The sequence below is a fragment of the Aethalodelphis obliquidens genome, unplaced genomic scaffold (assembly GCF_003676395.1).
Source record: "Aethalodelphis obliquidens isolate GAN/ISIS:26980383/991018 unplaced genomic scaffold, ASM367639v1 scaffold8, whole genome shotgun sequence".
NCBI lineage: Eukaryota > Metazoa > Chordata > Mammalia > Artiodactyla > Delphinidae > Aethalodelphis > Aethalodelphis obliquidens.
The window spans coordinates 7364637-7638545 of NW_020837952.1; the positions used below are offsets into that span (position 1 = coordinate 7364637).

At 46.9% G+C, this 273909-nt stretch overlaps 16 protein-coding genes and 1 long non-coding RNA gene across 69 annotated transcripts in view; 11 read left to right on the forward strand and 6 right to left on the reverse strand.

Annotated features, from left to right (window-relative positions):
• Positions 1-33652, reverse strand: part of R3HDM2 (R3H domain containing 2) — a 148859-nt gene extending 115207 nt beyond the window's left edge. For 17 of the 19 annotated variants that reach the window (XM_027106757.1, XM_027106761.1, XM_027106754.1 and 14 more), the window contains exon 1: positions 33556-33652. The gene's annotated coding sequence lies outside the window, so the exon portion shown is untranslated. The remainder of the gene's footprint in view (positions 1-33555) is intronic. The other 2 variants (XM_027106740.1, XM_027106742.1) reach the window with 2 other exon arrangements.
• A 3558-nt stretch (positions 33653-37210) lies between these two features.
• INHBC (inhibin subunit beta C) lies at positions 37211-46398 on the forward strand. The gene is made up of 2 exons (XM_027108239.1): positions 37211-37728; positions 45501-46398. The coding sequence occupies exons 1-2, from the start codon at positions 37416-37418 to the stop codon at positions 46244-46246; spliced, it is 1059 nt and encodes a 352-aa protein (XP_026964040.1). The 5' UTR covers positions 37211-37415; the 3' UTR covers positions 46247-46398.
• A 4661-nt stretch (positions 46399-51059) lies between these two features.
• INHBE (inhibin subunit beta E) lies at positions 51060-52831 on the forward strand. Its single transcript, XM_027108240.1, has 2 exons — positions 51060-51569; positions 51820-52831. Exons 1-2 carry the CDS (start codon positions 51272-51274, stop codon positions 52575-52577), a joined length of 1056 nt encoding a protein of 351 aa, XP_026964041.1. The 5' UTR covers positions 51060-51271; the 3' UTR covers positions 52578-52831.
• Positions 52832-58097: 5266 nt separating this feature from the next.
• Positions 58098-65912, forward strand: GLI1 (GLI family zinc finger 1). The gene is made up of 11 exons (XM_027106777.1): positions 58098-58931; positions 59162-59254; positions 59520-59715; positions 59970-60114; positions 60467-60556; positions 60647-60784; positions 61098-61247; positions 61868-62032; positions 62536-62766; positions 63285-63552; positions 63974-65912. The coding sequence occupies exons 1-11, from the start codon at positions 58832-58834 to the stop codon at positions 65716-65718; spliced, it is 3321 nt and encodes a 1106-aa protein (XP_026962578.1). The 5' UTR covers positions 58098-58831; the 3' UTR covers positions 65719-65912.
• A 147-nt stretch (positions 65913-66059) lies between these two features.
• Positions 66060-73068, reverse strand: ARHGAP9 (Rho GTPase activating protein 9). Of its 7 annotated transcripts, none has more exons than XR_003432845.1 (18): positions 72656-73068; positions 72158-72381; positions 70970-71194; positions 70669-70782; positions 70369-70473; positions 70077-70138; positions 69858-69948; positions 69516-69656; positions 69320-69418; positions 68950-69091; positions 68740-68847; positions 68270-68368; positions 68020-68097; positions 67819-67872; positions 67436-67570; positions 66975-67080; positions 66556-66680; positions 66231-66340 (listed from the first exon to the last, which is right to left on the reverse strand). XR_003432845.1 is itself a non-coding variant. In XM_027106771.1 (17 exons), the coding sequence occupies exons 1-17, from the start codon at positions 72969-72971 to the stop codon at positions 66169-66171; spliced, it is 2271 nt and encodes a 756-aa protein (XP_026962572.1). In that variant the 5' UTR covers positions 72972-73057; the 3' UTR covers positions 66060-66168. The 7 variants fall into 7 exon arrangements, 5 of the variants coding, with proteins under 5 accessions (XP_026962572.1, XP_026962573.1, XP_026962574.1 ...); XR_003432844.1 differs by having other exon boundaries at positions 66556-66683; XM_027106771.1 differs by lacking the exon at positions 66556-66680 and having other exon boundaries at positions 66060-66340; positions 72656-73057.
• Positions 73069-77100: 4032 nt separating this feature from the next.
• On the forward strand, positions 77101-95438 carry MARS1 (methionyl-tRNA synthetase 1). Of its 4 annotated transcripts, XM_027106787.1 has the most exons (21): positions 77129-77369; positions 78195-78285; positions 78446-78524; positions 78603-78737; positions 79085-79160; positions 79408-79580; positions 79761-79867; positions 83859-83975; positions 84118-84321; positions 85071-85272; positions 87322-87396; positions 91216-91386; positions 91557-91652; positions 91791-91908; positions 92588-92801; positions 93541-93672; positions 93780-93884; positions 93976-94162; positions 94714-94785; positions 95023-95115; positions 95215-95438. In XM_027106787.1, the coding sequence occupies exons 1-21, from the start codon at positions 77261-77263 to the stop codon at positions 95359-95361; spliced, it is 2703 nt and encodes a 900-aa protein (XP_026962588.1). In that variant the 5' UTR covers positions 77129-77260; the 3' UTR covers positions 95362-95438. The 4 variants fall into 4 exon arrangements, with proteins under 4 accessions (XP_026962587.1, XP_026962588.1, XP_026962590.1 ...); XM_027106786.1 differs by lacking the exon at positions 78195-78285 and having other exon boundaries at positions 77101-77369; positions 95215-95436; XM_027106789.1 differs by lacking the exon at positions 78195-78285 and having other exon boundaries at positions 77265-77369; positions 78634-78737; positions 95215-95436.
• On the reverse strand, positions 95377-99640 carry DDIT3 (DNA damage inducible transcript 3). Its single transcript, XM_027106797.1, has 4 exons — positions 99548-99640; positions 96959-97006; positions 96055-96212; positions 95377-95964 (listed from the first exon to the last, which is right to left on the reverse strand). The coding sequence occupies exons 3-4, from the start codon at positions 96190-96192 to the stop codon at positions 95596-95598; spliced, it is 507 nt and encodes a 168-aa protein (XP_026962598.1). The 5' UTR covers positions 96193-96212; positions 96959-97006; positions 99548-99640; the 3' UTR covers positions 95377-95595.
• Positions 99641-99781: 141 nt separating this feature from the next.
• Positions 99782-109038, forward strand: MBD6 (methyl-CpG binding domain protein 6). 6 transcript variants are annotated; one of them, XM_027106782.1, is made up of 13 exons: positions 99782-99873; positions 102962-103025; positions 103204-103340; positions 103634-103736; positions 103866-104028; positions 104258-105313; positions 105488-106149; positions 106429-106582; positions 106766-106935; positions 107066-107479; positions 107571-107638; positions 107862-107925; positions 108071-109038. In XM_027106782.1, the coding sequence occupies exons 3-13, from the start codon at positions 103228-103230 to the stop codon at positions 108143-108145; spliced, it is 3042 nt and encodes a 1013-aa protein (XP_026962583.1). In that variant the 5' UTR covers positions 99782-99873; positions 102962-103025; positions 103204-103227; the 3' UTR covers positions 108146-109038. The 6 variants fall into 6 exon arrangements, with proteins under 6 accessions (XP_026962583.1, XP_026962580.1, XP_026962584.1 ...); XM_027106779.1 differs by lacking the exon at positions 99782-99873 and adding an exon at positions 101535-101921; XM_027106783.1 differs by lacking the exon at positions 99782-99873 and adding an exon at positions 101538-101921 and having other exon boundaries at positions 107586-107638.
• A 159-nt stretch (positions 109039-109197) lies between these two features.
• Positions 109198-123855, reverse strand: DCTN2 (dynactin subunit 2). 6 transcript variants are annotated; one of them, XM_027106794.1, is made up of 15 exons: positions 123549-123855; positions 122582-122650; positions 116838-116843; positions 114057-114153; positions 113841-113902; positions 113410-113508; positions 112629-112789; positions 112287-112437; positions 111874-111939; positions 111620-111658; positions 111433-111510; positions 111272-111343; positions 110935-111037; positions 110727-110818; positions 109198-109646 (listed from the first exon to the last, which is right to left on the reverse strand). In XM_027106794.1, the coding sequence occupies exons 1-15, from the start codon at positions 123582-123584 to the stop codon at positions 109560-109562; spliced, it is 1218 nt and encodes a 405-aa protein (XP_026962595.1). In that variant the 5' UTR covers positions 123585-123855; the 3' UTR covers positions 109198-109559. The 6 variants fall into 6 exon arrangements, with proteins under 6 accessions (XP_026962595.1, XP_026962593.1, XP_026962597.1 ...); XM_027106792.1 differs by having other exon boundaries at positions 113832-113902; positions 123549-123701; XM_027106796.1 differs by lacking the exon at positions 116838-116843.
• A 131-nt stretch (positions 123856-123986) lies between these two features.
• On the forward strand, positions 123987-153936 carry KIF5A (kinesin family member 5A). Its single transcript, XM_027106778.1, has 28 exons — positions 123987-126698; positions 137688-137775; positions 137870-137943; positions 138340-138444; positions 138697-138745; positions 139178-139233; positions 139482-139569; positions 139858-139982; positions 140484-140588; positions 140913-141061; positions 141168-141316; positions 141589-141764; positions 142545-142613; positions 142989-143195; positions 143500-143646; positions 144257-144445; positions 144811-144928; positions 145303-145367; positions 145477-145586; positions 145945-146046; positions 146553-146613; positions 146863-146934; positions 147097-147201; positions 149793-150009; positions 150241-150394; positions 150711-150793; positions 151202-151229; positions 151686-153936. Exons 1-28 carry the CDS (start codon positions 126570-126572, stop codon positions 151762-151764), a joined length of 3099 nt encoding a protein of 1032 aa, XP_026962579.1. The 5' UTR covers positions 123987-126569; the 3' UTR covers positions 151765-153936.
• A 3458-nt stretch (positions 153937-157394) lies between these two features.
• PIP4K2C (phosphatidylinositol-5-phosphate 4-kinase type 2 gamma) lies at positions 157395-169465 on the forward strand. 2 transcript variants are annotated; one of them, XM_027106799.1, is made up of 10 exons: positions 157395-157648; positions 160528-160625; positions 161289-161385; positions 161746-161889; positions 165426-165572; positions 165762-165800; positions 166392-166505; positions 166877-167144; positions 167313-167416; positions 167598-169457. In XM_027106799.1, the coding sequence occupies exons 1-10, from the start codon at positions 157475-157477 to the stop codon at positions 167676-167678; spliced, it is 1266 nt and encodes a 421-aa protein (XP_026962600.1). In that variant the 5' UTR covers positions 157395-157474; the 3' UTR covers positions 167679-169457. The 2 variants fall into 2 exon arrangements, with proteins under 2 accessions (XP_026962600.1, XP_026962599.1); XM_027106798.1 differs by having other exon boundaries at positions 157420-157648; positions 168000-169465.
• A 980-nt stretch (positions 169466-170445) lies between these two features.
• On the forward strand, positions 170446-175811 carry DTX3 (deltex E3 ubiquitin ligase 3). 5 transcript variants are annotated; one of them, XM_027106801.1, is made up of 6 exons: positions 170446-170909; positions 172254-172318; positions 172509-172585; positions 172952-173681; positions 174573-174790; positions 175110-175811. In XM_027106801.1, the coding sequence occupies exons 3-6, from the start codon at positions 172557-172559 to the stop codon at positions 175183-175185; spliced, it is 1053 nt and encodes a 350-aa protein (XP_026962602.1). In that variant the 5' UTR covers positions 170446-170909; positions 172254-172318; positions 172509-172556; the 3' UTR covers positions 175186-175811. The 5 variants fall into 5 exon arrangements, with proteins under 5 accessions (XP_026962602.1, XP_026962605.1, XP_026962603.1 ...); XM_027106804.1 differs by having other exon boundaries at positions 170450-170909; positions 172933-173681; XM_027106802.1 differs by lacking the exon at positions 170446-170909 and adding an exon at positions 170978-171781.
• A 378-nt stretch (positions 175812-176189) lies between these two features.
• On the forward strand, positions 176190-183276 carry ARHGEF25 (Rho guanine nucleotide exchange factor 25). 4 transcript variants are annotated; one of them, XM_027106806.1, is made up of 16 exons: positions 176190-176338; positions 176630-176744; positions 179030-179244; positions 179381-179476; positions 179557-179630; positions 179801-179867; positions 180057-180160; positions 180350-180419; positions 180539-180628; positions 180726-180818; positions 181007-181057; positions 181231-181308; positions 181495-181695; positions 181850-182030; positions 182298-182509; positions 182815-183276. In XM_027106806.1, the coding sequence occupies exons 1-16, from the start codon at positions 176240-176242 to the stop codon at positions 182923-182925; spliced, it is 1857 nt and encodes a 618-aa protein (XP_026962607.1). In that variant the 5' UTR covers positions 176190-176239; the 3' UTR covers positions 182926-183276. The 4 variants fall into 4 exon arrangements, with proteins under 4 accessions (XP_026962607.1, XP_026962608.1, XP_026962609.1 ...); XM_027106807.1 differs by having other exon boundaries at positions 176231-176338; positions 182298-182413; positions 182815-182942; XM_027106808.1 differs by lacking the exon at positions 179381-179476 and having other exon boundaries at positions 176231-176338; positions 182815-182942.
• Positions 183277-184729: 1453 nt separating this feature from the next.
• SLC26A10P (Solute carrier family 26 member 10) lies at positions 184730-192066 on the forward strand. The gene is given in 19 exon segments (XM_027106805.1): positions 184730-184836; positions 184930-185492; positions 185962-186072; positions 186637-186794; positions 186986-187150; positions 187411-187563; positions 188294-188376; positions 188519-188666; positions 188777-188890; positions 189899-189976; positions 190066-190161; positions 190575-190681; positions 190793-190862; positions 190935-191051; positions 191192-191225; positions 191305-191387; positions 191485-191539; positions 191656-191768; positions 191770-192066. Coding segments are annotated over 18 exon segments (2094 nt in total). The 5' UTR covers positions 184730-184836; positions 184930-185149; the 3' UTR covers positions 191836-192066.
• LOC113620648 (uncharacterized) lies at positions 187093-191410 on the reverse strand. Its single transcript, XR_003432846.1, has 3 exons — positions 191217-191410; positions 190051-190157; positions 187093-187188 (listed from the first exon to the last, which is right to left on the reverse strand). It is a non-coding gene; the product is annotated as an uncharacterized LOC113620648 (long non-coding RNA).
• Positions 192067-192657: 591 nt separating the features above from the next.
• B4GALNT1 (beta-1,4-N-acetyl-galactosaminyltransferase 1) lies at positions 192658-199134 on the reverse strand. 5 transcript variants are annotated; one of them, XM_027106815.1, is made up of 12 exons: positions 199083-199105; positions 198770-198863; positions 197960-198178; positions 197258-197422; positions 197015-197121; positions 196525-196565; positions 196194-196374; positions 195085-195192; positions 194754-194944; positions 194141-194281; positions 193650-193890; positions 192696-193022 (listed from the first exon to the last, which is right to left on the reverse strand). In XM_027106815.1, exons 3-12 carry the CDS (start codon positions 198175-198177, stop codon positions 192805-192807), a joined length of 1611 nt encoding a protein of 536 aa, XP_026962616.1. In that variant the 5' UTR covers position 198178; positions 198770-198863; positions 199083-199105; the 3' UTR covers positions 192696-192804. The 5 variants fall into 5 exon arrangements, with proteins under 5 accessions (XP_026962615.1, XP_026962616.1, XP_026962613.1 ...); XM_027106814.1 differs by having other exon boundaries at positions 192658-193022; positions 195094-195192; positions 198770-199134; XM_027106812.1 differs by lacking the exon at positions 199083-199105 and having other exon boundaries at positions 197960-198688; positions 198770-199076.
• A 42997-nt stretch (positions 199135-242131) lies between these two features.
• OS9 (OS9 endoplasmic reticulum lectin) lies at positions 242132-271758 on the forward strand. 4 transcript variants are annotated; one of them, XM_027106817.1, is made up of 15 exons: positions 242139-242317; positions 242744-242920; positions 244070-244133; positions 244264-244340; positions 244526-244624; positions 266896-267106; positions 267219-267320; positions 267556-267656; positions 267858-267909; positions 268295-268383; positions 268586-268861; positions 269147-269336; positions 270258-270422; positions 270580-270692; positions 270981-271758. In XM_027106817.1, exons 1-15 carry the CDS (start codon positions 242156-242158, stop codon positions 271104-271106), a joined length of 2004 nt encoding a protein of 667 aa, XP_026962618.1. In that variant the 5' UTR covers positions 242139-242155; the 3' UTR covers positions 271107-271758. The 4 variants fall into 4 exon arrangements, with proteins under 4 accessions (XP_026962621.1, XP_026962618.1, XP_026962617.1 ...); XM_027106816.1 differs by having other exon boundaries at positions 242140-242317; positions 267216-267320; XM_027106820.1 differs by lacking the exon at positions 270258-270422 and having other exon boundaries at positions 242132-242317.
• The last annotated feature ends 2151 nt before the right edge of the window (positions 271759-273909 follow it).

Genomic DNA, 273909 nt, shown 5'->3' on the forward strand with positions numbered 1-273909 from the left:
TCCTTCAAAGACTCCCCAGTGCCTATAAATTCTGCACTCCCTATCAGGGTACTTAAGTTCGTTTATAATCTAGTCCCTGACTACCTTTTTTTTTCTCTCTCTCTCTCTCTCTATATATATATCCTGAGTTCCATAACGAATTACTTATAGTTGAACTGTAAAGCACCTCATCTCAGTATGTTTGGGTATACAGTTGACCCTTGAACAATGAGGAGGTTAAGGACGCCAACGCTCCCCACAGTTGAAAATCCGAGTATAACTTATAATCAGCCCTCAGTATCCGCAGTCCCCCCTGTATCTGGGATTCTATAGATTTGACCAACCACAGATCATGTAACACTGTAGTATTTACTATTGAAAAACCTCCATGTTGTTCAAGGCTCAACTATGTAATGCATCCTCTATCTAAAACAGCAGTTCTCAAAATGTGGTACCAGGAGGTCTATGAGGTGAAAGTGTTTTCATAATAACAAGATGTTATTTGCCTTTTCCACAACGGTGATAAAAGCAATATAGGTATAACTGCTAGTGCCTTAGCATAAATCAAGGCAGGGGCATCAAACTATACTAGTAATATCATCTTCTCCACCACTCCACATTTGGAGTTTAAAAAGGAAAAGATAAATTTTACTTGTGAATATCCTTGATAAACCAGTAAAATTCAATAATTTTATTAAATTTCCAACTTTGAGTATGTCTTTTTAATATTCTAAGTGTCAAAATGGGAAGTAAGTATAAAGCACTTCTCCCGCTTTATAATAATCATACAATAATTGTCTCAAGGAAAAGCAACTGAGCTACAAGCTGAACTAGTTGCTTTTTTCATGGAATACTATTATTTCTTTTTTTTAAATTAATTTTTATCGGAGTATGGTTGTTTACAATGTTGTGTTACAATTATTTCTTTTTTTTTTTTTTTTTTTTTTGCGGTACGCGGGCCTCTCACTGTTGTGGCCTCTCCTGTTGCGGAGCACAGGCTCCGGACGCACAGGCTCAGCAGCCATGGCTCACGGGCCCAGCCGCTCCGCGGCATGTGGGATCTTCCCAGACCGGGGCACGAACCCGTGTCCCCTGCATCGGCAGGCAGACTCTCAACCACTGCGCCACCAGGGAAGCCCTATTATTTCTTAAGTAAACAACTGACAGGCAAACTATGGTTATTCAGACTTGAGTATGTACAATATTTTCACGAAAAGGAACAAAGTGAGCCTATGACTTCAAAGAAAACAAATGAAAGTATTTGTTGCAAATGATAAAATTCAAACTTTAGCTAAAGTCAGAATTTTGAAAACATGTATCCCCTATGAGCTTGATGGCTTCTCAATACTTTAAGACTTTCCTGATGAAATGGTAGTGGTATTAATGAATGTGATTTTTAAAAACTGTATAATTAACTGTATCAAACACTTGGAAGATCTGAATAACCAAATGAGACAATATTTTCCAACTGATTAATTTATGATGTTTCAAAATCATACATGGGTAAAAGATCCATTCAACATACTAGACAAACGAATTTTAATGTCATCAAGTACAAAAGCTCATTAATATAGTTTCATATTAATGAAACCATACAACTAACCTACACTGCAACTAACCTTTAAGAAACTACCACTTATTGAGTTTGGGTATAATATCAAAGAATACCCACAATTACCTAAAGAAGATATTAAAATACTTCTGTCTTTTTCAACTACATATATCCAAGCCTGGATTTTCTTCATATACTTCAACCAAAATGACATATTGCAACAGACTGAATGCAGATGGAGATACAAGAATACAGCTATCTTCCAATAAGCTAGACATCAGAGACTTGTAAAAATATAAAACAATGTCCCTCCTTCTTCTCACTAAATCTTTTCTGTTTTAAAAATGAGTTTTTTCGGGCTTCCCTGGTGGCGCAGTGGTTGAGAGTCCACCTGCCGATGCAGGGGACACGGGTTCATGCCCCGGTCCGGGAAGATCCCACATGCCGCAGAGCGACTGGGCCCGTGAGCCATGGCCGCTGAGCCTGCGCGTCCAGAGCCTGTGAGGCCACAACAGTAAGAGGGCTGCGTACCGCAAAAAAAAAAAAAATGCTGGAGAGGGTGTGGAGAAAAGGAAATCCTTCTATCCTATTGGTGGGAATGTAAATTGGTACAGCCACTACAGAAAACAGTATAGAGGTTCCTCATAAAACTAAAAATAGAGTTGCATTATGATCTAGCAATTCCATTCCTGGGCATATACCTGGAAAAAACTATAATCCAAAAATATACATGCACCCCTATATTCATAGCAGCATCATTTACAATAGTCAAGACATGGAAACAACTTAAATGTCCACTGACAGATGAATGGATAAAGAAGATGTGGCATATACACACACACACACACACACACACACACACACAAATGGAATACTACTCAGCCATAAAAAAGAATGAAAAAATGCCCTTTGCAGCAATGTAGATGGACCTAGAGATTATCGTACTAAGTGAAGTACAAATAACATAAGATATCACTGGTATGTGGAATCTAAAATATGACACAATGAACTTATCTACAAAACAGAAAAAGACTCATAGAGAACAAACTTGTTGTTGCCAAGGTGGAGGAGAGATGGACTGGGAGCCTGGGATTAACAGATGCAAACTATTATATAAAGAATGGATAAACAACAGGGTCCTAGTGTACAGTACAGGGAACTCTATTCAATATCCTGTAATAAACCATAATAGAAAACAATATGAAAAAGTATATATGTGTGTGTGTATATAACTGAGTCACTTCGCTGTACAGCAGAAATTAACACAACATTGTAAATCAACTATACTTCAATAAATTTTTTTACAAATTAGTTTTTTTAGGACTTCCCTGGTGGTCCAGTGGTAAACAGTCCACCTTCCAATGCAGGGGATGTGGGTTCAATCCCTGGCTGGGGAACTAGGACCCACATGCCACAGGGCAACTAAGCCTGTGTGCCACAACTACTGAGCTCGCAAGCCTCAACTAGAGAACCTGTGTGCCACAAACTATTAGCGCCCACGTGCTCTGGAACCCACGCACCACAACTACAGAGCCCATGTGCCCTGGAGCCTGTGTGCCACAACTAGAAAAGAGAAGACCTGCATGCCACAACTACAGAGAAGCCCACGTGCTGCAATGAAAAGATCCTACATGCCTCAACAAAGATCCCACGTACCACAACTAAGACCCGACACAGCCATAAATAAATAAGAAATAACAGAACTATTAAAAAATTAGTTTTTTCAGTAAAAAGTACATTATAAAAAATTGCGGGGGCTCCCTTGGTGGCTCAGTGGTTGAGAGTCCGCCTGCCGATGCAGGGGACATGGGTTCGTGCCCCAGACCAGGAAGATCCCACATGCCGCGGAGCGGCTAGGCCCGTGAGCCATGGCCGCTGAGCCTGCGCGTCCGGAGCCTGTGCTCTGCAATAGGAGAGGCCACAACAGTGAGAGGCCCGCATACCGCAAAAAAAAAAAAAAAAAAAAAAAAAATTGGTCAGAAGAACTGAATAGGCAATTTTCCAAAGAGGAAATGTAAATGGCCAACAGGCACATGAAAAGATGCTCAACAGCGCTAGTCATCAGAGAAATTAAAATCAAAACCACAATGAGATATCACCTCACACCTGTCAAAATGGCTATCATCAAAAAGAACACAAATAACAAATGTTGGCAAGGATGTGGAGAAAAGGGAACCCTTGTACATTGTTGCTGGGAATGTAAATTGGTGTAGCCACTGTGGAAAAACAGTATGGAGGTTCCTCAAAAAACTAAAAACAGAACTACCATATGACCCAGCTATTCCACTCCTGGGTACACATACAGAAAAAACAAAAACACTAATTTGAAAAGATACATGCACCCCAATGTTCATAGCAGCATTATTTACAACTGCCAAGACATGGGAGCAACCTAAGTGTCCATCAAATGATGAATGGATAAAGTGTGTCTGTGTGAATGTATATATATATACACACACACACGCACACACACACAATGGAATACTACTCAGACATAAAAAAGAACAAAAATTTGCCATTTGCAGCAAAGTGGATGGACTTGGAGGGCATTATGCTAAGTGAAATAAGTCAGACAAAAAAAGAATGGCAAATACTATATTAAATCACTTATATGTGGAACCTAAAAAATACAACAAACTAGTGCACATAAAAAAGAAGCAGACTCACAGATATAGAGAACAAACCAGTGTTTACCAGTAGGGGGGATGGGGGTGGGCAAGAGCAGGCAATATAGGGGTGGGAGAGCAGGAGGTAGGAACTATTGGGTGTAAGATACGCTACAAGGACGTATCGTACAATACAGAGAATACAGCCAATATTTTGTAGTAACTGTAAATGGAGTGTAACCTTTAAAAAATGTATAAAAAATTAGTGTGTTATATATACTAATATGTAAGGAGTTTATTATTTTTAATAAACATTTAAATATTTTCTTAGTTTTAATTTCTAACACAGTAAATACTGGCAAATATAACCCCACATAAATAAAAGTTCTTTAGAGTCTGTAATAACTTTTTGAAGAGTTAAAAGGTCAGACACCCAAAATTTGAGAACTACTCATCTAGAATTTCCCCTGCCCCATTTGTCCTTCAAGGCTCTGCTCCTCCAGAAAGCCTTCCCTGAGAGTTTAGGTAAAGTTAATCTGCTACAGTTGCTTACAGTGGAACACAAAAGACTGTACTGGTTCATAGGCACTCAGTTAACTGTTGAATGAACAAGGCTAGGCTGAGTGCACCTGCTGCCAAATATACATGTACGAAAACATTTCAAAGTTGTTATTTTGTATATATCCACCACGACTAAAACCTCACTCTCAAATCTTGAAACAACTGCTGGTGGAAATGTAAACTTCATATATCTTTGGAAGGCATTTTTACAATGTCTATAAAAATTCCAAAGTATACACCTTTAGAAAATTATCTTACTGATATTACAAATATGCAAAATGACATATGTACAAGGTTATTCATGCTGCACTATTTGTAACTGAGAAAAAATCAAAATGCCCTTTAATAGAAGAATGATAAACAATACATACATAGCCCATATTATACTGTACAGACATAAACAAGAATAAGGAAATTCAACTTACAACAACACATATAACTTGATGTATGTGTAAGAAAAGAGTAAGACAGAACCATTTCTGTAAAAAGGAAGAAAAGAAGATACATACATATTTACATGTATGTGTATATTTTATGCTTATAAGCACACAGGATGCACAAAAACTGGTAATACTAGCTGCCCCTGGAATGAGGAACTGACTGGTTTTCATTGTAGGAACAAGAAGAAAACTTCACTCTACTTTTTTCTATACTTAGAATTTTGTACCATGTAAATGTGACACCAATCCAAAAAGTAAATCTAAAAATATGTAAGAATCTTCATTTCACATAAAGAATAACTTCTCATCTTTCTTTTTCTAGCCTCAAAAAAGTCAATCCCCAATTTTTAAAAATTTTTTTAAATTTATTTTATTCAAGTGTAGTTGATTTACATTGTTTTGTTAATTTCTGTTGTACAGCAAAGTGATTCAGTTATATACATACAATACATTCTGTTTTTTTATTATTTACCTTTATTATTATAATTATTTTTTACAATACATTCTTTTTCATATTCTTTTCCATTATGGTTTATTGCAAGATATTAAATATAGTTCCCTGTGCTATACAGTAGGACCTTGCTGTTTATCCATCTTATATATAACAGTTTGCATCTGCTAATCCCAAACTCCCAATCCATCCCTCCCCCTGGCCCTTGGCAACCACAAGTCTGTTCTCTATGTCTATGAGTCTATTTCTGTCCTGTAGATAGGTTCATTTGTGCCATATTTTAGATTCCACATATAAGTGATATCATATGGTATTTGTCTTTCCCTTTCTGACTTACTTCACTTAGGATGATAATCTCTAGCTGCATTCATGTTACTGCAAATGGCATTATTTTGTTCTTTTTTTTTTTTTTTTTTGCAGTACGCGGGCCTCCCACCGCTGCGGCCTCTCCCGTTGTGGAGCACAGGCTCCGGACACGCAGGCCCAGCGGCCATGGCTCACGGGCCCGGCCGCTCCGCAGCCTGCGGGATCCTCCCTGACCAGGGCACGAACCTGTGTCCCCTGCGCCAGCAGGCAGACCCCCAACCACTGCACCACCAGGGAAGCCCTATTTTGTTCTTTGTTATGGTTGTGTAGTATTCCATTATACACGTGTACCACATCTCCTTTATACATTCACCTGTCAATGGACATTTAGGTTGTTTCCATGTTTTGGCTATTGTGAATAGTGCTGCTATGAACATAGAGGTGCACGTATCTTTCTGAATTATAGCTTTGGCAGGGTATATTCCTAGGAGTGGGACTGCTGGATCATATCACCATACACACAATGGAATATTACTCAGCCATAAAAAAGAACGAAATCCTGCCATCTGCAGCAACATGGATGGACCTAGAGAATATTGTTAGTGAAATAAGTCAAAGAGAGAAAGACAAATACTGTATGATATCACTTATATGTGGACTCTAAAAAATAATACAAATGGGGGGGTGGGGGAGGGTTCGATTGGAAGTTTGGGACTAGGAGATGCAAACTATTATATAGAATGGATAAACAACAAGGTCCTATTGTATAGCACAGGTAACTATATTTAATATCCTATAATAAACCATAATGGAAAAGAGTATGAAAAAGAATATATATTCATGTATACTTGAATCACTTTGCTATACACCAGAAACTAACATAATATTGTAAATCAACTATACTCCAATTAAAAATAAAAAATTAAAAATAAATAAAAATTAAAAATAATAGAAATAAATGTATATGCAAAACAGAAACAGACTCACAGATATAGAAAACAAACTAGTGGTTACCAAAGGGGAGAGGAGGAAATTAAGGGTAGGGAATTAAGAGATACAAACTACTATGTATAAAATAGATAAGCAACAAGATATATTGTATAACACAGGGAATTATAGCTGTTATGTTGTAATAACTTTTAATTGAGTATAATCTGTAAAAATACTGAATCACTATGCTGTACACATGAAACTAATAAAATACTGTAAGTCAACTATATGACAACAACAACAAAAAAAGGACTTCCCCAGTGGTCCACTGGTTAAGAATCCGCCTTCTAATGCAGGGGACGCAGGTTTGATCCCTGGTTGGGGAACTGAGATTCCACATGCTGTGGGGCAACTAAGCCTGTGCGCCACAACTACTAAGCCTGCACACCTCAACTAGAGAGCCCACGTGCTGCAAACTACAGAACCCACATGCTCTGGAGCCCACATGCCACAACTACAGAGCCCGTGCGCCACAACTAGAGAAGTTTGTGTGCCACAATGAAGAGCCCACGCGTTGCAAAGAAAGATCCCGCATACTGCAACAAAGAAGATCCCATGTGCCGCGACAAAAGACCCAACGCAGCCAAAAAAAAAAAGAAAGAAGATACCCACTAAGAAGCCTTTAAATTAACTGTGTTAAGTGGTTAACTAGTGATTCTAGGGTAGGGTCAGTATCTTCACCTTTTACCTTGTATACTTTTGAATTATTTAAATTTCTTACAATGATTACATATTACTTTTGCAATCTGAAAAATGTAAATCTATAAGATTGAAGATATGGAACTTAAAAATCTACAGTCCTGACTTTGAATTAGACATGTTGATATGAACTTGTGATACACTTTCTTTCAAAAAAAGATACCATTTTCCTAGCCTTGTTCATTAAAAACAGCAAGAAACAATGAACAACCCACTAATCAATGAGTACCTCTTGCACCCAGACTGAGGCCTCTAAACATCATTTCCCAACAAAGGGGCAATGGCTGTTAGATGCCCAGGAATGGAAATGTAAAAGAGGATCTCAGAATATCAGGTCAGACCAGAAAACAAAGAAACAATCAAAGACTAGGAGGAACATACCAAGAGGACACTGCAGGGAATTACCTGGTAGTCCAATGGTTAGGACTCCATGCTCTCACTGCCAAGGGCCCGGGTTCAATCCCTGGTTGGGAACTAAGATCCCACAAGCCACGTAGCATGGCCAATAAATAAATATATTAATTATTTACTTTTTTAAAAAAAGGACATTGGAGCCAACTTGAAGAGGTCCCCATTTGCCATTATCAGTTAATCAGTGAGATATCAATAAGAATAAAAAAAGAAATTGACTGAAACCCATAAATATATTTAAATTGGTGAGTTCATAATGACAATTTAAAAAAAAACTAATCAGCCACCTTTGCAGGATGTTAGTGAACAAATTCATTATTTTGAAAATGGCAATGACTGTTAATTAAAATAAAGACTCAAAGCATTTGTCTCACCTTTCCTGTGCAAGATATACCTGAAAGTAACCAAGTAAGTGATGAGGGAAGTATCTCTTTATAAAAGTATTCCACCTAAAATAAATTTTAAAATAATACAACTTCAATATCACCATTTTGTAATCACTAATGAAATTCAATAAAGGATGTAGACAATGATCATTAATGACTGCTGACATCATGAAAATTAGACTAACAGACATCACACACTTCCTCCTAATGGAAGTACACTATAAAGTATTCAAGCCAAAAACACTGAATCTGAATCTGATCAAGTCTCTAGATATAACTGCCCATTTGAAGGAAATACAAAGTACAGGGAAATATGTTAAATGACACCACTATGATGTCAATCACCAAATCCACTAGTGGGAAACTACTGGACAGATGACCCAGATTCTTCAACAAATACACCGGGGGAAGAAAAAAAGGAGAGAGGAGAAATTTTTCAGATTAAATGATTTTTAAAGATATATCGACCAACTACAAGGTACAGATTTTATTTGGATCCTATTTTAAACAAACAGGCTGTTTAAGAAATATGATACAATCAGGGAAATATGAACACCAGATATTTAATATTAAGGAATTATTGTTAATTGTTTTAGAAGTGTAAATGGTACTGAGGGACTTCCCTGGTGGCACAGTGGTTAAGAATCCATCTGCCAATGCAGGGGACACAGGTTCAAGCCCTGGTCTGGGAAGATCCCACATGCTGCGGAGCAACTAAGCCTGTGTGCCACAACTACTCAGCCTGTGCTCTAGAGCCCACGAGTCACAACTACTGAGCCCACGCACTGCAACTACTGAAGCCCACGCACTGCAACTACTGAAGCCCGCGCACCTAGAGCCTGTGCTACGCAACAAGAGAAGCCACCACAATGAGAAGCCCGCACACCGCAATGAAGAGTAGTCCCCGCTCGCCATAACTAGAGAAAGCCCGCGCGGAGCAACGAAGACCCAACACAGCCAAAATAAATAAATAAATAAATAAATATTTAAAAATAAATCGTATTGATATTATGTTTTTTTAAAGTCCTTATTATTCAGGATATATACTGAAATATTTAGTGATGAAATATTACATCAGATTTCCTTCAAGATAATCAGGAAAGGGGAGCCCAGTTCAATTCCTACCTCATCCCTACCTTTCTATATTGATTTCTCTCTTTTCTTTTACATTTGTTTGTGCTGCACAATTAAATGTAACTAAGTTTTACAGCATTCCATCTATAATACAGAATCTAATCCATTATATCTACTGTTGTTTTGTTCAAGTTTTATCTCCACCACTAGCCAGTAAGGTCTTTTAATGCACACAAAATATTTTTGATCCCACAACCCACAATGGTGCTAAGCCTTCTAATGGTCCCAAGTACCTAATCTGACACTCAAGGTGTCTCTGAAAAACCCTGGGACCTACGGAAAAATGCATTATTCTTCCTTGTCACCCAAAGGGCTACTTTGTGCTAAAATTTAAGTTTTAACCATAGTAAAAGAATATAATATTATCTTATTCAAATTTAACAGGGGTTCCTTTTATAACATCAAAATGCTAAGTCTTCAGCAAGTTAGGGCAAGCTAATAAGCACAAGCTTTTCCTCCCAGAGTTCAAATGGGAACTTGAGTATTTATACTCTTTCGCAGAAACAAACTTAAATAGAAATTTTATTATCTAAGTGATTGATTAAATACACTGAAGTTATTTAATAAAAGCTTCAGCTGTAATGTAAAAAGAGAGCTTACCGAAAGGAAGAGTCACAAAGCCCCGGAAAAAAAAGAACTCACTACCTAACTGGCGACCAATAGCACTGGAGAACAAGTCTACTGGAGTACTTACAAGTTTTCAGAGTTGATTTATAGCCCCTTTATCCTTTTTAAAAAAAAATTTTTTTTAATAAATAAATTTATTTATTTATTACTGCATTGGGTCTTCGTTGCTGCGTGCAGGCTTTCTCTAATTGCAGCATGCAGGCTTTCTCTAATTGAGGCGAGCAGGGGCTACTCTTCATTGCGGTGCATGGGCTTCTCACTGCGGTGGCTTCTCTTGTTCATAGGCACTAGGCACATGGGCTTCAGTAGTGGGGGCACATAGGCTCAGTAGTTGTGGCTCGCAGGCTCTAGAGCTCAGGCTCTGTAGTTGTGGCGCACAGGCTTAGTTGCTCCGTGGCATGTGGGATCTTCCTGCACCGGGGATTGAACCCATGTACCCTGCACTGGCAGGCAAACTCTTAACCACTGGGTCACCAGGGAAGCCCCAAAAATGTTTTAAAATAATTGATTTTTTTCCCTCTAATCATAAAAGAAATCCATGTTATTTATAAATAGAGATAAACAAAAAAGAAAATAAAAACCATCCCACTACCTCCTTCATAACATTTTGTTTTACTAAACAGTAAGTCCTTTGAGGGCAGCTCATTTCCCCATGCAACACAGGAAATTGTGTTCTACAGCTCTCTATGGAAGCCCTAAGGGGAAGCAAAGAGGAAAAACCCATGGGCTTTAATTCAATGAGAGTAACACGTAGATTTGTCTTTCAAGTTTTTTTACATTTCACCATTTATATAAATCCAGGGTCAGAAAAAAAAATTACATTCCACTCTTATGGAATTTTCTTGGTTTATAATAATTTGGGGGGCATTTTTTCCAGTGTCCTCAAAATTTCTTACTATAGCAGCAGCAAAGTCTTACACTTTGAATTGGCAAGTCGGGTAGTAAACATTTCATATTCACTCTATGTAAAGTCTGTCTCTATTTTAACATATATTTAAATTAGTTACTCAAAGTACCATTCCATTTATCTGTTATTTCTTATGTTGAGGTCCTACCCAACTCCATCAACAGATTTTTCTTATTTCATGTAGTTAAGTGTACACTGAATAACTAAGTTTCTCCTCAAAATATCCTACACTAGTCTGAATCTACACATATGCAAAACAATTCTAGTGTCATGAAATTCACCCACAAGTACCCAACTGTAATGCTCACCGGATCTCTAACTCAGATGTACTGCCTCATCGATCCAGGCGAAGTATAATAACTGTACTTATCAAGTATAATTTGAAGAGACATTGGAGAAAGCAGAGTAGATAGCCTCCAGCAATTCACCTAGGAGGGGAAAAAAATTATCCCTTTCACCACCCAGAGTCTAGGCTCTAACAAGTTTTCAGCAACAGTCAAATAAAACTCTCAGAACAGTTTTGACTTTTCACTGGACTCTGTGTCTTAATTAAGCAGTCTGAGTGACAGCGCAAAGATTAATTTGAAGCTACTTTTCTTCTTCCTTACTCCAAAAAGCCAAATACTGTCTGTCTTAACTATTCAAATCCCCAGAGATTTCAATTCTGCAGGAGCTCTACATGGTTCTAAATTTAGCCAAGTAATAGAAATAGTTGGAAGGCATGCAATTCATTTTAATATCTGTACCTTTATGTTGCCAGGCAGCTAATTTTTAAAGTAGTCTTAGAGCAGTCCTCCACATAAAAGAACAAATATATAAGCCATGTAATCAACTGATAGGTTAGTAATTGTGTTAAAATATTACCTATAACTTCTGTAAGTGACCAACATCACCCCTCCAAAAATATATTCTATATTTCTTACACAGGGATAGAGTTTTAAATATTTCAACAAAACATGGGACTTCCCTGGCAGTCCAGTGGTTAAAACTCTGTGCTTCCAAAGCAGGGGGCGTGGGTTTGACCCCTGTCGGGGAACTAAGATCCTTCATGCCTTGCCTTGTAGCCAACAACAACAACAATACCATGTTAATAGCAAATCACTTTCCTTACAGCTTATTTATGTTTCTACTTCAAAGGAACATATAGATAGGTTTAAGGAGTTTCACCTTCAATGCAAAATGTTTTTGTACACTTTGCTATACAGCACAAATCAGCACAACATTTAAATCAACTATACTTCAATAAAAAAAAAAAAAACAAGGGGAAAAAAAGTTTTTGTACAAAGGACTGACATGTCTCATTTCACGTAGAGTCCCAGAGCGGGACATTCTCAAGCTGTTGGACCATAAGTGACCAGGGTATACCAGATCCCAATTCTAAGGATCTAGTTTGCATTTTCTAAAACATCAGACCTCATAAGGAGCCATAAAACCATACTCCAGCATAAATGTTCAATACAATAAACACCTTAATTTCATGTCAGTTTCCTAGACTGCGTTTATAGATCAATGTGTAAAACATATGTGCAGATGAATACAAGATGCAGGTTCAAAGCACAAAGTATAAAAGACCTGGATTAGAACTTTCCCTATCTAAGGAGATTTTAATTCACAGAGCTGAAAATAACAAAGAGGGAAACAACTCAAGTGACTATACCACAGAAAGAAAAAGCCTGGATTACATAAGAGTAATAAGAAGGATACGAATACTTATTTTCACCTTCACATGTCACCACTAAGTTAGGAGAAGAAAAAACAATACAATGCCAATTTTCTGCAAAACATCCCATCTCCTATGGCAAGTCATCAGCACTGCCTATATATAACTCACTTCATTCTGAGAAGTAATTCAATTTAGACACTTTATCAAATAATTCTGGGAAGACATAGAAGGGTCTTAGATCTGGAATCCACTCTTATTTTTTGTACTGGAAATAACTGCTCCCATAAAGATAGAGAAGGATAGATAAGTAAGAATGAGAAGCAGTTCCCCTTCAAAGGAACCATTCCCCACCAAAGGTATCAGGGTTCCTTGCAGAAGTGACTGATTCCAGGTTTGTAAAGTACAAAGCGAGCCCAAAATACCTTGTTGTGCCAGGATGTAAGGAAGTCCTCAAAACTTGACTGAGACAAGTCAAAAAGACATAGGAGTTAGTTTGAAGGGGCTCCCACTGACCAAAGTGACAATTGTTGTATGTATAATACTAAGTATTGTCAGTATTTTTTTAAGTGCTTTTCCTTACTGAAAAAAAAAAAATGGAAAAGAACAAAAATACACATACACACAAACCCCAAAGCTCTGAAATTAAGCATTAACAAACCAGGTTCATGATATATGATCAGCATCCAAAAACCCAACTATAAACAATGCCAAGCAGTGCTCCTCAGTATTATTTTTGCAATTGTTAGTCATGTTAAGCATCAAGAAAAAGAAAACACATCATTGCACATTACAGCCACCCCCCCAAAACAAGGTTAAAATTTTGACACTAGAGAATTGAATAATGTTTGATGCTATACCACAAACAGCTTCTGATGTATATCCCATGTGAAAAAGTCTTTACACATATATGACATATTTTTAATATTGATAAAGGATTGTAACATATTGAATTTTTTAAAATACCAAACCTATAGTGATCCTCAAAAACAAAAAACGGGAGAAATAAAGTTCTTCTTTGTAGAATAACGCCAACTAGTAAATGTAGAAGGAATGACAGACTCAACATTTTGCAACCACCAATGTAATAACTAATTCAGACAAGGATCATCAACGAATGTTACCACCACTGGGCAAAACGCAGAGGAAGAGTCATACCATCTTAACAATATCATCCCACAGATTGTTTCTTAATTACAAAGGGAAAAAGGCACCTTTACAAAGAAGAAATGTAGCCTATATCAACTTATCTAAGTGACCAAACTTATATCACAATAAGCACACAATACCTAAATAGTATTCTTACCAAAAATATTTAATCTGAACTTAATCATGACAAATCCAAATTGTGAAACATTCTTCAACATAACTGGCCTGAACTCTTCAAAAGTATCAATGACACGAAAAACAAAAATAGAAAGAACTGCTCTGAATTAAAAGGCTAAAACAATATGAAAATTAAATGTAATTCATGATACTTGAATAAATTCAGGATTGGCAGGACAGCTATAAAGCAATATCTCAATTATTGAGATGATGGAGGAAATTTGATTATAGACTGTAAATAATTATATATATCACTGTAAAATATTTAAATGTGATAATGAGTTTGATAACAATATTATACTAATATAGGAAAATACCTTGTTCTTAGGTGATATATACTTAACAAATTCTAGGTGAAGTTTCCTGATGTGTGTAATTTCCTAATACAAATTCCTAATACACAATAAAAAATAATGTATATATGTATAGGGAGGGAAGGGAGAGAGGTGGAAAGTGAGAGAGAGAGAACGAGAGAGAGGGAGGGAAGGGGTAAAGAAAGAGTGTGAGAGCACAAATGTGACAAAATATTCAATAAATATTAGGTAAAAGTCATATTGATGCTCACTGTATCACTCTTTCAACTTTTCTATAGGTTTGGAATTCTTCCACAAAAAAACATGGGGGTGAAAAATAACAAGCAGCAACATTAACCCAAGCTCTTGGCTATCCAGTATAAATTTTGCTGTGTCCTAAAAGCAATTCCAGGTGATGATTACAAGTGCAGACTTCAGCATGAAACTGGGTTATGTTCTGGCTGCACAATGATGGACAAATAACCTAACCTAACCTCTCTGCAATGGTCTGAATGTGTCCTCTCAAAATTTATATGTTGAATCCTAACCCCCAAACATGATATTAAGAGGTGAGGCCTTTGGGGTGGTTAAGTCATGAGCTTACTGCCTTATAAAAAAGGTTCCAGAGAGATCCCTAGCTCCTTTCACCATGTGAGGACACAGTAAGATGCTGGCTATTAACCAGGACAAGAGCCCTCAGCAGAATCTGACCATGCTTGATCTTGGACTATTCAGCTTCCAGAACTGTGAGAAATAAATTTTTGTTGATGAGCCACCCAGTATTTTGTTATAGCAGTCTGAACAGATTAAGTCACTCCCTAAACCTCAACTGTAAATAGGGATAACACAGTACTACTCCATAGGGACTATCTTCTGAGAATTAAATGATCTAATATGTCCTGTTATTATACTTCTGTGATATCACATTCTTTGTTCACTTAACTACCCTGTAAGTATATGGGGAGACTGGACCAATTTTTACCCTTTCTCTGACTTGGCAACTAGTTTATAAGCTATAATAACTTTATTAAAATTTTGTGAATTGCCAAATATATCCAAATTCAAATAAAAGAATTAAAATGCATTCCATCTAAGGACCAAAAAAAATAAATCCACCATTAGCACAAATGACAGAGCTAACATACTCTAAAGTACCCGTCAAAGCAGTAGCTTTTCACAGCTTACATTTGCTCCTTCTTCAAAATACTAGAGGGTCACCTGTCAGGAACAGACACAGGCTGCCTTGGTCCCAAAAATGTCAATATTTACATTAAAATCCAATGCCCTCAGGCTAGAAGTGCCTCTTACATTCTGGAATATCCTGGGGCTTCATGTCAGCTCTCTTATCACTCTGTAAGTTTGCCCTGCATGATCCCATTTCCTATCATGGCTTGAACATGCTTCATGTACAGAGTACTCCAAAAACCTTAATACCCCCGCTTCTCTGTAGAGCTCCAGATTCATTTAGACAACTAGCTGCTATACATTTCCAAAAGTGAACTTTACTAACACTCCTCTAAGCCAAAACCTGCCCCCCCTTTTTTAGTGATATAATTGACATATATTAGCTACAGGTATACAACATGATTCAATACATGTATATACTGTGAAATAATCACAAGTCTAATTAACATCCATCACCAGACATATTCACAATTTTTTCCTTGTAATAAGAATGTCTAAGATCTTCTCTGCTAGAAACTTTCAAATATACAATATAGTATTAACTATAGTCCCCATGCTGTACATTTCATCCCCAAGACTTATTTATATATATGTGTGTGTATATAAACATACATATGTAACTGGAAATTTGTACCCTTTTGTCTACCTTCACCCATTTCAGCCATCCCCCACTCCCTGCCTTTGGCAACCACCAATCTGTTCTCTTGTAGCTGTGAGATTCCACATAAGTGAGCTCATACAGTACTTGTCCTTCTCTGACTTATTTCACTTAGCATAATGCCCTCAAGGTGCGTCTATCTAATCTATACTGTCACAAATAGCAGGAGTTCCTTCTTTTTCGTGTGTGTGTGTGTGTGTGTGTGTGTGTGTGTGTGTGTGTGTCTGCATACAGCCACATTTTCTTTATCCATTAATTCGTTGCTGCACACTTAGGTTGTTTCCATGTCTTAGCTACTGGGAACAATGCTGCAATGACATCAGGGTGCAGGTATCTCTTCAAGATAATGACTTCATTTCCTTCAAATATATATCCAGAAGTAGGACTGCTGGGTCACATGGTAGTTCTATTTTTTAATGTCTTGAGGAACCTCCATACTGCTTTCCATAGTGGCTATCCCAATTTACATTCTCACCAACAGTGCACTAGGGTTCCCTTTTCTCCATATTGTCACCAACACTTACTATTGCTTATCTTTTTGATAATAGCCACTCTAACAGGTGTAAGCTAACATCTCATTGAGGTTTTGATTTGCATTTTCCTGATGATTAGCGATGATGAGCACATTTCCATGTACCTGTTAGCCATCTCGTTATCTTTTTTGGAAAAATGTCTATTCAGTTCCTCTATCCATTTTTTAATCAGATTGGTTTTTTTCCTATTGAGGTGTATGAGCTCTTTATACATTCCAGATATTAACCCTTTTACAAATATATGATATTTTGGAAGTATATTTTATGTACAATATTATGCAAGTTATAGATGTACAATATAGTGATTCATAATTTTTCAAGGTTATACTCCATTTAGTTATTATAAAATATTGGCTATATGCCATGTTGTAGCATATATCCTTGTAGCTTTTTTTATATATAATAGTTTGCACCTCTTTCAAATATATGATTAGTAAATATTTTCTCCCATATAGTAGGCTTTTTCATTTTGTTGATGGTTTCCCTTGCTGTGCAGAGATTTTTAGTTTGATATAGTCCCACTTATTCATTTGTGCTTTCGCTGTCTTTGCTTCTGGTGTCAAATCCAAAGAATCCCCAAGACTGATGTCAAGGAGCTTACTCCCTATGTTTCTTTCTACAAGTTTTATGGTTTTAGGTCTTATGTTCAAGGCTTTAATCCATTTTGAGCCATTTTTTTGTGTTTGGTGTAATATAGTAGTCCAGTTTTCCCAACACCGTTCATTGAAGAGATTATCCTTTGCCTGTTGTTTATTCTTGGCTCCTCTGTCATAAGTTAATTGACCATGTGTGCATGGGTTTATTTCTGGGCTCTCTATTCTGTTCCATTAATCTATGTATCTGTTTCTATGCCAATACCATACTGTTCTGATTATTATGGCTTTGTAATATAGTTTGAAATCAGGAAGTATCATACCTTCAGTTTTGTTCTTCTTTCTCAAGATTTCTTTGGCTATTTGGTGTCTTTTGTGGTTCCACACAAATTTTAGGATTGTTTGTTCCCTGTGAAAAATGCAACTGGAATTTTGATAGTGATTGCAATGAATCTGTAGATTGCTTTGGGTGGTATGGACATTTTAACAATATTAATTCTTCCAATCCATGAGCAGAGAGTATCTTTCTACTTATTGTGTCTTCTTCAATTCCTTTCATTGATGTCTTATAGTTTTCAGTGTATGTGTCTTTCACCTCCTTGGTTAAACTTATTCCTAGATATTTTATTCTTTATGCTACAATCGAAAGTGGAATCTTTTTTTTTTTTTTTTTTTTTTGCAGTACGCGGGCGTCTCACTGTTGTGGCCTCTCCCATCGGAGAATAGGCTCCGGACACGCAGGCTCAGCGGCCAATGGCTCACGGGCCCAGCCACTCCGCGGCATGTGGGATCTTCCCGGACCGGGGCACAAACCCGTATCCCCTGCATCGGCAGGCAGACTCTCAGCCACCGCGCCACCAGGGAAGCCCTGGAATCATTTTTTAAATTTCTCTTTTTGATAGTGATTAATGTATAAAAACACAACTCATTTCTGTATATTGATTTTATATCCTGCAACTTTACTGAATTCATTCATTAGTTCTAACCATTTTTGGTGTAGTGTTTAGGATCTTCTATATATAATATCATGTCATGTCATCTGCAAATCTTCTTCCTTTCTGATCTGAATGCCCCTTATTTCTTTTTTTGCCAACTGCAGTGACTAGGACTACCAATATTATGTTGAATAAAAGTGGCAAGGAAAAGCTTTCAGCTTCAGTTGAGTTTAATGTTAGATGAGGGCTTGTAACATATGGCTTTTATGGTGTTGAGGTACATTCCTTCCATACCCACTTTTTTTTTTTTTTTTCATACCCACTTTTGTTGAGAGTTTGTTTGTAATCCTTTTTCTGCACCATTGAGATGACCGTATGATTTTTATCCTTCATTTTGTTAATGGGGTGTATCACAACTGATTGACTTGCAGATGTTTAACCACCCTTGCATCCCTGAAATAAATCCCATTTGACTATGGTGTATGATCCGTTTAATGTATTGTTGAATTCAGTTTGCTAATATTTTGTTGAGGATTTTTGCATGTATATTCATCAGGGACACTGGCCTGTAATTTTCTTTACTTGTAGTGTGTCCTTGTCTGGTTTTTGTATCAAGGTTATGCTAGCCTCATAAAATGAATTTGGAGTTTGAGAAGGATTGGTATTAGTTCTTCTTTAAATGTTTGGTAGAATTCACCAGTGAAGCCACCTGGCCCTGGACTTTTGTCTGTTGGAAGGTTTTTGATTACAGATTCAATCTCTTTACTAGTACAGGCATACCTTGGAGATATTGCAGGATCAGTTCCAGACCACTGTAATAAATCAAATATCGAAATAAAGCAAGTCACAAATTTTCTGGCTTCCCAGTGCATATGAAAGTTATGTTTAGACTATATTGTAGTCTATTAAGTGTAAAATAGCATTATGTCTAAAAAAAAATGTACATACCTTAATTTTAAAATATTTTATTGCTAAAAAATGCCAAAACAACATAATAGTAACATGAAAGATCACTGATCACAGATCACTGTAACAAATAATGAAGAAATTTGAAAAATTACAAGAATTACCAAAACATGACATGGAGACACAAAGTAAGCAAATGCTGTTAGAAAAATAGGGCTGATAGACTTGATCAATGCAGGGTTGCCACAAACCTTCAATTTGTAAAAATCACAGCATCTGTGAAGCGCAATAAAGCCAAGCTCAGTAAAATGAGGTATGCTTCTAATGGGATTCCTCAGATTTTCTATTTCCTCATGACTTAGTCCTGGTAGGTTGTATATGTCTAGGAATTTATCCATTTCTTCTAGGTTGTCCAACTTGTTGGCATATAATTGTTCACAGTAGTCTCTTGAGGTACCAGGTGTTAACATCTCTTTCATTTCTGAGTCCTCTTTTTTCCTTGGTGAGTCTAGCTACAGGTTTGTCTATTTTATCTTTTTTTTATTTTATTTTTTATTTTATTTTTTTTTTTTTGCGGTACACAGGCCTCTCACTGATGTGACCTCTCCCGTTGCGGAGCACAGCCTCCGGACGCACAGGCCTAGCGGCCATGGCTCACGGGCCCAGCCGCTCCACAGCATGTGGGATCTTCCCGGACAGGGGCACGAACCCGTGTCCCCTGCATCGGCAGGACTCTCAGCCATCAGGGAAGCCCTATTTTATCTTTTTTTAAAAAATAAAAACTAGCTCCTAGTTTCACTGTTCTTTTCTATTGTTTCTCTATTTCATTTATTTCTACTCTGATATTTATTTCCTTCCTTCTACTTACATTAGGTGTAGCTTGTTCTTCTTTTTCTAGTTCCTGGAGGTGTAAAGTTAGGTTATTTGCAATCTTTCTCATTTCTTAATGTAGGCATTTGTCACTATGAACTTCCCTTTTAGAAGTACTTTCACTGCATCCCATAGGTTTTGTATTTAGTATATTGTATTTCCATTTTCATTCGTCTCTGGGTATTTTTTACTTTCTCTTTTTATTTCTTCTTTGACTCGTTGATTATTCAGTAGCATATGTTTAAGCTCTACATGTTTATGAATTTTCCAGTTTTCCTCTTATCATTGATTTCTAGTTTCATACCACTGTGGTCAGAAAAGATTCTTGATATGATTCAATCTCCTTAAATTTATTAAGACTTGTTTCGTGCCTGACATATACTCTATCTTAGAGAATGTTCCATGTGCACTTGAGAAGAATGTGTATTCTGTTACTTTTGGATGGAATGTTCTATACATGTCTGTTAAGTCTATCTGGTCTAACTTGTCATTTAAGGCCAATGCTTCCTTACTGATTTTCTGTCTGCATGATTTATCCATTGATGAAAGTGGGGAATTAAGGTCCCCTATTATTGTATTGCTGTCTATTTCTCCCTTTAGGTCGGTTAATATTTACTTTAAGTGCTCCTAAAACCTGCCCCCTTTCTTATCTCTGTTAGCAACACCACCCAGTCACCCAAAACAGAAACTGAGAATCACCTATTCACAATTACTTCCCTCTCCTCTCATATTTAGCCGATTTCCAAACTCTGGCACCATCTCCTGGATCCACTTGATCTTCTCAGCTCCTGTCCTCTCTTCTCCACTCCCATCACTGATAGGCAGAGAATTTAGTTAATGGAACAAGACCTCCAGAGTTCTTTTAGGCCTCCAGCAGAGCAACTGGCTATGTTCCCATGATGACTGCTCTGTTGGCCTATCAGCCTTTATCCCTGAATAAATAAAATCTCTAACCTATCCTTGATGAACACGTAGTGTGAGTGAGAAATAAACCGTTGTTTCAAGATATTAAGGGGGTTGTTTCTTACCCATCTCTATCCTGATTTCAGCATCTCCTGCACTACTACAACAGCCCCCTAACAAGTGTCTCTCCCTCCACTCTAAATCCCCTGTATTTTTCCAAAGTGCTACCAGAGTTACCTTTATAAAACAATCATTCCATTTCTCTGATGAAAATCTTCAGAGGTTCCTTTTTGCCTCAAAATATTCCAGAAATATTCCAAAGTCCTTAATATACCTCTTAAAGCCTACCTCAAAATTAGGCTCTATATACATTGTCTCCAGCATTCAAAATAATACTACCTCTCCATACATACCATAGTTTTTAATACTCCTGAGTCTTTGCCCAGGCTAGCCTATCTGCTTGAAATGCATTCCCACCCTATACCACCCCACCCTACCTCTGCCTGCCTAGCCAAACAAACCATTTGGCAACTGTCCCTCCCATTTTCTCAACAGCTATTCAAATTTCTGTCTCTTCTCAATGACCCTATTTTGCCAATGCTCTTTATTGGAACACACTAGCCCCCTAACCCAAAAGGATAAGTCTCCTAGATCACAAGGAATATCAGGGCTTCAAGGTAGGAGCTCCCTCAAATTCCTTTGTTCAGTTACCAAACATTTGTCCCCACCCCTTTCTTGACCTTTTCCTCTATCTTAATAAAGGAGATAATAATTCTACCTCTGCTCTGGATTTCATCTTCTCTTCATGCTCAAGGACTTCACTCCATTATCACCACTCTCTAATGTCTTTTGCTAATTCCCCAAACATATAAATATGCTCAAGTCTCTCATCTTCAAAAACTCTTGGGACTTCTTGGGACTTCTCTGGTGGTCCAGTGGTTAAGACTCTGCGCTTCCAATGCAGGGGACATGGGTTTGATCCCTGGTCCAGGAAGATCCCACATGCTGTGGAGCAACTAAGCCTGTGCACCCCAACTACTGAGCCTGAGCTCTAGAGCACACGAGCCACAACTACTGAGCGCGTGCGCCACAACTACTGAAGCCCGCGCGCCCTAGAGTCTGTGCACCGCAACTATCAAGCCTGCGCGTCACAACTACTAAAGCCCGTGCGCCTACAGCCCATGTTCCACAACGAGAAGCCACCGCAACGAAGAGTAGCCCCTGCTCGCCACAACTAGAGAAAGCCCGTGCGCAGCAACAAAGACCCAAAACAGCCATAAATTAATTAATTTTTTAAAATTCAATATATTAAAAAAAAAAATCAAGCCCCTACCTACCTTTCTAGCCTTTTCTATAAATAATCCCCATAAACATCCCATGTGTAGGCATATCCTGTCCTTGAAGTTTGTCAAAGGCATCATGCTGCTCTGCTCTACACCTCCACCGTTTATGTAGGTAGTTCCTCCCCTAGAGCTCTCTTCCTTATACCTGTCTACCTGGTTAACTCCTGTCGGCCCTTCAAGATTCATAATCCCCTGACAGAAAGTCTTTCCAGATCTCCACTGTACTTCCAAAGCACTTTGTGCATTCCTCTAGCTCAGAGTTCATCAGCCTGCAGTATCCTGACTGACTTCTCAGTCTAAGTTCTTTGAAGGTAAGGACTATGTCTTGTTTTTTTACACCCCCAGCACCTAATACTTCGTAACTATTCATATGCTAGTTGAATTAATGAATCCACTGAGACTCAATTCAAACTTTACCTTCTCTGAAAAGTTGAAACTGTCATTTAGAATTAAGCACTCTTCCTCCTGCTTTCATATTACATTTTATTACCAGCTTGTAACACTCATGACCTTGTAATTTATTTACTCTTTTGTAATGTATAAAAATAAAACATGAGCTCCTTGACAATAGGGACAATGTCGCATCTACCTTGGTATCTTTAGCATATAACACAATATCTAACCAAGAAACGGGCGCCTATTAAATGTTTGAGTAAATGAGTAAGTTGCTCTTTTCATAAATTTTCTTGAGGTATTACCTGCCTTGAAGATCACTTTGTATTGTAAAAATAAAGAAGAACCAGAAACTAAGAGAAGACCTTCTAACAAAGAACTGTCCTGGAAAGAAAACATATAGGTGATGTTTATTTTAACAAAGACTAATAATAAACTGAGTTTCTCTGATTTCTAAGCTAGTACTATATGACAGGCTCATAGTGCACCAAAGCAAAAGCTGGGTTGGTAAGATGAAACAGTGGCAAGTGAATGCCTATAATTCTTAATAGAAAATCTATAATCTTTTCAGAGGGCCTCAGGTGGCAGACTGCGTGTGTGCGTGTGTACGTATGGCTAAATTTGTGTCCCCTACTGCGGGAAATGAGCAAAGCACAAGTCAACAATAAAGTACAGGACAGAACAGCGAGAACAGAAGAGACTCATGGCCTAAAACACATTATGGATCTGAACAGATCCTATAGCTGAATCCAGTCAGACTGCTAAACTGAAAAGACAATTGCTATTTCCCAACCTATAAGAAACTAATAGGCAGAAAAACAGTTATGAAAACAATGTTAATTCCAAAGAGAAAAAGGAAGAAAAAGAGAAAAATAAAGCACACAGAAATAAAGCACCATTTTATCTCTGCCAATATAACTTCAATGCTCTTCTGTTATCTAACAGCACTAGAGAACATTATTTAGAGACTAGTAATTTGATCATGTTTAATATAGACTGTCCTTCTGTGAGGTAGGCTATGTTGCTGACTGTGGCCACCAAATCGATGTAAATACATCCCAGCTACATGGAAAGTGTGCTCATTAATATCTGTAGATACCTTTTTGTCTCTCTTCTGTATCATCTACTAACTATAGGTGAAGTAAAATATTGAAGCTCGCCTAAGAATTCATTAAGTGCAGCTCCAATCTCAAGTGTTTACATTTTAAATGAGTAAATGTATCAGGAGGTATTATTGTATTTAACCTTGAGATACCTCCAAAAGTCAATTTTCCTGTACCCTAAAAGGAAACAGACCAACAACTCTATTTTACATATAAAGACACTGATTCAGCAGAGTTCATGAGGGTAAACTCAGCACAGCCTCAGAGAACTTCAAACAGGGTTAAAAATTCAAGTCTCAAGCACTGGCTCTGATTTTACTCCCTCACAAAACCTACACAGAAACTAAACAGGTTTGATTCCTTTCAGTAGTCCTATCTTACCAGTCAATCACACTTCATTTTTCAGCCATCATACTCATTCAGTTAAAAAGAAAGAAAAACTATTTCTGCACTATCATATAGGGAAAATACTCCAAGCGCAAACCCTCTTCGTCTTCCTCTTCTTTTTGTCAAAAATACTGCTAGGGCAACTAAGCCCGTGCACCACAACTACTGAGCCTGTGCTCTAAAGGCTGTGAGCTACAACTACTGAGCCCGAGTGCCACAACTACTGAAGCCCACGCGCCTAGAGCCCGTGCTCTGCAACAAGAGAAGCCAGTGCACCACAACAAAGAGTGGTCCCCGCTCGCCGCAACTAGAGAAAGCCCACGTGCAGAAAGGAAGACCCAAGGCAGCCATAAATTAAAAAAAATTTTTTTAATTAAAAAAAAATACTGCTAGGATAGAGAGTAAAACACAAAGAATAAATTTTAAACCAAATAACTCTGAAGGGAAAATAAGGAGAACTGGAAAGGGGGATAACTAATTTAAGGCTGAAGATACCATGATAAAGGTAAAACTTTGGTAGTACAGGCACAACTTAGTTCAGGATTTCAGTTGTTGGCCTTAGTATAGCTCTGCCCCAAATCAAGACTCTAACAATGATCTCTCTTGGGTACAGTGTTAGCTAGGAGGGGCAAAACAACTGGCAAAGGGAATTCCCTGGTGGTCCAATAGTTAGGGCTCTGTGCTTCCACTGCAGGGTGCACGGGTTCAATCCCTTGTCGGGGAACTAAGATCCCGCGTGGTGCACCCAAAAAAAAAAAAAAAAACTGAGAAAATCACTATCTAGACACAGACCTCTAGAACATATGCCTCAAAATATCTAATTATTTTTCTTTCCTTCTCTTTTCCTTACAGCTAATAGAGGAATAAGACAAAAATCACATGCTCTAGAGCTCTTTTGGCACTGGAGAGATCAAGATCCTAGCAAATTTAACTTCAGTGTGAGCAGAAAACTTAGAATGGAATGTACAGAGGGAAACATGGTAAAGACAAAGAGGAACCCAGCTTTGTGGAACTGGTCCAAAAGAGGCAGACAAAATGAGAGTTTGGGGGATGCTCTGAAGGGTTCCAGAACATTACACCTAAACAAAGGAAGGTTTCTGTGGTTTTCCAGAGGAGAGGCATCCAGTTGAAACAATGGTATACCCCAGGGCAGCAAGGTGTGACAACAGGGAAGGTGAAAGAACAAGTAATTTATCTGTAGCTAAAGTCTAACCCTGAAAGCAAAGGGAAAACAGCAAACTGTAAGGCAGGTGAGATAAAGCAGCCAGATTTTAAAAATATATATGGGCTTCCCTGGTGGCACAGTGGTTAAGAATCTGCCTGCCAATGCAGGGGACACAGGTTCAAGCCCTGGTCTGGGAAGATCCCACATGCCATAGAGCAACAAAACCTGTGTGCCACAACTACTGAGCCTGCGCTCTAGAGCCCGCGAGCCACAACTACTGAGTTCACGTGCCACAACTGAAGCCCGTGTACCTAGAACCCGTGCTCCACAAGAGAAGACACCACAGTGAGAAGCCCACGCACCGCAACGAAGAGTAGGCCCCGCTCGCCACAACCAGAGAAAGCCCACGCACAGCAATGAAGACCCAACGCAGCCAAAAATAAATAAATAAATAAATAAAATAAATTAAAAAAAAAAAAAGAGGGCTTCCCTGGTGGCACAGTAGTTGAGAGTCCGCCTGCCGATGCAGGGGACACGGGTTCGTGCCCCGGTCCGGGAAGATCTCACGTGCCGCGGAGCGGCTAGGCCCATGAGCCATGGCCGCTGAGCCTGTGCGTCCGGAGCCTGTGCTCCGCAACGGGAGAGGCCACAACAGTGAAAGGCCCGCGTACCACACACACACACACAAAAAAAAAAATATATATATATATATATATATATATATATATATAATTTGTGAGTATAGGGAGGAAAAATGTATTTCAAATGTATCCCTTATTAAGTTTGGATTGTCAATGCCTTGATCACTTTCCTCCTAGTTCTGTTATAAAGCTTACACAAGTCTGAACCACCCTTCTCCAAGGAAGCATTCCCCATAATGCTGCTCACGTGCCAAAACCACGCACAAATTCTTACAACTGGCACATCCAACAAAAACACAGCCCCCACAAAAATATGAACTGCATACCTGGAAAATCTAGTCTTTTAATATGAATGTTGACCACTTTAAGGTCCGATCAGCTTTTAGGAAAGAGAAAAGTGCTTTGCAGATATGAAATACGGTTTTGATCATTATTAATAATAAACACTGAAGCACAAATGTTGTTATCAACATGGAATATACCAAAAACATCCATACAAGGAAGATAATGAATCAAGTGGCAAAGGAAACTAGCTAATAATGTTAAAAGTCTATCTCTATTCTGTACACTAGACAAGAATTGTATGGAAGACTAACAGTGGGAGCAAAATTACCTCCAAAAGATCAAGACAGCACTTGACTAGTCTGCAAACCAGCTTTTTCTCTTTCTTTTCCCACTACAGACTCACAACCAATAAATATCAATTAGAAATAAGCTAAGTTATTTTATTAAACTTAGAAGGTTTTGCACAGAAAAGGAAATCATAAACAAAACAGACAACCCTCAGAATGGGAGAAAATATTTGCAAATGAGGCAACCAACAAGGGATTAATCTCCAAAATATGTAAACAGCCCATGCAGCTCAATATCAAAAAAACAAACAACCCAATCAAAAAATAGGCAGAAGAGGGACTTCCCTGGTGGCACAGAGGTTAAGAATCCACCTGCCAATGCGGGGGACACGGGTTCGAGCCCTGGTCTGGGAAGATTCCCACATGCCACAGAGCAACTAAGCCCTTGAGCCACAACTACTGAGCCTGTGCTCTAGAGCCCGCGAGCCACAACTACTGAGCGCACTCGCCTAGAGCCCGTGCTCCACAACAAGAGAAGGCACTGCAATGAGAAGCCCGCACACCACAACGAAGAGTAGCCTCTGCCCACCGCAACTAAAGAAAGCCCACACGCAGCAACAAAGACCCAAAACAGCCAAAAATAAATAAATAATTAATTAATTTTTAAAAAATGGGCATAAGATCTAAACACATTTCTCCAAAGAAGACATACAGATGGCTAAAAAGCACATGAAAAGATGCTCAACGTCATCTAATTATTAGAGAAATGCAAATCAAAACTACAATGAAGGGCTTCCCTGGTGGCGCAGTGGTTGAGAATCCGCCTGCCGATGCAGGGGACGCGGGTTCGTGCCCCGGTCCGGGAAGATCCCACATGCCGCGGAGCAGCTGGGCCCGTGAGCCATGGCCGCTGAGCCTGCGCGTCCGGAGCCTGTGCTCCGCAACGGGAGGGGCCCCAGCAGTGAGAGGCCCGCGTACCGCAAAAAAAAAAAACACACACACACAAAAAAAACTACAATGAAGTATCACCTCATACCTGTCAGAATGGCCATCATGAAAAAATCTACAAACAATAAATGCTGGAGAGGGTGCGGAAAAAAGGGAACCCTCCTACACTGTTGGTGGGAATGTAAATTGGTACAGCCACTACGGAAAACAGTATGGAGGTTCCTTAAAAAACTAAAATAAACCCAGCAATCCCACTCCTGGGCATATACCTGGAGAAAACCATAAGTCAAAAAGATACATGCACCCCAATGTTCACTGCAGCACTATTAACAATAGCCAAGACATGGAAGCAATCTAAATGTCCATCATCAGAGGAATGGATAAAGAAGATGTGGTACACATATACAATGGAATATTACTCAGCCATAAAAAAGAACAAAATAATGCCATTTGCAGCAACATGGATGGACCCAGAGATTGTCATATTGAGTGAAGTAAGTCAGACACAGAAAGACAAATATCATATGTTTATATGTGGAATCTAAAAAAAGGGTCCAATGAACTTATTTACAAAACAGAAATAGAGTCACAGATGTAGAAAACAAACTTATGGTTACCAAGTGGGAAAGAGGGGGTAGGGATAAATTGGGAGGCTGGGATTGACATACACACACTTACATAAAATAGATAACTCATAAGAACCTACTATATAGCACAGGGAACTCTACCTAATACTCTGTAATGACCTATATGGGAAAAGAATCTAAACAAGAGTGGATGTATGTATATGTATAACTAATTCACTCTGCTGTACAGCAGAAACTAACACAACACTGTAAATCAACTATACTTCAATAAAAATTAATTTTTTTAAAAAGAGAAAGAAACTGAGTTATTTTAAACCCTGCTGATTACCTCACTTATCTTTACACTTCTAGCTCTACAGGATAAGGACTTAAGCTGAGATCTTTTGGGACCTGAGTAATTGTGTGGGTGCAAACCTATAGTTTTTATTTGCCTGCAAAAGATTTTGAGGTCTTCAATGAAAAACAAAAACAAGCTGCAAAACAATCTATTAACGCCTTTAGAGCATTGGGCTAAGTCAGGGAAGAGACCTTACAAGAGCATTTAACCAGTAGTTTCATTTTTTCCCTCAAGAAAATACCGGGAAAGGCCTGAAAAGTACCTCCCAGGAAAAATCAAAGTCTTTGACAATTTAGAAAAGCAAGCAAGCAGTTAAAGGAACTGAAAAGATTTTTTATTTTCTTGTGGTATACAAACTAAGGAGGAATAGAATAAAATGAGTCCCTTAAAAATACCGAAAGTGTTTTGACTATTGGGAGACATGACTGCCTGAGGCTTTTTTACCTTTTCTCCTTATTCTCTCTCATCTCGAGGCTGGGGTTCCCAATTTGATCAGTTTTTTTTTTAAAAGCACAGTTAAGTACTCTGGGAAACTTACTGTCAAAACTATAAAACAGCTTTCCCAGTATAGGTTCAAACAACTGGACTGAACAACTCATAAGAGATCTTGCAGAAAAGCAAAACGAGTGGACTTCCCTGGTGGTCCAGTGGTTAAGACTCCAGGCCCCCAATGCAAGGGGGCTGGGTTGTATCCCTAGTCAGGGAACTAGCTCCCACATGCATGCCACAATTAAGAGTCCACATGCCGCAACTAAGAGCCCACATGCCACAACTAAGGGATCCCGCATGCCGCAACAAAGTTCCCACATGCCGCAACTGAGACCCAGTGCAGCCAAATAAATAAATATTAAAAAAAAAAAAAGGGGCTTCCCTGGTGGCGCAGTGGTTGAGAGTCCGCCTGCCGATGCAGGGGACATGGAGTTTGTGCCCCGGTCCGGGAAGATCCCACATGCCGCAGAGCGGCTGGGCCCGTGAGCCATGGCCGCTGAGCCTGCGCGTCCGGAGCCTGTGCTCCGCAACGGGAGAGGCCACAACAGAGAGAGGCCCGCATACCACAAAAAGAAAAAAAAAAAAAAAGAAGAAGAAAAGCAAAAAGAACACCTGGATTTAGGAAACATCCCAGAATCTTTCCTTTCATACCGCCTAAGTAAAAATGATGAAACCACTGCAGATTATTGTAATTAGGGCTTTCAACACCAATTTTTTTTAAGTGTTAGAGAAAATAGATACACACTAAGGAAATCTAAGGGAACTCAAAGAGGAGTTAAAACAGATCAAGGTTAAGAAATCTTTCCTATCTATATCTGTTTTCAGAAATAAACTCAAACTTAAGAAGGAATGGACAGAGTAACTTTATTGGAGAGATGGAACAAGTGCTACACTGCTAAAGTGACAATCATGGTAAGAACGAAAGGTAACCACTAAAAGACAATTAAGTGGCATATTTTCTACAGACAGTGAAAAGGATACAGCTGGAGGAAAATACTAAAGCCACTGTGTATGAAGAATATCTCTAAAATTAGACCCACCAACTGTATTCATGCACACATATTCAAGCCATGAGTCCACTTATTTTTCCTACTTGTAAGTTGGCAGCACATTCCACAGAGGGACACTCAGAGTCCTTTATCCCATCTTACAAGTAGGCACAGGGAAACAAAACAAAACAAAACAAAACACACACACACAGACAACTACACACACACAATTTCACAAAATTCTCTCCTCTGTACTTCCTGGGACCATGTAACAAAAATGCAACACTTTTTATCCCTTCCTCAAAATCTGCTTTTTCCTGAAAGCTTTCCTTGAGTTCATGAAGAGAGGAATAAGCAATGCATCATTCAGAAACCATTACCTGTACTGAAACATTGTCAGTACTCAGTACAGTATTTATCTCTAAGAGGTGAGAAAATGGCATAGAGATGTTTGAATGTCTCTGGGTCCTGAGAAAGACTTCCTAGAAACTTCGTGAAAGGATTTTAAAAGAGACAAGAGAAATGAGGTAGAAGCCTTATTAATGTGCCAAAATTATGTCAGAATTATTCACAAAACGAGAATATACCTTTTTACAATAATAATAACAGAATCAGATCCAGTCCAATAGATACAAGTTCCCCAATTCTCCCACTCCCACTTCCCACTCAAACCATTCTCTCATGGGCCTGGAAGCTTTCAATGTCCTGGCAAAAGTTTAAACAAAAACCTAGCTTTGCAACCAGCATTCCTACAAAGTGTTAAAAGCACTACCTCGCCCGCTTTGCCTTCCTAAGCTGGAACAGTTGCCGGGACTGCCCCAAAGAGAAATCTCATCCTGGCCACTCTAGCCAGAAGATCAATGAAGGTAACAAATATACCAATCAAGAAATGAGAAAGGAAAAAATAAATGAGGGATAAACCACACAACTCAGGGGGCCTGCTCCTTTTACCCTCAGACTTAATATAATTTAGTTGCTAAAAACGACCCCACAAATGGATTTGTAGAAAAAAGGATAAGATGTTCCCCCAAACCAAACATTCCACCATTGTTAAAGAAAGCTATTCTTACAAGTTTTCAAGCTCAACTGTCTCCACATGAATGGGGGAAAAAAATCTAACCCATACAGCCCAGACCATAAATATTAACATCTTCAGGGTACTAAAAACTTCAAAGTGGAACCAGCCTACTCAGTTCTCTGGGGCCAAAGAGGTAAGGATGGTGATGTTTGTCTCATCAGGGATGTGAACAAACCTCAAGGCAAGAGCCTGCAACAGTAAAAATTCTAGCCACATGAAATCTGAGATAATCTTCCGCGGAGACCACCAACACCACACTCCATCCTCTCTGCCTTCAAAGTGCTTTCACTCAATGACCTGAAAGCACAAGACTTCTGTCAAAACAGAAACGTGGCAAGAACTGACAAAAAAAAAATCTCAAGTTCTTCCAGTAAGTGCCTTACAAAATCCTAGTGGAAATACATGTCTCTCATTTATGGCAATGAGAGAATTCAAGAATAAAACTCCTCTTCTTGGGGACTTCCCTGGTGGTTCAGTGGTAAAGAATCTGCCTTACAACACAGGGGACGCAGGTTTGTATCCCTGGTCAGGGAACTAAGATCTCACATGCCACGGGGCAACTAACCCTGTGTGCCACAGCTACCAAGTTCGCACGCCTCAACTAGAGCCCACGCGCTCTGGAAGCTGTGCGCCACAACTACAGAGCCCACGCACCCTGGAGCCCGCACGCCACAACTAGAGAGAAGCCCACACACCACAACCAAGAGCCCGCATACCTCAACAAAGATTCCCCACCCCGTGCCGCAACTAGGACTCGACACAGACAAAAATAAAAATAAAATAAGTAAATCTTTAAAAAAAAAACCTCTTCTTTACCTATTCAATCAATAAATTTGTTGAGCACCTACTGCATATCAAGGGCTATACTAAGGGCTGAGGATACAGCAACTAACAAAACAAGACCATCTAAACCTCATGAAACTTACACTCTAATGCGGGAGACTAAATATGTACAGTATGTTATAGGTTGATAAGGGGTAAGGAGGAAAATACAGCAAAATGGGATAGGAATTTATATAAGTATATGTGGAGGAATGGCTTTGGAATTTAGATAGCCCAGGAAATGTCACTGTTAGAGTGACATTTGAGTAAAGCCCTGAAGGTGAGGGTAGAAGGCTATGCAGCTTTACACGGAAAAGGTGATCCATGAAGATCCAAGTGCCAGCTGCTGAGGCAGAAGTGTACCTGATGTACTCAAGGGACAGAGAGGAGACCAGTGAACATGTTTGCAGCGTGGTGGTGGTGGGGGGGGAGGTTGCTACATATCTTGGACTTTAAAGACGACTGTAAAGTCTCTGATTTTTATTCTGATAGAGGAAGGTAACCAACTCCTCTTCAGACTTCTTTCAATTAAAAAATATCAGGCACCCTATTCTTATATGTGCAAGTTTTAAAATTTTTGTTTTAAATTGAAGATCTACAGTGTAGATCCTAGAGTGGACGCGAAACTGGAACTTAAACTCTGAAATACAATTTTCGCTGACAGTTATCAGACCTTCAATAAAGATTCTCTGTTCTCTCAACTTTGTGGAGAACTGCAACAGGGAGGAAAAATACAACTAAAAGTGAACTGAATGGACTAACTACTACCACTTTCCACCACTATTTAAGCCGTTTTAGTTTTGATGTCCCAGACTCCAAAAAGGGGGGAAAAATAGGAGAAATAAAAAGAGAGGTGAAAAAAAAAGCATTAGGAAGAAAGAGGAGCCACAAACAACTGATCCAAGTGCCAATTTGACTATCCAAAAATACAATAAAAAGGCAAGGAATGTGTGACATTCCTGAAGTGGAACCTGTCACCTCCCTCCTCCCGTCTCCATGCTGCCTACCAACACAGGGCTCAGGCTTCTCAATTTTGGTTAAGTCTATTTGAAAAAATATATATAAAAGGACATTCATCCAACTGAGAGCTGAATTTAAATTTTCCCACACCTCTCTTTGATTTAATGAACCTCTGGAACTGTTATTCGATCATTTCTCATCATTATCCAAGAACAATTCACTTTGAGTGAATAAATAGTCTGAAGACTTACTAGGTTAATGGTCACAAACGTTGAAATTTTGGGTTCCACAGGTAACGGAAATCGAGAAGAGTTTTCAGAGTAACTAGCCTCAAGAGTTAGTTACGAGCTTAGCGTAGGCCCAACTTTTAAGCTCCAGAACCATCTCCCTGTACGTTCCAACTCAAATCTCTGTCCCTGTAATGAACTCGGACACCAGCATAATCTGAAACACTCCAACACCTTTCCCTCCCATTTTTCCAAGGCTCAAAGGAAAACGGAGACCCAAGAAACACATGGAGCTAGTCACCCCCGAGCACCACAAGGGCGCAACAGTTTTTAGGTCCCACCGCACAGGCCACAGGTGGCGCCAGCCCCACACCCTCCGCCCCGCGCCCCTCGCTTCTCGCCTGAGCTCCCCGAACACACTTGGGGCGTCTCTGGCCTCGGGGCCGTCCTTCACGGGAAGCTCGGGCCCTGACCCACAGCCTGCGGGTCCGTGAAGTGCCAGCGCGGGGACCCAGACCGGGGGCCTCCGCCCGCCCGGCCGCCACGCCCCCTCCCCACAGGCCGCCCGCGCTGCCCGCCCCCTTGGCCGGGAAGTGGCCTCACCTCACGCGTGCCGTAGCCGGGAGGGCGCCCGCGTTTCCGCCCGCCGCCCGGGCTCACGGCCGCTCGGCTGCGGCTCGGCCCCGACGGCCGGCGGCGGCGCGCTTCTGGGGGCGGACTCTTCTCGGCCGGGGTTTCCCCGGGGCCCAGGGCGGGGGAGTAGGGGGGACTGGGGCGGGGGAGGGGAAAGGGGCTTGGGAAGGAGGGGGGAGAGGGGGAGAAAAGGGGGGAACCAAACCCGGAAAGGGAGAAAAGGGGGGAGGGGGAAAATCAGAAGGGGAAGAAAGGCCCAGAGTCCGCCCCCCGCTGCGGCCTGCGCGCTACGTCACCACGTCCGGCGTAATCGTCACCGCGTCTTGCGCCCGGAGCGTCCCTGCTTCCTGTGCCTGTCTCCACGCCTGCAGACACCCCTTGCCTACTCACGCACTTCCCCAGCCCGCACGCACAGGCTGTCCTGTCCAACACACGCGCTTTCTCTGTCGCCCCCGCGTTACCTGGGTCTTCAGCCGCCAATACAGATCCGCTGCGACCCTCAGGTCACCTGAAGCCCATCAAGCCTGTCAGATTCACCCTTGATTTAAACATAATACTAATAACTGTAATTTAAGTTTACAGAGCACTTTCAAAGTAGCCTTTCACTTAGGACAGTAACTCCTGCTCCCGAAACAGCATACATATATGCAGTAAATATTTGTGGTATAAATGGATAAAGATCATGTGGTAGGTATATGTCCATTTTTTCCAGATGTAAAAATTTAACTCTAAATAAAGTAGGTTTAAGTACATCCTATTTGAAATCACTTCTTCCCGCCACCACCCTCTAACCTACAGTTCTTTTTTAAAAAGTTATCTTAAATTTGCAACCTCCCTGACGAAGTGAGAGAGTGGCAAGGACATATACACACTAACAAATGTAAAATAGATAGCTAGTGGGAAGCAGCAGCATAGCACAAGGAGATCACCTCTGTGCTTTGTTACCACCTAGAGGGGTGGGATAGGGAGGGTGGGAGGGAGTCACAAGAGGGAGGAGATATGGGGATATATGTATATGTATAGCTGATTCACTTTGTTACAAAGCAGAAACTCACACACCATTGTAAAGCAATTAAACTCCAATAAAGATGTTAAAAAAAAAAAAGAAAAATTTGCAACCTCCCCACACTGACCTTTCTAGGCAGAATCAATCTAACTACTAATTACATGTATTTGCATCGTTTCTTGACCAACTCCCTCAAAGAAGCATTGTATTAAATATTAATACAATATATTAATACATTGTATTAACTATTTAAGCATTATATATTTACTATGTGACAGGAACTGCAGTAGGAAACAAAAAAATTACAGTATAATGTAAGTGCTATAATAGAGAGGTGTTCAATGTGCTATGGAAACACAAGAAGGAGCAATTAGTTCCTAGATGTAAGAGAGATTGAGTAGGCTACAGAGAAGCTAAAGGTGAAATTTCAGTTAACCTTGAAGAATATAAGTAGGAGTTCATCAGAAAGGCAAGAACGAAGATTCCAGAAAGGTCATAGAGGTAAGAACTTCTCCTTTCCTTCAAGAATCAGCAAGTTCTAGGTTTTCAAGTTGGAGGCAGGAGACAATGACAGCCAGGAGGAAATAATGGCTAATATTTGTGTTATGTATGTATGTATATAGAATATGTAGCATTCTACATCTATTATTTCTGTTTAATCCTCAAAACAATAGGTATTACTGTTATGCTCATTTTGTAAGATAAGGAACCCTGAGGCACCAAAGTCCCAGATTTTGAACTGAGACAATTTATCTTCGAAGCCTGCTCTCAATCACTGCATTATTAGAAATGTAACTGGAAAGGGCAGGTTTCAAAGGACCTGTGTGTCATAATGCAGAGTGAAACAGTTGGGTCTTTTAGGGACAAATGCAGTAACTGAAGAACAGCTAAGGCAGAAACATGAGGCATCCAGCCCTAAGAGAAGCCCTCCTCTGTTTCCCCCGCTTTTGCTAACCTCTTATTCCCCAACTATTTGCCAGGGAGAAGGGGAGCAACTGAAGGCTTCAGATGTGAGGGGGTCTGGGAACTACGTACTGTAGTTAAGACATGAAACAAATAGCAGTATAACTACCTCCCCCAACCTCAAGATAAGGTTATATCCATGAATGAAATTAGGAATATTAAAATGTTAGATATAAGATCAGTCCCTGTAGGCTGGGAAACTATTAGAGAGTGACTACTAATAGGTACAGGGTTTCTTTTGGGGATCATGAAAATATTCTTAGTGGTGATGGTTGCACAACTCTGTGAATGTACTAAAAACCACCGATTATATACTCTAAAGGGTGAATTTTATGTTCTGTGAATTATATCTCAATAAAACCCTTATGTTATAAATAAATAAATTTATACTAGAAACTGAATAATAAATCTACTTCTATCACAGTGCTTAAAAAAAAAGACGGGCTTCCCTGGCGGTCCAGTGGTTAAGACTCTGTGCTTCCAATGCAGGGGGCTCTGGTTCGATCCCTCATTGGGGAACTAAGATCCCACATGCCACTCGGCAGAAAAAAAGAAAAAAGATCAGCCCTTGTTGAAGAGAGCTAAGAAACTGTGACACACAAAAATACAATCAAGGTGACTTGAGTGTAACTTCTTATAACCAGCCTGTAAGCCTGTATTCTAGAACTTATTCACTCAATAAATATGTTTTAAACACCTATATTATATTGTAGGTCCTATGTGCAATGCTAGGAATATAGTGGTAAGCAGCAGAGATGACTTAAGTAACTGCACTACAGATGGTGATTGGGGGCATGGCCTCTAAGAAAGGAGAGTCCAGAAGGGCAAATATTGGCAGAATTTCTTCAGCACATCTAGAGGTGAGGGTACTCTGGCCCGCAAACAAACCTATGTAACAAGAATAATAATATACTTTTATTAAGCCACTTAACTCTGTTCCAGCCACCGTAAAGCGCTTTACAAAATTATTTAAATCTCAAAACTCTCAGATAATCATTACAGATCTATAATTACACATTAAAAATCCATAGGGCCAGACATGTTTCAGAATTCAGAAAATTTCAACTTTTAGAAAGGAAAAATGGAGAATTCCCTGGTGGTCCGGTGGTTACGACTCTGCGCTTTCACTGCCGAGGGCCCAGTTTCAATGCCTGGTCGAGGAACTAAGATCCCACAAGCCGAGGGGAAGGTCCCGCAAGACGCGCAGCGCGGCCAAAAGAAAAGAAAAAGAAAGGTAAAATGGTACGTATACTGTATATCATATAACACCCCTAGGGGTAGCATCCCATAATCAAGTAATGAAGACCCAACACAGCCAAAAATAAATTAAAAACAAAAAACAACAACCTGCATGACAATGACCTAAAAGTGTCCTGCCAGTGACCCCCCTCTTGTTTGAAAGTCATTCTTTAACATTCTATCTTAAAACCTCTGATCTCCGCACCCTACCTCCACCCCCCACTGCCAGGCTTCCGAGCAAGGCTGTTGATCTGAAGAGGAATTTCATCTCTAACCTTTGTTCCCAGGCCTGGAAGCTCACATGGGTAACCCACTATCTCCCAAAGTTGGCCCAGGGACATTTCTTTCCCCAAACAAACCAACCTCCCCTCACATCCCCCACTCTGTAGTTTCACTGACTATATGGCTTCTGCCAAGTTCTACCTGTAACTGGCTTCATCTCTCAAGTTGGATGTTTGACTGCTCTATATCCTGCAACCAGGAGTAATGCCAGCTGGACACACTCTCCTTCCGGGGCCCCTGGCGGCTGGGAGGGAGCTGAGACCACAGCTGTGGAGACCCTGAGCCCCGGGGTTTGCGGCTCTATCTCAACTGTGTTGCTCAAGGAAGGCCTCCCCCAGCAATGACCTCCTCATTGCTCCTGGCCTTCCTGTTCCTGGCTCCAGACGCAGTGGCCACTCCCAGAGCTGACAGTCAGTGCCTGGCATGTGGGGGGCCCACCTTGGACCTGGAGAGCCAGCGGGAGCTGCTTCTTAATCTGGCCAAGAGAAGCATCTTGGACAAGCTGCACCTCAGCCAGCGCCCGACACTGAGCCGGCCTGTGTCCCGAGCTGCTCTGAGGACTGCGCTGCAGCGCCTCCATGGGTCCCCACAAGGGGCGCTTCCAGAAGCAGACAGGGGACAGGAGTATGAGATCATCAGCTTTGCTGAGACAGGTGGGTTCTTGATCTGTAGATCTTCCCCCAAACCCGATCTCTTAAGGAAGGGAAAAACTTCCTCCCCGATCTAACGCCTGACTTTTTCCCCAAAACCATCCCAACTCTTGCCTCCCATGGCATGTAATCTCCCAATCCCAGGCTCCCCCCACACCCCCACCACCAGGCTCTCTCTCTGTAGTTTAGACTTGACCAATGGGCACCTGGGAAGTGGGTACGTTTCATTTCTTTTGAGACTGCCTGCCCCTATCTCCCATGGCTCCTCTCTCTGCAGGCCCACACACTTCCACAGACTATGATGTGAGCCCAGACACTTCCTGGGCTTGGACCAGGGTCTGGGAGCTAGAGAGTCTGTCCTCCCTCTGGCCCTGGGATCCAGCCTCTCTGTACCCCACTCCCCCAGATACATCATTTGGGTAAAAGGGAGAAAAGTAAAACACTGGCATTACAATACCTCTCCACCCTACTCCTGTCCTCTTGCCTTGATTACCTCGGGTTCCCGCGTGAGAACAGGGCCAAAATGGGACTCAGCAAGGTATTTAAAGGATAGAGGATAAAGATGAGAAAGTTCCTTCCGTAGAGGGTAGAGGGGTTAGAGAATTTAGTGGGCAGCTGGAAAGAAGATCAAGAATTCAGAGACAGGGGAATTCCCTGGTGGGCCAGTCATTAGGACTCCACACTCTCACTGCCGTGGGCAGTGCCAGGTTCAATCCCTAGTCGGAGAACTAAGATCCCACAAGCTGTGAGGCGCGGCCCCCCCAAAAAAAGAGACAGAATTCAGAGACAGGATCTGAGAACCAGAACACAAACAAGTGATCTCTCTGGCCTCTGAGCTTCTTGCAAGTTCTTCTCTCTTAGGTTTAGAAGGCCTTTCCCATTCCTGGCCCCTTTCCCTTGGTCAGCATCTACTCCCTTCAAAATCTAACACTCCCATCCTGAAAAAACCCACCCTGACCTGAAGGTGAGGGGCTCACTCTCTGGTGGCCCCCACATGCTCACCCTGAACCTGGATGATGGTCAAGGAATTGCCTGTTTCCAGGTTTTCTATGAAGTCTGTCTTCCCATAGAATGCAACCCCTTGAGGTCAGGAACTGTCATTTATTCCTCACCTTATCATCAGAGGCTAGTGTATAGTAGAAGCAGATAACACTTATGTAGTGTTTACTGTGTTCTAAGCCTTTTAAATATACTAACTCCTTGAGAGCCTCACAACAAGCCAGTGAGGCAAATACTATTGTTACCCCATTTTAGAGGTGATGAAACTGAGGCACAAAGAGGTTAAGTAACTAGCTCAAGGTCACATGACCAGTAGGTGGTAGAGCCAGACAGCCTGGGCCTGGAATCCATGACCTTGACCACTCTACCACTTTGCCTCTTGCAAACATAGTAGATGCTCAATAAACAGCTAAACCATTCTGTAGTTCAGCTCGACCATGTCTAGAGCCCCCAGTGATGGATGAGACCCTATTCTAGTTCAAAAGGGGGTTTCTGGGCTTCCCTGGTGGCGCAGTGGTTGAGAGTCTGCCTGCCGATGCAGGGGACACGGGTTCGTGCCTGGGTCCGGGAAGATCCCACATGCCGCAGAGCGGCTGGGCCCGTGAGCCATAGCCGCTGAGCCTGTGCATCCGGAGCCTGTGCTCCTCAACGGGAGAGGCCACAACAGTGAGAGGCCCGCGTACCGCAAAAAAAAAAAAAAAGGGGGGGGTTTCTGCTCATGATTAAGAACACAAACTCTGGAGCCAGATAAACTGGGCTCAACTCCCTGCTCAGCCACTTATTACTATGTGTCCTGGGTTGTCAATAGTCAGTTTTCTCATTTGCAAAACAGAGATAATGAGAGGATAGTTGAGAGAATAAGTGAGCTAATACAGCTAATGTACTTAGAAAGGATAAGGTGGGAGGGAACTGAAAGTAGAAAACTCAGCTCCTGCCCATGAGGGGTTTAGTTGTTGCTGCTGGGAATAAATTACTTAGAATATAAGGCAGAGTGAAATAAATGCTAGATGAGAACACAAGTGCTTAATGGGCCAGAAGTAATTCACTGGGACCTGGTAAGTCAGGGAAGTCTTTCAGAAGAAGTTTGCAAATTGGCTGGCATTGTAGAGTAAGTTTGACTTCAGTGGGTAGAAAATGGTAAACAACATCCTAAATGGAAAAACATGAGTAAAAGTGTAAAGAAACAGACTGCATTTAGAGTTAAAAAGTAGTCTGGAGTGGATGAGCACAAGGTGGACAAATGACCGTGAACACCAAAATCCTGGTTGGTTTTTTTTTTCACCTTTGTATCCCTGATACTTAGCCCAGTTTCCTGGCACATTGTGACAGTAACAACAGTTACCAGGTATTTGGTGTACCTGCCTCCCCTCAGTTCATCCTTACAATCACTCCATAAAGTAGACTTTATCATTCCCATCTTAAGAATGCAGAAACTGAGACTCGAAGATAATTTACATGGTCAAGGTCATACAGCTTACAAGGGGCAGAATTCAAACACAGTTCTCTCTGACTTCAAAGTCTATATACTTTCCACATATTTGCTAATCAATGAATGAATACAACATTTAGGCTGCAGGGGGCGTGACCTGAAATGAACTTGGAGGTGAGAATGATGCCTGGATTCTATCTTTTACATTTAAATATTTCAGTTTGAAGTTTTCATTCCAATTTAAGCTATCATCTCCACCATCGTGTGAAAGAAAGATCTGAGAATTGTTCTTGCTGGAGGTATGAAGAGAGAGAGCTTGGGGCCCTGGGGAAACTAGGGTAGGAGCCTTCAATGGTGTCCTGAAACTGGCTCATACTGGCTCATGAGAGCTGATGGTGAACATCTCCCAACTGTGCATCCAATGGCATCACATTGATAGTTTGAAATTGGCCGGGATGGGAGAATTTATACCGCAGAAACTGGCAAACTCTACAAATCAGGGCCTTTTTTTTTCCCCCTCTGGAATCCAGTTGTGAAATATTTACCAACACAACACTGCCTATGACCTACAAATTCAAGTTATCTGCCTCCCACATACCTAACACACAATGCTGATTCAGGGACGGAATAAATAGATACTTTTGTTCCAAATGGCGGATGGGGAAGGGAGACGCAGAGCAGTCACTGGTCCATGAAAATTCTGACATCCAGCCAGGCACATATCTCAGTCTACCCCAAATCCAGGATTCCTTTGGTTAGGGCCTGGTTCTGCCCACTGGTAGGATTTTCCTCTCCTCTTAAGGAGAGCCTACCATTGCTCCCCTAGACTTCTAGATTCATTCTCTCAGCTCTTAGTGCCACCCTCTGAGATGTCTTTCCTTTTAAATAGGAAATGACCTGTGTTTGCGGCTAAGTAGTTTTCTCGGCCTGCATGCTGCCCAAAGAAGTTGGGAGCCCGGAGACTTCTTTTCATTTTGAATCATCTCTGTCCCTTTTAGTCCGAACTGGTGCCGCTTTCACTATTAAAATTCTCTTTAACACTCTGAGCCTTCTAAATTATAAATTACAGTCTACTTACTCAGACAAAAGGCACTCCACTCTTATCAAGACAGACCCTCCTCTTTAGGTTACAAGTCAGGATATCCTGTTACAAGTGGGATAACACTCTTAAGATTCTTAGAAGCCCTCTGTCTAGTTGAGAGGGTCTACAGAACATCTTACATTTTAGATCTTAACAAAGATGTTAGATCTTAACAAAGGGTCTTACAGTTCCCCCTTTATTATTTTGATCTTCGCTCTGAAACTATGTTTTACTGGCAGTGCCCTGGATTTGGGTTTTGCCCTGAGACCATTTCTTAGTTTGATAAACTTTTTGCCAGACAGAGAGTTGAGGGATGAAAAAAAATATTTTATTGTTCCATCTAGCAAGTCCTGTTGGAAATGTTTTCTCTAAACTCTGCTTGAAAATTGAACAGTTCGTTCTTTAGTTCATCTCACTCCTGAAACGCCTTACCCTAGGCAGCTAAAATAAACCAAATGGCGCTTTCAGCATTCTGCCTGGAAATATCTTTAGCTAAATGCACAATTCTGTTAGTTACCGTTTCTAGCTTCCAGGTACCAGAGACGACAGCCAATACATAACACAGGTTTCCCACTGTCCAGCTTCCAGGTGCAATTTCCTCACTGTCCTTCCAGACCTCACTAACAGTCTCCCTGCTGTCCTTCCATCCTCTGGCTGTCACCCAGTCCCAAAGCCAATGCTACATATTTTAGGTCTTCGCTATGGAGTACCCCACTTCTGTTACTAATTTCTGTTTTAGTTATCCATTAATATGGCAAATCAGCTCAAACATTGAGTCTTAAAACAAAAAAATTCAACAGTTTCTGTGATTTTGTAATTCGACTGGACTTATTCTGGACAGTTCTCTCACTCCATGTGGTGTAACTGAGTTCATTCAAGCAACTGTGTTCAGCTAGGAACTCAGATGGGGCTAGAACATCTAAGATTGTCTCTCCGAAGTCTCTCTCCATATGACTTCTCATCATTCAGTAGTCTAGCCCAAGTTTCTTTAAAGCATTAAAGTTTTCCTACCTCAAAGTGTAAGTACTTACTAAGTTTCTGCTTGCGTCATGCTTGCTTACATCTCATTGGCCAAATCAAGTCACACGCCAAGCCCAGAATTAATATGGGAAGGGATTGCACAAGACCATGAATATTGGGAGGTGTTGTTCCCTGGGGGTCAACACTGTAATGGTCTATCACAGCCCCTGCTGGTCCTGTGTCTGCCTACCATAACTGGGGTGACTTATGAGGTTCTAAATGTTAGGTGCTAGTGACCTAGCAAGAAAAGATTAGCTGGGTCAATCAGACTCTTCTTTTAGGATTTTGGAGTTGGAACACTGAAAGATCAGTTCACTTAGCTAGGAAGAGCTAAGTTAAAGGTTCTGTAGACTCAGGAGCTAGGGCCACCGTTTTGGGACCTGAGGAAGGTGACAGGGAAACAAAAGAGGTAGATCCACAGAAAGAGAAGAATGGAGTAGACTTACATAGGGAGAGTGAGATGAGAGAGATTTTGTTGGCTCTGGGAGCTGTCAAGGGCAACCTTATTCCAGACCTTACAATTCACACTAAGTCTAGATGAACTTTATTTTCTGCTCTTTTATGCCCATGAGAGTATCAGTGGCATTCCCACAATAAAGCATCCTTTACTTAAAATAAATAAATAAATAAGGGTTGCTAAGGCCAAAGCATAATGGCATTTAATTGCCTCCTAAAAGAGTTTAGCTTTGGGCTTCCCTGGTGGTGCAGTGGTTGAGACTCTGCCTGCCAATGCGGCGGACACGGGTTCGTGCCCCGATCTGGGAAGATCCTACATGGTGCGGAGCGGCTGGGCCCGTGAGCCATGGCCACTGAGCCTGTGCGTCCAGAGCCTGTGCTCTGCAACGGGAGAGGCCACAACAGTGAGAGGCCCCCCCAAAAAAAGAGTTTGGCTTTATTCATCAATAGGTTTTTTGAAACCATGAATTTTATGATCTAGCCTTTTTGGAAAATAATTCTTGTATCAGTGTAAAATAAGAATTAAAGAATGAAAGACCATTCACTCACCAAATGTTAACTGAATGCCTATTATGTACTAGGTACTAGGGTTACAGTGGTAAACCATACGGGCACAGTCTCTACCTTCATGGAGTTTACATTCTAGCTGGGAGCAGGGAGGGATAGAAGGGGAGGGGAGGAGAAGCAAATGAACAAAAAACCAAGATGATTACAAAGAGTGATAGTGGCTATAAAGACAATTAAGCAGGATAATGTATTAAAGACATGAGGGTAGAGTTGAAGGCTGCTTTAGCTAAGTTAGTCTGGGAAGCCTCTTTGAAGAGGTGAATTTGCGCTGAATGCCAAAAAGGAGCCAGTCATTCAAAGAGCTTGGAAAGATATTCTAGGCAGGGGAAATAGCAAGTGCAAAGGCCATGAGGTGGATCCATGTTTGGTGAGTTCAAGGAACAGAAAAAAGCCAGTATAGGTAGACTATAGTCATTAAATGGCAGAATGCCTAATCATACGTGTTTCCTATGTTAAGGGGTTTAGCTTTTATTCCCATTCAAATAGCAATGGGAAGCCTTTGAAGGGTTTTAAGCTGAGAGGATTAAGCTGATCAGATTTATGTTATAAAAAGATCACTCTGGGACCTCCCTGGCGGTCCAGTGGTTAAGACTCTGCGCTTCCACTGCAGCGGGCGCGGGTTCGATCCCTGGTTGGGGAACTAAGATCCGACAGGCCATGAGGCACAGCAAAAAAAAAAAAAAAAGAGGTCACTCTGGCTGATATGTGAAGAATGGTTTTGGGTGCAAGAGTGGACCACTTGGCAAGCTATTGCAATAGTTCAAGAAAAAGATGATTGCAGGTTGAACTAATGTATGGTAGAGGAGGTGGGGATAAGTGAAATTATATTATGAACTGGAGATAGAGTTGACAGGTCTGCAGATAATTTCAAAGAAGGGAATGACAGCAAGCAAGACTTGGTTTGAGCAGTGCATTTACAGGGAAGGGGAAGATTGAAGAAGGAACAGATTTGGGTTGCAGGGGATAAATCTAGAGTTCTTCTTTGAACATGAAAAGTCTGAGATAGCATTGGATATCCAAGTGGAATATCAGATCAGCAGCTGGATACACAAGCCTAGGCTCAGGGCCATGGATATAGATATCTGGGAGTCATCAGCATATAGATAAAATTGAAAGCCAGGGGAATTGATGGGTTCTTTCTGGGAAAGAGTATAGATAGAGAAGAGAAGGGAGCTTAGGACCTCCAACATTTACAGGTCAGGCAGAGGAAGAGGAGCTGTCAGCAAAAGAGACCAAGATGGAGTGGCCAGAGTCATGAAAGCCAAGAGAAGGAAGTATTTCTAGAAGAAAGGGATGGTTAACTGTGTCATCTTACCTGCTTAGAAGTCAGGTAAGACGAACATAAAGAGATGAAACCATTGGATTTGGCAACGTGGAAGGTGTTAGTGATTCTGACAAGAGCAGGAGTGGAGGGAACAGAAACCCAGTTAATGTGTTTCAATAGGTCAGGTGAGGGATGAAGAGGGGAAACTGGGCAACAGTAACTGGTTCAGGAAGAAATGCATAGCCGTTAGAACCACTGTGATGAGGAACTGGATGTGGGGAGTTTCTAAAGGTGATAAGGAAGGTAATGATGCCACCAGTTCTAAGAACGGAAAGAGGGGCACATAGGGAGGAAATAATGATTTCTACTTGGGATAAATTGATTTTAATATGCTGGCAGCACGTGGCAAAATTAAGCAGTTAGAAGTTTAGGCATGAAGCTTGGTGATTCCCAAGGTGCAAAATGATCTGGACTGGACATACAGACTTGGGAATCACCAGCACAAAATTTGTATTGGCTGACTGTGAGTGTGGGTCAGAGCTCCTCTCAGTGTAGAGTAAGAGGAAACGGGACTTCCCTGGCGGTCCAGTGGTTAGGACTCCTCGCTTCCACCGCAGGGGTCGCAGGTTCTATCCCTGGTCGGGCAACTAAGATCCTACATGCTGCACGGCAAAAAAAAAAAGGAAATGAAGGTCAAGGACAGACCCTGGAGAACTCTTGCATTGGAGGGATGGAGGCATGGTGAGAGAAAGAAAAGCCAGCAAAGAAAATCAAGGAAGAATCATGAGAGTTGTGTCATGGAAACCAAGAGAGAAAAGATTTTTAAGAAGGAAGGGGTAGTTAATGCCAACACTGTGGTCGAGAAAGAACAAAGGGAATTCAAGCATGCTGAGAATAGATATGTAGTTGGTAGAATTGACTCAGAAAGCCACACTGACTGGGGCTTCTTGTATCCACAGGTCTGTCCAGCATCGACCAGATTCGTCTTGATTTCCACTTCTCCTCTGATAGAACTGTTGGCGGCCTGGAGGTCCAGCAGGCCAGCCTCATGTTCTTTGTGCAGCTCCCTCCCAATACCACGTGGACTTTGAAGGTGAGGGTCCTCGTGCTCAGCCCACGTGGCACCAACCTCACCTTGGCCACTCAGCACCTGCTGGAGGTGGATGACAGTGGTTGGCACCAGCTCCTCCTGGGGCCTGAAGCTCAGGCTGCCTGCAGTCAGGGGCACCTGATCCTGGAGCTGGTCCCTGAAGGCCAAGTAGCCTGGAGCCCAGTCATCCTGGGTGGGGCTGCCCATAGGCCTTTTGTGACAGCCCGTGTAGGAGTTGGGGGCAAGCACCGCATTCGCCGGCGAGGCATCGACTGCCAGGGTAGGTCCAGGATGTGCTGTCGACAAGAGTTCTTTGTGGACTTCCGTGAGATTGGCTGGCACGACTGGATCATCCAGCCTGAGGGCTACGCAATGAACTTCTGCACAGGGCAGTGCCCCCTGCACGTGGCAGGCATGCCTGGCATTGCCGCCTCCTTTCACACCGCGGTGCTCAATCTTCTCAAGGCCAACACCGCTGCGGGCACTGCCGGAGGGGGGTCATGCTGCGTGCCCACTGCCCGGCGCCCCCTGTCTCTGCTCTACTATGACAGGAACAGCAACATTGTCAAGACTGACATACCTGACATGGTGGTAGAGGCGTGTGGGTGCAGTTAGTCTGTGTGTGGTACCGGCAGCCCGAGGTGGGGTAGGCAAACATGCCCTGACGGAGGCGCTCTTCCTTGATAGGAGGGGGTGGCCCCGTTACTGCCTCTGTCCAGAAGATGGACTCCCTCTTCCTGAGTAACTTATGAGAATTATCCCAACTTTGACGTGAGGAGATCTTCATCAAAGCACTGTCATCTAAGGAGAGTCACTGTACCATCTTCATAATGACCAGCCCCTCTCCCAGAGTACAGTCCCTCCAGCAAGCTCCACGTGCTCAACCACCACCCTAGGGACTCTCATCCACCTCCAACCACAAGCAGTGCCATCTGGTTCCCAGACAGATACACATAGCCCAACTTTTTTTTTTTTTTTTTGCGGTACGCGGGCCTCTCACTGTTGTGGCCTCTCCCGTTGCGGAGCACAGGCTCCGGACGTGCTGGCTCATCGGCCATGGCTCACGGGCCCAGCCGCTCCGCACCATGTGGGATCTTCCCGGACCGGGGCACAAACCCGTGTCCCCTGCACCGGCAGGCGGACTCTCAACCACTGCGCCACCAGGGAAGCCCTCCATAGCCCAACTTTAATCCAGCCCACAACCCACTATGCATCCCTGCCCCTTCTACTCAATGTCCCCCACTCCAGGATGAGTTGACCCAGCCCCTTCCTCTGCTTTTCTGGATCTCCAGAGAGGCCCTTCCTTAGATTCACCAAACATTCGATCCTTTCCATGTCTTGAGCCCTTTTCCTCTTACTTGCCCAATGGGCTGCTAAAGGCTCTCTTGGCACACTCTCATCACTCTTTGTCCTTCTCCGTCCTGCTCCGTACCCTTGGGGTCTGACTCCTGAGTTCCCTTGGCCTCTGGCTTCCTGCTGAGTTTGACTAAGAGGAGACAGAGGCAGAAGATCAAAGGATAGGAGGAGACAGAGGTCAGGGTGTTTCTTATTCCTCCTCCTTCTGCCTAGGTTCCATGGTTCTGTGTGACTGTGGCTGCGTCCATGTCCCTACAGCTCCTGTCTAGCTCCCCACCCCCTCCATGGCTCCGGCTCTGCCTAAGTTCTGATCTCACTGCTTCCATGCTATGGGCTTATAATGGCTTTCCATTCTTGCCGGTCCCTGGGTGCTTCAATATCCCTCCTTGGTTCCCTTAACCCTGCCCATACCTCTGTAAAGAAGTCCTTCATTAAGTCTTCTTAGTGATGCAAACACAGACAGCTGAGTGGGTCTTTTATGTCCTGCCAGGACCCTGACTGACACCCCAGATGACACAGAGCCTGCCTGCCCTGCCCACTTTTCTCTCCTCACAGCCCCCTTAGGGCCGAGCTATTACGTCCATCCCACACATCATGACTCTTCCTTCGCCAGGCTGCTTCCTCTTCTTTCTTAGTCCCCCTCCTCCCTCCCAGAACCATCTTTGCTTGTCTTATGGCTAATAAAGACCTGGGTTTTACCTGCCCCTCTCCCCTCTCTGTCCTCGCTCCAAGAAATGAGACAGATCACTGCTCAGTCAGCAAGTAGGTGACACCCTGAGGGCACACACATGGGGGGAGGCAGAGGCATGGCTCCCAGCTGGCTGCCTTCCCTTCACTCACCCCCAGGGCTCCAGCCAGGAGTCCTGTCTGGAAGCTGGAACTGGCCAAGGGCCATTTGAGTGGGACAAGGAGAAGAAAAGGAAGGCCTGGGGTGAGGAGAGGGGGGCATTTGCTCTGAGACTGGGTCCTCTCTAGACCTTTGCCCTCTTCCCCCACCATCTCCTCCCTTTGGTTGGACAGCCCTGAACCATGGGGTCAATATTGTCTGCAGCCCAAGGCCGAGTTTGCGCAAAACCCATGTGTCCTTTGGGAAACGTGATGTCAGTGTTTGCTCAGCATATAACCCCCTCCTATCTAGGGCTGAGGTCCTTGGAAATGGAACCCTAAAAGGAGAAAGTCTGAAAGAGACCTCCTGGGGGGCTGCAAATCTGAGCTGTGGGGCTTCAGGACCAAACTCATGGAAGTTATCCCAACTTTGACTTGAGGAACTCTTCATCTAAGCAGAGAATCTAAGGAAGTCTTCTGGTGGCTCTGCCTCCCCCTTCCACCGCTGTCTCCCACCCCCAATCCACCCGTCCCCCAGATCTAACCTCCCTCCCTCCAACTATAGCTTCAGTCCCCAGGGTCAAGACTAAGGTGAGGAGAAGCGAGGCTCTTGCCTTGGGGGCAGAATTTTAAGGGGATGCCAAAAAATTCATCAGTCAAGATAAATAGGATCTTAATGCAATATTTTAAAAAATCAAACTCAATGCAAAAAAAACAAGATGAACAAAATAGCAAATTTTAAAATAAACTAAATTTAGAAGGATCAGTATTATTCCTTTTCCTTTTTGGCTCTGTCTTTGACAAAAAGGAGGAGTGGAATTGTCTTCTTCCAAACCTTTTCTTCCGGAGCTCCCTGGCCCCTAACTCTAGACTTGGTCAGGCTTTTCTCTTTCGGGCAAGATAATCGCTCAGGCTCCTTCTACTTCCTTACCCACCCTCATTCTACTTCCTTACCCACCCTCAAGCCTGTCGCTACCCCCCAGCCCCCAACCAGGTTGGTGGTAGGGCGGGCCTGGGAGGCAGATGGCTGGGGTATTTATAACCTGGGAGCACTTCTTGAGAAAAGTGACTAAGATGCTAAGAGCATATTTATAGCCGGGTTCTGACGTAAGTGTCAGTAGGGAGGTAGGGGCAGGCCAGGCACAGCAGAAAGAGGGTAGGAAGAGCTGGAAATTGGGGGCATCTGACACAGAGGGAAGGGGAGAGATGGGGTCAATGACTCCTGCAGCCACTTCCTCTTGCTTTGCTTGACTCAGGCTCACCCACAGGTAAGCCTTCTGAGATACCATGGGCAGAAACCTCTGCTTTGCAGTTCTGTGGTCCAGACCCCAGGGGGTAGAGGGCTGTCACTCAGGATAGAGAGGGAGCTGGGGAGAGCCCTGGACAGATGGGCTTGAATATGACTCAAGACCTAGGGTGGCGAGGAGCATCTAAAATTCTCATTGGCCCCCTCCCCACCACAGGTGCCCTAAGTTTCTAGGAAGAGCCTGGCACCCATCACCACGCTCCATTGCCACGTGTCAGCAGCGATGAGATCCAAAACCAAATCGAAGTTAGCAGTGATGTGGTCCTGACGACAGCTTCTGCTCTCCAGCAGTGGCGAGGGGAGAGAGCTGAGGGACCAGCTTCTCTGTCTTCTGGTGTAGAGGCAGGGTCCCCAGAGTAAGAGGTTGGGAAGTGCTCTGAATCTCTCCACTCCCCAGAGCAGCCCCTTCCCTGGGAAGCTGGTCAGCGCCAAGCCTACTGCTGTCCAGTGGCTCAGCACTGCCACATGGTGGACACTGGTGGTACTGAGCCCTAGCCCACAAGGCACCACCTCTCCCCCTGTGCCAGATCTAGCAGTCTCTCTTGAGAGCCCCCACTGGCTGAATAGTGGGGAGACTAATAAATGAATAGGGGCGCATTTCCAAATCACACTCACTTCCTCCCAGCTTCTTGAAGAGACTTGAGCACAGGGAGAAAGGCTGGCATGAGGCCTTGGTTAGGCCATTTAAAGCCAGCGAGCAGTGTGGTAAGGAGGGCTGGGGCTGGGACTAAGGTTGCTGTACTGGTCATGCTTTGTTCTTAAAAGTCCATAAGCCTGGGCTTCCTGGTGGCACGGTGGTTGAGAATCCGCCTGCCAGTGCAGGGGACACGGGTTCAATCCCTGGTCCGGGAAGATGCCACATGCCGCCGAGCAACTAAGCCCGTGCGCCCCAACTACCAAGCCCGCGTGCCTAGAGCCCGTGCTTGGCGACAAGAGAAGCCACCGCAATGGGAAGCCCGCGCACTGCAATGAAGAGTAGCCTCCTCACGCAGCAACGAAGACCTCATGCAGCCAAAAATTAATTAATTAATTAAAAAGAAAAAGTCCATAAACCTTCCATTTCCCACCACCATGAACAGAGGCTGGCAGCACTTCTGGGATATCCCAAATCTGGGCAGTTCTTACAGTGCCCTGAAAGAGAACCAGCAGCTGGGGACAGGCCCTTCCAACTCCCATGCCCCTCTGCCATCCTTGATGGACTCTGCCCTGCTGTAAGATTGCATCACCACTACCCCCACCTCTCTAGGTTTCCCCAGACATCACAGTAACATGCTACTCCCCCCCCCCACCAATGCTCCAGCCCTCGTCCACACTGTGCTCCAGTCCAACTGGACTCTGGGCGGTCAGCACAGGCAAGGTCAGGGGGTGACTTCTGTGCCCCGTGGCACTGCCACCTTGGCCTGGGCAAGAGGACTCCGTTCCTCCCACCCCCAGCCTCTCACCACTGTCCCAGCCCCATTGCTAGAAATAAAAAGACCAGAGTTCACCTTCCAGCCCAGAGAAATGACCACTGGGATTCCCAGCTGCCTCATGGAAACTGCTGCAGCAGTGGTGGATGGGCAAGCTAGACAGACTGTAGGTATGGGGGAAACTGCCCTTCCCACCTTGCTCGTATGGAGTTCCCTCCCCCGAGCCCCAGACCTTGGGGACTGAGCATGTGAAATCATCCTCCTTCTTGCATCATGCGTGTCCACATAGCCCCCCCACCCCCATACCCCTGCCTCAAGCTCCGTGACCAGGGCCAGATGGTGAAACCTGAGCTCCAGGGGGGAACCTCCACCCCCTGCAGGGACCTGATGGGCAGCACAGTTGGCCAATCCTGGGGCTCAGAGGGTAGGTCTGCCTGCTGACCACTAGGTGAGGGAGCCCTAGGCTGCTGGCTCTAGAGAGGCCCCAGTCAGTAGCCAGACATGAGCTGTGAGGGTCAAACTGGCAGACTACACTGAACACAGCTACCCATCGGACCGTCCACTGTCTGCCTTCCTGAGCCCCAGGCAACAGAAGACAGGTGGCTCTACCCTTGGCCAAGGGTAGGTGTGGCAGTGCTGTCTGCTGCCGCCGTGCCCTCATTGGCCTCCACGCAACCAGACTCAACAGAAGGAGCTACAGCCACCCGAGGCTCCCGACCTGACCCAGGGCCATTCACCAGGAGCATGGGACTCTCTGATGTCCAGCTCCAGCTGGTGCTGCTGTGGGCACTGGTGTGGGCACAGAGGGCAGGGTCTGCGTGTCCCTCCTGTGGAGGCCCCACACTGGCACCCCAAGCAGAACGAGCTCTGGTCCTTGAGCTAGCCAAGCAGCAGATCCTCGAAGGGCTACACCTGACTGGTCGTCCCATAATAACTCATCCTCTACCCCAGGCAGCTCTGACCAGAGCCCTCCGGAGACTGCAGCGGGGAAGTGTGGTTCCAGCGAATGGGGAGCAGGTCATCAGCTTTGCTGCCATCACAGGTGGGTGAGGGAGAGACAGGCAGAGAGCAGGCGGGGAAAGGGAGAAGGGAGGGGAGAATGACAGCGACAGCAGAAGCAGAGGGAGCGCGGCACAGGAGGAAGAGGAAGAGTTGGAGCAGGACTGGCCTCGGAGTCCCTGCTTCCTCTAAAGGTGGGAGCTAGGGGGAGCAGCTGGCAGGGCTTGCGGGAGCGTCAGGGGACAGCACATCTCCGATTGCAGTCCTCAATCCCTTCTCCATCTTCCCGGCAGACTCCTCCGCCTCCACCTGCAGCTCCACGCTCACCTTCTACCTGTCCACGCCTCGGTCCCACCACCTGTACCACGCTCGCCTCTGGCTGCATGTGCTCCCCACCCTTCCTGGCACCCTTTCCTTGAGGATTTTCCGATGGGGCCCTAGGAGGAGACGCCGAGGGTCCCACGTCCTCCTGGCTGAGCACCAACTGACGGCCCCGGGCTGGCACGCCCTGACTCTGCCCTCTAGTGGCTTGAGGCATGAGGAGTCTGGTGTCTTGAAACTCCAACTGGACTGCAGACCGCTAGAAGGCAACAGCACAGCTGCCCCCCAAACTCAGCAGCTCCTGGACACAGCGGGAGAGCAGCGGCCCTTCCTGGAGCTGAAGACCCGGCCCAAAGAGCCTGGAGCAGGCCGGGCCAGGAGGAGGACCCCCAGCTGTGAGCCTGAGACCCCCTTATGCTGTAGGCGAGACCATTATGTAGACTTCCAGGAACTGGGATGGCAGGACTGGATCCTGCAGCCTGAGGGGTACCAGCTGAATTACTGCAGTGGGCAGTGTCCCCCGCACCTGGCTGGCAGCCCAGGCATTGCTGCCTCCTTCCATTCTGCTGTCTTCAGCCTCCTCAAGGCCAACAACCCTTGGCCCTTGGGTACTTCCTGTTGTGTCCCTACTGCCCGAAGGCCTCTCTCTCTCCTCTACCTTGACCGTGATGGCAACGTGGTCAAGACAGATGTGCCAGATATGGTGGTAGAGGCCTGTGGCTGCAGCTAGCGAGAGGACCTGGGGGTTTGGAGTGAAGACATCAAACTAGGGGTTCCTAGGCAAAGGGCATCTGTGTCTGGAGGCATCAGATTCCTGACCCATACCTTCATCCAGTGGGTCACCTGGCAATATGAATGGGTTGACCCCTCTGGGACCCAAATGGGCACTTTCTTGTCCAGACTCTGGCACATCCCAGGCTGGTTGATGTGTAGGGAGATGGGGAAAGTGTGTCCTCTAAAGGAGTCTACCCAGAAAGTATGATTTCCTACCCCAAGCCATCTGAGAAGGTGGCAGAGGTGAGGGAGGGAGGGTGGGAAGGAGAAGGCAGAGAAAAATCACTTAGTCTCTCCAGAGGAAAGTCCTCAAGTGAGGGAAGGAAGAAGCAGACCAAGGGCCCACTGGGCTTGGGATTGGGGGAAACAGGCTGGCCAAGTGTAAGGGCTGTGGAAGTGCTTGAAGGGAGGCTCAAGAGGGAGCTGGGAAAGGGGCTGACGGGAGGTGTTTGGGAGAGCCCCGGAAATGGGAGTCCAGAGAGAGGAGTGCTGAGCCTGAAAAGTTCTCTGGTTTTTCTTGGGGGGGGGGGGCAGGACCCATCAGGGAGGCAAATGTTTATACTTTCCTAATAAAAATGAGGAAAAAGAAATCAACAAGTGTGAGTCATAAAGAAGGGCTGGGATGATGGTCCAGAGCAATTGTTCTCAGAGTGTGGCCTGGGAACCTCCAGGAGGTCTCTGAGACCCTTTCATGTAGTCAAAACTATTTTCATAATAAAACTAAGATGTTATATGCCTTTTTAATTTTCAATATCTCCACAACCTACGGTGGAGTTTTCCAGAGACTGTAGGACGTGAGATTACATCACATTTCTGACATCTTTGTTAATGGGATGTGTGCTTATGTATTCTTGTGTTACAAACTTTTTTTTCAGTTTTAATTTCTAATATGGTAAATTGATATAAATCACATAAACAAAAGCTCAGTAATTTTTCAGAATGTAAAGGGACATTGAAGCCAAATTGTTTGAGAATTGCTGATCTAGAGTCCTGGGTGGGGAGGAGAAAGCAGTGCGCTCTAAAGAGCTCCCCTGTGACTTCCCTGGTGGCGCAGTGGTTAAGAATCCACCTGCCAATGCAGGGGACACGGGTTTGATACCGTGGGGTCCGGGAAGATCCCACATGCCGCAGAGCAGCTAAGCCCGTGCGCCACAACTACTGATCCTGTGCTCTAGAGCCCGCGTGCCACAACTACTGAGCCCGTGTGCCACAACTACTGAGCCCATGTGCTACAACTACTGAAGCCTGCGCTTTTAGAGCATGTGTTCCGCCACAAGAGAAGCCACTGCAATGAGAAGCCCGCGCACTGCAACGAAGAGTAGCCCCTGCTTGCTGCAACTAGAGAAAGCCTGAGGGCAGCAATAAAGACACAACACAGCCAAAAATAAATTAAAAAAAAAAAAAGAGCTCCCTGGAAGGGGCATGTGTAAGGTCTCTTCTCCAGTTATCACTGATCTTGCCTGACCCTCTGGGTATAACTGTCTGGGTCAAAGTCATGTGGGGGAGGGAGGCTAAAATAGGGCTCCTTATCTGTCCTCCCACAGTTAATACATATATTTGTCAGGCCTCAGACCTCTTCCTAGCTTCACCTTTCCCCTTGACCCTCACACTGAACAGTTAACTGACTGACCCTCCAGACCCAAGGAGGCGTGGTTCTTGGAAGCAGAGCTAGGATGTGGGAGGGCTATCTGAGGGGTGACAGAAAAAGAAGGGGCTCCTTTCCCCCACCATGCCTTCTCCCCTTTCTCATAAAGAAAGTTCAGAGAGATTAAAATAGCTGCCCCTTCCCCTGCATCCGGTAACCATGGCAACACAAGTCCAAAGGGACAGGGCACTCCCCTATCAGACACTACCACTCTGCAGTAGCAGCCTCTGCCGGTGTGCCCCTCTGTTTCTTTGGGCTTATGCAACCCCTGCATGGGCTCCCAGCTGGGCTTTGGTGGGGGGACCTAAGCCTCCTACTCCTTCACTTCCCCAGTCTCCCCTGCCTCCAGTCAGACTCGAAGAAGGTGTCATGTGCCAGAAAGACCAGCAGAGGGAGCAGACAGCCTTTAAGAGCAGAAAGAGAGAGTGCCGCGTAGAGGTGCAGAGGTGGCCCCAGTCTCCAGAACGCCGAGATGAAGGAAAGTAGGAGTTCTCCGGGAACAGTGCTTCAGTCTCAGGGCTCCTTAGCACCTTTGTGAACACAGGCCCTGCGCTGTACCCAGAGCCTCAACCGCTGCTCCTCCCTTTTATGCTCCATGGACCCCTCACCTTCCGCCCAGGGCTCCCAACCCAACTCTATCCCAATCCTGTTTCCACCCCAAATCTGTCCCAACCCCTTCATGTTCTATCCAAAGGGTGAGGCCGGCAGAAAAACTACAGGATAGTTATGGAATGCTCAGTTAGCACCAAGTAAAGTCGACGACCCTACTTCCAATATTATTTTTCTCGGGTGAGGTTTTTCGTTACCCCTCCGCCCCCCAATATATTTATCAATTTGTTTTTTCTGGCTCTGATTCAGGGCCTCTTCGTAGGCAGCCGATCCAGGGATCCACGCCGGGATTTACTGCCCACTACCAGCAGCATGTTCAGCGCGGGGGGGGGGGGGGGGTTAGGCAGTATAGGGTGCCTCAAGGGAGGGGGAGGATCCTGGGGGTCCTGGGGGTGCAATAAGCCCGGCACCCCCTCTCTTGCTTCCAGCTACCCCGCCTCATCCTCCGGAACGGCAAGAGGGAGGGAAATAGGAGGGAGGTGAGGGGCGAGCGGGAAGAGCGGCGGCGCGCCAGCGGCTAGAGAAAAAGTTTTTGCAAAAGGGAAAAAAAAGTTTGCGCTTCTCGCGGGTGGTCCCGGCTCGCGGCCCGGCGGGCTGGGCCGGCTGGAGGGCTGGGGGCCAGGTTGGGGGGTGGGGGTGGCCCTGAGGCTGCGCTGCTGTAGCCCTGTCCGCCCCCCCCCCTCCCCACCGCACACCCCCCAGCCCAGACTCCAGCCCTGGACCGCGCATCCCGAGCCCTGCGCCCAGACGGAGGTGAGAAGGGGGGCAGGAGGGGGACCACCTGGGAGCGGTGGGGGAAGGGACCTGAGGGGATGCTCTACTTGCAAGGGACACTGCCCAGCCAAGGCGGGAGACCTAGGGCATAGAGGCAAAATAAGAGTGGGAGAGCCTGGGATAAGATATTAGAAAGTTTGGAGAGTTTTTTAAAATGTATCTCCCTTTCTCTGTATTTTTTTTCTTCTGACAGTCTGTGTGTCTCTGTCTCAGGCAACCGTGGATCTCTTTGTTTGTCTCCGCCTCTCCCACATGTTAGGAACATCTCACTTTAATGAGGTTGGGATGAAGAGGTTGGAAGGACGGTTAGCTGGAGGTCTGCGTAGTAGAAAGGGGACTCCAGGTGTGATTGTGAGCGCAGGGCAGGAAGACATCAGTGTTTCTGAAAGGAGGGAACAGCTACGGAGAGTCTCCTAGATAGGGTGTGTGAGGTGACAAAACCACTGGGGGGCGGCTGGGCTTAAAGCTCTGACCTGTCTTGTGACAGATGTGCTTGCTGGTGCATGTATTTGGGGGAAAAAGAATTGTCTTCTGTAGTAGGAAGGGGGCTGGTGGAGTCAGTCTCTAGTTTAGGCCCTAGGAAGACTCCCCAAGGAATTTGGACTCCTGGGTCCCAATGGCTGTGGGCAGGGTGCTAAGGAGGAGCTGAGGAGACCTTGTCTTGACCCTCTGACCTCAGGACCACCAGGGCAGCTGGGGCCAGCCACAGGGAGACCCCTACTGGGATGGGGCGGGACCACTGGCCACTGCCTGCCTGTGCATCACCGTTGGCCCCCCTCCCGAACGGGAGCTGGGGACCGAGGCCCCTCCTCTGGCTCAGACCACCCTGCCTGCCCTTGCTCCCCGCTCTGAAGCCTCTTTCAGGCCCCATGACCCCGAAACAATCCGTCCTGGGCAGCTAGCTTTGGGGACAGGATTAGGGAAAGGGGATCCTATAGACACTGGGGACTGAAGGTTTTAGGGCGCTGGAGAACTGCGGTCTTCGTAGGATAGGTCTTTACGGTCCAGTAGAGGGAGAAGGCAGCGCAGTTTCCCGGGGGGGGAGTTGTAAGGGCCGGAATAAGGGTGGGTTTTCCTTGGGGGGCGGGGTCCAGAGACACCCCCCCATTATCTCCCAGGCATCCCCTGCCAGGCAGCACAGACCCCGCCTTTGACGTCACTAGGGGGTTCCCGGGGGTCTGGAGGGGTTAACCCTTGGGAAGCTAGCTGGGATACCCGGGAACCTAAGGTGTCCTGGCCCCTCCCCCTCCCCGACACACCTTATTTTATTTACCCTAGTCACTTTCTCTCCCTGTAGTTTCTGGATTCTTCTTTTTCACCCCACCAAGGGGTCTCCCACTCTCCAACAGTGCCCCCCCCCCCACGGGCGCCAATGCCAGCTCTCTGGATGCACTGAGGGGACGAGGGAAGAATGTGTCCCGCCTCTCAGTCCACCCTCCCTCCACTCCGCTGCAGCTCGCTCGACTGGGCTCCCGGGGCGGGCGGGGGAAGCGGAGCCGTCTGCAGCCAGAGCCTGCGGCGGCGACTTGGGTGGGCCGAGGAGGCTCGGGGGCGGGGAAGGCGGGACCGGGAGAAGGGGGGCGGGGCCGACTCCTGGGAGTTGGGGAGCGGGGGTGCGAGGGGGGACTCTGGAAAATTGGGAGACACAGAGGATGATTCAGGGCTCCAGCAAGGGAACCCTGGAGCTCCCTGCCCCATCCTGCGCTCTCATCCACACCCCAGAAAAACTTAATTTTCTGAAGCTGGAAAAGTTGGCGAAATCTTCCTTTCACTAATGTGAAGGGGAGACGTGGGTGGGCTGTGGCACGCGTGGGTGAGGAGGGATGTCGCCCAATTTCCATCTCGGCCTCCCCTATGGCTGGGCACTGGGGCAGGAAGATGTCTGAGTAGGCATGTTTGGGGGAGTCTCTTTAGTTTTGGGGGGGTCGTTTGCTAGCCCCCGCCTCCTTCCCCTGGGTGAGTCATAGAGGAAAGAGGCGGGAGAAGTGTCCCCCCATCCAGCTGCCAGCCAGCCGGGCCCCCCCCCCCCCAAAGTAGTGCCAAGGTCGAGTTGGGAGGTCTTGGTTGCAGGATCCGGATCTCTGCTGGTAAAGGAGGAGTTAGGAAGAGTACAGCCCAGGCTGCGGGGCTCGGGCTGGGTCATGGGGTCCGGGTTCCGCTCCCCATCTTACCCCCGCCCTCACCCTAAATCCCAGCATCCTGGGATCACCCACCGCGCCGGCCGGCCCGCTCCCTGTCGCTCTCCACCCTACCCCGCCCCACCCCACCCTCAGTCCTGGGAGACCGGAAAACCCGGGGTGGAGTAAAAACTGGAGTTTGAGGAGAAAAGCGGACAGCGGCACCCTCTTCTCCCTCACTACTCCTCTCCAATGGATGACTTGTGTGTGTGTGTGTCTGTGTGTGTGTGTGTCTGTGTATTCTCCCAAAGTTTTCCCTCACAGCCCCTTTCCCGTTCCCGCAAAACAGACCAAAAGAGTTAGGCGGGCGCCCAGATTCAAACCACCCCTGAATAACACCAGCTTCCATCCTTTGTACCCAACAGACCCTGGAGGCTCTCCTCAGAAACTTTATCCCCTTCCACCCAGTTTTCTGCCTTAGAAAGGAAAGGACAGATCTTCTGGGCTCCCTCCTGGCCCCGTCAGCCTTTCTGGGCTGTGGCGAGGGCTCCCTCTGCTGGACACTGGAGAGGTTGTAGACGGGCTGTCCCTAGGCAGCGAGCAACAAATGAAGAAAGGGAGAGGGGCTCAGGCTGAGCAGCCAGCCCAGTGCCTGAGGTCAGTCACTCCTCCTCCTGAGTTCCCCCATCCCACCCCCTCAAAGCTGGCCCATGGTCAGAACAAGATGAAACAGAGGGCCCATGGTATAAAAAACACACACACACACACACACACACACACACACACACACACACAAACACACACCACCCAGGCAAAGCTCCCACCTGGTTCCCACAAAGATCCCCAAGACTGCCTCTACCTCTATGGGATTTCTCTCCTTACCGTCTCCTGGCTGAGTGAAGCTCACTTCAACTTGATTTCCCACGGCAGATGTCTTGGAGGTGCTCTGCCCAGGGTTCGGCACCTGACTTAGTTACCTGACCTTCCATATTTCTCTCCTGCTTTTATAACTTGCAGATCTCCCTTCCCCTCCTGCAGTGTCCCCACACTCTCCTCTGAGACACCATGTTCAACTCGATGACCCCACCGCCAGTCAGTAGCTATGGCGAGCCCTGCTGTCTCCGGCCCCTCCCCAGTCAGGGGGCCCCCAGCATGGGGACAGAAGGTCAGTGCGTACACCGATCCCCGGACCTTGATGACTGGCAGATCTCTCACCCAGTCCCAGGGATCCCTCGTCTATTGCCGGCCCCATGCCAGTTTCCCATATACAAAAAGATCTGAGGCCCCATGTCACTGGTGCTTGGAATATGGGATCGGGCCTTACCTGGGGTTTCGAGGTGAGACCTTATGTGTCCTCCATTCCCAACCCCCATTCCAGCTGTATCTCTTTTCTAGGACTGCCTGGTCTGCCCTTCTGCCACCAGGCCACCCTCATGTCCGGCCCCCACAGTTACGGGCCAGCCAGAGAGACCAGCAGCTGCACAGAGGGTGAGGCTTCGGGCAACATCTCTTTCCTTTCTGCCTCTTTGGGACTTGTCCTGAGGGAGAAAGTTGGAGGGCAGGGCATCTACTTTGGAAGAGGAAATGCTTGGAGATGGGATCAAGGAATCAGAGCATGATCAAGAGGTCACAGATGGGGTCAACAGGGCAGAGTCTGGTGTCATTTCTTCTGGCTGAGAGTCAGGACCCATGGGCTGCATGCATGGGGGACATGCTCCTTTACCGTATCTATCTCCCCTGTTTCCTGCCCCAGCCCCACTGTTTCCTCCTCCCCGGAGTGCAGTCAAATTGACCAAGAAGCGGGCTCTCTCCATCTCACCTCTGTCAGACGCCAGCCTGGACCTGCAGACAGTTATCCGCACCTCACCCAGCTCCCTCGTGGCCTTCATCAACTCACGCTGTGCATCTCCGGGGGGCTCCTATGGTCACCTCTCCATCGGCACCATGAGGTGCAGACAGCCTCGGGCTAAGAGGCCCCTAAAGGCCCTACCAAACCCCATTAAAAGCCTCAAGCCCTCCAAACCACCTGACCCTATTTGAATCCTTATCACTTCAAAGGCGTGGAAGCCCTGCTCAGTACTTCCCTGGGACTGCCTCAACCACTTCCCATACCGTCTTCCAGAAACCCTCCAAAGAGCTCAAGCACTCCTGAGGCTTTCTGAGATGATAGTCCTAAGTAACTGCCTCTCCTCCTCCTCCTCAGCCCATCTCTGGGATTCTCACCCCAGATGAATCACCAAAAAGGGACCTCGCCTTCCTTCGGGGTCCAGCCCTGTGGTCCCCATGAGCCCACCCAGGGTGGGATGATGCCACATCCTCAGTCCCGGGGACCCCTCTCAACTTGCCAGGTGAGAGTCCTCATATTGTCACCTGATTTCCCTCAGTTCCTGGTGGGCGGGTGGTAGACTTTTCAGAGGAAAGGTGAATGAAGAACAGAGGACGTAAAAGTTTTCAGTGCCAGAAAAATTAAGGGTTGTGGGTGCTGGGATTCGCTCCTTGGGGTTGAATCAGTCTCTTCCAAATGAGATCCCACCTTTCACCCATCCCACTCACCAGTGCAGTCTAAGGAGGAAGTCTCTTCCAAACCCAGGGGTTCCAGATGCTTGGGTGGGGGCACTCAGGGCAGGAAGACCTGGCTGGGCTCTCCCTTCTTCCTGCTCACTTCTCCCTTCACCATCCTCACCTCTGCCCTCGGGGAAGCTGAAGTCTGAGCTGGATGCGCTGCTTAGCAAGCGCCCAGAGGAGCCCTTGGAAGGTGATATGTGCAGCCCCAACTCCACGGGCACACAGGTAAGGGGGAGCGGGGAGCTTCACCTCTGCAACCTGAGCGAAACAAAAGCTGTCACCCAGGTGACACTAGGATTTTCTCTCCTACCCTAGGATCCCCTGCTGGGGATGCTGGATGGGCGGGAAGACCTGGAGAGAGAGGAGAAGCCTGAGCACGATTCTGTGTATGAGACTGACTGCCGCTGGGATGGCTGCAGTCAGGAATTCGACTCCCAGGAGCAGCTGGTGCATGTGAGCCGCAGGGGGTAACAGGAGTGCTGGCTGGAGCCTGTAGGACGTTCTGGGTGGGACATGATGGAATCAGGCTAAGGGCAGGAGGTCAGAGGTTGGGTGCCCAGTGGGTAGGCAGAAATTCAGGAGGTGTAGCTTTGTTTTAGAAACTTGGAAGAACGGAGCTGTGGGCTATGATGTTCTTCCTGCCTCTTCTTCCCCCATGATGGGAAGCCATGGAGGGATATGGTGTGGTGGGGAGGTCCAGGGAAGGTCTGTTGTGGATCTCAGGGGCATAGGGAACCACAGAGAACCTCTGCATCTTCTCCTTCAGCACATCAACAGCGAGCACATCCACGGAGAGCGGAAGGAGTTTGTGTGCCACTGGGGGGGCTGCTCCAGGGAGCTGAGGCCCTTCAAAGCCCAGTACATGCTGGTGGTGCACATGCGCAGACACACAGGCGAGAAGCCACATAAGTGCACGGTGAGGCAACCCCTCCCCAAGCTCAGGGCTCCTTTCTAAATCGGGGCTCCCCACCAAGGCAGGGCCCAGTCTGACTTTTGCCTCCATAGGTCCCTTCCTCCATAAACAAATATTCAAAAATTGTATTTTATGACTAGGTTGGTATGAAGATGAACATATTGATATTATATATTAGAACACTTTCTTGGACCTAAAAGCTAATTTTTCCCCTTGTTTTTAAAAGAAATTAAAACATTTTTGTGGGCCCCTAGAAGTACAGTGGGCCCTAGGCACCGGGTCTGGAACTCTGCCTAATGGGGAAGCCCTGCACTGAGGACACACACTCCCCGGATGACCCCTCCTAAGACAGTCTGGGCTCCCCATGCAGGAGACGTGCCCTGGTTTGACCAGGGGCTGCTCGCTGCCTCAGCTCCATGTCCCTGCAGGCCGAGTTCCTCCAGCTACTTCTGTTCCCCCAGCTCTTGCCTGCCCTTGTCCCTGAATTTTGGGAATTCTGAAGCCCCAGTGCTCTCCCATCCTGAGTTATATTCTCTGATGTATGTCACTTTTGAGATTCAGGGTTCCACTAATCTCCATGTCCTTCTGTCTGAGAGCGATCCTTTGACCCCCATGTCCCCTAGTTTGAGGGGTGCCGGAAGTCATACTCACGCCTGGAAAATCTGAAGACACATCTGCGGTCACACACGGGTGAGAAGCCATACATGTGTGAACACGAGGGTTGCAGTAAAGCCTTCAGCAATGCCAGTGACCGAGCCAAGCACCAGAATCGGACCCACTCCAATGAGGTGAATGCCCCACTCAAGAGACCCTCCCCACTTAAAGAAGCCACCTACTGGGGAGGTTCCCCCATAAGAAATCCCTTAGCCCAGCACCCACTCCACAGAGGTGAGTTCCCCCTACCCCCGACCCATATAATTCACCTGAAGAAGGTCTTTCTGAAACCAAGAATTTCCACTTACCACCCCTCCTCTAACCAGCCAAAGGGCTAAACTAAAATAGACACATTCTAACTAGAAGAGACCCCCTGGTCCCTTCAACCCCTGAATTTATGAGGCCTCACAGACCTGGGTTCACGCCCTCATCTTTCCCAGCCCTGGGCTGTCAGTTTTCCTCATCTTCCCCTTGATTCTTTCATCCTTGACTCCAAGGGCCCTACTCTCCTATTTCCTTGGGTGCTATGCATTCTCCCTGACCCCCCTCGTCCTCACTTACCACCACTTTTTCCCATTTCTTCTGAATTCTCCCGCTTTGATCCTTTTGCCTGCTGTCTTCACTCTCCATTCAACAGAAGCCCTATGTGTGTAAGCTCCCTGGCTGCACCAAACGTTACACAGATCCCAGCTCACTCCGGAAACATGTCAAGACAGTGCACGGTCCTGACGCCCACGTGACCAAGCGGCACCGAGGAGATGGCCCCCTGCCCCGGGCACCGGCTCTTTCCACAGTGGAGCCCAAGAGGGAGCGGGACGGAGGCCCCATCAGGGAGGAGAGCAGACTGGCTGTGCCGGAGGGTGCCATGGTGAGGCAACCCCCTGCCTCTATACCCCCACCTGCCCTGCCAACATCTTTCTAGTCCCCTCCCAACTGTGCAAATCTCTCTTCTGTGGCTGGTCCCCCAGTCTCTTATCCAAGTTTTGCTCCTTGGGCTACCTCAATTCTAGGGATTTTAGTGTAATTAACTACTTCATGGGTTCAACAAACTCATATATAGGAATTAGTATATTATTTTAGGCCTTGTGCCTGTATAATTTCACGTACTCCTCACAACAACTTCATGAGAAAGGAACTTACTCTCCCCATTTTCAGATAGGGAAACTCAGGCATAAAGAAATTGTTCAAGGTCATAGAGCCCAAATTTGAGTCAAGGTAGTCTAGGCTCTTCTCATCACCTTTGGCCCTCGTCTTTCACTTGCTCGGCCCTCTCCATACCCTTAAGCAGTCACTGGGACGCAGGCTTTAGCCACTCACCAAGTTCAGGGAACTGTGGGGAAGGGGGGTGGGTGCCACCCTTAGCCCTCATCTTCATCTTCCCCACAGAAGCCACAGCCAAGCCCTGGGGCCCAGTCGTCCTGCAGCAGTGACCACTCCCCAGCAGGCAGCGCAGCCAACACAGACAGTGGTGTGGAAATGACTGGAAATGCAGGGGGCAGCACTGAGGACCTGTCTAGCTTGGACGAGGGGCCTTGCATTGCTGGCACTGGTCTGTCTACTCTTCGCCGCCTTGAGAACCTTAGGCTGGACCAACTACACCAATTCCGACCAATAGGGCCCCGGGGCCTCAAACTGCCCAGCTTGACCCACACCGGTGAGAGATGGGTGTTGGGGGTGGTTGCTAGGCTGGGACCTGGACCTTCCCTGGGGTTGGAAGGAGGACTTCACCCTTCAGGGCTGCTATACAGCTCCTTTGTACAATTAGAAAAACGTCCTCCTTCCTCAAGACGCTTTCCTTCCATCTATCAGAAAATTGTTGTGACATACAAAGTCTACGATGCAAATGCTGTCCCCTATGATTGTGCAGTGTACAACCTGTAGGACTGTTCACAGCGACCCTGAATCCCTGGTGACCCAGAAGCAGAAAGGGCATGGGTGAAGGAGGAGACAAAACTGAGTGGTTAGAGTTAAGGAGCCTTCCTTGGGATTCCAGGACAAGGCTATCCCTTGGGGGAGGCAGGGTGAGACTCAGAGGGCTCCCTGGCCCCCCTGCCTTTTCTACCTATCACTTGCAGGCACTCCTGGGTCTCGCCGTCTGGGCCCCCCAGTATCTCTTGACCGCCGCAGCAGCAGCTCCAGCAGCGTCAGCTCAGCCTATACTGTCAGCCGCCGCTCCTCCCTGGCTTCCCCTTTCCCCCCTGGTTCCCCACCAGAGAACGGGGCATCCTCTCTGCCTGGCCTCACGCCTGCCCAGCACTACCTGCTCCGGGCAAGATATGCTTCAGCCAGGGGAGGTGGTACCCCACCCACTGCAGCACCCAGCCTGGATCGGATGGGGGGTCTTCCTGCACCTCCCTGGAGAAGCCGAGCTGAGTATCCAGGATACAGCCCCAATGTAGGGGTCACCCGGAGGGCCAGTGACCCGGCCCGGGCTGCAGACCGCCCTGCGCCAGCCAGAGTCCAGCGGTTCAAGAGCTTGGGTTGTGTCCACACACCCCCCACAGTGGCAGGAGGAGGACGGAACTTTGATCCCCAACTCCCAACCTCTGTCTACATACCACAGCCCCCCAGCATCACTGAGAATGTCACCATGGATACCAGAGGGCTACAGGAGGAGCCAGAGGTTGGGACCTCCATGATGGGCAGTGGTCTGAACCCCTATATGGACTTCCCACCTGCTGATACTCTGGGATATGGGGGACCTGAGGGGGCAGCAGCTGAGCCTTATGGAGCTAGAGGTCCAGGCTCCCTGCCTCTTGGGCCTGGTCCGCCTACCAACTACGGCCCCAACCCCTGTCCCCAGCAGGTCTCCTATCCTGAACCCACCCCAGAAACATGGGGTGAGTTCCCTTCCCACTCTGGGCTGTACCCAGGCCCCAAGCCTCCAGCTGCAGCCTACGGCCAGTGTCCTCGTCTTGAACATTATGGACAAGTGCAGGTGAAGCCGGAACAGGGGTGTCCAGTGGGTTCTGACTCCACAGGACTGGCACCCTGCCTCAATGCCCACCCCAGTGAGGGGCCTCCACGCTCACAGCCTCTATTCTCCCACTTCCCCCAGCCTCCCCCTCCCCAGTATCCCCAGTCAGGCACCTATACCCAGCCACCTCCTGATTATCTTCCTTCAGAACCCAGGCCCAGCCTGGATTTTGAGTGCCCTACTCATTCTACAGGACAGCTCAAGGCGCAGCTTGTGTGTAATTATGTTCAGTCTCAACAGGAGCTGCTGTGGGAGGGAGGGGGCAGGGGAGACCCCCCAGTCCAGGACCCTCTCTACCAGAGTCCCAAGTTTCTGGGGGGTTCCCAGGTTAGCCTGAGCCCTGCCAAGGCACAAGTGGCCACATATGGACCTGGCTTTGTACCCAACTTGCCCAATCACAAGTCAGGCTCCTATCCTACCCTTTCACCATGCCATGAAAATTTTGCAGTAGGGGCAAACAAGGCTTCCCACAGGGCAGCAGCACCACCCCGACTTCTGCCCCCACTGCCCACTTGCTATGGGCCCCTCAAGGCAGGGGGCACCAACCCCAGCTGTGGCCATCCTGAGGTGGGCAGGCTGGGAGGGGGCCCAGCCTTGTACCCTCCTCCTGAGGGGCAGGTGTGTAACCCTCTGGACTCTCTTGATCTCGACAACACTCAGCTGGACTTTGTGGCTATTCTGGATGAGCCCCAGGGGCTGAGTCCTCCCCCCTCCCACGATCAGAGGGACAGCTCTGAACATACCCCACCTCCTTCTGGGACCCCCAACATGGCTGTGGGCAACATGAGTGTCTTACTGGGATCCCTGCCTGGGGAGACACAGTTCCTCAACTCTAGTGCTTAAGGAGTGGGGAAGCACAGATCCACATTTCCTAAGGGGTTTCCATCCCCACAAAGGAGTCAGGAGGAGGAGCCATAGCCCCCTGGAATACCCCAGGGATGGGAGGTATGGGCTGGGGCTGTACACAGTCTAACTATATTTGGGGAGGAATTTGATAATGACACTGTTTCCTGATAATAAAGGAACTGCATCAGAAAGAGCCCTGCTTTATATGTTATCTTGGGGGAGGGGTAATGACAGGGAACTAGAGAAGCAGGGTTTAATCCATCCACTTCCCTCTTTAGAGAAGCTTCCTCACCCTTTCCCAACCCCTCAGGTCCAACTCACAAAGATGGAGACAGTCATCTGGTAGACACAGGATTTAAAGGGATATCCTCAAAGCAGAACAACCCCCACCAAAGGCTATCCAACAGAAATCACCGGAGACACATTTTCTCTTCTACCTTGCCCCAGTCAGCGGAAGAGGCTGGTGTAGTCGGTGAGCATCAGCTGGACGAGCTGCCCAGGGTAGAGGGCATGGGCCGCTGGGTCAGATGTCTCCTGCTCCGGTCGAAATAGGGTTGGTCCAAACACAATTCCCAGGTTGTGGGAGGTCATGCGGTTCTTGTCTGAGTGTGCTATCACCCTGTGGGCAAAGGCCAAGAGACAGGGCCATAGGGCAGCAGCCTTGCCACTGCAAACAAATCTAACCCTTCAGAGGTTTGAGGAAGAGTTCACTTTGGGATCCCTCCATGCCGTGGCTGAAGAAAATCAAGGAGAGAGCCTCCAGGGGGACGGAGATGAAACCAATGGAGAAGCCTTCAGGATACAACTTGAAGATACAACCTAGGATACACCCACCTCTTCCCAACTTCAGAGACTGCCCCTAGAGTCCTCTCTGCTCACAATTTGGGAGGCTTTAATTCAAATGGCTATGCTCTCTCAGAGGTCACTGCCCGGGTCCAACTCCACCAAATAAGTCATCCCTACTGTCCCAGTGAAAGACAAAGAAGCAGAGGGAAGGGAGAGGGTGAGATTTTCCTTATTTCTCTCGCAGTATCCCTGGGCTTGTCTTGGTCCCCAGTTCCCCATTTGATGCTGACTGAGCAAAAAGGCTTTGACTCTGGTAATATGTGCTCTGCACAGCGGTTGCTTATTTCCTCCATCACCCACTAAACTTAGGTGTTTCCCTACCTTCACCCCATCTGAACACAGAGTCCCAGCTGCAGGCCCCATCCCACCCTCTCCCAACATGAACAAAGATGTTCAGTCTTCCTGACCTGCATAAATGCTCCAGGAGGTACTGTAGAGTGTCATGGTTGGGCTTCGGCATTGAGCTTATTAATTCTTGTATTTGAGAGAGGCGCTGTTCTGATTCAGAGAGTGCTAGAGAGAGAGTGATGGGAAGGGCATGGGAGTGAGGTTAGGGAAGGTGCTAGGGCAGGGTGGGTAAACTCACTACTCTTTCCCATGCTCGGTGAAGACATCATTAATCTATCACAGCTTTCTTTTTTGCTGAGTCCAACTGCAACCTTAGAATTCTTTTAAACTCAGCCCTCTAAACACTCAGCAAAACAACAACTGGAGTTGGCACATTAGTTGAAAGTTATTTTCCATCTCTGTGCTCAGGATGGGACAGAAGAGTATAAGGGAACCTCTACTCTATTCTTTATCACTCATGCTCCCCCCACTTCCCCTCCACCCCATATCAAGGGTATTGCCCAAGGCTCCCATCCTTTACCAAGGGCAGCACGAAAATGGGGCAGCAGCAGTGGGGGCACCAGAGGCTGGGGCAGCTCCCTGAGAAAAAGCTTCAGGGCTCCAGTGATCACATGAATGTCATCCCACTCAGCACTGTCCAAATCTAATCGGCCTTCTGGAAGGAGAAGGAGGTACAGAGGGGCTCAGAAATGGCCAGAGGGACCCAGAAACTGAGAGATCAGGAGTTTGGGAAAAGATTCAGTTAAGGCAGACCACAGGAGTGCCTAAGGGGTCCACAGTGGGGCAAGACGGCAGAAATCAGGATGGGGACAACCCCCCAGAAGCAGGACACGGGGGAATCCACGGGGAGCAGGGATGATGTGGGTGACTTTTAAGGGTCTGAAGGGCCCTCCATGTAAGTACCTTGTCCTGGCTGTTCTGGGAACATGTATCTCCCATCGGAGGTGATTGCCCGCTCTGCAACATGTATAAGAAGAGATCAAGCACTAAGACATGTAGCTCAAGACAGAAGACGTCCCTTTTCTGCCAGCTCCCTCACTCAGAACCACCTGTGATTCTGATACATGAAGTTCTTAGTACCACACCTGCCCAGAGCCACCTCACCTCTGTCCACCAAGAAGCGAAGTTTCTGGACCACTGCCAAGTTCCCGCTCACCCGGTAAATGCCATCCACATTTAGACCTAGGAGATAAGGCAGGGAGCAGATAAGGATTCTTGCTCTAAAGTGTGTGCTGGTGAGGGATCTGAGGGTACAGTGAAAAAAGGGCAGAAGGAAGACTAGGATGGGGGAGGTGGGGAGTTCTGGGCCTTGGCCTGTTAGAAGGGGAGATTCTGGGGTCTCTGGGAAAGTGACCTCTCTTATCCACAGCAGCAACGCAGAGCCGCACAAAGCTGGGCACAGTGTCCCCTTCCCGCTGGCACAGTGATTCCAACTGGCAGCCAAACACCTGGTCTGGGGAGGCACAGAGTGAGGTGGGAAGCCAGTGACAGCGTCACCCATGAAAGCTCTTTCTAGCACGGGTCTTCACCCCAAAGTTGGGCTGGCTCTCCTGCCTGCCTGTTCCAGGTCTGGGCAAGGAAGTATACCCCCTCCCCCCAACAATCAGCTGCAGGGGGGAAAAGCAGTGGTCTCAGAACTCTGCTGATCTAGTTCTGGGAAGCTCTACTCTGAGCCTCGCTGAAGTTTTCTCATCCATGAAATGGGCTGATGCCGAGATCCGGAATGTAAATAAAAGTGCTTGCAAAAACACTAAAGCAAAAAAAAAAAAACAAAACACTAAAGCAGGCACTAAGAAGGGCCTTAGGTGGCCCAGCCCATCTCACCTCGGAGCAGACCCCGCTCCTGCAGGGTTTGCAAGGGCGGTCTCTTTGCGATAAGCCGCTTTAGTTTGTTTCGTACCCGGTTCTGCTCAGCTCCTTCCGGACACCGACCTGCGGAAGCAAGTGGAATCTGAGCATGAGAGCAGCCGCCACTGTGGCTCCGAGGAGCAGGGAAAAGCCCCCAGACCCCGCCCACCAGGCCTGCCCCTTAACTGGAGCTCCGACGGCTGCTGATCCGCAGCAGTGGCTTGGACACCGGCTCGGACTCCACTTCTTCGTCCTCCCCCGCGCTCAGTTCACCCAGCTCCGCAGGTCCCGAACCGGACAGACGCAGCTCCAGGGGGTTCTCTCGATCCTATATCAGCACAGCAAGATGGGCCGAATCAGAGGTTGGAAGAGAGCTAGGAGAGAAATCTGCACCCCCCTTGCCAGCTGCTGGGGTCCCACACATCCCAGGCCCACCCCAGGGCTCTACCTGCCACCTTGTCCCTCACCACCCCACATCCTACAGTTCCTTCTCCACTCCTTCTGCCCGCCCAAGCCTCTCCCGGGTCACTGTCCTGCCACCTCCCACCCATCTCACCAGGCGCTCGATGACCGCCCGCAGTGCACAGTGCCAAGCGCGTAGCTCGGCCTCGTGGTCTGACTGCAGCAGGAACTCGTGGCCAGGGACCGTGCGGATCTGAGGGGCCCGCGGGGAAAGGGCTTGAGTCAGCGGGAAGAAGCATAAAGAGCAGGGAGGCCCAGCGGGAGACCCGTGAGGGAAACTGGGGGCGCACCCTCGGGCCGGGCGGGGCTTCGGGGATGAGCGGGAGAGCGCTCACGTGTAGGACGTTGCGGCGGCTGGACAGCTGGCGGCCATGGGCCAGGGCGGCCCCGCGCAGGTCGACGCTGCTTTCGGGTCGGCTACCCGCCGGTCCCTGGCGATCCGGGGAGAAACTGAAGCCACGGCGCTGTTCCCCTCACGGCCCCTTTCTCACCCGGTGGACTGCGAGGACACGGGAGGCTGCGCTCCTTCCTCTCGACGTGCCCTCCCCCCCCCCACCCCGGTAGGCCTGAAGCCTGTAGAAGTTGTGCCGGAACCCCTCGTGCCCCCCGCTGCTCCCCTCCCTCACACTCACCCAGACGGTGCAGGGGGCGGTCGGCGGTGCCTCTCGGTAGAACACCAGGCTGTTACCCGCTAGTACTACCCAAGATGGGCCCCAGTTCTTCCTGCAGGGGCGGCGGGGGCAGTGATAATAGTGCAGAGGTCATTTACATTCGCGTCCGCGAGGGCCCAACACTTGGCGCTACCCGCGGAATCCGACAGTCCCCGCCCCTGCTGTGTTCCCAGTTCTCACCGGAGCTTGCGGCCGCCCTGGGCGATCTTCGTCATGTTGAGCATGCCCGACCTTTCCACCTCCTGGCAAGAGGAAGGAAAGGTATCAATAAGCCACCCAGAGCCCCCCACAGTCACCATGGCTTTCCCCAGGGGATCTCCCAGGAGTGAGGTCCTTTAAAGTTGAGCGGGCGGTGCTCGGTAAGAGAGGATACCCAGAGAACACTCAGAAAGAGGAAGACCTTTCTGAAGGGGCAAGAACTGGGGGCTGGGCAGGGAGGATCTTCACGTTCACAAGGAAACGGGAGACTTACATGGGGGTCGTCCAGGACCTGCGGCAGTGGCCGAGGGGACTGCAGAGCCGAAGGCTGGTCTGAGGGGTCGAGCTGGGAGGCGAGTCTGCAGAGGGAGGGTGAACCCTGGGGGAGGGGATTGGAGAAACAGGTGGAGGAAACTTTAACTTCGGAGTCCCTGGCTGTAGGGGGAAGAGGGGTGCGGATGTGGGGGTGTGAGTCAGGGGGTGTGGTGGGGTGCTGAAGAAGAATGTCTTGCATAAAAGAGAAAGTCTAAAACCATGGCTTTTCCTGCATGTGATGGGGGGGCGGGAATCTCACCTGGGAGTCGAAAAGTCCTGGCGTCCCTGTGCCAGATTCTGAGTCCTTTGCCTGAGGTTGCAAGACACCGTTGTCCTTATTCATGGTCTGTGGCCCCTCCATGGAGCCAGGGTTCTGGGGAGAGGGAAAGGCAAAACTCCATCCAGATGCCACCTCAATCGGCTCTCGACACCCTTCTTAACAATTTTTTGATTTGTCTGATCTTCTGAGAGTCCCAGTGAGAAAACATACTACTTTGGGGATCAGTAGGGGAAAGAAGGAGATTGAAGGGACAAGGGACAAGCAGGAGGGAAGGTCTCACCATCTCTCGGGTGCGAGTGTGGCGTGGAGGCTTCCAGGATTTGCAGCCAGTCAGCGAATTTATGTAGAAGCAGCGTCCAAAGTTGGGGTCCAAGTGCTGCTCCCAGGCGTCCAGCCTCTGCAGCGGGGGACATGCAGGGCTTGTGGGTGGGGACCGGGGACAGCGGCGAAGGTCCACCAGGTTGCAGTACACAGGGGGCTCTGACATGAAGGTCTGGGGTCTTGCCTGCAAGGAAAGGGGGAAGAAAGAGGTAGTTATTCTACCTGAGCCCCTCCCCGATCTTCTCTCTCCTAACCATCTCCTCCTCTCTCCCCCACCATTTTCTCACCACCACCTCCTGGCTGGGGTGACCCAGGTACTGAGGAAGAAACCCTAGTCTCCTGCAGCTGTTTTTTTTCTGTTTTTTTTTTTTTTTTTTGACTCCCTCCCTCACAGTCTTTGCTTTTCTCCTCACTTCCTGTTGCCAACTTCCCTCCTCCCCCACCCCACCCCCACCAGAGGACCTCAGGAAAGGGGAACAGGCCTTCCGTGTGTATGGAGGGAGGGGTCAAGAGGAGCGTCCCACCCTCACATCCTCCAGAGTAAAAGGAGACAGAGAGGGGTCAGAGGCCCCTGCTAGCGGAGTGTGAGAGAGGAGGGGCCATTTTTCACCCACTAGTAAGTAAGAGAGAGGGGAGGGGCTGAATCTTCAGGAAGATCAAGGGAGTTCCATCTCTAGAGGAAACTTGCTGGTGACCTGAGCTAGCAAGACAGGACACAGCAAAAAACCCTGCCCTGGGCCAGGAGTCAAGAGGCTGAGAGACAAAAGCAAAGCTAAGCTGGCCTTTCAGTCCCTCTATCATTTTGCAGGTTCCACGTACCCTCAGGATCTTTGCTACTTGCTGTCCCTCAGCTAGAATTCCTTCTCATCTCCTCATTTGTTTCAGGGCTGTCTCTCCTCATGCAGATTCCACTAAATGTCATTTCCTCAGAGATGCATTCCTAGACCACTACATTCATCCTCCACCACATTTAGCTTCTTGGTAGTGCTTTTTAGTACCAAGGGCTATCTTATTTATGTGTTCATTATCCCCATGGGAATCCCTTGACGGCAGAGATTCTGTCTGTCCTGTTTGCTAATGTGCCTAGAACTAAGCCCAGCAGTAAATGTCTGTTGACTGACTGCTCAGAAGAAGCACTATGACTCACCATGTTCGCATCGGCGTCTGTCAGCAAGTCTTCCTGGGAAAGGGATCTTCTACTTGGTCCTTCCTGGAAGGGCTTCAGGAGGCTTGGCCTCAAGTTGCTAACACTGATACTTCTACACATTTTAGGGGGAAGAGGAGGAGGCTGCTCAGATGTAGCCTGGGCTCTGCCTGGGGTTTCCTGACACAGGTGCATCTCCTCCAGGGAGCCAGGAAGTAACTTTGGCCCTGGAAACAGAAAAATGGGAAGAGTTGGGGGCAGGGTCCCCCCATGGGTCTTGGCTGGGTCCCTGATCTTGGGGGCTCACAGGGAAGACAAGAGCAGGTAGAAAATTACATGAGATGTAGAAGGCTTGAGACTAGGAAGGAGAGGCGATAGGGACACCATGGTGGGGATGAGGGGTAGGAGTAGAGGATTAGCAAAAGCTTCGGGGAAGGGGATCTTTCCAATAATTCCCAGAAGCCAGGGAGGTAGGAAGGTGACGGGGGAGGACTTACTCACCAGGAGTCCAGAGGGATTGGCTGGGGGTGATGGTTGTTGGGCTCTGAGAAGGGCTGAATTCCTCTGTCATGGAGGCAGCTGGGATGAAGATGGGGCGAGAGGTGGAGGGTGTTCCCAGGCGCCTTACCAACCACCAGTCTGAGTTGGTCTTTTGAAGCAGTAGGAACCTGTCCCCTTCAGCCAGAGACACCTGCCGGCCATCTGCCCCAGTGTAAGTGAAGGCGTACAGGGCACAGAGCTGGGATCCCTGAGAAGGGCTCCGGGTCCCCAGCCCTAGGTTTCCCCGGGTACTTGGCCACCACCCGTTCGATAGCATTGTCGTCGGTACTGTCACCTATGGGAAAAAGGGGTGAGGGAGGTCCAGAAAAGGATAGGAGTGGCTACTTGCAGGCAGAGAGACATGGTTCTAAGAGCAGTGTGGGGTAGAGGGGAAGAATAGAAAGCCTGGGGTAAGAGGAGAGGGTAAGGCAGAGGGCCTGAGTGGGGGTCAGTAAGAGGTTTTGGGGGCTGAGAAGTCCTGGCTGATGTGACTAATGAGGAAGTATGCAAGTAAGGTGAGAGAGGATGTGGTCAGCAGGGCTTCGAGACCAGCAAGGCAGGAAATCAGAGGAGGGGGTCTAGCTGGGTGATTTTCCTCCAAGTACCTTCTGGGGCCAATCAGAAGATCCAGGGACAAGAGGAGCTGGTCCTGGGTGGTGGTGGGACTCTTGAGCTGGACACAAGAAGATGAGGAGAAAGAATCAGGTCTGAGACAGAACACAGGCAAAGAGACAGGAGTTAATGAATGACAAAGATACAAAAATGTGTGACTCTTTATTAAATTTACACAAGCACCAATGTTTCTATTGCCAATCACCTCAGACCTAAAACTGCGTACTTCCTGTGCAGATTCAGAAAAACACAAAGACAGAGAAACAGAGTGCCAGAGAAATACTAAGACCAAGTTGGAGAGAAAGAGAAAGTGGCTGGGAGAAACACAGAGGGGTTCAGAGTTTGAGGAAGAGGTGAAAATACCATCCTCTCAATTTAGGATGTGTTTTGGGGAGCTGAGCAGCCTTGATATGATCCTCTGTACATAAGCCTCTTGGGTGGGACCATACTTTAGTGTGTGGGTTCATTCATTCATGCTCTTAGCAAGGATTGGCTGAGCACCTCCTGCGTAAAAAGAACAGTGTCAGCTACTGGAGATAAGAGAAGGGAAGGAGATAGACATAGCCCTTGCCTTCTTGAAGCTTAAAGACAGATCTTAACTGATGACATAATAAATTTATTAATTACAATTGAATCAGGGACTATGGACAAGTAGTACAGGATGCTTTGACAGCTTATGGGGGTGAATGGGGGACTAATGTTAGCTTCTCCCTGGTGGAAGGTGGGAACTGACCTCCGCTGTCGGTTGCCAGAGCTTTAAACCCCACGCCTGTGCTTCCTCCTTACCTGACCACGCCTCTTTTCCCCTTCTCTCAGTCTCTCCACTGCGAGATGTGAGGATTTCTGTCTGGCTTTGGAGACGTTGGGTAGGGAGTGCCCCACCCCCTTGGTGACATCAGAGAGCCAGCTCTCCTCCCGACACATGATTTGAGGCCTTGAGGCCCAGGCTGCCAGTATTGGGATTCTGTCTCAGTGATGTCTTCCTTAGTTTGCTCTGTTTTCAACTTGTGGAGAACCTTACCTCTCAACTCTCCCTTTCCACTTCCAAAATAGTGACCAACTTTATTCATTTATCCATTCATCTGGTGGTTGTTAAGTGCTCAAATCTCATCCTCTTCTGCCTTCTCTGCCATCTCTCCTGCACTTTATCCTTTTCCTCTTTATTGGCTCCTTACCGTTAGCTTTTAAACATATCCAAGTCTCTCCCATCTTTAGACGAACTTCCTTTTACTGTACTCTCCACCCTATCTCTGTCTTCCTTCTTACAGTCAAACTTCTTGAGAAAGTTGCCTAAATGGGGGTCTCCATTTCCTTTCCCCTCACTCCCTCACCTTTGCAAGCTCACTCCTCATAGGGTCACCCCTAACTTTGCAGGGACACTCTGCAGTCCTTATGTTGCTTGACATCTCAGCAACAGCCAACACAGTTGACCTTTTCAGCAGTTCCTTCTCTGTTGCATGAGGAAGGACTTTGCTTGCTTCTTAAACTCCAGAGGTCTGTCTGAGATCCTGTACCCTTTGCATTCTATACACCATAGGTGATCTTATTCTCTCCCCAGCTCAAATGACCTCCATACGTTGCTGGCACCATATCTCTGGTCCAGCTCTTTCTCTGGAGCTCCAGTCTAATCCATTGTCCACTGAAAAACTCCACTTGGGTTTTTCATAGGTACTACAAACATAGTATGTTCTGAACTGAACTTGTCAGCTTCCCCCCCAAATCTGTTTCTCTTCTAGTACAACTATTAAGTTAAATATACTTATTTATTTTTGGCTGTGTTGGGTCTTTGTTGCAGTGCACAGGCTTCTCATTGCAGTGGCTTCTCTTTGTTGTGGAGCATGGGCTCTAGGCACGCGGGCTTCAGTAGTTGTGGCTTGCGGGCTCTAGAGCGCAGGCTCAGTAGTTGTGGCGCATGGGCTTAGTTGCTCTGCGGCATGTGGGATCTTCCCGGACCAGGGCTGGGACCCGTGTCCCCTGCATTGGCAGGTAGATTCTTAACCACTGTGCCCCCAGGGAAGCCCTTATTTATTTATTTTCTTTTTTGGCTGCACCATGCTGCTTGACGGATCTCAGTTCCCCAACCAGGGACTGAACCCGGGCCATGGCAGTGAAAGCCCGGAATCCTAAAATCTAGGCCACCAGGGAACTCCCAAGTTAAATTTAAATTTATAAATATTTATTGAATGCTTACTGCCATACGTGCCAGGGCAAGGACCATGTGCTAGGCATTGTCAATTAAGAGGCCCTCTCTTGGGGAATTCCCTGGCGGTCTAGTGGTTAGGACTCAGCTCTTCCACTGCAGGGGGCATGGGTTCCGTCCCTGGTTTGGGAGCTAAGATTTCTCATTTTTTGGCGTGGCCAAAAAAAAAAAAACCAGATGCCCTCTCATAACAATTAAAATACAGTGTGATAAACACTATGATAGGGGAAATACTATCATCTGTTGGAGTACATAGAGGATGTACCCAATTGCCCATGCCAGAAACCTGGCAGCCAACCTTAATTTCTCTTGTTTCCTCACCACTCACATTTAATTGATTACTGAATCTTTCCAACCTGCCTACTTCCTTTAATCCCTACAACTACTGCCCTTTTCAGCCCAGATAATATGACCTTTGAACTAGTCTCCTTGCATATAGTTCTACTCCTCTCCAGTCCATTCTTGGCACAGCAGCCAGAGTGATGCTTCTAAAACATAAAAATGGCCTGCCACTCCCCTGACTTAACCATTCAAAGGCTTCCCATTTTCCTCAGAGTAAAGTCCAAATTTTACAGTGTGGTTTACAGAGGCTTTCTCCTTTTAGCCCAGTGTTTTCACACTCCCCACCACAAACTCCATACTCCAGCCACACACTACTTCCTCACATTCCTAAACAGCATTGAGGTCTCTGGTCCTTTGCATAAGTTGTTTCCTCTGCCTGAAACACTTCCTTTCCCCACTCCTACCAACCTCCACCAGGCTAACTTTCTCATTAGCTAGGTCTCAGTTGAAAGGCCATTTGCACAAGAAGGCCTCTCTTAACCCCTTAGAGTCGGGTAGGGGTCCTAACTAGGAGACCCTACAGCAGATTTCACATTCCCACATTATAACTTTCATGACACGTTAAAGGTTATTTGACTTTCTGACTTCCCAGGAAGTCTGTGAGCTCCGCTAAGGCAGAAGCCTATATCTATTTTGTGAATAATCGTATCTTCAATGCATTGTATAGCACAAAGTAACCTCTCTGTACCTCAGCTCATAAGTACAATTAGGTATTAATTAATCTTAAAGGGATACAAAGATGATTAAGAAGGGTCCCTTTCTCAATTACTGATACGTGCTTCCTTGAATAACATATACTTATTGACAAACTCTTAGCCTTCTTACTCCGCCTCAACTTACCTTTTTCCTTTACATGCTCCCTTCCCTTTAAATGAGATTGCCTGGCTGCATATGCGCTTTAGAATGGTATTAAATCAATATTTAATAGTCACATTCTTTTTTGTTAATAGGATATGTACCCTAATTTTTATTGTGTCACTAACGTAAGTTTATCATAACTCTCAACTCTAAAACTCTGATTCTTATGAACTCGAATCGAGAGTCAGCCATTGCGAACAGCCGCTATCATGACGTCGCCACTTCAGCAAGATGACTGGGGGCGTCGGTTTCCGTCACCGCCCGTGGGCTGCGTTACAGGATTAAAGCGCGCCGAGCCCCACACATAAAGGTCTCCTCGGCCCTCCCACCAAAAAAGTGCTGCTCTGGCACAGTATCTACTGCCTCTCCGTCTCTATGACACTCTTTTCCTGTTTCCTAGTGTTGCATGATGGGAGAAATAGTCTACTTTCCGGGAGTCTGGCCGGGGGAAAGGCCACATTCGGAACTCCATTTCCCGGCGTGCTTCGCGGCGGTCGCTCATCCCACTGGCGGGAGACCGGTTCCGGTTGCATCAGCGTGGGATCCGCGGCGAAATGAGGTTGTTCGTGAGCGAGGGCGCCCCGGGGAGCCTGCCCGTGCTGGCCGCCGCCGGGAGGGCCCAGGGCAGAGCGGAGCTGCTTATCAGCACTGTAGGCCCGGAAGGTAGTCTGCTGGTGCTGGTGGGCGGTGGATGAGCCGGGCGGGACTGAAAACACGCCGACGACCACCCTACAGTTGTCTTCGTCAACCCCGCCCCCGTCACGCACTCCCGTCAACCTTCTCCCGCATTATCCTTGGGCGCCCCATCCCCTCTTTCTTCCCAGTCGTACCTTTCATCTGTCACTTCCCTTAATTACCCTCAATGTACCCTTCTCTTGCCTTCCCTCCTTCCTCTTCCAGGACCTCGCCTCACTCAGTGAACCTCTTTCCCTTTTCCAACCTTCTCTCACCCCTATCAGGCAACCCCCCCACCACACGTCACTCACATGATAACCGCCAGGTTCTCCTTTGTCGTTCTTAGGAAACCCTGCTTTCCTTTCCTAAGCACACAGAGACACACATACTCTCTTCGGTTTACCTCTTCTCATTCCCAGCCATCTGTTTGGGTGACTCTTAAGTGGTTCTCTTGTCAGTCCTCCCAGTTCTCTTAATTTTGTTCTCCCACTGCAGCTCAGACCAGTCTCAGATATCCTGATTACTTTCAGTTGTTCCACTTCTTGGCTGCAGCACTACCCCAGTACCACCACCTCCTCGCTGCAGTCCCCATCTGTTGTTTCCAGCTGGCCGTCTCAGCTGAACACCTGCTGGTCTCTCCAGTTCATTCTGGACCCACCCCCTTTCAGTGCTCCTATCCTGGACCCTCTCCGTGAGACTGCCCCCCCCCCCCCCCCCCCCCCCCCGCCCCCCGCCGTAAAGTTGTCCCTCTAAGTTGACAAAGCATTTCTTTTCTTTTCTCTGTTTTTCACCCATCTTCCTCTCCCGGGTCAGAGTGTGTGGTCCCGTTCCTGACCCGGCCTAAGGTTCCTGTCTTGCAACTGGATAGTGGCAACTACCTCTTCTCCACCAGTGCAATCTGTCGGTCAGTACTGGTTCTTGATGCAGGGAGGTGGCTGAATAGAATCAGGGATTATTGTCCTCTGTGTAGCCTTGTTTACCACCACTGTTTCACTGGGGGGTGAGAAATGGGCTAGACAAATGGGCCCCTTTAATTCTACCTCTGTTGCTCTCTTCCTGGGTAGATACTTCTTTCTGTTATCTGGCTGGGAGCAAGATGACCTCACCAACCAGTGGCTGGAATGGGAAGCGACAGAGCTGCAGGTAGGACTGAGATGTGGGGAATGGCAGGCAGGCTCTTGCTCTGCATGGCTGCCCTGACCCGTGTCTCCTGCATTTTAGCCAGCTTTGTCCGCTGCCCTGTACTATTTAGTGGTCCAAGGGAAGAAGGGAGAAGATGTTTTTAGCCCGGTCCGGAGAGCCCTGACTCATATTGACCACAGCTTGAGTCGTCGGAGCTGTCCATTCCTGGCTGGGGTGAGTTGGGCCTTGAGATGGGTACTGGGAAAAGCTGTATGATATACGAATTAAGAGGCAAGACTGTATTCAGAGTTCAGAACTTCCAAACTGCCACTTACTAGCAGTGTAAACTTTAAAACTCACAAAAACACTTTAAACTTCATTTTTTTCACCTTTGAAGTGAGGGTAATGTATTACTGTCCGCCTCAGTGGGTTATTGTGAAGATTAAGAGAGGTAATTTAAAATGCTTAGCACAGTGCTTGACACATAGTAAGTGCTTAAGAAATGTACGATACTGTTATGTCAATTGGGAAGAACCTGAGTGTCTCACCTGTGTACTTCTTCCTTTCTTTCCTCAACAAAGGAGACAGAATCTCTAGCTGACATTGTTTTGTGGGGAGCACTATATCCATTACTCCAAGACCCGGCATACCTCCCTGGTGAGAACTGTGCATATCACTTCTCCACCAGCCCCAACCCCAGGAGCTTGGTGTCGGGGTTACAGAGTGGGCAATAGAATATTGAGGACCCATTTTGATGTGTAGCTTGACAGGGCAGCTATAGCAGAAAGGTGGCTGAGGGAACTGGGAAAGGCAGCTGGAGAAACTTTGTGAAGAAGGGGAGGAGGTCCCTTCCCGCCTGCCCATTCTTGGTCTTACTGATTGCCTCTTTTCTTCCATGCCACAGAGGAGCTGGGTGCCCTGCACAGCTGGTTCCAGACACTGAGTTCTCAGGAGCCATGTCAGCGAGCTGCAGAGACTGTGCTGAAGCAGCAGGGTGCCCTGGCCCTCCGGCCCTACCTCCAAAAGCAGCCCCAGCCCAGCTTCCTTGAGGGGAGGGCTGTCAGCAATGAGCCTGAGGTTTGGAACAGAGCAGAGGGGTCCCCACAGAGCCTCAGTGCGTGAGGTGGTGGGTGGCTTGGAGAGGGACTTTGAGCATGACTGCTAACTTTTTCAGTTCATGGAGAGCAAGGAGAAGAGTTCTTTACTCTACGCACCCCCCCCCCTCACCTGGTGAGGGATACTGTCCACTCTTCATAGGAGGAGGAGCTGGCTACCCTATCTGAGGAGGAGATTGCCATGGCTGTAGCTGCTTGGGAGAAGGGCCTGGAAAGCTTGCCCCCTGTTCAGCCACAGCAGAATCCAGTGTGAGTAGGCACACATGAGTGGGGCTTGGTTTCTTACGTGGAAATTGTTGATAGAGCCAATACCTGCCTGTCGAATTCTCTTTGCTGACCTTTGATTTTCTGTCCTCTCAACATCTTGGCTAATACTTTGGATATACTGTCCATCAGTCCCATCTGCACCCATGTTTTCAGCTACTTTCTGTCTACTGATTGCACCTAAATCTGTTTTTTCCAGTTCACATCTCTATTCTGAGCTCCAGACATAGTTGTCAGACTATCTCCTAGATTCCTCCACCTCCACTGGCATTGCAAACTCAACGTGTACAAAACCAAACCTATTACCTTCCCTGCCAGCTTCTCCTTCTCCTTCGTTCACTTGTCTTAGTGAATGACTCCCACCTTCCACCTAAAATTCCAGGCCAGAAATCTTGGTGTCATCTATCTATACCCTTCTCTCATCTCTGCTTGTATCATTTGTTCCATTACCAGGTTATTGATTCTAACTCCCAAAGAGTCCTTGTATCCATCCCTTCTCCCTGTCCTCACTGCTGCTACCTGAGATTGGGCCTCACTATCTCTTACCTTCTCCTTCCGTGCCATCCCATGCTCCACACTGCCACCAGAATGGCTGCTTAAAACTGCCTATGTTATCATCTCACCTTCCTTTTCAGAATTCTACAGATGGTTTCTCTGTGTAGTTCACAAGGCCTTTCATGATCTGGCCCCTGCCTGCATGCTTAGCGTCATATTCTGTTACTCTCCTGATAGCTAAGATAATATTCACACACATACGTAGATTTTTCCATTGAAATGAAATGTCTGTAGTTCTGAACATGTTGTTCAATAAAGATTTAAGTGTCCACTCCTTGTCAGGCCCTGTGTGCTGGGAACTGGGTCTACAGAGGGGAACGAAACAGATAAGACTGTGCTCTCATACCACTTTGAGTCTAGTGGTATAGACAGGTGTTTAAAAAAAACTGTCACTCATGAAACTAACACAACGTTGTTAATCAACTATACTCCAAAATAAAATTAAAAGTTAAATAAAACCTGTCACACAAAGGTGTAATTATAAATTTTGGTAAGTACTATGAAGGAAAAGAACAGGATGCTATGAGAACATATCACAGGAGATTAACTTAGAAAAATGGCATTTGACCTAAGACTTGCAGGAACTCCCTGGTGGTTCAGTGGTTAGGACTCCACGCTTTCACTGCTGAGGTCCCAGGTTCAGTCCCCGGGTGGGAAACTAAGATACCGAAAGCCACGCAGCATGGCCAAAAAAAAAAAAAAAAATAGGGAACTAAGACTTGCAAGATGAGTAGAGTTAGGCAAGGGTAAGTCTGGGGGAAGGGTGTCTCAGATAGAGCAAGCATCGTGTTTGGTTCTTTATAAGGAATTTCTAAAAGGCTAGTGGCTGGAGACTGGTCAGTCAAGGGGCAGTTGGGTCAAGATGAGTTTTAAGAGGAAGGCAGGCTGAGATCATATACTCTCACACCTTGTTGTTTTTGCCCATGCTCTTCCTTCTCCCTGGAATGCCTGCATCTTACCTACCTGCTGTACAGTTGTTCAAGAGACCAGTTCTATCATTTCTTTCTCTGTAGAGCTTTTGAGAGTTTTAAGTGCTTCATCTTCTGGGAGCTTCCATTGTCATATTATGTTGTAATTGTCTCTTTTTAAACTTTTTTTTTTTTTTTTAAATTTTTGGCTGCGTTGGGTCTTCATTGCTGCACGCAGGCTTTCTTCTAGTTGTGGCGAGCGGGGGCGGCTCTTCATTGCGGTGCGCGGGCTTCTCATTGCGGTGGCTTCTCTTGTTGTGGAGCACGGGCTCTAGGCACGCAGGCTTCAGTAGTTGCGGCGCATGGGCTCTAGAGCCCAGGATCAGTAGTTGTGGCGTACGGGCTTAGTTGCTTCGCGGCATGTGGAATCTTCCCGGGCCAGGGCTCAAACCTGTGTCTCCTGCGTTGGCAGGCGGATTCTTAACCACTGTGCCACCAGGGAAGCCCTATAATTGTCTCCTTACATGTCTGTCTCCTCGCTAATCTGTAAGCTTATTGAAGGCAGGGCCTCTCTCTTCTTTTATGGTACACATTTTCTAGCACAGGGCCAAGCATTTGGTAGATTATGATAAAATTTGAATGAATTAATGAAAATTTGTTCATTCACTGATTTTGAGTATTTCTTTTGAGTACCTGTTGAGGATTGTTTTAAAGGTAATAAAGAATAGGAGATAGATTTTTCTCAGGTGTTTATACAGGCTAACATGTTTAAATGTGTACTTAGAGGAGGAGACAATTGACTAAAGACCCTAGAGCCAAACCAGGCTATCTTCTGTGCTTTTCCTTCTGACTGAAGGACATCCCCAGTGTCTTTTTTTTTTAATTTTTTTTTTAAATTAAACTTTTTATTTTGAGATAATTGTAGATTCACATGCAGTTGTAAGAAATTATACGGAGCATCCCCAGTGTCTTGATCAGGCAAATTCCCACCCATTCTCGAGGGCCAACTCAAGTAGTTCTGCCTCTGTGAAGTCTTAGTCTTAGGCCGGAGATACTTGCCTTCCTTCGAGCTCCTTGGGCACTTTGTACCACTCATCGCACTGATCCAGTTAGAAGTTGTCTGATAGAACGTAACCCTCTTGAGGGCAGAACCCTGGGCGTACTCTGGTGGTGCATATCTGCCACCGTAGTAAGCACACTCAAGATGAGAGAGACGTTACAAGGTGACAGAAAAGGAGCACCACAGATTGTGTGGTACAAGATGCTTATGGACTCGGGATACAAGGATGACTGGGTGGAAGGCCGGTTGCCAGTAAAGAAAGGCTTTCCTGAAGGAGCTGATTTCTAAGCTGGATTTCAGAGAAAACTATGGTATTCAGTCATGGGGAGAAAAGTCAGTTAATCCAGGAGAAAACAGTGAGATCTTTCTCAAGGAAATGAGCTGTAAAATGTTCCAGGAAGTAGATGGAACATCTAACTGGATATATAGCATGCAGCTGGGAAGAAGGGTAAGGTTAACATGAGGGAATCATTGGAGTCTCTATTAGCAGAAGAGATTATGGGACTTGGTGAGCTCGCAGGATGCCCAGGGTTGAAGGACACGGTAAGTGATGGTAGTCAGCAATTGTAGATTAAGAATGGTTGGAAGTCACGCAACATTGTAAATCAACTATGCTTCAATAAAAAAAAATATTAAAACTGAAAAAAGAAAAGAATGATTGGAAAGATGAAAGGAAACCTGGTGAGGTGTCAGTGCCAGGGAGGGGGGTGAATACAAGACGTGTGCAGCTGAGCTTTCACTGGTGATGAAGCGTGAAAAGAGAAGAGCAGACTGAGTGACTTCCGACAGCAGATTGAGTGACATGACTAGGAATGATCCTGGGAAAGTGGGGAGGAGAGGGTGGCTATGAAGGCAATGGCTGGTTCCTGCTGGTTTGAGTCAGGCCGTGAGGAAGTGACAGATACGGGTTAGGGAGGGAAGAGTCAAGGGATATGAGAGGACTTGGGAAGGCTTGTGTATGGACTGGCGAGCTGTAAGCATTTCAGGTAGTGAGTAGAGGTAATGTTAACATAGCACTTGGGAAGAAGGGAAGAGGTCAGTGCTGGAAACGCGTTTTTGGGTGGCACTGGCGTCTAGGAAGTCAGCAAATGATGGTGGTTGGACAGATCCTGGGGAGAGTTGTCAATATCCCAGAGTTTGGAGCCTGGGAATGAGCTAAAGGAAAAGGAGTACTTAGGGTAGTAAAGAGAGACAGAGCTCAGCGTCAGAATGAGGCTTCTTAGGAGCAGTACACGAGGCTTGCTTGCTGTGGGCAGGGCCCTGTATTTGCAACCGTAGGGATCTCACGGCTTTTGGGGGAGTTTATGCTCCAGTGGATTCATGTGAGGAAAGACTTCAGATGGACGTGAGCCTGTTACAGTAGAACAGATGCATCTGGGTGTTCTGTGCACTTTGGGTCCCTCTTGACCCTCTCTTCTCCTCCCTGGACTGTTCTCTTCCTCTTCCCTACCAGGTTGCCTGTGGCTGGGGAGAGGAATGTGCTCATCACCAGCGCCCTCCCTTATGTCAACAATGTCCCCCATCTTGGAAACATCATCGGTTGTGTGCTCAGTGCTGACGTCTTTGCCAGGTGGAGCCAGCTGCTGGGGGAAAGCCCTGAGGGAGCAGTGGGCCCCAGGGGAATAGGAGGCCTCAAGGGGGGAAGCCGGAGGGATCCTGGGTACATGGGAGGGGCTGAGATGGGGCCTCATGATCACCACATTCCTTCCCAGGTACTCCCGGCTCCGCCAGTGGAACACCCTCTATCTGTGTGGGACAGATGAGTATGGTACAGCGACAGAGACCAAGGCTATGGAGGAGGGTCTAACCCCCCAGGAGATCTGTGACAAGTACCATGTTATCCACGCCGACATCTACCGCTGGTTTAATATCTCGTTTGACATTTTTGGTCGGACAACCACTCCGCAGCAGACCAAGTAGGTTTCCTCTAATCAGGCAGAAATGGAGAGTGGGAGCAGTGGGAATATCTAGGAGACAGAAAGAAGGAACCAAGATTGTTCCCCGCCCCCCACCCCCAAATATCCAGATATTGTCCTGAAATGTGTCCCAGGCATTATTACGGGGATTCATTGTGTGCAGAAGCCTGACCAGGGCTGAAGGTGCAGCTGAGGGAGGGAAGAGACAGGACTTAGGCTCATGGGAAGGACCTGCCTTCCCTCTACCGCCTCCCTTCTCTTCCTGGCCGCCACTGTCTCAGGACAGCCCCTCTCACTCCTGTGTTTATAGCAAATACACTCATTTTCCTCTGCCTGATTATCGTCCTTATAAAAACTGCATAGTAGACAGGCTGCCAGCTGAGAGTTCTGTGCAGTTTAGCAGCACTCTGATTTAATTTTAATTTTTAGGACATATCAAAGAACTAAACAGTCCTATTATCCTTTTGGAGATTTTTGTTAATGAAGAATACAAAACAGATCTGTATTTTACAAAAGTAAATTCTAGAGCGGTGAGGCAAGAGATCGTGTGGGGAGTTGGGCAATTTATGTGAGGTGTTTGGGCTCATCAGTAAACTCCCTACAGATGACTAAGTGGTCTCTGACTGATTTCTTTGGCACTTGGACTGAATGGGTTTGGATCCTGGGTGGAGTGGCAGGAGGGAGGGGTGCACCACTTCCTCTGACTTCCCCCGGTCCACCCCTCCCCTGTCCCTTGCTCACCTCATCAGAATTACCCAGGATATCTTCCAGCGGTTGGTGGCCCGAGGTTTTGTGCTGCAAGATACTGTGGAGCAACTGCGGTGTGAGCACTGTGCCCGCTTCCTGGCTGACCGCTTTGTGGAGGGCATGTGTCCCTTCTGTGGCTATGAGGAGGCCCGGGGTGACCAGTGTGACAAGTGTGGCAAGCTCATCAATGCCATCGAGCTCAAGGTGAGAGGAGGGTCTCCTGGGAGCCCGGAAGGAGACAGTCTCTAATCTTAAGGGACTCCCAGTCTGGTCCGCCTCAGGTTCTTTTTTTTCTTCCTTTTTTTTTTTTTTTTAATTGAAGTATAGTTGATTTACAGTGTTGTGTTAATTTCTGCTGTACAGCAAAGTGACTCAGTTATACAAATATATACATTCTTTTTTATATTCTTTTCCATTATGGTTTATTCCAGCTTATTGAATATAGTTCCCTGTGCTATACAGTAGGACCTTGTTGTCCATAGGATTTTTGTTTTAGCATTCAAGACCTTTCACCAGTGGCTCTTCCTACTCTGTCTTGGCAATTCATCACTCAGTTCACTGCATAAATACTTACTGAGCATTTACTATGTGCTTGGCATTGTGCTGGAAAATCGACAAGTTGAGTTCATATTACCCTACTTTTGCTCCTGCTTCATACCACCTGATCTGCATTTGTTTAGTTCTTTCTCTTTTCCATATATACCACCTTTACTTCTACTCCATGTTTATTCATTTGGTAGTTCATTCATTCATTCATTTATTCAACAAACTTTTTTGAGTCTTTAGGGTAGTCACAGTTCTAGGTGTTGAGGATGTAGCAGTGAACAAGACAGATTTTTATCTAGTGCGGGAGGAAACCAACACTAAAGATAGAATAGAGTTACTCCAGGGTAAACTGCCCGGAAGATGTGGTGGAGGGTGACTTCTGGGGGAAGAGTTGAGCTGGGTGATTAGGGAAGGCCTCTCAGAAGTAACATTTGAATTGAGAGTTTAACTGAAGAATGAGAAGGAGCCAGGAGGTGATGAGTGGGGTTAAGAGTGTTCCAAGCAGAAGGACCAGGAAATGCGAAGACCCGAGGCAGCAAAGCGCTGAAAAGGGGAATTGAAAAGGCCAGTGTGGCTCATAGTGAGTCGGGGTGGGGGTGGATGGGTGGTGGTGGATTGAGACAAGGTCAGAGAGGTAGGCAGTGACCCGATTTCCAGGGCCCAGTCAGCCATCTGGGAGTGGAATGGCACGCTGCTCTGTGGATAATGGGTAGGAGGGAAGCGAGAGAGAAGGTGGGGAAACCAGTCTGGAGGCCAGTGGTAGCTCAGAAATGGGATGACGATAGCTTGGACTAGGTTAATAGCAGTAGAAATAGCGGGGTGGGAGGGGGGAAGGATTTGAGATATGTTTTGGAGGCAGACTCTATAGAACTTGATAGACTGCAATTCGGGGTGATAGAGAAGTCAAGAGAATGACGACTTGTATGCTTTTAGCTTGAGCAGCTTGGGCGGATGGTAGTACTATCTATGAACACAGGCAAGATTGGGTGAAGAAGAGCTTTCCTGTGGAATTCAGTGATACTATTTGGGTTTGTTAAGTTTGAGGTGCCTCCTTAGACATCCAAGGAGGGATGTTAGGTAGGCAGTTGATAGAGGCATGTGGAGTTCAGGAGAGAGGTACTGAGAGTTATAATTTCTCACCTTCAAAAACCCAGATCAAAACTCATTCAGAAGCTTTCATTGGTTAGCTCCACCTGTTTACTCCTTTCGCCATCATCCTTCAATGTTTGTATAGTCAAGTTGTGCCATGAAAATGAGTATTTCTTGACATTTTGCCGTGTGAAAGCCTGTGCTTGTTTCTCACGCAAGCCCTCTCTCCCTGATTGATTGTAACTTCCTCAAGGAGAGGAACCGTGTGTCTTCTCTTCGTTGCTCTTTCTGCTCCTCACACAGCTGCGTACAGTGCAGGGCTCTGGGTCTAGCCTGTGCTCAGAGAATGCTTTTTCCTATTCTTTGGAGTGAAAGGACACAGATGTGAAACTCTGAGTAGCAAATGTTGTGCTATGCAAACCTGAGTCTGCAAGTTCAGAGAAGACCCAAGTAAGTAGTTCGTGAGTTGGCGGGGTGTGAGCGTGAGGCTAAGCTCGGTGCCAGACGGGGGACCTCATCTCTCTGTGCCTCCCCCCTCTCCTGGACAGCTCCTGGCATGCAGCCTGATCCTGACTGTCCTACCTTGGGTCACCCCTTCTCTTGACTTTCCCTTCACAGAAGCCTCAGTGTAAAGTCTGCCGGTCGTGCCCTGTGGTGAAATCCTCTCGGCACCTGTTTCTGGACCTGCCTAAGGTGAGTGGGCCTTTCCCTCAAGCCAGTCTGCATGGCCTCCTCTGCCCCCTCTGCCTCAGCCACAGGCAGAGGCAAATTTGTACCAAATCACCCTCATATATTTTTAATTTCCATTTTAAAATTATACTTAACATGCTTAAGGTTAAAAGATGTAACAGGAAAAGGGCACAAAGTGAAAGGTCCAGGCCCATCTGCCAAGAGAGATTTACTACTGCTGATTTTCCTTTGTAGCACTTGCACATGAAAGTATTCTTATGCCTTTTTTTTCTCCTTAATACAAATTAGATCATGGCATTCATATTCTTCAGTCTACTTTCTTTCTTTTACTTCACAATGTGTCTTAACCAATTTTTCACTTTAGTGGATTTGCTGCTTTTTTTTTTTCCTTTTAAACTTTTTATTTGGAAATAATTTCAAGCTTGCAAAAAGAGTTGCAAGAATAAGCAGTTACTAGAACAAAGAACCTCATGTTCTTTACCCAGAAGAACCTCATGTACCCATTACCCAGATTCATGGCTGTTAAGATTTTGCTCCATTTGGTTTAGCTTATTCTCTCTCTCATACATGTATGCATCTGTACTTATATAACCTCTTTACTCTTGAATGCTGCCCGGTGTGTTTCCTAAGAAAAAAGACATATTCCTGCATAACCACAGTATGGTTAACAACTTCAAGAAATTTAACATTGATATAGTTGTGTGATCTACCAGCCATATTCCAGTTTTGCCAACTATTCCATTAATATCCTTTCTAGCATCATTTTTCCTGTAGTGTAGAATCTGGTTCTGGATCATGTATTGCATTTAGTTTTTCTGTCTCTTTAGTTTCCCTTAATCTGAAACAGTTCCTCAGCCTTTCTTTATCTTTTATGACATTAACAGTTTTTAATAATTATAGGCCCTGATTCCCCCTTTTAAAATAGAGTATTCATTCTAGATTTGTTGGCTGTTTTCCTCATGGCTAGATTCAGGTTATGCATCCTCAGCTGGAATACTACATAAATGATACTTTGTTCTTTCCAGATGATACTTTGTTCTTTCCAAAATGATACTTTGTTCTTTCACATCATGGCCATTTCCCCCTCATTGGTGATGTTAATTTTGCTCAATCAGGGTGTTACCCAACTTCTCCACTGTACAATTAATGTTTTCCCCTTTGCAACTTATAAGCAGTCTGTGGGAATACACTTTAAGACCATGCAAGTACTTTGCTCTTCATTGAAAGGTTCCCTCTAAATTTAGCATCCATTTATTTAATCATTCTTACCTGAACCAGTTTTTGTTAAGATTTGCCAACTCTGCCACTCCCTCCACATTTACCCTTCTCCTTCATTCATTTATTTCATTTATCATCAGTGTCAACTCATGGATGCCAATTTTTTTCAGTGGTTTATAATTGATTCCTGTCCTAAATAATTTTCATATTCGAATTGTCCCTTATTTGGCCAATGGGAGTCTATTCAAGGTTGTTTCTCTGGGTGTTTCTGAGGTCTCCCATCATTTTTTAAGCACCTCCTTATTTTCTAGCATAGCAGGATATTCTAGATTCATCTTGTTCCAGTCTGGGATTCAACCATTTCTCTACCAAGCCCTGTTTCTTTTTTTTTAAGTAGGTAACAGTGTTAGAGACCAAGATTTAAGTGTGCTCATTGCTACTGGGATGTCTTTGCTTCTAGGCCCTGTCAGCAGAGAGTTAGGCATTTGTTTTGGGTTCACACTGACACCTGAAATACCAGGCCAGCCCCATGGGGTTCTTCCTCACTTTCCCTCATCTCATATTTTTATTTCCCTTCTTCCAAACAGTAAGTACTCTGGTTCCCAACAACATTATTTACTCATTTGCTCGATTCTACAATACACCTAAAAATTTCAGAATTGCTTCACCCATACCACTATCAAAAAACCTACTAAGATGAGTTTAGGGTTTATTGGCAGTCCTGCCCCTTCCCCCCCAAGCGCGGGTATATAATCAAATATGTTCAAAATTGCCTTGGCTTAGTTTTTTCCCCCTTTAGCGTGGTTGTGTTACTGAAGTAAGCCAATAAGTTTGGTTCATTTGCTTCTAGTTCTTTTTCTCTCCTCATACTTACTAACTTAATTTTTTGAAAATGTAGAACATCAGTATGCTTCTAAAACATCAAAACCATTCAAAAAGGTATACGCAGAGAAGTGTCATTCCCTTATTCCCTTTCCTGTCCAGGCTACCTTGTTCTCCCATCTCCTGTAGGTGATGGGCTTTGTTTTCTGATTTTGTCTTAGTGTGTTTATTTTTGTAAAGATAAGCCTATATGTGTGTGTGTGTGTGTGTGTGTGTGTGTGTGTGTATATATGTGTATGTATGTTATTTTCTCTTATACAAAATACAGCATACTGTATATACTCTTTTGCATTTTGTCTTTTCCATCTAACAGTATGTTCTAGAAATGACTCCATATCAGGATTACTCCATATCAGATGATAGAGATCCTTCTTACTCAGGCTTGTTTGTTTGTTTTATTTAAACAGCTGCATAGTACTCCATTTTGTGTGGGTACCATGGTTTTTTGTTTTGTTTTTTAAAAATATTTATTTATTTGCACCAGGTCTTAGTTGCGGCATGCGGGATCTTTAGTTGTGGCATGTGGGATCTTTTTTTTTAGTTGTGGCATGAGGGATCTAGTTCCCTGACCAGCGATTGAACCTGGGCCCCCTGCATTGAGAGCGCAGAGTCTTAACCACTGGACCACCAGGGAAGTCCTGTGGGTACCATAGTTTATTTAACCAGTTTCTTGTGTTTGCCATTTAGGTAGTTTCCAGTATTTTGCAGTTAAAAATACTATTGCAGTGACTAAGCTTGTGCATGTGTATTTTTGTATTGTGGGAAGTGTATCTTCAGGATAAATTCCTTAACAGGGATCACTTGCTGTGTCCAGGAGAAATGCATATGTAGGTTATTGCCAAATTTTTCTCAATAGGTGTTATTCCATTTTACATTTCTCCCAGTAGTGTGTGTGTGCACTTGTTTGCCCAGAGCCTCACCAGTAGAGTGTGTTGTCAGGTTTTGGATGCTACAGTATTTATGTGGATGAATCACATGAACCATCCCTTACAAAAGATTTATCTTTGTTTTTCTGCTTACAGAAGTGATATACACTTGTTTTTAAAATTTCAGAATGAGGGAATTCCCTGGCAGTCCAGTGGTTGGGACTCTGCACTTCCACTGCAGGGGGCACAGGTTTGATCCCTGGTCGGGGAACCTAGGATCCCACAAGCCACGCAGTGCGGCCCAAAAAAAAAATGTTCAGAATGAAATACATGGTGTAAAAGTGGATGTTCCCCTTAATCTCATGTGAGAATAAAGCACTGAGATATAGTTTTCCTCAAAAATTTTTTGGCCTTATGTTAATCTGTGTATTACTATTCTTTATTTTTATAAATAGGATTATATCATATGTTACTGTTTAGCAGTTTGTTTAATGTATTTCTGAGATCTTTACATATCAGTACATACAGGTCTTCCTCACTCTTTTTAAAGGGCTTATAAGTATTTCATTATGTTGATATACCATATTTCTTTAAATTCTACAGAACCAAGTGAATTAGTTTTAATTTTTGCTGTGGTGAACTGTGCACTTCTTTATAAACACATCTGTACACACTTATGTGAATATTTCTGTTGAAAAAAATCCCTAGAAGTGGAATTGCTATGGCAAAGTCATGAATCCTTAATTTTAATTATATATCACCAAACTACTCCAAAATGGTTGTACGTATTTATCCTTATGGTGACCACACATGCGACTGTCCTAAACCAGCTCTCTGTGCTTCTCTGCTGTCTCAGTTGGGAAAGCCTCTGGAGGAGTGGTTGGAGAAGACGTTGCCTGGCAGTGACTGGACACCTAACGCCCGGTTCATCATTCGTTCTTGGCTTCGGGATGGCCTCAAGCCACGCTGCATAACCCGAGACCTCAAGTGGGGAACCCCTGTGCCCTTAGTAGGTTTTGAGGACAAGGTAAAAACGCTATGCTTTATTCATATCTCATATTATTCAGCCTTGGGATTGAAACCCTGGGCTAGCAGAACAGACTTGATTGTGTCTTGATTCAGTCTGAGGCTTTGGGTTGGCAAGGTTTTCCCAGTGTTCTTGCATCTTACTGTGTCTCCTCCCTCCTGACCCTCCAGGTATTCTATGTCTGGTTTGATGCCACCATTGGCTACCTGTCCATCACAGCCAACTACACAGACCAGTGGGAGAAATGGTGGAAGAACCCAGAACAAGTGAGCAGTTCTTTGTTAGCCTGTCAAAGACCTGGGGAGGGTGCGTGTATAGTGGGGGTGGTTAGGGGTGGGTAGCTGATCTTTCTTGGGCCTTTGAAGAGGATGTCAGGAGCTCTGTCTCCCAATTATATTCCATAGGTGAGCCTGTATCAGTTCATGGCCAAAGACAATGTTCCCTTCCACGGCTTAGTCTTTCCTTGTTCAGCCCTAGGAGCTGAGGACAACTACACTTTGGTCAGCCACCTCATTGCTACAGGTACCCTGGGAGATTGGAGAGGGGGATGTTCTTAGGGAATGAGGGCCAAGACAGTACTTGGAAGAAACTCCTGGAGAGGTGCTAGGTCTTGAGTTAGGAGTTGAGATGGAATAGGAAACAATTAGAACATGGAAGCTCAATGCAGAAAAGGAAACAAGGGCTTCCCTGGTGGCGCAGTGGTTGAGAGTCCGCCTGGCGATGCAGGGGACGCAGGTCCGTGCTCCGGTCCAGGAGATCCCACATGCCGCGGAGCGGCTGGGCCCGTGAGCCATGGCCACTGAGCCTGCACGTCCGGAGCCTGTGCTCCGCAACAGGAGAGGCCACAACAGTGAGAGGCCCGCATACTGCAAAAAAAAGGAAAAGGAAACAACCTGAAGAGAGCAGAAGTCCAAAGCTAAATTTTGTAATGGGTAGAAGTAAACAGAAGACCAGAATGCAGAGGAAGGATCTCCCAAGTTCTGTGCAGGCCAGCTACTCTAGAACTGAGGTTGAGGGAGAGGAAAGAAGAGTTAGTGGGTCAGAGAGGAAGGACATGATTTTTTTTTTTTATACAGCAGGTTCTTATTAGTTATCTGTTTTATACATATTAGTGTATATTTGTCAATCCCAATCTCCCAGTTCATCCCACGAGGAAGGACATGATTTGAACAGATGGTTCTCATTCTCCTTCTCTGTCCAGAATACCTGAATTACGAGGATGGGAAATTCTCTAAGAGCCGGGGTGTAGGAGTGTTTGGGGACATGGCCCAAGACACAGGGATCCCTGCTGACATCTGGCGCTTCTATCTGCTGTACATTCGGCCTGAGGGTCAGGACAGTGCCTTTTCCTGGACAGACATGTTGCTCAAGAATAATTCTGAGCTGCTTAACAATCTGGGCAACTTCATCAACAGGTGGGACCTGGTGAGGGGTGAGAGTCAGCAGATGAGCCTGGGGTGGGGCTAGTAGGCCACGTATGCTTGGTGCGAGTTAGTTGTAGAGATGTGATTTAGCAGAGTTGGTCACAAAGTGAATTTTTGTGAATTATTTTCTTATTAATGTTCTTTGTAGAATTGGAAATGTGTTTTTTCCTAGCAAAAAGGTTCACTTGCAGACCACTGAAAAGTTTGGCTGAAGAAGGGGGTTATTTTAGCATAGGGGTAGGAGACTTCTGCTGTACTTTTCAGTTTTCTTACTTCAGGCTCACATTCCATTATCGGTCCCTATCTCAGCTACTCTGCAACCTAAAGAAATATTCTCCATGGCTACACACGCTTTCAGGTTTGCTCATTAACCACATTGAACAGATAGTCCCTACTAGAGGATTTATTTGTTTGGTAGCAATTAATGCATATTTCAACGTGATCATTCTGAGTTTTTAACTTCTTAAAAATAAACGGTTGCTTAACTTTATTAGTTCCATTTATATAAGGGATATCTGTATATAAAACGTCTGTTATGTGCAGACTCATATTCTTACGGGAGAGGGAGAATAAGGAATTAATTTGTTAAGTTTTGCCTTCCAGCTTGAGGGAGCCAGGTGGTTTCAGTTCTGAGAAAATGCAGAATTATGAAAATCGTGTCAAATTTCTCTAAGGAGACTGGGCAGTAACTTCTCTTTTCTCTCCCCTCTCCTGCCCTCCTCCCATCCAGAGCTGGGATGTTTGTGTCTAAGTTTTTTGGGGGTTTTGTGCCTGAGATGGTGCTCACCTCTGATGATCGGCGCCTGCTGGCCCATGTCACCCTGGAGCTCCAGCATTATCACCAGCTGCTAGAGAAGGTTCGGTAAGTAGCTATACCTCTGTCTCAACTCAGTGATCTGCTGGCATGTTCAGAGCCCCATACTGGTCCCCCCAGAACCTTACACCTTGGCCTGCATCCTTCCTTCCCAGGATCCGGGATGCCTTACGCAGTATCCTCACCATCTCTCGCCATGGCAACCAGTACATTCAGGTGAACGAGCCCTGGAAGCGGATTAAAGGCAGCGAGGCTGACAGGTAGGTAAGGAGGTATGGTTGGCTCTAGGAATAAAGTGGCTGGTAGGCTACGTCCTCCTGGGGGTCGTGACTAATATCTTTTCTTCCTCAGACAGCGGGCAGGGACAGTGACAGGCTTGGCAGTGAATATAGCTGCCTTGCTGTCCATCATGCTCCAGCCTTACATGCCCACGGTTAGTGCTACCATCCAGGCCCAGCTGCAGCTCCCACCTCCAGCCTGCAGCATCCTGCTCACAAACTTCCTGTGCACCTTACCAGCAGGACACCAGATTGGCACAGTAGGTCTCTAGATTTGAAAGAGCCAGCTTCTCTCAAAATTCCTGCTTTTGCCAAGCAGCCTCTGGGGAGGGGTCAGGGAAGAACTTAACTTTGGGCATGAGACTCTCATAGCTATTCGAACCCCTTCCCCACTCATCCCCACTCTTCACTTAGGCTTGTTTCTAATATAAAGTCCTTAGTATTGGTTTACAAGCCCAGTGTTTTCTGTAGCTCACGTATCCTCACTGTCCTTCATGCCAGGACCCAAGGGGCAGGGAGAATACAAAGTAACCACTTCCTCAACACAAGGGGATAAAAGTATGTACACCTCTAAGCTTTTGCATCAACCTAGCATCATTAAATAGTTTAAATAACTTTTGACCCTAGTGAATGCTTTTTCTGGATTCTTTACTGAAATCAGCAGGTATTTGCTCAGTGTTACACTCTGTAAGTGTTTTTTCTAGACCACTGAGTTCCTAAATGTCAGAAGTTGGGGTGGAGAGGCCCTCTATATAGTCTGGTAGAGTTTATACCTAATCAGTGAATGATTCTGGAATTCTTTTTTTCACAGGTCAGTCCCTTGTTCCAAAAACTGGAAAATGACCAGATTGAAAGTCTGAGGCAGCGCTTCAGCGGGGGCCAGGTGAGAAAGCTAAAGACTGTGCCTCACCCACCAACAGTTAGCATCCTCCAGTAGCCCTCACTCATCCCTCTTTTCATCTATTGGCCCTGCTGCTTCCTCACTTCATTTTTCTTTCCTGTCTTAGCTAGAAGAGTCCTTGTCATTAAAGGTAATCATTTTCCCCCTGAGATGTTATATAAAACTTGAGGTCAGGGGATGTATATGGTAGCAGGTGCTAACTCTGTTGTTGATCTCAAGGCAAAAGCATCCCCCAAGCCAGCAGCTGTAGAGACTATGACAACAGCTGGACCACAGCAGATACAAGTGCTGATGGATGAAGTGACCAAGCAGGTACGGAGCTTAAGCCCTATGGGAGGCTGGAAAAGCTGAATCCTAAATAGGTCATTTCTGGTCTCACTGTTGTGATTCCCCCATCCCCTCTTCTCTTAGGGCAACATTGTCCGGGAATTGAAAGCACAAAAGGCAGACAAGAACCAGGTTGCTGCAGAGGTGGCTAAACTCTTGGATCTGAAGAAACAGTTGGCTCTAGCTGAGGGGAAACCCCTTGAAACCCCTAAAGGCAAGAAGAAAAAGTGAAAGTGAGAACTTGGATCCTAGAAAGTCACTTTAATGGACGTGGACAGTAATAAATAAATGTACAATCTCTATATACATGCCGAGACCCTCTCCTGTCATCTACCCTAAGTTTTCCCCCTACTGAATAGATGGGGGTGGGAGGGGTCCATCGTTGGCACTGGTGAGAAGGTGGTCAGTAGATACTTCCAGGAAGGGTCGGAAGTGGCCCGAGGGGGAAGTGCTGGTCCCAGCCGTTCATGCTTGGTGCACATTAACCATCCGGTCAATCAGGGCTCGGCGAGTCGCCTCCACCTCCCTGGTCAGGCGCTCGATTTCCTGCTTGAGCCGTTCGTTCTCTTCAGCTAGCTGTGCCACTTTTCTTTCGTTCTCTTGTTCTTTCTCCTTCATGCGTTGCTTTCCAGCCCGTGCCGGGGACTGGCCACTGTGTTTCCGTTTCCTGGGTCTTTCTTGGTCTTCCTCTTCTTCCTCCTGAGCCGGGGAGCTCTGACTGGAATCCGGAGAGCTGGGGCTCTGGGAGGTGCGCGTGACCGCTGCTCGTCCTGGCTCCTCGGTCAGCCAAGCCAGGGAGGCGGGGTCAAGAGTGGTGAAGGTTTTTGGTTCTTCCTTCAAAGGAATGAGGAAAGGCAGAGTAGGTGTTAATTAGCTGAGAAGGGACGGGCAGCCCCTGACCAGCATTAGGCCTAGCATTCTTACCTCCTCGTTTCCAGGGGGTGAGACATAGGTACCCCCATTTTCATCTGAGGACAGCACCTCCTGCAAGTCCTCATACCAGGCTTCCAGCTCCCAGCTGGACAGTGTCCCGAAGGAGAAAGGCAGTGACTCAGCTGCCATCTCTGTGGCTGGATCAGGCTCTGGGAAAGGACATAGTCAGGATAGTGGGTGGGGGAAGAAGCTCCACAAAGCCGTCAGTCTACGGGTTGGCACACTGGCCTGCTGCCTCTCTGTTTTGGTAGATAAAAGTTTATTGGAACACAGCCACATCCATTTATTTACATATTGTTTACGGCTGCTTTCATGAGACAACAGCAGAGATGCATAGTTGTTACAGAGACTATTCTGTGTGGCCCTCAACGTCTAAAGTACTTACTGTCTGACCCTTTAAAATTTACCAACCCCTGATCTAGAATGATATTCCGTCTTTGCTTTTGCCCAGCACATGAAGAAGCAAGTGCCTGGATGTGCATTCTTATGGGTTCCTGGTAAAAGTCTTCGGCCCCCCTTGGGGAACTCCACTGGTTGTGTCCAGGGGCGGTCACCAGACCATCTGTGCTCCTTTCTCCTCCTGTGTGGGGAGCTTGGGCAAACAGTCCTTGGGTCAGTCTAACCTTGGTGGGGACAGAGGTGTGGTGAGACCTCACCTGACTGCTCACTCAGGGCCAGCTTTCAATTAGGACATGCTCTAAGAATAGTGATTTGGTCACCTTGTTAGGGGCAGGTCAGGAGGATGGATGTGGCCTAACAGCAAAAGCCTGCTCAGATTCAAACCGTCCTCTCCCACCTTCTCTAGGTGTTTTCATAATTTCTTAGGGCCCCAGTAAAGGGGGCCTAAGCAGCAATTCTTAGGAGCTGGTTTTGGGAAAGGGTTGGTTAAGTTTACCTGCTTTCAGGTGTGGTGATGTATGAAGATACACTTCCTTCTGGAACACTGTGGGGATCAAAGATAAATGTTAGCCATTTCTGGAAGGGGGAGACAGGCAGGTTCTTTTATCTCCAGCTTCCTACTGCTCCTTCCTTACTTCTTGTCTTCTAGAGTATAGTTAGTTATTGGTCCCTGTAGCCATTTCTAAGGACAGAGAAGAGCCTGACTTCCTTTATTTTTAGTTGCTGACATTTGTAGTCCTGATTACATAATAACAAAATCCTGGCCAACTCAGCTTTCTCTAAATTTAAGGCAGTCCTCAAATCTGCCAGGGTAAGGACTGGACTACAGGGAAGGGAAAAAATCAAGTGGCATTTTCCTAATTCCATTCCCACACTGACATCCTCCAAATGTGTATTTCCACTCTAGACCTCTCCTGGGACCTCCAGCTCTAACTGCTTACTTGCCATTCTCTTTTTGGATATCTAATATGCATCACAGACTGAACGTGTCCAAAGACCAACTCCTGCTAATCTTCTCCTTCCAAGGTCTTTCCCATCTCGGTATACAGCAACTTTAGCTTGAGCCAAAAACCTTGGTATCATCCTTGATTCCTCTCCTCTCACACCCCACAATCCAATCCAAACCACCAGCAAAACTTCTTGAGTCATTCTTCAAAACCCCAGAATCTAAACACGTCTCACCAATTCCACGGTTTCTAATCTAGATCAAGTTACTATCATCTCTCGGGTGACTGCAGAAACCTCTTGACTGCAGGTCTCCCAGTTTCTGCTTCTGCAACCCCTCCCAGAGTCTATTCACAACAGCCCCCAAAGTGAGTCTTTTAAAACTTAAGTCAAGGGCTTCCCTGGTGGCGCAGTGGTTGAGAGTCTGCCCGCCGATGCAGGGGACATGGGTTCGTGCCCTGGTCTGGGAAGATCCCACGTGCCGCGGAGCGGCTGGGCCCGTGAGCCATGGCCGCTGAGCCTGCGCGTCCGGAGCCTCTGCTCCGCAACAGGAGAGGCCACAACAGTGAGAGGCCGCAAAAAAAAAAAAAAAAAAACTTAAGTCAGGCTGTGTCATTCCTCTATTCAAAACCTTCTCATTTCACACATATTAAAAGCTAAATTCCTTAAAATGGCTTAGAAGGCCCTCCACAATCTGCTCTTTCCTTGCTCTGTTTTTCTCATTGACCACTCTCCGTCTTGCTCACTCTAGTCCAGCCAACTGGCCTCCTGTTCCCTAAAGATACTATGCATGCTCCCACCTTAGGACCTCTGCTCTTGCTATTCCTTCTCCTGGAAAGCTCTTCCTTCCACATACCACATGGCTTACTGCCTTGCCTATTTTTAGGTCTTTCATTTAAATATCACCTCAGTGGGGGAATCCCTGACCACCCAGTGTAAACTGTAACCTCCACTCAGCATTCTCTACCCTTCCATGCTTTAGTTTTTTTTCTATGGCACATGTTTGCTTACTGTATGCCTCTTCCCACTGAAATGTAAGCTCTGTGAGAGGAGAGATTTTTTTCTCTCTTGTTCACGGATAAATGCTGGGTCCCAAACTTAACCAGCATGGTAGGTGCTGGTTAAGTATTTGTTAGGAATCAATGGATAAATGTCCCCAATCTCTCATAGGGAAAGGAGGACGAAGTCCAGAGGCAGAGCAGCAGCTGCCTATCCCTGGGGACTGTAGATGCAATATCGTCCTCAGTGCTTCTGTACAGGGCTGTCCTCCCTGGAGAACCCTCCTTGCTTTCCAGTGTGTGGGACATAGCTTTCATCATCAGTGGAGCCCCGGGCCAGAGAGCTGCAGAGCCAAGCAGGGGGCTGACCTGATGCAATGGTTACACAGAGATTAGCTGGAGACAGGACAAGGGGAAAGAGGCAAGGACCAATCCCAGGGGAAGGACAATCCACTGGGGAGACCTCCAAATGGCTTCCTACACTTAAAAGATCCAGGATGCTCTCTTCTGCAGAGGGCTTAGGGACCTCTGGGGAAAAGGAAAACTCATCTCTGCTCCCCGTCCATCGACATCCCTCTTCCCAAAGGCTTGTGTCGGTCTCTTTTAAGATTCTCTCCTCTGCAAGGGTGCAGAAAGAATGTCCTGTGGAGGGTCCAAAAGCCCCATCTACTGACGTGGCTATGCTGGCCCTGAGACGCTGCGGCTAAGACAGGATTGGGGGTGGGGGAGGACGCTAGTGGCAAAGTGGCGGCAGCGGCCTGAACCACTGTCAACCAGCCTTCTCGGCGCGGGGATGTGTCCTGTTGCCCCGCCTCCCACCCGGCAGGCCTAACGAGGAGGCCTGGGGTCTGCAACGGGAGAGAAAAAATCTTCCTAGGGCAGCTGGGGCCCCTTCCCTGAACAGCACAGAGTAAGGCCTATGCTCCGGGCAATGGTGGGATGCTGCTGTCGTGCGAAGGAAGAGGAGTCTGTAAGCACTACTTCTGAATGAAGGCTTCTCATCCCTCCCCCGGACGGTCACTTCACTTCATTGCGGAGGGTGTGGGACCACATCCTTAAGAGCGGATGCCCTAACTTTAAGGTGACAACTGGTGTTCACGAGGATGGGAAGGTAAAAGGTAGATGGGGGAATCAGTACTCGCCTCTCTCCTCAGGTTCCGGCTCTGATTTTGGCTCTGTCGCTGCCACCCGCTCATCTTCAACATGATACACTCTATGCCTTAGACTCAAGCCTCTGACCCGGATAGCGCGGAGCTGAGATCTTTTAATAGGGCCTTGCCCTCCTCTCCGGAGGCGGATCCAGAAGCCTACCAATCATAAAGCGGCACGCCGGCATTGGCCCCGCCTCATACCTTACATCCGCCACTCAGGAGCCCCAAGGCACCGCCCCCATCGCTCCCTCCCGCTTGGGGGTCGACTTAGTGTTGGACCCGGAAGTGGCTTTGGGTCACGAGGCTTCGCGGAGGAGGTGAGTCATGCGCGCGCGCGGAGGGGAGAGCTGGCGGGGGAGGGGAGGAAAGGGGGGCGGGGATGATGCAATGTTTGGCAACCGGTGTCTGCGCGCGCACGCGCAGGGCACTACAAGGGTGGTGGGAGGTGCGGGGGGGGGGGGGGGGAGAGGAAAGAGGGCGGGGCGCCAGCTCGCGGCACCCAACGGCCCCAACAGCGCTCAACCGTGGTTGCCCCTAGGCTGCGGTGTGAAGCCTTACTGCGGCTAGTCTCCCTCAAGAGCTCTTGTTCTGCCCACCTGACTTGAGCCCCAGTTTTACCTCCTCCACAAGAGACTCCCATTTTCTTTGCCCCTCATCCCCTCCCAGCAATGGACACAAGGTCTTTTAAACCTCCGTCCTTTGAAAATTTGCATCCAACCACCAGGGTTGTTTTGCATCTTCTTGAGTCTTCCTAAAGGGGTCCTCTCTTTTAGCTCCCTGGCTCCCTCAGAAGAGGCCAAGTAACTTGAATCCCCTTGGTAGTCATTTTCAGCTCCTCCTCGCTGAAGAGCACCCTTAAACTCTTATCTTTATAAAGTTTTTGATGAGCCCTTGGCATGCCAGAATTCATGTTCTTTGCCGGATGGCCCCGATTCCCACTCTTTCCCTTATCACCTTCCCCCGTGGTGCTCTGGTGCCCTTCACCAAAGATCAGGCCCGCCCTTTTCAGTGTACCAGACCTGCAAGTCCTTTGACTCCCTGCTGTGAGGAGCGGGGCATAGGCCTCCTGCTTTCTAGGTGTTTGGGCTACAGTAGGGCTGTGTTGCCTGGAACACTGCGTGCACGTGAGCGCACGACTGCCTTGGACTAGGTTGTCAGGAGCCCAGATTCTAGCCTCAGCGGTCCCTCACTTGCCCAGGGATCCCAGGCCTGCCTGCCACCTAATCTCCCCGTGCTTCACCGTTCTTGTTAGTAAATAAAAGATAACGAGTTATGGAGGTAAAATGAGAGAATTATGAACTTGGAGGCAGCTTGAACAAAAGTGAAAAGCACCGTGGAAAATGCAAAGTATTTTTCTAGTGCCATTAGGTAGAAAACAGAGGCCATATGGTGGCCTGTTACATATCCTGTCATACCCTCATGGGGGCAGCCGGAGTTTGTCCTAAGTAGAAACTGTCAACAAGGCTGGTTGTGGCTGGGTGGCAGCTTCAGGCGGTGGTGTGACGGTGACAGGTCTTTGGCCAGGCCTGCACCATTGCTCCAGAGCTCCATTTCTCCTTCTGTAAATGGGGGTGGGGGTGGGTTGGAGCAGATGGTCTCTCCTGGCCCGAAGACATGACCAGGTTGTCAGTGACAGGCAGAGGTCATGTGACTTGACAGGCCGGGGTCGTGTTGTGACTTGTTGACCTGGGGAGGCGGGTCAAGTCCCAGCACACTACCCGGGAAGCCTTTGGGGGCGGGGCAGGGCAAGTCGCGACTTTCATCTTTTGGGGCCGGTTCCTCCCGGACCTGGCATTCCTGGCTACCCCAACAGATTGTGGCTTCGGAAGGGGCCCCTCCCGGGGGAAGGCTGGGATTGGCCACCAGTGGCCTGGGAAGAGGCTCGGATCCTTCCGCTGAGGCCGGGGGGGGGGCGCGGGGGGTGGGGCCCGCGTGGGGTGTTTGTTCTCTTGGGGATTAATGGGGGGTTGTGGGGGAGGGGTAGGCGCGCTCCCGCATGCGCACTGCGGCCCCTCCAGTTGGCTCGTCCTTGTCCGCTGGGCGGGGGCCCGGCCCCGCCCCTCTCCCGTCCGGGCAGCGGCGGCGGCAGCGGCGGCTGCGGCGGTGGCGGCGGCAGCGACGGCGGCGGCGGTAGCAGCCTGCGCGGTGCCTTCTGGGAACGGAATCCCCAGGGCTGCCCCTGGCCCCCATGGCGCATGCGCGGGAGGCCGCTCGGTGATCCGCGGCGGCGGCAGCGGCGCTTCCTGCTAGGACCGGCCGGGGCCGTACCGGAGGCTCGGGCTCCACCGACCCTCCTCCCACTCCCTCCCACTCACCCTCTGGGCCGCGACTGCGCAGGGCGGGGCCGGCCGAACCATGGGCCGCGGTGAGTGCAGGGCCCGGCCCCCCCACCCCGCCCCTCCCCCTCCCCCTCCCTTCCCCTCCCCTCCCCTCCCCTCCTCTCCCCTCCCCTCCCGTCCCTACCCTCTGCCCCCTCCGCGTCCTCTCGGCCCCTTTCCCTGGCCCCATCCCCATTCCCCCGCCCTCACCTGCCCCCACCGTTTTTCCCTCTCACTGCTTGACTTTTGCCTTCTTCACCTCCTTCCCCTCAGTGCTTCGCCCACCCTCCGCCCGCCCTCTCCCCAAGTTCCTTCCTACTTCGTGCGCCTTCCCCTCCTCCCCAAGCCGAGGGAAGCAGGCTGGGTGACAGGCGCCTTGTTATGAGAGGGAAAGTTTAGAAGCCGCCAGTGTGGGGTGGGAGCGATGGTAAGGTTGGAGAGGATACTTGCAGGTTTGGGGGGCGTCCCCATGTACATCAGAGGAGAATTCTTCTTGGAGGTAATTTGAAGCCAGTGGGACAGGAGGTGCTGAATCCCCTTGCCTTAGGCTTGGGGGAAAATTGGGAGTTTCTGAGAATCGTGGGAGAAGACCCAAATGAACTAGATCAGTGATTGTCTAGTGGAGCCAGGCATGGGGGGAGTTATGCTGGTACCACCCCAGCGGGCAGTTGGGCAATTGCCTGGTGACCTGTGGGGCAATCTACTTTTTATATGATCTTCCTGAGGGGGAGGGAACAGCAGGGGCCAGACTCTCTGGGAAACTTCCTAGTGGCCTGGTATTATAGGAATTAGCCCACACTCTTGGCTGAAGGTTTCTCTCCTTGGTGGGACAAAGGGGCCTTACCCTTTATATGCCTAGGGATTGGGCTGTGATTCCTTGGTCCCTGGAAGCTGAGGCTTTGACCCTCTGGTCCCTAGGGACTGGACATGGAAAGGATGGTTGTGGACTCAGCCAGCAGATCCCTGAGATCTTTATGGGTACTTACCTCATATTATTAAGGATCTTTCCCTTGAGAGTTTCCTGGGCTGTGGTACTTTCCTAGCTTGGGCAGATTCCTGACGGTCCCTCCTCTCTCCTGTGTTGCAGGTGTGGGCTAAGCCGGCGGCCCCGGCTTTAGACTGGACCCCACAATGTTTGCAGAGATGTTCAGGTAGCCATGGTGGGATGGCAGAGGGTTCCCCCTCATTCTCTCTCCCAGCTCTCCGAGGGTTTCCCCTTGCCTCCGAGTCCTCTTGAATCTCCCCACACCTTTGCTTTTCTTAAGTGCTCCCTCAGGTACCCAGCCCAGTTTAATCCTCCTAATGCCACATGGATGTCTGTGTTATCAGGCACGTGGGAGCTGATTACACACAATGAATGGGGGCAATGAGAGCAGTGGAGCAGACAGAGCTGGGGGCCCTGTGGCCACATCTGTCCCCATCGGCTGGCAGCGCTGTGTTCGAGAGGGTGCTGTGCTCTATATCAGGTATGACTCCCCAAAATTCCCCAGTTTCTATCCCCAGGCCCTTCAATTGCCTGAGTTTTCTCCCATCCCTCCTCTCAAAGCCCAGATTGCTGGTGCCCTGTTCCTCTTCTCTGTTCCTCCTCCTTCCTCAGCCTTTTTGCTCTCTTTGTCTCTGGCCCTTTGCATTTCTTCTCTCTGTCTCTTCCTTACTCTGCCCTTCCTAGGAAGGTCTTTGACTAATGAACTGTTCTTTAAGAGTCTCTCCCAATTCAGTGTCAACTAATCCCATACTCTCTGACCCTGTCCTCTCCCAGCCCAAGTGGCACAGAGCTGTCTTCCTTGGAGCAAACCCGGAGCTACCTCCTCAGCGATGGGACCTGCAAGTGCGGTCTGGAGTGTCCACTCAATGTCCCCAAGGTCAGAGTGGTGAGGGGAGCCGGGGAGTATAGGGATAAGCCGAGAGACTTAATGCAAATCGCTGACTGTGGTAGCTCTTCTCACAGATTCTGTTCCCTCAGGGTCCCTGTCCATGCTTCCACCTTGCAGGTTTTCAACTTTGACCCTTTGGCCCCGGTGACCCCGGGTGGGGCTGGGGTGGGGCCAGCATCAGAGGAGGACATGACCAAGCTGTGCAACCACCGGCGGAAAGCCGTTGCCATGGCAACTCTGTACCGCAGCATGGAGACCACCTGCTCACACTCTTCTCCTGGTGAATCTTTTCCACTTTACAGAGACTGAGGAAAACTTAAGGGCCTGGAAGAGGGATGGTGGGAAGAGCTTTGTGAGAGGGAAGCAAGGAGAAGGGTGGAGTGGGGAGCTGCTTGGTGAGAGGAGGGTACAGGGAAGCTGGGAATTTATGGGAGAAGGGATGGAGAAGACAAAAGAAAGTTCTTGGAAGGGGAGCCACAAGTTGATCCTTTGTTTCTCATTTATTGCAGGAGAGGGAGCGAGCCCCCAAATGTTCCACACTGTGTCCCCAGGGCCTCCCTCTGCCCGCCCTCCCTGTCGAGTTCCTCCTACAACTCCGCTTAATGGGGCTCCTGGCTCCCTTCCCCCAGAACCACCTTCAGTTCCACAGGCTTTCCCCCCTCTAGCGGGCCCTGGGGGGCTCTTCCCACAGCCAAGGCTTCCCGACCCAGTCCCCTCTGGAGGCAGCAGCAGCCCTTGTTTCCTGCCAAGGGGTAATGCCCCCTCTCCAGCTCCACCTCCTCCACCTGCTATCAGCCTCAATGCCCCCTCATATAGCTGGGGAGCTGCTCTCCGATCCAGCCTGGTGCCCCCTGACTTGGGCTCTCCTCCAGCTCCCCATGCCTCCTCCTCACCACCTTCTGACCCTCCTCTCTTCCACTGTAGTGATGCCTTAACACCCCCTCCCCTGCCCCCAAGCAATAATCTCCCTGGTCCCCCTGGCCCCCCTGGTCCTGCCACTCAGCCACCAGTGTCTTCAGCCACTATGCACCTGCCCCTGGTCCTGGGGCCCCTAGGAGGGGCCCCCACGGTGGAGGGGCCCGGGGCACCCCCCTTCCTTGCTAGCAGCCTACTCTCTGCAGCGGCCAAGGCACAGCACCCCCCTCTCCCCCCTCCCAGCACTTTACAGGGCCGAAGGCCCCGTGCCCAGGCGCCCTCAGCTTCCCACTCCTCATCATCACCCCGCCCCTCTCAGCGTCGTCCCCGCCGCCCCCCAACTGTACTGCGATTGCTAGAAGGGGGAGGTCCTCAAGCCCCTAGACGGAGCCGCCCTCGGGCCCCCGCTCCCGCCCCACAGCCTTTTCCTCTCCCTGAGCCCTCCCAACCGATTCTCCCTTCTGTGCTGTCCCTGCTGGGACTCCCCACCCCTGGCCCTCCCCACTCTGATGGAAGCTTTAACCTTTTGGGGTCAGACGCACACCTTCCTCCTCCCCCAACCCTCTCCTCAGGGAGCCCTCCCCAGCCCAGGCACCCCATCCCGCCCTCCCTGCCTGGGACCACCAGTGGCAGCCTCAGCAGTGTGCCAGGTATGTGAGTGTGATGGAGCCCTTCCTCCCTTCGGGTGGAGAGACAGCCAAGGCATTTACGGGGAATTGAGAGAGCTCTGTGGTGGTTTTCTGGGTTGGGGGCAGGGAGGTTGGATTCTTCGGACGCTGGGAGGAAGGACCTCCCTTGAGCTGAACCTCTCTTTTTCTTTGCAGGTGCCCCTGCCCCACCAGCTGCCTCCAAAGCCCCCCTAGTCCCTAGCCCTGTGCTTCAAAGCCCATCCGAAGCGCTTGGGATGGGATCGGGCCCAGCCTGCCCTCTGCCTCCCCTGGCTGGTGGGGAGGCTTTCCCGTTCCCCAACCCCGAGCAGGGCCTGGCACTGAGTGGAGCCAGCTTCCCGGGGATGCTAGGGACCTTGCCTCTCCCTCTGGGTCTGGGGCAACCTCCGCCTTCTCCATTGCTCAGCCACAGTTTATTTGGCGTGCTGGCTGGGGGAGGGGGACAACCTCCCCCGGAGCCCCTGCTACCCCCACCAGGGGGACCTGGCCCTCCCCTAGCCCCAGGCGAGCCCGAAGGGCCTTCGCTTTTGGTGGCTTCCCTGCTTCCACCACCCCCCTCAGACCTTCTTCCACCCCCTTCCGCACCCCCTAGCAACCTCCTTGCCTCCTTCCTGCCCCTGTTGGCCCTGGGCCCCACAGCTGGGGATGGAGAGGGATCTGCAGAGGGAGCCGGGGGTCCGAGTGGGGAGACATTTTCAGGTTTGGGAGACCTGCCCCCCTTGCTGTTCCCCCCACTTTCAGCACCCCCCACCCTCATAGCTTTAAATTCTGCGCTGCTGGCTGCCAGCCTGGATCCCCCGTCAGGGGCGCCCCCCCAGGTGAGGATGAGGATGAGTGGGTGGGACAGAACCAGAGGTAGAATCAGAGATAGGAGCCGGGAATCAAAGGCTTTCTGTTTCATGTCTGAGCTCTTCCTCAGGGTCTTTGGGGAGGGCTTAATTCTTGGCTGGGGGTAGGATGGCTGCAACAGCTGGGTCTGTATTTAATAAACATGGCCTACTTCATGTGAGGCTTCAGTGGGATTGTACATATGAAAGTACTCTAAACTTATTGAATACTTTACACATGTAAATGTAATAACTATTCTTTCTCCTTAGCCCTGTGTCCTGAGTGCCCCCCAACCTGGACCACCTACCTCCAGTGTCACCACGGCAACTACTGACCCGGGGGCCTCCTCTCTGGGCAAGGCCCCCTCCAACTCAGGGAGACCCCCCCAACTCCTTAGCCCTCTGCTGAGTGCCAGCCTGCTGGGTGAGTCTGAGGGAAGACTCTGGTGTGGGAGAGAAGAAAGGAAGCAGAAAAATTGAGAGTAGAGGCTGGATGAATTAGGGAAGAAAGTCTCTGACCACCGGGTAAAGGCTAAAAGAATAATAGGGTCTGCTCAGCCTAGCTGGTTGGCCTAGGGAGACCCTTGACTTTACAATTCCTCAACAGGTGACCTGTCTTCGCTGACCAGCAGCCCTGGAACCCTCCCCAGTCTGCTGCAGCCTCCTGGCCCTCTTCTCTCTGGCCAGTTGGGGCTGCAGCTCCTCCCTGTGGGGGGAGCTCCTCCACCCCTCTCAGAGGCTTCTAGTCCCCTAGCCTGCCTGCTACAGAGTCTCCAGGTGAGGGTATGGGTGTGGGTGTGTTTGTTAGGGAGAGAAGTTTTTCCCAAACTGGAAGTATAGACATTTTGAGTTAACAGTAGCAGAGGGACTGCATTTGAGACTGACTGAGATTTTGTTTTGTCTGCAGATCCCTCCAGAGCAGCCAGAAGCCCCCTGTCTGCCCCCTGAGAGCCCCACCTCAGCCCTTGAACCGGAGCCTGCCCGGCCTCCCCTCAGTGCCTTAGCCCCACCCCACGGTTCTCCCGACCCCCCAGTCCCTGAGCTGCTCACTGGGAGGGGGTCAGGGAAACGGGGCCGGAGGGGAGGAGGGGGACTTAGGGGCATTAATGGTGAGGCCAGGCCAGGCCGGGGCCGAAAGCCTGGCAGCCGGCGGGAGCCTGGCCGACTGGCCCTCAAGTGGGGGGCACGTGGTGGCTTCAATGGACAAATGGAACGGTCCCCAAGAAGGACCCACCACTGGCAGCATAATGGGGAGCTGGCTGAAGGGGGTGCTGAGCCCAAGGATCCATCCCCTTCTGGGCCCCATTCTGAGGACCTTAAGGTGAATGCAGAGTGATGGTGGCCTGGGCACAAAGACTCTGAGGAAAGGTTGAGGCCAAGGCGCCTTCTCCTAACTTTTCCTACACACACAGTCTGTCTTTTCTCAGGTGCCCCCAGGGGTAGTCAGAAAGTCTCGTCGTGGCCGGAGGAGAAAATACAAGTGAGTGTTGGGCCCACCACAATACCGGCCTTTCCCCACATCTTCTTGGGTTTATAGAAATAGCTCAAGAGTGACTTGGCTTTCAAAAAGGCAGATACTTGCTTGAATATGAATAAGGATGTTACGCCTTTACTATCCAAACGTAGAAAGTTTCCCACCCAAACTCTGAAATTCACCTGGTGCTTGGGGAGGTGTTCCTGATCATCTGTGCCCCTTATTGCAGCCCTACCCGGAACAGCAACAGCTCCCGCCAAGACGTTACCTTGGACCCCAGCCCCACAACCCGCGTAAGTGTGCGTCCCTGTGTGGGTGGGTGCGAGTGCGTGTACGGGGTGAGGCAGGAGGAGAAGGTCAGTGGGAGTGGGGAGAAAATAAAGGACTTCCTGATACCTAGCTGTTTGATCACTTCTTTCAACTTCCCCTCTTGTATAGGCGGCTGTCCCTCTGCCTCCCCGGGCCCGCCCTGGCCGTCCTGCCAAAAACAAGAGGAGGAAACTGGCCCCATAGCAGCCATACCTGGAGCTGGATCTGACCCTGACTGGGGAGAGCTGAGTGCTGAGCCTTGGGAGCCCCTGCCAGCCACGTGCACCTGTGGACAGTGGGTGGGGGCACTACTCCCCACTCAGAGCACAAATGCAACCCCTTCCCCACAATCCCATCCTGAGCCATTGCAGGGGGTAGGGAGGTCACCCCCTCCCCCCCAAAGCCATGTCACTGAAAAGGCCTGGGGGGGGGTATATGGCCCTCTCCCCACCAGGCTAAGGGGAACACCCCTTTCCCCAGGTCTTTTATTTGTTTAAGTTATTTTTGCACAAATGACTCTTTTATATTTAATTCGACTTCATTGCCTCCCTTCTCGAAGCCAGCAGGCTCAGTTTACAAACCTGTGAGCTACTGTTGGCTGCTGCCCTCCTTCCCAGTGAAAGGTACAAAGCAATAAGCATCATGCACCCTCCCCTCACCCCTACAACACCCCTCTGCCTCTGGCTCAGGTTGCTCAAAGCACAGATCCCTTCTTACCCCTGTCCCCAGGTTTGAAACACATAGCCTCATTTCAAGGTGTAGCCAGCTTCCCTCTACTTTCCTCTGGGATATAAAAAGGGGGTAAGGGGGCAAAGAGAGCCGTCTGGGTCTCTCCTCCCATACACACTACACTGCCCCTTCTCCCCCCATCAAAACGCTCAGAGACGTTGTGATGATGCGACTGAAGATTATGCAACGTGGTCCAACCGGAGCGGCCAGCATGACCAGCTGTCCAGGGGCTGCCTCCTGCCTTTTCTTTTGTAAAGACAAGACCTTTGGGAGTTTTAATTCTGTTTTGTACTTGCCCTTTGGGGCCTCCACTGCTTTTCTATGGGAGACACTCTTAATTTAACAGATGAGAATATTTTGAAACTCTGGCTCTGACTCTGTCCTCATTTTTTCCTTAGTTCTTTTGTAAGAACAGGTTACAATTTAAATCCTTCTCTTGTAGTACAGAGTGGCTTAGACTGTCTATTACACTGTGAATGTCTCTCTCTCTAGTGCTGCCTCTTCCCCAGGAAACAGCAGAGGCCACACAGAGTACAACAGCATTTAATGGTCAGAAACAGTTGTACAGTATTACAATCAGTCACAGAAGCTGTGCTGGAGGACAGGATCCAATCCTTCCCCACACCAGGCAAAGCAGTATTGGACAGGAGCTGGCATGTGGCTGGGCCCACGTCCTCATCCCCGTGGCCTGAGGGGAGACCACCATCTAATATCCCCCAGGTTCCACTGCTCTTCAGAGGAGGGGTGTAAGCCCCACATGCAAGAAGAACCCCTTGCCCCCAGTGTCAGATGGGATGTGAGAGTTATGATTAAGGGGAAACCCTGTGTAAGGTGTTAACGGAGTTCAAAGGGGTAGGGATTACCCCTGTTCTCCATCTCCCAAAGGTGCTCACTTTCCCAGTTTCTTCATCCGTTCATCAATGTTGGCAAAGTTCCGCTCAACTGTGGACAGGTTATCACGCATCGTTGTCTGCACCTAGAAAAGTGACAGAGCTATTTTACTCTTTGTCAGGTTCGGGTGCTTACCTGAATGAGGACCTAAAGAAATTCTCTTACAGAAGGCAAAAAAGATATGGAGGGGGATTCCCTGGTGGTCCAGTGGTTAGGACTCAGCACTTTCACTGCCAGGGCCCCGGTTTGATCCCTGGTTGGGGAACTAAGATCCCACAAGCCACACGGTGTGGCCAAATTAAAAAAAAAGAAAAAAGAAACGGAAACAAGTTGATGGGCCCCAGAGCGGGAAGGTTATTGCACCAGTTTCCAGGCTGCCCTGGAATACCGTGGACCTAGCACAGGGTCTGCCAAGCAGGCAGGCTTCTTAAGAATTCCCATCCTGACTTTAACCAGAACAGCTCTTTTATCTGTTTTATGTAATGAGGAACAAGTAAGATTTTGTTGACATGAGGGTTTCACAGGTCCAGTTTTAGAAAACTGCTCTGGAGGAAGAACATATACCAAGCACTTTAATTTATCTTGATGGTCCTACGATACAAGACAACTTTAGTGCTTCTCCCAGCTCTGAGAACAGTGCCCCCAACAGAAACCGAGGACTCGCTATGTGCTGGGCACTGCTAAGAGAATGAAGGAAGAGGCGAGGCTCACTGCCCAGCATCAGGAAGGAAGTGGCAGAATCAGGTGGGAGCCCAGCTCCTGATTTCAAAGCCCATGTTCTATCCGATGTGCTGTGCCCAGAAGCATCTGGTTGAGGACCCAGGGCGGGTAAAACTAAGCTGTGACTACAGAGTGAAGGGGTAGGTTTTATAGGAAAAACTGAGGTTTACTGAACTCTTAACAATTCACTCATATTATTTCACCTAATCCATAAAAGTCTGAGGTAGGTTTAAGTTTCCAGATGGTAAGATGGAGGTTCATAGATTAAATAAGTTGTCAAACGTCCCACAACCACTGAGAAACAGTATAGAGACTCAAACCACGCCCCTGCCATACCACCATGCCACCAAATGGGCTAAGGCAGAACCCTATGGAGATGAAGCTGGAGAACCTAGCCTGTGTGTGCTGGGGAAGGGAAGTAGCTGACCAGTAAAGGGGCACACACCTGGGTCAAGAGGGTGGCGCTGTCCTTGAGGGAACAAGCGATCATCTGCTGTGTTGTATCCAAGTGTGTCATAAGCTGACCAAACTGCACGGCTATGAAAGAAGGTCAGAACGGTATGTGTGGCGTTAGAATCCAAGACCAGAGGGAAGGGAACGAAAGCTGCCCACTTTCTAATTCCTCTTAGCATCCCTGGCAGCTGGCCTCCCACCTTGTTCATGCAGCTGCCTGATGGTGACAAGTCTCTGCACCAGCTCAGGAAGGGTGGAGGCGAGGGGGCTCCAGCGCTGTATGGTTTCATACAGCTGGTGCACCTGGACGGACAAGACAGTGGCCAACCTTCAGCGAAGTACACACTGACCATTCACTAGGGTGGGAAAGGTCAACTTGGTGGGGCAAGAGGGAAGCACTGCCTTTTCTCAGCTATTAAGAGCATATGAAGACAGGGACCTGAGGATTCAGTGCTCTCATGCTTTGCTCTTAACCACCAGAAGAGTACATAAGGAAGCAGGAATGGGTATGAAGATGGAGGAAAGGTAATTCCTGACCTTGCTTTGTGCATCTGCATCCTCTACAGAAGCTTTATGCTTGGCAATCTCATTCACTTTTCCCAGGACACTCTGAAAGCACAGGTTTTAAGGTTTATAGGGCATCTAGGGCTTCCAGAGTCCCAAGCTACCTGTAATCCAATTTGCCCCCCACTTAATACCTGTAGCCGAGCCTCCACTTGGTCCAGAACTGCAAGGTCCAGGGCGCTCACCTTTGCTTGCAACAGCTCTACAGTCTCCTGGGGGCGGGATTTAGGACAAGCTTCATGAAGGGGAAGAATCAGACTAGAAAACCCAATCCCGATATCCCCTCTGTAATCCAAACACTCCAGTTCCTTTTACACTCACCATAAGGCAGGCTCCCTGCAGACCTGCAGAAAGGGGATTCTGATGGGGAAAAGCAGGAAAGAAGTCAGTGGTTCTTATCTCTCCATGCGATTACCACCTTCTCCCATCCTTTCTGGTTCTAGCGGGCAACCCCTGGCTGATCCTGTAACTGGAGCCCTTTCCTGACTCCTCCCAGGATTCTGTGGAATGCTGTGGACCTCAGGGCTCAGGGCGCAGGATATGCGGGTTAGACTAAGTATAGGAGAGCACCTGACCTGAGCATCCTGATCACAGCGTACAGCTGCTTCCAGCTCCGCCAGGCGCTTCTCGAGTTCTGCCACCTAGGGGGAGGAAGGAGGGGAGATTTGCCATCCACCTCCCTGCTGCTGCAGTGGGAGGTAAGATCCTGCTCTTTGCTTGTCTGCTTACCACTCCCCTACCCTCTCCCCACCGCTCTGCCAAGGGACTTCTTTCCCTGGAACACATCCCTAGTCAAAGTCTTCACTGAAAGTAGATGGTGAGGCAAACAAGGAGAATGAGACATCAAGAGGAATCAAGCATTCCCAGCACCCTCTCCCCAGATGTGATCCCTTGGAGGGAGGGAGGCAAGTCTCTAGAGCCACATCTCCCTGGCCCCTCAACCAACAATTACATACATACATACATACACACATACATACATACATACTTTGGCAGCTTGAGAGAACTTGTCCTGCTCAGGCCGAGAATGTAGTTCATAAGTGACAAGGCTGCTATCTGGGGGTGTCCCACTAGTGGTCTTTCCCCCTGAACCAGTCCCTTTGCTGTTCTTTGTTGCTTCCAGCTGCAGCAGTAGGCGCCTAGGTCAGGAAACCAGAAACAATGTCATAACTTGAAGGATGTGGGTCAGCCCAGTCACTCTCGTTTCTGCCTCACAGTCAGCATTAAGGAACAGCTAGGCCACTTCTCCCCTTCGTATCCCTGTCAGTACCTGGCTGAGTCCCTCTACACCCCAGTCACCAATGATTTCCCAACGAAGTCTGGCACCCACTTAGCCAGAGCTCCATCGGGGTCAGTAAGGTTGATTGCGGCATCTGGTCCCAGCAGCTTCTCCAGATGGGAAGCAACCAGCTGCTGCTTCAGGGCTGCCAGCTGTTTGGCCAGCACCACGGGGGTCAGCTTCTCCTCAGTGGCTGACTCCTTCACTGTCGTCTGGTATGAAAACAAACAGACAGTGAGGGGTGGCAAGAGTGAGTCAAGGAAAAAAAATAGATCAAGACCCTTAAAAATAGCTGCGGCTGAGGACTTCCCTGGTGGTGCAGTGGTTAAGAATCCGCCTGCCAATGCAGGGGATCCAGGTTCGAGCCCTGGTCCAGGGAGATCCCACATGCCGCGGAGCAACTAAGCCCATGCGCCACAACTACTGAGCCTGTGCTCTAGAGCCCACGAGCCACAACTACTGAAGCCTGGGCACCTAGAGCCCATGCTCCGCAACAAGAGAAGCCACCTCAATGAGAAGCCTGCACACCGCAACGAAGGGTAGCCCCTGCTCACTGTAACTAGAGAAAGCCTGTGTGCAGCAACGAAGACCCAACGCAGCCAAAAATAAATAAATAAAAATAAATTTATATTAAAAAAAATAGCTGTGGCTGAAACTCACTGGGATGGTCCTTACCCACCTATAGTACCGAATATAAATTCATGTGCATTTCTAAACTCTGAAAACCTCAGCCCCTTATCCAGGAGCTTAGGGAAGCTTTCTCCTCTTGCTGGGAGGTCTTCCTCTGCTACATAAGTCATAGCAGAGAGGGGAGAAGAGAGTTTATAGTTACCTTGATTTTCTCAACTTCAGTCGTCAGCTCTTGGACCTCATGCAGCAGTCTCTGGTACTTTTGCTGGGGTGTCTCCTTCACTCCCAGACCCTCTCCAAGCTAGAGAGCAAGCACAGATGGTGATGTTACATCTCCCAGTAGAGGGAACCTCAAGAATTGGTCCAAACCCCAGGCCTAGTTTGTAAGTGTATCATGCCCAACTCAGAATCCACGCCATCCTAGTCCAGGAGGACTGGAGATGGCTGGAGGCCTGGAGACGCTCCAGAGCAAAGAGCAGGGGGACAAAGCATCCTCAACTGCATCCTGCTGGCCTCCTCAGGGCCCCCAGCCACAGAGAAACTTGGAATCCCAACTATGTCCCTTGATCTCTCTCCTAAATGCCCGCTGGGTAGGACTGCTGCACCATTCCCATCAACACACACACAACAAACCATCTCGTATTCTCCAGATTCATATCCCGTTCTTTTGGTTTTTCCAATTCGATCTGAGAAATCTGCCAAGAAAAGAAGACGGAATTGAGGGCCTGATCAAGACACACGGCAGTCATGGTCTCAGATGACTGTGAGGGCTTCCATAAGACAGCCCAAAGCAAAAGTCAGTAAGGCCTGAGGTCAGGCTTCCCCATCCAATTTCCAACCGGGTCTCACCAAGTCCCTTTGTTCCCACTCTCTTGTCTTTGAACTTGTCGTAGGCAGCATTGGGATTGACAATGATGTGCTCCACACTTGTACTCGTCAGCTCCTCCTGCAGGAACAGGTAGTTCAGACCAGGGGCAGACTCATTCCCACCCTCGAACTTCCCCGACCCCACAAAATCCCCAAGCCACTGGGAGACTGGGCTGTACTTTCCCAAGGGGAAAGAAGGGCGGCTCCATTCCAAGCTACAGACCCAGGTTCAACCTAGGAAATGAAAGCTTCCTGGTAAATTTGGAGTCTCAGTTGTATAAATATTAACACCCTGATTCAACTGGGAACAGAGGCAGCATAACCTCCCCGCCCATTCTGTACATAAGCCTCCCTATCCCCTCCCCTTCCCCAATCCAACTGGGCCCTCCCAGTTATCTGGCACACACCATGCATTCAGGGCAAGAAATCAACTTGACTTCTTTCAACCTCCCCCTCCTAAAAGTAAATTTCCTTGCTGCTGAGGAAGTCTATTTTCAAGCTAACTTCCCATCCTTGCTGGAGGGAAAGAGAAGACAATCAAGCTACTAACTCTGAGAGTGAATATCAGGACTTTCATAGCTGCTGAAGGGAAGATACCAGCTCTTAGATACAAAGGGAAGGTTGGCAGAAGGCCTGACCAGAAGCCTTGTTTCCAGGCTGCCGTGAAGTCAGGGAATTCAGGGGATACAGAGAAGAGGCAAATGCTTTTTAATTTTTTGGCCGCGCCGCGCGGCACATGGGATCTTAGTCCCCCAACCAGGGATCGAACCCATGTCCCCTGCGTTGGAAGCGTGGAGTCTTAACCACTAGAGTGCCAGGGAAGTTCCTTGCTGTATTATTATTATTATTTGCGGTACGCGGGCCTCTCACGGTTGTGGCCTCTCCCGTTGTGGAGCACAGGCTCCAGATGCGCAGGCTCAGCGGCCATGGCTCACGGGCCCAGCCGCTCCGCAGCATGTGGGATCTTCCTGGACCAGGGCACAAACCCGTGTCCCCTGCATCGGCAGGCGGACTCTCAACTACTGCGCCACCAGGGAAGCCCACTGTATTATTTTTTAAGGGACATCTTAGAAGCAACAAGCATAAGCTGTATCTGTTTGCCAAGAGTACCCATGGGCAAAGGCCACGTTTAAGTCCTGAAATGGAGATAGCCCGGATCTTTTCAGAGAAGCTGCAGTACCTGCCTCTTCTCCCTGACCCTTCTGCTGTTTCTCAAGCACTGAAGCTCTTCCATAAAGAGGGGAGGTGGTAAAGAAAGTGAAAGAGATTTCACCCTAAAAATTGATGCAGAAAGGTTCCCTCCTTACTAGGTATCTATTAGCTGTTCAGATTCTAATAACTGCACCAAGACCATGCCCTCCAGACTGCATGTCTCTCCTTCAATTGTCAGCAGTCCGACAGGTCTCATTACGTTACTGAAGGAAGTGGAAGGAGACCAGAAATCCTTTTCTGTTGGGGTGGACATCTCCACCTTCCACAGGAAGAAAGTAAAGAGAGTCTTCCCTCCTTTAGCCAGAGCAATGATTCTCAACCCTGGCTGCACAACAGAATCACTTAGAAAAGGGGCGGGGGGCGGGGGAGAGGCCTGGGTTCACCTCTGTAGATTCTGATTTAATTGTTCTGGGGTAGGGCCAGGGTAGTGGGCCAGTTTAAAAGCTACCCAGGTCATTCTAATATGTATCCACGACTGAGAGTCTCTGTCTGTGTGTGTGTAGTAGGGGTTGATTGGTGGGGGAGCAGTTATGATGGAGAGACATGGAGAAAGAGCAGCAGACACAAGCTCCATCCTTCATCTCTGCTCTGCTATTACAAAAGGAACCAGTGTGAGTGGCAGCTTTATAAATAGGGAGGAGGGGGGTAAGGAGAAAATATCAACTTCGACCTTTACCTCTTCTTCAGGGAAGTGCTAGGCAGAGGGGCAAGAGCTAAAGATTAAGGGAAAATAAAAGGGTTCAATGTCCCATATGCAAGTGCCTAGGGGAAGAAACAACTGAGTCCTAAATTATTCTCTCCTTAATTTTCTCTGAAATGTTATGGCCAGAGCACACACTGGCCAAATAATTGTGTGGTCTCTGGCCTCTAAAAAGTGTTTGTCTGAGAAGGACTCATGTCCAGGAGAAGGACTCATGTTCGGGAAAGAACATCACCCTCTCTCAAGTTCCCCCTCAAGAATATGCCTCTCCTCCTGTGAGTGCCCCGATCAAGGCCAATGAAGTAGAAAAAAAAACCTCTTTGGGAGGCAGAGTCTACAGACCAAGGAAAGAAATTAATCACAGCTACCATTTTGTTAAGCCCTTATTGTAAGCCAGGCACTATGCAGATGAGAACCTGCTTTCCTAAATAGGGAAGGTGTGGAATAAGAAAGGGTCAACAAACAGAGCATGAGTCTCAGAGGTTCTGGGATGGTAGGAGGGATGGTCAGTGCTTTCATCTCACTATTCCTGCTGCAGGAGCACATCCTGAGGCAGAAGGGCTGCCCGACGCTGGCATCCTCTTGGAGCCTCTCCGAGGGTGTGGCCCCGGAGACTCAGGTCGACAGCATACTTTAGCCCTCCGGTGGCACCTACTCCGCCAGTGACTCGGAGATCTGGGGGCATGGGCTGAAGGTAATGTCATTACAGTGATTCGTGAGATGGGAAAAGGTCAGCTGGGGCTGGGGCTGAATAGAGGGACAAAAGATTTAGTAGAGATAAAAGGACAGGGAAACAACTGCCCATCATAGCACACCCCGTTAAAAAGCACATGAAAGGTCAGGCTTCTTACCAGCTCCTTGTGGTTTCCCCAGAGGTGAGAAAATCAAAAGAGTTAAAAGGAAAGGGAGTGGGGACATGGGGGTGAGGGAGGGAAAAAAAAGACAAAATTGTTATTAGCAAATTGTCACATGCACTACATGATAGTCTTCAAACATACTGCACCACAGGGCCCAGGGGAGCCTAGCAAAATTTTGGGGCCAAGAAATTTCAGCTGGGGTCACCACATACCCCAAGAGAAAGAAGAGCTTGGGACCCTTTCCTCTCTGATGGTGAGGATGTCATGAAGCTTTGCCATTAACAGCAGCAATTCAGGATCATCTGAGAACTAGTAGTTAGATGTTGCAAGCTGGTGGCATGGAAGAGGACAGTGGGGGGAGAGAAGGCTGAGATGGAGGGGAAGCTGTAGAAATGGCAGAATGTGAAGCACAGGCTGTGAAGACATTCTGAGAACGTGTAGCTGATTGAAGGTCCATGATTCTCAAGGGGGCATTCATGGCTCAAGTCTTATCTCTCGGTTTCTCTAGTTTTGAAGAATTAGGCATTTGGATGGCAGAATCAGTCATAATGAGGGTGCTCATGTGGGTGGTTTGATATGACTTTATGTTAAGCAGAACAGAATATGTCAGGTACAGATGGTGAGTTTAAGGAAATCCGAAGTACCTAATTGAAGCCCCATCCTCATTCTCTGTTGCCAGAGGAGAGGCAGGGCAAATCCTGGTCCCTTGCGTAGTCTGGTGTATTATTTACATCCATCTTGAGTGGTTGGGAACTCACCCTACAGCTCTGAGGGATCCAGAGCAATTCTGCCATGACGTGCTAGCACAAAGAGTCCAAAAGACACCAAGATTCACAGCTACCAGACATGTGCAGAACATATTTCTTCAACCCTCTGTTCACAAGGTTCACAGGGGTTGGAGGGTACACAAGGGGGAAAGGTGAGAGTATTTCAAAGAGGCTGTATTTTAGTTCAGGCCACGTAGACAAGGCTCCACTTCCAGGCAAGACTGGTAAAGAACTGCCAGGAGAGGAAATCCAGCTGTATGCACAGCCTTTCCAGGATCTCTACTGATGGGCAGACAGAAGTGTGGGAAGTCGAGGATGGTTATATGTATATGAAAACACATGATGGGACAAAAACAACTGCATCCTCTCCCAGAGATTTCAGCTAGATACATCTGAACTTCAACCTCGCCATTCCCGTCTCATGCCAGAGTCCAGCCCAGCCGAGACTCCTCTTTCAGCTCAGGGTAGAGGTGGATCCAGGTCCTGTGGTCTAGGCTGGGATGTCTCTGCAGAGTGGGTGTAAGCACTCACAGGTGCACACATGCAAACACACAAGGGGAGGCACACACACTATACCTTTCTCTTACTTGCCTCACCAAGCTAAAACCAGCTTGAGAAAAACTCAAGGATAAAGAGAGGACAATGGGCCATAAGTTCAAGTTCAAATCATCAGGAACAAGCAGAATGGGGGAGGAAAGAAAATCAAAAAAAGGAAAAGTGGTATATTTGTTTGTAAATAGTATATACCACCTCCAGGTCTGACCTATGCGTGGGTTGGGAAATGAGATTTTAGGGATAATTTCTGTAACCTGGAGTAGTAATAGTCACCATGGGAACCTATTACACCAGCCAACTTGATTAGAAAATTCTAAGTGCCCTGATCCCAGGTACCAGTTTACCTGGTACAGGACTCTCAGTCCCTCTCACTAATAACCTCCCAGACGCCCCAGGGTTGTTTGGCTAAGTGGCTATGCCTCAGAGGGCAAGACCTGAGGTTCCAGATCAGACACGGGAAGAGGTCACTGCTGCTCTCTGAGCCTGTTAGGCTCTGTGCCAACACCGCAGCCAGGGGCACTTCGGAACCATGATGACAAGGAAGATGGATAGTGCTGTAGAATAAAACTGTCCAGGATGGACCAACATAGTGCTGACCATCCAACCATTTCTAAAGGAAGGGTACAGAAACAGAAAGACTCACGAAAGCACAAAGAACCCAAGCTAGTACCTTAAAAATGTATATAACACCCCTTTCCTATCCCATTTACTTTTCTCTAAAGGCTTAGCATAGGGGAATATTAAAATGAGGTTTTTACCAGGTATAATCCACATACAGTCAAGAAGTGAGGACTGTTGCTGTCCCCCTTGTTCTCCACCCTTGTCCAGAATGGCTAAAAGTCACTCCCTTTCTCTTAACTCCATTTCAGTCTGTGGAGGAGAAAGGCAACCCCCTTCCAACTCCAGCTCTTAAATGCCTTATGTCCAGAAGCAGTCTTAGTCTCCATGCTTCTATCCCATCCTCCATTGGACAGTTGTATTCTGCACACCTCACAAGGGGAAGAGACAATGATCCATGAATCATAGCTGTGCTTCTAAACCTTGATTAAGGATCTTTAACCATGAGGCCAGCAGGCCCCTTAGTGATCCAGCTAGAGATGCATTAGAATTTAAAACAATTAGCTGCAACAATAGCACAGTGACAGAGCATTGCATGCGAGATGGCAAATGAAAAAACATGCAGAGAAGAAGCATCGAATGGTCTTACTTGTGCAAACTAGTGTCCAGGCAAGGTGGTGAGGAGGGAGGATGGGGGAAGCATTAGGAAAAACTCAGATAAGTTCAAGTGCGCCAATAGTCAATGAACACAATCAAGCATACTCTGTGATATCCTAAACTGCAAGGAAAAGAATCTACTATTTCACATCTCAGGCTGGTGGAGTTTTCAGCATTATCTACCCTTTGGAGAACCGAAGCCTCTGCCACAGACCCACCAAACTAAGGCTAGGTCACTTTTTCCCTTTCACATGCATCAGGGATAGTTACAGCATAAAGGGAGGGACTAAATCCTATTTCTAGTGAGTTTTCTAAATTTACTCCCCTTGTTCCGGCAGTTCAAAAGCCATGAGCAGAATGCCACACAGACCCAAAGGTAGGTTGTGGGCCCAGGGGGGAAGAAATTCCAATTGGGAATTAGCTTTCCTGACAAGACATTTTAAGAAAAGTTTCCAAAAGCCCATCACCCCAATCAACCCAGGAGTGTCTGAAATGCAGAGGGGATCCTCCTAGATTGAGGAGTTAAGAGCTAGACTGTGCGGTTTTCTGGCCCATTCACTTTAGAATATTTCAGTTCCTGCTAAAATTGTTTTGAAGGGATAGCAGGAAAATCAGGATTATGTTTACCAAAAATAAAACCTTCTACTACTTTCCTCCCCCATCCTCCCCACTATGGGAATCGCAAACTTTAATGTTTAAGTTAAACTAGCAATTACAATCTTTAGGGGCTATTATAGGATATTATTTCCTTCAGCAGCCCAATTTCTTCCACAGTGGAGCAATGAGAAAGGAAGTGAAAAGACAGTGAAGGTCAATACCCCTTGACTATTTCTTTAAATAAAAATCTGGAGACCGCCCTGAAAGGTTCCATACGAAGCCGGTCGTCCTGGCTGTCTCCAGGGAGTGGAACTACGCAGTGGCAGGCAGCGGTGGGAAGAGACACTTTTTGTTCTACGTGCATATATTACTTACTTCAAAAACTAATAAAATTAAAGTTGAAAATAATCTGGAAACTAAGGCAGAACATGCTCTCGCCAGGAGTGAAGAAGGTGACTGAAATCTCATGGTTCAGCCACAATACTGGTGATGTGCACTGTCACCTGTACTAGGTCTTGGGAAGGTAAGTGAGAAGGGGACAGGCTGCTAGTGAGAATCCAGGCCTCACAGAAATGAGGTTTCTGGATTGTCTAAGTACAACCCACTGCTCCTCAAGTTGCACATATACGTCAATATTAAGAGCAGTGGCAGAACCATTACTCAGCTGACTTCCTGAAAGCTGCCCTCCTAAGGCCCACAGGGACATGCAGGGGCCAGAGACATTAGCTGACATCAGGAAACATCTCAGGCCTCTCCCACTCCCGCCAGGGCTCTTGAAGTAGCTGAAGGTCTCCCCACCCCATTTACTCCTCCCTAGTGATGGAGAGTCATTTAGCTGAGCCTTAGGTGATGGAGGCAACTTAGCTCCTCTTGTATTTACCATCCAGTTCCTATATACTTCTATACTGGCATTCTGGGCTACATGCTGCAGGAAATGAACACTTACGGTGTGCTCTCCCCATCAGCCACCCCACTAGATGCTACTAAAATAGGCTGCTCAGGCTCAGCAGGGAGGAACAGCCAATCAGGGATGCACATTCAGTTCTTCCATGCCTGGGATGAGGGTCATGTTCTTTTTATTAAGAGATAGCCCATAACTTCAAAAGGAGAATTACAATGTATTTTTTCGTTTGGAAAGGGGACTGCTATATTACCTGTCTGTATCACAGCCAGCGACAAAGGGACAAAGTTCCACTCATTATCTCACCATGAAGGCTTGATATTTTCTAGGCAGAGGCCTAGGCCAGAGTTGAACAGTCTCTGAACTATGGTAGTAGAATGGAGTCCTCGGTATACATACTCCTGCCCTTTGAGGTCAGAGACTGCTCCCTAATAAGATACCTCTTAGAGTGACAGGTCTACACCTAGGTCCTGAGCAATGACAACATCTGCATTATCTCCAGATACTCAAGTTTGGGGGACAGACTGACATGCCAGCAAGTACAGAAGCAACAAGGAACACACCACTCTGAGAGGGGACAGGGAAGGTGTTCCCCACAAAGTAGGAACCACTTCCACATGGGGGAAATCAAATAAGGAATAAGTGAGTACGCCAAGCCATACATTATAAGCCAGCCACCAGCATTCTCCAGAACTAACCAGCCCCACAGACATAACCACAGGACTTACAGACACACATACTGAGCCTGTTCCCACTGACTCTTGGTCACAACTTTATTGAGATCTCACACCATCAGTGTGACCCTAGCCCAGCTCTCCTTGGAAACTACAGAACCTAAAACACATCCTATAAGACATGTTAACAGATCTTTGCTCCTCTTGGCACTTACATATAGAATTTTTACTATGTTGATTTCATTCACTCAATTTTTTCTTTCATGTTTCCTACATGTATCCTAACGCCCCCATTAGTCTGGGTGATTTTTGAGGGCAGGGACATTTCTTCCTCTGCATTGCACAAAAATCAACAGAGAATGAACACATTCAATAAATAATGCTAAGTGGTTTCCCTTATGGTTAAAATGTGTCCATAACTAATTCCTTCCCCTTGAGTTCTTCTTGAATCTGAAAGTGCTACCAGGGCCTCTCCTCTGCTGATATGAAAGATTTATGTGCTTCCTCAAATTTGTTTCGCTCTAACCAGGTTCCTTATCTTCCTAAAATCTCGAATTCATTTTCCTGCTCCTTGGCCAATGGATACTGTATATTCACATAAAAGAGTATTCCTCAATACTTCAAAGTCTAGCTCTTGTTAGGATAATAACAAACATGTACTGAGCAATATATTTTATGAAATAGAAGGCCTAGGTCTTAACCTCAAGCAGTTTGTAAGTGCTCAAGATTCATGAATCATTACCATGGACTAGTACCTAGAGCCCTAACTAAGTCACTAGCCCCCAACCTGTTTTAAGATATTCCAATTGTATTTAAAAGGCCCAAGTACCAGGCCTCTTAGCTGTAATTCCACTGACCTGACTCTCCTTCCTGGCATTGCTCATTTGCAAGCCTGCGACATACATACCACCCAGGCTGGGTTGGCATACCCGCTTATTGCTGTGGGTGGCTCACCAGAAAAGGGAAAGGGCCTGCCTGGGGGAGAGAGATCAGAGTCCAGAGGAGTCCTGAGGCAGCACACAGTCTTACCGCATCAAACTCCGCTTGATCATCCTCAGGCAGGTCGCTGGTTTCATAAACATCTGGCTCGTTCCTGGCCTGCAGGTAGAAGCAGTGACCACCCAACCTCACTACCCAGCATCCACCAACACCCCTAACCCCACTCCATTTGAACAAGTTAACAGAGAAAGCAGGCTGTGACGCCACGATTCTGCCCCTTCTTTCACCTGCCCCGTGACCTGCCTGTCAGTTCCCATGTCTCAGAGGGGTGGGGATAACAGTGGGGACATCTGATGGTTAATGGTGAATGTTAAGTGATGACAAAGATGTCACCCTGAATCTGAAGGGGGGCGGGTCCTCGGCACTCATGTCAGGAGGAGAGGAGCTATCATTAGGCCCTGTACACACTACCCTGGCACAAGGGCTGAGAGTGACTCAGGACCTTAGTACCCAAGGTCCTATCCCAACCCCCACCCCGAGAATGCAGGCAGGGCAGCACAAAGGGAGGGTACATGCCGGCCTGTGCGGGGGTGGTTTGGTAAGGAGGTTCCCCAGAGGACATAGTTCTGCATCTGGCACAAGAGGGATTCTGTCACGGTAACCTCGTCACTCTTGCCAGGGTGAAGGCCATCACCAAATGGTCTGGTATGTGTGTCTCGGGAGGGGGTGGGGGGCTCATGGGAAGATTTGGGGAGACACGGGTGGTGTTGACACGGATGGCAGAAGCACTCGAGCACAGTGCTAAGTGCCTGGAGATGATTTCTGACCCGAGAAACCGGCGACTGCCGGAAAGGGGCCTTGTAGGCCGTCCCACGGCCCAGCCTAGTCGGGTAGAAGGAGTCCGGAGGGTGCAGCGGCCGGTCGGGGAGCTAGCGGCGGGAGCCCTCGGGGCGGAGGAGGGGTTTCAGGCGGGAAGGGTCACGGGTTGCTGTCTGTTGGGGGTCCTTAGGAGGTCGGGGGCGCGGTCTTGGGGAGCCAGGGCCGGCCGTGTACTCACAATGCCGGGAAGGTCGGCGTATTTAGGGTCCGCCATGGCGGCGGCGAGGCGGGGTTGGGGGACCGGGGCCTCGGTGGAGCCGGGGCCGGTGTTCGGGTAGGGGAGAGGCTGGGTCCGGGTCCAGGATAAGGCGGCCGCAAAGGGAGCGGCGGAGGAGGCGGAGGAGTAGGAAGTCTCGCGACAGGAGTAGTACAGGGGAAGGGTGAAGCAAAAGTCGCGAGAACAACCCGCTACCACACCCCTGGAGTGACAGGGATTGGCGAGAACAAGACCTGGGAATGACGTAGTGGCGGGGAAGCGTCGCCTAGGATTGTGGGATATGTAGTCTTGGATGATCCGGCTTGGGCGGGTGACGGACAATAACGCGCCTTGGGAGTTACCTCGTACGACTTATTTTCTTTCGTTTTTACGTCGAGTCTGTGAAAGAGCTTTTATAATTCCTGTTTCTCGAATAAATTTGGACTCCCAGAAATTAAATGACTAGGTAAAAATAACACAACTAGGCATGCTATGGCACAGCCAGGGCTTCGAAACAACAATAACAACAAGTAAAATTTAGTAAAGATTTAGTCATGTTAGGAATGAGAAAGTTAAGTAAACTTCTCAGGTTAGGGCTGTCAGGTAAAATACAGAGCACCTAGTTAAATGTGAATTTCGGATAAACAACTAATAGTCTTTTCAGTATAAGTACGTCCCATACGGTATGGTACATACTAACACACACAAATTATTAGTGTTTCATCTGAAATTCAAATTTAACTGGGCTTCCTGTTTTTGTTTTTCAAATCTGGCAATTCTACCTCAAATAGAATAGGCACTTGGTAGCACCATGTCTGTCTGAATACCTTCTGTGCTCTTAATCCCTTCACTAATGGTTTTCAGACTTTTGAATTTCACAGTTCAATACAATTAAAACAACAAAAAACCTTTTTGAAGATAGGCATAGTATTGCTACCTTTTTATTTTGCCAAGTAAGTACATTAAAAAAAAAAAACCTACTCTCTACTATTACCATCATTACTTAGTAGAAAAGTATGGAAGGACATACAGTACTCTCAGAATAAAAGTCCTTTGAAACAACAAATCCAGCTTTATTAAAAAAAACTTAACCACATTCCACATTGTGTGGTGGCTTTTTGGGGGAGGGATGCATACACATGAACTTTTTTCTCTGACCAGTGACCCTCTATGGACTAGCATTTTGAAACTCCTTCACTAAGGATGCCATCCTGGAACCCTTGGGCGCCTGAGGTTGGGCTATTTCCTGAGCTTGCAGGATGCTGCAACAATTAGAAATAGTGCCAGACCAAGTGACTGAAGAAATGCCTATATTTCTGAGTTTATAGGAACTCATTGTCATTCTATGTGTCCTCTCTTGGCTCCTCCCCAAGCCTCTTTCTCCATAGTCCTACTGCCTACCCATCCAGCTTCTTATGCTGAACCCTTTTCCTTCAGTTTCCTTAAGATTCAAGGTGAGTTAGGGGTATATGTCCAACTTGGAGACCCCTTCAGCTGCCTTCCGAGTGGTTAGGTCTTGTCTGGCCAGGCCATCTTTCTCTCCTCCTTGCCTCATAGTATAGTATCTAAGTGACCCTAGACACTTACCAGGCAATTGCTAGGCAGAACCAGGCAGAACCTCCATCCCCTCCTCCCTTCTTCTCCCATCACCCTGCTCCTCCCCTTGGCCTAGAGCCTCAACTCCTGCAGTCTAACTCTGTTGGCCAGCAGAGGCCCTGTGACGTGGAGAAAAATCTATCTGGCCAGTTTCTAGGTGGTTCTGTCCAGGGGCTGCAGCAGGAGTCTGACCTGAGGGGAGGAAGGACACAGAATCTCTAGCCTTGGCTCTTTTTTTCCCAGGGAAGGGAGAGAAACAGAAGAAGGGCCTGAGAAAGGGGCTGGTGTGTTGGGACTCTGTCCAACAGTACTGAGACAGGAAACACTCACGTAGGTGCCTAAACCTGCCTGAAGCCCAAATGCAGTTGTCTGCTCTAGAGGTCCTTTCTCAAATCCCCTCTGGCCTTACCCACCGCCATCATCACCCCTCCATCACTGCTTTCTGACTCCCTTTCTCTTGCAAAATTACTCTTGCCCACCTCCATCCCAGCCCCAACCTATGAGGCAAAAATAAGAATTTTACCTGCTTTTGAATTCTAATAGGCCAGAATAGGAGTTTTTCTTCCTTCCAACTGGGGACCTATTGTGTATGTTGGGGAGAGAGTAGAGTGCACCTTTGGATGTAGAAGGGGAAGGGAAGACCCAGACCTCCTTTGACCCTCCTCTCTGAAAAAATGGGACCTGGACACCCACCTCCATAGGGGTACAGGCAGCTGCCCTTGAAGGCTGAGTGGTGGGCTGGGAATCTTTGCGAGGGTTGTGGGGAGAGGGGAGGAGAGGTGTGCTCCCACTTTGGAGAGAGGATTGTGATGGGGGTGAAGGATGCCTTGGAATAAAGGTGTAAGCACTATTGACTCTCTTCCCCGGACAGTAGACAGGCCCACCTCGGATCCCTTAGCCCTTCCAGGAGGGTGGAGTCCGAGCGAGGGACAGACGGGTCCGGGATGCAGGGGGTGGGACGCAGTGAGTGACTGAGGTGGGGAAGGGGTGAGGACCAGATACTCTCCGAGGGTTAGGGGTGGGGAGAGGAGGCGAGAAAAGGGCAGAGGCGCCGCGGTTCGGCGGTGGGCGCCGCGGCGTGGCATCCCCCAGCGAAGGAAGCCCCGCCCCGCTCCTCCATCGCCGCCCCGCCCAGGCCCGCAGCGCCGCGCTGCAGCGCAAGGGGCGGAGAGGCAGAGCGCCGAGAGAGGACCAGACGCCCAGGTCTCCCGCATCCCGGTGCCGCAGGAGCGAGGAAGCGCGCCTCGGCCCTGTTCCCCAGCCTTCGTCCAGGCGCCCGCCGCGCCTTTCTGAGCCCCAGAGACCGAGCGCCTGTCCTCCGCCTGGGCCTCAGCTGAGCCCCTCTCCCCCGGAGCACATACGCCCCTGCAGCAGAAGAAGTGCCCCAGCCCCACACCGGCGACCACCATGGCCGAGACCAACAACGAATGTAGCATCAAGGTGCTCTGCCGATTTCGGCCCCTAAACCAGGCCGAGATTCTGCGGGGGGACAAGTTCATCCCCATTTTCCAAGGGGACGACAGCGTCGTTATTGGGGTGAGTGCCGCCCCTGGAGGGAATTTCGGAGAGGGGGCGGGAGGCTGAATCTTTTCCCCTGCCGAGCCTCAGCCCCTGCCTGTCTCTGCGCCCTCTCTCCACCGCTCATCCTCCATCCTTTTCGCCGCAGCCCCTCCTCTCCCTGCATCAGGATGGCTGGGTGTGGCCTGGCCAGGCCGGCGGCCGAGTCTCTGCAGAGCGAGAGGGGGCTACTTTCCCGCGATCAGGGGACCGGATTCCCCTTTGCTGCGCTCTGCAGCGTCCCCACCCCTAGAGCCAGTCCCATGTTTTTCTGATGTTTTCCTTCTTCCCTAGGGAAAGCGCATCTTCCCTTTGTTATTGGCTCAGATCTCTACCCCCCACCTCCCAGGAAGGGGGAGACTAGTGGATGGGCTAGATGAGAGGTGGGCAGTCCAGGGTCTCTGCGGAGGTATAAATGAGAGTGGACTCTAGGATCAAGACCTCCATCATTCCCTGAAGTAGTTACAGCCTGGACTTGCGGGGAGGGCACAGGTCTGATGAAGGGTTTTCAGAGAAAGAAATATGTTGGTGCCACACCCAGTTTGGTGGGGGAGCCTCTGGGTCCTAAGGAAATGTCTGCCTTTCTCTCCCAGGTACAGTAGGAGGAGGATTTCAGACCCCTCAGCTCACCCTAACAAATAAAAATAACCAAACCCTGAGATCCTAACAAGTAGTTGCGTATTCATCCTTTCTCTTGATGATCCAATAAAAAGTAGCAAACCATCTCCTCTACCTCATCATGACAGCCCCTACCCATGGAAGAGGCCTTGTTAAGAAGGAGAACTAGTATTTACTGTGTGCTTGTTACTCTACATATATTATTTAATCTTCAAAACAACACTCTGAAGAAGGTATTAATATTTCCACTTTACAGATGAGGAAATTGAGGCCCAAAGAAGTTGAATGACTTTCTCAAGGTCACACTGTTAATTCACGGATCTGAACCTAAATCTGTGACTCCAAAGCTCACGTCTTTCCTTCTGTATCACATTGCCTCCACGGTTTTCTGTTCTGGACTTTTATCTGTGATGGCTCCAAAGGAATTCCTAGGGAATTCCTCACCTACCCCTCCTTTCCTAGATTGGTTGGGACTGTCAGGCTATGGGGTGAAAAGATCTGGGGTTCAGTCCAATAGGGAGTCAGGCTTAAGGGGTGCTGGGCCAGGAAACTGTAGCCAGTTTGAGAAGGGAGAGGCCCATATAAGGACCATCCTCAAGGTCAGGGGCACTTCTTATGTGTCTTTGATCCACAGTGCTTGGCACAGGGCATGCTTGTTAAAAGAATGAAGGGAAAAAAAGGGAGGGAGCCTGGGCCTTCTGAATCAGTGAGATTGGGACTTTGAGTAAACATGCCTTAGGAAGAGACTTGCTTACATGTCCTGTCCCTAAGGGCCCTAGTCCATCACCAGGCTCTCTCACCCACACTATGGACTCAAGTGGGTGCTTTCGCCCTGTGTGTGTGCTTATGTATGTGTGTGTTTGCCACATAGAGAGGGCCCCTGCTTCTCTTTGTCTCAGGGACGTTAGACCTTGCAGTCTGGTCAGTCTGGCCAGGCTAAAATAATGCCTGGATCAACCCTCGGGGCCTCTTCTCTGAATAGTCTGGACAATGGGCGTTAGCTGTGAGAGTTAGAGCTTGAGGGCCCCCTGAGACATAAAGGCTGAGAAATAGGAGAAAGGTAGTTACAGAGGAACAAATCCACAAAAGGCTTCCACTTTTAAGGCTAGCTTCCTTGCTCTGGGTTTTTTAGGTAAATCTGAACCAACTCCTTTAGGCTCTCTGGGCCATCCATCCTGGCACGGTGGGCGCAGGGCATGGGGTGATGTTGGGAGGAGTTGTGTTGATCTGTCCGATTTGCCTAGCTAAACAGGAGAGACGTGGTGGAGGTTGGGAGGGAGGAGAGATGAAGAGAGGCCCAGGGCCCCCTGCCAATTCAGATTCTATCTTACTCCACAGCTGTTCCTTCCTTATCTGTTTTGCCTGATGTTTGCAGGCCTGTACCTTTGTCTTGCTCTGTATCTTCCCTTGCCCTAGCCCTTCCTGTCAATCTCTCCTGCCAAGATAAGTGCTTATGGGGGGGCCATTTTGTCTCAGGCAGCATCCTTGGAGCTTGCCTTCCCAGCCTTTCTATTCATTCCTCATTCCGGAGGATGAGGGCTATAGGAGAAGTGATTTTGAGGAGTGCCTTGAGGGTCCCAACAAGGGGAAGAAATCTCCCATTCCCTTTCTTCTCTCTCCCTCTAGCTCCCTTTGGGGACCAGTGTGTGGGAAACTGAGGAATTCATGGAGCAAGCAGCTTCAGGATGTCTGGGAAGGTGAGGGAAGGATGAAGGTGGGAGAGGCTAATCTCTCCAAGCCCAACCCCTGCTCCTTTCTCTGACGGCTCTCCTCTCTGCACTGCGGCTAGCTCTGGGCTACAGAGTCCCTAATGTTCATGGGCTTTTTCTGCTTGGCAAAATGTAGGAGAATAAGCTGGGAAGACAGCCCTGTGAGCCATATCCACACCGGCCCCCCATGACTTCTCCCAGGAATCTGGGGGATGGAGCTTTGCCCAAGTTAATGGCCTGAGTCATAGTAGAAGGGTGTCTGGGTCACTGTCTGTGTGTGCTATGTACCTTGTTTTGCTCTTTGGGTTACTCAGAATCCACTGTGACTTTTTAAGTGGACCCCTTTAAGTGTCTCTCTGCCTTGGTCTTGGTGGGCAGAGTGCCTGCTGTCTGAGCTGTTGCATCTATACCAGACACGGGAGGGATGACAGCAGGGAAACACATAGCCTCTCCGACCCCCCCCCAACTTCCTCTGTCCCTCCCCTTCCCTCCCTCCCTTCCTCCCTCCCTCATTCAAGTATCTACCACATTCTACCTCCCTTAGGTCTCCTGATGGTTAAGTGGGTTCTTAAGGAGGCAGAAAAGCAGGGTCACCAAGTACCTCATTTGGAAAAGCCAGGTTGGGACCGGCAGGATTATTGGAACAGGGTCAGTATTGTTTGAGGTGGCTCAGGATTCCTTTGATGTCTGAAGAGAGTGAGTAGTCTCCCCTTAGCCTTGGGCGAGTCTGTAAAGGAAAATGGAGAGGGGAGGTAATGTTCACTGTGGCCAGTGTCTCTCCAGCATTACCATGGCAACAATCCCCAGGGGTGTCACTATGGAAATCAGTCCTGGTGCTCTGAAGTTCAGCCTCTACCAAGTGCTTTAGCAAAGGTTGAAAAGGTTGGTCGTCTTTGGAGCCCTGATCTTAGGCCCTCCCATTAAGCTTTAGTCAGTACACACGGTGGAAAACTCCAGAAAGTGCCGGGAAACACAGTTGGACAGGAGACAAGGTAGCTTAGAGTGGGTCAGAGGAGAACAGAGTCCTGGGTTGGGGGACTCTGAAGAGAAGCCCTCTGGAATAGGCACTGAGGAGCGCTTAGACTGCTGTGGGTGGAGACATAGTGGAGCTCAGAGGCATTCCTCGAAGGTGGAGGGTCTCCCTGAGTGTTTCTGACCTAACAGTCTTCTAGTCCCTGACGCTGTACTGAGTCACAGAGTCTTGGATTATTACCTGGAGGTAGAGATGGTGAGGGAGGCTCCTTGGAGAGGATGGGTGGGAGAACTGCATTCTTCTGAAAAAGGGGGTGAGGTTGCCAAAAGGGAGTGATGAAGGGCTTTAGCTCTGTCCAGAAACATTTGGAGAAATGCCCACATGGAGGGGGGCGGGTGGGGTAGGGGAAGGAAAAGCCACGATAAGGATCTGACGCAGTGTTGGTACGTCAGTTCTGGGATCCCTTTGGCAGTGTGGGTCTGGAATCAGACTGCTTGGGTTTGAAACCTTGCTCTACCATTTCTCAGCTGTTTGACTTTGGGCAAGCTACCTTACCTCTCTGAACCTCAGTTTTCGCATCTATAAAATGTAATAATAATTGTACCTACTTCCTACGATTGCTGTGAGCATTAAATGAGATAATGCATATAAACTGCTCAGCACAGTGACAGGCACATAATAAACTCCCAATAAGAGTTAGATGTTATTATCATTTTATATGTGCTGTCTCCCCACAAGCTAACCTTTGGCACAACTGGGCAGTGGTTAACATTTTCCCCTCTTACTGGTTGTTTCATCCAAACATCCAGGTCCCTAGTATCTTCTTGCTCTCTTCTTCCATCAATATCTGTGCTTCTTTAACAAATATTTACGAAGAGCATCCTGTGGGCCAGGGACTATGCTTGATGTTGGGGATTTAGAGGGAATCCCTGCTTTCAGGAAACACTTGGTCTACACAGTGATCCAGGCTGAAAAGTGGCCTGGGCAGAGTCCTGGGAGGGGGCATCAGAAATGGCTTTTGCTAACTGTACGTACACTTCCCCAGATTCTGATAAGAAATCTCCCACAATGTACTACAGTCTGACTTAGAATAAATATGTCATGAAAGATGTGAATAATGGTGATGCTTCCCATGTGAGCAATCTAGAAGTGGAAAAAGTGGAAAACCACTGGTCTAGTTATTCTCATAAAAAGATCTGAAAAAACGAGTTCACCGTGGCTGTAATCAATAGAAAATCAAAAGACATTTGTACTTCAACAGATATAAAAATCTTAAGAAATGAACTAGATTTGGGACTCAAGGGCTCAACCAAGAGGAGGGAAGTGGTAGAAGGCCTTCCCAGAAACCCTAGAATTGTATCCATGGCTTTCTCTGCTCACGAGATTACTAAGTGCACCCATTTTTAGCTCTTGGATATTTTTTATCCTCATGGTTCCGAGAATGCCACCCTTCCTCCCTCTCTGGTCTCTTCCTTCCTCCCAGCCTAGGCTGAGGAAAAGGAGTTCCTTGGGCAATAAGTACCTTCAGCACTTGGAGAGCGCCCTCCATTTCATTGAGTCCACAGCACCCTCTGGAATCCTGTAACTGGGAGTGTTAGAGAAGAGAGAGAGTTAATCCCCACGTTCCCAGAAGGGAAGAAGGGAGCGGCGAGGTTGGCTTGAGAGTTATGTTTAATCCCCTTTGGCTGCATGCCTGGCTTCAAGAAGCACGGATAGACATCATTGGTGGAGAAGAGGTGAGAGTCACTGGCCTGAGATGGACATGTTTTGTTTGTTTCTATTTCTTGGCCACTGGATGGGAGAAATATTGAGTTAGATTACAATTCAAGAATCAAGGATCAATGATAGAATAAAACAAATTGAAAGAAAGATATTACCACTTAGAAGGAGAGGCGTCAAGGCCACTTAAAATCTGTTTATTGTAACACTGTATGATTTTATTCTGTGTAATAAGAATTTTATTCTTTGTAATGAAGTGTAATGACGAACGGTATAGATAAAAAGGGTGAAAAATTCACAAAAGTCCTATGAACAATTCATAAACTCACTCAAATCTTAAAAATAATCAAGGTAGATTTTTCTTTAATAATTCTAAACATAATCATAATCTGATTACAACACTAATATATTTTAATTGTTGACAAAGTTAAAAACAAAGAAAATCACATAGAAGAAACTAAAACTCACTCAAAATCCCACCCCCCCAAAAAATACTGTTAACAATTTGATGTATTTGTTTCCAGTAGTTTTTTCCTGCATATATACATATAATAATTTTAATAAAAGTGTATCATAAACTATATTGTTTTGTAACCTCTTTTTTCACCAACAAAATATCATGACTATTTCACCATCATTAAATATTTTACATAATTTTATTTATTAAGAAAACTAAGTTAATTTTTTAATGTCTTACATGCACATGTGACAAAATTCAAATGATATAAAAAGATATACAATGAAAAGTAAGCCTCCTTCCTACTCCTCTTTCCTAGCCACCCAGTTCCCCTTTCAGAAGGCAGCCTTATTGCCAGTTTCTTGTGGATCCTTCTAAAAGAATATCATACATTTACAAGCAAATACATATATACATGCATGCACTTTGTTTTAACACAAATGATAGCATACTATACATTTTGTATACATATACATATAGTATACATACTATAGTATACATACTATACATTTTGTTCTGTACCTTGCTTTTTTTTTACTTAACAATGAGTCTTGGAGATCCTTCTATATCAGCACAGATATCATTCTTTTTAACAACTGTATAATTTATTGTAGGGACATGCCATAATTTATTTAGCCAGGTCTCTATTGATGGATGTGGATATCTAGGGTTGTTCTAGTCATCTGCTATTACAAACACTTGAACGACCATATGTATATTTAAGGGCCCAGCCAGTGCAATGCATCCTCAAACTATTTTTGGCCACTGCATGCATGTGGGATCTTAGGTCCCTGACCAGGGATCGAACCCATGCTCCCTGCAGTGGAAGCATGGAGCCTTAACCACTGGACCACCATGGAAGTCCCATCGTCAAACTATTTTATTTTGGCCACTTTGATAGGTTAAAATGCTACTTTATAGTCTTAATATTCATTTCTCTTATAAACAATGAGGTTGTGCGTAATTCATATTTTAAGAGCCATTATCACATCATTTTGTGATGTGATATTTTATGATAGCACTTACTGAGGTATAATTTACATACAGTGAGTGCACAAATCTTATGCAAACAGCTGGATGAATTTTATAACATATTTTGACACCTATGTGACCACCACCCAGATTGAAATCTAGAGCATTTTGATTGCCCCTGAAAGCTCCCTTTTGCCCTCTTCCTGTCAGTATCACCCCAAGGCAACCGCTACTTTGACTTCTGTCACTACAAATAAGTGTTGTTTATTCTTGAACTTGATATAAAAGGAATAATACAGTATGTGCTCTTTGAGTTTCAGTTCTTTCACTCAACTCCTTTTTGAGATTTATTGGTGTTCTATTATGACATCATTTTATTTTTTAATTAAAAAAAAATTTTTTTTGGAGTATAGTTGCTTTACACTGCTGTGTCAGTTTCTGCTGTACAGCAAAGTGAATCAGCCGTATGTATCCCCTCTTTTTTGGATTTCCTTTCCATTTAGGTCACCACAGAGCACCGAGTAGAGTTCCCTGTGCTATACAGTAGGTTCTCCTTAGTTATCTATTTTAGACATAGTAGTGTATATATGTATGACATCATTTTAAATAGCAGCAAAGAATAAAATATATGTACATGCCATAGTGTAATCAATTCCTTGTATTAACCAGTCCCCTAAATGTAACTCCTTTCAGTTGTCTTCAATTTCTCATTATTATAAGCAGTGTTGATAATAAACATTCTTGTAGCTAAATATTTGCTACAAATATTCCCCTAGTACAAATTCTTAGGATTAGAATATCTGGGTCAATGGATATGTACAATCCAAGGATTTTGATTATGCATTTTTGAATTGCCCCTTAGAAGTATGGATGTACTGTCCTACCAGAAAAGAATGAGCATGCTCCTTTCGAAGAAGTTATACCCCCTTGAACCCTCATCTACACTGCATATTACAATTAAGTTTTTGTTTTCTAGTTTGATAGGTGAAAAATGATGTTACTGTTTTTTTCTTCAAAAATGTTGATCATCTTTATGTTTATTGAACATTTGTATTTCTTCTTCTGTTGTTAGTACCTAACTCTTGTCTATATTTTTCTGGTTAGTTTTGTCCTTTGTTACTAATTTATGAGAGTTCTTTATGTAGTAAGAATATTAATATCTTTGTTTAAAATTTTTTCTTATTTAAAAATTATGTATTTTCATTTTGGAATAGTTTTAATCTAAATCAAAAAGAACAACAACAGCAAAAAACTCCTAAAATCCCACTGTCCAAGGATAGATACTGTTAACACGTTTTTCTGTGCAAGCTATACATATATACATATATATAATTTTTTTTACAGACATGGACTAATCCTTCATATACTCTTTTGTGTGTGTTTTTTTATACTGCATACTATTTTAAAAACCACTTTTTTCTTAAAATTATTTTGTGCGTACCTTGTCATTACACATTTTTCTGTAACATCACCTATTCTATTTTCTTTTTTTAATTTCAAAGTAATACATTGTCATTGTAAAATATTTGCATATCACAGAAAAAATGTAGTAAGCATAAGTTCCTGTCATTCTGCTCTCCAGTCATAACCACCATTAACAGATCTATATACAGTCTTACGTGTCTTTTTTCTAAGACTGTTCTATCCATGTACTTTTTAAAAATGTATAATCACGTTATACAAATTGTTTTTATTTTTTCACATGATCAGTCTTGGACATGTCAATATATGTAAACCAACCTTACTCATTTTTTTTTTTGCGGTACGCGGGCCTCTCACTGTTGTGGCCTCTCCCGTTGCGGAGCACAGGCTCCGGACGCACAGGCTCAGCGGCCATGGCTCACAGGCCCAGCCGCTCCGCGGCATGTGGTATCTTCCCGGACCGGGGCACGAACCCGTGTCCCCTGCATCGGCGGACTCTCAACCACTGCGCCACCAGGGAAGCCCCAACCTTGCTCATTTTAATGGGGGTAGATTATGGAGGTATCATACCCGATATCTTCTTGATGGATGTTTGAACTGTTTCTAGTTTTTCTTGGATACAAACGGCTGCAGTGAACATCCTTCTACACACATCTTTAAGTGCTTAAGCAAGTGTGCTACACACATAAAATAAATTCCTAGCATTGAAATCGCTGGGACAGAGTATGACCAGCATGGACTTTTAAATATTTAATAGAATTGTCCTCCAGAAAGCCTCTATCAGTTTACAGTACTCCCTTAGTTGTAGAGAGCACCTTCACAATTTCTTTCTTTGTGGATTCTGTTTTTTGGGCTTCAGAATCTTTCACCACAGAGACCAGATAAATATTCCAGGTAGATATTTATCATAAGCCAGATTTAAAAAAATTTTTTAATGTTAAAAAATATTTATTAGTATAAATAATATTTTCCTTTTTGCAGAGAAGTAAAAAGAAGGAAACAAAATAATACACTATCGTCTCACTCTCTTTGGCATTAATAAAACAAGACAAAACAAAACACTTGTACATGGTTTAAAAATGTAAACTTTCCGGGATACAGACTGAGAAATGAAAGCCTCCTCTCTCCCAGTTTCTCTCCCCCAAATAACCACTGTTAATACTTTTTTTTTTTTTTTTTTTTGCGGTACGTTAATACTTCTATATAATTCCTTCTGGAAAAAAATTCTCCACATGTTGATGCAATATTGTAGATATACCTAGACCCACATCTTCAGCTTTAGCCAACTTTTATGATTTCTTTTTTTTTTTTGAACCGCAAAGACTGTTTATTTGACACCAATAGCATACATCATAGTAAAAAGGAAACCAGTGATCCCAATTTAATGTTGTTTGGGGGACTCTAAGATAAAATAATAAAATAAGTGGTATTAACAGTGGAAAGAAAGAGACAAAACTATTACATGCATATGATTTCATACTTGGTAACTCAAAAGACTGAACAAAGAAGCTAATAACATTAATAAGATATTTTATTATGTGATTGGATAGAAAATGAATAAATTGAAGGACCTATTATGTCCCAGGATCCAAAAATACACCTTATAATAAAGTATGACTTTTCTTAATTAGTTAAAACGTGTCTCCCAAACTCTGGTGTCCATAGATATGAAGGTTTACATATCAGTTGAAGAAAGATGGACTCTAGTAAAATAATTTGACAACTAAGTCATAGTCTCTTTATACCGAATGACGGGAAAACACGACTGAGTAGTTTGTCACTTATGATGGAGAACAAGCATAGTCACATTTAATCTTACCAGAGATCTTCCCTTTAATATGACTAGATAGCAAATATATTCTGTTTGGCTCCCTGGGTTGTAAATATTTTGTATCTTTAGCATTCTTATCAGCACATGTGATTTATAACATATTATCTGAATTAAACAAAGTACTTGGAGGTCTGAGTGACTTGCTTCACAGTTTCTCTTAACTTAAAGCTGCTTCCCTAAAGGGAGATCTATATTTCTTTTTTTTTTAATTAATTAATTATTTTATTTTTGGCTGCATTGGGTATTCATTGCAGTGCGCGGGCTTCTCATTGCAGTGGCTTCTCTTGTTGCGGAGCACGGGCTCTAGGCGCGCGGGCTTCAGTAGTTGTGGCTCACGGGCTCTGGAGCGCAGGCTCAGTAGTTGTGGCGCACAGGCTTAGCTGCTCTGTAGCATATGGGATCTTCCCGGACCAGGGATCGAACCTGTGTACCCTGCATTGGCAGGTGTATCCTTAACCACTGTGCCACCAGGGAAGTCAGAAACCTAATATTTCTGATTTCATATATTCTTTTCACAAAGAGAGAGCTTGTGTTAATATTTCCACAACAGCTCAGTAGTTCGGTATTTGTGTATTTCATTTACACAATAGGCAACATACTATACATCTGTCCCTAACTTTGCGTCTTTCACTTAATACATCTTCAACACCTTTTCATATCAGGACATATGGATCTATTGAGGAAGATATTTTTTAACTTAGTGGTAGATTTTTTTTTTTTTTTGCGGTACACGTGCCTCTCTCTGCCGTGCCCTCTCCCGTTGCGGAGCACAGGCTCCGGACGCGCAGGCTCAGCGGCCATGGCTCACGGGCCCAGCCGCTCCGCGGCATGTGGGATCCTCCCGGACCGGGGCACGAACCCGTGTCCCCTGCATCGGCAGGCGGACCCTCAACCACCGCGCCACCAAGGAAGCCCCCAGTGGTAGATTTTTTAATGTTAATATATTGTTCTTCACTCTCCACAGCCTGTGGCCCTCTTGTCTTTTCCCATTTGGCTTCCCAGGCTGGGGGTCTGGGATGGTGAGTGCTAAATCATTACACCAAGACTGAGACCCACTCGTGCAGTCTCGCTGTGTGACACTCCTCAGTGACATTCCACCCCACAGACACAACTCCTGATGTCAGTACTAAATTTTGCCTCTCGTTGGTTTCCCTCATCCCCATAATTGTCCACGTGTACAGAAGGTTGAAGAACGGGTGCCTTTTCGGGTGTTTCTCCTCCCTCACACCTGCCTGCTGATGTCTGCCATCTGTTATTTCCATTCCAGGGGAAGCCATATATCTTCGACCGTGTATTCCCTCCAAACACGACTCAGGAGCAAGTTTACCATGCGTGTGCCATGCAGATTGTCAAAGGTAATGAATGTATTTTTAGAATGTACTTTTTTCAGGCTCCTCATTCCCTACCCCACTTCTCTCTACCAGTGTTCTTTCTCTGCCATCTCTTCAGATGTCCTTGCTGGCTACAATGGCACCATTTTTGCTTATGGACAGACATCCTCAGGGAAGACACATACTATGGAGGTGAGGGTTCTGACTTTTATGGGAATGAGGAGCTGGGAGTGTTAATAGGAGGCCAAGGAATCTCAGTAGGGAAAGATCTAGAAATTGAGGGCTGCCTGGTACAGAGGATGAACGGAGGGCAGCGTTATAGTGGAAGTTTAATGGAATCCCTTCAGCCTGCTGCAGTTCACCCTCCTTTCCACTACTCCAGTTTTCTTCTTTTCACCTGGAAAAGCAGCAGCAATGAAAGTCCAGAGAGCTGCTCACGTCCCTCCTCCTTCCACTAAAAGGTAGTGACCACCCCCTAAGTTAGGATAGTCTCCTTAGCAGCTGTTATCTCTGTGTTCATCTGCATACCGCCAAGTTGTCTGATCCCTCCTGAGCCCAGCCTCATTCCAGAATACCCTTACTCCCCAGGGAAAGCTGCACGACCCTCAGCTGATGGGAATCATTCCTCGAATTGCCCAAGACATCTTCAACCACATCTACTCCATGGATGAGAACCTTGAGTTCCACATCAAGGTGATCAGGGCATGACTGCTGGGCATCCTCTTATGAGACTGGGAGGGGAAGATCTAGTGTGAACCCACTGAGATCCTGGCGCCCCAACTTATTCTCCACCCTGGTTACCTAAGTTCTTCTCTGCCAACATAGTCTCTTCTGCCCTTTCCCTCCCACCACCACCATTTGAGTGGGTTGCGTTAGCCTGAGATCCCTGTATCAGATTTAAGATAGGCCCTCTTCACTTCATACTTCTCCTTTCTCCCCAACCAGGTTTCCTACTTTGAGATTTACCTGGACAAAATCCGCGACCTTCTGGATGGTGAGTGGTGTTTAACCCCGGTGGGTGGGGTGAGGAGGGCAAGGAAGAGAAAGATCACATTGCTTTTGGGCTCTTGGGTTTTGGTACTGTTTGGCGAGTGATGCAGCAGGCACACAAGGACACACACACTTGTACTCATGTCCCTTGCCTCCACTCACCAAGAATTTCCCAAACCGAAAGGGTCAGAAGATGAGCTTAGATGCCCAGGCCCACATATAAACAGCCTGAGTCTAGCTGCAGCCCTGGGGCTGGAATCCTGCAGGAGGAAAAACAGCCTTCAGCGCGTGCAGGGGGTTTAATCTTCACAGGGGAGTCTTCCTCCCTCTTGCACATAGAGGAATCCACCATCCGAGTAGACTGCAGTGTGCAGGGGTTGGGGGGGTGGGGGGCTGGAAGTGCTGGCCTTGCTCACCCTAAATTGTCTTGATTCAGTGACCAAGACAAATCTGTCTGTGCACGAGGACAAGAACCGAGTGCCGTTTGTCAAGGTGAGAGTGGGGATGGGACACCCAGGTGGGGCCAGTGTATTGAGAGTGCAGGTGTAGGAGGACGGTAGACCAAAGGCCCACCCAGAAGTTGGAGGGCGGACATCCTGGTGGGGTGAGACATGCCAAGGGGCTGGGGAGAGTCCGGAGCCCAGGAAGAGGCACCGTCTTGAGAGGTCATTTGGTCACTGTGCAGGTAATTTAATTTGCAGATCAAAGTGCATGGGTCACTGTCCATTTGCCCCCTACAGGGTTGTACTGAGCGCTTTGTGTCCAGCCCAGAAGAAATTTTAGATGTGATTGATGAAGGGAAATCAAATCGTCATGTGGCTGTCACCAGTGAGTGGGGAGATAAGGGGATCTTGACCGTGGGGTCTGCCTCTCCTCTGTGCCCTCTGGGGCTGAGGGACGCGAAAGTGAGCAAGGGAAGGCTGTGTCTTGCAGAGGAGGAGGGACGCTTGTCTGTGTGACCCTGAGACCTGCTGCCGGGGAGACGTAGGGGCTAGGCTAGTCCCGACGGACACCCCCTCTCTTGGCGGGTGGAGGCAGTGGTCCGTGGAATCCGGGGCTGAGGGCTTCCGTTACGCAGGGGGTGGTACGGGGACTGTTTCATCCTCCCTCCTACAGACATGAATGAACACAGCTCTCGAAGCCATAGCATCTTCCTCATCAACATCAAGCAGGAGAACATGGAGACCGAGCAGAAGCTCAGTGGGAAGCTGTATCTAGTGGACCTGGCAGGGAGCGAGAAGGTTGGGGGTCCTGTCGGGGTGGGGTGGGCAAGGAAGGAAGCCTTGGAGGGGGGTGGCCTTTCTGTAAATCAAAATAACTTTCTTATTGAGCTAGAATTCACATACCATAAAGTTCACCCTTTTAAAGCATATAATTCAGTGACTTTCAGTATGTTTGGCAGGTTGTGCGTCATCACCACTAATTCCAGAACATTTTCACCACCTGTTGACAGTCATGCCCTCTTCTCCCCTCCCCCATCCCCTGGCAACCACTAATCTACTTTCTGACTCTGGATTTGACTTTCTGGACATTGCACATAAATGGAATCATATAACACGTGTGTGTGTGTGGGGGGGTGAGGTCTGTAGCAAGAGCGTTTAGGGAAACAGAGGAAGGGCCTTCTCTGTCCTTTCCCTCTCCCCGTCTCCTTGGACTAAGCCACCTTACGTGGAGAAGAGGTGGGGAGAACCCACTCCCTCTGCAGCCGCTCACGACATACTCACCCCTTCGTGCCCTGGTAGGTCAGCAAGACTGGAGCAGAGGGAGCCGTGCTAGACGAGGCCAAGAATATCAACAAGTCCCTGTCAGCTCTGGGGAACGTGATCTCTGCGCTGGCTGAGGGCACAGTGAGTGCTCCTTAGGTGTCCGCAGCCCTCAAGCCCCACCCCGTCTTCTGCCTTCTCCTAATGCCCCACCTCATCATGCCAGTTCATGGGTTGCTCCGCCCCTAGTCAGCACCACCGTCCCTTCTTTATTTTTATTTTTTAAATTTTTTTGGCTGTGCCATGCGGCTTACAGGATCTCAGTTCCCTGACCAGGGATTGAACCTGGGCCACAGCAGTGAAAGCCCGGAAGCCTAACCACTAGGCAACCAGGGAACTCCCCCACCATCCTTTCTGATTCCCCCGTTGAATTTTTTTTTCTGATTTGCGGCCTCTCTCTTTCCCCAGAAAAGCTACGTTCCATATCGTGACAGCAAAATGACACGGATTCTCCAGGACTCCTTGGGAGGAAACTGCCGGACAACCATGTTCATCTGCTGCTCACCGTCCAACTACAATGATGCGGAGACCAAGTCCACCCTGATGTTTGGACAGCGGTCGGTGGCAGGGTCCCCTAACTCCCTGCCGCAGCTCCTGCAGCGCTCTCCCCTCAGGGTCTCGTGAGCCTTAATGGAGGTCTCATCTCTTCGTTCTCCTCTCCAGGGCAAAGACCATTAAGAACACTGCCTCCGTGAATCTGGAGTTGACTGCCGAGCAGTGGAAGAAGAAATATGAGAAGGAGAAGGAGAAGACAAAGGCTCAGAAGGAGACGATTGCAAAGCTGGAGACAGAGCTGAGCCGGTGGCGCAGTGGTTAGCAACGGGTCCAGTGGGTGCAGGGAGCCAGAGGGGGCTCCTACGATCTCCAAGGGGGGCTGCGTTTCCGGAGGGGTGCAGTAGAGCAGTCATGAGAGAAAGCGAGAGCGGCTTGACTGCCTTTACCCCCACCCCCCGAAAGGTTGACGGTCCATTTGGCAAGAGAGATGGAGGCCTGGAGGTCTCCGCATTGTACAGTGAGGGAGGAAGGACCCTCGGATGCAGCTGTCCCTTCTCCCATCCCTCACCTTGTTCCACCCCTTTGCCAGGAGAGGACGTGCCAGAGACGGAGCGCCTGGCTGGGGAGGATGCTGCCCTGGGAGCTGAGCTCTGTGAGGAAACGCCCGTGAACGACAACTCATCCATCGTGGTGCGCATCGCGCCTGAGGAGCGGCAGAAGTATGAGGAGGAGATCCGCCGCCTCTACAAGCAGCTTGATGACAAGGTAAGGACAGTCGGGCAGGGCACAGAGGTGAGAGCCCAGTGGGATGGTAAGTGAGGGATTAAAGAAGTAGATTATCCTGCTGTTTTTCTGATTTTAAAAGAGATGAATGTTCATTATTGAAAATGTGGAAGATAAATAAAAATACATAGAAGAAAATTTAAATCATCTCCTCCCACCATTCAGAAATAAAGCCACGCAATTGAGATGATACCATATATGTAACTTTGCATCCGATTTTTCCATTCCTCATTATATAATGAGCAATTTCCTACTTTGTTAACAACTCTTCATAAAAGTGTTTTAAAACAGCTGCCTAACAGTCCATTTATCAGAATGTATTTAACCATTTACTTAGTTACAGGCCTTCTAGGGTTTTTTGTTTGTTTTTTTTGTTGGTTGGTTGTTTTTGCTATTATAAATCGCTCTGAAATGACTATCTTTGTCTCTTGTGCGTAAGACTTTGCTTTGGAATGATTTGATATGAATGGAGCGCGAGAGTGGGATTTCTCAGTTAAAGGATGTGAACGTTTAAAGGCTTTTGCTGTGCATTGTCAAGGTTATACCAACTTCTAGGAAGAAAGGGATTAAAAAAATGAGGGCAGGGGTCAAGGAAAGAAGCCGAGGGAAAGACCCCTTTCTTTTTTTAGGATGTGGAGTTTCTAAATCAAAGCCTAAACTAGCTGGATTTGTATCAGGATCCACGTGTACCCCAACCCTGTAAGTCTACACTGGAAAGAGTAGCTCCCTTCACCCCGCCTTTACCCCTTTTGCCTCCAACAGGATGATGAGATCAACCAGCAGAGCCAACTCATAGAGAAGCTCAAGCAGCAGATGCTGGACCAGGAAGAGGTAACGGGAAGGAGGGCAAGACACGAGAGGAGAGGGTTGTGTGTTCACCCCTGAAAGGCATCAAAAAGACCTTTTCCTGATAAGATGGAAGAAGGGGCATTCTGCTTAGGGCTGAGTCACCCTCCAAGACTCTAGAAATCTGGAAACTTAATTGGGGTTTTGCTTAAAGCACGGATGCCGGAGTCTGGGTGCTTCTTCATTCTGTTGCCCTACTTCTGTGAAGCGGAAAGCCCACTTCCTCTTGACTCTTGCTTTGGCCCTTGCTTCTCTCCTAGACCTATACCTGGGTGGGGGGCTCAGCTTCCCCAGACCAAGGGGCCGTCGAAGTGGTCGCCGGCAGAGGACTTCCTCACGTGGCTCGCCCCTCCCTTGCAGCTGCTGGTGTCCACTCGAGGAGACAATGAGAAGGTCCAGCAGGAGCTGAGCCACCTGCAGTCGGAGAACGACGCCGCGAAGGACGAGGTGAAGGAGGTGCTGCAGGCACTGGAGGAGCTGGCCATGAACTACGACCAAAAGTCCCAGGAGGTGGAGGAGAAGAGCCAGCAGAACCAGCTTCTGGTGGATGAGCTGTCTCAGAAGGTGGTGAGTAGCCGGCTCGGAGCTCCCTGGCCTCAGAACATCCTCCACATCCAAAGGGACCTCTGCTTCCTGATGGGGCAGGATCACGTTTGCACCTTTGCACTGCCGTTCAGTGTGTCGTGGGACACTCCCCCATCCCGCCACTGCACTTGGCCCTTCTGACCCCTCTCTCTTCCAGACCCTTCTGCAGGGCTTGTGTTCTCTTCATCGCAGCCATCAGGGTCATGCATGAAGGGAGAGGCCTCCGCCTGGGCTGGGGAGGGGAGCAGGAAGATGGCGATGGGATGACCTGAAGGGCTGTCCCCAGGCCACCATGCTGTCCCTGGAGTCTGAGTTGCAGCGGCTACAGGAGGTCAGTGGACACCAACGAAAACGAATTGCTGAGGTGCTGAACGGGCTGATGAAGGACCTGAGTGAGTTCAGTGTCATCGTGGGCAACGGGGAGATTAAGCTGGTGAGTGGAGAAAGAGGCGGCAGCCTTGTTCAGGTCATTCTCGTTCTGGGCCCTGGTGGGAGGTGCCGGTGAGACAATCCAGGCCCTCAGGGATACTGGGAAGGCGGGGTGCCAAAGATCCAGGAAACACGCCTGCAAACTGGACACAGGAAAGCAGGTAGAGGTTTGCATAGACTCAACTGAAATACACATTCTAAATCCACACACCAACTGAAATTCACATTGCTGAATAAAGAAGCAGTGGAGATGTGCTTACAGCAGGATTTGGAGATGGGAGCACACAGTTAGGAATGACATATGCAGATCTGTGGCAGTGACAGTGGCCCGTCTGGGTGACCAAGCAGGTCAGTTTGACTACAGAATATGCTATTGCTCTACAGGATGAAAGAAGGTGACTGTCAGAATTGGATCTTTAAGCACAGAGAGAGGGATTTAGTGTGAAATGACAGGTGATACAGAGCTGCTAGAAGTCATCTGGAACATACCCGTCCCACCCGAGTCCCTGTGTCTCTGGGTGTGTGTGCCTGGGGGCTAGGCCGAGTAGAAGGAAATGGATAAGGGGCTTCCCGGCAGCAGAGAGGCACCTCCTCCCTCCCTTGCTCTCCCACAGCCGGTGGAGATCAGCGGGGCCATCGAGGAGGAGTTCACTGTGGCCCGACTCTACATCAGCAAAATCAAATCCGAAGTCAAGTCTGTGGTTAAACGGTGCCGGCAGCTGGAGAACCTCCAGGTCGAATGTCACCGCAAGATGGAAGTGACTGGGCGGGAGCTCTCATCCTGCCAGCTTCTCATCTCCCAGGTGAGTGCAGAGGTCCAGAGCCTTTGGGTGCCATGGGAGAGGACGGGCAACTCTGTGCTTATGGGGTAACTCCTAGCACCCATGTTTATGTCAAGAGCCTAGGGTCAACTGAAGTCAAGGACAGAAGAGCTGGGGGGAAGCGTGAGAGGGTCCAGGCTAGAGAAGTGAAGGATCGGGGGGTACTGCCCTCTGATCCAAGAGGGTCTAAAGGAAGGGTCTCCAGGGGAATGTCCCTCGACCCTGCATCCCCATGGGAGGTGTAGCAGGAAGGGAGGAGAGCTGGAGCGTATGGAGGTCTGCACTGCCTGGAGTTGGGTCCTTTGCTGCATCCATCTTCTTCCTCTCATGAACCCTCACCCCACCAGCATGAGGCCAAGATCCGCTCCCTGACGGAATACATGCAGAGCGTGGAGCTCAAGAAGCGGCACCTGGAAGAGTCCTATGACTCCCTGAGTGATGAGCTGGCCAAGCTCCAAGCCCAGGGTGAGGCCCTCTTAAACGTCCAACCCCCCCATCCTGGGATCTAAGATCGCAGAGGGGACAGGGAGGGAAAGTGACAAACATCACAGGAAACCACCCAACGGCACACTCACCAAAGCATTAGACTGAAATCGTGGAGTCCAACTCACATGCCGCTTAGCACGCTTTTGCGCGTAGCTCAGCTTCCATGAACCATAAACCCTGCATTGTTCTGTGTCCCTGCTGTATGAAATTGGACCGTCCTCACCCAGAAGAACATCCCTGTGGGCCCATTCTGGGTGGACGTGCCTTGCTGTGCCTGGAGCTCTGGTCACAATGTGAAGTTCTGTCCGGAGGAGGTAGGTCTGATGTAAGCTGTCTTCCCCTCTCTCCCTCAGAAACTGTGCATGAAGTGGCCCTGAAGGATAAGGAGCCAGACACACAGGACTCAGAAGATGTGAAGGTGAGTGGGGAAGGCGTGGGGAGGACTGGAGCCCAGCAGGGCTGTGCTGGTCCTCACTGAGCGGGTGTCTGGGAGTCTAGCTTTGAGCTTGGGGTGGGGTTGTTTGCAGAAGGCCCTGGAGCTGCAGATGGACAGCCACCGGGAGGCCCATCACCGGCAGCTGGCCCGGCTCCGGGACGAGATCAATGAGAAGCAGAAGACCATTGACGAGCTCAAAGAGTAAGAGTTCCCCAGGGAGGCTCGTCTCCACCTGGTCCCCTCCCCTTGCTGTGCCTACTCAGATGCTCCCTCTTGCACCAGGATCCGGTTCTTTACCTTCCATGTGTCATTCCCCTGACAATGACACGACTTTGCAGCCCAACTCCAGGAGGTACAAGGAGTGAGGACTAGTCCCTATCTGCAAGGCTATTCTGATTAGATAGCTCAGGGCCCCTCACCCTGTCATGGAAGCAGTGGCCTGAGTCTGCCTCTGATACCCGAAGGTATAGAAGAAGGAAAGTGTTTGAGGAGCTGGGCTTCCCTTTGCCTCTTGCTGATGTCTTTTTGTTCTCCCCAATACCTCTTTGCCCCCCCGCAGCCTGAATCAGAAGCTCCAGTTAGAGCTGGAGAAGCTTCAGGCAGACTATGAGAAGCTGAAGAATGAAGAACATGAGAAAAGCACCAAACTCCAGGAGCTGACGTGAGTGACGGGTCTGCCTGCAGACCCTACTCAGACATGCTGCAGAGGCAAGACACAATCTAGATGTGAATATGGTGACCACAGGAAGCAAGTGCCTCAGAAGAACAGTTCGATGGGGTGGGGAAGAGGGAAAAAGGGAGGCTTCTGTTCAATATTAGCAGACATGGAAGGATGTGGGGGATGTTTTGTGACGTGTAAAAAGCAGGTTACAAACAGTAGGAATGGTGTAATCCCATAACAGTTATGTGGGATATGCATGCATGGAAGAGTCTGGAAGGATGGACACCAGAATGTTCCCGGTGGTTTGATCTGTAAGTAGTAGAATCATGGGCTTTTTATGGAACTCGTTTACTTATCTTTTTTTTTCTTTTCTAATTTCTGCACTGTGAACATGGGTAACTTGTGTAATATATAATAATAAAATATAGATCAAAGGAATGGAGGAGGGAGGAGAGAGGGAGGCAGGGAGGCCCTGAGGGATTCTTCTGTTTTCCCTCTTCCTCCAGATTTCTGTATGAGCGACACGAGCAGTCCAAGCAGGACCTCAAGGGTCTGGAGGAGACAGTTGTGAGTGGTTTCCTTCTCTGCCAGGTTAACAGGGTATGGGTGGAGGGCTTCAGTTCTTCCTCCCGATTTCTTCCTAACCCCATTCCTCCTAGCCTTTCTGCAAAGTCAGTCTGTGGCATGATCAGGACGCACCTTTTCCTAAAGGATGAGTGACTCATTTGTCTAGAGAGACTGAAGGGTCCAGTAATTTGGGAGGGGGAACGGTGACCGGGTATTTGGAGGACCCCAATTTTTCATCATTGTTTCCAGGCCCGGGAACTCCAGACCCTCCACAACCTTCGCAAGCTGTTCGTTCAAGACGTCACGACTCGAGTCAAGAAAGTGAGTGCCGTCTCGGGGTCTCCCCAGCCCCCATATCCTCCCCCTTTCCCCAGGCTTCTCCAGACCCTGTGGCCTTCAGTGGGGCTGGCTGGACCTGGTCTGGGTGGGACCTGATTGGCCTCAGGACAGCCACACCTTTCCCCTGCCTCTGTCTCTCATCAGAGTGCAGAAATGGAGCCCGAGGACAGTGGGGGGATTCACTCCCAAAAGCAGAAGATTTCCTTTCTTGAGAACAACCTGGAACAGCTTACAAAGGTTCACAAACAGGTAAGAGTGAGGGTAAGGGGTGAAGAGAACTCTTGAGGCCGGGAGCCTAGGATACCTAAATCTTTGGAAGCCCTTGGATTTAGGAAAATCTACTTGCATGTTTTCCTTACTTTTCCCTTTTCCCTTTCCTACAAATCCCTTCTTTATCCCGTATTTGGTTCCACTTTTACCTTGTTCTTGGTTCTATGCCTGTTTTCCCTTTCCCAAAGCTCCCAGCCTGCCTCTGCTCAAAGTGGAATTCCCCAGGCCTACGCTGTTGGAGGGAAAGGTTGAAACTGATAGAGGTTTCAGAGGCATGGGGCCGTGACCGTACACAAGGGATACTGGTCAGACGTTAGCCAGAGACGGAGAGCAGAGAGACAAGAAGTCAGGAAGCTGGGCTTTCTCTCATGGAGAGGACTCCCTCTGCCTAGGCCTGGGGCAGGCACACAGGGCAATTACATGATGTCCTCAGACGGCCCAACTGGCCCCTGGTCAGGGCCAGTGAAAACTCCTGTGTATTAAGTTGCTGCCTCTCTATCCCCCTCCTTGCTGCTGCGGTTCCTTAGGTGGAAGACTGGGTTTCAAAGGTATGGGGTGGGGAGGTGGAAGGGGCAGTCCAAAGGAGTCAGGACAGGAAATGTTTGGGGCATACATAGAAGGATCACCCTGGCTAGCGCCAAATAGCTGAGCCTTGAAGACAGATGCAACAGACTGTCAACTGGCTCTTTTAACTGATTCGTAAAATAAACCCTAACCTATGCTTCATTCCCTTCTTTTCGAATCCACCTTAAAATTCGTTTTAAACTCACGTTCTCATTAAACTACAGCTTCAACTTCTTTTCTTCCCAGTGCCATACCCAGCATATATAGTAAATACCCAGTACATCTTCTTATTTTTTTAAATAATGAAGAAAATCCTAGAACTGTGGCCCAGTGGTAGTCCACAGGGTTTATTTATTTTATTTCGACCTGCAGAGGGCTTTAGTACCATCTTTCCCCCTTTACCTATTATAAAACAGTGTGAACAACATTATAGAAAAGTTGAAAGGGAAGAAACTTTTGTAATCGGTTTTGTCATTCTTTTTCATTTCTGTGTTCATTTTCCTTCTTAATCCAAATGCATATTAGATTGCTTTTTTTCCCCAATTTTTGTCATTGTAGTAAAGTACACATAACATAAAATGTATGACCTTTAATCATTTTAAGTGCACCATTCGGTGGCCTTAAATCCATCTGTAATGTTGTGCAGCCATCACCACCATCCCTCTCCAGAGATAAGTCTTTTCATCCTGTAGAACTGAAACTCCATCCCCATTAAATAATAACTCCTCATTCCCTGCTCCTCCACCCCCTGGCAACCCCCATTCTACTCTGTTTCTATAACTTTGACTACTCTAAGAATCTCACCTAAGTGGAATCATCTGGGATTTGTCCTTTTGTGACTTCATTTCACTTAGCATAATGTCCTCCAGGTTCATCCACATTGTGGCACATTTCAGGACATCACAGGCTGTTTTCCTTTTCCCCCATGAAGGCTCTGCCTCTGTTCTAAGTCTCAAAGACCAAAAGCTACTCACCTATAGGAGAGAGGACTCCTAATATCCTACCTCAGGGGACACAAGACTAGAAAGGAAAACATGAGTGATGTAGAAACCTCTCAGTCAACAGAATCTTAAATAGCCAGGGCCATAACCCTATTACAAATTAAGCTAAGTTATTGTCACAGCAAAACATTGTTTATAATCTGTAGATTGTCCAAAATTAAAGGGACAATTCTCCCAGTGTTCCCTGCTGCACTGATTTACCTGATATCTTCCAAGGCCGGCTCCTTCTGCAATCTGTAGGGCCCTAGTCATTGTGTGAAACCTTGTAAAAAGATCAGGAAGTCTTTTCTGGATGCATGGTGGTTAATACCACGCTGTAGCTTAATTTAAATGGGGAGAGGGACGGCCCAGGAAATCCTTGAACATGAAGGTAATGAGCACAAATGTTTGTGAGACTTCAAAACATTTTCTTTCCTTCCTATGGGGCGGCCATGTGTGTATGTGTATCTGTGTCTGTGTGTGTGTGCGTGTGTGTGTGGTGCGTGGGCTCCTGTATTCCAGCTTCTGCTCCTGCTCTACACTGCACCTAACCTGCACTCAACACCATCTCCACCCTCCAAACTGCTACTGTGCTCTTGCTGCCTCGCCCTGTGCATGCCCACAGAGTCATCTCTGGGGGAGGGGGAGGGGCCTCATTCCCATGGTTGCCCTGGGGCTGTTGGTCTGGCACCAGCTGTGAGATATTGGGGGGTTGGTGGTGTTTAGGCCAGGAGGAGACTGGAACTCTTGCTCTCCCAAGCGTTCTGGGCTACAGAGGAGTTGGCATGTTTTTGCTGCCTGGAAAATGATGGAACTTTTTAATGCCTGACCACCGTTTGCTAAAGGGAGAAGGAAAGAACTGGCCAGAACAGCAATTAGGTAAAGGGAATGAGGCCTTTGGAGGAAACCACATGGTCTCCACCTTCCCTGACATGACTTTTCCTTATTCTCTCTCCCACCCTCACCCCCGACTCCGCTGCCTTGTTCGCCTCTCTCCCCGCCTCTTCGCCGGGGCTCGTCCCACAGCTGGTACGTGACAATGCAGATCTGCGTTGTGAGCTTCCTAAGTTGGAAAAACGACTTAGGGCTACGGCTGAGAGAGTTAAGGCCCTGGAGGGTGCACTGAAGGAGGCCAAGGAGGGCGCCATGAAGGACAAGCGCCGGTACCAGCAGGAGGTGGACCGCATCAAGGAGGCCGTTCGGTACAAGAGCTCCAGCAAACGGGGCCATTCTGCCCAGATTGGTGAGTGGGGAGTGGGCGTCAACAGGCGTACGGGAGGGATCACTACCTGGGGGAACCCAGCAAATTCCTCAGTGTAACCCCACCCCAGCCTCACCCCACCACCACTACAAAACAGTAGAAAAGTGAATTACCTTACTTGCAACTCAGTTCAGCTCTAGCTAAATGACCTTGCAGGGCAACTGCAAGGTAACAAATAGCCTCTTCACGGTCATTTTCCTTTCTTTGCCGCAGCCAAACCCGTCCGGCCTGGCCACTACCCAGCATCTTCACCCACCAACGCCTATGGCACCCGGAGCCCTGAGTGCATCAGTTACACCAACAGCCTCTTCCAGAACTACCAGAATTTGTACCTGCAGGCGGCACCTAGCTCCACCTCAGACATGTAGTGAGTGACCGTGGGCGGGCTGAAGTCCCAACCCAAGGCTCTCTGCACCCTATAAGGCATAAGACTGGGTTAATTATTGGGTGAGACTTAATTCTTTCCCTAAGTAGCTTCATTTCTAACCCTTTCTCAAATTCACACCTTTGATTAGAAGGTGGGCATCTGCCCTCCCAGCCTGAGGCCATGTTTGTTGTCCTCTGGTCTCTGGGGATGGGGGGGGTGGATGGCTTCATCCCTGAGGGTGAGTGTGGATCAGTGGTCCTCGGAATAGTGGAAGGTGGGTGCCAGAGGTTGCATCTCTCTCCTCTGCTCCATCCAGCTTTGCAAACTCCTGTACCAGCAGTGGGGCCACATCTTCTGGAGCCCCCTTGGCTTCCTACCAGAAGGCCAACATGGACAATGGTGAGTGAAAAAGATGGGTAACCAGCCTGTGGGATCCCCAGGGCAAGTTGAAAAGTATCAGAAAAGTAAGTGACCCTGCACCTACAGCTCAAACACTGCATCCCTTCAGGGTCTTGGACGCTTAGAAGTGGATTCCTCTGGTCACGTGCCTGTCCCAACCCTTCCCTTCCCTTCCCCTTCTCCTCTCCTCTGTGAGGGCTGAGGGAGGCTTTTTCTCAAACAAAATAATGATGCAGCTTGGGGTAGTTTAAGACGAGTGCCACAGACCCAGATGGCAGCTATGTTGCCAAGACACTTACCTCTTTCTCCAAGGGATTAGGATGAGAGAGGGTTTGAGGAGACCGTTAGTAACACCCAATCTCTTTTTTCCTTCTTCCAATCTTGTGTTCTCCATGATGTTCTCTTCAGGAAATGCCACAGATATCAATGACAATAGGTACGCCGGTTGCCACTGCTCTTGGGCTCTCTGGGTGGGACCAGAAGAAATGGTTACATTTCCCTCATGCCTTACTTAGAGGTTCGCTGGAGACTTTGGGGAAAGGAGGAGGAAATGAGAACCATTCTCGCCATCACTGTGTTGTCCAGGAGGTCCAGTCACCCCCAGCCTCGGTGTAGAACACTGTCCCCTCCTCCAATTCTCCCTGTGGTTCCTCCCCATGCCAGCTATGGGGGCTGGGAGAAAACGCCATGGACGTCTGATGACCTGGGTTTCCCTCCTACTTTGGGGAACTTTGTGACCTTGGGCAAGTCAGCTCTATCTCTCTGGCCTTGATTTGCCCTGTATTCCTGCCCTTCATTATCTCACCGGGATGCTGAGAGAGCAAAGTGACAGGAATGCTGTCATTTATACGGAGCTGACAATGCTGTGATTATGCTGGGTCTCTTCTTCCAGGAGTGACCTGCCATGCGGCTACGAGGCTGAAGACCAGGCCAAGCTGTTCCCTCTCCACCAAGAGACGGCAGCCAGCTAATCTCCCACACGGGCTGCTGCATACCTGCACTTTCAGGTAGTTTCAGGCCGCTTCCTCTGACCAGCCTCAGGTTGCCTCCTTTCTTGCCCTCAGCTTCTTTGTTTCTCCTGCTTTTTTTTAAATCATCTCAAAACTTTTACTATATAGTTGTCCCTCAACTCCTGCTGTCCCCTCCCAGGGGCTACATCAGAACTGCCTGGTGTCCCCTAGGCACTGGCCTCCCCTCCCCCCTTGTGCTTGGCCGTAGTGGGAACCACAGTACCGCCTTTATGCCACTAGGGGTCGCTGCAACATGTCAAAAGAAGTGGGCAAGGGCAGTGTCCATCTAGAGCCGCAACACAGGTCACAGAACCTAGTGGTTATTAGGAGACCTTGGGAGATCTCTGTGTCCTATACTCCTCATATCTGTATATGTCACCAATGAGCTTTAGCAAATGCCCCAGGAAGTCTAACTTTTTGTTCGTCTAGCTGCTGTATCAGCACTCCCCTCCAATCTTGCTAGTGGAGGTGGAAAACAGCTGTGTGCCCACCACCTCCAAGCCCCACCTTCACCTCTGTCCTGGGTCCTCTCCCCTGTTCCCTGTGCTCTCCTAGCAGCACAGGCACCTTCCTGGTTCTTGTGTGTCACCAGGCTTCTCGCCAGGTTGCTTTATGGCTCAAAACGGGCACTGGGATCCTGTTTTATTGTCCACCTTGGATCCTTGGAGAACGAGAAACGAGAGAACATGGCCAGTCTCCTAGTGGGCGGCATCCAAGCTGAGCCCTCTCCAGGGGTTTTCCAGGGTAATAGGCCAGGTGCACGTAGGCAGAAAGGCATGAGAAGCAAGCAGTGGGAATGGGGGAGGGAGAGTTAGGGAAGGCCTGTGGGTGGAGGAGCAGGAGATGGCAGGGTGGCGTCTGGCTGTTGATATCAAAGGAACAGGACTGTAAACCCAAGTTGGCACAGATGCCACCCTGTTCCTCTTCAGTGACCGGGCTGCAAGGTGGTTCCTCACAACCTCTTTCTCTTTCTTCCCCAGTTTCTAAGAGGGACTGAGGCCTCTTCTCTCAGCATGCTGCAAACCTGTGGTCTCTGATACTAACTCCCTTCCCCAATCCTTGTTGTCCAACTGTACTATGTATGATGTCTTCTCTTACTCTGTATCTCTTTGTACTCTGTATCTATATATCAAAAGCTGCTGCTATGTCTCTCTCTTCTCTCTGTCATACTCTCTAGTATCTAATGATGTATTTAGCAATTTCTAAGCATAGTATACCCTCCTCATTTGGGGCCATAGGGAGGAGGGTCAGTGTTTCTTCTTCCTCTCCTATATGCATCTCTCACACTGAATGGTGTTAGTCACGGAGATGATAAAAGGAAAATGGGAGCTAGAGGGCTGTGATCCTTCACAAACACACACACACATGCACGTACACAAAGCCTTAAGCAGAAGAATGTCTTGGCGTCATGAGAAGATACAGAAATAGACTCTTCCTCCCTCCTCTTCCACATTTAGCACAGGGGAGGGTGAAATGGAAGGACTGCTTAAATTATACGGTGAATTTTCTTCAGACACCCCTCACCCCAACGGAGGGGTTCTGGGTGTGCACCTCTGCCCCCCGAAGTCTGCCTTTTGCCTCCCTCTTCCTGTGCCCCCTGGACAACCAAGAACATGGATTGCTCAAGGGACCACTTCCCTTTCTCCTCAAAACTCCTTTTGATATTCTCTACCCCAGAGCTCATGACCAGAACCCAAAGCTGCTTAAAATTATTTTGAAACATTGAGGAGGCCAACCCATTTCCAACAGTCTGTCAAATGGTTGCTCATCTGTCCACGGTGAAAGTTATAGCCAAGCGTAAGCAAAATGAGTCCTTCTTTGGCTTTGGGGGTAAACAGACTGGAAAATTCCTAAGTATTTTTTTTGCCACAGTGATGGGCTGGATTCCTTTCTCTGTCCCATATTGGGCTGCATGTTCTTCCCGTCTCCACCTTTTGGTTTGGGGGCTTCCAGTTCATTGGCAAAATAGGTATCTCGAAATGCCTTCCTTTCAAGCTGGAGCCTGACTTTTCCCCGATGATACACATTAAAAAATGTTTTTTTCCAAAAAGAATTCCCTCTGTAATGTCCTCATCTGGTATTAAGTGCACTTTAAAGAAAAGGGCAGGGCAGATTTTCCAGAGGTGGAGGAGCCCAAGGGCTTGACCCAGGGGGCGCCCCCCACTCCCTATGGAATTGACAGGACTATTGTTTTGTTTTCATATCCTGTCCTACCACATGGTGCTAAGGTGGCTTTCCAGGTAACTGCAGGGATGGAGAGTGGAGGTCACAAGCCAGTCCAAATCAAGAAATATAACCTGGTGTCCAGATAGCCAGTCTTATCTGGGTTGGAAGAACAGGGTAGCAGGGCAACCCATCACCTAGTTTCTAAGTCAGGAAAGAAAGCTCAGTGTGAGTGTCAGCTGGTAACTACAGCCTGTATTGGCCTGTGACTCCTTCAAGCGAAAAAGTTCTTTCTCCCTTTACCTGTTAGGCCCTTTTTAGCAATTAAGGAGAAATGCAGGGAAAAAAAAAAAAATACCAGAGGGGTGTAGAATAAATCCAAGGCGGTGATATTCAGACATTTTTCAGAACCAATCTTATACAGAACCCTGACATAAAGAATAGCTAAAAGTGACGCAGACCTGGGCAGTTTGCATTTTTGTTGTTTGGTGGAAAATGCTTCACTAGTTGAGGAGCCCTTGAACAGTCCTTAAGAGACCCCAAGGATTCTGTAGAGTAGATTGAAAACCACTGCTCTGAGGAAACGGGTTCAATCTGGCTCCCCTGCCCCAAGCAAAGAGGGAAAGGGTGCGGTTGGTGAGCCACGCTGTCTCCAGACGCAAGTGGAGAGGAAGGAAGATACCTGTGCACCTGGAGACTTGTGCTAATGTCGGCCAGCAGGGCACCCAAGAATCCAGTGAGCTTTATGTAATCTTGCCACCAAATGACTCTTTTAAAACACAGAAGAAAATGTGAAGGTGTAGGGCAGATGAGGAGAGAGGTGACAGAGGGAACAGCCTTCCCTTTAGCAAGATGTAAGGGAAATGTAATTCACTTACATAAACAAGAAACGACACACACACAAAGCCTTCACCAGAAGCTTCACTCCACATCCCCCTCCTCCCACCCTCTCACCACATTCCTTTCAGAGAGCCAGGGTCTCCACGAGGGGCATCTGGCCTGCCCCCTCACATCTGCCAAAATGTTGCATGCCAGCGTGAAAGACAAACCAAACTGCACCAACCCCAGTGTGTATTTACTTGATGTACATAGATACCTTTAAAATAAAATAAATTCAATGATGGCTCTCCGGTGTTGTAAGTCTTTATCCCTCCCCAGTCTCACTCCCTTCCCTGCATGTAATGGCATTATGACAGCGTGGGATATATCCTTCCAGGTGTTTTTCCATATATTTACACGCAGGCTTTTTTCCCCCACTTGACAATATGTCCTAGAGATCTTTTCATGTCAAGATACATATTTACCTCATTAAAAAAATACATGATTTTTCATAAACGTATCCTATAATTTATTCAACCATTCCACTATTGGTGGACATCCATCTAGGTTGTTCGTAATTTTTAACAAAAAATGGTATCCTGTTTTCTTCACTGTTTTCCCCAGACCACCCTCAGCCCCAGCATCAGTTCCATCCCTCTAGTGTGTCTGCAATCCTCCCTCGCCAAGAGCTCAGCTCTCTTGTCCCAAGATTGTTTACCACAATCACCCTTCTACCCCCCATTTTAGAGCATAGCCCTACCTGTCTTCTCTGCTCTTCCTTCAGAGTTTCTGAGATAAGTGAAGAAAACCATACGACCAAAAGACTAGGGCAATTAAAAACAGCTCCAGAGGTAACTTGACCTTTGGTGCTGATTTACCGTTCCTTCTGTGTGTCCGCGCTGTTTTCTCTCCCACTCTCCAGAGCAACTGGTCTAAACCCTCACTCCTCAAGATCCCTTCTCACCGTCCTCTCTTAGGCAACAACTCTGTCTGTTTTAAAGGGTAAATTAAGGTGACTGAGTGTGTGAAATTCTTCACCTCCCCCCCCCCCACCTACACACTTAACCTCTGTCTATACAGATCCCTTTGCTTTCTCCCATCTGACAAGTGATAAATCTCCCTTCTCTGGACTAAATCAAGGCCCTTCCAGATCTTCATTCCTGAGGTACTTACAAAGACTCAATATATAAAATAACTAATGAGAGCACTCTATTCAGTGCTCTGTGGTGACCTAAATGGGAAGGAAATCCAAAAAAGAGGGGATATATGTTACAGTAGAAACTAACACAACATTGTAAAGCAACTATACTCCAAAAAAAATTAAGAAACTAAAACAAAAAATATATAAAATAACTAAAAGTGATGCAGACTTGGGCAGTTTGCATTTTCTTTGTTAACTTCTGTCTCAGTGATTTCTTCCCTTGTCCTTGGTAAGGTCTCCCTTAAAAGTGTGTTTTACTCTGTTTCTCTATAAGCCACTCCCCACCTTGTTTTCTCACAGCCAAATTTCCTGATGAAGTCCCAGGCTTCCCTTCCCCACTTCCTCACCTCCTAGTCATCCCGCAGCCCACCTGGATCTGGCTCTTGTTCTGCTGAAAGTGCTTTCCAAAGGTCACTAGTTGCCAAAGACAATGGGCACTGCTCCTTCCATGTCTTGCCTCACCTTTCCATGACATTTGACACTGCTCTCCATTCCTTCCTTCTCGAAATTCAACTCCCTTGGCTTTTGTGACCCTGCTCTCCTGGCCCCTTTTACTTCTCTGGCCACCCCTTCTCAGTCTTCTCCCACTAGCCTCTCACATGGTGGCCTATACCAGGGTTCAGCCTTTCCTTGCCCTCCCTGGGAGGTGTCATCCTCACCTACGGATTCTTCGCAAAAATTAAACTTTTATCCCCAGCCCAGATCATTCTGCTGAACTCTGGGCCCATATGTCCGGCTGCCCTCAGGTGCCTCAAACACGGTCCAAATTGAACTCTTGTTTTCAACCAAAACTGCTCCTTTTCATGTCACCACCATCTCTCTACACCTTGGCCAGAAGCCTAGGATTCATTCTCAATGTCTCCCTTTCCCTCAAATCCCACATCCACTAAGGATTTTACAAACTGACATCAAACTATACCTTTAGATGCCAGCCCCTTCTTTCCATCCCAATAATCATTGTTTTAGTTCCTCATCTCGTGCCTAGACTTTTGCAGTACTCTGGTCACCCTCCAGAATGATGCCTGAGAGGTCTTTCTAAAAGCACGAAACCCACTTAAGGGATCTCCTACTTCGTAAAGAAATGCTTTCGGGTTAGCTTCAGGGCGGAGGTTATTCCTAGAAACTGGGCAAAACCGGAAGGCGGCGACTTTGCAGCAAAGAAGTCCTAGACCGAGGGGTTAAATCAGGCCAGTCCAGGCAGCATCCCCTACGCCTGGATGACTGGTCTGGGCCTCGCGGACTGCTCGCAGCCCTCAGGGCAAAAGGCTTCGGTGCGACTCCCCACCGCCAGGTGAGTCCAGCCAACGCGCGGGCGTTGGGGCAGACGTGCGGCCGCCAGGGGCGGAGTCAGCCTGCCCCGCCCTACTCGCGCGCCTGCGGGCCAGCCTCCGGTCACGTGACGGAGGCGCAGGTGAGCGCCGCTTCCGGGGTCGGGAGACCACATCGCGGCCGGCTCCGGCTTTCACTCGGTTGGGTGTGCGGGAGACTATGGCGTCCTCCTCGGTCCCGCCGGCCACTGTACCGGCGCCGACAGCGGCTTCCGGCACAGGTTTCGGCTTCGCTTCCAAAACCAAGAAAAAGCATTTCGTGCAGCAGAAGGTGAAGGTGTTCCGGGCGGCCGACCCGCTGATGGGCGTGTTCCTGTGGGGCGTAGCCCACTCGGTGAGACCCGGCCCCGGCCCCGGCCCCGGCCCCGCGGAGGCCCTGTCCGAACCTCTGAGCTCCTCCGGGCTTGTCTGTTTCCAGGCTCCCGCCTCCGGAGCCCCTAGCGCTGCCACTTTTCCCCCAGGCTGTTCTGGTCTGCCCACCTGCCCTCAGGTGTTTCACCCAGCGTACTTTCTCGCTCTAGACCTTTTTTTTTTTTTTTAACGTAGACTTTTGTCTCTCCCTCCGCCCGTTACTCCTCCACTCTGGTTCCATCTTCCCCAACTGAAATCCAGCTCCCTGCTTCCTTCCAGTCCGTTCCAGCCTCAGGCCACGGAGACCGGCCGGGACCCGGCTCCGTCTGGAAGGACATTAGGGAGAGTAGCTCTTCTGGCTTGGTGGTGGTGAGGTCTCCAGTGAGAGTGTAAGTGTAGAAAGGGAGCGGAGAGGGTAACTGGATGAAGGGAATCGTTCACTTCTCCTTTGCACCTTGCTTTACAGCCGCCGTCAGTGACGTTGGAACCTTGGCTTTGGGGGAAGCTCCAGGCTACCTGGACCTTCTAATCCTGCATGTCCCTTCCTTTCCCTTCCAGAGGTACAGCATTTCAGAGAAGCTACCCCACCCTGAGCCTAGTGGTTGCACTTACTCAGCACTTAATGTATGTAAGCCTTTGGTCTTAATTGCAACCCATTGCTGGCTGGAGTAATGGTATTTGGTGTAAGTGGGGGTCATCTTTGACCAAAGAGCTGGCTCAGGAGCTCTGGTCATGGGGACATTATGGTGGTGAACTTTAGAATCAGGGAACTGCTGTCGAAGGTTGGCCTGGGAATCCGGAGGAGGCCAAGAGGCCGGCGCATCTACTTTCCTGAGGATACCTCAGGTGAAGGAAGCACAGCCATTGCCCCCCTTCCCTCAGATCTGGATTGGAGGGATGCAGTGACCTTGAATATGACAGGCAATATTTTTTAAAAAAATTTTTTTTAATTTATTTATTTTTTGGCTGTGTTGGGTCTTCGTTGCTGCCCGCGGGCTTTCTCTAGTTGCGGGAGCAGGGGCTACTTTTCGTTGCGGTGCGCGGGTTTTTCATTGCGGTGGCTTCACTTGTTGTGGAGCACAGGCTCTAGGCATGCGGGCTTCAGTAGTTGCGGCACGTGGGCTCAGTAGTTGTGGCACATGGGCTTAGTTGCTCCCCTGCACGTGAGATCTTTCTGGACCAGAGGTCGAACCCGTGTCCGCTGCATTGGCAGGCAGGTTCTCAACCACTGCACCATCAGGGAAGCCCCCAAGCAATGTTTTAAAAACTCAACTTCCTTGAAACATTATAGTCATGGTAGTGCTGTGGAGGTGGAAGGGGATGAGGAGGAATACAGTTTTTGTCACATTTTTATTTGTGGCTTAGAAAGTCATCTGGGGGTGTGTCAGCTCCCTTTTGCATTTGTGGCTCTGTGGACTGCTCCCAGCTCAGTCTAAGGCACTTGGTATGGGCAAGGCTGATGGAGGTGGGCTGCCTCTGTTATGACTCATCCATCCATCCCTTTGGGAAACTTAAGAAGGAGGGTTTTCCTTTGGTAAGATTGGGGAATTACACATAAGACCTGCCTCAGCTTCCCTAGGTATATATACTTTAGCCCCAATACCCCACCCTCCAGCCAGCACACATTTACTTCAAGGGTCTGGAATGGAGAAATTCCTTGAACATATGCCTTAGTGATGATTCAGCCTGCTTAACAGCAGGTGGCGAGGAGGGGGCATGAAGAACTGTAGCTGAATTTTAGGCTGGGAATCTCTAGTGGGTTTTTTCTTTTTTCCCTCTGGAGGAATGTGTTCTGTCCTCCTTTTCTACTGAGAATGAGAGGAGCTGGTTTTTCATTGCAGTGTATGGGATTTAGGTTAGACTACACTTCATAACCTCTGTCGAATGATCAAGTAAGGATAGGCAAGGCATCTGTTTATTCAGTTAATAAACACTTCAGGACCACTGTGGGCCAAATATTGTGCTAGCTAGGCACCTGAGTGATGCAGATGACCAGAACTGGTCCTTACCAGAGCTCACAACCCAGGTGGGGAACTCACGTAAACTAGAGGTTAGAGTCAAGTGATAAGGGTGCGTGAAAGATACTGTGGCAACAGTGGGGAGAAAGCACATCTCCTGGGCATTTCTTAGTGCAGGATCCCCCTTTCCACCCTGAATTAGCAGACTGCTGATTCTTGGGGCTGAGGAGAGCATGTGATGCTTGCATCCTTTGGGATGTGGGTTGGCTTGACTTCAGTGAACAGATGCCTAATGAGCTCATATCCTTTGCCTGCCTGCATTCCCTCTAAAATCAGCTGTTTTTCTTTTATCTTACACCTAGGTAGGTGGGGACCTACTACAGAGAACTGGGTCAGAGTGGTCAGGAAGGACTGGTCCTGTTTGTAAGGAGATGCCTCCTTCAGGATATGGACGTTTCATTCTCGCTGCTGTCGACTCCTCAGAGTCCCCTTAACTCTCCTTGTACTTTGAAAACACCTTTTGTTTCCAGTGGAGCATGGAACTGTTTGTCTTGAATGTCTTGAGTCTGCTGAGGGTCTTTTTTTTCTCTAGAATTTGTCACAGCTTTAAAAAATAGTCCAGAGTCGCTTACAGAGTTTGCCTAATATAAAATGACTGTTGTGAGCATGAAGTTCCACGGGGGCGGGAGTGTGAGGGGCTGTGTGCAAGGGTTGCTTACTGCAGGCCTTGGGCAGCAGAAGATGGCAGACACATACTCTCACCTTTGTCAAGCATATGCATAACCAGCGTTTTTAAGGGAATGAGGTTTGATTTGCCCTTTTCTGACTCTTGCCCAGACACAGTGCATAAGTACCTCTCCACACCCCTGCTCACTGGCTTCCTGTTCTTGTGTTGGCTTATCAGATCAATGAGCTCAGCCAGGTGCCTCCCCCGGTGATGCTGCTGCCAGATGACTTTAAGGCCAGCTCCAAGATCAAGGTCAACAATCACCTTTTCCGCAGGTATGTGGGAATCCCCACCCTTCTCATGTCAGCCTTCCTAAAAGAGAAAATAAATAATTTTAAGAGTTAAGATTGAATGAGTTGAAGGTTTTAGATTTAGAAGACAACTTACAAGTTGTTATTGTATTGTCTAACCTTCCTTCCTATGCAGAAATTCAGTATTTTGTAAAGAACATTTCCAATGTTCCTTACACCCTTATCTATGTGTACTAGTTTACCTCTCCTCTAGCCTGGAGGTTCACAAAGTAATAAATACGTTTAGATACCATTACCATTAGCTTCTGAGAGGGACTCCCTGAAAGAAATACCTGAGTCCTGTAAGCCCTCCTAGTATCAGAAGATGCCATTCAAGACCTATTGCTTATTTAGGGATGTCTCTGACTTGCTTGAGATTTGGGAAATGCTGCTGTTTGGATGGGCAGTAGGTCGTGGTTCTGCTTAAGCCGCTTACCAGTCATGTGACTTCAGCCGGTCACTCAACCACCCTGAGCCAGTCTCCCCTTCTATAAAATGGGAATAATACACCTTTAAAGGACCTCACACGGGTTTTATGAGAGTCAAATAAGGTAATATGTGTGAAGGTGCTTTGTAAAGTGTCATGCCCTACATAAATATAAGGTAATATTGTTACTTTGTTTCTTATCTTGAAAACCTCTATTGCAGGGAAAATCTGCCCAGTCATTTCAAGTTCAAGGAGTATTGTCCCCAGGTCTTCAGGAACCTGCGTGATCGATTTGGTATTGATGACCAGGATTACTTGGTGAGAGTCCATTGGGTGAGGATAGTCCTTTCTCCCTAACAACTGGGGAATCCGTGGGACAGTCATGTTTGGAGAAATGAGGGCCTTCACAGGTATTCTTTATTTTTTTGTGGTCACAGGCATCTAAAAAAATCTGAAGAAAGCTATAAACCCTGTCCTTGGGGGGAAATGTAGATACATTAAAATTTTTGCTTTCAATTTCATTTAGTCCATATATGGACACCAAATTTAGAACCCTTGCTCATCCTCTTACGTCAAGATTTTATCCACTTTCAGGTATGTTCAGTTGGCCACTGTCCTAGACTTGCATCTCCATATAAAGGGGAGGAAAAGAGCTTCTAGCCTATTTTGTGTCCCCAGGTGTCCCTTACCCGAAGTCCCCCGAGTGAAAGTGAAGGCAGTGATGGTCGCTTCCTTATCTCCTATGATCGGACTCTGGTCATCAAAGAAGTATCCAGTGAGGACATTGCTGACATGCATAGCAACCTCTCCAACTACCATCAGGTCAGGTCTCTCTCCAGCCTCATTCTTCCCCTCCCTACTCATAACTCAGCTCCAGAGCACTTGGGAGACTTCCTATCCCTCTTTCTCCCTATAGCCCATTTTGCTCCCCAAGAAGCATTTGACATCATACTTTTGAAAACAAGGCATTTCAAAAAGAGAGCCTCTGCATACCGATTTGTGTTTGATTAAATAGAAGAGTTCGTGTTCCTTCTTATTTGGCACTTCTAATCTAAAACCGCTGTGAATTGATAGATACATAAAGGGTACATGTATAGCAAAGTATAAACTTTAGACTAAGTCAGAATTAGATGAAGTGTTAACACCAAATGTACTATCAGGAATAAATGCAGTCTGGGGAGAAAACCAGGATAAGTGCACAATTGGGATAGATTGGAGGAGAGAAGCCATGATCGTATCCAGCCCTAAGTGGGATTAGGGAAACTATTCTATCCGATCAGATGAATTTGGAATGTGAAGTTTCTGGACTATTTTGGGAGTAAAAACATGCCTGAATATCTTTCTACTGAAGAAAAATCTCACCAAAATCAATGAGCAAGGAATAAATGAAAGATTCTAAAAGAGTTTTTGGTTATTCAACAAATATTGGATGTCTGTTGTTATTAGGTCTTATGTGAGGCAGTAGAGAAAGAGGTGAATGAAATGGCCGTGGCCCTTGAATTTCTCTTGTTCTAATGGCAGAGACCAGTAAGCTAGCGTTAGTTAGCACACAGCAAGCTGCGTGCAAGGAGTAAAGGTATCTAGGGGATGCTCTAGGGTGGCAGAGGAAGAGCATCCCAACTCACCTGGGGCAAGAGGTGCACTTGGTAGGCTCAAAGAGAGTTTTTTAGAGGGAGTATCCTAGAAGTTGATTCTTGCATGACTAGTAGGGACCAGCCATTGGACAAGGAGGAAGAGAGCACTCTAGGCAAAGGAAAACAGCACTTGTAAAGGCACAGAGCCATGAGAGAGCTTGGTGTTGTGGAACTGCAAGAAATTCAGTGTGACTGGGATAAAGTATCGTGGAAAAACAGGCAGGAGCCAGGCCGTGAGGGTTTTATAAGCCACACGAAGAGTTTGGGCTTTATCCTGAAGGTGGTTTGCAGGGGAGTGATATATATGTTATTTAGAAATATCCCTGTGTCAGCATTTTAGAGAATGGATTGCAGGAGGGAAATACTGAGAGTGGAGATACCAATTAAGAGGTAATTGTAATAGTCCAGGTGAGAAATGACAAGGGCCTGGAGGGATGATGCAGTGGAGGTGGAAAGACCTTTGGGAGAATTGTGAGAATTAAGGCAGAGGCGCTCCAAATTCCTGCTTAGGGATAACTGGGTGCCCAGTGACCAACAGTTGGGAAGCAGAAAAAGAAACAGGTTTTTGGAAGAAGACAGTTTGGATTTAGGCATGTCGAGTTTGTGGTTTCTTCAGTTCATGCAGATATAGATGTCCCATAAGTGGTTGGGTTATGGAGTTTGGGAAAGAGGACTAGATTAGAAGTCTAGATTTCAGAACCATAGGTGAATAGATGGTAATTATCGCTATGAATGTATTATATTGGGTTGGCCAGAAAGTTCGTTCGGGTTTAAGATTATGGATGTGTCGAGTGAAATGAAAAGAACGTTGAGGAAAGAACCTTCCGGAGCAAGAAAAGAAAAGAGCCCATAAAGGAGACTAAGAGTTGTCTGACGCTTTTTTTTTTTTTTTTAACGTGATTGCTAAGTTTAATTCAACAGCTATACACACTCCTGCCTTGTAAAAATAACAGAATGCTCCTCTCAAAGTTACATAGAGACGTGAGCACAAGTTTGCTGTTTTTAATACAGCTCTACAAAAAAGTTGGCACCAAATGCACATAAAAGAAGTTTTAAGGCTTAATAAAAATACAGACTAGTAACTTCTCAATACAGCTTGGAGGCTGAGAACAGGATGCTAAGAGTTAATGAAACTTCCAGATACAGGCAGTCCCCAATGTACAGAGCATTTTCCACATGCAAATGGCCTCCCCCATCAGGTTCAAAGGAGCAAAAACTTTTTCTTCTGTTCTCCCAGTGACCAGACTACCCTGGCTCTCTAAAGCCATGCCCACGGCCCCAAGCAGGGAAGATGAGAACAAAAGTAAGGCCGCGTGGTCAGAGGCCTTACTCTGCTGCCCAGAGGCTCTGCTATGGTTGTGTTTTCCTCCTTCCCGCAGGCCTCTATCCCCAGCTCTGCCCCAGAAGTCCCTGCCAGGGGACAGATCTAGAGACCTCTTCCCCTGAGTGGCTGACGGTGAGGCTGAGACTGAAGCCCCAAGGGCCAGCGCCATGTCAGGGTCTTTTTGGTGAGAGTTGTCAGATGCTTTTAATGATTTATGCCCTACTGCATTCCACACAGGATTTGAGGATAGAGAGGAGTGGTGTGATGGGAGCTCAGAGTGAAGAGAGTTTTAAGGAGAGGCTGGCCAGTAGTATCTAGTGCCAGCCAGTTGAAATATGATGACTAGATACCCATGAGATTGGCAACTGAGGGATTTGAGGCAGTGAGGAGTAGAGAAATTTCAGAGGAGAAATGAGGGTATAATCTGATTTCAGTCGTTTGAGGTATGAATGAGAGAGAGGCAGTGGACTCATGGCTGACTAATTTTTTGAGAAGGTTGGCTATGAAGAGAAGTAGGCAGCAACACTGAGGGAGATTGTAGCATTGAAAGAGGAATTTTTTTTAAGAATCCAGATTATAGGCCATCTTGCAAACATTTTTACTGTGGGAGTCTAGCCCACCAAAGAACATTGGTCTAGATCAGTGGTCCCCAACCTTTTTGGCACCAGGGACCGGTTTCGTGGAAGACAATTTTTCCACCGACTGGAGCTGGGGCCGGGGGCGGGGGATAGTTTAGGTGGTAATGCGAGCGATGGCGAGCTCACCCACCACTCACCTCCTGCGTGCGGCCTGCTTCCTAACAGGCCGAGGACTGGTACCAGTCCGCAGCCCGTGAGTTGGGGACCCCTGGTCTAGATAAAATCATTTTGTTGATGTAATTTCTACTACTGGTTCTGTGACTACTTGCGTATAAAGAGGGATAATAACATGTACCCTTCCCCATCTCAAAGAATAATAAAGACGAAAGGAGAGATGGCGCTTTAAATTTTTTTTTTTTTTTTGTGGTACGCGGGCCTCTCACTGTTGTGGCCTCTCCCGTTGCGGAGCACAGGCTCCGGACGCGCAGGCTCAGCGGCCATGGCTCACGGGCCCAGCCGCTCTGCGGCACGTGGGATCTTCCCGGACCAGGGCACGTGTCCCCTGCATCGGCAGGGGGACTCTCGACCACTGCACCACCAGGGAAGCCCCACTTTAAATTTAAGAGACATTATACATATGGGATAAATGAAAGGAGATGATGATTCAGAAACTGCACGGATACCAGGGGCATCTTTAGAAAGTCCCCACATCCCTTCGGAGCTTCTGTAACCTCTACTTGAATCCCTATGGAATAGTAGCATTTGAATTCCCATCCCTGAGCTGCTCAGCCTCTTCCCCTTCCTTCCTCCCTTCCACCCCAGTACATTGTGAAGTGCCATGGCAACACACTGCTGCCCCAGTTCCTGGGGATGTACCGGGTTAGCGTGGACAACGAAGACAGCTACATGCTTGTGATGCGCAACATGTTTAGCCACCGTCTCCCTGTGCACAGGAAGTATGACCTCAAGGTAAGGAGAGGAGGTGAGGGCTGAAGGGGAGACTCCTGATGACCTGAGGGAGGGGAATGGCCAGGGAGGGCACTGGATGATGCATTTTAAAGGAAAGAGGGCTGTGGGTTTGAGGACTTGTCTTAGGAGCTGGGTCCTGACTGTTCTTTTAGCCACTTCTGCTGACTTTGTCTTTGGGTCTCTCCACAGGGCTCCCTAGTGTCCCGGGAAGCCAGCGATAAGGAGAAGGTGATATAATTTTAGATGATAGGGTGAGGGATGGGGGAGGGCAGGTCAAAGGGACCTTCTTGGGATAAAGAGGTAGGGATCCCCAGCTATTTACTCTTATCTTAAACCACCAGAAAGAAGAGAGATGTAGACTTTTCCTGATCCAGGGATTGTTTGGAAGGGGCAGTGGGAAGAGCTTCTTTGTCACTGGCATGGGTTAGTCCATGTGGAAGGTTTCGGGATGCGTGAAAATGTCAGACTTCAAGAGCAAAATGCCTACCAGCCGCCTCCCATTCTGAGCTCTGTGTTCAAGCAGCTGTTTTTGCTTCAGAAGAAAGAAAAGTCAGAATGGAGGTTCTGGACTGAAACCATAGGCAGAAAGTAGGGGGGTGTGATTTGGGGTACAGCCGTAGTGGCTGAGTCTGGGGAAGCCACCAGAGGTAAGAACAGGCTCTGGGCAGCATCCTAGTGTTAAGTCAGTTGAGAGATGGGCTGTAAATCTGTCTCCCCTAGACACCCCAGAGTCAGAGACAAAGCCCTACATAGAGCAGGGTTTTCTGAGAGCGTGGGGTAAGGGCTGTATTCCCAAGATGTCCCTTTACCTATTCTCAGGTTAAAGAATTGCCCACCCTTAAGGATATGGACTTTCTCAACAAGAACCAGAAAGTTTATATTGCTGAAGAGGAGAAGAAAGTCTTTCTAGAGAAGCTAAAGAGAGATGTGGAGGTGATGGGTTGGGGTGCTGTGGGAAGTGGCTTTGTTTCCCTTTTTTGCTCCTCACAGGGCAGTTGCCCATTCACAATACAAGGGAACTCCTCCCCTTCCCTTTGGGTTCTCTGCATGTAGGGGAGTTGGATAAGAATCATGAAAATCCTCTAGAGGTGACTTATGGAGGGGGTGGCTGGCTTGAGCTAAAAGAATGATCTTAGATACCCAGGACAATTAGGTAATAAAGGGCAATGGTATACTCCCAACCCTCAATTTTTACACTTCTTTTCCCCAGGAGGGCCCCGGAAATTCAGGGATGGAGGTATAAGGGTGGTACTTGGAAGTGGAGAGGGAGATCTGGGGCTTCTCATTTGTCAGTGGGGTTTCAGTTCCTAGTGCAGCTGAAGATCATGGACTACAGCCTTCTGCTGGGCATCCACGACATCATTCGCGGCTCTGAACCAGAGGAGGAGGGGCCTGTGCAGGAGGAGGAGTCAGAGGGGGATGGGGACTGTGCCCTGACCGGACCTCCTGCTCTGGTGGGCTCCTATGGCACTTCCCCTGAGGGTATCGGCGGCTACATCCATTCCCACCGGCCCCTGGGCCCTGGAGAGTTTGAATCCTTCATTGATGTCTATGCCATCCGGAGTGCTGAGGGTGAGAAAAAGCCTGGAAATTTTAAGGGTGGGGAGGGTGGTCCCTGGAGGACAGAGACCAGGGTGGTGGGTGGAGAGGCTGTTTAGCTTTTCAAAACAGATCTGACTGGTTCCTGGGGAGAGGGAATTGGGATTGTACTTGCTCTTCATTGCTGGCCTCTCTCCCCAGGGGCCCCTCAGAAGGAGGTGTATTTCATGGGCCTTATTGACATCCTGACACAGTATGATGCCAAGAAGAAAGCAGCTCACGCAGCCAAAACTGTCAAGCATGGGGTGAGGGTTCTCTAAAGCCTTTCCTTTCTTGTCTTGACTATTCAAGAGCCTCTTGTGCCAGAGCAGTGGGGTGGCAGAAGGATGAAGGGTTGGGTATGGAAATGATCTGGAGTGGAACTGAGAGTGGGGAGTCGGGGAGGGGTGCGGGGCCTGACACCATGTTCCATACCTCCTCTCACAGGCGGGGGCAGAGATATCTACTGTCCATCCTGAGCAGTATGCTAAGCGATTCCTGGATTTTATTACCAACATCTTTGCCTAAGAGACTGCCTGACTCCATGGTGACTGCGGCTGTGTGTTCCAGGTGGTGGGGTTCTGAGAGGCTTTGGGGGAATTGTGGGTATTCTGGCCACTCTTCTGCTCTTTCTCTTTTGCTAACTTCAGGCTACAGGCTTCTTCCACCCAGATAACTCATTCTTGTTGAGTAGGCTCTTCCTGGCCCTCAGAAATACATTGTCCTCTTTCCTCTTCCTTTCCTTCTCCCTTCCCCTCCAACAAGTCTGCTTGCTTCATTAGTGTTACTGTTGACTCTCTCCCAAGTGCCTTGATCTTTGTAAAATGTCCTGTTGTTTCTATAACATAGGAGGAGCTGGGGGAAGGGTGTTGTTTGCCATCTTCAGGACCTGACTGGACAGACGGACCTGGCTCAAGCTGCTACTGTGGATGCACTTTGCTGTGTGGGATGAACTAAGAGTGTCTGAATTTTGCTGATAACTTTATAGAGCTCACTGTGGCACACTTCCTTCCCCGTAGGCCCTGGGATGGAAGATTTTCAAAATACTACAGATGTGGGTGCAGGCATGCACACATACGATGGGATATGGCCAATCTTATGCGGCTGGGGTGGAGAATGGTGGGCGGGCTGGCAGCTCATGGAGGTGGGACCTCTGAGGACTCTTGTGATTATGCAGGGAATTGGAGGTCTCTGTTGAGGGTTGACTACTCTCCAGGCTCTTCCCTCACTCCACGTTCACCCCCACCAGAGATGGCCACAGTGTTGAATCCTGGGTTTGACTGTCACTGCTCTTCACCAGGACCTCACATCCCTCCTGGAGCTGGAACCCTTCATTGGGGGTGTGGCCAGTTCTGGAGGCTGGGAGGATGAGCCAGGGGTATAAGGTTCACTCCCTATGTTAAATTTCCTTTCTTCATGTCTAGCCACCCCTAAGGTTTTAGACCGAGCAGAAGGGAATATCTCTACCTGGGTTAACCCTGGTTATTTCAAGAGAAAGGAAGTCTCACGTGTGGGAACCTCCTCTACTCTCTGGAAGTGTGCCCATAGCATACTTACTTCCCCTCTCCTTCCCAAACGCTTTTTCCAGTTGGATTTGTTATTCTGTTCGTCTTATACTGCTACTGTGTCTCTCAGGGGACAGATGGCCGCCTTTGTCATCTTCACTCTCCACCCCCAGAGAGGAGTCAGAGCCATAACCCGGCCTCCTCCAAAGATAGTTGAGTTAATACGTGATATTCTCAGAATGTAGCAGACCCTGATGAGCTGAGATAGTGTACTCCCTTCCCCGCAGTGCCCTTGGGGCTCAGGCAGCCATTCTTCTTGTGATCCTACATCCCCCCTGAGGCTTCTGCGCTTCTCTGAAACATAAAGATGGGCACCAACGAGTGGCCTGTGGGGTACAAAGACTCTTGCTCTGTATCTGCCTGGACTCATCTGTCTCACAAGAAGTCATGAGGTCATAAAGGAGAATTCCTCCTGCCCCTCCATCTTCTGCTCACAAGAGGAGTCCCTAGTTAAGGATTAGAGTCCCTATAATATGTTCCTGTCAGGAGGCTGATGGATCTTTTTCATTCCAACCATCTACCTTCCCCTGTTGAATGCAATAAAACTCCATGACACCAGCAACTGTTCTTTAGAAATGGGTTTTCTGACCATGTGGCTGATGTATCATAAGCATTATGGTCTTCTTCATTTGTTGCTTCTGTTTTTTTTTTCATCTTTTTTGTTTTATTAATTAATAAAAAAGATCTTGTGTATTTACTCCTGTTGCTGTCACTATATAGAAAATAAATTATTGAATCCAAATTCCTTCACAGAAATGCCTCTTCTTTCCCTCTTGCTATTTTGGAAGCCTGGGCTTAGGGATGCAGAGACCAGATGAAGAATTCTGATTGGTCTTTAAGGTGTTGGGTCCCTAAGGATATGGGTTTCAAGGTAGATGGCTGTGAACTTAAAAAGGTGTTGAGGAGTGTGCATGGGAATGGAAAACATTCCCCAATTTTGTGGGAGTTAGCTATGGGGGGCCAGGGACAGCTGAGATGATGTGACCCTCCCTCTTCCCCCAGGGTTTTGGGCTAGATCACACTCCCATCTCTGTAAAGGTGAGCACCAAGCACACATGAGCTAAAGGAGAAGGCATTCAGTGTTCCTGCAGGCTTCCTGGAGAGAAGTCCTCTGTCTGCAGGGCAGGAAGAGTACAGCAGGGTCCTGGGAAAGTAATGAAGAAAGTGACCAACCATCCAGATGGAGAGGGAGTAAAGAAAAGGGGGTGGATTATCAGAAGTTGCTGCCAGTCTGGGAGATCCATCCGGTGCTTCTGGCTGAGGAGGTCTTTTGGCTGGTGGAAAAACCTGGCTTGATGTGGCCCCAGGGAAGTGAGTTGGACTGGGGGCGGAGATTGCTCTGATGTGGGAAGCAGAAGAGAGAAGAGCTTTTTTTTTTTTTTTCTTTGAGAGTTTTTAACTCTATTTCAACCATAGACTTGATACTACCATCACTCCAAGGCATTTAAAAAAAAGATGTATTCACTTCGCATTCTGCACCAGCCTCAGTATCCCTGTTTGTGTAAAGAGAAAAATCAGAGACACTTACCAATACCCATCTGGGAGCAGGTTTTGCGGGGTCACAGAAGGTAACAATCCGGGAAAAGGCAAGCGATGAGGCAGGGGGTTGAAATGGTTTAGTCCTGGACTTATTTTTTAGAACCAATGCTTTTTTACTATTACTCTTCTTCCTACTCCATATTCCTCAAAGGCCTTTCTAGAAAAAGGATCACAGAGAAATTGCCCTCTCTTCCCCATCTACCTAAGCGACACGCCTCACCCACCCATCCACCACCACCTCCCAGAAGCTGCCACGAAGCTGGCTGGGAAAGAAAAGGGAGAGGGCCCCCTCCCGGGAGGGGGAAGCGAGGAGGGTGGCGTCTCTAAGAGATTTAACCTCCCACCCGCGGTTCCACGATACCACCCCAAGCCTCCGAAGATTGGGACGGCGCCTCCATTTTTGTTTTGGGGCAGAAGAGCGGGGGCTTGTGGATAGAAGGGGTCAAAGCAAACGGTGATTATTACCCCTGAAGGGGAACGGGGGGGGTGCCATCCTTCTTCCTTCCCTTTCCCTCAGTCTGCACCCCCTGCAAACTACCCCCCCGCCCCCCGCCACCTTCTCGGGGTCTCCCCCCCACCCTGGTTGCTAAGGCCCAGACCGTCATCCCAGCAACAGCCTCAGTCATGTGACCGGCAATGGCGGCGCTGACAAGAGGTAGGTGAGCCCGGCGCCCCCCACACCCGCCGCGCGCCCCCCGGGCCCCGCTCACACCTCCCCGCGCGCCCTCCGGTTCCCCGTGCGCCCCCTCCTCCGCCTCCTTCCCCCGCGCGCGGCGCCGGGGCCCCCTTCCAGGCCCCGCTAATGCTCTTTCTGTCACCCTCCAGCCTTGGCCTCCATTCGGGGGTTCTGGGGCCCGCGATCGGGCCGACATCCACCCCACCCAGCTGTGGGGTTGCGGGGGCTCTGCCGAGCGGGCCATGTGGGAGGTGGTTCCGGGTCGGGTCTTGCAGGAGGTCGTGGGGGGAGGGGTGGAGATGCCTCAGTTGATGCCCGCAGGGACCCTGGCCCTTCCTGGCTGCCCCTGTGGGCGGCCTCTGTCTGGCGAGAGGGACTGGCCCCGTGTCCGGCCTGGGTTGCCCCAGAGGAATCGGACCCAGCATAAACTGTGGCCCCGCCTCCCTTTTCTGTGCCATCAGGACTGGGAGCAAAGGACACCTAGGTCCTGGCTTCTCTCTGATGGGGAGAGGGTGTTCCACCTGGATGGACAGTATGAGCCGAGGCTCTAGGGTTCCAATTTCACTTTCTGAATCTTGAGCTGCATCTGGCCTTGAGGGGACTATGATGGAGGCACAAACGGAGAGCTGCTCCCCTATGGATCAGTCAAGGAATTGAGGTCACGCTAATGGCCCTTCTTTCTATTTGGGCTGCATTTGGAGGTATTGTAGGGATAGCTCTGTAGCTGAACACGGCAAGACTCCGGGGAAACATCAGGCTGCTCCAGCGGACCCCTCTGCCTGAGCCCCACCCCTCCCTAAATGTAGCCTAGGTAGCTGGCAGGCTTGGACTTCACGTGCTGGGTTTAAAAGGTGACAGCGACAGCGAGAACTTTCTTATTGCAGGGGCTGCTGCCACTTTGTTGGCATTCCAAGCAGACTCCAGCAGAAGGGACCGGGCTAACTCTCAAGGAAGGCTCCCTAGCAATAGGGGCTGAATTATTCGGGAATGTGGAGTAGGGCGAGGAATTGGGGAGCAAAGGAAATATTCTTGTCCTTGTGACCTGAGGGAGGTGGCAAAAAAGACCTCTATCTGTGTGGGCTTTTCCCTTCCAGACTTCTCTTATCCATGCCCCTAGGCTTTCTTAAGAGCCTCAGAGCTGAGGAAGAGGAAAGTTAGCATGCTGAAGTTCCTTCTTTAGCAACTTGGAGAGTGGCTGGGGATGGAATTCTGCAAGAGACAAGGAGAGGAAATGAAAGAGGAGGTTTTGTTTCTGGGCAGACTGGGGAAAATGGTAACATTTGTCATCCTAACCCAGTCCCCCCCCCACTCCCCCTGCCCCAGTCCTGGTCAGCTGAGTGTGGAAACAGAGGGATTTCTGCTGCTCTCATCGTCCATGGGCTTTCCAGGTATCTGCCTTTCATGGGAACCTCAACTTTCACCTTTAAATTGGTTGCCTCTATTCCACGTTCCAAGTAATCCCATTCCCAGTAACTTACACCCAGATCCTGTCTCTGTTAAGTGGGCTGCTGGGTTGGGGCTTGTGGAAATGGGAGAAGGGGTTTTTCATTTTCCCTCCTTTCCCTTTCCACCCACCAGGTCACACAACCTACAAGTAGGGAGCAGGAACAGAGAGAGAGAGCCTGCATGCCAATTCTAAGCTCTTCAGGATCAAAGTGAGCAAAAAGGAGGGCAAAAATCTCCCTTCCTTTTACAGAACTCAGTTCTCACCTGATGTGGGGGGAGGGGCAGGTTGTTTCTGTGATCTTGGGAGCAGTATAGGAGAACCAAGATTGATGCTCGGCTTGGATGATAATAAAGATACAGAAGCTTTCTTGCTCTTCAGTGGGTGCTGGAGTTTGAAAGATAAGAGGAAACAGAACATGAACTTGGGGGAGGAGGTGGGGGTTGACCTCTGAGTGAGTGGAGATAATATAGGGTTGGAAAGGAACGGGAAGTAGGAGGCACTGATATTTGTCAAATGGGGACCCCCCACCCTGAGTCCTTTTCACCCTGGGGGCAGTGTCGTTCGTCCTGTCCAGAATGGCAGCCTGTGGAGGCACCTGCAAGAACAAAGTGACTGTCTCCAAGCCTGTGTGGGACTTCCTCAGCAAGGAGACCCCTGCCCGGCTGGCCCGGCTTCGGGAGGAGCACCGTGTGTCCATTCTCATAGACGGCGAGACTTCTGACATCTATGTCCTCCAGCTTTCCCCTCAGGGCCCTCCCCCAGCCCCTCCCAATGGGCTCTACCTGGCCCGGAAGGCTCTCAAGGGGCTGCTCAAAGAGGCAGAGAAAGAGCTGAAGAAAGCTCAGAGGCAGGGGGAGCTTATGGGCTGCCTGGCTTTGGGGGGTGGGGGGGAGCACCCTGAGCTGCACCGCCCAGGCCCGCCCCCTCTCCGAGCAGCCCCACTCCTGCCCCCAGGGGCACGGGGGCTGCCTCCCCCTCCTCCTCCCCTGCCCCCTCCTCTTCCCCCCCGCCTTCGGGAGGAGGCAGAAGAGCAGGAGAGCACCTGCCCCATCTGTCTGGGGGAGATCCAGAATGCCAAGACATTAGAGAAGTGCCGGCACTCATTCTGCGAGGGCTGCATCACCCGGGCCCTGCAGGTGAAAAAGGCCTGCCCCATGTGTGGCCGCTTCTATGGGCAGCTGGTGGGCAACCAGCCCCAGAATGGGCGGATGCTGGTCTCTAAGGATGCCACACTCCTCCTACCCAGCTATGAGAAGTACGGCACCATCGTCATCCAGTACGTCTTCCCGCCCGGTGTCCAGGGGGTAAGAAGCCTATGGCCTGCCCTTACCCTTTGGTTTTCCCTGCGCTTGTTCTCTGACCTAGGAAAACTGGGGGAGGGGGAGTATGTTTGTTAGATGTGATACAGTCTTGCTGTCTCCCGGTATGCCTTCCCACTCAAGTGCCCTGGAGCTAGAGGCCCCCTTGAAGCCTAGCTTTTCCATCCCCATGACCCCAAGGCACCCGTGAAAATAGGTATGAGAGAAAGGAATTGAATTCTATTTCTTTGATGAACTTGGATGTTGACATCTATTCTTGGCAGAGGTGGAGTCTGTGGACGTGGTGGCTCAGGTGCGGACAGGCACGGTGGGAAGGGTCTGACCCCCCTTAACAGTGCTGGGAGCGTTACTCCATTCCAGATTTATGAGAGGGAAAACCTTGATGACAGTGGAAGGTTAAAATAGGAGCGGTCAAGAATGTAAAGGTGTCTTCCTGCTTGACAAAGAGTAATGTCCAGTTCGGGTTTGCAGAGTGATGAGGAAGCTCTGAAGGAGAGTAATAGAAAAATAGAACAGGTTAGACAGTGGAAGATGCATTGGGAGTGTTTCAGGTGGAGAAGGGAAGGCTGAAAGACCAGTTATTCCCAGTCTTCACATTTCTGCTGAGTTATCTGGAGAGTAAGGCCTAGCTACTTTTGAGAATTCATTTGTTGCTGAATTGAGGCTTGAGGGATCGGGACAGCAGAAAGGACCTCTTAATGATGAGGATTTTGTCTGGAAACAGGCTTCTGCTGCCCAGACCCTAGAGCTGCACCTTCCCTGGCAGGCTGTCGCTGCCCCATCAGCGTTAGCTGGGGGTGTACGGCCAGAAGGCTGGCCAGGATGACCCTCAAGATGCCCAGCTGCTCACTGCCCACTCTGCCTCCCCCACCCCAGGCTGAACACCCAAACCCAGGAGTTCGGTATCCTGGCACCACACGGGTGGCCTACCTCCCGGACTGCCCTGAGGGCAACAAGGTGCTGACCCTGTTCCGCAAGGCATTTGACCAGCGTCTCACCTTCACTATCGGCACGTCCATGACCACAGGGAGACCGAATGTCATCACCTGGAACGACATCCACCACAAGACCAGCTGCACAGGGGGACCACAGCTGTGCGAAACGCCTTCTTCCCTTCCCTTGGCTCCACCCCTTCTCCCCATTTCTCTCTGGGAGCCTCCTAACTGGAGAGGACCACCCCCAAACTATTCAACCATATTGCCTGTCCCAGTTTCTCCTGTAGTCATCCTGGTCCTAATGTGCCCAGCTTAACCTACAAAAATAAGCAGAATTGGGCTCAGTTATCTTGGGTTTGGATAATCTCAGGGAAGGTGGGGAGGGGCTAGAATGGGGCACCAGCATGAGGGTGAGCCTGGGGGTAATATGAGTAAGCCTGAACGGCTAACCCTGACCCTCATTTCTCTTTGCTCCTAGGTTTGGGTACCCGGACCCCACCTACCTGACCCGGGTGCAAGAGGAGCTGAGAGCCAAGGGCATCACCGATGACTGAAGGACATCCCCTTTGGGAGGCCCCTGCTGTTCTCCTTCAGTAGGACCCAGTGGGAGCCTCTGTTGTCTCTCCCTCTGTCCCCCTCATCACTCAAGTAGGGGACTGTCTGACTGGGGAAGGGGTTCAGAGAAGGAGGGGCGATCCCTTCCCCAGTCCCCCACAGGCTGAGTGCTTCAGTGCAGTGTGAGCCACTCCCTTCTGGCAGAGTCTGATGTCCCAGGCTCTGCTCCCCTCCTCCCCCTGTACATACTCCCAGTCTTCCTGCCCCCTCCATTGCCCTTGGCTTTTTCTGGTTTGTGATGTGCTCCAGTGACTAAGCTGAGAAAGGACCTGGGTGGGGAGGAGAGGGTCTCTTGATCCCCCCCCCATACTGCTCCACTGCTGAATTTCTGCTCGGGGAGGGGGGTCAGGCTGCTGTGAGCCCCCGTAGAGCCGGCCGCATATGTTCTTCAGAAACAATACCCCTTCTCCCTTAACCTTGTCCTTTCTCTCCTGTGTCTCTGTCTTTGTCAGTCTTTCTCCCACTCTTCTCTGCCCCCTAGAAGGAGCCTCCTTACCCTGTTCTGGAATCGCCGCCAGACTGTAGCTTTTAATTTAATAAAAATAAAGTAAAATATGCAACTCTCTATGCCACACCCGTTCTGTTCTGTGGGCCGGGGGTGGGGGGTTGGGAGGTGGGGTGAGGAGCTGGACCTGCTGAGAGGGAGAAGGGGGTGGTGATCGGGAACTCCCTGGGCGCCTCCCCAGGCTCTCTGCCTCCAGAGGGCCTGGGAAAACGGCAGGTACTTAGTGGGCTCCAAGATAAAACTGCGAAGCCTTGGATCGTGCTTCGACAGCGGAGTCAGGATGAAGTGGGGTTTGTTGCTGAACTACAGTTGCAGAGAAAGGAACAACCCTACCCCTTTTGAAAAGTTTGGCTGGGGTGGGAGTGGGGGCGGAGCCTGGCAGGGGGTGGATTCCGCGGCGGCAACTCCCCGGACGCACGCTGGCCTCAGAGCCCCCCAGCTTCCGTGCCCCCTCGGCTCTGAAACTTGGAGGAGGGTAGGGGTCCAGCATGAAGCCCCCGGAGCGCCCCGCCCCTGGCCGCACTGACCGGATACTGGGGGTCATGGGGGGCATGCTGCGCGCATGCGCCCTACCCGGGCAGGAGGGGGTAAGAAAGGGGGACCACGGTGGGGTCGGGGGTCTTTAGGGGGCTTCAGGTTGGCTGCACCCCACAAACTCAATTTACCCGCAAACAAGAATCCTTCGGGGTAGTCGCAGGAATCCAAAAGTTCCATTAAGAGCATCATAGGCACGTTCTTGGGTAAACTGCTCCCTCCACCCCAGCCTTGGCGAAGACCCTTTTATAACAAAGTGGATTTTGACAGGAGGGAGAAGGGGAAGCGGGAGGTCTAGGCTGGCCGTGGAGGGCGGGTTTCTTACGATCACTCTGTCCCCGCAGCCCCCGAAGAGAAGCCCCCTAGGGCTGGGGGGGACCGAGCCAGAATCTAACTGTACGGAGGGGAATCAGAGAGGGGAGCGCGAACGCGAGGTCCCCGCCTGGGCTCCGCTGCCCGGTAAGAAGCTAGGGGTGGGGTGGGGCACAGTTTGCCATCCTGCGCAAAGTGGCGAATTAAAAAATATGCTGCTCGTATTAGTATAAAGGTTCGCATCTAATTTGCATGAGACCCATATAGACGCTGAGACCTCCACGCTTCTTCTCGCCCTCTAGCCCGCTGTGTGTCCCCCACCTCAGCGGGTCCCGAGCCCCCGCTGGCGTAGTGTCCCCGCGCCCCACCCCTGGCCCCTCGCCAGCCGAGTCTCCAGGACTTCTCCTTAATTGGTGATTAGCCTCAGCTGGAGTCCCGGGGCCTGGAGGAAAGAAGGGTCCGGCGAGAGGGCGGCACCCGGGCTGTGTTCCCCACAAAGAGCTCCCCATTCACGCATCCCCTACTGGGGGACCTTGTCCACCCCTGCGCGGCTAGAGACAGTCTCAACCCCAGGACCTCTTCGCACAGGCTAAGGCCCCATCCGCCGCGCCCTTCTCCGCCGCAGAGGCCGAGGGGCGACCCTAGCCGACCCCGCCGCCGGGCTTAACCCCCACGCCAGTGCTCCGCAGTCGGAGCCGGAGATGCGGGAGGGAGGGGGAACCCGGGGCTGGGGAGCCCAGGCTAGAGAGGAGGGGCGGAGGCGTTGGGGACTTGGAGTGGGTACGAGGTGGTGCCTGGGGGAGGGGGAATTGGGGCGGGAACCCAGCACTGGCTGAAGGGGGAAAGCGAGGGAGAAGGCGGAGCTGGGCCGCAGAGGCCCCTCCCCGCGGCGACCCGGCGGCGGGGCCTGTTATTCTGCTCGCCGCTCGGCGGGGACCCGCGCAGCGCCAGTGACTCGGGGAGTCGGCCCCCGCCTCCTCCCCTGACCAGGCCTAGAACTACCCCCAATCCGGGAGGCCGGAGACGCAGCTGGAGCGGCTGCCGCATCCCGGCCCAGCCTCCTCCACCATCCCTCCCCTTCCCGCTGGACATCTGGACCCTGGGCCCCCGCACCGACTGGGTTCCGGAAACCCTCCCCGCCCAGCTCGGCGGCCCGGCCCCGCGTCGCCCTCTCTACAGAGTCCCCAGCCCTTTTCCAGACCAGACTTCCGCCTACCCCTGGACCCCCCCCTTCCTATTCCCTCCCTCCCCCCGCCTCCCCCAGCCTGGAGCGGGGTAGGAGGGAGGGGGGGTGTGCGCCCTGCGCCGTCCCCGCCCCCCGTGGTTCCCCCTGCATGGCCTGCCCGGGTCGGGGGTGTGGGGGGGCCCGGGCGCCATGCGGGGGGGGCAAAAGGGGGGTCGCTGTGCCTGTCCCCGCGTGATCCGAAAAGTGCTGGCAAAATGCGTCTGCTGCTTCGCCCGGGGGGGACATGGTGAGTGTAAGGTCGCGAGGGCCCAGTGTTGAGTGGGGGGGCGGGCTGAGGGTTCAGGACTTGTGTCTGTCCCGGCCCTAGGGATTTAGAGGCTGGAGACTATACCTGTGTTTTCCAGGAAAGTGACCTAATAGATGATCTCTAAGATCCCCTCTTGCCTTCAAATTTCTAACAGTTAAAAGTTAAGGAAATTGGGGAAGGGGCAGGGGACTCCTCTCAACTGAGTGTGAGAAAAACCCATCCACAATCCCCTTATGCCTAGACCACATCTTCCCTGAAATCCTTCTGCTGAGAATCTACTTCAGATCTGAAGAAGGACAGGGGGATGGAGGAATGAGGGATGAGGGGGGTCTACCAGGGGCTTTTTCCCAAATCACAGCTCCGCTGTCCCTGAGCCCAGGCCAAGGATAACACCGATGAGCTCTCCTCACTTGCCCCCTCTATTGGGTTTGTGCATGTGCTGGGAAGGTGGGCTGCAGAGGTCTTTTCTTTTTATAGTGACTAGTGCACTTGGTGGAGGAGGGGTCTGGGGGTGGCAGATGGGCTCTTAAGCTCTTTTTCTCCCCCCCGCCCCGCCACCACCCTTCTCAGAGAATGGTCTGTACCCATTGCAAGGGGGAGGGTTGTAGGAGAGCAGATGGCCACCCCCAGCTTCCAGTGTCTTCCCAGATGGCTGCCCTCACCCCCATATTGGTGCCATGCTCAGATATGGGGGAACCCCCACATGTAACTGGGGGTTCCAGGCCTAGGGAGCCAGGTGTTTTCTGTCCTTCTTCCCAAGGGTGTCCTGGTGAAATTTTCTCTCCTGGCCAACTCCAATGAGGATGGCAAGAAAGTGAGCCCTGAGGGAGAGGGGCTGAGCATCACAGAGCAGAGACTCTCGGAGCTCCCTAGGGAACCTGAATCTGGAACTGAAGCAAAATTTATCACCCCCTTTCTCCCCCTACCCCACCCCCTTAGAATCCTATTCCATTGCTGGCAGTGAGGGGAGTATCTCGGCTTCAGCTGCCTCGGGTCTGGCTGCTCCCTTTGGCCCCAGCTCTGGCCTCAGCTCTGGCCCCTGTTCCCCGGGACCCCCAGGGCCAGTCAGTGGCCTGAGAAGATGGTTGGATCATTCTAAACATTGTCTCAGTGTGGAAACTGAGGCAGAAGGTGGCCAGGCTGGACCATATGAGGTGAGGAGGGAGCACCAGAGAAGCATGTAGGACATCCATGAAGGGTGCCGGGAGAGGGCAGGTTGAGGGGGCCACTGGTCACTGGGGAGACACAGCTACTGTCCCTGACCTTTGAGACTTGACCTCTGGCCCCCAGAACTGGATGCTGGAACCAGCTTTAGCCACAGGAGAGGAGCTGCCAGAACTGACCCTGCTGACCACATTGTTGGGGGGCCCTGGGGATAAGACGCAGGTATGAAGACATGAGTCTGGCGTGGCTTCCCTCACCCAAGAGGCATCCATTTGCTTACTCTGGGATGTTCTTCCTTACAGCCACCTGAAGAGGAGACTTTGTCCCAAGCCCCTGAGAGCGAAGAGGACCAGAAGAAGGCTCTGGAAAGGAGTATGTAAGTGTCCACACACTCTCTATCCCTGACCCCCGCAGTCGCGCAACTTCCAGAGGATTGTCTCTCACATTTTAGATTTGAGACTTGGAATTTCCCCTGAGGTTGGCTGTGGTAATGAAGGGGCTTCTAGTCCAGGAGGGAGGAAGTGGCTAAACTTGTTCTCTTCCCAGGTACGTCCTGAGTGAACTGGTAGAGACAGAGAAAATGTACGTGGACGACTTGGGGCAGATTGTAGAGGTAGCTCCCTTTTCCCTTCCCAGCCCTGGCCCAGCCCTTTCCCTCTCCCCAGGGCTAACGTTAGGAGATGCCTTGTTGCTCCTCTGTCCCACCTTCCCAGTCTCCCCTACATCCTGGACTTCTTGGGGAGGGGAGGTTCCCACCAGGACTGGCTCCACACACTCATGTTCCCACCCAACCTTCCCACAGGGTTACATGGCCACCATGGCTGCTCAGGGGGTACCCGAGAACCTTCGAGGTCGTGACAGGATTGTGTTTGGGAACATCCAGCAAATCTACGAGTGGCATCGAGAGTGAGTGATGGACCCCTGAGAGCGAGGGGAAGGGGCGTATGTCTGGTGGTCTCTGTATCCTACCCACGGGCCCACTGTTGCCTGAGGAATGTTTGGAGAGACTTCGCGGGGAACACTACCAGGGCAGACAGCTCTGAGTTGCTTGGAGTAGGGGTATTTGACCAACCTTTTCCCTCCCTACCCCTCCAGCTATTTCCTGCAGGAGTTACAGAGGTGTTTGAAGGATCCTGATTGGCTGGCTCAGCTATTCATCAAACATGTGAGGCTTGAGAGAGTGGGGCCCAGGAGGGGAGGGGCTTGGGAGTGGGTCAGGACTTTCTGGAGATGTGCCCTCTCTCCTCACTCACTCTACTCTTGCTTGAATTTTACTCCTGTTAGGAGCGCCGCCTGCATATGTACGTGGTGTACTGTCAGAATAAGCCCAAGTCAGAGCATGTGGTATCAGAATTTGGGGACAGCTATTTTGAGGTCAGTGGCTGAGATACCTTGGGGAAAGGGGGACAGAATCGTCAGCATGAGCAGGCTTTCCAGGCTGCAAAACCACCCCATCTGTCCCTGTCCCCAGGAGCTCCGGCAGCAGCTAGGGCACCGCCTGCAGCTCAACGACCTCCTCATCAAACCAGTGCAGAGGATCATGAAATACCAGCTGCTGCTCAAGGTCGGGGCCACCTGTTCCCTGGGGGCACGGCTGGTTGGGATGGCCCTTTCCTCATTCGTCTCCCCAGGGTTCCTAAGGCTCCCCACCCAGACTTCCGGGGGGCCCTCACCTGTGTCCTCAGGGGAGGATGTGAGGGCTTTTGAGGATGTTCTCATAACCTCCCTGAGCATTTCTTCTCTGTGTCTTAGGATTTTCTCAAGTATTATAGTAGAGCTGGGATGGATACTGAAGAGCTGGAGGTGAGTACTCCCAGATCTCACAGGACACACCACGCACACCTCATCTTCTTAGTCTCCTGGGTTCCTCCAGCTCCACGGGTGGTGAAGGGGAAGGCTGGTTGGCGATAGAGACATGGTCTGAAGACGCCTCTTTCCCAATGATGACAGTGCTCTTCTTTTCACTTGTGTCCCAGCAAGCTGTGGAGGTCATGTGCTTCGTACCCAAGCGCTGTAATGACATGATGACCCTGGGGAGACTGCGGGGGTTTGAGGTACAGGGATGGAGCAATGCTCTTCTGCCCCAGGCTGAGCACTCAGGAGATCCTTACAGGGAACTGTGCTCTCCTGGGGCTGACAGGAGATGGTTGGTTGGGAGTGTCAGGGGAAGGAGGGAGGAGCAGAGAGTTGCCCCTTTTCTCTTATTGTTTTTCTCAAAGGCCACTCTCCTTTGGTTTCAGGGCAAATTGACTGCTCAGGGGAAGCTCTTGGGCCAGGACACATTCTGGGTCACAGAGCCCGAGGCTGGGGGGCTGCTGTCTTCTCGGGGTCGAGAGAGACGTGTCTTCCTCTTTGAGCAAATCATCATCTTCAGCGAGGCCCTGGGAGGAGGAGTGAGAGGTGGAACGCAGCCTGGATATGTGTACAAAAGCAGCATCAAGGTGGGGAGGGTGTCCCAAGGGAGAGGTCTGACTGGGATAGGGGAGGCCTCTGAGAGGACGGTGGCCCCTCACATCCTCTTTGGATTTGTTGGAGGGGACAGGAACCAGAGAGGGCCTGAAGAATTTGGGGGCTACCTCTTATTTGCCAATCCAGGTGAGCTGCCTGGGACTGGAGGGGAACCTCCAAGGCGACCCTTGCCGCTTTGCACTGACCTCCAGAGGGCCAGAGGGTGGGATCCAGCGCTATGTCCTGCAAACTGCAGACCCTGCGGTCAGTCAGGCCTGGATCAAGCAAGTGGCTCAGATCCTGGAAAGCCAGCGGGACTTTCTCAATGGTGAAGCTCTCACCCTCCCTCCCCAACATCCTCCCTTGGTCCTTGGATCTCCTGAATCCCTCACCGCCCAATCTCCAGTCCCTGCCCTCACCCCAGCTTCTCCCCATCCCTCATCCTCACTTTTCCACAACTAGCTCAAGATTTAGTAACTCAGAATCCCCTAAAGCCTCAAGCGACTTACATTGGCCGACAGTCCTTGAGAGCAGAGCCTCTGGGAAAGGGCGTGTCTCTGCTGTAACCCTCCTTCTGTCCCTTTGTTTGCCCCAGCACTGCAGTCACCCATTGAGTACCAGAGACGGGAGAGCCAGACAAACAGCCTGGGACGGCCAGGAGGTCCTGGGGTGGGGAGCCCCGGGAGAATTCGGCCTGGAGATCGGGCCCAGGTCAGCACACACACACCCATCAATGGCTCTCTTCCCTCCCTGCTGCTGTTTCCCAAAGGGCAGGTGGCCAGAGTCCCCCTGTCCCTGGACACACAGGTATGAGGAATGGAATTCCCTGGTTGTAAGGGCAGAATGGGGAGGTCCTCTCTTGTTCCAGGATCCCCAAACCTCCTTCCCCTGTATCATTCCTTTCTTCCACCACCTTCCTTTTGTCTGCCCCTTCCTACTTCCCATCTCTTGCCCTCCCCCACTCCAGTTTAACCCTGAGAGAAGCTGATGGTCTCAGATAATCTAAGATGTCTGGCAAGAGGGGGTGGCTTGACTAGGGCTTACACTGACAAGAGAGGAGTGAGGGTGGATTCCTGAACTTTTGTGGTCCTCTGACTTGAGTCTCTCTTCAGGCCTCCAGGGACATCCCCCAAGCTCCTCATGACTCTCCTCCAGTTCCACCAATTCCAAACGCCGCCCCCTGCCAAGCCAGACTTGCCAAGCTGGATGAAGATGAGCTGTAACTGGTGAAGGCCATGGGGGTGGTGCTGACTCAGCCACTCCGTTCCCCCAGGAACTTCAGGGCAATCCTTCTGGCAGCGCCCCAGAATTCCTCCCTCTTGGTGTATCTGGAGGGTGGGCGAGGCTGGGAGTGTCAACTTGCAGGAGGGAACCTAGACTCAGAAAGACTTCTTTCTGCCCAAGAAACGTAGGTTCCTTCAGTCCCCACCCCTATGCATGCATCACAGGTCCCCCCCAAAAGGAGGAAATGTGGGTGGGTAGGAGGGCTGGGGCAAGGGCCAGACAGAAACTATTGGTTTTGTTTTTGATTTTGTTTTTTCTGTTTTTTGAGAATAAAGGTTTTGTTATATCACTAAAGCTGCTGTCTTGGCAGAGGGAAGGGGAAGCTGAAGTAGGGGTAAGTGGGGTAAAGGGGTATGGAAGAGATCAGCTGGCCCCTCAGATCAGTCACTTGAGGAGGGGCCTGGTGAAAGGAGAAGGGTGCGGGATGTAAGATAAAAGATGTCATTATCTTTGTCCCTCACCTGCGGTTGCAGCAACTCTCAGTCTAGACCTGGAGCTTAGGGCTACTGGAAAACCCTAGAACCTTGACGTATCCTCCCCTTTGCCCAGTCCCTCTTTCCCTCCCCTCTGGTCTCTGTTCTAGACCCCACTGGAAAGCCCGCTGTGGGGTGACTTCCCACCATTCCCCCCAACACCCAGATTCTAAAGCTCCGAATGCCCGATGTACCTTTCTTTCTGGGGCCACCATGTTCAGCTCAGGGAACATGGGGAGGTGAGAGGATGCTGGGGTGCTGTGTCCCCTTCTGGCTCTGGGTGTCCTTACTTTTGCTGTCTGGGAGGTTGTAAGGCATATCCATACTGAGCAGGAAGGGATTCTTCTTCAAGCCACAGACCCAAGAGCGGAGAGCCCAAAGGGGTCTTCACCTCTCCCAACTTCTGGGACAGCCCCTGGGACAGAGAGCCAAACGTGCAGAGATCCGTGTCCAGATGCCCTGTCCTGGGTCCTTGGGCATCGGTGTGTCCACTGTGTCCATCCGTCCCCTGGGCCCAGTCACGTGTACTTGAGCTTCCTCAGCAGACAATAGACTGCTGGGGTGGGAGGGTGAGGAAGAGCTGGAGTCTCCCTGTGGGCCTGAGGTCTCTCTGGCCACAATGGGGGGAGGGACCTCTAAGGTGGAGGGGACAGGACGTACAGCCCAGATAAGACTTCTGGGGAACAATAGGAGGAATTGAAGAGGGGAGACCCACCCTCACTGTACCCCACCCCCAGGGCTTTGGGGTCAGGGACTGGGGAGGGCTGCTAAGGATTCGTGTGAATGGAGGAGGGGATGGGGCAAATAACAGAATTCTGGAGCTCAGAACCTTTGAATCTCCTTAGGGACCACAGGGGTACATGAGGTGGGTGGGTGACCCTTTTGTACTTAATTTAACCACATACGTGTTGTTGAGTGCCTACTTTGTGAATAGCACTGGAACGTAATAAACAGTGCTTCAGTGTTTTTGGCTTCTGAGAAATAAAATCAAAGTTCCCTGTCTGTTCAGTGTTCCCCCTGAGGCCCTGAACTGGGAATTTAGGCCCAGCCACTCCCAGCAGAGGTGTGTGTGTGGCAGGGCGGTTCTCTATCCATCCGTATCCAATAGCAGCTGCTTCCCATCTAGATAGTTTGTGAAACAGCTGAGGCCAATGGAGCCCCTTACACTTTCTGGGGACAAGCTGCGCCCCATGAGGATTTGGGTCTGGGGGGGGGCGGGGAAGGGAAGTTGGAACGCCGCTGAACTTTCTTGTGGGCAATGCAGCGGCCCTGGGAATGACCAGTAACCCTAGAGGAGTCAGCGTCTGTCTTCGCCCAAGGTGCAGATGCGGAAAGGAACCGGGAGCGAGAAGGCGGGAGTCAAAAGACCTAGGAGCGGTAAATAGTGGGTGTTGGGTGATGGGGCGCGTTTGTCTTTCGCCCTGCCTCTCTGGCTCCTAACCCTTTCCACGGCCATCCCTCCCCCCATAGCAGGCTGCAGAGCGAGCGATCTGGCCAAGGATGTCTGAGGAAACGCCTAACGTAGAGACACCCCCTCCCCAAGGCGCAGCCGGCTCCTGACTGTAGAAGGTCCCCAAGAGAGGGCGCCCTCCGGGACGGGATTGGACCCTGCTTCGCGGAGGCGGGACTCGGGGCCCGCGGGCGGAGGGGTATTTAAGACTGGGCGGAGTTGGAGGTGGCAGAGGGCAAAATGAGTGGGCTACCCGGTGCCAGCACCTGCCCAGGTCCGGGAGAGGCCTCCGACCTTAAGTCCCCCCTGGGCGCCAAGTTCAGGGAACCTCTTACCGAGGCCCGGTTTCAGCAGCTCTTCGGGGACGCAGAGCAGGAGCCCGAGCTACTCGCGGAGCCCCGCTGGTCGCGGCTGCGCCGGCTTTGGAAGCGGCGGGCCCGCGCCTGTTCCGGACCGGGGCCGTGGCCCCTGCTGCGGGCGCGGCTGCCCCCGCTGCGTTGGCTGCCCCACTACCGCTGGCGGGCCTGGCTGCTCGGGGATGCGGTGGCCGGAGTGACCGTGGGCATCGTGCACGTGCCCCAGGGTGAGCGGCGCCAGCAGCAGCCTGTCAGGGGCCCAAGCTCTAGAGGGCTTCGGGTTGGCACGGGGCCTGGGAACCGGGAGCGAAGTGGTGGGTTAGTGTGGCTTGAGGGCTCGGCGACAGGGACCTGAGGCCAAGTTCTGGGTAAGGACAGTGGAGCTCCATCAGATCCCCACCCCCAGCTCCCCTCATCTGTGCAATTATGCGCGAAGTCTTGGACACGGTCCGGCCCAGGGAACTGGAGAGAGGCAGGACGCCTGCCCCCCAGGACGCGGCCGACACAGATCTCTGACCTTGTCCGCCCCACGACCTCCCATCGAGGCCCGTTAACCCCTCAGTTCCCTCATGTGGCGGGATTTAGAGTCCCCGGGCCAGCCTCTAAGAGTGCGGGAAGGGAAGGACAGTCCTGGAGGCTGGGCACCCTGCCGCCTAACCTACACACCGGAGACCTTTCCTTCCACTACTCCCCCAGGCATGGCTTTTGCCCTCCTGACCTCTGTGCCCCCAGTGTTCGGACTCTACACTTCTTTCTTTCCCGTCCTCATCTACACCTTGTTGGGTACTGGGAGACACCTGTCCACCGGTGAGTGACCCAGTGACTCCTCTCCTTCTCTGTGGGGTGGAAAGGACAGGGGTTTGAGGCTTCCGTTGTTGTAAGCTCCCTCGCCCTTATTCCCGTCTTCACGCCCCCCACCTTCCCTTCCGCCTCTGCCGCTACACTGCCGTGAACCTCTGACCTAGACAGTGCTCGCTGCGGGTGCTGAGTGGGTGCAAAGAGGCGGGAGTTTACTCGGACTTTTCCCCTCCATGAAATTTGGTTAAAATGAACGTCTCTACAACTTGGAAGAGGGGAGAGGAGATACTCTGTCGCCCAAAGGAGCAGGCAGTCCCCAGGGCGTCTGCAGGAGGGGGCAGTGACGCAGTTGGGAGCAGTTTTTTTCCCGGCGGGCGCTCCCTCCTTTCCTCCCTCACCGCTGGTTCCGGGCTGCTGCACCAGCTCTTGGCCCCAGAGTCTTCACCTGAGCAGCAAGCCTTCTAGGAGAGGGCGTCTGACGGCAGCATCCTGGGCGGAGAGCGCGAAGCCTGGGCTGTCGCCGCGCCCCAGGTGGCACAGCTGGTGATCTCTGCGTTTGGCCCCCGGCCCTAGGAACTTTCGCGGTACTCAGCCTTATGACGGGCTCGGCCGTGGAGCGGCTGGTGCCTGAACCCCTCGAGGGGAACCTGAGTGGCATTGAGAGGGAACAGCTGGATGCTCAGCGGGTTGGTGCGGCTGCGGCCATGGCCTTCGGGAGCGGGGCACTGATGGTGAGGGAGGACCTTGGGGGAGGACCCTGAGGGAATCCACGCTGGGGGCCCGGAGAATTGGGCCAGGGGAGAGGGAGGGACAAGTCTCCAGCACCGGTCTAGGCGGGAGAGGTGCGCGGACAAGCTGGTGCACTGCGCCGGGGCTGGTCTGCTCCTTCTCCAGTGGTGATGGCTCATCTTCTCCCCTGCAGCTGGGAATGTTCGCGCTGCAGCTCGGCGTCCTGGCCACCTTTTTGTCGGAGCCTGTAGTCAAGGCGCTGACCAGTGGGGCCGCCCTGCACGTGCTCGTGTCCCAACTGCCTAGCCTTTTGGGGTTGCCCCTCCCGCGTCAGATCGGCTGCTTCGCTCTCTTCAAGGTGAGGGTGGGAGAAGAGCGAAGAGGCTTCTAGCGGTCCTGGGAAGAGGGAAGCCCATAAAGAAAGGAAGTGGGGGCGAGTGGAGGGATAGTGTGTGGCATGGGCGGAGAAAAGGTCAGAACCACGTGGCTGAATGAGGGTCGCTGAGGAGGTGGAAGCCCTGATGGGAGCCAGGAGAGGCCTCGCCTCAGTCTGGCGGGTCCGCGCTGGGGGCAGTCGACCCTGGCCCCAGGCCCTCTGCTCACTGCCCTTGCCCGTAGACGCTGGCCGCCGTGCTGACGGCGCTGCCGCGGAGCAGTCCCGCCGAACTGACCGTCTCGGCGCTCAGCCTGGCGCTGCTCGTGCCCGTCAAGGAATTGAACGTGAGGTTCCGAGACAGGCTACCCACCCCGATCCCAGGGGAAATCGTCATGGTGAGGATGGGGTCCCAGCCCCGTGCACCGCACAGACCCTGCCCGTCCGGTAGGAACTGGCCGCTGCCGCCCCTTCATGGAGTGCAGAGAGGTCACAGATGAGAGGTCCTGCTTACATGTGTACTTTTCCAGGCCTCTTCCCAGAACACTTTGACCCTCGGGAATCCCCCACCCAAACGTCCCCCCTTCTCTCAAAAAGCCGGCTGTAGGCCTCTTAGAAAGCCTTCTTCCTCCTTACAGCGCCCCCTTGCGGTGTCGCTCGCCACGGCACCTTCGCTCCCGTCTCTCCCCTCGCCGGTCCCGCACTGTAATTCACGGTTTATCTTCCTCCCCGCGTCCACCTACATTTCTCTCTCCCGCCCCAACTAAACAGGCTCTCCTCGTCTCCACGGATACCCCATATATCCCTTGATATAACCCAGCTTCCCTGCTTAGAATGGCTCGATTGCACCTCTTGATATCCACCATCCCTCATAGCAGCCCCCTCTTACTTCTTCCTGTCCCTCTCTCTCCATAGCTCCAGGCATACATCATTCTTCTTTCCCATCCCCAACCTCCTTCACTCTAAACCAGTTGTTAGGCATCCATCCCCAAAACATCCCAGCTACCCCAGTTGCTGGGCTCCTGCAACCACCTAATCCTGCGTTGCAATCCTCTCTCATATTGAGCTCCTTCCAGCATCTGCCAGGGGCCTGTCTCCTCCCATGCTCTAATTTGCTCTCTTTCCCAGGTGCTTCTGGCCTCCGTGCTCTGCTTCACCTCTTCCCTGGACACAAGATACAACATCCAGATAGTTGGATTGCTGCCCGGAGGGTAAGAGAGAATGGAAAGGCACCAGTTTTCTTTCCTCACAACTCTCCCACCCAGCACCTTCCCCTGTCCTGCCCTTTCCTCTCTCTTGCTCATATCCTTGTTATACCCAACCCATTCTCACCATGGATTCCTCTCTCTCTAGATTTCCCCGGCCTCTCCTCCCCAACCTGGCTGAGCTGCCCAGGATTCTGGCCGACTCGTTGCCCATGGCACTGGTTACCTTTGCAGTGTCTGCCTCCCTGGCCTCCATCTATGCAGACAAGTACAGCTACACTATTGATTCCAACCAGGTGTGACTTTGAGTGAGGACCCCAACCTCATTCAGGGGACAGCCCCCTAATGGGATTCCCCCCTCCCAGCCATGCCTTTGTCTCCTCTTCATCTCACTGCATCCCTCCAGGAGCTCTTTGCACATGGTGTCTCCAACCTCATCTCCTCCCTCTTCTCTTGCTTTCCCAACTCGGCCACATTGGCCACAACCAGCCTACTAGTGGATGCTGGTGGGAACACACAGGTAAGAGCACGTCCCTGGGTGAGGAGAAGGGGGGAGGGGCATCCAGGTTGGGTGGTGGTGGAACAAGTGGAAGATTGGCAGATCCCCAGTTGGCAGCTCTATAGAGAAGGATGGAATTCTGTGAGGGAAGGTGAGTGAGGAGATGGGATTACCTGGGTAGGAGGTATAGAAGAGAAGAAAGGTACATTAAGACCTTTGTAGACTCTAAGCACTGAAAAAGTTTATGGTGCCCTATGTGCAGTTCAAAATAAGAACAATACTATCTGGAAAATAAATTTAAGAAACAAAATTCTGGTGTTTTTCCTTGTGAGGACATTTTCTTTTAAAAAGAAATATCACATATCAAAGTCTCTCCCTAATGTTTTTGGTTTCTTGTACTTTGTTGGTGCCCTAAGCATGTGATTAACCTGCTTTTAGGGTCATCCAACAATGGCTTTTAAGATGAAGGTAGGCTGGTGGGGGAGGGATAAGTTGGGAGATTGGGACTGACATATACACACTGCTATATATAAAAATAGATAGCTAATAAGGACCTACTGCATAGCACAGGGCACTCTACTCAATACTCTGTAATGACTATGGGAAAAGAATCCAAAAAAGAATGGAGATATATATATATATATATATATATATATATATATATATATATATATATGTATGACTGATTCACTTTGCAGTACAGCAGAAACTAACACAACATTGTAAATCAACTATGCTCCAATAAAATTTTAAAAAAAGATGGAGGTCAGCTACAAAAATAGGGATGTTGAACTGCATCTTGGGGCAGACCAGCAAATGACAGGCATTTAATTGGGGAAGGGGAAGGTAGGTGTGAGCGGCAGAATATCAAGCAGGGGGTTGAGGAGTGAGGAGTATCATTGTGGAAGGGGATTTGGGAGGAGGGAGACTTCCAAGGAGGATGAGGCAGAGTAGGCAGGGAGACCAACTCTCACGCGGGGGTGGGTGAGGTTCCCTCCCTTCTTTGCTTCCGTCCCTCCTTCCCTCTAGGTGGCAGGCCTCTTCTCCTGTATGGTTGTCCTGTCTGTCCTGCTGTGGTTGGGGCCCTTCTTCTACTATCTGCCCAAGGTAAGCAGCAGAGGAGGTGGAGGGGTGGCTGGGATGGGTGGCGACATCCCTCCACACTGGGGTGGTCAGCTTACCTCCTCTGCCCCAAGGCTGTCTTGGCCTGCATCAACATCTCCAGCATGCGCCAGATGTTCTTCCAGATGCGAGAACTTCCACAACTATGGCGCATCAGCCGCGTGGACTTTGTGAGAAATGGCAGCATTACCCTCGGATGCCCCCTCCCATTTACCAGCGTCCCCAGCCTCTGCCCTTGATCGAAGCTAATTGTCCCAGTCCTAAGTTCTGCAACCCACCGCCCCCCCCAACATGTATCCCTCCTAATCCCTTTACTCAGAGACAAGGTGAAGGGTGGAGCTTGAACCTCTTCAGACCTGAATATTTGTAACTCCCCAGATGGTTCAAGGTCTGGGGTCATTACACTTGGTGTGTATCCCCTATTAGGTCCATCCCGTTCCTTCCTTCTGTCATTGTTTCTACTTTCTCCCGGGCCATCCCTCCCCATCACTTGCCCCGGCAGTCACTGCCCCTGGACCCCTTTCCCTGGCAGGGATGGCCTGGCATTTCTTTTGGTCATTTCGCTCCCATCCATGTCCTGCAGGCTGTGTGGATGGTCACATGGGTGGCTGTCGTGACCCTGAGTGTGGACCTGGGCCTGGCTGTAGGTGTGGTCTTCTCCATGGTGACTGTGGTCTGCCGCACCCAGAGGTGGGAGTAGAGATGAGGGGAGTCAAGATGAGCGGAGGGAAGAGAAAAGAGTGCCTGGGGTGACTCTCCAGCCAGGTCAGGCTGGGAATCTGACCCCAGCTTCCCGCCCAGGGTACAGTGCCTGGCACTTGGACTGGCTGAGGGGACAGAGCTCTACAGGCCACTCAGAGAGAGTCACAAGGTGGGTGGGCTACAGCCGAAGAAGGAAGGGAAGATTAGACTCGGATGTTTCACTGACCCTCTGACCCCTTAGCTCCTCCAGGTCCCAGGGCTCTGCATCCTGAGCTATCCAACACCGCTCTACTTCGGGACCCGTGGGCAGTTTCGCCGCATCCTGGAGTGGCACCTGGGGCTTGGAGAAGGAGGCAAGGTGAGGGACTTGGTCAAAGGGGCGTGTGGCTTCTTTGGGGGTGGGAGACAGGTGGGTGTTCTGGGGGGGGTCATTGTGCTCAAGGGGTGCATGTTCGTGCTTGTGTCTCAGAGATGGTGACTACCCTTTTCTACTCACAGGAGGCTCCAAAGACAGACGGCCCACCTGATGCAGGTGAGATGGGATGACAATGAGGGAGATTTGGGCACGACCCATGGAGGCATCTGGGTACTCCTGCCTTCTGCCATCCTAGTTGCTGAGCCTGTCAGAGTGGTAGTCCTAGACTGCAGTGGTGTCACCTTTGCAGATGCTGCAGGGGCCAGAGAAGTGGTTCAGGTGAGGGAGAGGGTAGGTTAAGGAGAAAGTCCCCTTGTCCCACGAATACTCTCTGATATAGGATTTAACCCCCTGCCCTCCCCCCCGCCCCACGTAGCTGGCCAGCCGATGCCAAGATGCTGGGATCCACCTTCTCCTGGCTCAGTGTAATGGTGAGATGTGGAGGATGGAGGGATCTGGAGAGTGGGGAGTGACTGGACGCTTGCAGGGAAGGAAGAGGACACGGTGTAGTTGTAGGACCTGAGAGCCTGACCCCTTCTCCACACAGCCTCAGTGCTGGGGACACTGACCCAGGCAGGACTCCTGGATAGAGTGACCCCAGAACAGCTGTTTGTGAGTGTCCAGGATGCAGCTGCATATGCCCTGGAGAGACTGGTGAGGGGGCAGTAGCAACGGGAGTGGAAGCCAGGAGGTGCTGGGCTATGGCAAAGGAGGTGTGAGTCAGTGACTGAAGATCCAGGCAGAGGGATTTGTGAAGGGGGCTGAGGAGGGAGATGAAGGAAAGGGGTGGGGATGAAGTGATTAGTCTATATAAGACTAAACCAGGGAGACTGGGCCCAGCTGTGGGTGAAGAACTGAGGAACTAAGGTTCCAAAGCAGGCGGGGTACCCCTGAGAGGTCTGCCAAATCTTGGGTGAGGGAGGGGGGCACCTAATCTACTTCTGACATGTCCCTTCCCTTTTCCAGGAGCTCACTGGTCCAAAGACTTGCACAATGTGGGTCTGACCCGGTCATGTGGAGTGTGGAGGGTCCCAAAAGCATGTGTGTGAGGAGGGCCAGGGTCCCCGAGCCCCCTTACTTAATGTAACTAATAAAATGAAGCTGAAAGTCTCTGGGGTTCATGAAGTGAGTCTGGGTGTCTGCACACAGACCCTTGGGGCCCCATTCCTCCATGCGCACAGCATTGCAGAGACACAACTGAAAATGGCTTTCACCTGTATGTTCACTGGTCCCCACACCAGCTCCCGTCACCAGTTCTCTCCATGGGGTGGGGCTGCAGTCGCTGCACAGAGTCCTGGATCTAGGGATGCGAGGGAGGCCCCAGCCCTGGGAATATATACTGGGGGCTTCCCCACCCCCTTGGTCCCAAGGAGATGAGAGTGTTTCCGCTTTAGGATTTTAGAGTCCCCATGGGCTCTTTGGCACTTGGAAAGCAACCCCCCACTTCCTGCCCTATGGGAAGGGGGTGGGAGGAGGACTTGGCACTGGCTGTGGGATGAGTTATGGCTCCATCATGCCCCTGGGCACTCGCAGAAAGGAGGAATGTCACCAGGACAAGCCCCTATTTGGGATCCAGTTCTGAAGGAGATTGGAGACAGTCAGTGGAGTGGTCACTGGCTGGTGGGCTTTGCTAGATATTCCTGGCAGGTGCAAGGAGGTAGGCCCAGCCTGACGGTTGGAAGGCCCCGAGTGGCCGTCACTCTGAGGTCATGCACTGGAGCCGGTGTTTGAAGAAGAGCAGGCGGTGTTTGGCCACCTGACTTTCATCCAGGGATCCCGGGTAACGGTACCGAGCATAAGTCTCTGCCCTGGCGTCCCGTGATGTCCAAGGCAACTTCAACTTGGATGCGTGATCCACAACAACGTCTGAGCAGGAGCCCACCTGAAGAGAACCAAGTCCATCCAGGAAGAATTCTGGGGGTGGAGGAAAGGCGAGGACACAATGAAGGGTCTTGAGGATACAGAGGCCCCACCGTTAAAGGAGAACTGAGATTTGGGATATGCTGGGTGCATATGCAAAGACCCCATTTCTAAGGACCTTGGGCATGTAAATCAACCCTTTTGAGTCTTAGTTTTACTCTTGTATAAAATGGAGTCAATATCCTTACCTTGTGCTTTGAAAACTGATCCTCCGCCCCACCCCCCGCCCCTCCCTGCCCCGCCCCCAACACACACACGCAGAGGTTCAATAAATGCCGAATGGGCTGCTCCGAGGTGGTCTGAACCAAGGGATACGGCTGGGAGCGAGATAAAGGTGCAGGTGGCAGTGGTGGGGAAGCTCAAGACGGACCCAGCAGTTGTACTGGCTGTGGAGGTTTAAATGATGCTCGGGGCTGAGAGGGTGGAAGCTCTCTCTCTTGCCCGGGCACAGATCTTGGTAAATCTTCGTAGAACTGCTCTAGGGGCCCCGGTAGCAGCCGTGGGCTCCGCGGGGGTGGTCGGGGAGTCGTACCCAGGGCCCTTGGCGCCTTACTGCACCGAGCCCAGCCCAGCGCCCCGCGGGATCCCTGCCGGGCCCGGCCAGGAGGGAGCGCCACTCACCCAGGTGCGCCACGCGGCTGAGGCGCGGGTCAAAGCCGACCTCGCGCACCTTGTCAGTGCGCGCCAGGAAGAAGTTGACCACGCCGTCGGTGACCACGCACCCTGGGAAGCCGACGAGCTCGTGGTGGAAGCCGCGCTTCTGCCGGAGGCAGTTCCCGCGGCCTGGCGCGCCGGGCTCCACGCTCAGCAGCTGCCGGTACGTGGTGGCGAAGCCGGAGATCTCGCGCACCGCGCCCCCGACCTGCCGGGGCGGGAGGACGGCTGCAGGCGGGGCGCGGACCGGAAGGGGATCCTCTCCCCCTCCAGGGCGGCTCTCCTGCCCTGTCCTTTCCCGCTTCTCCCCTGCAGGACCCAGATAGTGCCCCAGGCTCCGCTTCGTCGTCCCCTCCCGTCCCAGGGCTGGCTGCCCTCAATCGGGTCTACCGGCCGGCCGCGGCCTTAGACTGCCGAAGGCTCTCCTCCCACCCTACATCTCAAGGCCCCTCCCCTACCAGGTCCAGCGGCGTCCGCTCCAGCACGTCCACAAGCCTCTCCAGTCGTGTCCGCGCCGTGAAGACGAAGTCGTCGTCCACCCACAGCACGTACTTGGTGGTTACTTGGGATACGGCCAGGTTCCGGCCTGCGAACCAGCCCTGGGGAAGGGTAAGTACGGTTGGCGATGCTGTCGAGATAGAACGTAGCCCTCTGCCACCTTTTCTCCTCACTCCTGACCCCTCTCAACAGCCTATGCCCCTCTCCAAACTTTCGAGTGCTTACGAATGGCCGGGAGCTAGGTAAAAAATGCATTTCCCACTTGTGTGAGGCGCTGAGTCAGTGTTCTGGGGGAAGGTATTGGAATGCATTTCATTCATGCGTTCATTCATTCATCAACTATCTACTGAGCCCCCCACTAGGTGCTAAGCACCATTCTCAGAACGCAGCGCTGGTAAGACACACGATTCCTGCTCCCGTGGAGTTTACATTCCAGAAATCCTCATGCTTAACAGGCGCCTCAGTGACTCTGAGGCAGGTAATCGTGGAATCACTATGGTGGAGACTGCAGACTGAGGGTGCGCCCCCTCCCGGTGCCCTGTGGCGCACAGTTCAGCCTCGCTGGCTGCTCACCTTGCCAAAAGGCATGAGATAGTGCTCGATGTGGGGACCTCTAATGCTCTCTGGCTTGTCGCTGTCGTCGGCGATTACCACTGTGACTGTCGGGTAGAAGCGGCGGATGCTGGCGATGAGTGCCCGTAGCCGATTGTAACGAAGGAAGGTCTTAGTGGCAATGGTGACTAGAGCGCTGATGTTGTACTGGGCTGGGAGTGAGGGGCAGGGTTAGGTGCAGAGGAGAGTAGGGAGTGAAGAGCAGGAAGACATCTCGCAGGGGTGTCTCCCAACTTGTCGCCCTCTCCCAACTTGCTCCCCATCAGGGCTGGATCTATGTCCCTGAACATACCAGTCTCACCTCCCAGGGGTAGAGACCCAGGTGGGTACAGCTGAGGGCTGGGTGGGTGTCTTATGCGTATGGTGAAGGCAACTTTGTGTCCCTCGGTGGAGAACCGGACTGGGAAGAAAGGACATGAGATGTGGCCCCTAGGGCTTGGACAACATTGTCTTTTCAGTAAAACAATATTTAAGCGCCTACTCTGTGTAGCACTTTTCTAGGTCCTGTTAGACAAGAATGCAAGGTTCTTATCCCCATGGAACTTACATTTTAATGGGTGGGAGAAAGATGATAAAAGAGTTCATTAAAAAGCTAACCTTTATTGAGCATTTACTATGTGCCAGGCACTTTTAAAGTTACCTTAAATATATGGACTCATTTAATCCTCACAGTAGCCCTATTAAGTAGATTCCTACTACAGAAAAAGAAGGCACAGAGAAGTTAACATGTCCATAATTACCCAACTGTTAAGCAACAAAGCTGGGATAGGAACCTAGTCAGTCTGGTTCCAGGCTAAGTAAGTAAGAAAATTCAGATACAGATAAGTATTGAATAGAAAATAAGACAAGTAATGTGATAGTGAAGAGGAGCCATTTGAGCTGAGATCCAAATGATATGAAGGAGCCAGCTATGCAAAAATCTGCGGGAAGAGCATTCTAGGCAGAGGGAACAGCAAGTGCAAAGGCTCCAAAGTGGGAGCAGGTTTGGTACAGAAGCCTTGGAGAGAAGCAGGAGGACTGTGTTATGCCCCTTTTGCTAGAGGAGAAATGGGGGCTCTGGGAGATAAAGCCCTTTGCCCTCTAGTAAGTGGTGGGCTGGGAATAGAGCTTGAGTCTTCTGGCTCCTGGGGCAGGTCACTTCCTGGGGCCCCCATGGTTGGCCTGAAGGGGGGACACACCCAAGGCTCGGGTTTCCCTCTGGCCTGCTCCAGCCCCAGATGAACAAAGGCCCCTTCTCTCCCTCCCTGGCCCTGCTGGCCCAGCTGAAATGCCCATTGTGTGGCTGGGCAGCGCTGGCCATGGCCCGAGTGTCTCCCACACCCTCTGCCACTTGCTCGCTCCTGCCTTTCTGGGCTCCCTGTGTTCACCCAGCCTGTTACTACCTCCACCTGGGCCTCGCACCTATGTCTGCTGTGTTTGCCTGGTAGCTTCGGCTGCTATAAGTCACCAGTTGCAGCTGCCGATTGAGTTGGTCCAGCCCTGGGCTGGCGAGGGTGAGATCTGGCTGCCCCTCTCCAGTGAGAGTCACTCCAGTCACTTCCCCTGCCACGTCCCAGGTGCCCAAGGAGGCAGTCAGGTTCACCTGGGAGAGGGGATTGGAGAGTGCAGAGTGAGGCCCCAGACCCACCTCTTGCCTCCCTGGTTCCTCCATCCCTCCTTTGGCAGCTTTGTTGCCCTCCCGGCATCCTTAATGCCCACCTGGCCTCCTCCTCGCCCTCCTGTTTCTTCTCACCTGGTATACCTCCTGACCAGAAGTGGCCTGCAGGCTCAGTCCTGGGAGGAAGGAGAGGGGATCAAAATCACAGACAATCTGGAATTCCTCATTTTCTCTTCCCTCTTTCACTACACCCAGCACAGAATTTCTCATGCATCCCTCTTGTTGAGGCCACAGCAGGGCACATTGCGGGGCATAGCCTAGAGTAACTTATTTTTTACTCCTTCCCATCAAAGCAGTAGCTCTTCTGTGGCCTGCCCTACCTGTTCACCTAACTTTGGCCAGTCAGCAAGAATAGACCCTTCTCCCCAAACCTCTCCAGTCACTGTCTTCTACAATTCCTGACAATCTTAGAGTCCCTTCTGTCCCCATCTCCCACCTCATGAGCCCTCCCTGACCTCAAGTCTCCCACCTCCCATTCCAATCTTCCCTCATTCTTCCTCACCCAACCTGGGCTCTGCCACCCCCCACCGTGGCTTAGGTCATCCCCTAGGACCGTTCTCCCCACCTGGCACCAAGATGCTCCTGAGGGGCTGGACCTCCACACCCTGCAGGGGGTACTGTAGTGGGGAGTTGGCAGGGGCTATGAGCAGCTGGTCAGCAGCAGACTGGCTCCTGGCAGTGAAGGAGGGGGAGGACAGAGGAGCAGTCAGGGGGAGACGGGCTCTCCCTCCTGCCACACCCACCCTCCAGGCTTCCCCCTGCTCTCCCCCTACAGAGTCATGCCCTCCTTTCCCACTGGTACCGGTACCTTGAAAGGAAGGCCTGGAACTCCTGCTCCCTCAAGGCAGATGCAGCCCTCAGCTCCTCAGGGTCAAAGGCCTTGGTGAAGTCAATGGCTTGGACCTGCCTCTGGAAGGGGAGGTGAAGGCTCCCCCCACTGGACTCACAACTGCAGTTGTTTGTGGACAGCAGCCTGGAGCCGGGAGGAAGGGTCCTCAGAGCCCAGCCATGCAGCTCACTTATCCCACAGAACATTTACACAGGACCTACATCTTGGCCTTTCAACCCTGTCCATCCAAAATCTGTTCCCTTAAACACTGCTCTTCAAATAGTCCCCAGGAGGAGGAACCACCAAAGGAATGACGCATCCCCTAAATCTGGATTTTACAGAGGTGTAGAATAGGGCCAATTGCTAGGTGTTCAGAGTTGCCTACACGCCATTAGGACCCCACCTGGACTCTCCTTTCATAGGGAATCACCAGGACTCAGAAAGTCAGGGCCCTCCCCTGACGGCACACCCTCCCTTCCCCGTACCGTGACAAGGTTCTTGGAGGACAGATTTGTCCCCCCGCCAGCACAAGACTCAGTGGCCCCCTCCACCTCCCACTTCACCCCTCTGCAACCAGTCGTGGGGAGCCCAGGCATCAGAGCTCAGCAGTGGAGGAAACAAGAGCTTCCCACGCCACCCCCCAGCGAGTGCCGTGCCAGTACCACGACTCCTTGCACTCACCCCACCACTTGCTCCTTGATCCTGACTGGGATGTGTGCGTACCGGGGCTCGGGGGCAAGACCTGGCAATTCTGGCCTGGGGTTGCCCTGCAGGGGCGTCCACAGCGCAAGAGGTGCCTGGAGGCCCGGCGCGACCCGGGTGCTCACGTACAGGAGCCCCAGCGAGGCGCAGGCGAGCAGCAGGACCAGCACACAGAGGGCCCGGCGGCCCAGCCGCATCCTGGGTGGGCGGTAGGGATGGGAGAGTGAGAAAGGTGGGGAGCGAAGGCGTGGGTTGGGGCCCCCGCGCTTCCGGAGGTTCCTGCCGGCCACCCGGGGCTTTCCACATCTCGCGCGCCAGGATTTGCATAGCGAATCGGTACCCCTGTCCCCTCCCCTCACTTCCCGGGCCTCGGGTCTCCCGGCCTCCTTTCTTCTCTCCCTCTCCCGCATCTTGCTTTCCTCTCACGCCTGAGGCCGGGCATCTTGAAGCAAGAGAACGTTGGAGGTAGTGGTTTCGATGCGGCGGCTCATAAGTAGAAGAGTACCATTTTATCAGAATAGCGGGTGTTCCCGAGCCCGCCACCTCCCCTGGCCCGCGCATCCCCCAACCCCTCAGTCCGAGCATCACCTGGCCCCGGCTGGGCTGCAGAGGGCAGCGCCACACCTTGCCTGTCATGAAAAATGCAGAATCACGCCCGCGCTACTGGGTGGCCCCGGCGGAGGTGACCCCGTGAGTGGCCTCGGGAAGCTGTGCGGGGGGACAAGGTGGACCTGCGTGCGCGCCTCTTCCCGCCTCCGGCTCGGCCCCTCATCCCGCCCGGGCACTGACCTGTCTAACGCTCTGAGGCCGCCGCAAGATTTCGGTCCGGGCTGCGCCAGGCTCTCAGCCCCAGCCTGGGGGTCCTCATGGGGCTGGAGGCGGCCTGATGGGGGAGTCGGGTGTGAGGCTGAGAGTGAGGGGGATCCTCCTGCCTCCCGAGCGCGCCCGACCCCTCCCGCCTTCGGACTCTCCGGGCTTTGTAGACCAAGGCGCTGGGGTGGTTCTGGGCGTTTCCTGCGGAGGTGGGGATCGGAGTCCAGAAGCCGCCGCACCCCAGTCCCAGAAACAAATCCGAGGCTCCCCGGTACCCTGTTCCACTTGCCGGGCCGGGAGAGGTCGGGCCGCCGCCCGGCTCTTCAGTTCGCGGTTCCGCGCGGCTCAGCTCCCGGGCTGGTTCGGCGGAGGATCCGGCTACGCGCGGGGAAGGAGAGCGCTGGGGCGCCTTCTGGTGGGCGCCGAGGACATTGCGGGGGCGCGAAGCCCGCGCCGAGCGCAGGTCCTTCTCTCTACCCCCCCTCCCCCTCCAGCCCTTCGCCTCCGAACCCTGGCATCTCCCCCGCCTGCCCCCGATCCCAGTCACTCTATTCCCTATGCGTTCGGAGCCGCCCTCTCGTCTAGACTGTAGGCAAGGACAGGCGACAAGGGCTTCGGGAAGAGTTGGGGCGGAGACGCCCTGTAACCCCATTTCAAGGAAGATTTGGGTACTTAGGGTGAGATAAAGGAAGACAGACAAGACTCTGGAAAATAAAAAAATGCCTGGCTAAGAAAGATAGGTTCACAGCCTCCCTCCCATGCTCGCCTCCCCCGCCCCCCAACCCCCAACCCCAGTTATCTAACGAACACTCAGTGATGTACCAAACACTCGGCAATTCAAGGGCCTGCTTCTCCTGACTGCTCCTTGTTGCAGGTTTGCGGGAGGAAAGAAACCCCAAACAGTGGCTAGATTGGTTGTAGTTCTGCGTGCAAGCTGCAGACCTGTAGACTCCCTTCTTTGTAGCTGGATTCTTGACGCTGTCCTAAATTCCGTGGTTCCACGGTTCCAATAAAAGATGTCACGATTTAATAGGGAAAAAAGATATAATAAGAAATGTAAAATAATGAAAATGTGGGGACGGGGAGAGGGAAGGATGGATTGTTGGATGAATTGTGTACAAAGAAATGACTAATCAGCTGGGGGAAAAGTGCGATTCTCACCCTCCTTACACCAAAATAAATTCCAGATCTATCAAGTATTTTAGTATTAAACGTGAAACCACAAAGAGCAGTAAAATAATTCATGGAGTTTGTTTTGTTTTTTATGGTCTTGGAGTGGGGAAGAGATATATAAAAAATATTTAATATCAAGATATATAAAAAACTCGAGTGAAAAAATTTCTATAAACAAACGAGAGAGAAATGACAAACTGTGAAAAAGTATTTGCAACATGTAAGACAGATGAAGGTCTGCTTTTCTTAAGAGCTCTAAAACATCAGTAAGAAAAAATGGGGACTTCCCTGGCTGTCCAGTTGTTGAGACTTCACCTTCCAGTGCAGGGGTGCAGGTTCAATCCCTGGTCAGGGAGCTAAGATCCCACATGCCTTGGGCCAAAAAACCAAAACATAAAACAGAAGCAGTATTGTAACACATTCAATCAAGACTTTAAAAATGGTCCACATCAAAAAAAAAAAAGAAAAGAAATCTTAAAAAAAAAAGAAAAGAAAAAATTATCAATTACCACCAAATGAACAAAAATTGTGATTAGGCAGTTGACAGAAAAAGTGAAAATGGCTTTTAAAATATATGAAATTATACTTGACCTTATTCATAATAAATAAAATGCAAATTAGAATAACAATGAAATGGTTTTTGATTACCAAGTTAGTAAAGGTCAAAGAGCTTGCTAGCACACTGAGTGGTCAAGTATTTGGAGAAACAGTCACTACCATACATTGCTGTGAGTGTAAACTGACACAACTTAGAGCAATTGGCCAATCTATTAACACTTAAAATATTAATCATTTAAATTTTAAATATTAGTAAGTTAAAATTTTAAAGATATGGTTCAGTCAGACAATGGAACACTGGGTTAATCTATATCTATTGATACTGGATGATATCCAAAGCTGTTAAGCAAAATTAACAAGGTACAGAACAGCATATATAGTTGGCTCCTGAGTGTGGGTTTTAGCTTCTGGGTTTGTCCAAAATCTGGAAATGAAGTGCTGCCATAATAAAAACCTAAAAATGTGGGAAAGACTTTGGAACTGGGTCTGGGTAGCAGCAGGAAGGAATTTGAGGAGTGTTAGTGAAAGACCTAAGAATGTTGAAGAGCATGTTAGTAAAAGCCTCATGTCCTTTAAGGAGGCTGCTGATAAAGAGAAGTGAGGAAAGTAGGGAAATTGAAGGAAAGGGGGTCCTTGTTATTGAGATACATTTAGCAACATTGTCACCAGCAGTGGGGTGGAAAGTAGAAACTATACTAATGAATTGCAGATCTCATTGAGGAGATTTCCAAGCAGAATGTTGAAGGTGCCATCTGGTTTCTTCTTGTTGCTTTTTTTTTTTTTTTTTAAATAAATTTATTTATTTATTTTTGGCTGCATTGGGTCTTCGTTGCTGCGCGCAGGCTTTTCTCTAGTTGCGTGAAGCGGGGGCTGCTCTTCGTTGCGGTGTGCGGGCTTCTCATTGTGGTGGCTTCTCTTGTTGCAGAGCACAGGCTCTAGGCGCATGGGCTTTAGTAGTTATGGCATACAGCCTCAGTAGTTGTGGCGCACGGGCTTAGTTGCCCCGCGGCAAGTGGAATCTTCCCGAACCAGGGCTTGAACCCATGCTCCCTGCATTATCAAGCGGATTCTTAACCATTGCATCACCAGGAAAGTTCTTTTTTTTTTTTTTTAATACTTATCTGTTTATTTATGCTCTGGGTCTTAGTTGCAGCATGTGGCTTGTAGTTGCGGCATGTGGACTCTTAGTTGCGACATGCATGCCGGATCTAGTTCCCCGACCAGGGATCTAACCCAGGCCCCCTGCATTGGGAGTGTGGAATCTTACCCACTGGAGCACGAGGGAAGTCCCTCTTTTTGTTGCTTATAATAAAATATGAAAAGAGGTAAGCTAAAGGAAGGAATGCTAACAAAAAGGATCTGGGGATTGTTGGGTTTGAAAATTCCTAGCCTCTCCAAGGACAAATGAAGCTAATATTTAAAAAATGGCTTGCAGGCAAAGATCATATCTAAGGAATGCTCAAGAAAACATGGTCTGAAAATGAAGCCAAGGAGGTGAACATAAATTCTTTGTTAAGAAAGAGTTAAGGCAGTGCCTCAGAGAATAGTTCAGTTTAACAATAGGACTCTCAGTGATCAAAGGAGAAGCTCAAGGAAGAGAAAGGTTTATCTATAGTATTTGTGAATACGGCTTTCATTTGGTGTAGTTAATCTCAATAAGATTCACAGGAGGGCTTCCCTGGTGGCGCAGTGGTTAAGAATCCGCCTACCAATGCAAAGAACACGGGTTCGAGCCCTGGTCCGGGAAGATCCCACATGCCGTGGAGCAACTGAGCCTGTGCGCCACAACTACTGAGCCAGCACGCCACAACTATTGAAGCCCGTGCACCTAGAGAAGCCACCGCAATGAGAAGCCCGCGTGCAGCAGCAAAGACCCAACGCAGCCAAAAATAAATATAAATAAAATAAATACATTTATTAAAAAAAAAAAAGATTCACAGAAGACCTATAAAGATTTTAAGAGAGCTGTATCTGCAGAATTTTATTGGTGATAGAATGATTCTCTCTTATCATTCTGATAGATAAATGTTTGCTGTTTTAAGTCCCCCAAGTTTGGAGTAATGTATTACATAACAATAGATAACGAATACTGAATATTATACAATTGACCTTGAACAATGAGAGGATTACGGGCACCAACCCTCAAGTCAAAAATCTATATAGGGACTTCCCTGGTGGTCCAGTGGTTAAGACTCCACATTTCCACTGCAGGGAGCACAGTTTAGATCCCTGGTTGGGGAACTGGTCAGAGAACTAAGATCCTACATGCCGTGAAGTGCAGCCAAAAAAAGAAAAGAAAATCCGTAGTCAGCTCTCCATATCTGGGGTTCTGCACTCACGGATTCAACCAGCCATGGATCGTGTGGTACTGTACTATGTATTTAGTGGGGAAAAAAATCCTCATATAAGTGGACCCGCACAGTTCAAACGTGTGTTGCTCAAGGGTCAGCTGTATAGACTGAGAAGAAATGGTCTGCAACTATACACGATAACTCATAATGCTGAAAGAAAAAAGCCAAACACAGAAGATTACATTCTGTGTGATCCTTTTTATTAAAGTAGAATACAGGCAAAATTTATCTGTGATGTTTGTAGTCAGGATCATGATTATCTTTGAGGGGTGGAGTAGTAACTAGAAGGGGTCAAAAAGAATCTGGGTGCCAGTAAAGTTGTGTTTCTGCATTGGACTGCTGATTACACAAGTGTGCTTAATTTGTAAAAATACACAGAGTTGTATACTTGTAATCTGTATACTTTTCTGTATGTATATTGTACATGGATACACAGTTTAAGAATATGTGAGACTTTCAAATGCCTGCTTCACTGGGTCTCATCCCCTCCAACTTTCCCAAAGACTGTTTCTGCCATTCCCCGCCCCATACATTGTCAGTCTGTCCTCCACTGGCATGCAAACATGCTGTCTTTTCTTCCTTCTTAATAGACCCCTCCCTTGACCCCTGTCACCTTCCAGCTACCTCCCCATTTCTCTGCTCCTCTTTATGGGAAAACTTCTCCAAAGAGTAGTCAACATGTCCCTTCCTCCCCTGGATCCACATCAATCCAGAATCTACCCCATATTTCCACTGAGTCTGCTGTTATAAGATCCCCCATGGCCTCCTTTCTGCTAATCCAGTGATGACTTCCCTGTCTTCATCTTACTGAGCAACTCAGCAACATTTGACACCACTGGCCGTTCCTCCTTGAAATCCTCTTTTCTCTTGGCTTCTGAGACATCATGCTCTCCTTGATCCTCACTGGCTGCTATCCTATTTCCTTCACTGAATCCCCTCCTTTGTGTGATCTCTCATTGTTAGAGGGCCCCACGTTCAGTCCTTAGACCTTTCTCCCTGGATTCTCTCACCAGACAATGTCACTTAACCTGTAGGGGAAGAAAACTTTTTTCCCCTATGCCCTTAGGTTTTATACCTGGAGTACTGCAAATTAAACTGACAAAAGACAGATTAACATGAGAAAAGTCTTATTATGTATGCATATGGAGGGCTTCATAGAAAAGAACTGAGATCCAAAGAAGCAGTTAAGCCTGAGGCTTATATACCATTTTAACAAAGAGCAGTAAATTGTGGAGAAGTAATAAGGCAAAGGCAAAAGGGTTTGGGCTTCTAGGAGTGGTAAATTGTGAGACGGTAAAAATATGGGGGAAAGGAAGGTAAGGGTTATTTTAGTAAGGTTTGTTGTGCGGACTCCAATTTGTGCAGTCGTGGGGTGAGAAGTGTCTCTGGTTATTAAGAGTTGTTCTTCTTTCCTGGTCTAGTTGAGGAGAGGGGGGGACACCTTCACAAAGGAAAATTTATACCCTACCTTTGGGCAGATAGGGGAAGGGTAGAGAGCTTTTCCTGAGTCTGCTGCCTCCAGCTCAAAATAATCCTTATGCCAAAGTTGCATATTTTGGGGTCACATCCTCTGATCCCCTTCACAGCCCATGGCTTTAAAGCCCACCTATCTGCTGATGACCTCCAGAAGAATAACCCCAATCTTCCACACTATGCTTCAAGACCATAGGTCTAAGGGCCAACTCGACATTTCCACGTGGATGTCTAATATGTATTAAAACTTAAAAAGACCAGAAAAAAAAAAAAGAATATGTGAGAACAACATATTGCTTTTGAAAATATTCAGAAGCTTTTTTCTTCAAGCAGTACACCCAATTTCAGTGGGGTGGTTCTTCTTATAGTCACCTTGGGTCAATCACGTAGCTGTAGCCATCTGGCAGCTCAGCGGGGGCTGGGTGATACAAGTTGCCTTTACTCACATGGTGGGAGTTTGGTGCTGGCTCTTAGCTGAACTTCTCTCTCCTTGTGGGCTTTCATCCTCCGAGAGGATAACCTGGGTTTCCTTACATGGCAGTTTCAGGGGAGCAAGTGGGTGAGAGTGGAAGCTGCGTGGTCCCTTGAAGCCTTGCTTGCAATTCACATAACATTATTTCTCTCTCTCTCTTTCTCTCCTCTCTCTCCATATATTTCTCAAATATATTTCTGCGCCAAAGCAAATTTTCAGGCCATCTCAGATTCAAGGAGTGGCTACACTCATAAGTGGATATGGATGCAAAGAACTTATGACCATTTTTAATCCACCAATATCACCAACGGCCAAATCTTTAAATCCAGGAACTGTTTCTTTTCTTTTTTTAAAATAATTAGTTAATTAATTTTATTTATTTATTTGGCTGCGTTGGGTCTTTGTTGCTGCGCGTGAGCTTTCTCTAGTTGCGGCGAGCAGGGGCTACTCTTCGTTGAGGTGCGCAGGCTTCTCACTGCAGTGGCTTCTTTTGTTGTGGAGCACGGGCTCTAGGCGTGTGGGCTTCAGTAGTTGGAGCACACAGGCTCAGTAGTTGCGGCGTGCGGGCTTAGTTGCTCCACGGCATGTGGGATCCTCCCGGACCAGGGATCGAACCCATGTCTCCTGCATTGGCAGGCAGATTCTTAACCACTGCGCCATCAGGGAAGTCCCAGGAACTGTTTCTTAATTAGGTACTTTTAGAAAGGAAGAATGTCTTAATAACTTGGTGTTAACATTATAAGGAGTAGTGCTCTGAAATGGCAGAGCTACGTACACAAAGGTACCTAGAAGTAAACATATAGACAATAACAATCAACAAAAGACCCAGATCTTCTAATACCCTTTTCCACTAAAAGGAAGCAGGCTCCTCAGACTCATTCCAGGTCCTATCCCAGGACTGGGACAGGAAAAGTTAAAGATGAACTTGGAATGTCAGAAAGCAATGAAATACTTTAAAAAAAAAAAAAGGATGGGAGCATGTTCAAAGGACACACACAGGAGCAAGCTTAAAGGGGCTTTCACTGGCTGAATCTGGGAAATTTTTTTTTTTTTTTTTTTTTTTTTTTGTGGTACGCGGGCCTCTCACTGCTGTGGCCTCTCCCGCTGCGGAGCACAGGCTCCAGACGCGCAGGCCCAGCGGCCATGGCTCACGAGCCCAGCCGCTCCGCGGCATGCGGGATTCTCCCAGACCGGGGCACGAACCCGCGTCCGCCGCATCGGCAGGCGGACTCTCAACCACTGCACCACCAGGAAAACCCTGGGAAATTTTGAGCACCAAAATAATTTAAGATAGGAATGAATTATAAACCATTGAAAAAATAGGAATCCATGAGTCCACACTGATAAGAAGTACATAATTGAATAAATTAATTAATGTAGGAAAAGAGAAACTGCTGATTGATAAATATGTGGGAAATGATGAAGTGGAAAATAATTCTGCAACCATCATAGTAAAAATTGTTTTGGGCAAGAATCATCAATGAGTGCTAATTCTAAGGGAGGAAGTTTGATGAGGAGTAAGGTGTTTACAGAATTTGAAGTGTCTCCCCACAGTTTTCTTGTTAGTTGTAAGAGGAAAGATTGTAACTGCACAGACAGCACCTTGACTCCGTAGTCAGAATTAACATTACTAATGAGGGGCAGAGGACATGTTGTGCCTCCAGGTATGCCACCCTGAGAAAGACACAGCATCACTTATGCAGTATTCTGGAATAACTTGTATTCTAAATATGGGAAAACACACAAGCCCTAATTGAGGAATATTTTATATATTTGAAAGAAACTGGCCAATATTTTATTTTTAAATGTCAATGTCATGAGAGACAAAGACAGACTGAGTAACTCTTCCAGATAAAAGGAGACTAAAGAGACAACTAAATGCAATATGTAATCGGAGATTGGGTCCTGTCCTTGAGGGGAAAAAAGTGCTGTAACAGACATTTCGGAGACAAATGACAAAATTGGAATATGGATGGTAGCTTAAAGTCAATGTTTTATCTTTGTTAAGAGATAGATGGTAAATGTTAAATTTCCTGAAGTTGATAACTGTGGTTACCTAAGAAAATATCTTTGTCCTTAGAAAACATACTCTGAAGTATTAAGAGATAAAGTGGCATGATGTATGCAATTTACTTTCAAATGGCTTGGGAAAAGAAATAATAAAATGTGTATGTGTTGTATATATATGTGTGCATGTGATATATACAATATGTAATTTATATGTCATTAATTTAATAATTATTAGCTATTATGAACTATATAGATATAAAGCTATATCTATATATAGAGAATGGTAAAACAAACGAAAAAGAAACAAATGATAAAACAAATTTTGACAAAATGTCAAAAATTGGTGAAGCTGGTTAAAAGATATGTGGGATTGGATTGGATGAAAGTGGTCAAATAAAAAAAATTTTTAAAGAGGTAAAAAAGCATATGTGGGAATACTCTGTATGTATTCTCCAAATTCCTAAGTTTGAAATTGTTTCAAAGTAATTTAAAAAGAAAAAAAATTTTGCTCCTCTACTGCTTTAGTTGAAAGTGAGCATCTATTTAGTAATTTAGTGATGGTGCTGAGAAATTTTTTCAGCATATTACTGTCACACTTATCAAAATGGACAAGTAAAAATTTTAATAATGAAATAATAATAATTTAAATATTCTAATATAACTTCATATTATTTTTTGTATCTCATCATTTCATTCTTCGATGGTGATATTTAGTTTCAGCTAAATACTGATTTTATCACTCTGTATACACACACACAAACACACACACATTCTTTTTGCTGAACCATTTGTGTTAGTTGTGACTTTTTACTCCTATATACCAAAATACTTCAGTATCTGTCTCCTAACAACGAAGATATTCTCCTAAATAAACAACGTGATTGTCAAACTCAGAGATTTATCACTGATAAAAAAACCATTATCTAATACACAGTCCATATTAAATTTCTCCAGTTGTCCCAATGATGTCATTTATAGCTTTTAAAAGTATTCCAATCAAGGAGTGCTTATTGTATTTCTTTATCATGTCCCTGTAATTTCCTTATCTTTGAGGATATTAAACATACTTATTTACAACATTTTTTGAGTTGCTCTATTATTTGCATTTACATAGAGTGACTTCTCCTATTTATTGAGCTTGTGGATCTGTCATGGTGGTTCTCTTCATAAGCTTTGAAATTTTTGTTGGCTAGCCTGTCTTTTGTGAGCGTTTCATTCTCACATGTGTGTTTTTTTTAGGGTTTGTTGTAGATGAGGTGTTTCTTGTTCGGCATCAGGTGGCTTACAATGTGGTTCTCGGATTGGTTTTTGCATGGGTGATAGTGCCTTCCATAGGGCATTTTTGGGGCTAAGAACGACTGGTGAAGCTACTGGCAATTGGTAGGCGGGTGTTAGCTAAGCTAAATGAATAGAACAAACCTTGGTAACAAAGACTTGCCGATACAAACTCAGTTGAAAACTGCTTTAGGCAGCTCTCAGCCTCCAGAATCACAGTTGTTGCTATCAGCAAAACTGAGGTCACAATCACAACAAGCTTCCCGAAACAGGAAGCTGCTTATTGAAGAACCCCTTGGCCTCTACCACAAGTCACATCAGGTGAAGTGGATACTTTCTACTGGAGGGCATCCCTCCTCCCCCGGTTTAAGGCCTAATTCAACTCAGGTTTCTTAGGCATACATTTAATTGATAAAGAAACGTCTAGCTGCAAGGGATTTGGGGAAATGTAGTTTTTAGTACTCCAGTTTCTGCCGCAGAGCTGGATACATTAGAGAAACGTGCTAAATACGCCAGTCCACTTCAGAGTTGTAGGTTTCCCTCTCTCCCCCTGCATCCCTCCCTACTAAGTGGTTTTGTGACCGTCTCCCCAGTCCAGAACCAGAGTCGATGTTGAACACGCAGGGATCCAATCGGGGGTGATGTTGCTGATCCCGTCCCTAGCTAGTTGGGGGTCTAGTTTATTCAGCATGGTAGCCTGGAGGGCTGGTTAGCCTACTCCTATCTGATCTTTGCAGTCACTCCAGGCAAGCGGCTTTTAACTGATAGAGCCCAGTCAGGGATCACAACATCATACAGCCACCTGTCATGCAGCGGATAGTCTAGGGAACTCTCCAAAGGAACTGGTTCCAGACGGCTAGTACCGGCCCTGTGGTTTCAGCCTCCAGCCATCATATTTCCATTTCCAGTTCAAGGAGACGCTTATTTTGCTTTTTGTTTTATCATGGGTTGCCTTTTAAATGTGCATTTGGAATACATTATCTGTCTGTTATTTTATCTGTTTGCAGTGAGGGGAAGATTTTCTCTAGAATTCACTCAGTCCTTCTGATGGAAAGTGAACCTATAAACCTTGTCTACTTATAAACTTTTTTTTTGGCGGTACGCAGGCCTCTCACTGTTGCGGCCTCTCCCGTTGCGAAGCACAGGCTCCAGACGCGCAGGCTCAGCGGCCATGGCCCACGGGCCCAGCTGCTCCGCGGCATGTGGGATCCTCCCGGACCAGGGCACAAACCCCTGTCCCCTGCATCTGCAGGCAGACTCTCAACCACTGCACCACCAGGGAAGCCCCTTTTTTTTTTTTTAATCAGAGAAAGGACTGTACTATACTCACGGAACCACACACTGCTTCTTTTCACGACACATATCTCTTGTAGGTCTTTTTATAAGAGCACATGAAAATATATCTCATTTTTAAAGTTGACTGCATATTATTTATGTTATATGACTATATCGTAAGTTATTTAGTCCTGATCGACACCTTGTTTCCTTTACAAATAGGGATGCAATAAACATACTAGGTGAACTTTCGTGAATATGTCTGCTCTATTTAAACCAAATGCCAGTTATTATATGTGAGAGTGCTCTTTAATTTAGATTTTTTTTATTTGTATTTTTTTAACATCTTTATTGGACTATAAATGCTTTACAATGTTGTGTTAGTTTCTGCTATATAACAAAGTGAATCAGCTATACATATACATATATCCCCATATCCCTTCCCTCTTGCGTCTCCCTCCCACCCTCCCTATCCCACCCATCTAGGTGGTCACAAAACACCAAGCTGATCTCCCTGTGCTATGCAGCTGCTTCCCACTAGCTATCTATTTTGCATTTGGTAGTGTATCTATATCAGTGCTACTCTTTCACTTCGTCCCAGCTTACCCTTTCCCCTCCCTGTGTCCTCAAGTCCATTCTCTCTCTGTGTCTTTATTCCTGTCCTGCCCCTAGGTTCATCAGAACCCTTTTTTTTTAGATTCCATATATATGTGTTAGCGTATGGTATTTGTTTTTCTCTTTCTGACTTACTTCACTCAGTATGACAGACCCTAGGTCCATCCACCTCACTACAAATAACTCAATTTCATTTCTTTTCATGGCCGAGTAATATTCCATTGTATATATGTGCCACATCTTCTTTATCCATTCATCTGTTGATGGACACTTAGGTTGCTTCCATGTCCTGGCTATTATAAATAGTGCTGCAGTGAACATTGTGGTACATGTCTCTTTTTGAATTATGGTTTTCTCAGGGTATATGCCCAGTAGTGGGATTGCTGGGCCATATAGTAGTTCTAATTTTAGTTTTTTAAGGAACCTCCATACTGTTCTCCATAGTGACTGTATCAATTTACATTCCTAACAACAGTGCAAGAGGGTTCCCTTTTCTCCACACCCTCTCCAGCATTTGTTGTTTGTAGACTTTTTGATGATGGCCATTCTGACTGGTGTGAGGTTTCAATTTAGATTTTTGACTTGGGTTATGGCAAAGAGGCCATCCGAAACTGTCAATCTGAAGAGGCAACCAAGAAAATTGTGAGCCACTTACTGCTTGCCATACACACATTTATTCTCATTCGACAGATTAATGAGCAATCAGCAATATGATCAATTAAACAGTGATGAGAGCTGACAAAGGCCCTGTGCTACCTAAACCACAGAAATGTGTCTGGCCGGGGGCATGAGGCAGGCTCTGAGGAGCTCCTGTTCTTTATGTCTCATCACAGAAAGAATTCAGTGAGAGGCAAAGTGATTGATAAGAAGTGACTTATTAGAATAGGACACTTGTCTGCTGTGTGTATTTATGAATATTAATGAATAAAAACTGCTTGACTGGTATACCTTAACTACTTCATGAGGTTTTTTTGCAGCATGCAGGAGTTTTAGCGACCTTGTTTTTTAAAAAATTAAATACAAGGAGTAAAACTTAAACAAAAATAAAAGCCCAAAGCTTTCCCAAACATTACTCAATGATTATGCAGCAAAAGCGTTACTTGACAAAGTAGCTTTTGAATGATGTCTGCCTGATTCACCTTACTTTGCGTGCCTCTGTGCACAAGCCAGCTCTGCAGTGGAACCTGGGGTCGGAGCTGTGTCGTGCTCTGCCCTGTGTGACTGTCCTATGGTCCTGTTAGTCATCTTACCATGCAGAGCTCAGCCTGTCTAACTCATCCATAGAAGATACACCAGCAAAGCTGCTGTGAGAATCTGTTGCAGGTGTCTGAGTGCCCTAAAAACAAATCCTGTTCTATTTTTTTAAGTTTTTACTTTTTGTGGTTGTTTAAATTTTTTTCAGTTGTTAAATATGTTTTATTCAGGTGTAGATAAATTTCATTTATTCACTGTTCAACAAAGTTAAAATTTAAAAAAAAGAGTGGGATGCTTGTGAGGCTTACAAGTGGACAGGCAAGGGAGTGTGTGCTGCCCTGAGTATTTAGTAGGTTACATTTTTATAATCAAAGGAAAAGAGGGGAGGAGGTGCAGACCACCTTCTTCTTCATTCTTTGAGTCTTCCATCATTAACTCCTCCTTCATGTCGGGCAGGGGAGTTTTTGACCCTAGATGGCCCATCCAGGACTGTTGTGGTGCTATGGAAAAATTATTTTAGGTCTTAGTATAATGAGGGTTTTTCACTTGGAAAAGTCACCTTTCCCTAAATTATTGTTTTTCATGTGCACAGAGAGCATGTCCTAGGGGTCATCATTGGGCAGGGTGTAGGCCTTATTTTTCCACTATTGTTTTATTGTCTTGAGGCATAACTCATGCCTCCATTGCATGGTTTTGTGAGTTTGCTTCGTTTTGTTGTTAGGCAAGCCTGTTATGATTGCTGTTAGTATGAGACAGTTTCACTTTTTTTGTGCTTATATCATGATATTGTATTGTTGATATTTTCTTGGCACTTTTGCCATTTTCTTTTTCTTTTTCCTTTTTTTATCAGTTGACTCACTTTCTTTCTGTCTTCCTTCCTTCCTTCCTTCTAGTTTTATTGAGATATATTTGACATACAGCCCTGTATAAGTTTAAAGTGTCCAGCATAATGATTTGACCTACATACATCATGAAATTATGATCACAATAAGTTTAGTGAACATCCATCATCTCATATAGACAAAATGAAAGAAAAAATTAAAAAATATATTTTCCTTGTGATGAGAGCTCTCAGAATTTACTCTCTTAACAACTTTCATATATAATCTACAGCAGTGTTCATTATATTTATCATGTTATACATTACATCCCTAGTACTTATTTATCTTACAACTGGAAGTCTGTACTTCTGACCACCTTCATTCAATTCTCTCTCCCTCCAGGTCCCTCTTCTGGTAACCACAAATCTGACCTCTTTTTCTATGAGTTTGTCTGTTTGAAGTATAATTGACGTACAACATTATGTTAGTTCCTGGTGCACAACACAGTGATTCAGCATTTCTATACATTACAAAATGATCACCACGGTAACTCTGTCACCATACAAAGTTAGTACATTATTATTGACTATATTCCCCACACTGCACATTTCACCAACCATGCTTCGTTTATTTATTATTTTTAAAAAGTCTTTATTTATTTGGCTGTGCTGGGTCTTAGTTTCGGCACGCGGGACCTTCACTGTTGTGTGCGGAATCTTCATTGTGGCACATGGGATCTTAGCTGCGGCATGCAGGTTCTAGTTCCCTGACCTGGTGGTGAACCTGGGCCCCTGTATTGGAAGGGTGGAGTCTTAATGGCTGAACCAGAGGAGAAGTCCCATGACTCATTTACTTTGTAACTGGAAGTTTGTTCCTCTTAATCGCCCTCATCTATTTTTTTTCATCCGCCTAACACCACCCCAGCCCAGCAACCATCTGTTTATTCTCAGTATTTAAGAGTCAGTTCCTCTTTTGTTATGTTTGTTACTTTGTTTTCTTTTTTAGATTCCACATATAAGTGAAACCATACAGTATTTGTCTTTCTCTGACTTATTTCACTTAGCATAATACCCTCTAGGTCCATCGTGTTGTCACAAATGGCAAGATTTCATTCTTTTTATGGCTGGGTAATATTCCGTCATATGTATATGTCACATCTTCTTTATCCATCCATCTATTAATGGGCACTTAGGTTGCTTCCATATCTTGGCTATTGTAAATAATGCTGCAATAAACATAGGGGTGCATGTTTCTTTTCGAATTAGTGTTTCTGTTTTCTTCGGATAAATACTCAGGAGTGGAATAGCTGGATTGTATGGTAGTTCTATTTTTAACTTTTTGAAGAATCTCCATACCGTATTCCATACTGTTTTCTGTAGTAGCTGCACCAATTTACATTCCCACCAACAATGCACGAGGCTTCCCTTTTTTCCACATCCTCACCAACACTTATTATTTCTTGTCTCTTTGATAACAGCCATTCTGACAGGTGTGAGGTGATATCTCATTGTGGTTTTGATTTGCATTTTTTTGACGATTAGTGATGTTGAACATCTTTTCATGGGCCGGTTGGTCATTTGCATGTCTTCTTTGAAAAAAATGTCTATTCAGGTCCTCTGCTCATTTTTTAATTGGGTTGTTTGCTTTTTTTGCTATTGAATTGCATGAGTTCTTTGTATGTTTTTGATATTAACCCCTTATCAGATCTGTTGTTTACAAATGTCTTCTCCCATTCAGTAGACGGCCTTTCGTTTGTTGATAGTTTGCTGTGCACAAGCTTTGTAGATTGATGTAGTCCCATTTAAAAATTTTTGCTTTTGTTTCCCTTGCTTGAGGAGACATAGCCAAAAAAATGTTGCTAAGACATGTCAAAGAGTGAACTATGTTATCTTCTAAGAGTTTTATGGTTTCAGGTCTTATATTTAAGTTTTTAATCCATTTTGAGTTTATTTTTATGTATGGTGTGAGAAAGTAGTCCAGTTTGATTCCTTTGCATGTAACTGTCCAGTTTTCCTAACACCATTTATTGAAGAGGCTGCCTTTTCCCCATTGTAGATTCTCACCTTTTTTGTCATAGATTAATTGACCATAAATGTATGGGTTTGTTGCTGGGCTATCTATTTTGTTGCATTGATCTATGTGTCTGCTTTTGTGCCAATACTATACTGTAGCTTTGTAGTATAGTTTGAAACCAGAGAGCATACCTCTAGTTTTGTTCTTCTTTCTCAAGATTGTTTTGGCTCTTCAGGGTCTTTTGTGTTTCCATACAAATTTTAGAATTATTTGTTCTAGCTCTGTGAAAAATGCCATTGGTATTTTGATAAGGATTACATTAAATGTGTAGATTGCCTTAGGTAGTATGATCATTTTAATAACAATATTAATTTTTCCAGTCCATGAGCACAGTATATCTTTCCATTTGTTTGTGTCATCTTCAATTTCTTTCATTAGTGCCTTATAGTTTTCTGAGTACAGGTGTTTTACCTCCTTAGTTAGATTTATTCCTAGGTATTTTAATTAATTAATTAATTAATTAATTAATTAATTAAGGCTGTGTTGGTTCTTTGTTGCTGTGCATGACTTTCTCTAGTTGTGTCGAGCGGGTGCTACTCTTTATTGTGGTGTGTGGGCTTCTCAATGCAGTGGCTTCTCTTGTGGAGCACAGGCTCTAGGCACATGGGCTTCAGTAGTTGCAGCATGCAGGCTCAGTAGTTGCAGCACGCGGGCTCTAGAGCACACAGGCTTCAGTAGCTGTGGTGCATGGGCTCAGTAGTTGTGGCTCATGGGCTCTAGAGTGCAGGAGTAGTTGTGGTGCACGGACTTAGTTGCTCCATGGCATGTGGGATCTTCCTGGACCAGGGATCGAACCCATGTCCCCTGCATTGGCAGGTGTGTTCTTAACCACTGCACCACCAAGGAAGTCCTATTCCTAGGTATTTTCCAATGCAGTTGTAAATGGGATTGTTAATTAATTTCTCTTTCTGATAGTTCGTTGGTAGTGTATAGAAATGCAGCAGATTTTTGTATATTAATTATGTATCCTGCAAATTTACTGAATTCATTGATGAGTTTTAATAGTTTTTGGTGGTGTCTTTAGGACTTTCTGTATATGGTATCATGTCAGCTGCACAGTTACAGTTTTATTTCTTCCTTTCCAATTTGGATGCCTTGGGCTTGTCATAGCAAGCCTTTATTATGTTAAGGTATGTTCCTTCTATACCCACTTTGTTCTTTTTTATCATAAAGAAATACACACACATATATACAAACTATAGTTTAAAGAAGAATGACAAAACTGACCACTGTGTACCCACCGTTTTGTTTAAGCAATAAAACATTACTTGTTCCATTAAAGCAGTCATTCTCAAAGTATGGTCTGTGTACCCCTGCGAGTCCCCAAGACCCTTTGTGGGGAGTCCATGAGGTCAAGGCTGTTTTCATAATACACCAAGGTGTTATTTGCCTTTTTTGCCGGTTTGACATTTGCACTGAGGGTGCAAAAACAACGGTGGGTAGAACTGCTGGCCCCTTAGCACTAATCAAGACAGTGGCGCCAAACTGTACTGGTCATTGTGTTCTTTACTGCCACACGCTTGCAGTAAATAATGCCAGTTTCACTTAAGAGTGTCCTTGATAAAGCAGTAAAAACCATTAGTTTTGTTAAATCTCAACTCTTGAGTGCATATATTTTTACACTTCTGGGTTACAAAATGGGAAATGCCAATAAAGCACTTCTGCTGCATACCGAAGTACGGTCATTTGGAAGGAAAGTATTTGCATTATTTAGATGCAAGCTGAACTAGTCCTTTTTTTTTTTTTTTTTTTTTTTAAATGGAACACTGTTTTTACCTGAAAGCATGATATATAATACTATGTTTGTTGAAATTTGGGAATTTGGCAGACATTTTTACAAAAATAAATGAACTGAGTCTGTCACTTGGAGGAAAACTACTTGGCAGTGTTTTTTGCCAATGATAAAACTGGAGTTTTCAAGTCAAAACTAGAATTTTGGAAAACTTGTACCTGCCAGCTGAGCTTTATAATTTCCTGGTACTTAAAGACTTTTCTGATGAGATTGGCGGTAATATTAATGAATATGATTTTTTTGATGCTGTGTAATAAAATGTGTCAACATTTGGAAGATCCACATAACTCCATGAACCAGTGTTTTCCAAATGACCAATTCATGATGTTACAAAATTATATAGGGGTAAATGTTCCAGTCAAAACACAAGATGTATTTTAATATGACAGAGTAGAAAAAGCTTATTGATAGGATTTCAGATTCCACATTGCAACTAATCTTTAACAAACTCCTCCTTGTGGAGTTGTATAAGATCAAAGAAGAATATCCATAATTATCTGAATAGGCTATTAAAATACTCCTCCCTTTTCCAGCTACATAGCCACATTTATTCATGTATTTTAATCAAAACAACCTATCACCATAGATGAATGGAGAAGCAGATATGAGAGTCCTGCTATCTTCTGTTATTGTCACACACTAAAAAAATTTGCAAAATTGTAACAGCACCCCTCTTTTCACCAATTTTTTATTTTGAAAATATAGTTATTTGTTAAAATAAAATATGTTATTTATGTTAAAAGTGGTGGCTTTATTATTATTATTTAAAGTGACATGAATATATATATTTAAAATTTCTCAGTTTCAATTTCTAGTACAGTAAATATCAATAGATATAACCCATATAAACTACAGTTGTTCAGAGGACTCAAGTAGTAAGAGTGTAAAGGAGTCTTGGGATTAAATGTTTGAGAATTATTGCTGTAAAGCCCCTAAAGGACCTTCCCTATTAAACCTCTTTCCTGCTCCTGTGTAACTCCTATTCAGAGTTTCAGTTATTCCCTTTCTCTTTCTTACAATTTACCGTATATATTCCGCTTCTCGATCACATCTCCTGCCCACATTCTACTGCTGGTGGGAATTGGCTTGTTTCAAGTTTTTGCTTCTACAGATATTTTTGTATACATTTCCTGGTGCACGGGTGCAAGAATTTCTTATCATATATACACAAGTGGAATTACTGGATCATAGGTCAAGAAATTTTCTGAATCATAGGTCAAGAAATTTTCAACTTTATGAGGTAGTGCCAGATTATTTTCTAAAGTCATTGCACCAGTTTACACTCCCACCAGTAGTATATCGAAGTTCCAACTGTTTCTCCAACCCTTGCTGGCATTTTCTGTAGTAAGACTTTTTAACTTGTGCTGATCTGTTGGCTGAGAAATATCTCATTTTGATTTTCAGTTTCAGTTTCTTCCTTACTTATGAGGTTAATCCTCTTTTCATAAGTTTAAAGGTTGTTTGTATTCCCACACTTCAGGAAATGCATATTGAAGTCTTTTGCCCAGTTTTCTATTGGATCGTCTATATTTTCAATTTGATTAATGGGAGTTCATTATATATTATGGATCTTTGTCCTTTGAAGGCCATTTCTTGAAAACATCTTCCCTTAAGTTTAAGACTTGTCTTTTTACTCTTTTTATGATAGCTTTTTGATGAACCAAAGTTCTTAATTTTAACGTAGAAAAACATCTTTTCCTTTACAGGTAATGCGTTTGATTTCGAGTTCACGATGAGATTCTCTCCTACTGTCTTCCAAACGCTTTGGAGTTTTGCCTTGAACATTTAGGCTTATAATACTCCTGGACTTGATTTTGTGGATGATGTGAGGTAGGGGACTCAAATTTTTTTTCTTTATGGACTTCTAGTCCCAGTATCAATTACTGAAAAGCCTATCTGCAGCGCTCCTCTGTCATATTATTTTGTGTCCATATGTGTGGTCTGTTTCTGGGTTCTCCATACTCTTCTATTCATCCACTTATCTTTCTCTGCACCAATATTACACTGTTTTAATTACTATATCTTTTTTTTTTTTTTTTTTTTTTTGCGTTATGCGGGCCTCTCACTGTTGGGGCCTCTCCCGTTGCGGAGCACAGGCTCCGGACGTGCTGGCTCAGCGGCCATGGCTCATGGGTCCAGACGCTCCGCGGCATGTGGGATCCTCCCGGACTGGGACACGAACCCGTGTCCCCTGCATCGGCAGGTGGACTCTCAACCACTGTGCCACCAGGGAAGCCCTAATTACTATATCTTTAAAAGATGTCTTTATAACCGGTAGGGTAATTTCTCCCATCTTGTTCTTCTTCATGGCTACTCAGCCATGTAAATTTTAGAATCAGTTTGTCAGGATCAACAAAAATAACAGGATTTGACTGAGATTTCTTTTTTTTTCCTTCTGTTTTTCAACTTTCATTTCACTAAAATATATCATGTGACAAAAAAAATTAATTTGTTTATTTTTTGGCTGCGTGGAGTCTTCGTTGCTGTGCGCGCAGGCTTTTTCTGGTAGCGGAAGCGGGGCTACTCTTCGTTGTGGCGCGCGGGCTTCTCACTGCAGTGGCTTCTCTTGTTGCGGAGCACAGGCTCTAGGCACGCGGGCTTCAGTAGCTGTGGCACGCGGACTTCGTAGTCGTGGCTCGCGGGCTCTGTAGTCGTGGCGCATGGGCTTAGTTGCTCTGCAGCATGTGGGATTTTCCCAGACCTGGGCTCGAAGCCGTGTCCCCTGCGTTGGCAGGCGGATTCTTAACCACTGCGCCACCAGGGAAGTCCCTACCTTGACTTTTATAGTAGTCATTTCCTTACGGCTCTCTATGGTTTAAGTTTCCAAATGTGACTCCCTAGACACGATAGACTTGCCTAAGACCCAGTCTTAGCCTTCCCCTTTTATGTCACTTTTTTTAATGTCACTTTTAAATAGGCAAACATTTTTAAACTTTACATTGAGATATAATTTACAAGCCATAAAATTCATCCATGATATGTATACAGTTCTACAATTTTTATTTAATTATAGTTGTGCAACCATCATGGCAATCCAGTTGTAGAACATTTCCATCACCCCCAAAAAGTTCCTATGTGCTCATCTTCAGTAAACCCCCACTCCCACCCCCAGCCCAGGTACCCCCTGATCTGCTTTCTTTCCCTAAGCTTTGTTTTCTCCGGCATTTCATGTAGATGAAATAATAAAATATGTAATCCTTTGCATCTGACTTCTTTCATTTCACATAATATTTTTGAGGTTCATTCGTGTTATAGTGTGTATCAGTGCTTTCCTTTTTAGTGCTGAATGATATATCACATTTTGTTCACCTGTTCATCGGTTGATGGACATTTGAATTGTTTCCAGCTTTTGGTTGTTATGAATATTGCTGCTATGAACATTCGCTCTTAAGTCTTTGTGTGAACATGTTTTCATTTCTACTGGCTATTAGCAGGTATAAGTACTTCATTCTTTTTATGGCTGAGTAATATTCCATTACATATATATACCTTATTCTGTTTATCCATTCATCCACTGATGGACATTTGGGTTGTTTTGGCTATTGTGAATAGTGGTACTATGAACATTCATGTACAAGTATGTTTTGAGTATCTGTTTTCAATTCTTGGGATATATACCCAGAAATGGAATTGCTGGGTTATACAGCAATTTAACTTTTTGAGGACCTGATAAACTATATTCCATAGTGGCTGCAATATTTTACATTCCACCAGCAATGTACGAGGGTTCCAATTTCTCCACATTCTTGCCAGCACTTACTTTGTATCCTAATAGGTGTGATTTTTTTAAAAATTGAGATGTAATTGACATATAGCATTGTGTAAGTTTAAGGTGTATAACATGTTGATTTGTTACGTTTATATATTGCTCTATGATTAACACCATAGTGTTAGCTAACACCTCTATCATGTCTCATAATTATCATTTCTTTTTTGTGGTGAGAACAATTAAGATCTAGTCTTTTAGCAACTTTATAGTTTATGATAGTGTTGTTGAATATATGATTTTTAAAATTATAGCCATCCTAGTGTGTGTGAAGTGGTATCTCATTGTAGTTATTGTTTGCATTTCCCTAATGATTAATTATATTAAGCATCTCTTCATGTGCGTGTTGGCCATTTGTATATCTCTTTGGAGAAATGTCTATTCAGGTTTTTGCCCATTAAAAATTTTGGGGGGTTGTTGTTGAATTGTAGGAGTTCTTTATATATTTTGGATATTAATCTCTTATTCAACATATAATTTCCAAGTACTTTCTACCATTCTGTTGGTTGTTTTTCACTTTCTTGATAATGTCTTTTGATGCATGAAAGTTTTTAATTTTAATTAAGTCCGGTTTATCTATTTTTTCCCTTTTGTTACTGTGCTTTTCGTGTCATATCTAAAGATCCATTACCAAATCCAAAGTCATAACGATTTACTCTTGTTTTCTTCTGAGTTTTTAGTTTTATCCCTTGTGTTTAGGTTGTTGACCCATTTCTTACTCTTTCTTATGGCTGCATTTATTCTATTATAAATCTGTATGATCATTTATCTAAATAGTTTCCTGTTAACAGACATTTAGTTTATTTTAACTATTTTATTAAGACAAAAGTGCTATAGTGAATAATCTTGTACCTATAGAATATATGTAGATTAAGTTCCTAGAAATTCACTCTTGTAATTTTGATATGTACTGCCAAATTGCCCTGTGTAGGTAACTTATTCTCTGTGGTGGTTAATTTTACGTGTCACCTTGACAGGCCATGGACCACCCAGATATTTGCTTAAACATCATTTTTGGATGTGCCTGTGAGGGTGTTTCTCCATGAGATTAACATTTGAATCAGTAGACTAAGTAAAGCAGATTGACTTCCCCAACGTGGGTAGGCATTACCAAACGGTTGTGGGCCTGAACAGAACAAAAAGTCTGAACAAGGAAGAATTTGATCTCTCTCCGCTTCCCTGCTGTGATGGTGTATCAGTCTTACTGTTTGTGACGGTATATCAGTCTTCTCCTTCCATCTGGCTGGAACTTCTACACCATTGCCTCTCCTGGTCCTCACGCCTTCAAACCTGGACTGAACTTACACCACTGGCTCTCCAGGGTATCCATCTTGCTGACTGCAGACCATGGGACTTACGCTCCATACAACTAATTCCTTATAATACATCTCCATATATATATTTATACTATTCATTCTATTTCTATGGAACTCTGACTAATACACTATCCCTCCAGAAAAGTATAAGAATGCTGGTTTCCCTACAGCCATGCCAACTCAGTGTATTTTTAAATTTTTGGATTTTGGCCACTCATCAGATAGGCATCAGGTAAAGAATGGTGTCTCAGCTCCATTCTTTTTTTTTTTTTTTTTTCAGCTCCGTTTTTTAAAAATAGTTATTTATTTGGTTGCCCTGGGTCTTAGTTGCGGCAGGCAGGCTCCTTACTTGTGGCATGCAGCTCTTAGTTGTGGCATGCATGTGGGATCTAGTTCCCTGACCAGGGATTAAACCTGGGCCTCCTTCATTGGGAGCGTGGAGTCTTATCCACTGCCTACCAGGGAAGTCCCTCAGCTCCATTTTAACTTGCATTTTTTTTAGGAAACGGTATGTAATCTCACTCATGTTGAAGAGCTATTGTCTTTTTTTCCTCCTTTACTCTTTTCTTTCAACCATTCGATTCTTTACTCATTTTTCTAATGGGGTGTTGATTTTTTTTCCCTCTCAGTTTATAAGAGCTCTTCACATAATAGATTATCCCTATGTCCATGATAGGAGTTGCAACTATTCTTCTAACTTCTTGCGCAGGATGCTTCCCTCACTCTCTCCTTTTCTAATCATGCATTTAAAGCTACCCACTTCAGGGAATTCCACAGCGCTTAGCGATTAGGACACCACAGCGCTTTCACTGCCGAGGGCCCGGGTTTGATCCCTGGTCAGGGAATTAAGATCCCACAAGATGAAAAAAAATAAATAAATAAAATAAAGCTACCCACTTCACTCTGAGGACCATGTTGTTTGCATCCCTCAAGTTTTTTTTTTTTTTTTTTTTTGCGGTACACGGGCCTCTCACTGTTGTGGCCTCTCCCGTTGCGGAGCACAGGCTCCAGACGTGCAGGCTCAGCGGCCATGGCTCACGGGCCCAGCCGCTCCACGGCATGTGGGATCTTCCCGGACCGGGGCACGAACCCGTGTCCCCTGCAGTGGCAGGTGAACTCTCAACCACTGCACCACCAAGGAAGCCCCTTTTTTTTTTTTAATATTTATTCATTTATTTATTGGCTGCGTCAGGTCTTAGGTGCGGCACATAGGCTCAGTAGTTGCGGCGCGTGGGCTTAGTTACCCCGCAGCATGTGGGATCTTAGTTCCCAGACCAGGGATCCAACTGGCATCCCCTGCATTGCAAGATGGATTCTTACCCACTAGACCACCAGGGAAGTCCCCCATCCCTCAAGTTTTGATATGTGGTGTTTCCATTTTCATAATGATTTGTACTTGGCTTCAGGACTTATTTAGAAATGATGCTGATTATATTTCTAAACAAATGTGTTTTGTTTCTGTTGCTTTTATATGACTGCTACTGAGTTCTAACTTTGTGCCATTCTGTCAATGATTTTTTTGGTGATTGCTGAGGCTTTCTTTGTGATGAGCTTTGAAAAATAGTCTGGGTGTACTCGAAAGCATGTGTTTTCTCTAATAATTCAGTTCAAGATTCTAATTGTGTTGTTCAAATTTTCTGCTAATTTTTTGTCCAGGTACCAATAAATTATTAAAAGGTTGTGTAAAATTCCCACTGTAAAAAAAAAAAAAAAAAAAAAAAAATCCTCACTGTGATGGTTCATTTGGCAATTTTGATCTCCTTTCCTTTATAAATTTTGAGGCTGTGTTAGGTGGATATAAATTGAGAACTGTGGTATCTTCGTGGTAAATTATTCCTCTTATATTTGTCTTATACCTTAATGTTCTAATCATTTTTTCCTAATCACATTTTTTAATTATTGTGAAATATATCACAATATGTAAAGTTGTATAAAACATACACATATTATAATAAGGTATATGTATAATAAAGTGAGGAATAATAAAGGAAATACCAATCTAATCACTTTATGGAAAAGCACTGACAGGACCTTAAAAGCTCCTCTGTGCCCTGCACACCCCATCCCTCGTTCTCCCTTAACACAGAGGTAACCGCTATCCTGACTTTGTGAGGATAATCCCTTTGCTTTTCTTTAGAGTTTTACCATATGTATGCATCTCACTGAATTTAGTCTTTTTCTGAACTTTATACAAACGGCATCATATCACATGAAAACACCTAGAGTATATATACAGAAGTCACTTGTTTCTTTACTGTTTTGATGAGATGCATACATGTCAATGGCTATAGTTGCAGTGCATTCATTAACGTGCCCATATACTATTCTTTTGTATAGTTCGTCATCTATCCACCCAAATTACTTTTCATGGACATTTGGATTGTTTCCATTTTTCTGCTGTTACCAAAAATTGCTTCTATGAACAACATTATTTTAAGTACCTCCTAATATTATGTGCAGAAATTTCTTCAGGAAGAATTTCATCTGGTAGTACATCACTGGGTATAGGATATGAAGGTGAACCCATATCCTATTTTAGTATAATGTCCACTTTATTTGGCAATGCCAATTGTTTTCCCAAATGGTACTCCACTTATAGTGTATAAGAGTTCACAATGTGTCATATCCTGGCCAATACTTGGTATTGACAGACTCTTAATTTTTTAATAATTTATTAAGTGTTTAATGGTATCTCATTATGAATCTAATTTGCATTTCACTGATTCCTAACAATTGATCATATTTCAAGTTTTTATTGACTAATATGAAACTGATTTAAACTAATGTACTTAATTGATATCCTATTAGGTCAAACTTTAGTATGAAATTAAATGAGTTATTTATTTTAATGTTAAACCAATTTTGCATTCCAGAAATGAACCCAGTTTTGTCATTATGTATTATCCTTGACTATCCTTTTTATATCTTGCTGGATTCGGTTTGTTAATTTGTGTGTGTTTGTTTGCTATTTTTAAAATTGAGATATGATTGACATATAACATTATATTAGTTTCAGGTGTACAATATAATGATTTGATATTTGTATGTATTGTAAAATGATCACCACAATAAGTCTAGTTAACATCTGTCACCCTACCTAGCTGCAAACTTTTCCTTGTGGTGAGAACTTTTAAGATTTACTTTTCCAGGAACTTTCAAATTTGCAATACAGTATTACTCACTATAGTCACCATTCTGTACATTATAGCGCCATGACTTATTTTATAAATGGAAGTTTGTGTCTTTTGATCCCCTTCACCCATTTTGCCCACCCCTTACTCCCCACCTCTGGAAACCACTGATCTGTACTCTGTATCCATGAACTCAGTTGTTGTTTTTATTTATTTATTTATTTATTTTATTATTATTTTTTTTTGCGGTACGAGAGCCTCTCACTGCTGTGGCCTCTCCCGTTGCGGAGCACAGGCTCCGGACGCGCAGGCTCAGCGGCCATGGCTCACGGGCCCAGCCGCTCCGCGGCATGTGGGATCTTCCCAGACCCGGGCACGAACCCGTGTCCCCTGCATCGGCAGGCGGACTCTCAACCACTGCGCCACCAGGGAAGCCGTGTTTTTAATTTTTAGATTCCACATATAAGTGAGATCATACAGTATTTGTCTTTCTCTGTCTGACTTATTTCACATAGCATAATGTGTTCAAGTTTCATCCGTGTCGCAAATGGCAAGATTTCATTCTCTTTTATAGCTGAATGACATTCTATTGTATATATATACACCACATTTTCTTTATCCATTCATCCATCGATGGACACTTAGGTTGTTTCCATCTCTCGCTATTGTAAATAATACTGCAATGAACATCAGGGTGCATATATCTTTGAGTTAATGTTTTCCTTTTCTTCTGATAAATACCCAGAAGTGAAATTGATGGATCATATGAGAGTTCTATTTTTAGATTTTTGAGGAACCTCCCTACTGTTTTCCATAGTGACTGCACCAATTTACAGTTCCACCAACAGTGCACAAGGGTTGCCTTCTCTCCACATCTTCTTCTTCCTCTTCAACATTTGTTATTTCTTGTCTTTTTTTTTTTTTTTTTTTTTGCCTTGCCTTGCGGCATGTGGGAACTTACTTCCCCCACCAGGGGTCGAACCCGTGCCCCCTGCAGTGGAAGCGGGGAGTCTTAACCACCGGACCGCCAGGGAAATCCCATTTCTTATTTTTTTGATAAATAGCCATTCTACAGATGTGAGGTGACATCTCTTTGTGGTTTTGACTGCATTTCCCGGATGGTTAGTGATGCTGAGCACCTGATTTTCCTGTGCCTGCTGGCCATGTCTTCTTTGTAAATATGTGTATTCAGATCTTCTGCACATTTTAAAATCAGGTTGAATGTTTTTTGTTATTGAGTTATATGAGTTCTTTATAGATTTTGAATATTAACCCCTTATCAGATATTGTTTGCAAGTATCTTCTCCCATTCAGTAGGTTGCCTATTCATTTTGTTGATGGTTTCCTTTGCTATGCAGGAATTTTTAAGTTTGATGTAGTCCCACTTGTTTGTTTTGCTTTTATTGCCTTGGTTTGGTGTCAAATCCAAAAACTCATCACCAAGACCAGTATCAAGGAGGCTACCACCTATGTTTTCTAGTTTGTTAATTTTTTAATAAACTGATCCTGAGAGATACTGACCTGTAGTTTTTCCTCCTAGTACTGTTCCTGTCCTTATCATGGTTTGGTAACAAGGGTATACTAACCTCAAAAAATAAGTTCAAAATGTTCTCTCTTTTTCTTCTATGCTTAGAGGAGTGTATAAGATTGTAATCTTTTATTCAGTTTTTTATAGAATTCACTTGTAAAACCATCTTGGCCTAGGTTTTCTTTTGAGAATATTTTAAACTAGGATTCATTTTCTTTAGTAGTTTTAGGGCTATTCAAAGTTTTCAGTTTTAGTAAGTTATATTTTTTATAAATTTGTCTATCTAATTTTTCATACTATTTTCATAAAGTTGTTCATGATATCCTTCTATTTATCTTTTTAATCGGTAGCATATGTAACTAGGTTCCTCCTTTCCTTCTTCATGGATTATTATTATTTTTCTTAAATATTTATTATTTGGAACTTCCCTGGTGGTCCAGTGGTAAATAATCCGTCTTACAATTCAGGGAACACGGGTTCGATCCCTGGTCAGGGAACTAGGATCCCACATGCTTCAGGGCAACTAAGCCCGCATGCCACAGCTACAGAGCCCACGTGCCCGAGAACCTGTGCGCCACAACTAGAAAGAAGCCCTCATGCCTCAACGCCTGCAGCAACTAAGACCCCACCCAGCCAAAAATAAATAAAGTAAATAAGCAATAAAATAAATCTTAAAAAAATTTTTTTAATTATTATTTATTTATTTGGCTGCGCCAGGTCTTAGTTGCAGCATGCAGGATCTTCCTTGTGGCATGCGGGATCTTTTTCTTTTTTTTTTAGTTGTGGCATGTGGAATCTCTAGTTGCAGCATGTGGGATCTAGTTCCCTGACCAGGGATCAAACCCCCGCCCCCTGCATTGGGAGTGTGGAGGTTTAGCCATTGGACCACCAGGGAAGTCCCATCATGGATTATTTTTGCCTCACTCTTTTGTTATTCGTCAATCTCTCCAGAGGTTGATCAGTTTTAGTAGTATTTTCAAAGAACCAATTTTTGGCTCTGTTGAGCTTCTGTATTGTATTTATTCTCTATTTTATTGATTTCCACTCACTCTTTATTTTCCTTCTGTTTTTTGAGGGGCTTAATTTTCTGTTCATTTTTCAACTTCTTTTTTAAAGAATTGAGATATAATCAACATACGTTATATTAGTTTCAGGTGTACGACATAATGATTGGATATTTGTATACACTGCAAAATGATTACAATAAGCCTAGCTAACATCCATCACCACACATAGTTACGTTTTTTTCTTGTGATTAGAACTTTAAAGATCCACTCTTTTGGCAACTTTCAAATATATAATGCAGTGTTATTAACTGTATTCACCATGCTGTTCATTATATCCCCAGGACTTATTTATTTTACAATTGGAATCAACTTCTGGAAATGAATGCTTAGCTCATTTATTTCCAGCTTTTCCTCTTTTATAATATGAACACCTCTTATAAAATTTTCACCAAGTACTACTTTAAGTATCTCTCACAAGTTTTTATGACTATTTTAATTTCCTTATATAATTTTAAAATGAATAATATTTTCCAACGATTAAAAATCCAGAAAGTATAAAAAAGTGTACAGTGAAAAATCTACCTCCTGTACTTATTTCCCATCTGCTCAGTTCTCGTTGTACCCTCCCCCCACCCTCAAGGTAACCCTGCTGTAAGTTTTTCACGTGTCCTTTCAGCCTCTCTTTGTGCATTTACAAGCAATTATGACTAGAGATTCTTTTTTCTCTTCCCTTTATTCACACACAAATATAGGATATTAAATGCACTGCTCTGCAGCTTGTTTTTATTCCCCTTAATAAAAGGGAATTGTGTTCCCCCTCAGAGAGTTTTCAGTAGAAATACATATAGAGTTGCCTCCTTTGTTTTTATGGTTGCAAATTATTTCGTTTAGGAATGTTTCATCATTTTGTTGCCATTACTATCCTGATTAAAATTGTTTCCCCCAATCTTTTGTTATTACAAAAGATTATTACATTGTACGTATGTACATGTATAAATACATCCATAAAAGTATAATTACTGGGCAAAAGATATGTTTATTTAAAGATTGTATTTTAAAAAACATTTTATTATGGAAAATTCAAAACAAATATAAAATTAGAAATGTTATAATGAGGACTTCCCTGGTGGCGCAGTGGTTAAGAATCTGCCTGGCAGTGCAGGGTACATGGGCTTGAGCCCTGGTCCGGGAAGATCCCACATGCCGCGGAGCAACTAAGCCCGTGCGCCACAACTACTGAAGCCCACGCGCCTAGAGCTTGTGCTCTGCAACAAGAGAAGCCACCGCAATGAGAAGCAAGTGCAATGCAACTAGAGAAAGCCTGCGTGCAGCAACAAAGACCCAACGTAGCCAAAAATAAATCAAATAAATAAATTAAAAAAAACATAACCATCTATGATATCTCACTAAAAAATTACCAGTAATTCTTTAATATAATCAAATATTCGGTATTTCCAAAGTTTCCTAATTATCTCAATTTGGTTTTTTTTAAATAAGAAAACTATAGGCTTCCCTGGTGTCGCAGTGGTTAAGAATCCGCCTGCCAATGCAGGAGACACGGGTTTGATCCCTGTTCCGGGAAGATCCCACATGCTGCAGAGCAACTAAGCCCATGCGACGAGCCACAACTACTGAAGCCCTTGCGCCTAGAGCCCGTGCTCCGCAACAAGAGAAGCCACAGCAATGAGCCTGCGCGCCAAAGTGTAGCCCCCACTCGCCGCAACTAGAGAAAAGCCCGCGTGCAGCAACGAAGACCCAATGCAGCCAAAAATAAATAAAATAAAATAAATAAATAAATAATTTTTTTTTAAAAAAAGAAAAACTATGCTTGGCTTGTTTGAATCGCAGTCCTATTAAGGCCCATATACTCCGTTAGATTGTTATGGCTCTTTAAGTTTCCTTTAATCTATGGATAATCCCACCATCATTTTTTATTTCCTGCCATTTATTTATTATTATTAATTAAGATTTTTTTTAATCAATTTATTTATTTTTGGCTGCGTTGGATCTTTGTTGCTGCGCGCAGGCTTTCTCTAGTTGCGGTGAGCGAGGGCTACTCTTTGTTGCGGTGCACAGGCTTCTCACTGTGGTGGCTTCTCTCGTTGCAGAGCACGGGCTCTAGGCACGTGGGCTTCAGTAGTTGCGGCACACAGGCTCAGTAGTTGTGGCTCGCAGGCTCTAGAGCGCAGGCTCAGTAGTTGTGGCCCACAGGCTCAGTTGCTCCACGGCATGTGGGATCCTCCCGGACCAGGGCTCGAACCCGTGTCCCCTGCATTGGCAGGCGGACTCCCAACCACTGCGCCACCAGGGAAGCCCCATTTATTTATTATAGAAACTAGATGTTTACCCCCTTGTTTTCCATAGTCTGCTTTTGCTGATTGCATCCCCAGGTGTCTTTTAATGTTTTCAGTCCCCCTGTATTTTCCGTAAATTGGTAGTTAAATATTGATCAGATCAGATTTCTTCTTTCTTTTTTTGTTGATCCCACTTTTTGGCCACACTGCGCAGCATGCGGGATGTGGGACCTTAGTTCCCCAACCAGGGATGGAACCCATGCCGCCTGCAGTGGAAGTGCAGAGTCCTAACCACTGGATGGCCAGGGAAGTCCCCGATCCCACAAGTTTTGATATAACAATATTTTCATTATCAATAAATTATAAATGTTTTCTAGTTACATTATGATTTCTACTTTGAACCATGGATTCACAAACAAATGACAGAAGAGAACATGGGTGATGACACAGTATATTTGTAGGGCCAGAATTGAGGGTAGTGTACATCACTTCTCACATCATTGGACAAAACTCAGTCATACAGTTCCATCTGACTACAGCAGAGACTAGGAAATGTAGTCTAGCTGTAGGATCAGGAAGAAAATGAAATCGGTTTGGTGAACATATGATATGGCTTTTACCAGAGTCTATCCTTTTAGTCACCAAATATTCATTTTATTTTTACTCACACGTGTATATAACACACTCACCTCAAGTGAGAGAACCCAAATTCCCATCTAGTTCTTGCATCAAGTTCAACCCAAAATCTCAGAGTGATTTGAAGTCCTCTTCGTCAGTTCCAGATGTGGCTCCTCTATGCCTGCCCACCCCCTCACTTATAGGTACAGAAGAGCTGCAAATAAACACTGACACTCAGAAGAGGAAAGAAGGGAAGGAAGACCAGCTGCAGTCAATGGCTCTTAGTGATATGGGCATCCTGCAAGACAGGCATAGTGAAGTTTCCTGCTGTGCAGCAGAGAATTCCTCTGATTAGACTCTGGTTCTGCTATTTGAATAAACCTTGTTATCTGTATTCTCCAAGGAGCCACCTTTGGCATGGGGTGGGGCGTTTACTTATTCTCTATCCTCATGATTACATCTCACGTAGGCTTTGGAGAATATTCCCTCCTTGGGGCCATACAAGTTTTAGAGCCAACTTTCTATAGTAGAAATTTGGAAGCCATATAGTGGTTTTACATTTGAACCGTCAGAGACAGTTTGTGGTTTCCTTGCAGTGCAATGCTGCAAAAACTTAGAGGAGATTTTTGCTGTCTCTTAATTCAAGAGAGGACACATTCTTAATCTGTGTTTTGCCACAAGGCTGGATATTAGTAAGACTTTTTGATCAGGGCCTTCTCAATTTTATTTCTCACTGTTTTAAGTCTTAAAGCAATAGAGTTTTCCAACAGTTTAAGACCTAATGTTTCTGGACATGTAATTCCCTTTAATACTTGCTTGCAAAAAAAAGCCAGTACTCGCCTGAGCTCATCTCTTTTTTGTAATGCATCCAAAAATTTCCAGTGCATGCCATTTGATTCTTTCCAACCTCTTCCCTTTGTGCTCAATAGCGTATACTGTGTTTTCCAAATTATTACAGGCATCATTTTACCAAGTATTTTGTCATTGTAGAACATGATGTTCCAGATAGTGTCTTTGGTCTCTTAGCTCCACACCTACCCTTTTGGAACATCTTCTCTAATGTCAGGTAGGACTACTTTCCTAATCATGTTGTTTCCTGTTATGTTCTAACAGCTGCTGGAGGGAGCTGCAGTGGTAACATTGGTAGCAATGTGATTCTGAGTTTCTGTTCAGGCATCTGGGTTTCAACAGCAGCAGCCTCAGTGCTCAGCAATGGTAGATTCTGGGTAACACCATTTTCCCTTTTGCTCCACTGGCCCTAGAGTTAGTCACATCCTGCACTTACTAATCATTGAATAACCTTATCTTCTGCTCCACTGGCCCTAGAGTTAGTGACTTCCTGCACTTACTAATCATTGAATAACCTTATCTTCTGCTCCACTGGCCCTAGAGTTAGTGACTTCCTGCACTTACTAATCATTGAGTAGGCTTATCTACCCCTTTTTTCTACTCCATCCCTCGTGGCACTTTGTAAATGATTATCTGTATTAAATTCTCTCTATTTGAAATACCCAGAATTGTTTCTGTTTTCCTAACAGAACAGTGTTTACTGTCTTGTTTACTAACACAAATAGATTGCCATCCTTTGAGCCTCCAGTATAGTTTTCTCATTGCTGGCCACCTGATTGCTAGGTCAGTGCCGTATATTTTGGTTTTTGTTACAGCAGCACACCACTTCCACTATCATAACCCTGGTACCAAAGCCAGACAAAGAACTACAATAAAAGAAATCTACAGACAAGTATCCTGTATGAACATAATGCAAAAATCTTTGATAAAGATTTCTATTCTTTCTATTCTAGCAAATAGAATTCAGCAGCATATTAAAAGGATCATACACCATGAGCAAATGGGATTTATTTCTGGAATGCAAGGATGATTCAATATACAAAATTTGATCAGTGTAATAGCCCACATTAACAAAATGAAGGGAAAGGACCGCATGATCATCTCAGTTGAATAAGCAATCAAATAAACATTCAATTGCTGGAGAGGGTGTGGAGAAAAGGGAACCCTCGTACGCTGTTGGTGGGAATGTAAGTTGGTGCAGCCACTATGGAGAACAGTATGGAGGTTCCTCATAAAACTAAATATAGAATTACCATATGATCCAGCAATCACACTCCTGGGCATATATCCAGACAAAACTATAATTCAAAAAGATACGTGCACCCCTATGTTCATAGCAGTGCTATTCACAATAGCCAAGACATGGAAACAACCTGAATGTCCATCAACAGATGAATGAATAAAGAAAATGTGGTACATATACACCACATATATATACCATATATACCATTTGCAGCAGCATGGATGCAAGTAGAGATTATCACACTAAGTAAGTCAGATATCATATGATATCACTTATATATGAAATCTAAAATATGACATAAATGAATCTATCTATGAGACAGAATAGAATCATGGACATAGAGAACAGACTGGTGGTTGCCAAGGGGGAGGGAATGGGGGAAGTGATGGATTGGGAGTTTGGGATTAGCAGATGTAAACTATTATGTATAGAATGAATAAACAACAAGATCCTACTGTATAGCACAGGGAACTATATTTAATATCCTACAATGAACCATAATGGAAAAGAATATTTTTTTTAAAAAAGCAGGGTCTGAAAGAGATATTTGTACACTCATATTCATAGCAGCATTATTCACAATAGCCAAAATGTGGAAGCAACACAAGTGTCCATCAAGAGATGAATGGATAAGAAAAATGTGGCATATACATACAACGGAATATTATTCTGCAATGTGCTACAGCATAAATGAATCTTGAGGACTTTATACTGAGTGAAATAAGCCAGTTACCAAAGGACAAATACTATACGATTTTACTTTTATGAGGTACTTAGAGTAGTCAAAACCATAAAGACAAAAAGTATAATGGTGGTTGCCAGGGGTTGGGGTAGGGGATAATAGGGAGTTATTGCTTAATAGGCATAGAGTTTCAGTTTTATAAGATGAAAAGTGTTTACAGGATAGATGGTGATGATGGCTGCACAACAACGTGAATGTACTTAATACCACAGAACTGTATACTTAAAAATGGCTAAGGTGGTACATTTTATATTATGTATATTTCAAAACAATAAAAAAGTCCTTTAAGACAGTTGCTTGCCTATATACCAGCAATGAACAAGGAGAATTTGAAGTTTAAATCACAATCATTTACTTTAGCACTCCCCAAAATGAAATACTTAAGTATAAATTTAACAAAATGTGTATTATATCTTTATGAGGAAAACTATAAATTCTGATGAAAGAAATCAATGAAAAATTAAGTAAATGGAGAGATATTCATGTTCATGGATAAGAAGACTCAATATTGTTAAGATGTCAGTTCTTCCCAATTTGATTTATAGATTCAACACAATTCCAATCAAAACACCAGAAAGTTATTTTGTGGATATTGACAAACCAATACTAAAGTTTATATGGAGAGACAAAAGACCCAGAATAGCCAACACAATATTAGGGAGAAGAACAAAGTTGCAGACTGACACTGCTTGACTTCATGACTTCCTGTAAAGCTACAGTAACCAAAACATAGTGGTATTGGTGAAAGAAGAAACAAATAGATCAATGGAACAGAATAGAAATCTCAGAAACAGGGACTTCCCTGGTGGTCCAGTGACTAAGACTCTGCGCTCCCAATGCAGGGGGCCTGGGTTCAATCCCTGGTCAGGGAACTAGATCCTACATGCCTCAACTAAGAGTTCTCATGCTGCAACTAAAGATCCCGTGTGCCGCGACTAGGACCTGGTGCAGCCAAATAAATGAATAAATATATTTTTTTTAAAAGAAATCTCAGAAATAGACCTACATAAATACAGTCCACTGATCTTTGAGAAAGGAGCAAAGGCTGGGAATTCCCTGGCAGTTCAGTAGTTAGGACTTCACGCCTTCACTGCTGAGGGCCTGGGTTCAATCCCTGGTTGGGGAACTAAGTTCCACAAGCTGCGAGGCACAGCTAAAAAAAAAGAGAGAGAGAGAGAGAGAGAGGAGGGAGCAAAGGCAATACAATGGAGAAAACACCATCTTTTCAACAAATGGTGCTGGAAAAACTGGACGTCCACATGCAAAAAGAAAATGAATCTAGACACAGACCTTACGCCCTTCACAAATGTTCACTCAAAATGGATCATAGACCTAGGTATAAAACGCAAAATTATAAAACTCTTAAAAAACAACGTAGGGCGTAGAGAATGGACTTGAGGACATGGGGAGGGGGAAGGGTAAGCTGGGACGAAGTGAGAGAGTGGCATGGACTTACATATACTACCAAATGTAAAATAGATAGCTAGTGGGAAGCAGCCGCATAGCACAGGGAGATCAGCTCAGTGCTTTGTGACCACCTAGAGGGGTGGGGTAGGGAGGGTGGGAGGGAGATGGGGATATATGAGGGAGGAGATATAGGGATATATGTATATGTATAGCTGATTCACTTTGTTATAAAGCAGAAACTAACACACCATTGTAAAGCAGTTATACTCCAATAAAGAGGTTTTTTTAAAAAAATAACATAGGGGAAAATCTAGATAATCTTGGGTATGGCAATAACACTTTAGACACTACATCAAAGACACCATCCATGAAAGGAATTATTGATAAGCTGGACTTCCTTAAAATTAAAAAATTCTGCTCTGTGAAAGATACTATCAAGAGGATGAGAAGACAAGCCACATACTGGGAGAAAAATCTGCAAAAGACATATCTGATAAAGGAATGTTATCCAAAATATACCGCAGAACTCTCAATTTCAACAATAAGAAAACAAACAAGCCAATTAAAAATTGGGAAAAACACCCGAATAGACACATCGCCAAAGAAGATATACAGATGGCAAATAAGCTTATGAAAAAATGCTCTACATCATATGTCATTAGGAAATTGCAAATGAAAACAACAAGATAGCACTACACGCCTATGAGAATGGCCAAAATCTAGAACACTGACAATACCAAATGCCAATGTGGGTCAACAGAAACTCTCGTTCATTGCTGTTGAGGATGCAAAATGGCACAGTCACTTCGAAGGACAGTTTGGCAGATTCTAGCAAAGCTAAACATACTCTTAGCATACAGTCTAGCAGTCATGCTCCTTGTATTTACTCAAGTGAATTGGAAACTTACATGCACACAAAAACCTGCACACAGATGTGATAGCAGCTTTATTTATAATTGCTAATACCTGGAAGTAATGGTACCTCCAGACTGTGGAATATTATTGAGCAGTAAAAAAAAAGAGTTATCAAGCCATGAAGAGACATGGAGGAAGCTTAATTGCATATCACTAGATGAAAGAAGCCCATCTGAAAAGGCTACAGCTTGTGCCATTCCAACTATATGACATTGTGGAAAAGGTAAAACTATGGAAACAATAAAAAGATCAGTGTTTGCCAGTGGTTAATGGAGAGGAAAGGATGAATTGACAGGTCACAGAGGATTTTTAGGGCAGTGAATCTATTCTGTACGATACTATTAATGGTAAATATATGTCATTATACATTTGTCAAAACTCGTGGGAACTAAAGGCCCAGGCCGTGGAGGTAACACAGGTGGCTGGTTTCAGGTGGAGCAGGATTGTTTGGCCACAGCAGAGACCTCCCAGTCGGCCACAGGAGAGACCTTGAAGGACACTAAGATGCCTGGTGAACAGCAGACGGAGGAGGAGGTGGGAACAGGAGGGGGAAGAGGAGGAAGAGATACAAGAGGAGACTGGTGCTTCTGGTGAAGAGTGAGCAGGATGAGGGTGAGAAGTACGAGATGGTGAAACTCAAGATCCCCATGGACCACAAGGAGGTCTCCAGGGAGGCGCCAGCACCCGTGGCCAATAGGGCAGGTCCACACTTGGGCTGGCCTGCAGCCATGCTTTTGTTGGCCCTCCATGTCGACCAAGTATCCACTGACATGGGTGAGAGGCTCTTCCTGTACACCTAGCACAGCCAGGGCTCCTTGGTGAGACTGGTGCACAGCAAATATGGCCAAAGGAAAAAAAAGAAAGAAAGAACCCTCATAGAATGTATAACACCAAGAGTGAACCCTAATGTAAACTGTGGACTTTGGGTGATGATGTGTCAATGTAAGTCCAATGATTATAGGGAATGTGCCGCTCTGATGTGGGATGTTGATAGTAGGATAGGCTCTGCATGTGTGAGGACAGGGAACTCTCTGTACTTTATGCTTAATTTTTCTGTGAAACTGAAACTGCTGTAAAAAATAAAGTCTGTTTAAAAGAAAAAAAATGAAATGTGTTTTTCAGAATACCAGCTCCAACATCACAGTGGTATATAGAAGGGTGGATTTGAAGCCAAAAGACATAATAATCAGCATACTCTCCATGCAGACAATACAAGAAACCTTGAACAATTTACTTTATTCATCAAGTTCCCAATGTGTGTTATTGCTTTGGTGTGTTTTGATTCCATCTTAATAGTTAAACCCCAGAAGACATTAGCACTGTTTTTTCTACTGTCAATAATCATGTAGGGTTTTTACCTATTTCTCCACTTCATTCCTTCTTACATCTCAGACCTTCCATCTTGTATCCCTGTCCTTTCCTCTGAAGTATATCTTTACTGGTTGCAAACCCTCCTGGGGGGTTGGTTTTTTTTTTGTTCGTTTGGTCTGAAAATATTTGTATTTTTCCCTCATTATTGAAAGATATTTTCACTAGCCATAAAATTCCCAGTGGCAGTTATTTTCTTTCATCACACTGACAATATCATTTATTGTCTTCTGGCTTCCATTGGTGTCATTTGAGAAGTCAGTTCTCAGTCCAACTGCTGCTTCTTTGAAGGTAATCTGTTTCTCTGGCAGCTTTTAATTTAATTTAATTTAATTTATTTACTTATTTTGCGGTACACGGGCCTCTCACTGTTGTGGCCTCTCCCGTTGCGGAGCACAGGCTCCGGACGCGCAGGCTCAGCGGCCATGGCTCACGGGCCCAGCCGCTCGGCGGCGTGTGGGATCTTCCCGGACCGGGGCACGAACCCGTGTCCCCTGCATCAGCAGGCAGACTCTCAACCACTGTGCCACCAGGGAAGCCCTAATTTTATTTTTATTGTGGTAAATATACATGCAGTGAAATGCATGGGCCTGTGTTGTAGGTCAATGAGTTCTGACACATGCATCCACCCATCCAACCCATACTCTGGATGATTTTAATATCTGCTGTTATTCATTAGTGTCATTTAGTTTCATGGTGATTTGTCGTAAGTATAGACTTCTTTTCCATCTATGCTGTTTTAAATTTTGGGGGGCCTCTTGAATATGTGGATTTTGTATCTTTCATTAGTTCTAGGATATGCTCAACAATTATCTTTGCTTCATTCTTTCTTTCTGTTTCCAGGACTCTAACCAGTTTTCTCACTTTACTCTCTGTATGTCTTATTTTCTCTTTCATATTTTTCTCTTTGTTCCTCTGTGTTTCATTCTGGCTATGTTCTTCTTATGTATTTTCTACTTCACTAATCCTATCTTCAGCTAAGTTTAAACTTTCTTTGAGTATTGAAAAAGAAAATTTAAATGAAAAATTTCAAATACAATCAAATGTAAAGGATAATGAATCTCCATGTATTTATCATGCTGCTTCAACTAAAAATATGGTCAATTTTGTTTCATCTATACTCCCACCACCTCTCCCAGACTCCCACAGAATTATTTTAATGCAAATGCCAGTCATTATACTCTTTCACTGATGCATACACGAGTACGTATCTCTAAGAGATAAGGAGTATCTTTTTAACATAACCATAATACCATTATTACATCCAGCAAAATTGACAATGATATCTTAATATCATATAATATCCAGTCAGTGTCCAAATCTCCCTAGTTGATTCATAAAAGTCTTTTTCTAGGTAGTTTGATTCAGGATCCAAACAAGGCTATACATTGCATTTGACTGATACATTTCCTAAACCTCTTTTAACCTATAACAGTCCTCTTCCCCCTTTTTTTCTTGCAATATATGTGTTGCAGAAACTGGAATATTGATCCTCTTTTATTCTAGATTCTCATGGTGTTGTTTAACATATTGTCCTGTTTCTCATATTTCCTATAAACTGGTAGTTATATACAGAGTCTTGGTTTTTTGGCAAGAATCCTTTGTAGATAATGCTCTGTACTTCCTACTGTATCCCATCAAGAAGCACATAATGTCTGGTTGTTCCTCTTTTCATGATGTTAAGTTTTATCAGTGTATGCACATGGTGTCAGCTTGATTCATCTATAAGCCTCTTAGCTAATGTTTCTGACAGTCATTGATGACTACTGCCTCGATCAATTATTTCGTTAGGTAATTATTTCGTTATAAAATGATGACAGTATATCATTCCTTCTGCTCTTATTAGCTGGAATTCTTCTCTGAAGAATAATTGCTTCTTAAACTATTTAGTTATTTTATTTAGTTTTTAATTTAAAACTCTATATTTTAATTTCTAGAAACTCTATTTTAAATATGTTAGATTATTTTTATAGTTTCCTGTTTTCTGATATATTTTCAAATTTCTTTTATTTCTTTAAGTATAGTAAGCATAATTATAATCAGTGTCAGGTAATTACAATACTGAATTCTTTGGGGCTCTGTTTCTGCTGTTGTTTCTTCCGGTTCTCATTCACAGTGTCTTATGTCCTTTTGGGTTTAGTGATTTTTCATTATGAGTTACTAACTTCCCTTGGAAAATGATTTGTAGGAGTTCTTTGGTGCCTGGGATGAAGAGGATATTTTTCCAGAGTGGATTTGCATTTGCTTCTGCCAAGTGCCTGGGCCATTATTTTCTCCTCCTCGGAACCACTTAAATCTAAATTTACAGCTTGAATTTTTTTAAAGCCATTTAAATGTTGTGAAATTGGTCTGTAAATTTCTTTAAGGGCCTACTTGTGATTACAAATTCTCCTTTGTTTGGCACTGAGGCAACCTTCCTTGCACTTCCCTGGAGCTGGGGACCTGGGGACAGGTTCACTACCAGGAGGATTTTCTCTCAGAGTCTCCACCTCTAGTGCACCTTTTGTCCCATCCTCTAGAAAACAAAAACACATCAACAAAGCTCAAATCTGTACACCGTTGGTGGGAATGTAAATTGGTGCAGTCACTGTGGAAAACAGTATGGATGTTTCTCAAAGAACTAAAAATAGAACTACGATAGAGCAATCCCACTCCTGGGTATAGATCTGAAAAAAAACAAAAACACTAATTCAAAAAGATATGTGCACCTCAATGTTCATAGCAGCATTATTTACAATTGCCAAGATATGGAAGCAACCTAAGCATCTATCAACAGATGAATGGATAAAGAAGACATGGTATATGTATACAATGGAATCCTACTCAGCCATAAAAAAGAATGAATATTTGCCATTTGCAGCAACATGGATGGACTTGGAGGGTATCATGCTGAGTGAAGTAAGTCAGACAGAGAAAGACAAATACTGTATGACATCACTTACATCCGGGATCCAAAAAATACAACAAGCTAGCAGACTCACAGATGTAGAGAAAAAACTAGTGATTACCAGTGGGGAGAGGGAAGGGGGAGAGGCAATATAGGGGTAGGGGATTAAGAAATACAAACTATTATGTATGAAATAAGCTACAAGGATATATTGTAAAGCATAGGGAATATAGTCAATATTTTATAATAACTGTAAATGGAGTATAACCTTTAAAAATTGTGAATCACTATATTGTACACTTGTAACTTACATAATATTGTACATCAACTATACTTCAATTTTAAAAAGAGTTCAAAAAATACATTAAAAAAAACAAAGGTTGGGGACTTCCCTGGTGGTCCAGTGGTTAAGAATCTGCCCTCCAATGCAGGGGATGCAGGTTCAATCCCTGGTCAGAGAACTAAGATCCCGTATGCTGCAGGGCAACTAACCCCATGCGCCACAACTACTGAGCCCACACGGCACAACTAGAGAGCCTGCGTGCTGCAACTACTAAGCCCACGCGTTCTGGAGCCCGTGCACCACAACTAGAGAGAAGCCTGCACACCGCAACTAGAGAAACCCGTGCACCACAATGAGGAACCCGTGCACAGCAACGAAAGATCCCGCATGCCACAACGAAGATCCCGCATGCTGCAGCTAAGACCCAACACAGCCAAATAAATAAATAAAAATTTTTAAAAATTAAAATAAAAAAAAAACAAAGGTCAACTCTGCAACTTTGGCAAATGCCTTCCAAGCAAATGTGACTACAGGGTTTTGACTGTCAAAACCCTCTAGGTTTTCTGACTTCATTTAGATTTTGGCCTGTTAATTCTCCACTGTCCTGTTGGCTTTACCATGCTTTCAGAAGGAAGAGAATTATATTTTACTCAGCATTTTAAGTTGTTTTTAGTGTGAGGATAACCAACCACGTTGAAGAAAAAAGAAGTCTGTTTAGCTTTTCCAACACAACTTTTTATTTTCATTGGAATTAATGTCTTTTTTCCCCCTTAACTTTCTTTTTTTTTTTTTTTTTAACATCTTTACCCCTTAACTTTCTACATAATGATACTTATCATTAATATATTCCCAGGCTCTCCTCTGGTTAAACAAATCTGTTCTCAGTAAGTTCAAATGTATTTGTATTCAATCAGTTTTATTTCTTAAAGAAATCACTCCCAAATCCTTCTGAACTGCTCTAATCTTATGAATTGATCTCTAGTTCTGCCCTACAACTTGGAATCTCCTTTCAGCATCGCCTTGGGGATTCCTTTTGTTTCTCTTTTGTGCAGGATACCTTGTTTCTTGGATTTCATACCTTTTCTGTCTTTTGACTAACATTTGTCCTGGTGTCATAAATCCTCTCCTATCTTTCTGAAGAACAATGCATGGAATATCCATATTTTGAGACCTTGCATGTCTGAAATTGTCTTTATTCTGGACTCATAATCAGATCATAGTTTGGCTGTGTGTAGAATTCTAGGTTGGAAATAATTTCCTTCAAAAATTTGAAACCATTCTTTCTTGTCTTCTATCTTACAATGTTTTGATAAGCCTAACTGCTCTGATTCTTGATCCTTGTATGCAACTTGTCCTTTCTCTCTAGAAGCTCTTAGAATTGTTTGTCTGTGTCCAGTGTTTTGAAATTCTATAATGATGGATGTGGTGTGGGCCTGATTTGTTTTGCTATCAGTGTGCCCTTTCAATTTAGAGACTCAGTTCTCCATTTCAGGATAATACTTTAAAATAATTTCTGTGATAATTTCTTCCATTCTGAGTCTCTGTTCTTTTTGTGGAACTGTCATTATTCAGATGTTCAACTTGCTGGACTGATCCTTTGCTTTTTATTAATTTTCTCCTAAAGTAGAGCAAATTTGATTTTCAACTTTATCCTCCAGTCTTTCTACTGAATTTTTATTTCTGCTATCATGGTTTTGATTTCCAAGAGCTCTTTTTTTCTTACCTGAATAGTAGTTACTTTTAAAAATAGATTCCTTGTTGTTATCTTACACACACAATATATTATCTCTCCGAGGATCTTGATGGATTTTTTGTTTAATTTTCAGTTGCTTTTTCTCCCTTGCAATTTGTTTCCTCTAAGTTGCTCTTTTTCTTCTTGCTTGTTTTGGTGTCTTCCTTGTACATTAAATACTTTCCTTAAATGTTTTATGATCCTTGGCTGTCAGCTTATATTTTAGAATGAGAATATTAAAAAGCTGATTGGAAAGATTGTGTGAGGGCTGGGGCACATAGGCCAAGGGCTTAATTGTAGGATTCCTTCACCTGTTTCTTTAAGAGAAGCCTGATGAGAGTATCTTTGGGATTTCTCTTTGGGGCTGGACAGACTCTCCAGATGAGTTTTTCCAAAGATACAGTCATTTCATGTTTATGTTTGTTTAGGAATCAATTTCACAGGTTTGCTAAATCAGTTACCATTCCTCCATTTGCTTTCTAGCTTCTAAAATGTTGCTGCTGTTGTCTCCTTTCCCTGTCCCTTTGTTCCTACATGGCCTGGAGGATAATACGTGCATTCGCCGCCTGCCCCTCTCCCCCCAGCTCCCAGTTTTCAACTGGAAGTCCCCATTATTTCTTTAGGATGATTTTATTAGACGACAACTGCAGGATCGCGCTGAAAGGTTTTGACAGAAATTACCAGATTGCCCTTAAGTTGTATGTATATGTGAAAAGAGGAATACTATTATATAATAATTGTTTTGCCACAAGTATTAAGCAGCTTTCAGGAGTATTGCGTGCACGCACCCATACGCCTCAATCCTCCGCCTGGCGGCGGCCGGACACAATACAAGAAAAGGCTTAAAAAGCAATTAGAGATGCGCACAACAGCTGGGCGAGGACCGAGAAAAACTGCTTAACTCGGCCTAGCGGGTAGACGATGCCTCTCTGGAACTGATAGAGGGTGGGAGGGGGTCCGATATCGTTGGTGATTGGTTGGCCTCTCTGACCAATCGTGAGCAGCGAGTGGTTTTGCTAATCGTCGTGATCCACCTCCTCGTGGGCTTTGGAGGCACATTAGCAAATGGGACTAGGGCACATAAGAGGGACAGAATATTTAGCCAATAACACCTTGTGGCGTTGATGGGCGGGGTGAGGCCGCCGCCAGGTTTAGGGCGGAAGGAGTTGTTCTGGATTAGAAGGGGAACGAAAGATGGCGGCGGAAACGCTGCTGTCCAGTCTGTTGGGGCTGCTACTTCTGGGGCTCCTGTTTCCCGCAAGTCTGACCGGCGGTGTCGGGAGCCTGAACCTGGAGGAGCTGAGTGAGATGCGTTATGGAATCGAGATACTGCCGTTGCCTGTCATGGGAGGGCAGGTGAGGAGGCGTAGAGGGGACGAGGGTCCGGGGCAGAAGGGGAAGGGGGAGAAGGTAGAGGAAGAAGGGCAGCTGTGGAGTCTGTGGCGGGAGCCTAAGGAGAATCGGGAAGAGTTAAGCAGGGGTTTTATGAGGACTCCGGAGGGTCGTAATCAGAGACCCATTCCCTTGGGGCCAGGGCCTGGGAGGGGTGGGGCTTCCCACTGTCCACTTCAGGTCCCAGTTCCTGATTGAAACACTCAGACTCCTCCCCCGTGGAGAAGTGGGAGTGCCCTCGCCCCTCACTCGCTAAACACAGCTGGAGGACTTGTGGTTCTCTCTGTCTTGACTGGGCTCTTCCCCAGGATATGAAGAGGGATCTCGTTGTTCTCCCTGATCCCAACCTCTCTTTGCCTCCCTGCCCCCCGACCCCCACTTCTTTCCCAGAGCCAAGCTTCGGACGTGGTGATTGTCTCCTCTAAGTACAAGCAGCGCTATGAATGTCGCCTGCCAGCTGGAGCTATTCACTTCCAGCGTGAAAGGGAGGAGGAGGCACCTGCTTACCAAGGGCCTGGGATCCCTGAGTTGTTGAGCCCAATGAAAGATGCGCCCTGCCTGCTGAAGGTAAAGGGACTGGGATGGAGGGAACTAGGGCTTGGAAACTATCTATTTGGGAACCATTGTGCCTGTGAATGAGGAGTGATGGGGAGGATCTGTTGGAGTTAAGAAGGCCATTGAAGGAGTAGGCATATTGTACAGATAGGAAAGAAGCAAAGAATCCTGTAACCACAGATGACACTTTGCTGAATGTAGAGGAGAGTTAGAAGAGCTCAGAATTAGGGTTAAGCTAAGACTGAGGTGCTAAAGAGGGTCAATGTGGGGCAGTAGGGGCACTCCCCTAGAGAAGCCTTCCTGGTAAAGTCACCCCCTCCCCTGTCACTCTCTGCCCAGCATCCTATTTTATTTTCATCATGGCACTTTTCATGATCTGAAATCATCTTTTTAACTGAATCGTCCGTTTATTCATTTTTGGTCTGAGTCCTAGCACTAGAACGTAAGTCTATGAAGTCAAAGAATTTATCTTGTTCACAGCTCTATCCCCCGTGGCTAAAACAGTGTAAGAGGGTTCAATTAATACTTTAATATTCTATGTTTCCCTGGTCTGAATGCTACAAGGATATCATGGTTTCATATCTTTATGGACGACAAAGAAGGATTTTTTTTCTTTTTTTGGCTGTGTTGGGTCTTAGTTGCCGCACGTGGGATCTTCGTTGAGGCACATGAGATCCTTCACTGCGGCACGCGGGCTTCTCTCTCTAGTTGTGGCGTGCGGGTTTTTCTTTTCCCTAGTTGTGGCATGCAGGCTCCAGGGCGCGTGGGCTCTCTAGTTTGAGGCACGTGGGCTTAGTTGCACCACGCTATGTGGGATCTTAGTTCCCTAACCAGGGATCGAACCCACATCCCCTGCATTGCAAGGCAGATTCTTTACTACTGGACCACCAGGGAGGTCCCCAAAGAAGGACTTTTTTATAAAAAGAGAAGAGTGGAAAGCCTCCAGGTGCAAACCACTTAGGCTGTAGAGGTCTCTCTCCAAGTCACAGAAGGCAAACAGGCCCTCCCTCCTCACCGAGAACCTGGAGGATTGAGTGTGGAAGCAGAGGGAGATGAAAAGTAAATGAGAGATTATGTGTCTTGGAGCCAGGAGAGATTCTGGTTCCAAGAAGAGACATCTGTACTCCATCCCCCGATTGTTCATTTTTTTTTTACTGTCAGACCAAGGACTGGTGGACATATGAATTCTGCTATGGACGCCACATCCAGCAGTACCACATGGAAGGTGACTCCCGCCTACATTTTTCCTAAGCCCTCAGCAACCTGTCATGGAAGGTGACCTGCCTCCCCAGTTCCCTTCCCTCCTAGTCCTCTGAGGACAGGGTAACCACGCTTCACTGTGCTTTCTCTTGCAGATTCAGAGATCAAAGGTGAAGTCCTCTATCTCGGCTACTACCAATCGGCCTTCGACTGGAATGATGAAACAGCCAAGGTGGCAGGAGTGTGGGATTGGGAGAGAAAGGGGTCTGGGCTGCAGACTGAGAGCCCTGACGAGAAGGGGAGGGTCAGGATTAGCTGACGTGTTTCTTGGGGTTTGGTGGCTATTAGGATAAAGTGCTCTTCTTCCCCCTTGCTGTCTTTCTCACACCCCTCCCTCCTGCCTGATGTCCTCCCCAGGCCTCCAAGCAGCATCGCCTGAAACGCTACCACAGCCAGACCTATGGCAACGGGTCCAAATGCGACCTCAACGGGAGGCCCCGGGAGGCTGAGGTTCGGGTGAGTCTTGGGTGAGGGAAGTTGACACTCCCCCAGTGACAACTCAGATTCTAAGGGAAGAGGGCAGGGTTGCGTGGTATAGTCAAGAGTTTCTCTCCCAGACCCTAAACTCTAAGTTTAAGACTCATATTTCTAGCTTCGCGTCACTGCCTGGATTTTCAGAGGCAGTTCAAGTCAACATTTCCCAAATCCTCCCCTCTGGACCCCCAACCACACTTTTATCTGTGTTTCTCCTTTTTGTCACCTAAGCTGGACATCTGAGTGTCATTATTGACTCTTACTTCTTCAATTGTCCTCCTTTCATCATTTAACGACTCTGCAATGAGGTCGTGCTGGTGTAGGTATTGGGCTCTGCTCTGGGGGTACAGTGGTGAGCAGACACGCAGCCCCTGCCCTCATGGACTACAGTCAGGAGAGGAAGACAGAGATTAAAGAATCACAGAAATGAGCCTATGATTACAAACTGAGAAGTGATATGGAAGAAAGGAATCAGGGTCAACAACAAAGTCCACTCTCTACTTCTAGACTTCTCTCACAACTCGCCTCTTCTTTCCCATGCTTGGTACCTTCATCTCACTTGCATCACTGCCAACAGCCTCTTAACAAGTGTTCCCCATCCAGTAGTCCTTAACTGAGTTCAGGCAGACAGCTGTATGGTAGGCAGAGTTTCTCAGGTGATTCTAATGTGTATTCACAAACATAAACACCTGTAGAGAACCACGTGACACAAGAATTATCTTCACGTAATACAGATTTGCACATGCAGCTGTGTGCTGGTAAATGCGGAGCACCGGGATCGCCAGGGTAGGGTGGGGTGGTGGAGGGGGAAGCCCAGACGTAATGTTTGCCAGTATCCATGGTATAAATATCCCCATCATGGCAAAATTCATACTATCACTGTGATGTCAATCATCTTGCGACATCCCTGAAAACTTACCAGTTGGCTCTGGCGAACTGGCCTGACCTGGCTTCAGTACACCACTATGAGCAAGTGTCCCTTCTCTGCCGAGTTCTGGAAAGCCTTCAATAATTATGCCTCACACAAAGGATAAGATCCAAATACTTCAGCACAGGCTGGGGTGGCAGCAGCGGAGGTGGTGGGAAGCAGCCAGATTCTGGATCTATTTTGAAGGTAGAGCCAAGATTTGTTGATGGATTGGATGTGAGGTGGAGTCAAGTATGACTCCAGGGATTTTAGCTTGAGCAACTGGGAGAATGGAATTGTCATTTACTCAAGTGGGAGGAAACGGGTTTGGAGGAAGAAACTAGGCTGGTGTTGGACATATGAAGGTCAAGATGCCTATTAGATATCCCAGTGGTGATGGTCAGTTGGTAGTTGCGTCTGTAACTCTGGAGTTCCGGGGCAGGGTCTGGGCTGGAGATATAACATCTTACTGCGTTTCTGTCCCACTGCCCTTCTTCCTGTCCTTTGAACCAGTGAGTCTCATTGTTCCCTCTGCCTAGCGCCATCTTCCCAGAGATCTTTGAATGGCTGGCTCCATCCTGTCAGGTTATATACACCTACGACACCTCCACAGGGAGACCTAACATAGGCACACAGACACACACACCCTTCCGCCTTGATCCTGGTAAACACCTACGGTGTTTTATATTCTTCAATGCATGTATCATTTCCTGAAATTAGTTTATTTTTTGAGTTTAATCTGTCTCTCTATCCCCAGTAGAATAAGCTCCAGGAAGTCAGGGACAATGTCTGTCTCATTTTATGCTGTATCCTCAGTGCCTTCAGCAGCGCCTGGCACCAAGTAGGTGCCCAGAGATTCTTTACTGAATGAATGGATGAAATGATGAGCCATTTCAAAGGCCACTTTATTTTACGTGACCTTTCTTGGCTAGCCCAGAAAGTTCATTGTGTTCCCTCAGCGCTTCATACACATGCAACCACGTCCACATATATCCCCGTCTTAGCCTGTTTGGGCTGCTGTAACAAAATACCACAGGCTGGGTAACTTATAAACAACAGAAATTTATTTCTCACAGTTCTGGAAGCTGGAAGTCTGAGATCAGGGCGCCAGCATGGTTGGGTGAGGGCCCTCTTCCAGGTCACAGACTTCTTGTGTCCTCACAAAGGAGCTCTGTGGGGTGGGTCTCTTTCATAAGAGCATTAATCCCATTCATGAGGGTTCCATCGTCATGACCTAAGCATCTCCCAAAGGCCCCACGTCCTAATACTGTCACAGTGGGCATTAGGAATTCAATATACGAATTTTAGGGAGACACAGACATTCAGACTACAGCAGCCCACAGCATCCACACACATATATGACCTATTATAGCGCTTGATCGTATTGTTTGTTTCTTTACTTGTCTGTACCTCCAGTAGGCCGAGAACTGAAGGCAATTTTCCTCACATCTGCTGAACCATATGCCCTGTGCTAAGCACTGGAGATGAAATGGTGACTGAGAGACCCAGTCCTGCTCTCAGGAGACAGACATTAAATAAAGAGCCACAGGAAGCAGGGAAAACTCGCTGATGGGTGAGGCACTTTTCACAGGGGAGCACACGATAAAGGAACTAATCGAGTCCAGGTCAAGGGGAGGCCTCTGGAGGAGGTGGCCTTTGAACCAGCAGTTGAAGGATGAAGAGTTAGTCCAGCAGCTATAGACCAGTGGGAAGGAGAGGGCGTTCCAGGCGGAAGGTACAGTGAGTGCAAAAGGCCTGGAGGCAGGAGGGATCGATAGCCGTTCCCAGTGACTGGAGGGAATTGTGGGAGATGAGGCTGGGCAGTCTTTAGGGGCAAGGCACAGGTCATGAAGCTCTGTAGCCGTGTTGAGGGGTTTGGACAATCGGAGAAACGAGGGGGCGCCAGTGAAGTATTTTGAGCAGAGTGGTACCATATTCGGTGTTGGTTTTGAAGGCTCGCTCCGGCTGGAGCATAGCAAATGGGTGGGAGACCAGTGAGAAGGTGGTTGCAGTAATCCAGGTGAGAAAACAAGGTGGTCCAGGGGTGAAGACATGTGAATTATTGGAGAGATTTAAGGGGCAAAATCAATATAGTAAGATTCCCAGGTTTCTGGCTTGAGCAACTGGATGGATGGTGATTTGTTTTTGAGATGGGTACAGTGGGAAGAGGAGTAGGTTTGGTGAAGGAAAATGATGATTTTGATGTTGAATACGATGATTTTAGTGGCTGTAGGCATCCAAGTAGAGATATCTGAGGAGGCTGTGGATCTGTGGGTCTGGAGCTGACGAGAGAGATCTAAATAGAACCCAGAGTGCTGGAGCCATCAACATACTGTTAATAATTGAAGCCATGGTATGGATGAAATCCCCCCCTGTCCCCTGCCCAAGAAACAGGATATAGTGAGAAGTGGGACAGAACTGTGAGGAAGCCAGCATTGAAGCCTGGGCAGAAGGGAGCTTTGCCAAGAAGAAGCGACCAGAAGGGAGACTGTGGTGACATGGAACCCAGGAAGGACATGTCTCAAGGAGGGACTGGTCCATGTTGTTGGCTGCATCTGAACCTTCAAGGAAGTGGAGAATTAAAAACTGCTTGTGGGTGATCATAGGAATTGTTATTTTAATAAAAGCAAAACAGGAACATGGAAATAAAAATTCAGACTGTAGGGATGGGAACCAGATGAAAATTGGTAAGTCCTCTGCTCCCAGTCTCCCCTGACCAGTCCTTGGGTTGGACTCAATGCCAGAGGTCATTGGCAATCTCCACCAGAGCAGTTTTAGTGGGCTGGTGAAGCTGAGGTGTTGAGGAACGTGGTGAGGAAGTGGGAATCTTTGAAGAAGTCTGGCTGTGAAGGGAAGGGAAAAGGCGAGCACTAGTTAGCAGGGCTGTGGGCTTGGGAAAGTGGGACTTTGTGCTTGTTGTTTCATATGTTAAGATAGGAGCGTGTTTAAATGCTGGGTGGACCTAGTAGAAAGGAGGCAAGGCTGAGGTTCAGGAGAAAGAATGAGAAGAGAATGTGGGCAGGGCTGCGATCCTGAGGAGGCGGCTCTGTGCTTGTAACTAGAACAGAAAGATGGCATATTTGCTGGGGAGTCTGGAGGTTTTAGTGGCAGAAAGTTGAGGGCGTTCCTCTGTGGCTGCTTTTATATCCTGATGGGCCACCCAAGTTCGTAGCCCGAGTGACTGAGTGAATCCCCCACTCCGGGGCAGGCCTGGTGAAGTTCCATCTTCCCAGTGCCTCCTTGGCGGGAGCAGTGTGCACAGCGTTTGGTAAAAGTGCAGTTTCCGGGGAGTTTTGGAGCAATCGGTTAGCCATCTGGAATTAAATAAATTTGGATCCCTATCTCAATTCGTACATTAAGATTTCAGAGAGATCTAAGATTTTTCCATTAAAATGTTTAATTATGAAACATTTCAAACATACAGAAAATAATGTCAAAGAGACCCATAAATCCACTGCCAAGTTAAACAGATGTTAACATTTTGCCATATTTGCTTCAGATCTGTTTTTTTTAATAGAAGGAATAAAATGCTAATGATATAGTAAAAGCCACCCTCTCATTTCTTCCCTCTCTTTCCTCTCCAGAAACAACCACAACCATCTCTATGCTTGCTTTGTACTTTTATTAATGCTACACATATCACAGGCAATATATGTATTTTGTATTTTGAAATTATACATTGGTATAGTTTTGCTTTTTCACTAATCCATGTTTTTACCATTCTGTGGAGTGACATGGAGATCCAGTTCGATGACTTTTTTAAAAAATAAATTTATTTATTTTTGGCTGCGTTGGGTCTTCATTGCTGCACGGGGGCTTTCTCTAGTTGCAGCGAGCGGGGACTACTCTTCGTTGCGGTGCGTGGGCTTCTCATTGCGGTGGCTTCTCTTGTTGCGGAGCACCGGCTCTAGGCGTGCAGGCTTCAGTAGTTGTGGCACGCGGGGTCGGTAGTTGTGGCTCACGGGCTCCAGAGCGCAGGCTCAGCAGTTGTGGTGCACGGGCTTAGTTGCTCCGCGGCATGTGGGATCTTCCCGGACCAGGGCTTGAACCGTGTCCCCTGCATTGGCAGGCGGATTCTTAACCACTGCGCCACCAGGGAAGTCCTAAAATGGGTTTTTCTATATCTGTAAAATATGCTGTTGAGATTTTGATAGGATTGCACTGAATATGTATATCACTTAGTGTAGTATTGCCATCTTAGCAATATTATGTTTTCTAGTCCATGAACATGGAATGTCTTTCCATTTATTTGTATCTTCTATAATTTCTTTTGATAATGTTTTGTGGTTTTCAGTGTACGAGTCTTTCACCTCCTTGGATAAATGTACCCTAAGTATTTTTTTTTGATGCTATTGTGAATGAAATTTTTTTTTAAATTTCCTTTTTGAATTGTTCATTGCAAGTGTATAGAGATACAACTGATATTTGCATGTTGATTTTATTCCTGCGTCTTTGCTGAATTCATTTATTAGCTCTAACAATTGTCTTGTTTGGGTTCCTTTGGATTTTCTTTTCTTTTTTTTTTTTTTTCAGGAGAAGGAAGGATTTATTACTTACAGCAAGTACGAAGGACAGGGGGGATCTTTCCCAAAGCAGTGTCTCCCTGAACAGTAAAATTGGGGAATTTTTTAGCTAAGGGTACATGCATACTCATGAAGAGGCTTGAGTAGAGGAGATCAGCATAGAATTGGGGCAGAAGTGGACAGAGTCCAAGCTTTAGTGTATTGAAGTCAGGAAGGTCAGTATCATTATTCTGGCCTCTATCTGGGTGGGGGCCTTAGTTCCTACAGAACTCAAAGACTGTATCAGATTGCTATGTATATCCCTTGAGGAGGAGCTAAAACTGCACCCCAGATGGGACTCAAACCCGCAGTCTTCCAAGTGAAACCACACAGCTTGTCTCAGGACTTAATGAAGCTCAGGTTCTTTATGTTTCAGAGCAGAAGGAATTCAGCAAGAGGGAAAGTGATAGGTAAGAAGTAGATTTATTAATATCCTTTGCAAAGAGGTTGCAGGAAAATGAGGCACAAGAGATGGTCATGTCCCAGGTCTCAGGTGAGTTCCTGGGATGGGCCATCAAGTGAGGGTCCTTGATTTTGTGCAGGAAAGGATTCAAAAAGCAAGCCGTAGTAAAGTGAAAGGAGAGATACACATTCCATAGGCAGAATGTGGTCCATCTCAGAAGGCAAGCATGGCCTCCTTTGGATTTTCTATGTGTAATGTCATGTCACCTCTGAAACAGATAAATTTACTTCTTCCTTTCCAATTTGGGTGCCCTTTATTTCTTTTTCTTGCTTAATTGCTCTGGTTAGAACTTCTAGTACTGTGTTAAATAGAAGTGACATAAAGTAGGCATCCTTATCTTGTTCCTAATATTAGGGGAAAGGCTCTCATTCATTCATCATTGAGTGTGACATTAGTGGTGGGGTTTTCATGTATGGCCTTTATCATGTTGAGACATTCTCTTCCTAGTTTATCAAGTGATTTTATCATGAAAGAATGTTGAATTTTGTTAAATGCTTTTTCTACGTGAATTGAGATGATCATGTGGCTTCTTTCTGCATTCTATTATATTAATGTGATATATTATGTTATATAGATTGATTTTTTTATATGTTGAACCATCTTTGCATTCCTGGAATAAATCCCACATAAATCATGATGTATAATGCTTTCAGTGTGCTGCTGAATTTGTTTTCCTCATATTTTGTTGAGAAATTTTGCATCTGTATTCACAAGGGATATTGGCCTATAATTTTCTTTTCTTGTAATACGTTTGTTGGGCTTTGGTATCAGGGTAATGCTAGCCTCATAGAATGAGTTAGGTAGGCATTTTTTAATATATTCCATATTTAATTCCTTAGTTACTTACATTTTCTCTATAGCTTATCTTTTTCTTTTGTTTAGAATGTCTTAAATGTACCTTTAACTAACAAAATTTTTTTTCAGAACAAACTTTTTATTGAAGTAGAGTTGATTTACAATGTTGTATTAGTTTCAGGTATACAGCAAAGTGATTCAGTTATATATATATTTTCAGATTCTTTTCCATTATAGGTTATTACAAGATATTGAATATAGTTCCCTATGCCATACAGTAGGTCCTTATTGTTTATTTTATATATAGTAGTGTGTATCTGCTAATCCCAAACTTCGAATTGATCCCTCCCCCACCCCCTTTCCCCTTTGGTAACCATAAGTTTATTTTCTATGTCTATGAGTCTGTTTCTGTTTTGTAAATAAGTTCATTTGTATCATATTTTAGATTCCTCATATAAGTGATATATGATATTTGTCTTTCTCTTTCTGAATTACTTCACTTAGTATGATAATCTCTAGGTGCATACATGTTGCTGCAAATGGCATTATTTCATTGTTTTTATGGCTGAATAGTATTCCATTGTGTATATATACCACATCTCTTTATCCATTCATCTGTCAATGGACATTTAGGTTGCTTCCATGTTTTGGCTATTGTAAATAGTGCTGCTATGAACATTAGGGTGCATGTTTCTTTTTGAATTATAGTTTTATCCGGATATATGCCCAGGAGTGGGATTGCTGGATCATATGTAACTCTATTTTTAGTTTTTTTGTTTTTGTTTTTTTTGCAGTACGCGGGCCTCTCACTGTTGTGGCCTCTCCCGTTGCGGAGCACAGGCTCCGGACGCGCAGGCTCAGTGGCCATGGCTCACGGGCCTAGCTGCTCTGCGGCATGTGGGATCTTCCCGGACCGGGGCACGAACCCGCGTCCCCTGCATCGACAGGCGGACTCTCAACCACTGCGCCACCAGGGGAACCCTATTTTTAGTTTTTTAAGGAACCTCCATACTGTTTTCCATAGTGGTGCACCAATTTACATTCCCACCAACAGTATAGGAGGGTTCCCTTTTCACCACACCCTCTGCGGCATTTATTATTTGTAGACTCTTTAATGATGGCTATTCTGACTGGTGTGAGGTGATACCTCATTGTAGTTTTGATTTGCATTTCTCTGATAATTAGCAATGTTGAGCATCTTTTCATGTGCCTTTTGGCCATCTGTATGTCTTCTCTGGAGAAATGTCTATTTAGATCTTCTGCCCACTTTTTGATTAGGTTGTTTGTTTTTTTTTTGATATTGAGCTGTATGAGCTGTTGTATATTTTGGAAATTAAGCCCTTGTTGGTCACATTGTTCGCAAATATTTTCTCCCATTCCATAGGTTGTCTTTTCGTTTTGTTTATGGCTTTCTTTGCTGTGCAAAAGCTTTTAAGTTTAATTAGATCCCATTTGTTTATTTTTGCTTTTATTTCCACTTCTCTAGGAGACGGAGCCAAAAAAAATTTCTGTATTTTATGTCAAAGAGTGTTCTGCCTATGTTTTCGTCTAGGAGTTTTATAGTATCTGGGGTTTTTTGGGGTTTTTTTTCTGTTGTTTTTTTTTGGCTGTGTTGGGTCTTTGTTGCTGTGGGCCGGCTTTTCTCTAGTTGCGGCAAGCAGGCTTCTCATTGCAGTGGCTTCTCTTGTTGCGGAGCACAGGCTCTAGGCGTGCAGGCTTCGGTAGTTGTGGCATGTGGGCTCAGTAGTTGTGGCATGTGGGCTCAGTAGTTGTGGCTCGTGGGCTCTAGAGTGCAGGATCAGTAGTTGTGGCGCACAGGCTTAGTTGCTCTGAGGCATGTGGGATCTTCCCAGACCAGGGATCAAACCCATGTCCCCTGCATTGACAGGCGGATTCTTAACCACTGTGCCACCAGGGAAGTCCCAGTATCTGGTTTTATATTTAGGTCTTTTAATGGGATTGTTTTCTTAATTTCTCTGATATTTCATTGTTAGTGTATAGAAATGCAGCAGCTTTCTGTATATTAGTTTTGAATCCTTAACTCCAATATGATTAAAATTTTCAGTCTTTTTCTTTATAGTTTGTACTTTGGATCTTTTATTAAATACTTTTCTATTCATCTATATTTTTGAAGTTTTAGAAGATTTCTTATTATATTTCGGACTTCAATTCAATCAAAAATTTAATGTATAGTGTAAGCTTGGGACCTAAATATACCTAATTTCCATCAGGATAACCAGTTGTCCCAGCATCATTTATTGAGTAATCTGCATTTCCTCTCTGATTTGTAGCACCACCTCAGTCATTTATCAGGTTCCAATATATGTGTGTACTTTCTTATTGGCTTCTCTTTTGTTTTAAAAGTCTGTCTATTACTAAGTTTTGTTATCTGATAATGTGCATTTTCCTTTGTTCTTCAAAACCATCTGGGCTATTATTGGATAAGTTCTGTGAAAAACTGTTTTGGGAGTTTTAACTGGAAGTATGTTGAATTTTAGATTAATTTGGAGAGAATTGATATTTTATGATATTGAGTCTTCATATACTATGAACATGATGTTTACTTGTTTTTATTGTCTTGTACTTTAGTAAGATTTAAATGTTCTCTGTGAAGCTCTCGTACATCTTATGTGAGGTTAGTACTAGAGACCTTGTAGCTTTTGTTTATTTGTGTCTTGTGTGTATATGTACATGTTTCAAGCATACAGGCACCTTATAGTTTTTGATGCAATTGTAAATGGCATCTTTTAAAAAGTACATCTTATGATTGATTGTTGCTGGTGTATGGTCACATTAATTGATTTTATGTATTGATCTTGTATTTAGCAACTTTGCTGAACTCTCTCATTTCTAATAGTTTGCAGATTCCCATGGATTTCCTGTGTAAATAATCATGTCATCTGCAAATAGGGACAATTTTGGTTTCTTCCTTTCTAATTCATATACATTTCATTTTCCTTATACTTACAGTGCAATAGAAATGGTGATGATGGCCATCTTTGACTTGTTCCTGACTTTAAAGGGAATGCTCCTGAAGTTACACTAGTTTTTAAAAGTATTTTATTTATTTATTTAGCCGTGCCAGGTCTTTTTGTGGCACGCAGGATCTTTGTTGTGGAGTGCAGGATCTTCGTTGTGGCGTGCAGAATCTTTAGTTGCGGTGTGTGGGATCTTTTTTTTTTTTTTTTTTTTTTTTTTGCTGTGTTGGGTCTTCACTGCAGTGCGTGGCTTTCTCATTGCGTTGATTTCTCTTGTTGCAGAGCAGGGGCTCTAGGCACGCAGGCTTCAGTAGTTGCGGTGCGAGGACTCAGTAGTTGTGGCTCATGGGCTCTAGAATGCAGGCTCAGTAGTTGTGGCACATGGGCTTAGTTGCTCCACGGGTTGTGGGATCTTCCCGGACCAGGGATTGAACCCGTGTACCCTGTATTGGCAGGCAGATTCTCAACCACTGTGCCACTAGGGAAGTCCCCGTGTGGAATCTTTAGTTGCAGCATTCAGGATCTTTTTTCATTTGCAGCATGCAGGATCTAGTTCCCTGACCAGGGATCAAACTTGGGCCCCCTGCAGTGGGAGTGCAGGGTCTTTATTTATTTATTATTTTTTTAAAAAATATTTATTTTATTTACTTATTTTTGGCTGCGTTGGGTCTTCATTGCTGCGCACAGGCTTTCTCTAGTTGTGGTGAGTAGGGGCTACTCGTCCTTGCGGTGAGCGGGTTTCTCATTGTGGTGGCTTCTCTTGTTGTGGAGCATGGGCTCTAGGCCCACGGGCTCAGTAGTTGTGACTTGCAGGCTCTAGAGCGCAGGCTCAGTAGTTGTGGCGCACAGGCTTAGTTGCTCCGCGGCATGTGGGCTCTTCCTGGACCAGGGCTCGAACCCGTGTCCCCTGCATTGGCAGGTGGATTCTTAACCACTATGCTACCAGGGAAGCCCGCGCAGGGTATTTAACCAAGGTTTTTGTTTTGTTTTGTTTTTAATAAATTTATTTATTTACTTTTGTCTGCGTTGGGTCTTCATTGCTGCATGCGGGCTTTCTCTAGCTGTGGCGAGCGGGGGCTACTCTTTTGTTGCGTGTGCAGGCTTCTCTTGTTGTGGAGCACAGGCTCTAGGCGCGCGGGCTCAGTAGTTGTGGCTCGCGGGCTCTAGAGCACAGGCTCAGTAATTGTGGTGCACAGGCTCTAGAGCGCAGGCTCAGTAGTTATGGCGCATGGGCTTAGTTGCTCCGCGGCATGTACGATCTTCCCGGACCAGGGCTCAGACCCGTGTCCCCTGCATTGGCAGGCGGATTCTTAAACACTGCGCCACCAGGGAAGCCCGGGAGTGCAGGGTCTTAACCACTGGACCACCAGGGAAGTCCCTGAAGTTACACTATTAACATATTTTCCTGTAGGCTTTTTGTAGACTCTCTTTATCAGGTGAATGAAGATCCATTCTGTTCCTAATTTGCTGAATATTTTCATGATGCAAAGCTGTGGAATTTTAACACATGTTTTTCTGTATCTATTAAGAGGGTCCTATGGTTTTTCATCTCTGTTTTTTTATATGGTAAATTAAAGTAATACATTTTCTAAGGTTTTTTACCCTTGCATTTCTGGGATAATCCATCGTCATGAACTATTCTTAACACACTGCTATGTTCAGTCTCCTAATACGTGATTTTTACAGCTATTTTCATGTGTGAATTGGTCTATAATTTTCTTTTTTTGTATTGTGCTTACCTTCTTTTGGTATCAGGTAATATTAGCTTCATAAGTGCCTTGAGAATCTTCCCTCTTTCTTTGTTCTCTGAAATAGTTTGCTAAGATAGGAATTCATCTGTTCTTTAAAGGTTTGGGAGAACTCTGTAAAACTGCCTCATCCCCACAATTCACCACAGTATTGGTATATTGTGGCCATGGTTTTTACTACTGTTTTAATTTACTTAATGATAATAAAATTTTTTAGGTTTACTATGTCATGAAACATTAATAAATTATAATTTCTTAAGCCATTATTTCATTCCTAAATTTTCAAATGTATTAGCATAAAATTAGTGTTTTATTTTTATCTAAAATCTGTTTTTGTAGATATACCCCCTTTTTAATTCCTAATATTGACTTTGCCTTTTCTCTTTTTGTTGATCTGTCTTGCCAGAGATTTGTCTATTTGTCCAAGAGCTACCTTTTGACTTTGTTTATCCTCTCTATTGTCTGATTACTATTTCATTAACATCTTCATTATTTTATCTTTATTATTTCTTTCCTTCTTCTTCTTTTAAGTTTGTTCTGTTCTCTTTCTAACTTGGATTTTTTTTCACACTTAAAAAATTTTATATTTAATTTTTGAATAGGTATTAAATTTTCATAGCTCCAATGTAGAAATGCTTTACAAAGTATACAGAGAAAAGCCTCAACACACCTTTCCCCTCATCAGTCTCTTCCCATCCCCATAAAAAGGTAACCATTGTTAGCTTCTTTTTATACACTCAGAAATTTTTTTTGCTCTTATTAAAACATTTTTAAAAATTGAAGTATAGTAGTTGATTATATTATATAAATTACAGGTGTACAATATGGTGATTCACAATTTTTAAAGGTTATACTCCATTTATAGTTATTATAAAATATTGGCTGTATTCCCTGTGTTATACAGTATATCCTTGTAGTTTATTTTATACATTATAGTTTGTACCTCTTAATCCTCTATCCCTATATTGCCCCCCTCTTCATCTCCCCACTGGTAACCACTAGTTTTTTCTCTATATCTGTGATTTGACATTAAGTTATTTATTGCTTTTCCAATGTTAAACCAATTTTGCTTTCCCGAGATGAACCCAGTTCAGTCATATGTATTACCTTTGACTATCCTTTTATATCTTGTTGGGCTCAGTTTGTGATGTTTTAAAGGATCTTGTATAGTGTATCTCCTGAGAGATATTGACCTGTAGTTTTTCCTTCTAGTACTGTCCTTATCATGCTTTAGTGACAAGGTTATGCTAGCCTCAGAAAATAAATTGAAAAATGTTCACTTTTTCTATACTCTGAAGGGTGTGTAAGATTGCAAGTTTTTATTCCTTAAATGTTTGCTAGAATCACCTGGAAAATCATCTCGGTCTAGGTTTTCTTTGTGGAAAGATTTATGGAAACCCTTTATGATTTGTGGAAATCATAAACTTATGATTCATTTGATTTAGTAGTTTTAGGAATATTCAAAGTTTTCTATACCTAGTTGGGTCAGTCTTAGTAAGTTATATTTTTTAGGAATTTATCTAGTTTGTCTCATTTTTCAGATTTATTGGTATAAAGTTGTTCATGATATCCTTCTATTATCTTTCTAATTTCTGTAGCATCTGTAATTAGGCTCTTCTTTTCCTTGCTCATGGGTTATTTTTGCCTTGCTCTTTTGTTACTGGTCAGTTTCTCGAGAGGTTGGTCAGTTTTAGTAGACTTTTCAGAGAACTCATTTTGACTATGTTGACCTTCTGTATCGTATTTGTTTTCCATTGTATTTATTTCCACGCTAACCTTTATTTTCCTTCCTTCTACTTTTTTCAGCTTTAATTTGCTGTTTTCTTCTAACTTCTTGAAATGAATACTTAGTTCATTTCCAGCTTTTCCTCTTGTATAATACGTCTCTTATAAATTTCTCTCCAAGTACTACTTTAGGTATGTATCACAGTTTTCTAAGCCTATTTTAAGTTTATCTAATTTTCAAATGGATACTACTTTCCCATGACTCAAAACCCAGAAACTATAAAGAGGTGTGCAGTGAAAAATTTCCCTCCAAACTTCCCTCCCACCTGCTCATTTCCCATCGCGCCCTCCCCCCACCCCCGCCCCCCAAGTAACCTTGCTTAGATTATTCTTTGTCCTTCCAGCCTTTCTTTGTGTGTTTAAAAGCAATTATGACTAGAGATTCTTATTTCCTGTTCCCTTTTTTTACACACAATACACAGTATATTAAACAGACATTCTGCACCTTGTTTTTGTATATCTTGACAATAATTCTTAGACATCTTTCAGTGGCAGTACATCTAGAACTTTATTCTTTGTTTTCACATTTGCATAATGTTCCATTGTGTGAATATTCTATCATTTTGTCACCATTACTGTACTGATTAAAATAGTTTCCCCCCTACTTTTTGTCATTACAAAAGATTATTCCATTATACATATGTATATGTGTAACTGTATCTTGAAAGTGTAATTGCTGGGTGCAGGTTATATATATTTAAAGATTGTCTTTTTAAAATTTTTGTTATGGAAAATTTAAAACACAGAATCAGAGATAATTGTCCAGTGACCCACCTGTGTGTCGTCTGGCTTGAGCCAATATGGCCAGTCTCATTTCATCTATGCCCTTGGCCACCCCCCTGCACTACACCTCCACTCCCAGATTATTTGGAAACAAATTACAGACATCATATCATTTCATCCATAAATATTTCTGTATTATCCCTAAAAGACTAGAGCCCTTTTAAAAATATAACCACAATACCATATCACACTAAAAAATTAACCATAATTTCTTATCACCAAATATTCAATAATTTCGTTTCCCTGATTATCTTATATATCTCATAATTATATAGATTTTAATGGTGGTACCATTTAATTTGAGTCCTCAAATACAAGTCCTGGACCATGTAAGTTTCAATTTGTTGAGACTTTATGGTCCAGTATATGTCAATTTCTGTGAATGATTCTTTGTGCTTGAAAAGAACGTGTCCTCTACTGTTAGGCACAGTGTTTTCTGTATGTCTTTCAGGTCATGATTGTTCAAATCTTTTGTATCCTTACTGCTTTGTCTTCTGCTATAATTATGGATTTGTGTGTTATTCCTTATTATTCTTTGAATTTATTCATCATTATTCTGTCAGTTGTTGCTTTTGTATCTTGGGGCTATGTATTAATTTGTTCAACAAATGTTTATTAAGTGTTTCTATGTGCCAGGCACTGTTCTAGTTGCTAGCGATATTTCAGGGAACACAACAGACAGAAATGCCTGCTCTAGTTGGGAGAGACAGACAATAAGGAAGATAAAGAATTACACACAATTTAAATTATCGTCCTCATAAATTGAACATTTTAACATTATGAATTGACCTTCTTTATCTAGTAATTTTTTTACTTAAAGTCTCTTGTGTGATAATAATATTAGCTGTAACAGCTTTCATTGAGTTATGTTTGCTTATTTTTTTCATCCTTTTGCTTTTATCTTTTCTATATTCTTATGTTTCAAATGTGTCTCTAAATAGCATATACTTGTATTTTTAACCATTTATATGTGTGTGTGTGTATATTTGGACTTATGTCTAACGTTTTATTTTATGCTTTCTTCTGTTCCACTTTCTTTTTCTCTCCTTTCTTGCTTTTGGTTTGCTTTATTTTGTCTTAATTATGCCACTTTTTCTCTCATCTCAGTGGGAAGTTATTCTCTTTATTTTTTTAAATAACATCTTTATCGAGATATAATTCACATACCACACAATTCAGTGTGCAATTCAGTGGTTTTTCGTATATTCAGTTGTACAACCATCACCACAATCAATTTTAGAACACTGTCATCACCGTAAAAGAAATCCACTACCCTTTAGCAGTTACTTTCCATTCCACCTCTGCACCAAACCCCATCCTCCCTCTAGACAACCTCTAATCTTTCACTCTATAGATTTGCTTATTCTGGGCATTTCATTTCATATATATATGCAATGTGTGACCTTTTGTGTCTGGCTTCTTTCATTTACCGTGTTTTCAAGGGTCATCTGTGCATAGCATGTACTAGTACTTCATTACATTTTATTGCCAAATAATATTCCACATTCTATTTATCCATTCATCAGTTGATGAACACTTGGGTTGTTTGCACTTTTTGGCTATTATGAACAATGCTGCTTTTAACATACGTGAACAAGTTTTTGCGTGGACATATGTTCTCATTTCTTTTGGTACATACCAAGGAGTAGAATTGCTGGATCCTATGGTAATTCTATGTTTAATCTTTCGAGAAACTGCCAGACTGTTTCCAAAGCAGTAGCATCATTTTATAATCCCACAAGTGGTGTATGAGGGTTTCAGTTTCTCCACATCCCCATCAACACTTGTTTTTCATCTCTTTGCCTATAACCTTCCTAGTAAGTATGAAACGGCATCTCATTGTGGTTCTGATTTGCATTTCCCTGATGGTTAAGGACGTGGAGCATCTTTTCATGGGCTTATTAGCAATTTGTCTATCTTCTTTGGAGAAATATCTATTCAGATCTTTTGCCCATTTAAAAATTGCAGTGTCATTTTATTATTGAGTTGTAAAATTTCTTTATATATTCTGGGTACAAGTCCCTTCTCAGATGTGTGATTTGCAAATATTTTCTCCCATTCTGTGGGTTTCCAGTTCACATTCTTGATGGTGTCCTTTGCAACACAAAGGCCTTTAATTTTGATGGATTCCAATTTATCTATTTTTTGTTTTTGTTGTTACTTGTGCTTTTGATGTTGTATCCAACGAACGATTGCCAGGAAGACTTACACCTATGTTTCCTTCTAAGAGTTTTATAGTTTTACATGTAGGTCTTTGATCCAGTTGGATTTAATTTTTTGTATATGGTAGGAAGTAGGAGTCCAACTTCATTCTTTTGCTTGTAGATATCCAGTTGACCTAGCATCATTTGTTGAAAAGATAATTCCCACTGAATCATCTGGGTAACATTGTTGAAAATCAAATGATGATAACAGTGAAAATTAATTTCTGGACTCTCAATTCTGTTTTCTTGGTCTAGATATTTATACTTATGTCAGTACCACAATGTCTTGATTATTGTAGCTTTGTAGCAAATTTTGAAATCCATAAGTACAATTCAAAATCCAATCCTGTTCTTTTTTTTCAAGATTGTTTTGGCTATGTGGAGTTCCTCGAATTTTCATATGAATTTTAGGAACAGTTTGTTAATTTCTGCAAAGAACGTGTCTGAAATTTTGATAGAGATTGCATTGAATCTGAAGATCAATTTGGGGAGTATTGTCATCTTAACAGTATTAAGTCTTGTAATCTGTGAACTTGGATGTCCTTCTGTTTGTCTTTAATTTCTTTCAGCAATGTTTTGTAGTTTTGGAAGTTTTTTTGTTTTGTTTTGGTTTTTTCCTGGGACATAGTGGGTTTTAAAGAATAGTTAGCTATTGGGGTTTTTTTGTTTTTTTGTTTTGGCTGTGTTGGGTCTTTGTTGTGGTGCACGGGCTTCTCATTGTGGTGGCTTCTCTTGTTGCAGAGCATGGGCTCTAGGCACGTGGGCTTCAGTAGTTGCAGCACACAGGCTCAGTAGTTGCAGCGCAGGGGCTCTAGGGCGTGCGGGCTTCAGTAGTTGTGGCACACAGGCTTAGTTGCTCTGGGGCATGTGGGAATCTTCCCCAACCAGGAATGGAACACATGTCCCCTGCATTGGCAGGCAGATTCTTAACCACTGCGCCACCAGGGAAGTCGTATTGTTTTTATATTATTATTTTTTTAAAATTGAAGTATAGTTGATTAAGGGAGTTCCCTGGTAGTCCAGTGGTTGACTCTGTGCTTCCAGTGCAGGGGGCACGGGTTTGATCCCTGGTCGGGGAACTAAGATCCTGCAAGCCACGTGGCAGAAAAAAAAAAGTGTGAAGTCTAGTTGATTTAGTGTTTTGTAGTTTTCAGAATAATAGTTCTACACTTATTTTGCTACATTTATTCCCAATTACTTAATTCTCTTTGATGCTATTGCAAATGTAATTATTAATTTTATTTTTGGACTGTTCATTGCAGGTGTATAGAAATACAGTTGATTCCTATATCCTGTAACCTACTGAACTCATTTATTGTAATGTTTTTTTTTTTTTTCTAGTAGATTCGTTAGGATTTTCTATATGCAAGATCAGGTCATCTTGTAAATAAAGATAGTTTTAGTTTTTCTAATCTAGATGCCTTTTATTTCATTTTCTTGCCTAATTGCCCTAGTCAGAACCTCCAGTATGATGTTGAATAGAAGTGGCATGAGCAGACATCCTTCTCTTGTTCCTGATCTCAGGGGGAAACCATTCAGTTTTTTACCGTTAAGTATAGTGTTAGCTGTGGATTTTTCATAGATGCCTTTTTTTTTTTTTTAAAAAATGGTTATTTTTTTTTTTTTTTGGCTGCATTGGGTCTTCATTGCTGTGCGCGGGCTTTCTCTAGTTGCAGCGAGCAGGGGCTACTCTTTGTTGAGGTGTGCGGGATTATTGCGGTAGCTTCTCCTGTTGCAGAGCACGGGCTCTAGGCGCACGGGCTTCAGTAGTTGCAGCACACGGGCTCAGTAGTTGCAGCACGTGGGCCCTAGAGCGCACAGGCTTCAGTAGTTGTGGCTCGAGAGCGCAGGCTCAGTAGTTGTGGCGCATGGGCTTAGCTGCTCCACGGCATGTGGGATCTTCCCGGACCAGGGATTAAACCCGTGTCCCCTGCATTGGCAGGTGGATTCTTAACCACTGTGCCACCAGGAAAGTCCTATAGATGCCTTTTATCTGATCGATGAAGTTCCCCTTTTCCTTGTTTGTTGAATGTTTTGATCATGAAGAGATATTGAATTTTGTCAAATGCTTTTTCTGTATCCATTGAGATAATCATGTGGTTTTTGTCCTTTATTCTATTGATAGGATGTATTAATTAAATTAATTGATTTAAAAAATGTTAACCCAACCCTGTACTCCTGGAATAAATCCCACTTAGCCATGGTGTGTAATCCTTTTTATATGTTGTGGAATTCATTTAACTAGTTGAGGACTTGGGGGTTTATAATCATGAGAGATTTTGGCCTGTGGTTTCCTTTTTTGTGATATCTTTATATAGATTTGGTGTCAGGGTAATACTTGTCTCATAGAATGCGTTGGGAAGTATTCTCTCCTCTTCTATTTTTGGAAGAGTTTGAGACCGATTGCTATTTTTATTTTTTAAATGTTTGATAGAATTCATCAGTAGACCCACCTGACCCAAGTTTTTCTATGTAGCTAGTGTTTTAATTACTAACTTAATCTCTTTACTTGTTACTGGTCTATTCAGATTGTCTATTTCTTCTTGAGTCAGTTTTGGTAGTTTGTGTCTTTCTAGAAATTTGTCCATTTCATCTGAGTTATCTGATTTGTTGGCATATAGGTGATCATCGTATTCCTTTACAATCCTTTTTATATCTGTAAGGTTGGTAGTAATGTTCCTTCTTTCATTCTCAACTGTACTAATTTGAGTCTTCTCTTTTTTTCTTGGTCAATCTAGTTAAAGTTTTGTCACTTTTATTTATCTTTTCAAAAATCAACTTTTAGTTTATTTTCTCTATTGCTTTTCTGTTCTCTATTTCATTCATTTCTGTTCTAATCCGTATTATTTCCTTCCCCCTGCTTGCTTTGGGTTTAGTTTGCTTTACTTTTTCAGGTTATGGGTCTGATTTCTTTTTTGTATTTTACAGGTAAAAATTTTCTTCTAAGCACTGCTTTAGCTGCATTCCATAAGTTTTGATATATTGTGTCTTCATTGTGTTTTCACTCATCTTAGTATTTTCTAATTTTCTTGTGATTTCTTCTTTGAGCCATTTGCTACTTAGGAGTATATTGTTTAATTTCCACATATTTATGAATTCCCCCAAATTCCTTTATATTATTGATTTCTAATATCATTCCATTGTGGTCAGAGAACATACTTTGCCCCTCCTTTCCTTTTTAAATTTATTTCATTGAAGTATACTGGATTTACAATGTTGTGTTAATTTCTGCTGTACAGCAAAGTGATTCAGTTATATATACATTCTTTTTCATAATTCTTTTCCATTGTGGTTTATCAAAAGATATTGAATATAGTTTCCTATACAGTAGGACTGTGTTGTTTATCCAGTCTATATATAATAGTTTGCATCTGCTAATCCCAAACTCCCAATCCTTCTCTCCTCCACCTCCCCTCCCCCTTGGCAATCACAAGTCTGTTCTTTATGTCTGTGAGTCTATTTCTGTTTCATAGATAAGTTCATTTGCATAATATTTTAGATTCATATATGATATCATAATGTATTTGTCTTTCTCTTTCTGACTTACTTCACTTAATATGGTCATCTCTAGGTCCATCCATGTTGCTGCAAATGGCATTATTTCATCCTTTTTTACAGCTGAGTAGTATTCCATTGTACATGTGTACCACATCATCTTTATCCAATCATCCATCCTATTCATCCATTGATGGACATTTGTTTCCATGTCTTGGCTATTGTAAACAGTGCTGCTGTTAACATAGGGGTGCGTGTATCTTTTTGAATTATAGGAGAACATACTTTGTATGATTTAAGTTCTTAGCTCCTTGAACATATTTATAATGACTACTTTAAAATGTTTCTCTATTATAAAGCAGAAAATAACACACCATTGTAAAGCAATTATACTCCAATAAAGATGTTAAAAAAAATGTTTCTCTGTGAAATCTAACATCTGTGCCCTCTCACAGGCATGTTCTGTTGCCTGCTTTTTTCCTGTGTATGCGTCACACTGAATTGTTTCTTTGCATATCTCGTAATATTTTGTTGAAAACCAGACATTTTTGGTATTATATTGAAGCAAGTCTGAATACTGACTTGCCCTCCACCACAAGACTTGTTTTGGTTGTTTGCTTGTTTATTTCTTTAGTGACTTGGCTGGGCTATTTTAATGAAGTCTACTTCTCCTACAATATGAGGCCTCTGATGTCACTTCTTTGAGAGCACAGCCTTGGACATGCACACAGTCACACGAGAAGACAGTGGTTTCAGCAGGGCTCACTTTGTCTCTTTTGCTGATGTTACCCTGTCTGCCTCTGCTGGTCTCATACCCAGCTGTTCTTACCCATTAATTGCCAGCTGATTGCTCTGTAGTTTGTTACATGTGGGGCATAAGTTGGTCCATAGTCTGATCCAATTAAATTTGGGCCCCTTTACAGGGGTTGGTTTTTTTGTTTGTTTTTTTTTTTGCGGTACGCGGGCCTCTCACTGTTGTGGCCTCTCCCGTTGCGGAGCACAGGCTCCGGACGCGCATGCTCAGCGGCCATGGCTCACGGGCCCAGCCGCTCCGCGGCATGTGGGATCTTCCCGGACCGGGGCACGAACCCGTGTCCCCTGCATCGGCAGGCGGACTCTCAACCACTGCACCACCAGGGAAGTCCCCAGGGGTTGTTTTTGATGCTATCAGCTTCTTTAGTACTTACCATCAAATTTTTCATTTTTTTGAATGTGCCCGTAGGCTTAAACTTCCCCATACTCTGTTTTACATGAAGTCAGTTCCTTTGGAAAGAGCTTTGGAGCTCTCTGTTCTTATGGATTGCCTCTCTGCTGGGCAGAATCTCTAAGCCCCTGCTCCGGAGCTGGTATCAGGGACAGTGATCCAGTTCTGTCAGAGTGACACTCCTGGGCAGGGGTAATAGCCTCTGATCTTCTCAGTTTGCATCTCTGTTGTGAAACCTCTACCCTTTTAGTGATCTGTGGTGGGATCAAGGCCTAATATTCTTGTCCTGCTGCACCTGAAATAGAGCCTCTGTCCTATGAGTGGGGCTGGGTGGAGGAAGGGAATCCTCAATCTCTTGACCACATTCAACAGGAATTTATTCTCTGCAACTCAGAACTAGAGAGGACTGACAAATATTGGTGGCCTGCCCCTCTGGTGAAATACCACATCCCTTGGCTGGATGCTGAGGGGATAGGAAGCCCCGTTTTTTGGACCACACTCACCTGGAGTGGAGCATCTGTCTAAGTGAGCTGTGAAGTGGCGGTTGGGGAAAGAGAGGGAGGGAGCAGGTCATGGCCCAAGTACTGCACACTTTCACGGTCCAAGATGTAGCAGATTTTCTTGAATAGATGTTTTTTAATTTGTTGTATGTCCTTAGGAAAATTTCCAGAGATTTTAAATGTGAATTTAAAAAAACTGTTCACCGGTAATGGAATTTCACTAAGCAGTGGGTCTGCAGAGCTCCTGCTGCTATTCAGAAGTGGGGCCTCCCTTCTACTTTTAATAGTTACTTTAGAAATTACAATGGTGTATGCTAAATTTATCAAAGGCTAACATTGATTGATATCTTTGTTCTCTTTCTGAATAATACAAGGACCTTAGAACTGTTTGACGTTTTTTTAAAATCATACACACACATACAAAGAATATATAGATTTCAAATACATATGAAAATATATATCAAATATGTAAAAGTACGTACATACTGTATTTATATAAAGCAATAACGTGAAACAAATCAGCCGGTTACCTACAGTTGAGCTGCCCAAGTTCAGTTCCTATTTTTTACCACTTAGCAGCTGGTCAGCCTGGATAAGTCCCTCAACCACCTCAAACCTAAGTTTCTTGAGCCACAGAGTTGAGATACTAGTACCTCCCTTACTGGGTTTCTGTGATAATTAAATGAGATAATGCATGCAAAGTGCCATGTGCACAGTGTATGCACAGTGCCTGACAAACTGTAAGTGCTTAATGGAAGACCGCTGCTCTGAGAACTAATGGTAATTGTTGGTGGTAATTACTATTTACTCACCCTCTCTGTCCTGGCAGTTCCTCTGTGACGAGGGCGCTGGTATTTCTGGGGACTACATTGATCGAGTGGATGAGCCCTTGTCCTGCTCTTATGTGCTGACCATTCGGACTCCTCGGCTCTGCCCTCACCCCCTCCTCCGGCCCCCACCCAGTGCTGCTCCCCAGGCCATTCTCTGCCACCCTGCCCTGCAGCCTGAGGAGTACATGGCCTACATTCAGAGGCAAGCTGGTGAGTAATTAAAACGAGGAAGGAGAGACATGGGGAGGGACATGCAGAAGATGAAGTACTGAAGAGCTGAGAGGAATGTGTCCCGTCCTGCCTACGCGCTGTCTTTCAGTAGACTCAAAGCAGTACGGAGACAAAGCCGTAGAGGGTCGGCAAGACCTGGACCCTCAAATATGGAGTGAAACCAAGCCTGGGGTGATGCCCCAAAAGAAAGCAGGTAGGCCCTTGTGTCACCTGTTCCATGAAACAGGTCTCCCGTTTCTTCCCTTCTCCAGCGTTACCGTCCTGTACACCCAGGGGTGTCTTGTCCTTAACAGTCCTGACTGTTGGGGTGGGTGAAAAAGTACTACGGGCCCTAAGCCCTTAGTAACAGAGGAGAGCGAACCCCATGCTATTTGCTCCCTTCTGTTTCTCCCCTCCTTTCAGGTTCTCCCTTGTTCTCTGTATTCCAGGCGCAAGCCTAGCCAAGGATGATGGTAAGGAATCAGATTTCTGGAAGATGCTTCACGAGCCAGAGGAACAGGCGCCAGAAACGGGGGAGGCACAGGCTGAGGTGAGAGCCAGCTTCCTAGCCGCTTCTCTGATGAGGCTGAGCCTGGGCTTTGGGCTGGAGGGCCACTCAAGCTGAGGTCATTATGATGGGATGACCTCCATTTACCTAGGGATGGAAGCATTTACCCAGAGTCATTGCTTTAAGAGTACGGTTGGCATGCATAAGCCTGCGTACTTGACTCTGCCCTTTTCTTCTCATCAGGAGCAAGAACCAAACCTTGAGGCAACGGATCCAGCGCCAGGCTCCCACGATGGTGAGTGAACCCTCCACGTCTCCTTTACCGCTTGAATGTATTTTCAGGCTCTGCAGGGGGCAGGTGCAGGGTAGGGATAGAGCTAAAACACTGGGAGGGAGGTTGGGCAGCCAGGCCAGCAGCAGATTCCTTTTTATAGGAGTGCGTGAAAGAGCAGGGGACGCGGCAGCTGGTTAGCATCCTTCTCTCTCTCACCTGGGAGGCCCCCTTAGGCCACATGAGCACTCTCTGGAGGGGTGTGTTGGGCCCTATCTCTCACACTGGACAGGTAGTTCCTGCAGGCAGGGACTGTGTCCTTCCTTGGCCTCCTCAATTCCTCTACTTAGGAAGTAAAAACAGAATTAATTTAAGACACAATGGGTCCGTTCCTGTTCTTTCATCACAGATTTCCAGAACAACGTGCAGGTCAAAGTGATTCGGAGTCCGGCAGACTTGATTCGATTGATAGAGGAGCTGAAGGGTGGAACAAGAAAGGTATGGGCCCTGCTCCAGGGAGGGGTGGAACCTGCCTCCCTGCTGGGAGCATTCGGAAAACCACTCCTGACCTGGGCCTGACCTCAACTTCCTTTACTCCTCCTGAGTCCCCCGCTACCACCTCCCTGTTTGTCTGCCCACCACGTGTCTACAGAAACCCCAGCCATCTACCATCTCCCTCTTTCTCCCGATCCCCACCCAGGGGAAGCCAGACGCAGGCCAAGAGCAGCCTGGAGACGGTGCTGCAGAAGTCGCTCCCAGGGGACCGGAGGTGAAGGAAAAGCGTGATCCAGAACATGAGAACGAGGTGGAAGAAGAGGAGGACGATGAGGATGAAGAAGACGATGAGGATGAAAAGCAGTTGCTGGGAGAATTTGAGAAGGAACTGGAAGGGATACTGCTCCCGTCAGACCGAGACCGGCTCCGTGCGGAGGTGAAGGCTGGCATGGAGCGGGAGCTGGAGAACATCATCCAGGAGGTGAGCTCCACTCTCTCCACTCTTCTGCCGGCTGCTTCCGCAGCTGCCAGCGCCTGTGGGCGGGACAGGCCCAGGGACCGGAGGAGAACAGGGGCAGCACCTCGCCTGCCTGGGACATATGACCTGGCGCCCTGAACCGCTAGCTGCTTACTTAATTAAAAGGGGGAATGGTGGGGAAAGGGGTCAGAGAGAAGGATGAGACTCAGATACTACTCCTCCGTGGAGCATGGACTGCCCCTCACACTGCAGACCCTTGACTCTCCACCCCCACCTTGGGCCTCCCAGACAGAGAAAGAGCTGGACCCAGACGGGCTGAAGAAGGAGGCGGAGCGTGATCGGGCTATGCTGGCCCTGACATCCACTCTCAACAAACTCATCAAAAGGCTGGAGGAAAAACAGAGTCCAGAGCTGATGAAGAAGCACCAGAAAAGGAGGGTTGTCCCCCAGAAGCGTCCCCCATCCCCCCAGCCAGCAGGTGAGAACTGTCAGACAGGAAGGAGCAGCCAGGTCCGTCATCTTCATCCCTTCTGAGAATGCTCTCTCTCTCTCTTTCTGGGGTACTGTTCTCGCGCTTGCCTTCTTCCCAACACCTCTGTCCCTTCGCCTGGTTACCTCCTAGTCGTCCTTTTGGGAAGCAGCTTTCGGAGGCCACAGGGCCTCTGGCTTGCTGGCGTGCCTGTTTGCCGGCTTGCTCCTGTACATCCAGTGCCTAGCACTTTGGCCGGCACCGTGGATGATCAGTAGATATTAACCGAATGATGTGAGCCTGTGTGCGGAAGACCGCACGTCTGTGACAGGTGCTGCCTATCGATGGCTAGCACTGCGCAGGGAGCGGCCCCAGCTAGCAGGGTGTCAGTGGGGCAGCCCAGCTGCTCATAAGCCAGCTGCCTGGACAGACTCGAAGTTCGCTTCCTCTTGCGCCCCTTGTGTCCATTCCACGGGGCCTATGGGTGTGGAGACCAGGCATTCCAAATGGAATGTCCTAGTCTCAAACCTCCCATCCCACTCTCTCTATTATAAACACTGAAATGTCTTTTGAGTCCCAACATTGTGGGGTGCCAAACCAGTTTTCCAACCTGCTTCTTAAAACAAACTTCTTTGCAGGCCCAGGTGGCCTGATTTTTGCTTCAGAAAGCAGTCGTTCTCCTGTAGGTGATGGGCAGAATTATCGGGTCGGGAGGGAAGGAGGAGACTGCAGTTGGTGCAGGGAGCTTTACGGGTTGCAGCGGGGTGGGGTGATGGGCACTAATTTATTCTGAGCACTGGCTCACATACATGTTCGAGATGGAATAACTGCCGAAACCAACTGATGGCTTAGGGAGAGGCGACCACCACAGCCCCTCACCCTGGAGTCACGGCTCTGCTTTGTGTCTCCCTGTGTGTCTCCCCCTCTAAGAGGAGGATCCTGAGCACAGAGTCCGGGTCCGGGTCACCAAGCTCCATCACGGAGGCCCCAATCAGGATCTGACTGTCCTCGAGATGAAACGGGAAAACCCACAACTGAAACAAATCGAGGGGCTGGTGAAAGAGCTGCTGGAGAGGGAGGGACTCACAGCCGAAGGTGGGCCCTGGAGGGCGGGCTGGATTCAGAGCTGTTGGAAGGGCTTGCTGCCGAAGTGGAGGGGCTGGGAACCTCGGCCGGGGGCCCGGGGGCAGAGGACCTGTGCTGAAGCTCCCACCCCTCCTCTCTATTCACCGGCTGTCCCGATCCTTTCCAGGGAAAATTGAGATCAAAATTGTCCGACCGGGGACTGAAGGGACTGAGGAGGATGCGCGCTGGCTGACTGATGAGGACACGAAAAACCTCAAGGAGATCTTCTTCAATATCTTGGTGAGAGGCGCCCCGCCCGCGAGTCCTGTCCAGCCTTCCCTCTCCCGCAACCAGCTGAGGTGTTGAGGGTGTGGTTGAGAATCCTCCAACCTCGCCGCTGGCTCAGCCTCAGTTTCCTCATCCGTAGGACGAGGCTATTGGTTCTGGGCATCGGGCCCTCAGCCAGAGAGCCCCACGAGCCGTGTGTGCGCTGGCTTCTGCCTGCCCCATGCTTGCCCGCCCTCCCGGATCCTCCAGCGCCCGGGGCCTCCCTCGGCCTCCGCTCACCCCGCTGTGCCCTCCCACCAGGTGCAGGGAGCTGAAGAGGCGCAGAAGGAGCGGCAGCGGCAGAAAGAGCTGGAGAGCAATTACCGCCGGGTGTGGGGCTCTCGGGGCGGGGAGGGCACGGGGGACCTGGATGAATTTGACTTCTGAGACCACCGCCTTTGGCTCGCCACGGAGTCCAGAGTCTTCCTAGAGTGGCCCTGCCTCCTTCCCCCCCCCCCAACCCCCGGGGTCCTGAGGCAAAACAGCAGAGGAGAGCTGAGCTGTGAGCTGTGGACCTCGAGGCCCTCCTGGGGGTGTGGAGGGGCCTCGGGCTGAGCGCTGCTGCTACTGCTGAGAGCGCCCTCAAGACCTCCTAGGCCTGTGAGATCTGCTTTCCTGGGCTTCTCCCCGTACCCGCGTCCTTTCCTCCCGGCTTCCCCAGTGTCGTCTCCCAGCTTGTGGGTTCCTTTGCCCTCCCTACCTAGAGCGTTGTGAGATCTTTTGAGTGGAGTAGGGCAGGGGGAGCAAGAAGTGCGGGGCGGTCAGCAGGCCCCAAGAGGCAGGCCCACCCCTGCCTTACACCTGTTCAGAGGGCCTTCCCCCTTCCCCCAGACTGGCTTGGGATGTCCTGCCCCTTTCCCTTTCCACACTGTTCCCTACAGTCTGTGCTTCTGAGTTGAAGCACCTTCTCTCTGTTGCTGAGAAAATGGGAAGAAAGTTGCCCACCACCTCTAACACGATCCCATGAAAAGGGTAGGCTGCGAATCCACCCACCATGTTCTAGAACAATCAGGTTTCTAAATAAAGAAATGGACCATCACACCATCAATCTTTTTTTTTCTTTTGGGAGGGGGTAGGTGGGTTTGGGGCTCAGTAGGGAGGAGACTTGGTGTTCTCCTCAGGCTGGAGGGCACGCTCTCTGATCCCATTCTGTGCGCCACAGTCCCGGCAGTAGCAGTGGGGCTGGAGTATGCAGGAAGAGACCAGGACGGTGAAACAAAGCCTGCTGGCCTGGCCCTGACTGAAACACTTGCAGTGCTGGTGTCCCTTCTTTTCGTCATCTGTCCATTTCTGTCCCTTCTCTTCTCCCCTTTATATCCCGAGAGCCACAAGGTACACACGGAGTTACCCCACCACAGGGGCCTCCTGCCGAGCTCTCCTACAGTGCTGCAGACTCCATCCCCCTACCTGCCAGCCATACCACTTCATTTCCCAGAAAAGACATCTACCTTTGGCCATGCTCAGAGAGAGGGCTGCTGCCCACACAGGCCAGCTTCCTAGTATGCCAGTGGTAGGCAGGCCTGGTTAGGTGTCTCCATCTCTTCCTCATTGCCAAGTGCAAATCTAGGTCCCCTGCTTCCCCACTTTCTCCCCTTGCTCTGTCCGCATCTCTCAGGTGTGCAGCATTTTGCTGAAGACTCCGCTGACTCATGAGGTAAGGGATAGAGGGCATGGAACTCCCACGTCTCCAAAAGTGGAAAGAAGGATTCAATTGCTGAAGGAAGCTGTATGAGGCTGACCCTTTTCTTGCTGAAAGCAGTCTTGTACTTATTGTGCAAGTTATGCTTAAATTGTTTTATTTAAAAATGCAAATAGGTAGGCTTCTGAAACCCTGCTTCCCCAGATCCATTTGTGTATCTTGAGGGGAGAGACCTAAGACACTATCTCAAGTGCAGCTACAGTCAGAATGCTGGATTCAAATCCTCACCCCTCCACTTACTATTAGTAGGGCCTTGAACAAGTTGTTTTAACTTTTCCAGTGCTGTATCCTCATGGGTAAACTGGATAACTGTACTGGCCTTGGGTGGTTGTGAGGACTGAATGAGATAACAGGGTGTGTTGTACTCTTAGCACAGTACCTGGCCCACAGGAGGTGTTCAATAACATAATAAACCAGCTGCTGAGTTCTGAAGAGACTAGATGGTACTTGGAGGCAAGAGTCATAGAAGGAATACCAAAAGCTGACCAGAAGCTATTTAGAATGGGAGAGTGGGGACAGGCTGGGGCAGGAGGGTTACCTTTGACTTGATAGGGGTAGAACCTTAACAGCATCAGAAAATGGAGTTCTACAGTTAGACTTAATTGATAGCTTCAGGCCACTACATCCAAAAAATAAAAATAAAAACAAAAAACAATACACATTCTTTTTAAGTGCACTTGGAACATTCTCTAGGATAGACCACATACTAGGACACAAAATAAGCCTCAGCAAATTTAAGAGGAAAGAAATTATTTCAAGTATCTTTTCTGACTACAATGGCATGAAACTAGAAATCAACCACAGAGAGAGAAACAAGAAAAAAACAATTACACGGAGATTAAACAACATGCTACTAAAAATACCAATGGGTCAATAATGAAATCAAAGAGGAAATTAAAAAATACCTTGAGACAAATGACAGTGAAGACACAACCATACAAAATCTATGGGATGCAGCAAAAGCAGTCCTTAGAGGGAAGTTCACAACTATACAGGCCTTCCTCAAAAAATAAGAAAAATCTCAAATAATCAACCTAACCTACCACTAAAAGAATTAGAAAAAGAAAGACAAACAAAACCTAAAGTCAGCAGAAGGAAGGAAATAATAAAGATCAGAGCGTAAATAAAATAGAAATTTAAAAAACAACAGAAAAAGTCAATAAAACCAAGAGCTAGTTCTTTGAAAGGGTAAACAAAATCGACAAACTTCTGGCCAGGCTCACTAAGAAGAAAACAGAGAGGACCCAAACAAAATAAGAAATGAAAGATGAGAGATAACCAATACTGCAGAAATACAAAAAAACATAATACTATAAACAATTATATACCAACAAATTGGACAACCTAGATGGAAGGACAAATTTCTAGAAACATACATCCACCAAAACTGAATCAAAATGAAATAGATAATTTGAAGAAACCAATCCCTAAGTGAAACAGAATCTGTAATTAAAAAAACAAACAAAACAAAACCAACCCCCTTCAAACAAA

What these genes read in the sequence shown, in the direction of transcription:
- B4GALNT1 (XM_027106812.1), bottom strand. Translation starts at nt 198,390, where the DNA reads ATGCGGGAGAGGGAGAGAAGAAAGGAGGCCGGGAGACCCGAGGCCCGG. An exon ending in TTCCAGGCCTTCCTTTCAAG is followed by an intron (nt 197,122 to 197,257) that starts GTACCGGTACCA and finishes CTTCACTGCCAG; the next exon opens with GAGCCAGTCTGCTGCTGACC. An exon ending in GGCAAACACAGCAGACATAG is followed by an intron (nt 195,193 to 196,193) that starts GTGCGAGGCCCA and finishes CTTTCTTCCCAG; the next exon opens with TCCGGTTCTCCACCGAGGGA.
- DCTN2 (XM_027106790.1), bottom strand. Translation starts at nt 116,690, where the DNA reads ATGACATTACCTTCAGCCCATGCCCCCAGATCTCCGAGTCACTGGCGG. An exon ending in GTGCTCCTGCAGCAGGAATA is followed by an intron (nt 114,154 to 116,510) that starts GTGAGATGAAAG and finishes CTGTTCCTGCAG; the next exon opens with GAGGAGCTGACGAGTACAAG. An exon ending in CCCGATGGAGCTCTGGCTAA is followed by an intron (nt 112,438 to 112,628) that starts GTGGGTGCCAGA and finishes TTCCTGACCTAG; the next exon opens with GCGCCTACTGCTGCAGCTGG.
- PIP4K2C (XM_027106798.1), top strand. Translation starts at nt 157,475, where the DNA reads ATGGCGTCCTCCTCGGTCCCGCCGGCCACTGTACCGGCGCCGACAGCG. An exon ending in TTGATGACCAGGATTACTTG is followed by an intron (nt 161,386 to 161,745) that starts GTGAGAGTCCAT and finishes TTGTGTCCCCAG; the next exon opens with GTGTCCCTTACCCGAAGTCC. An exon ending in ACCTCTCCAACTACCATCAG is followed by an intron (nt 161,890 to 165,425) that starts GTCAGGTCTCTC and finishes CTTCCACCCCAG; the next exon opens with TACATTGTGAAGTGCCATGG.
- DDIT3 (XM_027106797.1), bottom strand. Translation starts at nt 96,192, where the DNA reads ATGGCAGCTGAGTCACTGCCTTTCTCCTTCGGGACACTGTCCAGCTGG. An exon ending in CACCCCCTGGAAACGAGGAG is followed by an intron (nt 95,965 to 96,054) that starts GTAAGAATGCTA and finishes ATTCCTTTGAAG; the next exon opens with GAAGAACCAAAAACCTTCAC.
- INHBC (XM_027108239.1), top strand. Translation starts at nt 37,416, where the DNA reads ATGACCTCCTCATTGCTCCTGGCCTTCCTGTTCCTGGCTCCAGACGCA. An exon ending in CATCAGCTTTGCTGAGACAG is followed by an intron (nt 37,729 to 45,500) that starts GTGGGTTCTTGA and finishes TTGTATCCACAG; the next exon opens with GTCTGTCCAGCATCGACCAG.
- OS9 (XM_027106816.1), top strand. Translation starts at nt 242,156, where the DNA reads ATGGCGGCGGAAACGCTGCTGTCCAGTCTGTTGGGGCTGCTACTTCTG. An exon ending in TGCCTGTCATGGGAGGGCAG is followed by an intron (nt 242,318 to 242,743) that starts GTGAGGAGGCGT and finishes CTTCTTTCCCAG; the next exon opens with AGCCAAGCTTCGGACGTGGT. An exon ending in AGATCTTCTTCAATATCTTG is followed by an intron (nt 270,693 to 270,980) that starts GTGAGAGGCGCC and finishes CCCTCCCACCAG; the next exon opens with GTGCAGGGAGCTGAAGAGGC.
- ARHGAP9 (XM_027106771.1), bottom strand. Translation starts at nt 72,971, where the DNA reads ATGCTATCGAACGGGTGGTGGCCAAGTACCCGGGGAAACCTAGGGCTG. An exon ending in CCAATCCCTCTGGACTCCTG is followed by an intron (nt 72,382 to 72,655) that starts GTGAGTAAGTCC and finishes TTCTGTTTCCAG; the next exon opens with GGCCAAAGTTACTTCCTGGC. An exon ending in CTCCTGGAGCATTTATGCAG is followed by an intron (nt 66,341 to 66,974) that starts GTCAGGAAGACT and finishes CTTTGCCCACAG; the next exon opens with GGTGATAGCACACTCAGACA.
- GLI1 (XM_027106777.1), top strand. Translation starts at nt 58,832, where the DNA reads ATGTTCAACTCGATGACCCCACCGCCAGTCAGTAGCTATGGCGAGCCC. An exon ending in CCCCAGCATGGGGACAGAAG is followed by an intron (nt 58,932 to 59,161) that starts GTCAGTGCGTAC and finishes TCTCTTTTCTAG; the next exon opens with GACTGCCTGGTCTGCCCTTC. An exon ending in CTCTCCATCGGCACCATGAG is followed by an intron (nt 59,716 to 59,969) that starts GTGCAGACAGCC and finishes CCTCCTCCTCAG; the next exon opens with CCCATCTCTGGGATTCTCAC.
- KIF5A (XM_027106778.1), top strand. Translation starts at nt 126,570, where the DNA reads ATGGCCGAGACCAACAACGAATGTAGCATCAAGGTGCTCTGCCGATTT. An exon ending in TTACAAAGGTTCACAAACAG is followed by an intron (nt 147,202 to 149,792) that starts GTAAGAGTGAGG and finishes CTCGTCCCACAG; the next exon opens with CTGGTACGTGACAATGCAGA. An exon ending in AGCTCCACCTCAGACATGTA is followed by an intron (nt 150,395 to 150,710) that starts GTGAGTGACCGT and finishes TGCTCCATCCAG; the next exon opens with CTTTGCAAACTCCTGTACCA.
- MBD6 (XM_027106784.1), top strand. Translation starts at nt 103,241, where the DNA reads ATGAGAGCAGTGGAGCAGACAGAGCTGGGGGCCCTGTGGCCACATCTG. An exon ending in GGTGCTGTGCTCTATATCAG is followed by an intron (nt 103,341 to 103,633) that starts GTATGACTCCCC and finishes GTCCTCTCCCAG; the next exon opens with CCCAAGTGGCACAGAGCTGT. An exon ending in CAGCCTCAGCAGTGTGCCAG is followed by an intron (nt 105,314 to 105,487) that starts GTATGTGAGTGT and finishes TTTTCTTTGCAG; the next exon opens with GTGCCCCTGCCCCACCAGCT.
- INHBE (XM_027108240.1), top strand. Translation starts at nt 51,272, where the DNA reads ATGGGACTCTCTGATGTCCAGCTCCAGCTGGTGCTGCTGTGGGCACTG. An exon ending in CAGCTTTGCTGCCATCACAG is followed by an intron (nt 51,570 to 51,819) that starts GTGGGTGAGGGA and finishes TCTTCCCGGCAG; the next exon opens with ACTCCTCCGCCTCCACCTGC.
- ARHGEF25 (XM_027106806.1), top strand. Translation starts at nt 176,240, where the DNA reads ATGAAGCCCCCGGAGCGCCCCGCCCCTGGCCGCACTGACCGGATACTG. An exon ending in GCCCTGGGGATAAGACGCAG is followed by an intron (nt 179,477 to 179,556) that starts GTATGAAGACAT and finishes TCTTCCTTACAG; the next exon opens with CCACCTGAAGAGGAGACTTT. An exon ending in AATACCAGCTGCTGCTCAAG is followed by an intron (nt 180,819 to 181,006) that starts GTCGGGGCCACC and finishes TCTGTGTCTTAG; the next exon opens with GATTTTCTCAAGTATTATAG.
- DTX3 (XM_027106801.1), top strand. Translation starts at nt 172,557, where the DNA reads ATGCCAATTCTAAGCTCTTCAGGATCAAA. An exon ending in CTAAGCTCTTCAGGATCAAA is followed by an intron (nt 172,586 to 172,951) that starts GTGAGCAAAAAG and finishes CGTCCTGTCCAG; the next exon opens with AATGGCAGCCTGTGGAGGCA. An exon ending in TGCACAGGGGGACCACAGCT is followed by an intron (nt 174,791 to 175,109) that starts GTGCGAAACGCC and finishes CTTTGCTCCTAG; the next exon opens with GTTTGGGTACCCGGACCCCA.
- MARS1 (XM_027106786.1), top strand. Translation starts at nt 77,113, where the DNA reads ATGATGGGAGAAATAGTCTACTTTCCGGGAGTCTGGCCGGGGGAAAGG. An exon ending in GGGAAGCGACAGAGCTGCAG is followed by an intron (nt 78,525 to 78,602) that starts GTAGGACTGAGA and finishes CCTGCATTTTAG; the next exon opens with CCAGCTTTGTCCGCTGCCCT. An exon ending in TCAATGCCATCGAGCTCAAG is followed by an intron (nt 85,273 to 87,321) that starts GTGAGAGGAGGG and finishes TTCCCTTCACAG; the next exon opens with AAGCCTCAGTGTAAAGTCTG.